Source organism: Moschus berezovskii, chromosome 2 (genome assembly GCF_049115385.1).
Source record: "Moschus berezovskii isolate FMDL1 chromosome 2, NW_MosBer_1.0, whole genome shotgun sequence".
In the NCBI taxonomy this organism is placed as follows: domain Eukaryota; kingdom Metazoa; phylum Chordata; class Mammalia; order Artiodactyla; family Moschidae; genus Moschus; species Moschus berezovskii.
In genome coordinates this window covers 35,161,469-35,449,826 of record NC_142461.1, presented here as the reverse complement: position 1 = coordinate 35,449,826, position 288,358 = coordinate 35,161,469, and the positions used below count along the sequence as shown (strand labels likewise).

The 288,358-nt window shown below is 37.7% G+C and overlaps 1 protein-coding gene across 7 annotated transcripts; it reads right to left on the bottom strand.

Moving 5' to 3' along the window:
• Positions 1-93,277: 93,277 nt before the first annotated feature.
• On the bottom strand, positions 93,278-270,087 carry IKZF2 (IKAROS family zinc finger 2). 7 transcript variants are annotated; one of them, XM_055396998.2, is made up of 9 exons: positions 269,785-270,087; positions 267,836-267,939; positions 266,287-266,335; positions 265,386-265,490; positions 155,143-155,409; positions 148,523-148,690; positions 112,621-112,758; positions 105,660-105,803; positions 93,278-98,770 (listed from the first exon to the last, which is right to left on the bottom strand). In XM_055396998.2, the coding sequence occupies exons 3-9, from the start codon at positions 266,318-266,320 to the stop codon at positions 98,046-98,048; spliced, it is 1,581 nt and encodes a 526-aa protein (XP_055252973.1). In that variant the 5' UTR covers positions 266,321-266,335; positions 267,836-267,939; positions 269,785-270,087; the 3' UTR covers positions 93,278-98,045. The 7 variants fall into 7 exon arrangements, with proteins under 7 accessions (XP_055252973.1, XP_055252971.1, XP_055252970.1 ...); XM_055396996.2 differs by having other exon boundaries at positions 267,873-267,939; XM_055396995.2 differs by lacking the exon at positions 269,785-270,087 and adding an exon at positions 269,099-269,310 and having other exon boundaries at positions 267,873-267,939.
• Between the last annotated feature and the right edge of the window lie 18,271 nt (positions 270,088-288,358).

Genomic DNA, 288,358 nt, shown 5'->3' with positions numbered 1-288,358 from the left:
CACTGGAATGTTCAGGAGACAATAAGTAACTGGAAAGGATTTAGGGTGAAAGGTGCTATGTGAGTTTACGGTATTTGTTAATGTTATTACTCAATCAGTTCTGGCCCAATGTGGAAACAAAAGCAACTTCTATTACAAATAGCATAAGTTGCTAAAATAACCTTGGGAAAGAGAGAATAAATGAATCTTCAAAGACAAATAGGTAACAACTGGATTACTGAGACCTCATCTTGAGGTGGTAGGCTTTTAACACTAGAAAAATTGTTATTTTAATCTTCAAGGAAGAATCATTTGGGGAAGAAAAGTAGACAACCTATTAATACCTGTTTATGAAAGAGGGACATTTCTAGTTGCATATTAACAAATATGTTTATAAAAACAGTTTCTATTACAAGACTCGATTAAGCAGAAATCTCCTTTAGCATATTTTAGGAAAAGGGATATATAACAAAAGGTCCATGTGTGAACTCTGGAAATACTCAGGACTTGACTCCAGCAGGTTCATTTAGAACCTTAGAAACAGTGCAAAGGGAACCACTAAGTATATGTGCTGTGTGCTGTGCACTGTGCTAAGCTGCTTCAGTCATGTCTGACTCTTTGCGATGCTATGGACTGTATCCTGCCAGGCTCCTCTGTCCATGGGATTCTCCATCTCCCTGAAAGGCAGGAGGGTTCTTTACCATTAGAATCACCTGAGAAGCCCATTCAATATATACATAATATTTAACTTATTAAAATTTGTATTAAATTTTATAAATATTAATATATATGTAAATTTGAACTGACATTAGCTATGACTTTACCATATGCCTTTAAGCTATCCTCCAATCAGCTATTAAAGTATAGAATGCTGCCATTCGTGCTCATGGATAGCTATTAATCATGGGTTGGAGCTATCAGAAATAGCTCATCCTTGCTCCTTATATTTCCCTCCTTTTAGAGGTGCCTACATTAACATAGCAGTGCTGACATTTTTGCCCTCATAGGAAGAAGGAATCATTTTATTGAACCCCTTTATCTTCTCATTCTCCTGGGAGCTGCATGCCTACAGAAAGCACACATTACACTTTCCTATCTCAGACCCCAAGTTTTAAAGGAGGACGATGTTGGCTGGATGGCATCACTGATGCAATGGACATGTCCATGGAGTCTCAAAGAGTCAGACACGACTGGGTAACTGAACAGCAATGTTGTCCAATGCTGGAAAGGCAGCAGGTTAGTCTTTCTAAATCTGAGGTTCAGTATTAGTAATCTCACTCTCCAAAATCAGCTCTATCAGGGAGAAAATGGATTATGTTCTCTCTCTTACCATCTTATTGTTTGGTGGGTCAGACTCAGCCAGGGAAAGAGATGGGCCTCGTCTGGATCCCCCTACTGACACAACAGCCCACATTACAATGGGAGTCATGCCTGCCTTTTCCAGGAAGGAAAGACAAATGGAAGTCTCCAGAGGAACTGGGATAATCCCCTCATCTCAGAATCTTTAATTTCTTAATCACACTTATGAAGACCACTTTTCTACTCAAGGTAACATTTACAAACTTTAAGAATTAGGACCTGATATCTTTGGGAAACCATTTTTTAGCTTACCATACAAATTTAATAACCACAAACAAGTATCATTTCCCTCCTTTTATATTCTGAAATTTTACAATTTATGTGGTCTAAACACACAGTCTTATAGGACCAAGAAGGTGAATTTATCCTCAATTTAAACCAACCAAATGATATTTATAAGGAATATATCATAAAGCAATCACCTTTTCTGTACATGTGTATGAATCACCAAATTTTCAAATGCATACAGTATATTTTCCCACTAGAAATGTGGCAAAGTATAAATTAAAAAATGTAAATAATTCCTACTTATATCATTGATATTATAAATTCAGGATCATCATTTCCTATTGAGCTATTTTCTTTAAATCTTGGTTGAAGCATTTGCTGAAATAGCTCAAGAATTAAATCTTTTGTACTTTCTGTATATAAAGCATATAATGGAATTATTCATATCACTGATATGAATTTGGCATTTTACTATTAAATTATAGACAATGTTCACCTTTTATCTAAGAACTGTTGCCTTCTTAGGCACACTAAATTTTATTTTACTTTACTACCAACAATTTACTGTTGTCATCTTCCATCCACATTAAAAATATATGCCACTTGGCAGTTACTGCTTATACTAAGGTAAGGTGGAGACAGCAATCATCATGAAGGGCAGGCACTCACTTTCTGAGTACTCTCACTAGCTAAGAATCTGTACTCAAGACCAGGTACCTACTCAAAACAGGTACACTGTTTCAGTTAGGATGGTCCATGCTGCAGTAACAAAATTATCTCCAGGGACCACCCTGGAATCCACCTTAGAGTGCAGGGAACATGGGTCAAGAATCCACCTTACAATGCAGAGGATGTGGGTTCGATCCCTCGTCATGGAACTAAAATCCCATAGGCCTGGAGCTTGGAGCTTCTGAGCCAATGTGCCACGACTATAGTCCATGCAGGACAGGGAAAGGCCCTGTATGCTGCAACTAAGACCCAATGCAGCTAACTAAATAAAACTAAATAAACACTAATATTTTTAAAAGGAGAGATCTCCAAATTCAGTGTCTCAGAGAAGAAGACATTTATTTCTCTTTCATAAAAAAGATCAGGGTGAGGGTTCCAGGTCAGTGGCAGTCATTCAATGGACCAGGATGACAGAGCTCTCATTCAGGGCTTCCCTGGTGGCTCAGATGGTAAAGAATTCACCTGCAATGTGGGAGACCTGGGTTCGATCCCTGGGTTGGGAAGATCCCTTGGAGAAGAAAATGGCAACCCACACCAACATTCTCACCTGGAGAATCCTCGTGGGCAGAGGAGCCTGGCACACTACAGTCCATGGGGTTGCAAAGAGTCAGACGCAATTGAGCAACTAAGCACACGCACAAACACCATCCTTTCAGGGTGTCTGTTGTTGGCTCCATATCCAGAAGACAGATGGTGGGAAGGCATGTCAGAGCACACCTGTGCGAGAATGCTAGCACCTGGTCACACCAGACTGCAAGGGAGTATTTTCTCTGGAAAATATAGTTCAGCTGTGAGGGGCTCAGGAGAAAGAGGAGAAGGGGTTTTGTGGGCAGTTTGTCACCTTTACCACATGCACCATAGAAATTCTGCCTCAGCAAAATAAAAGATACTATATAAATAGTGATTATGGCTTTTGGGGTTGTCAGAAGCATTCACACCTATGAACTATAAGAATTGATTCTGCTTCAGTGTCTATTTATGCTTCATCTCAGTAAGGGAAGAGAAAAGGAAAGAAATGGTTTATTTTCTTTGAGGATGATATAGGAGATAATATTAGCTTGTATAAATTGTCTTAAATGATGGTAATACAGGGCTAAAGTCTTTTTTTTAAAGTATATTTTAGTATTATATAGCATATATTGAGAAGCTTTTCTCTCTTCAGTTCTTCAATCTATTGAGGAAGGAAATAGGCCAAGGAAGTTAAACTTCTTTTCTCAGGGGGCCTAACTGTTGGCCCAGGCTGGGTTCCAAGAGCTGAAACAAGGGATGGTAACTGGTGGGGCTGTTCTTTTGCTGAATAAAGAGAAGAAAAGAAGAATTCCATGTCTGTTTCCCAGGCATAAGGAGGACCAGGAAGCAAGGAAATCTCCAATTTTCAAGTCCACTGAGCAGAATACAAGAACAGGATCAAAGACAAAGAGTTCTCCATTGAGAACCAGCAAGATGGAGCAATCAAGTGCTGTGGGCAGCTGAGCCTGGAAAGAAGCCCAGAGGCCACAGCATTCTTGAGAGGGAGGTTTCTCTAAGACCCTTAAGGAGCTGAGGCTTTGACATTCCAACCCTGCCCGTTAGCTTTAGGCTTGTCCACTACCTCCATTTGGAGAAGAGTAATCTGAAGCTAAATCAGACACATTATGAGAATGCAAATCATGAAGGGAAAATGAAAGTTCACAAACAAAATTAGTAGAACCACCTGTAGGACCTGTGTTGAAAGAGAGATTAGCTTTCATGGAGAAGAGCTGTTATGCCATGGCAATTAAGCAACTGCATTTGCATTTTAAAAGAGTTTGATTTACTGCCTATTCCTGCCATTAGCTAGCTTGTGACTTTGGTTAAGTGATCTATACTCTTTAAATCTCAGTTTCCTATTCTGTAAAATGGGAGATAAAAATAATACCTAACTCATATGTTTTCTTTGAGATTTAAATGAAAGACTGTTCAACTGTATTTAATAAATTATAGGAACTCAACAAATATTAGCCAAAAATATTTCCAAAACTGGAGTTTTTCTTTCTTTCTGGGGTATAAAAGTTTTTGCTTATGCCTAAAAACCAATCAATCAAACCTCACCCCCCATGACTTCTTAGGCTCTAGTGAGTACAAGGGAAGGATTAAGTTATGATAACTGACACAGATATCAAAAATATATGTTAACTTAAGACATGAGTCTTCTACTACAAATCTAGGTATATTTCTAAGATCTTAAGGACATAAATACTATAAAACATGACAGAGTTCTAGTAATGTAAAAACAAAATTTCCACAGGGATATCTCGGCATTCTTTCATATGTCCCATATGCTAAGAATTCATGATTCTCTGCAGTTTATTTAATATTCCCCCAGGAAGCCACCTTTCCTATCATTACTCTGTCCAGATCAGTATACATTTCATGTTCAAGGACTCCTAGTCCTTTCTTAGGAACCCATCATCACTGGGCATGCCTGTACATCGTCCGGCAAACTGTGAGAACCATATTAGCTGGCAATTGTGAGAACAAAAGAAGATTTTTCTAAAGGTGATGAGGCAGAAAGGGAAAGCAGATGCCTGTGAGGAACAGGGAGAAATGTCAAGGGAATTGGTCTATCTTCTTGGCAGCCTGAGACCTGATGATGAGGGGACTGTGCCAGTGAATTGCCTAATGAGAGGGAAGGATCCAGTTGATTGCTCACTGAAGATGACTTGGAAAAGGAAACTGACAGTCTTAGGGAAGAGGAGTTGCAACATAAATTGAGAGGCATATAAAATTTACTGGTGTGATAAAATGAAAGAGATTTTCCCTCATGTGCTGGAAAATTAGTGAAATCTTCAGATTACCATAAAACTTCTTCATAATAATTATATTAATTAAAGGTTTTAAAGCATCTCTTAAGTATCATATACTGGGCTAAGTACTACACATGCTTTACTTCAGTTAATATCCTATGCTTAAGGGTAAGACCAATATTGTCCTCATTTATTCAGACTGGAAAACTGAGTTTCACAGAGGTTAAGTCCTTACCTTAGTCTTAAGTAACTTTAAGGAATGAATGCAAAGTACAGAGCAAAAAATCATCTACATGAAACGTTGTCTGGCAAAGCTAGGGAAAGAGATCTGTTCAAAGCTTACTTTTCAGCGATACTTAAATTCTAAGAAAACTTTGCTCACATCCTCTTGGATGAATTGATAACTAGTTTTTGTATCAGGAAAGGCATGTTTCTCTGAGGTCATGTTGCAGCATTTTCAAAAGGGGTTCCCTCAAAGGTGTTTCATCCATTAGTATCAGCAAAGATCTCACGGAATGACTAATTTTTAGTAGTTGTGACCAGCAAGCCTTATTGAGTCATTCTCTTTAGAATTAACCTCTGATTCATCAGATCTGTTTTTAACATTAATTATATTTAACATCTGACATCTTCTTTACCCATTATCCACATCATTGAATACCAGGGAAAATATAAGCAAACCCAGATTAAGGTTAAAATAATAGTCAGTTATTAGTGATTTAAATTAAAATTGAGTAACCTCAGCATCCAATTAAGTTAAAAAAAAACAACTTACATTTCATAAGGTAAAAAAGAACATAAAGTATTTTTCTTAACATTTGATGTTAATTTCATCGACAAGTTACATGATACAAACTGTATGCTTTTACATAAAATGGATTGTTTTAATGTGATCATTCTAAGAAATGCAATGATCAGTAAGAAAGCATCTTGCTGCCCTTCCAGATCCTTGTGGCATTGCAAAATGCTTGATGATAAATAGCTAAGGCTTCTAAAATTGTCACTAATGTTTGTATATAACCTGTGCCTAGGCCTTTAACTGAAAATGGTTAGTATTTGATCTCCGAAGATGCAGAAAGATGTCAGCAACACTGGATCAGATAGACTGTCTTAGAGAGAACTTCTTTTTCCCTTTGATAAAACAAAAGTACCTGTGGTGAACATTTGTTGTTTTTGCCAGTGCAGCATCTCTTCCTCTGAGCTTGATAATGTCCCTCTGACTCTCTGGGGAATACCCATCCCCATCACGTATCATCTTGGTGGACTCAAACTACAGACCAAAGTGCAAAGGGGAGGGATGGCACTTTTCATCTCTACTCTCACTTTCCAATCAGATAGGAGTCCTAGGAAATTGGCTCAAGGATAGAAGACGGTCAGAGGAGAGTCTTTTGATGACAACTCCCCAAAGAGATTGTCCTTGTTTCTACACCCAGATCCTTGTTACTGTCCTGCTTCTGTCTGGAGTTCCGATTGTGCTTCCATTTCTTAGATCTTAGGAGCTATTCCACTTCTACTGAATTCTGCTCTTAAGTTGATCAGTTTCTGTTGTTTGAATTAACAGGTGTTACTCCTTTCTTTTTTTCACTGCAAATCTTAATAAACACTTTTTTTCTCTTTTTAGAACCCTAAAATGACTCACTGGAAAAGACTCTGATGCTGGGAGGGATTGGGGGCAGGAGGAGAAGGGGACGACAGAGAATGAGATGGCTGGATGGCATCACTGACTCGATGGACATGAGTTTGAGTGAACTCCGGGAGTTGGTGATGGACAGGGAGGCCTGGCGTGCTGTGATTCATGGGGTCGCAGAGAGTGGGCCACGACTGAGCGACTGAACTGAACTGAACTGAACTGAAAATGAGATCACATCTTTCCTAACAGTGTTTCAGTCTTAACGAATGTAATATTTTCAATCGGGATGAACGTTTGATGAAGAGAATCATACCAGAATCTAAACTATGTCATAATAGGTACAAGTAACCACAGACAGTAAAAACAAGAGCTCTTTTTCATTCTTAGTTAATTACTTGTAAACACTTAATATTTTGAGTTATAATCACTGGGAAACAAATAGAAAATATAACTCTTTTGTGCTTGAGCTTTTTCAAAGTCTGCCTTCTAGTATATACTTTGAGCCAGCAAAAATTTAATTATGGCTCTGTTTTCAAGTATTGAAACAGTTAAACTATCTCTCTGGGTTAGGCTAAATGTATATCTAAAGGTGTATTGTGAAGAATGAAAACAATTTGCTTAGACATTTCAAGTAAAATTCACTTAATCTCAATTATCTGGCCATCTAGATTTGAAATGATTAGCAGCTTGAAAAGTTAATTAAATCAATTGAAAATAGATCTAGCCATTCACTGAGGAGTGATAGTTACCAGGTTGGGCATGGGGATGCCCTCCCTCAGGACCAGCCAACATGCTAACAAGGCTGGGGAGCACCATAGACCTCTCATTCTTCAACACCCATCATATCTGAGGCTTTCCAGCTCATAAAGTACAGCTCATGTCTATACTGTGTAAAACATGTAAGTACATTTTAAGAACAATTATAAGGGGAACACATTCAAAACTCTTACTACATTCATTATATTCAGTATTTTATATTTGCCTACTGAAAACTTCCCTAAACCCCAAGGCCAAGTTTCTATGCACCTCTTGTGATTATCCATAAAAGTCCTTGTCCTTATCCCTATCAGAGCATTTATCCTACTCTTTTCATCTTTCGGCCAGACCTCATCCATACCAGTGCTCACGCATAAAGTTTATTAGTGACACAGAGTAGGCACTGTTACCACTCAGCCAGGTATGGAGTCGGTCACTTAGTAATTAACTGGTGATAAATGAATCAATGAAAATAAACAAATGACCCATCACTGTCTTCAAGTAGCACCAAGGACAATTGGTGGAGAGGAACCAGTAAAACAGAAACACAATTTGCTAGGTGTTTTGATAAGAAGAGTCGAGGAAAGGCTGAGAGTCAGGAAACTGGCACCCACTTCACCAAATCTTCCTGAAAATGGTGTGCTAAGCCTTAGTGGAAAAGCAGGTGTCACAAGTTGAAGGTGGCAACAAAAGAAAGAGTAAGCTGCAGGAAAGGCAGGAGACCTGGTAGCTTGAGATGCTATTAAGTGACTAAAACACAGTCCAAATCAAGGGCTCTTAATCCAGACTGCAGATCCTGAAAGGTTCATGGATAGAATAAAGAAGAGCCATGGACTTGGATGAGAAAAAAAATTTAAAAAATCCCTGTTTTCATTAATCTCTAACTGAAATTTAGCATTTCTTTTGATTATGAATGTAGGTGACAGCTATTGTATTAGTGAAAACCTGTGACCTTTTTCATAAAAACAAATAATAGAAAATTTCATATCATAGTAGAGTCATTATAGATATCTTAAAATACAATTTACACTCATTGATGATTTGAATTATGGCAGTAATTGGTTACACAAAAGATCTTTAATGTTTTCATTTATTTATTTTTACACTGTTTCCTCTATTTACATATATTTGAGATTTTCTAAAATAAAATATTTGAAAAGATCAATAAAGAATTAGATGAAACAAATTGGTAGAATCACAGAATTCTATAGGATCCTCTTTTTAATATAATCTTAATGTTTTAATAAAAGTTTATAGGTACACATATTTACAAGTTGTTTCAGTCATGTCTGACTCTTTTGTGACCCCCATGGACTATAGCCCACCAGGCTTCTCTTTCCATGGGATTCTCCAGGCAAGAATACTGGAGTGGGTTGCCATTCCCTTTTCCAGGGAGCTTCCTAACCCAGGGATCAAACCTGCATCTCTTTTGTCTCCTGCATTGGCAGGCAGATTCTTTACCACTAGCACCATTTGTTTTAAAATACGTAGGTTGCTATTTCTCTAAAATTTATTTTTATTTTGTTATTCCACGTATTTTACTGTATGTGTTTAAATATTTAAAAGTATTGTTAAGAAGGGATCTCTAAAGTCCTCTAAATTGGTAAAGGGGTCTATGATAACAGAATGTAAAGACTCTAAAGGCTTTTCAGGGTGGAAATCAGAGAATGGGGACTAATGGAAGAATGAAAGGGAAACTTAGAGCCAGTGTTTTCACCAGAGATACCCACTCAGTCCTAGAAGAATTTGCTCTGCATATTATTGTTTTCCCTTTATCCCTTCCGTGGGGCTCACCCACCACAAAAGCATTATTTAACTTTATCCAAGAAAAAACAAGGCAAAATTTTGCTAACAAATTTTCATTATATCAGGACACAGCTTAGAGTTTTTGAACCATCATTTTTTTCATTTTTACAAAGTATGAGGAATAAGTGGCCAAATGTTGAGTTTTAGGAGATGAAAACACAAATTATATTTGAAATAAGTTTATGAAAAGAAAATCATAATTATCATCATAATAAATTATCTTGAATTTGTACTTCTTTTTAAAGAAGTTTCATATTTACAATGTTCTTATAAACAAGTCTTTGAAATAGATAGAATATGGACACAGGGGAATGAAAAAAAGGAAATTGTGACATGAAGATATTAGAGTTGGTTGACAAACATAAGGACTCAGTCTGCTATGTATTCATATTGTGTGTGACAGGGAAATAATACAAGGAATAAAAGACAGCATTTTTAGCTTCAAAGAATGCTCATTTTACTCCATATATGCACCCAAACCACATGTCTGTGAAAGAGTATGAGACTGTTTAACGGTATAACTGGTGACAAAACTTCCAAAGTAACTTATTTGAGTAATTTGAACACACATAGACTTGGGGTTGCTTCATGGAAAAGGCTTTTAAGCTCCACTTTTAAGCTCAAGAGTAATAGATGACTAATAAATATTGTGCATTTAGTAGATTCTGGGCACTGTGTTAAACCTTTGTCACGTTCCTCAGGGACATACAACAGGTTAGTGATAGATCCTGCAGGAGAACACAAGACAGTTTGAATTCCAAGTCAGAGCTCTTAAATATTGATTAATAACCTCCTTGGGGACTAGGACTGAGTCTTCTTGTTATGTTGTTTCTGGAGCAGCTAGTATGGTGTTTGGTAGACTTTGGATGTTTGAAAATTTGTAGTTGAATGTATTTTAACTAAAGCGAGGAGGAATGACTCCAATCTAATAAGTGATAACACTGAAATTCAAATTAACTGGCTGTTAATTCTTTCCATTAAACCCATCATTCCAAACACTAACAGCACAGACATGGACAAAATCACACTTAATCATCCCTTCATTTCTATAGCTCAACACTGAACAACAACAAGATACATATCTATGTAAAGAGAGGGAGTGAGATGATCTTGCGTGTGTATTTTTGTGTGTGCATATGTGTGTGTTATTTATGAGAAACTCCCGTTCATCATTCAACCCCTTGGGCTCCATTTTTTTTTTCTTATCACAAGGCCTGTATTTCTTCTTTTCATTGTGATGTTCTAAAGATTTTAATGTGAGCATAAAACTGGATTTTAGCTTTGTTTATCATTTAATTTTCACCTTGTATCTTATAATATCCTATTTCCATGAATCAATCATATGGACAGATGACAAATTGTTTATTTCTTTCATTTATTTCCAAATAGATTATCCTTCCTGGATGTATGACTCACTTGTTCTCTATTTTTTTTACCCAGTGTCCTGACCGGAAAACCACAGCTCTTGATTTCAAAAGGCTTGCAACTTGGTTTCCTTGGAATTACCACCTCCATGCTGCCTAGCCCCAGAGAAATCCTAGTTGAACAGTTCTGCTTGATTTACCCAAATCCTTTGGCATCTTCCAATTACCCAAGATGAACATTCTGTAACTAATTACTTCAAATGCTTTTCAGAGTTCAAATTTTAAAATGCCCTCTCTTTATCAGCAAAATGGCTGTTCACATTATCTCAGACAAACTCATGATGCTTATCTTAAATTAGTTATTCTGGATAAATATTGATTTCCTCTTAATTTTTGTTCTGTGATTTTGCAAATTCTTGACAATCCATTCCCATTACAATATTTAGGAGATAATATCCACAGAAAAATTCAGAAACAATTCTGGGACGTACTATTTGCCAGCCAGGCTTTATTTCTTCAGAGGCTAAGTAGTATTTCTTCAGTGGCTCTTTGATTCAAGCAGCAGTAACTAAACAAGGGATGCTCTCTACTCAAAGAGTGGTCCTCACAGCACACATACATCTGTATGTATATGTGATACATTTGTATCACCCAGAACTATAGAACTCGGACTCCCCTGGGGCTGACTGAATCAAAAGCTGCATTTTTAACCAGTTGTCCAGCAGATATTCTAAAGGTTTAATCTAGTACTTCTGCTGTAAATGATTCAGTTCAGTTCAGTTCAGTTCAGTCGCTCAGTTGTGTCTGACTCTTTGCGACCCCATGAATCACAGCACGCCAGGCCTCCCTGTCCATCACCAACTCCCAGAGTTCACTCAAAGTCATGTCCATCGAGTCGGTGATGCCCTCCAGCCATCTCATTCTCTGTCGTCCCTTTCTCCTCCCACCCCCAATCCCTCCCAGCATCAGAGTCTTTTCCAGTGAGTTCACTCGTCGAATGAGGCGGCCAAAGTATTAGAGTTTCAGCTTTAGCATCATTCCTTCCAATGAACACCCAGGATTGATCTCCTCTAGAACGGACTGGCTGTATCTCCTTGCAGTCCAAGGGACTCTCAAGTCTTCTCCAGCACCACAGTTCAAAAGCATCAATTCTTCGGCGATCAGCTTTCTTCACAACTCTCACATCTATACATGACCATGGGAAAAACCATAGCCTTCACTAGATTAGTAGTGCATATTTAGGGATACAGTATCAAGATGAAGGGACTTCCCTGATGGCTCAGACAGTAAAGAACTGCCTACAATGCAGGAGACCTGGGTTTGATCCCTGGTTTGGGAAGATCCTCTGGAGAAGGGAATGGCAACCCACTCCAGTATTCTGGCCTAGAGAATACCATGGACAGAGGAACCTGGCAGGCTACAGTCCATGGGGTCGCAAAGAGTTGGACATGACTGAGTGACTATCACACACACACATTAAGATGAAATCTTCACTCAAAGTTGGATTCAATGGAAAAAAGTGAGGCAACTGACACGTGAGAGTATGATTACCTTAGGAGTGGGATAATTGCATTACCATTACAAACCCTTCCTAACCCTTCATCTTCTCTTACTCTATCAAATCAACTATTATCTTGAATTTATCCACAACATATGGTTTCTAATTTGGCCAGGACAAACTTTGAACTGTTCTGCAAATGTTCCATGGCTGTACTTACTGTTTTAGTCAGGATTCTCCAGCAAAACAGAACCAATAGGATGGAGAAACAGAACCCACATGGATTTATTACAAGAAACTGTCTCATGTGATTTTGGAGGCTTCAGGGTGAGTCAGGGCATTGGAAACCCTGGAATGCTGATGGTTTACTTCCAGTCTGAATCTGAAGACCTGAGAATCAGGAGAGAAGATGATGTAGGTTCCATTCCAAATACTGGCAGGCTCAAGACTCAGGAAGAGTTAATGTTTCAGTTTAAGTTTGAGGGCAGGAAAAAAGTCTATGTCTCTGTTTGAAAGGAATCAAGAAGTCAGAATTCTTTTTTACTTGAGGGAAGGTCAGTTGTTCTTTTCTAGGTGGGCCTTCAACTGGTTGGGTAAGCACCACCCACAGTAGGGAAGGCAATCTTCCCTCAGTTTACTGATTTAAATGTTAACCTCATCTAAAACACCATCACATATCACCCAGGAAATATCTGACCCAATATCTGGACACCCCATGGCCAGTCAAGGTGACACATAACATGAACCATGACACTCGTCATGTCCTCATTGCTTGGAGTTGTCCCCCTTCCATTGTATACCTATCAAGTCATAGCTCACGTCTATGTTTTCCAAGATTTTCCTAGCTTTCCTTCATTGATTTCTTCCTTGTCTCAACTACCGATAGCACTCAGAGAGTCAATACTATGTGCTAGTCCAGGGTGATATATATCTTAGTTTTTCTACTCTTGTTTTTGGTGTATTAGACTTGCCTCTACCCAACTGGTGATAATCATAAAGGCAGGACTCCTGTCATACTTTTAGCATAAACCTCACAGTGCTCAATACACCTCAAATGTTGGCTAATTGGTTTTTTATTTTCCCAGTTCAAAAAAATTTTTATCTGAGTACTTTTACTAACTAGAAGATACTATAATATTCTTCCCACAAGAAGTACTTACTACTGAAATAAGCATTATTAAATGAGTGCTAACTGAGACAGTCTTGGAGACAGCCATGATGCTGAATTTTTATTGTACCATCTATTGAGTACAAAAAAAATGACACCAGTGTAGTCTGTCTTAACTTGCATTCCCACACTGACATAGGTTTTGCTGAAAGTCTTGGAAAATAGTATGTTCACATAGTAACCTACTTGATCCTGAGTAGGCAGCAATTATATTATAATGTTCTAGAGCTACTGATGCTGGGCTTTGCAAAAAGGAGATTAATGACACAGAAAAGACCATGGTGCTGCACAATGAAGACATTTATTTTCAGCTCACAGTCTACACAGAAGGTGATTCTTCTCACCCAAAGGAGTTTAAAATGTTCACTGGTTGGTTGACTTCAACAAAGAAACAGACGGACCATGGTAGAATTGATGAGACTAGGGTGACACCGGAGTCTACAACTAGGGGGAGCCTCCAACACCTCCCCCAGGACAGTGATTGGCTCTCTTGAGCACACTTGGAGGAGGTAGACGGAGAGATAGGAGGTTAAGTAAGGAGGAAGAAGTGGATCTCTGTTCTTAATACTGGGCTGCTGCCATTGATGAGTCTCCTTGCTGTCTAGGGAGCCATGTGTGTCTTCACAGAAGCTCCCAGGGCTAGGTTGGCTACATTCTCTCTGGCAATGGCAGTGGGATATTAGCTTTCTATTCTTCACATGTTCATGCTTCTTTCCCTGGAATGTTTCCCTCGTAAAAACCTCAGCCTTATGTAGATTGTCTACACTTAAAGGAGAAAAGAGAACACTTTTCTGTTTGCCTGTGGTTTGGGGGTCCTGCCCTAATATTCACAGAGCAGGATCAAGAGTACAAATGGAGGTCCATATACTGTATGTCTAAATATTTAAAAGCTTAAGCCAACAAATGCTTGAATGAAATACATTCCAACCCACATCCTTGACCTAGAAAGCCTGGCTCAAATTTAGGCATCATTGTAGCCCTTATGTTTAGTTCTGTTCACAACAACAGCTTCTCTTTATCACAATCTTGGGCACAGTCTGCCCTTTGGAAGATGGACAAGACAAAGATACCAATTCAGATCCAATACACTTGGTGCCTGTTGGGTGGGCAATTCTGGTGTCTCTGGAATTTAGACATTGGTCTTAGAACTGGGGTCACAAACTCATGGGAAGGGAAGCAGCCAGCAGATGGCTACAGTCAAATCTTTGGTTCAGGAGCCCAGAGCAGCAGATTCACCTCCCCAGGTCTAAAGGCAATACTGAGGCTAGGGGTGGGCAGACAGGGACCCTTGTACATTAGTACAAAAGTTTTGCAACTGCAAATCAGAAAAAATGCAGGGAATACAATCCAGTGGGAAACTCATATACTACTCAGGTCGACGAGTTAAAAGAGGCAGTCTCAGGAAATTTCCGTAAAAACAGGCACCTTGTATTTCCAGCTGATTTTGGAAAGGACTAAAGTCCTTCACACATGACAATTGGAGAAAACTCCATACATAAAAAGTGTACTTGGTGTCAACTGCATAAATAAGAATTTGTGGCATCCTGTGATTTTTACCAAAGCCCCTGAAGCAAGAGGCAGACTCCCAGGATAACCAGGATAAGATACAAAGCAAAGAATTATTAGCAGAATCTAGGAAAAGAGGAATCCAGACCATCCTAGGTCAGAAATCATGTTCTTGGTTACAGATATATGATATACCCTCATGGTTCACTGAATAGCAAAATGTACATAGTACTTTCAGAGTCAGGGTTCAGTCAATCTGAATATATCCCAATGTTATCTATATGAATTCTCTAGGTCATATAGATTCTTACACCAGCTCAGGAAAAACAACTGAGTCCCTGCTCCCCATCCCTGCCTTCAGTGACTTCAGGATGGTTGCTTAAAATTGGTATTGGTGGGAGTATTTTTAAACACCATTTGTTGTAGCTGTGCAGTCGCTAAGTTGTATCTGACTCTTTTTTAACCCTGAAGACTGTAGCCCCCAGGCTCCTCTGTCCATGGGATTTTCCAGGCAAGAATACTGGAGTGGATTGCCATTTCCTTCTCCAGGAAATCTGCCTCACCCAGGGAACAAACCCACAACTCTTGCATTAGCAGGCAGATTCTTTACCACTGAGCTACCAGGGAAGCCCATTTTTTAACACCATAGAAAGCTACAAACATTACAAATTAGGGCTGTCTTTCCCTAGAGAGCCTTTTATTATTAATTTACCAGCACACAACTGTTTGTATGCCAAAAGCAGATAAAAATATCAGGTAAGTAGTTCTCTTCTTAATGATGCTAATTTCTCAGTAGGCTTCATATTTATTATACACAGCCATAAATTACATACTTATATCTAGATCTTACTTGAAGATATATAGAGTCCAAAAACTAGATTTTGTTTTCAAAGATTATGAATGAGAAATATCTACCAGGGTCATCTGATAGTTTTATCTAAATGTGATTTAAAAGAATAATTTATTGCCCAGGAAAGTAATAAAAATTAGTTTTGTGTTTAGGAAAAAAGGAGAAAAAAAAAATATTCCCCTGCACCTGGTCAGAAAGTGCTACTTAGCTTCTGAGACTAATTTTGAACAGCAGGAAGGCATTCTCATGTTGATGGTTTTTACTCTGGGGTTTGTTTTCTGAAACTGCCTAGAGCATCAGATCCAAAAAAACAGGTGTGTGTGTGCATTTCCTATGGGAGTCTGTCATCCCTTTGGTTCCCTTCTTCTGTAAGAAACGGAAAAGCCAAGTTTCTTCCTCCGAGTCATGCTTCAACACGCCAAGGGCGGACATGGCACACCTGCTCCACCTTCGCCACACGTCACTCATCATCTGCATAGAGAGAGGCATCCAGAGGGAACAGGGCGAGGGCGATCATCAGCCACCTGAAGAACTGGGCACGGCCTCCTCAGCTGTTCTCTGTGTCTGAAGGCATTAAGTTACAAAATTTGGAAAAGTCAGAACTGCAGGACAAACCAGCTGCATAACTCCTTTACAGGGAATGGGGATGGAAGAAAGTGTTTACGGTTTTTCAGCTCTGAGCACAGTTTGGAGAATACTAAACACAGGTGCCATGACTCCAGCCTCTTCCTGATTTATTTGCAACATCTGTGGAGAAATCCACAGCCTAGAAAGAAATTACCTTGACAACTCTTTTTACCCAAAGAACTGTTGGATTTTCTCAACATTCCAGTCTAACACTTGCACCCAAAACGCATTTGTGGAGTTGAATTGAAAAGATTTTCATTTGAATTGACTCTAACAATTCTGACCTGGCTGGGGTTCATTGATCTAGTAAACAGTAAATATTTTGATTTCTAATGAAAATTTGAAGACTAAGTATCTTCTTTAGAGTAAGCATTATATTGTTCAGTTCAGTTCAGTTCAGTCGCTCAGTTGTGTCCGACTCTCCGCGACCCCATGAATCACAGCACGCCAGGCCTCCCTGTCCATCACCAACTCCTGGAGTTCACTCAAACTTATGTCCACAGAGTTGGTGATACCATCCAGCCATCTCATTCTCTGTCGTCCCCTTCTCCTCCTGCCCCCAACCTTTCCCAGCAAAGACACCCCATTAATTTTTACTGCGGTAGGCTTAATGATGGCTCCCAAAGATGTCCATATCCTAATCTCCAGAACCTCCAGGGAATATGTGATGTGACATGACAAAGGGGGCTTTACAGGTGTGACTAGGTTAAGATCTTGAGATGGGGAGAGCAGTTTGAATTACCCAGGTGGGCCCAGTGTAGGCACAGGAAATTTATAAAAGAGAGGGCAGGTGGAGTGGTGGAGAGATTCACTGTTGTGTTGCTGTCTTTGAAGACAGAACAAGGGGTGTGGAGCCAAGAAATATAAGTTACCTCTGCAAGCTGGAAAAAGCAAAGCAATGAGTTCACCTCTGGAACACCCAGAAAGAATATGGCCCTGCTGACACCTTGACTTCAGCCCAGTGGAAGACATTTTGGACCTCAGACCTCTAAAACTGTAAGAAAATACATTTTTGCTATTTTAAACCACTGATTTGTTATAGCAATAGTAAGAAATTAATATATTTATGAAGTAAAATTTAAAAATCCATTCAACTCTAAAGGGGGAATTTGTATCTAAAGTCTGCAAAGTTTAGAGACCATACCATTATGTTTCACCACACACTTACTTGTCACAATTATATGCAAAGGACTATCCAGACTTTATACCCAAGGGACATGTGTTTCAACAACACTTTTTATTTAAGGCTAAAGGATAGTTTTTAGACTTAAGGGAAAACATATGATAGCATATGCTCTCCTGGGAAAGATTGAATATAGAAGGAGACGGGAACGACAGAGGATGAGATGGTTGGATGGCATCACCAACTCAATGGACATGAGTTTGAGTAAACTCCAGGAGTTGGTGATGGACAGGGAGGCCTGGCATACTGCAGTCCATGGGGTTGCAAAGAGTAGGACACAATTGAGCGACTGAACTGAACTGATGATAGCATCAGTTAAGAGAGATATATTTAAAATACTAATGCAGACTCAGCACTGCTGAAGCAGATAGGTTGCCAGTTAATTATGATAACTTGACTTTTTGATGAGTAAAATTTCACATTCTGTGGAAATGGAGTTTGGGTGTGTGTTTGCAGTTAGCTGCAAAGATAGTAGGAAGCAAAATAACCCCTTTTAAGAATACTGTCTAAAACTTCAAGGAAAGTGTGTGTTCTATTCCCCCACCTCAAAAAAAAAAAAAAAAGTGGGGAGGGGGAGATGTGAAAGTTTTGGGGGGAGGGAGGTTACCCAGCAGTCATAGCTTATAAACTCTGGGAGTGAAGTTGATAAGGCGTGGGCAGGATAGTGTCTTTTGGAAACCTGGCAAATAAGGCACAATCCTACAAATAAACCATAAACCCAAAGAAAAATTCAGGTTTTTAACCAATTTTTCTCTAACCTAAGAAACCGTGAGACAGAAAAAAAAGAAAAAATTTTATAAGGCAGAAGCCTGCCTTGGAGAGAAGCCAGGGTCAGCCAACTGTAGCAAAGCTTATTGTTGTTTTCATAAGGTGTATGGATGTGGATCCATCAGTGAATGAAGAAGGCATAGTCAAAGGTGGTGATTCAGTTTGGAAGAAAAGCATCTCCAATGCTCCCTTACTGTGAAGTGAACAGAAATAAGATAACAGAATTTACTATGGTCTCAGAGGTTGGACTGCCATTTCTGAAGTCTGCTACCTTGATGCAATTTTAGAAAACAATACAGATTTGGGGGTGGAAGAGCACAAATCCTGATCCAACAGTTTCTCTTTACTCAGCAAATAGAGGGCTGTGTAAAGGCCCCCCTGGATGTAAGTCTCAGGGCTGTGTGATGAGCCAAGCACAACAGCAAATAGGTCCCGAACCCATTTGCATCTGAGGGGGAACTCGTGAGTAGGATGTGAAGAGAGTCCGGAATTACAGTGACTAAACAACAACTCTTAGAAAAGCAGTACTTGCTGGCAGTTTTCCAATACCAAAAGCTAGCAAACTCCTTTCTAGATGGATAAGATACGGGTGTCCTGATGCCTTCGAGGAGCTATGTTAATTTTCTCTCAATTCAATTGTTTTCAACATACCAGTTTGACTTTGCAACAGTGACCAGGGTTTTCTATCTTGTACTTCCATGACTACCTACATGGCCTTGCTTTTACAGATTGTGTAGGAGAAGAGCATGCACTATTCCAGTGTTCTCTTTCTACTTCCCCTCCATTATTAAAGCTGCTCAACTTAGACCCCAGGGGCATAGTTTGTAAACGTCATTGTTTCACAGACCCTTCAAAAATCTAAGAAAAGACATGTAACCCTCCCACTCTACCCAAAGAGGAGAGTCTCTATACACACATAATTATACACCACATGCCACATATATTTGCAGGAGTTCACGAACTCCTGAAAGCCCATTTATGGAAGCCCATGTAAAAAAGCCCTCAGCCTACAGGATTTTTTTCATCCTGTTTTAGAGTTGCCAAGAGCTTTAAAAAGAGAGAGGAGTGCAATGATGCATGTGCCTTTTCAGATAGCTTGGATAGTTCCGTGAGCTGTTGAAGAGTCAAAAAGCAAATAAACGTCAACAGTTCTGAATCCCAACATTGTTTAATGACAACCTTCCCATGTTTGCCAACTTGCTGCTTAACAACAATCCTGTTGACACTGTGGAAAAGACTTTCCAGGTCCTCCCAGGTAAATAAGACACTCCTACCGATCACCTGGCCACCCAACTGAACTCTAATACACACAGAATTCATGACGATGAGTCATTCTCTCTGCCAAATGTATGTTGACATAGCATAGATTTTGCCTCTTTGTAAGAGCTTTTCATATACTAATCCCAGCAAAGATCATTATAAGAAGGCATCAATTCTAAGCAAAACTCTATGACTGAAGTGAAAGGTGTTGTTTTCACATTTGTGAGAAGTGTAAATGTCTAACTTTCTGAAGCATTCCATTCCCATTGCTCTCAGCCCTAGCATATGATTTTCTGGATGGGTGGAAAGATTTTTTTTTTAACTTGTTTCATTTGTTGCTGAAGTTAAGTTTCACCAATTTATGTGCAATTCAGTATGTTACTGGGAACAGGGAAGCAAAATTGAAAATTAGAACATTCATCAGCTCTTTAGAAACAAATGGGACAAGTGGTAGATTTCCTGAGGTAGAAAAACATGAAGAGTCAAGGGAAGCAGAACTTTTGATGTTGAAAAGACAATTGTGGAGTGGATGGCAGATAAACAGCATTGTGCCCTTGCTGGCTCCACTGCAGAAGTAACTTGATCGTTCTGTACAACCTGGCAAGAATCCTCCAGCAGGAGCAAAGAAGTATCCCAGGCAAGTAGGGGGTGGGGCGTGGAAGTTGTTAGATTGGCTTACCAAACCCTTCCCTAACAGCCAAGAAGGAAGCGGATTACCTATGGCTGTGACTAAGGAATTTATGGCCAAGAACACCAGTTGCCTGCACAGAATTCTGCCAAGTTCAGTAGCTTCAGCTTTCATGATGGTTTTACACAAGTTTGGAAAACAGGTGGGAATATACGGGGGGGAGAGTCCAAGAGATAGATTTCATTTTAAACAGTAAATGAAGATAAGCAAGATTTCCCCAATGCAGGAGAAGGATACATTAGGAGTTGGGGATTAACATAAATACACTAACATGTGTGAAATAATCAACAAGGACCTACTGTATAGCACAGGAAACTCTATTCAATATTCTGTAACAACCTATATGGGAAATGAATTGGAAAAAAAATAGATACATGTGTATGTATAAGTGACTCACTTTGCTATACACTTGAAACGCCACACTGTTAATCAACTATACTCCAGTATAAAATAAACATTAAAAAGCTTTCCCCAAATCCAAAGTGATTAAATTATTAGAAACCACCTTAAATGCTAGAGGTCATATTGGAGGTAGACAGATTAATGAGGACAGGGTTCCTGGTGTAACAGGAACCTGAACTGGAATTGTAGTTTTTCTGAAACTCTTCAGGACAGGCATGTTGGATATAACTTAATCTCCTTTCACTCTTACATTTTACATATGAGCGTGTTCACAGAGCATCTATGTCACTTCATGACTTACCTAAGGTACAGTAGTTAGCAGAAAACCTGATAGGCCCCTGAGGCCAAGTTCAGGGACCCTGGAAATAGAGAATTGGATGCAAGAGGTACTACAGTGGAAAACCAATTATAGATTAATAACAATAGAAGAAACCACAAATTAGTGAGAAGGCATCAAATTTAACCAGGTGTTAGCATGATTGAGAATGAATTTTAGTGCTTTAACTTCCTGGGTTAGGATTCCTATTTTTTAAAAAAGCACATTCTAATCACTCAACTATGAAGAAAACCAAAACAATAGCTATAGTGAAGGGGGTTTTACCATTACAAATGTCAAGAGAGGATGATCTACACAGTCCCTCTTATTGAATAGAAAGTTCTTAGAAATGTCATTCAGTGATTTGGCCATAGTGTGAATGATTTAAAATGAAGACTTCTAATTATTTCTAGCTATAAATTGAGAACATATTTTAAGTCAGGCAGCATTATTGGACTCTAATATTCACATGAACTTTATCTAAGAAGCTGAAGGTCTAAAAACCTGTAGTAAAAAAGGACACCTTGCCTTTATTAGTGTTTCAAAACTCCAGTAGAACCTCTCCAAAGAGTTATAATATCACACAAAAGTAGGGGAAAGACTTCTAAGAAGTCTTCTGCAGTTTATTAAAGAGCTTTATTTACTGGTATTTAATTTTTTTTATTACTTAATTAGGAAAAAGTGACCTTTCTAGGTGTAGTCAGAAAGTCTGCTTTTTTTTTCTATTATGATTATTTGCTACAATAATCTCTGTTCTATATACTGAAATATATTTATTTAAAATGTGTAGCAATGAAATTTCTTCACTATTGTTATTTTTTGTTCTTAATATAGAGTGATTTATTGTTGTAGTTCAGCCACTAAGTTATGTCTGACTCTGCGGCCCTGTGGACTGCAGCACACCAAGCTTCCATGTCCTTCCCTATCTCCTGGACTTTGCCCAAACTCATGTCCATCAAGTCGGTGATGCCATCCAACCATCTCATTCTCTGCCACCCCCTTCTTTTTGATGCCCTCAATCTTTCCCAGCATCAGGGTCTTTTTCAATGAATCGGCTCTTTGCATCAGGTGACCAAAATATTGGAGCTGCAGTATCAGTCCTTCCAATGAACATTCAGGGTTGATTTCCTTTAGCATTGACTGGTTTCATCTCCATGCAGTCCTAGGGACTCTCAAGAGTCTTCTCTAGCATGTCAAGAGCCCCATGAACAGAGTGATTAAGATGTACTTTAAAAAAATACGGATCTAAACTCAAGAATCATAAAATTCATTTTAAATCCTGCTGATACACAGTTATAATTTGGTGCTCTTTTAAAATTTTTTCTAGTTTGTAGTTTCAATTGTTGGTTATTTACAGTTATTTTTTCTTAACCTTGGCTCAAGACACAAATTTCTACTTGGCCACCTAATGTGGTGATGGCAAGGCCACAAGAGAATTCACTGGGGCCCGAAAGTTAAACATCTTTCAAATGACTCCAAAGAGAATGTCTGAAAGATGTGGACTCTGTCCTTTTTATTTATATAATTTTCTTTTTAATTATTTAAATTTTATGGTTATGTAGATATTTCAATAATAAAAATAAACTAGATTAAAAATAAGCCAGTGGTGATACATGAAAGACATAAAGAAATGTCTAGTTTGGACTCCTCTGAAGATGAATACAGTAAAGAAGCAAGTGCAATACCAGTATAATTTGTATTATCATTAATCACCAGAGCCCATGGGCTAAAACCTTATCCAGACACTAATCTCATAAGAGAACATGCAGAATATTTATAAACTATTTTCATTTAAAAAAGCACCACATCCTCTATCACTTTTCATTTAGTAATATCATGTATATAATATCCTGTAGAATTTGAAATACAAAGTATAAAGAAGAAGGTGTATTATGGTGTTAAGGGTGATGACAGTGGCTATTTAAGGACCAGGACTTGTTTCTTAGGCATGAAAAGGCAATAGCAACAACCAAGCAAGTGATGAATTCATCCTGCCAGGATTTAGGAATAAACTGATGAAGTTCCAAGCAGAGTGACTCTGCATATCACTCCCATCTCTGAGAAACTGCCATAGGAAATTTTCTCAATTACGTTTCCAGTTGAATTATCAGAAAGTGTTAATCAGAGCAGTAACTTACCCTTCAGAGAACTTCCATATTACTCATGGTATTTAGACCATTCTAATTCCAAACAATGAAGAGAAACCAGGAAAGAATCAGAGTTCACTCTTCAGTCACTGGTTCTTGGAACTTACTTGAGCCAACCTACACATGCCAGCACCTTTTTTTGTTGTTAATTTACATTACTCTCTTGATCTTAAACAGATGGAGTCTTTAAAAATTAACACAAATATTTAGGATTTTTGTCTAATTTGGTTATTGAAATAATCAATTCCCAGACTATGTGTTGTGTATACATTCTAGTCCTATACATTATAGGCTCCTTTGGATCTTCTGCTCACAAGCCCATGGCAGCTGCAGCTCCTATGCTCCTCTACCATCATGATCCTTGAGGGCAAATGGTTTAATTGCATGTATTTCAATTGTACCAATAAAATGAAAGAAATGGGAAAAGCCACTCATGATTGAAAGGGCAAACTTAAAAGAAGTCTCAGTAATGTTCAGGTATTAATAACTTTAACACATTAACTATTATAATTCCATTAACCTATGTATATTATCTTTTTAAAAACTGAAGTATATTTGATTTACAATGCTGTGTTAATTTCTAGTGTACAGAAAAGTGATTAATATTCTTTAACATGATAGTTCATATTTTCATATTATTTTCTTTTCCATTGTAGCTTCATAATTATTTTTCATTATAATCTTTTTCATATTCTTTTCCATTATAGCTTAATACAAGATATTAGTTCCCTGTGCTATACAGTGGGATTTTGTTGTTTATTTTATATTTGGTAGTTTGTGCCTGCTAATCCCAAATTCTTAATTTATGCCCCCATTTCTCTTTGGTAACTATAAGCTTGTTTTCTATGTCTGTGAGTCTGTATCTATTTTGCAAATAAGTTCATCTGTATCATATTTTAGATTCCATGTGTGATAGCATATATTTGTCATCCTCTGACTTCACTTAGTATGATAATAATATAGTATGATAATGATATAGTATCTTTTTATAAACACGAAAATTAAATATCACAAATTCACAACACAATGTGAATTCCAGAGTTGGATGGAGTGCTATAATTGTTCAACCACAAACACTTGTCCGTGAAGAAAAGAGTTTATTGAAAGGAGAAAAGAGAACTTGTATTTCATCTCTAAGAAAGTTGCACAAATATCTTAAACATCACTTTTGTCAGAAGACGATAATATAGTTAAGGGCACATGTCTTATTAAAAGTAAAAATACCTATTTTATTCTTATTTACAGAAATCCTTTGGCATACTCAAGATGAAAGAGACTAGTAGCCTGAGTTGAGTATTCACTTATTCTTTCAATCAGTGCTCAGTAAACAAAGAGAAAAACAGTAGAAGGGGGGAGAGTTCCCTTGTCCTTTCAGACTTCAACCTGTGAATCTAAGACAAGCCACCTAAAAGTTTTAGGTACCTACTTGCCTAGACAAATATTTATATAAACACACTGGTGTATGTGGGGTGTGTGTATGTGCTTATGCTGTTGGCTGGGTTCGGGATGTTACTGTGGGGAGGTAGAGAGCGGAACCGATACTGACACAAGCTAGGGGGAGGGGGAGATGAGAGAGGTGAAGTCACTTGCTTATGGCGATGGGACCTGGACCTGGGTTTGTGCATTACCTTAAGTCCCATGTTCCTTCTTTATACCGCACTGCCTCCCCCACAACAACCCTGTAAAATAACCTCCTCAACAACTGAGCAGATCTTAACTGGTGGTTTTCTCAGATTGTGGAAAGTCTAAATCTCTCCATGGATTATCAATAGTTAAATGCCCTTTCAGAGCAAGTGAAGTGTGTTAGTCATTCAGTCATGTTCAACTCTTGCAACCTCACGGACTGTAGACTACTAGGCTCCCCTGTCCATGGAATTCTTCAGGCAAGAATACTGAAGTGAGTTCTCATTTCTTTCACCAGGAGATCTCTCTGACCTAGGGATTGAATCCAGATCTCCTGCCTTATCCCTGGAGAAGGGATAGGCTACCCACTCCAGTATTCTTGGGTTTCCCTGGTAGTTCAGATGGTAAAGATTCCATCTGCAGTGCAGGAGACCTGTGTTCAATCCCTGGGTTGGAAAGATCCCCTGGAGGAAGAGAAGGGCTACCCACTCCAGTATTCTTGGGTTTCCCTGGTAGCTCAGATGGTAAAGATTCCACCTGCGTGGGGGAGACCTGTGTTCAATCCCTGGGTTGGAAAGATCCCCTGGAGGAAGAGAAGGGCTACCCACTCCAGTATTCTTACCTGGAGAATCCCCAGGGACAGAGGAGCCTGGCAGGCTACAGTCCATGGGGTCGCACAGACTCTGACATGGCTGAGCGACTAAGCACAGCACAGCAGCACTCCTGCCTTATCGGCAGATTCTTTACCATCTGAGCCACCAGGGAAGCCCTACAAGCTATGAGCATTTGGTCAATTCCTTTGAAATAAGGCCATCTTGATATCTTAATTCATTCATTGCTTCATTTTTTGATATCTTTAGTCTTTATTTCCTTTAAAATATTTACTGAGAATCAATTATATTCCCTGGTGGCTCAGAGGTTAAAGCGTCTGCCTCCAATACAGGAGACCCGGGTTCAATCCCTGGGTCGGGAAGATCCCCTGGAGAAGGAGATGGTAACCCACTCCAGTATCCTTGCCTGGAGAATCCCATGGATGGAGAAGCCTGATAGGCTATACAGTCCACGGGGTCGCAGAGAGTCGGACACGACTGAGCAACCGAACGGAACGGACGGAATGGAATTATATTCCAAGCATTGCTCTTATCATAATTATTTTTCTTTTTAAGCAACTAGCAAACTAGAAAATAAGTTACTGTAATTCTATAGAGAAAATAACTTATGTACACCTGTGTCTCCTTTACTAATATCAAAATAATAACCTATTTTTAAAAATGAATACTGAAACAAACGCCACCTAAATTAGATATTCACCTGGGGGTCTATGAGTCTTAATTAAGTCGGTGATTAAATTATAGCAAATTGAAGAAACAAGCGTCTAGGCAGTGGTGGTTGGTGGGATGGGGGAGAGAACTGTGAAAGGAAGTAAAATAAATAGGGTAATTTATCTACCTTTACACTGAAACTGTATCGAAAAGCAAACTTCTCTTCTTACACACCCTTCCTTTCCTCCACAAAATAAGATGGGGCCTTTAATGAAGTTATGAATCTCTGTTGCTATCCAAATTGGGAGCTCAAATTTGAAATATCCATGTCGGCAGCTAACAATACTTCCAAAGGAAATTCTGATGTATTTTCTCTTGTGTAGTCAGTTCCTTTTAAGAAACCAGAATTATGCTTGAAGTGTAAGTACATAACAACCAAAAAACCCACAACCCTGATAGAAAAAATAAATCTTTTCTCCAGAGATGACTGACTGTTCCTTTGTGAGAAGTGGACTGCAAAGTGCTACCCTTGAATTTTGCTCTGGGGGACCTTCCTACCTACATCCCAGCCCAGTATTATTACTGCAGTATCCCAGTCATCAGTGGAGCTGTGCCATCGTTTTACATTTAAATGGAATGGATTTGAACCTTATCCTGCAAGTGATAGAAGCCCCACATTGCTCATAGTTTTTCCAAAAATTCTGGCAGGGGAAAGAAAGAAGGGTAAGGATGGTGTATGCTTTTCTTGGTCAACTCAGGCTCTGAACCACTTTTCAGTTTGTGATGGACTGTGATGCTCTCCCCAAGAACGGTGTCTGTATGGTACCACATCACCCCTGAGGCAGAATACAGTGCTTTCTCCTTGATTTATCCCCTAAAATATCACACTAGTTAGTGTGAGTGTGTAGAACATCTTAGTGAAGGTTTGGGGATAACAAGGGAATTTAGTTTGCAGTATAGTGCCTCTTCTGACTTCCCTGGTAGCTCAGATGGTAAAGAGTCTGCCTGCAGTGTGGGAGACCTAGGTTCAATCCCTGGGTCAGGAAGATCTCCTGGAGAAGAAATTGGCAACCCACTCCAGTATTCTTGCCTGGAGAATACATTGGACGGAGGAGCTTGGCAGGCTACAGTCCATGGGGTCGCAAAGAGTCAGACATGACTGAGTGACTTCACTTTCACTTTCGTGGTGCCTCTTGGGCTTCCCAGGTGGTTCAGTGGTAAAGAATACACCTGCAATGCAGGAGACCTGGATTTGATCCCTGGGTTGGGAAGATCCCCTGGAGAAGGAAGTAACTATAGTTGGGTTTTAAATAACCATTTGCTTTTTCTCCATTATACTTCATGGTCCTTGGTATCACAGATTTCACTTTTTCTGCCACAGGATCACAGGCAAAATCTTCTCCACATTGACGGGTTTGTGGGTTGCCCAACAATCTCAAGATCCAAATCCTTACTGGTCATGCCAGGACACTCTGATTAAGGAAGGGACAGAAATCTAGAATTTCTTGAGTATCTACTGTATGTCTTGCATGGTAGATCTACATTCACAAGGACTGAGCAAGCAGGTCCTAGTGTTCCTGATCTTACAGATAAGGAGGCTGAGATCAGAGAAGTATCTCACATAAAATCACATGGGTATTGGAGGCAGGGCCGGGACTGTGCCCAGATCTTCTAGCCAGCAAAGGTGTAATTTTGCCCTTTCATCAGATTGTGGTGTTAGGAAAAAAAAGATGTTAAACTGTATTTTCCAGTATAGGATGCCCCCATCCCCACTGCTGGGGAGCTTTGTTTCTGAGACTTTCTCAAACAGCTTCTCAGCTTCTCTTAGCAAGTGATAAGGTTTCACTGTAAACTGCCTGGAGCAAAGAGCCTCAGGAGTCCAAAAGAACCCTTTCCTATGCCAAGCAGAGGGAGATTCAGCTGTTAATTTCAGAGATCGATAAGTAACTACTGAGTTGAAAGATAAAAAAAATAAAACTCTAAAGTCAGTTGACAGATACTAAAGTTAACGGCAAATTGCATATTTGAAATAAAAACTCTGGATTGATGATAGGTTTAGAAGAGGTAAGAGGATTAGTTGGATACAAAGGGTGGTAAATGTGTACGCATATGCGTTTATATACAACTGGATACAGACATCCACACTTTTATGGCCAGACTTTAGAAAACCACTTAACCAAGAATTAAGCTTCCCTGGTGGCTCAGCTGGTAAACAATCTACCTGCAATGCAGGAGACCTGGGTTTAATCCCTGGGTTGGGAAGATCCCCTGGAGAAGGGAAAGTGGATTCTGGCCTGGAGAATTCCATGGACTGTATAGTCCACGGGGTCACAAGGAGTCGGACACGACTGAGCAATTTTCACTTTCACTTAACCAAGAATAGAGACATGTATCATTGTAGCCACCCTACTCTTTGTGTGTGTGTTGTAGTAAAATATAAACATAAAAATGTTTAGAAAGGTTAATGTTAAGTGTATAATTCAGCATATTCACACTAGTATAACTATCACCACTAGCTAGCTAGAATTTTGTTATTCCAAACTCCATACCTATTAAACAGGAAGTCGTCATTCCTTCCACCCTTCAACCTTGGTCACTATTCTACTTGTCTCTATGAATTAGACTGTTCTAGGGCTTCCCTGGTGGCTCAGAGGTTAAAGCGTCTGCCTCCAATGCGGGAGACCTGGGTTCGATCCCTGGGTCGGGAAGATCCCCTGGAGAAGGAAATGGTAACCCACTCCAGTATTCTTGCCTGGAGAATCCCATGGACAGAGAAGCCTGGTAGGCTACAGTCCACGGGTCGCAAAGAGTCGGACACGACTGAGCGACTTCACATCATCATTCACATCAGGTACTACGTGTAAGTGGAATCAAACAGCATTTGTTCCTTTGTGCTAGGCTTGTCTCCAAGGTTTTCCCTATTTGATTAAGAAGGGTAGCTCTCTAGTATCATTGACTAGTGGCAACAACTTCTCTGGGGTGAAATACTTGGTTTGATCATGTCCACGGATACCTATGGTAAAGAAACTTTATAAATATGCAGATTAATCAAGCAAGAATAATGTCTGTTTTCATAAACATTGGCACTTGAGCAGATCAGCAAAATTCAAAATTACAAAAGGAGAGCTTTATGTATACATTCTGCATATGTACATGGAAATATTTTGACACTAGGAATGAATATCAAACCTCTGTTTATTTAGGAAAGTTTACCAAGTTCCTACTATATTAAAGATATCAAGAGAATGAGGTAAAGATAGTGTTCTCAGTAAAAACAATGTGAAAATTGTGTTTTTTTATGCCCATTATCAGCCATTATTACGATCATCCCTCTAAAATATTACATATAATAAGATAACTTAAAAGGGTTAAAAACTTGTTTTTAAATAAATGGTTTACAAATATTATTTGTAGGAAGAAAGTCGTTTCTACTCTAGGGGAAGCACTGTGGTTTCATATAGTGGAAAGTATATTAAGAATAATATAATTCTAGCACAATATAATTCTGGCAAAATAATGCTTAGAAATTGAAAGGCATCTTACAATCTATAGATGGAATTGGGTAAATTGAATAAAATATAAAGTGTCTTCATTTTTTTCCTGAGCTTGTTTGCCTTTCTTTCAAGGGAAGGTTTGTTTGATTTGTGTGTCTATATGTGTGTGCTTTATTTTTAAGAACTTGTTTGACTCTTCAGTTTCTAGGGCTGATAATCATACAAGCTTAGAATTTAAATGGTGCAAAACTCTGACCTTCATTTTTTATTCTCTCTTCGGACCATCACTAGGGAGTGTGGAAGTTGAAGCAGAAAGAACGTCAGAAATTGGTGATGCACAACCCGAGCCGCCTCTATGCAAGACTCCGTAACATATCTGTGTTTGAATCATGCCTCTCCCACTTATCTAGCTTTGCGATCCAGCAGGTTACTAAAACTCCCGGTGCCTCAGTTTCCTCAAATGGTGGACAATTATATACCTCATAGTGTTATGAGTGTTAAGTGAGTTTAATGTAAAGCACCTGGCTTTCCAGGTGGCTCAATATTAAAGAATCAACCTGCAATGTAAGAGACACAGGTTCATCCCTGAGTTGGGAAGATCCCTTGGAGAAGGAAATGGTAACCAACTCCAGTATTCTTGCCTGGAGAATTCCAGGGATGGAGGAGCCTGATGAGCTAAAGCCCATGGGGTCATAAAGAGTCATCCATGACTGAAGCGACTGACCATGCTTTACGCACATATATTAATGCCTAGCACACACTAACTACTCTCCACTGTTAACTGTTAACCCTTGAGCCTCACTTCTTTGATGTTCTCTCTAGGCTCATGTGTTTTCTTCAACTTTCTTAAACTACCCTCTTGGTTTATCACACTCCTGTCCAAGCTTTCAGCAAAGCCTGTCCATTCAACCTTCAAGATATATCCAGATTTGACCATTTCTCATGACCTCCATTGCATTTGGAAAAAAGTGATAGTTGCTCAGTCATATCCAGCTCTTTGCAAACTTGTGAACTGCAGCCCACCAGGCTCCACTGTCCTTAGAATTCTCCAAGCAAGAATACTGGAGTGGGTGCCATTCCCTTCTCCAAGGGAGCTTCCTAACCCCGGGATCAAATCTGGGTCTCCCACATTGCAGGCAGATTCTTTTATCATCTGAGTCACCAGGGAAGCCTCTGGCTCAAACGGTCAAATCTTACTTGAACAACTGGAGAAAATCTGCACTGATTTCTCAGTTTCCTTCCTCCTTTCTTCTGATATTTTATCCAGAGTAGTTCCTTTAAGTTGTGGCCTGTTATGTTACTCCTTTGCTGAAGGCCCTTCAATTATTTCCCATCTCATTCAGAGAAAACTTTAAGTCCTAGCACAGCTTTTCAGGTGGCATCTTATCTGGCTCAACTACCCCTTGAATCACCTCTTTTCTCTCTTCAACCGCTGATGCCTTTGAATGATTCAAGTAGCATCCTACTCTTACTACTCTCTTTTCACAAATACCAGGATGGCTAGCCTTGTCCCTTTATTTCTTTCAGGTCTCTGATCAAATAGGCCTTCCTTCCCTGACCACTGTGTGGAAACAGCATCAGTTTCCCTCCTCACTGTATACTTTTTCTATTTTACTTTTCTTCTTTGCACTTTTATTGTTGTTCAGTTGCGCAGTCATGTCCAACACTTTGTGACCCCATGGACTGCAGCACACAGTCCTGTTCTTCACTATTTCCTGAAGTTTGCTCAAACTCATGTCCACTGAGTCAGTGATGCCATCCAACCATCTAGTCCTCTGTCATCCCCTTCTCCCCCTGCCTTCAATCTTTCCCAGCATAGGGTCTTTTCCAGTAAGTTGGCTGTTTGGATCATGTATTGGAGCTTCAGCATCAGTCCTTCCAATGAATATTCAGGGTTGATTTCCTTTAGAATTGACTGGTTTGATCTCCTGTTGTCCAAAGGACTCTCAAGAGTCTTCTCCAGCACCACAGTTCAAAGGCATCAATTCTTCAGTAGTCAGCCTTTTTTATTGTCCAGCTTTCACATCCATACATGACTACTGGAAGAATCATAACTTCGAGTATATTGACCTTTGTTGGCAAAGAGATGTCTCTGCTTTTTTAATACGCTATCTAGGTTTGTCATGTTTTCTTCCAAGGAGCAAGCATCTTTTAATTTCATGCTTGCAGTCACTATCCTTGTACTTATCAACATGCAGTATATTATCTATTTTCTTTCTCCTTGATATGAGAGATAATTTTCATTCAGGCTGTATCCCAAAGGCCTAGAACAGTATTTGGCACATTCCAGAGGCTCAGTAGACATTGAATAAATGAATAAAATAATGTGTCATTTTCTAACAGTGGCTTTGTTAGGACCCTCATTTGAGTGATTGGACTTCCCACTGCAAATGGATTTGCATTTATTTATCAGTCTGCAAAAGATTGGGTTAAAAAGAGCTTTTTTGTTTTTTTTTCCTATCATAAATTCCTCCCGAGGTTTGGACATAGTTTCTCTTACTCACTTGTTCAGAGCCAATCAATGTCACCCTTTAGTCTGCCAAAGCGGTTGCTGAGTGATGAGGCATTTTATCCCTCTGGGAGCTTAAGGTACTGGCTGTGTGGCATGTACAGTTGCTGCTGGCTATAAGCAAAAATCTAAGATTGATCAAGCCAGATCCTCCTAGTAGGGAGCACAGGCAAGGAATGTTTGGACTCTGGGTCAGCTCAGAGGGTCTTTCAAGTCCTCCCTTCAACACTTGTGCAGGATTTTAGTGCTCATGAAAGCAGAGCACCCCCAGAGAGTTAGTTGTAGTCTAATACACTGCAGGATCCCCACAGAGCTTCAACCACAGCTCTGCAGGGAGGACTGAGTCTCTCTGGTGACTAAGCTCATCATACACTTTTATAACTTAATTTCAAATAAAACATTATTTGAACCAAGATAAAAGTCCCACGTGGATTTTGCTTTTAGAGCCGGAGAGGTAAAGAACTTGGCTTTTTCTCATTAAGATCACTTTTGTTTTCATGCTATAGCACTAATATGTGCTGTGTGCTAAGTCAATGCAGTCGTATCTGACTCTTTTTGACCCCATGAACTGCAGCCCTCCAGGCTCCTCTGTTGATGGGATTTTTCGGCAAGAATACTGGAGTGGGTTGCCATTTCCTCCTCCAGGGGCTCTTCCTGACCCAGGAATCAAGCCCTAGTCTCTTATGTCTCCTACATTGGTGGGTGGGCTCTTTACCACTAGTGCCACCTGGGAAGCCCAGCACTAATACAATGATTGCTTAATAATCTGGTGGTCTTTCTCTGCTTGGCTATTGTAATATACACAATACCAAAGACTGGATGACTTAAAGAAGAGAAATTTATTTCTCACAGTTCTGGGGGTGGGTAGTCCAGGCTCACAGATTTGCTTCTGGTGAGATCTTGCCTCCTGGCTTGTGGATAGCCACCTTCTGGCTATGTTCTCCTATGGCTTTTCCCCTGAGCAAGTTCCTGGAGAGAGAGTGAGAAAGGGGGAGGGGGAAGTCTATCTTTTTCTTCAGTTCAGCTGCTCAGTCATGTCCGACCCTTTGCGACCCCATGAATCACAGCATGCCAGGCCTCCCTGTCTTACAAGGGCACTAATCTCAGAAGGGCCCCCATACAGGACCAAATCCAAACCTAATATCTCCTAAAGGCCCCCACCTCCAAACATCATCACATTGGTGGTTAGGGCTTCAATACATGACATTCAGTCCAAAACAGAGGTTAAGAGCTTTGAAGGCAGAGTGACCTGGATTCAAATCTTGGTTGAGATAATTACAAAGCACATTTAGGCAAATTCAGGTGGTTCAGATGACAGTAAAGAATCTGCCTACAGTGCAGGAGACCCAGATTCAATCCCTAGGTCCGAAGATCCCTTTAGAAGGTAATGGCTACCCACTCCAATGTTCTTGCCTAGAGAAATGCATGAATGGAGGAAACTGCTGGGCTACAGTCCGTGGAGTCACAAAGATTCAGACACAACTGAGCAACTAACACTTTCACTTTTAGGCAAATTACTCAACTTTTCTAGGCCTCAGTTTTTTACATCTGTCAAATGGACAGCCAACTACCTCACTGAAGTCCTACTGGCAAAGTACTGCCCTCTTTATAGAGCAAATATTTAGATGGCAGCTGTCATTTCTGTCTTTTAAATGCCTCTCTTTACCTTATGTAATTGCTGAAAATATTTTGGGAATTAATACATATCAGAAATAAAAACTGTCTTATTTCTGATATGTATTAAAATGTAAAATGTATTATCCTCCCCAATGGAAAATGGTTTTATATGTGCTTAAGTTTTTTAAGGTGCAAATTTTCATATTATGTAGGAAATGTATGAAGTATTATTTTATAATCATAAAACAAAATAAATATTAGATTGTAAGAATTTTATACTTAAAAACTCTGCACGTGTGTGCTCAGTCACATCCAACTCTTTGCAACCCTATGGACATACAGTTTATTTTAAATCAATCTAACATGAAAGTGGAAAGTAAATGTGTTCTGAAAAATATATATACATGTCTATTTTATTTACGTGAAGAAGTTAGCTAAGCTCTAAGCATATAGAAGATGTTTAAGAGATGTTAATTTCCCTTCACCTCAATATCTACATAAACATTAACATCAGTTTTATATAGAAACCCATGACCAAAATGTTAGCATTTTAATTTTTTAAATGTCAGTTTCTATTTTAAACATTTTTAATATTAACACTTTTTCATCTGCCTGACTTCCAAAATTTCTAATGCAGGCAGTAAGAGCTATGACACTTCTGTTTTCTAGAGTGGGCCCTTTAAATTGTGAATCACTATCATGCCATTCTTTTACTAAAATGTTCACTGCCAAATTCAATTGTTTATTAAGTCAGAACTTATTCAGAGTCTGTTGTGGAACCTCCCTGATGGTCCAGCCATTGGTCTGGGAGCTCTGAGATCCCACTGCAGCAGCAAGATTTGATCACTGGTAGAGGAACTAGGGTCCTGCATGTTGTGTGGCGCAGTCAGAAAGTCTTGGGGGAAAAAAAAATGTGCTGTCCACCAGGCACTGCACTAGGCAGTGGGTGAATAAGACACATAAGATCTCTCCCCTGAAGCAGATTAAATTCTAGTGTGGAATAACAGATAATAAGCAAACAGCCAAAACAACTTCAGGTTTTCAAGAGTACTAGAAAAAAGCCAAAGAATAACAAATGAGATATATATTCCTCTCCAAATCTGGCCAGGGAAGGCCTCCCAGAGGTAGCACCATCTGAGTTGAAACCTAAAACCTGAAATAATCAGCCAGGCAAAAGGCAATGAGGAGCACTGTATTGAGAGGCAAGTGCAAACCCGCGGCCCTCAAGGCATCTTAAAGAGAGTTTAACTCCTTAGAAAACAGTGGGTAGGCCACTGGAAACATAACAAGTAAGTGAATCTGCAAGGAGAAGATGGGTGAAGTCGGCAAAGGCCAGATCAGATGATGTTACGTGGTCCAACAGAAAATTATAGATTTTATTCTGAATTAAGGAGGAGCGTGACATATTAATAATTTTACTCCATATTAAAATGACAGTGACAAACTTGGCAATTGTGTGCTGAATCTGCTGCAGAGGGGAAGAAAAGTGAAGGCGAGGAGCCCAGGCTGGTGGTTTTTTCCATAATCCAGACTAGAAGTAATGGTGGTTTAGACTAAGGTGGTGGTAGTAGAGAGAAGGAGAAATGAGACTCTTCAATTTGAAACTTGAGCAAATGAGAAAAATTGCTGGAGGGGTGAAACTTTGCACAGGTTTTGACAAGATGGGGAGTTATCAGGAGTTCTGTTTTTAATATGTGAAACTTGACATGTTTATAATATACAAGTAGAAATGTCAAATGTTGTTGGATATGGGTCAAGGATAAAGACATATATTTAGGAGCTGTTGGCATCTAAGTGGTATGTAAATTCACTGGGTTAGGAGAAAGTATAGCAGGAAAAATTATAGTAGGCACTTGATCAAGTTCTGCAGCACTTCAACACTTAGAGGTCTCATTTATTATAAGAAGGATCCAGGAAAGAAAAATAGTGATGGAGCACTCAGAATAGAAGAAATAAAAAAAAAAGAATGTGTCATTGAAAATATCAATGATTGCTAGCAATTCCTGTGCCAAATACTGTTTTAATTGCCTTAAACTAACTTAATCCTCATAATTTCAAAAGGTAGATAATATTATTACCCCATTCTAAAGGCACAGAAATCAAGGCATAGTTAATCAACTTGCCTGTTTACACAGCTAATAAGTGGCAGATCTAGGACTCAGATGAAAGTTATCTAATATGAAAGGCTATATTCTTAATTGGGACCTGATATTGGTCCTCTAATTTGCAAGTGAAAAGTAGCAGTTTTACCCCCTTAATAATATCAAATCTCCCTGCAAGATAAAATAAGATGACAGGAAAATATTCATTGGACTTGCAACATGGAGATAGATTGCTTCAATGGAGATAATGGAACATTGGAAACAGAAGATAGATGGGGCTGAACAAGTCAGCAGGAAGTAGGCAGTAGAAACCACAGTGTTAGATGGCTCTTGTGCAAAGTTCTATTGCAGAAAAGAACAAACCAACAGGGCTGCAGCTGTAGAGGGATTTGGACTCAAGAGAGGTATGCCAGTTAGGTCGTCCGGGAAGCAGACCATCATATGGAGATAGAAGTACAAGAAATTAATTGGAGTAATGCCTTTGAAGGATAATGAAGGGGGAGCAAGAGCAGGCAACAGAAGCTTTGAGATAATGACACAGATTTGAGACCTGTGAATGGAGGAGGGAAAGGCAAAGAAGATTTGGTCAGGAGAGACTATTGTGCACCTCTGAGAATGTCTCAGGAAGCTCTGTCATAAATGGGACTTAGAATGTCATAAATGGGACATAGAATGCAACTTAACTTTGCCTCTAACTTTGCCTGACTCCCCAGAGAGGAGTCTTCATGAGGCAGAATGGCCAGGATTCAGGAGCCTTGCCACAGTCAGTCTTTGGTTAGGGTTATCTGAGAAAAGCCTTGCCCTGACTTAAATGCGGCAGTGGATGTCCAAGGTGCTGCAGCTGGAGTGTCTCAACTAACTGAGCTCCTTATAGCTGATCAGCAAGATCTGTCTTAAAGGCAAATCTGAGTGTTTACCTCCATGGCCATCCCAGGAGGAGGGCTGTTTTTACATATTGACTTTAAATGCTGATGAGAATCAAGGTAAAACAGAGATAACACAGTTACTTAAAGTTTACAAACACTAGAATGGAACTTACTTTTGCCTCCAATGCCAGAATTTTAGGCAAAAAATTTCCCATTTAAATACTTGTTTAAATGGCCCCAACAAAAGTACTATATAAAAATCATTATCCAAGGAGATGATCTAATTGAATATCAAGTCTGGACACTTCAACTCCTCCAACTTGATAGAATAAAAAACTCATTTTAAAAAATAGGCAAAGGACTTATAGACATTTCTTCAAAGGAGACATAAATGGCCAACAGTTATGTGAAAATGAATTCAATACCACTAACCGTCAGGGAGGTGCCAAATCAAAACCACACTGAAACATCATCTCCTACTTGTTAGGATGGTAATTATAAAAAATAAAAGATAAGGTGAGATGAGGAGAAACTGTAACCCTTGTACACTGTTGGTGGGAATGTAAGAATGACGTGCCTGCCATAGAAAATACGGAGATTCCTCAAATAATTAAAATAGAACTACCCTAGGATCCAGCAATCCCACTTGTAGGTATTTATCCAAAATAACTGAAATATGGATCCCAACAGATATCTTCACTCTGACGTTCAATGTGGCATTATTCACAATAGTCAAGATGTAGAAACAACTAAATGTCCATTAACAGATGAGTGGATAAAGAAAACATGTGCATACCACAAGGAAAATTACTCAGCCTTAAAAAAGGAAATCCTGGACAGAGCCAAGATGGTGGTGAGGGAAGACATGGAGCTTGTTCTCTCCATGCCTAAAATACTTCCCAGGCCTTAGTGGGGTACCTCTGACAGACAGGAGGAGTCCTGGAGGCAACCAGTCCAGTTTTACCCTTCAGGGGTTGCTGTTTTTTATTCTATGCCATTGTTTTGCTCATTTTTGTCTCCCCACCCTTTTTTTTTTCCCCCTTTCTTTTTCCCTGCTTCCATGGCTTGTGATATCCCAGTTCACAGGTCAGAGACCAGGCCTGAGCCCCTGAGGCAGGAGCTGTGAGTGTGAACTGCTGGAGTAACAGAACCCCAGGCCCCAAGGAATATTAATTGGAATGAGGTATCCCAGAGGTCTACATCTCAACACCAAGACCTGGCTCTACCCAACTGTGTGCCAACTCCACTGCTGGAAACCTCAGGCCAAACAGCTAATGAGACAGGAACACAGTCCCACACATTAAAAAAAAAATGAAATAATAAATGTAACAGGTGAGATGTATGGAAAGAATAACATGGAAACTTACCATATGTAAAATAGATAGCCAATGGGAATTTGCTCTATGACTCAGGGAACTCAAACAGGAGCTCTGTGACAATCTAGAAGGGTGGAATGTGAGGGAGATGGGAGGGAGGTTTGGGAGGGAGGGGACATGGGTGTACTTATGGCTGATTCTTGTTCATGTTTGACAGAAAACAACAAAATTCTGTAAAGTAATTATCCGTCAATTAAAAAATAAAATGGCAAAAAAAAAATGTTACAGATGAAGGAGCAAGGTAAAAAACTGCAAGACGTAATAAATGAAGAGGACATAGGGAACCTATCTGAAAAAGAATTTAGAGTAATGATAAAGAAGTTTCAAAATATTGAAAATAGAATGGAGAAAATGCAAGAAACATTTAACATATTTAACAAAGGCCTAGAAGAAATAAAGAACAAACAGTGATGAACAATACAATCAGTGAAATTAAAAATAGTCTAGAAGGGATCAAGAGCAGGATAACTGAAGCAGAAGAACAGATAAGTGAGCTGGAAGATAGAATGACAGAAATAACTGCTGAGGAACAGAATAAAGAAACAAGAATGAAAAGAACTGAAGACAGTTCAGAGACCTCTGCTGCTGCTGCTGCTGCTGCTGCTAAGTCGCTTCAGTCGCGTCCGACTCTGTGCGACCCCATAGACGGCAGCCCACCAGGCTCCGCCATCCCTGAGATTCTCCAGGCAAGAACACTGGAGTGGGTTGCCATTTCCTTCTCCAATGTGTGAAAGTGAAAAGTGAAAGTGAAGTCGCTCAGTCGTGTCCATCTAGTAGCGACCCCACGGACTGCAGCCCACCAGGCTCCTCTGTCCATGGGATTTTCTAGGCAAGAGTACTGGAGTGGCTTGCCATTGCCTTCTCCGTCAGAGACCTCTAGGACAATATTAAACATACCAACATTCAAATTATAGGGGTCCAGAAGAAGAAGAGAAAAATAAAGGGTATGAGAATATATTTGAGGAGATTTATAGTTGAAAATTTCCCTACCATGGAAAAGAAAGTAGCCACCCAAGTCCAGGAAGCCCAGAGAGTTCCATACAGGATAAACCCAAAGAGAAATATACCAAGACACATATTAATCAAACTAACAAAAATCAAATATAAAGAAAAAATATTAAAAGCCACAAGGAAAAGCAAAAAATAACAAAGGAATCCCCATAAGACTAACAGCTGATTTTTCAGCAGAAACTCTGCAGACCAGAGGGGAGTGGCAGGATATATTTAAAGTGATGCAAGAGAAAACCCTACAACCAAGATTACCCAGCAAGGATTTCATTCAGATTTGATGGTGAAAGAAGGAATTCCTGCCATATGGGACAACACAGATGAACTGTGAGGACACAAAACAAGCCTCAACAAATTTAAGTGGGTACTAAATTTAATCTTAAGAGCTCAAAACACTTGGTAAATAAATATCATTAAAACCTTTTTATTACTATGCCTGTGAAATGACGATAGAAAGTTACAACTACAAAGTCTGAGTGATAAGGTACCAGTGTGCATTGTGTAAAAGCACGTTTAGTGATCTGAAAACTAAAAAAAAAAAAATCCTTTTTGATACTGAATTGATGATAAATCCAACAGATGTGAGTCAAAAGTATTGGAAAACTAACTCTGTGCAAAGTACTAGTCTTGTTGCCTGCTTAACTAGATACAAGGTCAACTGCGTAAGTTGCAAAATAAAAAAGGATTCATGCTGTGTATAATGTTTCACTGGGCTGGAAGACTAAATACCTTGACTGATGTTTTGAAAACACACACACAGCAAAATTTAAAAACCTTCATAGGTTACCAAAAACAGACAAGATTTTTCTATACTAGATCAAAGTATTCACACCTTTTAATCAAATACACCACTTGTGGAACAACACTTTAATATATTTTCCCTCAGAGTTAATGGGCTTCCCATTAAAGGCAGAGTAATTCCTGAGATCTCAATTGCTTGGGGATTCTTGGTAAAATTACTCTAATAATCTGAGGCAGCCTGAAAGCAATAATATAGCAAGCATACAAAAATATTCACAGCTACTCTCTGTTCCCTGGGAATTTAGATGAGTAATCCCATATGGTTAATAGTACTTGTTATGTATGGTTGAGAATGATTCCAAAACAATAGAAATCACCAAGGAATAATAAGAGGGAGTTAAAAATGAGGGAAATTTGCCTTTCTGAAGAAAATAAAACTACTTGCCATTCTGACCAGTGGTTGTCAAGACTATGTTTCTTCAAACACACTTAGATGCTGATTTTGTTCAAGGACTGACTGTGAAAAAATTTAACTCATTCAATTACCTGTTTCATAACAACACAGTAATGATCTCAGTACAGACAACTGATTTCTTTCTCTTGTTAGGCTATGGATTTTTCAGCTACTATAAAGCTATCTGGGTTTTCCAAGTGGTAAAGAATCCACCTGCCAAGCAGGAGACATGGATTCAATTCCTGGGTCAGAAAGATCCTCTGGAGGAGAAAATGGCAATACACTCCAGTATTCTTGCCTGGAAAAATCCCAAGGACAGAGGAGCCTGGCGGGCTACAGTCCATGGGGTTGCTAAAGAGGCAGACACGACTTAGTGACTAAATAACAACAAAAATGGGAGTTAATATGAGTAGCTTCGTGGGGAGAGAGCAAGGGTGACAATGTGTTCCCTCTCTAGTACTCTGTGTTTGTGAGGGGATTTCCTACCAGGAAGGGCAGAGTACTGGACTTTACATCAGTTCTGAACAATCCCATGAGTGCTACCTTTGCGTGAGGACCCGAGAAGTGAGATAGAAAAGGTCTCATACTCATAAATTAGGAATAATAACTGCAGAGCAAAACTGATTTTGTGTGCTCAGGCAATGGGATTAAGTTAATGCCACAAGCTCTATGGTTTGTGAAAGGTAAACTTCTGGCTGAAGAGAATAGCAATAATTATTCAGAATTCCTGAAGTAGGCCAACCATTTGTCCAGAGGGCAAAGAAATCCTGCTTGACTAGCTTCCACTCGAAACCAGTGTCAAGTTCCTGACCTTATGAACTCCCCAGAACGATATTAGGTGGCAAAGGAGGAGCTGTTCTCTTTCGCTTCTTTTTTCTCTCTGCTTTGCTAAAGATCAGAGCAGGCGATGTGGTTATGTCTGCATCGGCAATCACACATTGTTTCTCAGAGAATTGTTATATTTGATAATAGACTTCCATCCTTTATAAGGTGGCAGATATTTTTCTTTCTCCTTCTTAGGGAATTCTTAAAGTGGCTGGAGTTAGTAGATGAATACGTACATGATTGTAGATGTACTGTCTACATTTAAGAAGACATTATTGTATTGTTAGTGATCTACTGCCTTTCCTCTGAGTATTTTCTGAGTGGGACTGGTGACGGTCCAGGAACTGGAGAGAAGTAAGGAATGAAATATGACTGCCTAAAGTAGCAGCTCTTAAAATGTGAGATGTCACAAATCACCTTGAAAATCAGGTAAAAACTTGGAAGTACACTCTTGGCAGAAAAAAAAAATGGTTTAAGCTTACAAAAATTTATATAGAATCTCAGGAATTTCAGGACCCTCTTGATATGCATCAATGAACCCTGACCCCAAAGTTTATGAATATCAGGTAAGTCCTATGATAATAATAAAGGCTTCCCTGGTGGCTCAGACGGTAAAGAATCTGCCTGCAGTGCAGTGCAGGGGACTCGGGTTCAATCCCTGGGTCAGGAAGATCCTCTGGAGAAGGGCATGGCAACCCATTCCAGTATTCTTTCCTGGAGAATTCCATGGACAGAGGAGCCTGGTGGGCTACAGTCCATGGGGTTGCAAAGAGTCAGACATGACTGAGCAACTAACACTTTCACTTACCTGTATAATAGAGGGGTGAAGAGGTTAACCCCTACCAAGTTTTGGAAGATTGAGTACCCCGCCATCCTTCAACCTAAGGCTAAAGTCTTTAGGTCATCCCAGTCAGCACCACTGCCTTGAATGCTGCTATCAAGAAATATAGGTGGGTCATCATGGGAAGTGCTGGGCATAAAGTAAATGCTCTACTTTATCTTCCTCTAAATGTTGAGTTCTTAAAACTTCAACCACAAATAGCGCATTGCAAAACTCACTTGGAGCAATTGGTAGTTCACTTGTGAGAAGATACACATGATTTCAAAACTGGCTCTAGCTGGATGATTTTGCAGTTGCCTATATGAAATGATCTGTCCATTTCAGCTTTGATCTTAGGGAAAGCAGCCACATCTTGATACATTCCTCATAATAAGCAGCTTGGATAATACTCCTGCTCCTGAATTCAAAGATTAAAAGTATCTGGAAAAAGAACTTGCCTTTCTCTTCTTGAGACATTCCCTCCAGGGCAGGCCGAAGGTATACTAACAAAGAAGGAAAACTTATCATTTTTCTATCCATGGTATCCTGAGCTGTCAATTCAGCAGCTGTCACAAGAACTAAACCTACTTTAGAAAAAAAAAAGCTTGAAAGTGTTGTACCATTAGCTATTCTGATTCTAGTCCATGCCAGGAAGCAAAGGTTCTTATTATACCATGCTCTATTTTTGATCTAATCCATATCAACAGCCTGAAGTCTCAGCATGGTAATGCTGGGGAAATTGTTTGATGATAATTGGAAACTGCACTGCCTTGCCCCTTAAGTGATACAATCTGACTGTCACTAGGAGTGTCATTTGGGCTTTAAAGAGTCAGGAATAAGGAAAGTGGGCATCTGAACTCTCTCTGGAAGGCACTGCAGCAAGTCAGAGTCTCTTGTGAAAGTATTCCCATTGGTGAGGTTGGGATATAGAAGGAAGATGTGTATCCCTACCCTCATGTTTGAGAGCCTTCAGACAACTCAGTCTACCATCACTCAGATACCCAGACTGCAGTTCCTTGACTCTAGGGCAGACAACATGGTATGGGAAGAAAAGTCACCTTACACAGCAGTTATTGAAAACAGTTAAATAGAACACAAGGCGTTAAAACCTGGTACCTTCTTGTCATGATAAAGATTTTAACAAGAACAGGAAATGGCACAGCACAAATCCGTTTTCATGATAATGATCTCATGAATGCAAAGAGCATAGGAAATGGAACAAATGTAACCCATTCCATTACCACCTTCAAACGGTAACCTCCTTGTCCTAGTCACATGCCCTACTTCTGGTCCTGATGAAATCACAAAGGAAATCAAGAGGCTGAACGTGGCACGGGCAGTGGTGGTGGGGGGCAAGCAAGACAGCCCCCATTTGTGTGTGCATATGTGTGTATGCCCGCACATATTTCCTTTCTTGAACTCTGTTGCAGTAGAGAATTCCTTACAGCTGATTCCTTAACTTTGACCTGCTGAAAGCAGGTCAGACCCAGAATCAACAAAGAAAACCAAAAGCCAAGGAGTCCCCGGGGAATAGGCACTCCCCTTTAATAACAGGTACACCGTTTATCAAGATGAGGAAACCTTGACTTTGCCCTAAATAGAAGCTGTAAACAAAGAAGATGATTGACTGCCTTTCTTCCTTCTAGCACTCACATCTCCTCAGCTTCTTGAGGAAAATGGAGCCTCTGTCTTATGATGTGCTGTCTCTATTCTAAGTGAAGTGCAAGTCCTTCAGTCATGTCCAACTCTTTGCAATCCCATCGATTGTAGTCCACAAGGCTCCTCTGTCCATGGGATTCTCGAGGCAAGAATACTGGAGCAGGTTGCCATTCTCTTCTTCAGGGTACCTTTCTGACCCAGGGATCGAACCCCAGTCTCCCGCATTGCAGGTAGATTCTTTACCATCTGAGCCACCAGGGAAGCCCAATCCTGTATCAAGAGATTGCAACTTGATTAGGGCTCATCTAAAAATATAAAGAAAGGTCTTGGGAAAGCAAGGAAGCCAGAACTGGTTGAGAGTGATTAGGCCAGGTCAGAGTTACTGATGCCATCCATTCCTCTTTGACCTGGCCATGTTTCCCAGGAGGATCTGCTCTCTGTGCAAAGCTCTTTAATACTACATGATATCTATAATAAATCTTCTCACCCCAAGATGACTGCTTCAGATATGAGGGGGAGTAGTGAGGCACGATGGCTGAGTTTGCCAAATAAATACTAGAGAAGAGGAGAGCCAGATTGCCTGTAGTACTGTGCCCACACCCTGCCTCAACCAAATGTCACTCACTCTGCTCAGCTGGCTAGTAACTCCTTACATGGCATCCAAGTAGCTGTTCTATACATTTTCTTCCACTGGGGATTTGTCCAGGCAAGCAAGCCTGAATTCACTTTACATTTCAGGCATCCCGGATGTCTGTCCCTTCCAGATGATATCCCAATTACCAAATGGCCCTGGTTGGTTAATAAGGAATGCAATAGTCTTCCTTGCCCTGGTTATATGTCACTTATTAAAGTGATGTTGGGAGATTCCCAGGTGATTTCACATCTTAAGACAGCAATTGGTGATCACCTTATCAGACACCAGGCAAAAAGTTTTCTGTGGGTGCAGCAGTTTCCTAAGTGTCCTACCTTGATTCCCAAAGCAGGTTACACTGGAATTACCTTTTCAAAGAAAAGGGAGCCTTCAGTTTCAAATGGTCTAAAAATTTAAGAAGGTTATAAGCACTGAGAAATAATCATTTGAGATCAGTACTGCATGAGAAAACGAATATGTTGGAAAACTGGTTATGTACTTTTGGGTCTCTTAAACCCCTGTAGGAGGTATTAACTGATTGTATATGATTGTGGTGAGTCACAATAATGGCTCCCTTTTGCTTAAAAATATTCTACTCGCTATTACAAAGTGATGTGATTGGGATAACTAGAATCTAGGTCAGATTATTGAATAGGCTTCTATCCTCCAATTTTTTCGAATTCTCTTTTTCATTTCCAAATGGCCACCTTACATATAGGCACATCTTTGCAACATAGTAGGTTTCATTCTTTCACTGTTCTATGGGAGACTTTGTGGTGGTTTAGAAGGAGAACTGAAGAGACGACAGCACGAGGAGGCAGCTCCCACTAACTGTACAGCCTGAGGATAACCCCTTGGTATTTCTTGAGCCTCAGTTCTTTTATTAGTAAGGTGAAAAACTGGGTCCACTTGGTATTGAAAGTCCCCTCTAGCTCTGAAATCAAAGAGACATTGGGTTTCTATGAAATGTAAACCAGTGACATACTCATCACCTCCTTTTGTCGTTGATGTTGTCCTGTGAATTTTTGATGAATATCACTTGGAATGTCCTTTTTGAGAGGGTGTAATCTCTCTTTCCATTAATTTTAAATCTCTATTTCTTGCCTATTGTTCTTTATCTTTACAAGTAAAAGCTACTTTGTTGTTTCCAATAGAACTTATCGGTTTGGTTCCACAGTATCATAGGGAAAAGAATTATGAAGAGCATTAGATGGGAAGTTTGCAAGGCACAAAATGGACCTATGGTGGGGACACAGAGGAAGAAGGGTTTTTCAGTAGGGACACTGAATGTAAACTCTCCAGAGTAACGGAATTATATCTTAAAGAACTACAACTGCCTAAATGAAGGGATGAGTTTGTTTACATCAAGTTCTGAGCTGTATTTGGTGAGAAGACTTTCAACTTCTGCTGAGACATCAGGCCTCAGTATTATGAAAATAATAAACCATTCTCCAGACATATAGTTAGAAAGAGAGTATTGGAAATGATTTCCCAAATCAGAAGCGTGAGCCAGACCCAGCCTTACTGCTGTTGATTAATGCCATCTATACCTAATCCTAAAATGCCCCTAACCAGAACTACCCAGCTGGCAGACCTGCCACTGCCCCTGCCATCCGCTCTGTCCCAGCACTCTCTTGGGCAACCCACCTCTGTTTCAAAGGCTTTCATGCTGTGGGACCAGAGATAAAGACTTGTCTCAGGCTTGTGCAGACAACTAATCCTGACCACAGCAGGGTGCCATGAAGTGGTGTCAGCTGAAAAGGTAACTTTTCTCTGATTTTATCCAGGGACTTCATGCCATTTAAAATTATCCCACTTCAGCATCCTATTTCCCAATTCCATAGTCAACTTGGTTGTTTATTTGAACATTTGAGTTCACCTCATTTGAAATTACTTCCCACCTAAACCAGTTTACCAGGGATCCAAAGCACTCACTTTCTGGTGTGCAAAGGATATACTGACGGCCTTGTGCAAAGAACTGGTAACAAGAAGGCATCGCTATTAGTCGCTTGTGACTAACATGCTTCTCTGTGAATCAAGTGTTATTTTCTAATAGAACTTTAGACTTGTGATTGTATCCCAAATTGGCCTCTGGTGCCAATATGTCTTTGAAAGTGAAAGTGTCAGTCACTCAGTAGTATCTGACCCTTTGTGACCCCATGGACTGTAGCCCACCAGGTTCCTCTGCCCATGGGATTCTCCAGGAAAGAATACTGGAGTGTGTTGACACTCCCTTCTCCAGGGATCAAACCTAGGTCTCCCGCATTGCTGGCAGATTCTTTACTGTCTGAGCCACAGGGAAGCCCTGATATGTCTTTTGCTAAGCTAATAAAGTGGTGATCAAGCAGATGCAACTTTGTTTCCAAAGATTAGGAAGACTATGGAAAAAGTGCGCTTCCTTTGTGGCTCAGATGGTAAAGAATCTGCCTGCAATGCAGGAGACCCCTGTTTGATCCCTGGGTTGGGTAGATCCCTTAAAGAAGGGAATGGCTATCCACTCCAGTATTCTTGCCTAGAGAATTCCATGGACAGAGGAGCCTGGCAGGCTGCAGTCCATGGGTTCGCAAAGGGTCGGACACAACTGAGGAACTAACACACACACACACACACACACACACACACACAGGAAAAGTAAATCAAACACTACAAGTGATAATATGACCACCTACTACACTACAAAAATAAAAGCATAGAGAAAAACAACTCTTCTAAAGATTATATTTTCACTACTTGTCAATGAAAAGTATATTCCTACACATCTGGTAATCTTTATCAGTCCTTTAGAAAGATAGCAGCCAGAATTAGTGAGGTAATTAGAGAGCTATAGACACATAAGAAGATTAGTATTTGCCATCTCAACTATGGATTTAGGCATGTCTTTCTAGATCAGTATATGTTTTATGATCACCTAAAATATGTTTGAGCATTTAATGCTTATATCCATGCATTTGCACTATGGTGAGAGCCTAAGATATGTGTTAGAGTGCAGTTTCTACTCAAGATAATCTAATTAAAGAAGAGTCAAATACATGTGATCAAGTTCACGTTTATACATATCTCTAAACTGATTTTACATAAGAGGAAGAGCACATTGGTCAAATTGGAACCAAGTGTATAACCAAGTGTTCCCTCTGAAAATGGCCCAAGGTCTTCATTAGCTTTTACTAAAATGGGAAAGCTTTATATATAAAGTGGATTTTGAGCTGAGCATTCAAGAAAGTTCAGAAATGAAAGTAGAGGAGTGTGGCTAAAGGTTTATAGCAGGTCATGAAGAAGCAAGTAGGAGAAACAGAAGTAGAGCAATAGCCAGGAATAACAATGGGAATGTTGACAGATGACCTCAAAACCCAATTCAGGCACCTAAGGGGTTTTCAGAAAAGAAGTATGTGATCCCAGCAATGGAAGCCAGGCAGCAGCATTTAGATGAACATATCTGCAGAGAAAAGGGTACTGAATATGAATAGTGGAGCAATAAATGGTAGCTGAGACCAAAGATAATCAATACGCAGAAGAGAAAAATGCAACTAAAACAATCGGGAATAACAAAATATAGTGTATATAATAAACTCTGACTTCACTGGGGAATTTCTAGGGCCTGATGTCTTTTATTTTTTGAGGAATAGGAAAAGACTGCTGCTAGAGTTCAAAGTCCGGCTTAGTCTTCGGTCAACTAAATGAAAAGTTCTTCCCTCCTTTTCCCACTTCTACCCTCTACCTGTGGAAATGGATTTTTTTCTGATTTTGCATAAAGTATAACATAAAAGCTTATGTGCAATATAATCTTCTTTTGTCTAATTCAAAAGGAATTTCAAATGATGCTTTTAAGTTTATTATTAAATATTTTCACAGGGATGATTGGGGAAAGTATGAAAGAATAATGCTGAAAAATTATTGGGTGTCTTCAGTGCTGGTTACTATGCCATGGACTTTCCATATGTTTCCCTATATATTCAATCGTTATTTTCTCTAGTTAGTCCAGTTCATCCTTTACTATTTTAAGTAAACTGTTGAATATTTTATATAATATTGTTCATCAGCTTAATTATTTGATGGTAGGAATGATTTAGGGCAAAAACCAGTTCAAACTAACAGCCACATGAGAATGAAGAGCTTAAGTAAAATTAAGGAACTGAGGATTTGGGGGACGAGTTTAAAATTAAGATATATAGTTAGATGCCTAGATAGCAATTTTACTTTAAAAGAAGAATAAGAAGAAAAGGGTCCAGGAACAGAACAGTCTCATCCTGTAGAACTAGAAATTCTGTAGACATGCATGATTGGATTTTAGGAGGAATACTAGGAGAGAAGAGCTGATATTTTGATTCATTTGCTGTAATTTTGAGACATTACTGAAATAATTTTAATCTACTCCTGTTTCCATGGGGGGTGATGAGCAAATTTTGTGGACGATTAGGAATCTTGAGCAATATTAGCAGAGATGCAAGATAATCTTAAGCAAGACTTGTATTTCTGTACATAACTGGAAAAGCTAGGGCTTTTATCTTATTATATATTTACTGAGAGATTCATTAGTTATAAAGGAATTTTATCTTGAATCCACAAACATGTTTTGAGGAAATAAATGTTTCACTATGCACATTATGAAAGGAGCATCATGTTGAAACCCCTAAAGATATACTTTCTCTAAGAAGCTTCCTATTAAGATTGAAGATAGTTACTCTAGAAGAGAAATGCCAATGCATTAATTACTCTTTTCTTTTTGTAGGGTCTCTCTATGTACATGTGTGTGTGCTCAGTCATGTCCAACTGTATGTGATGCCTTGGACTATAGCCCACCAGGATCCTGTGTCTATGGAATTTTCTAGGCAAGAATACTGGAGTGGGTTGCCATCTCCTACTCCAGAGGGTCTATCTGATTCAGGGATCAAACCCACATCTCTTGTGTCTTCTGCATTGGCAAGTGGATTCTTTACCACTGTGCCAACTGGGAAGCCCCTCTATGTACATAAGATTAGATAAAACAGTAATTCCAAGCCATATTAATGGAGTAAGAAATGTTTGCTGTCTTTCAAATAATTTAACCACTGTTGCTAAGCAGTGTCAGATGCTGCAGTGGAAAAAAAAAATGTTGAATATATATAGTATATACATATATATATATATTTATGCCAAATATTGCATTTTATTCTGTCTTAAGTAATACAGTAATTTGAAGTTTCTAAAATTGCTAAGGGCTTCCCTGGTGGCTAAGAGGTTAAAGCGTCTGCCTCCAATGCGGGAGACCCGGGTTCGATCCCTGGGTCGGGAAGATCCCCTGGAGAAGGAAATGGTAACCCACTCCAGTATTCTTGCCTGGAGAATCCCATGGACGGAGAAGCCTGGTAGGCTACAGTCCACAGGGGTCGCAAAGAGTCGGACACGACTGAGCAACTGAACGGAACGGAACGGAAAATTGCTAAGTGTAATTACCAAATAAAAGGAAAACTTAATCTAGCTATCTCACTTTCTGGAAGTGTATTACTATTTGCAGAGTAGGTTTTATACACTGCCATCTTATATAATAGAATAAATAATACAGTGAAAGGTGTGTAAGCAGGAAATTCCTCTAAAGGAAGGCTGGAGAGGGATAAGTGTTAACCAAAGTTTCTACAGTGTATTAGAATCAATGGGAAAAAAGATACAAGGAACCTTTGTAGTAACATTACATGATATACTGTATTGAGAATTACAGGGCATATTTGCAATAACTAATATAATTCAGCAAAAATAAAGACCTAAATTCAGGATACTCAAACTACTAATGGCATCTGAAATAGGAATGGCTATCCGTATAGAAAACTTCTGGAAAATCAGATCAAGTATTATAAATGCTTAGCAGTTGGATGGATAGTCTTTTAAATTGTTCTTTTTTAAAATGCATCCTACCAACTTTTGATTATTTATTTATGTGTTTATTTTTGGCTGTGTTGGGTCTTTGTTGCTGTGCAGGCTCTTCTCTAGTTGCAGCAGTCAGGGGCTACTCTCTAGGTGAGGTGCTCAGGCTTCTCACTGTGGTGGCTTCTCTTGTGGAGTATGAGCTCGTGGGCATACGGCTTCAGTAATTGCAGTGCATGGGTTCAGGAACTGCAGTTCCTGGGTTCAGTAGTTGAGGCCCCTGGGGTTAGTTGCTCCATAGCATGTGGAATCTTCCTGGACCAGGGATCAAAGCCATATCTCCTGCATTGGCAGGTGGATTCTATACCACTGAGCAACCAAGGAAGCTTCGTATTGCCTCTTCAATGGTATTTACCATGGTGCTTTCAAGTTTAAATGAGCTTAAATACACCAAATATAAGCATATAATTCATGATTTGGAAATTTAATAGATGCCCAAGAAATATTTTTCTTCAGTATGCTTTCAAATCGTTACCTTGTTTTATTTTAACAACATTCCTATGATATAGGCAAATTTGGCCTTTAGAATTATTCACATTTTACTGTAGAAAATGAGCTTGCTACCTGACCCAGGAGAGTAATATGAAATTTCTATTCAGATAACTCTATTGCTTTGATGTTCTTTCCAATAAAGTTTGCTGCCTTTTGGGACTAGAAATGTGACAGACTTAACAAAAAGTTGGAAACAACCCTGAAAAGAAGAAATTATTTTACAAAGACAGAGATATGGCTTGCCAGGTGAAGACTGTGCAGTTTTATAATCCTTCTTGTTGGCTGGGTCCACATTTGTAATCTAACCTCTCACTTACACTTTAGAGAAATAACATTTCCTCTTACAGTATTTTTATACATATTACATGCTTTCAAAGCTGTTCTTTACCACATATCTCAAAGAGAAACTTAAAAATATCTGAGTTGCTATGGAATATGATGTAAATTCCTAATGACCCCCATTTTTCACTTTTTCCCTACAAACACAATTTTTAAAAATCACTTCCAACATGTAGTTGTATAACATTTGACAAAATGAGGTGACTGTACTTGTGGTTATCTCCTATTTCTTTCTTAGAAATCTTGTGTTTGTATGCTATGACTTCTGTGTGGCTGTGTCAAGTGAATATATATACCACCTTTTCTTTAAAAGTGATGGTCTTTATGCTGCTTAAGATAGATACTGCTGTAAATTGGTTCTTTTCCATGAAGCTAGAGTTCATTTCAGCTTTTATTTTTCTAGAGAAAAAAGTACTTGTTTATTAAACAAACTTTAACCAAAATTGGTGAGAAAGTACTATGTCCTACCAATTTCTAACAGATTTATTGTATTTTTTGATATAGGTATGTCATCTATGCTAGTGAGAGTTACACTAAAAAGTTCAATTGACAATGCTTGCTGTTTCTATTTCAAAAATGTCGATTTTTGAAGTTCTAAAAATTATTGCTTATTACATTGCTTAAAAAAATGTTATTGACTTACTGAATTTTTCTAAAATTTAAAGCAGTCCTGCTGCTGCTGCTGCATTGCTTCAGTCGTGTCTGATTCAGTGCAACCCCATAGACGGCAGCCCACCAGGCTCCTCTGTCCCTGGGATCCTCCAAGCAAGAATACTGGAGTGGGTTGCCATTTCCTTCTCCAATGCATGAAAGTGAAAAGTGAAAGTGAAGCCGCTCAGTCGTGCCGGACTCTTAGTGACCCTATGGACTGCAGCCTACCAGGCTCCTCTGTCCATGAGATTCTCCAGGCAAGAGTACCGGAGTGGGTTGCCACTGCCTTCTCCTTAAAGCAGTCCAGACAAGTTAAAACTAAGCTAAACAGAAAACAGTAAACTTTATAGTTGAGGTTCTAACTCTTCTTTCAAAATTGCTTCACATAATAAGACTTTAAGTACAGTTGGCCCTCCATATCCTTGGGTTCTTCATCCACAGATTCAACCAATCACAGCTCAAAAATATTTGGAAAAATACTCTAGATAGTACTAGTAAGCAAAACTTGAACCTGCTATGTTCCAGCAACTATTTTATAAATCGTTTGCATTGTATTTACAACTACCTAGATAGTATTTACACTGTATTAGGTATTATAACATGTACAGGAGGATGTGGAGTATGTTATTTGCAAATACTATGCCATGTTATTGAAGGGACTGAGCATCCTTGGCTTTTGGTTTTGAGAGTACTCCTAGAGTCGATCCTCTATGGCTAGTGAGGAGCAACTGCACTGTAAAGATAAGGTGGTGTTTCTGTCACACTTCCAACATCACCTGTTACAATTCTGGACAAACAATAGATACTTTACAATTGTTTAAAACAAATGCTTGTATCAGCTGTCTCTTCCTTGCTCTCTTACTTATTTTCATCAAAGCACACTGATAGGAAGTTATTTCACTGTTTGTCAATTAGAACAGTTAAAGATTTAAACATTGAGTTTAATATGGAAGGAGGATGCTTGAACTGGCCAATAGGAATAAGTGATTAACTCTGAAATAATGAAAGGGTGCTGCAGTAGCCATATCAGTCAGTTTTACACTCGCAAGGAAATGATGAGTGGGAAATTTGTGACACCTGACTAAAAATCAATGCTCATGGAAGGTGATATAATAGCTTTAAGCTGGAAAAAAATAAGTACAGGGGAAATCAAAGCTGACACGGTGAAACTGCACAGAAAGAAGTGGGTAGAATAATGACAATGTCAGGCAACTAATGGAGCTAATGAGGCATAACGTGATGGCACTAAAGATCTCATGTCCTCTAAAACGACTAGTTAATTTAGCTGACTAATTTCCTTACCTCTTCTACTATATCGCTTAAGAATACCCTGGTGGTCCCCTTATATGATACTTTGTATCATTTCTCAGAATTCTCAAAATCATATTAGAAGGATACACTTGGAAAGAGGAAGTGAACACTAAAAATCAGGTCCTTAACTTATTTATTAAAGTGACAATCATCTAACTCCAAAACAAATCTCAAAGTTGTTTTCTGTATGAGAGAACATGAAGCAAAGAGAAATGAAAGTAAAACATACACCTCTATCTTTTCTGGCTCCCAGAGGGAAAAAATATTAAAATGAAATATTTGTCCTATGTTAAGAGAAGAAAATGGGGCTTCCCCGGTGGCTCAGCGGTAAAGAATCTGCCTGCAACGCAGGAGGCAGGAGACGTGGGCAGGAGACACGGGTTTGAGCCCTGGTCAGGAAGTTCCCCTGAAAAAGGAAATGGTAACCCACTCCAGTATTCCTGCCGGGAAAAATCCCATTTCATGGGGTCACAAAAAAGTTGGGACACGACTGGGTGACTAAACAACAGCAAGAGAGAAGAAAGCTTAATACCAGATTAAAAAGTCTATACGTATGCTACATTTTCTTTATGTTAAATTATTTCCAATCTCCTGATTGGGTTGTAAGGAGATCAGACAATATCTTCCTTCATGTTCTTCTTAGAAGTAGTAAGAGAGGGTTGTCGAAGTGGCTAAAGGAGAACTCTAATTAAAAGGGATTCAAAGACATTTGGATGCAGTCAAGCAAACTCCTTAAAATTGAAGGAGAGCTATTGTTTTCAAGGTGGCAGTCACTGCCTTTCTCTGAAAACTGATTTAACTTGGCTGGGACAGGCTTCCCTGCTGGTAAGTTAAAGGGTCCCAAACAACACAAGATGTTTTATCTTGGTTAAGCTGATCATTTCTCCTACTTTAGCAAGTGATGCAAATTTCCCTGCAAAGCTCTTTGCTCATTAGCTCATAATTAGGGTAATAAATCTGGAATCACCAAACACATCCATGAAAACATCACAGTACTGTAAAAACGGAAGTGGGCTCTTTCTATTCTGTAGGAAGCAGTAGAGAATTTACTGAAATCTATTCAATTTCTGAATGCAAAGCTACATGTAATTGACATAAATTTAACCCCTAGGAAGAAGAGGATTGGAGAAGGAAACGGCAACCTACTCCAGTATTCTCGCCTGGAGAATCCCCGGGACAGAGAAGCCTGGTGGGCTGCCGTCTATGGGGTCGCACAGAGTCAGACACGACTAACACGACTTAGTAGCAGCAGCAGCACGAAGAAGAGGAGGAAACAATCTGGATGGCATGAAATCACTTTAACAGCCGAAGTGAAAACTGAAAGCTTTAAATGCATTTCTTAGAAAAATACTTTAGAATTATAAGCATTTGTTATGTATGAATTATTTTTAAGTGTGTGTTTCACACACATTTTCACACACGAAGATTTTTGCAAGTAAGCACTTACTAGGCTGCTAGGGGAAACTGGTGGCCTGAAGTTACCAAGCAATTAGTGACAATTCACATAGTAAGTCAAAATATTGAGTCAAGAAAGAAGTCCAGTAGAGGACTCAGCAAAGCACAAGGCCCACACTCTACCCTTAGTATACAGAATTCTGGGATTGGAGGATAACTTGAACTACTCTTGAGACAACGGAGAGTTGCAAAGTCATGAGAAATCAAGCAATTCTGCTTTCATTTATTTTTAACAAAAAAATGCTAATTTTAGGCCAGCTACTTGTATACTTATAATACATCTTTCATTCTGCACTGCTTGCAAATTACTTGCAACAGTATGTTTGCAACTTGTTTACAAATATGACCCCTCCTCCCTCAGAACTCCTATTAACTGATACCAGTCCAGATCATGCCTGTACGTGCTACGGATCTTCTGTTTATTTCCGAGCTCCACCCAATTTGTTCATTTGTTCATTTTCCTCATCACTCAAGATTTAGAGAAAGTTGATTCATGTCAGTACCGTAACATGTAGATCGACTAAAACTAACTTCAAGATTACTCTATAAAAGTACCTGGAATTGCCCTTATATTCCCTGTGTTTGCCCTAATCCCTGTGGCACTTAAACCACAAAGAAATTGAGTAGTTTATTTATGTTACTACTAAGAATATGTTTCTTCTTGCTCAAAAAAGTGGTTATGTTGAGACCCTAAATGATTCCAGTCTTAGCAGAGGAGTCAGGATGAACTGCTTAGTGGTCTATTTACTCCTTCGAAGGGGAAATTTTTCTTCAATTATTCACTGGGATCTATTAGAAATACATGTCCTCTGAAAAGAAAAGACAGTAACAACCCCAAAAAAGCCACATAAAGTGAATGTGACATCTATTTATATTTTATCCTTAGAAGGTAAGTTTCTAAAGATGTGACCACAGTGGAACCTTAGTGTATGCTAATAGGTAAACAGGAAGATATTCATCATATAACATCAGCTAAAAGACCAAATGTGCATGGTAGACTCAAATAAAATATATTTTATTTTGTATTTAACTCCTTTGTAGTCTGATTGCAGCTGAAAATATTTAGAATGATGTACATAGGTATGAGAACTAAATCCAGTCATTGCGAATAAATCGTGTCAGTACTTAAATTCTCCTCCAGCTTTTATCTTAAAAATCAATTTAAATATTTCTTTGCTCACTTCCCCATTCTTTAATTTATTAAAGACCTACATATCCATTATCCTATGGGGTATTTAGCACTAATTTAACATTTCACCAATATATTCTAACTTTTTGGTAAAGTCAAAAATTGCTATAAAATATAAGAGGTTCATCTACTGCCTAGAAGTCTCTCAGAAAACTCTATTTAATAACTATCAGTTTTTCAAACTAGTAGAGGTACCCTGACATTTTCCGAAAAGCAACTGCAAGCAGCATTTCTTCTTGCAGATCCATAGGCACCATCCTGTGTAAAGGGCTTCAGTCCAGATTGGTAGTTACCTAAACTAGAGCATGGGACACAAAAGATATTTTTCAAAGCTACCAAAATGGAAGAGGAGAATTACCTTTAGATGCATTTAAATACTGAAGACTGAGTCATAGAATAAAAACAAAAATATAAAGGTAAAAGAAATGGTTTAGAAGTGGCTGTCCTGATGGCTTAAAAGGTAAAGAATCTGCCTGCAATGCAGGAGACCTGGGTTCAATCCCTGGGTCGAGGAAGGTCCCCTCAAGAAGGAAATGGCTGCCCACGCCAATATTTTTGCCTGGAGAAGTCCATGGACAGAGGAACCTGATGGGTCCCAGTCCATGGGGTCACAGAGAGTCATACATGACTGAAGAGTAACCGTGAGTTGTCAGGGTAAAGGAAAACAGGAAGAAAGAAAAATAAAGCAAATAATAGAAGACATCAGATACTCTGAAGCTTCTAACTTCAGCACTCCATCAACTTTCCATTTTACTCACTCCAGGAAAAACAACCCTGCTTCTTGGCCCATCTCTCCCACCTCTCAGGAAAGCATCCCTGAATTCCAAGGTCATATTCTGACCAAACTCCTCTCTCATCCCTGTGTGTCATCAGCACAGCATTTGAACAAAATGAGGGGCTAGATCCTCTTATTCCCAAACACTCACCCCCATCTCAAGATTTCTTCCCTATGTTTCCTATGATTTACAGTGTATTGTAAAAGAAGTACTCACTAGGTCTTGTTTTTCCACTAGAATTAGGTGTTTTACAGTCACTGGAGTGTAACCTGGACAGTGAAGTAAAAAATAATTCCTTGGGTTCTTGAAGACTCAATCAGTGACTCCTTTGGCTGCCTCTTTATTTGGTGTTTTTTTGTTTTAATTGGAGTATAGTTGCTTTACAGTGCTGTGTCAGGTTCTGCTGTACTGCATTGAGTCAGCTATGTGCATGCTCAGTTGCTCAGTTATGTCCAACTCTTTGCAACCCCATGGATTGTAGCCTGCCAGGCTCCTCCGTCCATGAAATTCAAGAATACTGGAATGGACTGCCATTTCCTCCTCTAAGGGATCTTCCCAACCCAGGGACTGAACGCACATCTCCTTTGTCTCCTTCAACTGGCAGGCAGATTCTTTACGACTGAGCCACCTGGGAAGCCCCAAATCAGCTATATGCATACATATATCCCCTCCCTCTTGAAACTTCTTTCCATGCCTGACCCCCATTTCACCCATCTAGGTCATCACAAACCACTCAGCTGAACTCCCAGTGTTATACAGCACCTTCCCATTAGCTATTTAGTTTACATATGATAATGTGTGTGTGTGTGTGTATCAATGCTACTGTCTCAATTTATCCCATATTCTTCTTCCCCTACTGCGTCCACAAGTCTCTTCTCTACATCTGTATCTCTTTTTCCGCCCTGGAACTAGGTTCATCTGTACCATGCCTCCTTATTATGAAGACGGAACATACTAAATGCATGGCATCTTTTGGTTTATTAAACTAAAATAATTTAGTTTAATTTAGATAAGTACACAAAACTTATCTTTAGATCTCAGCCCCAATTCTGTCTTTTCTCCCTTGGGGAATCCCCACTAGAAAACTCTCTGCCCCCTCCTATCTCAGGTACACTTCCCTCTGAGTTGAACTATCAGTGAGTTCTTTCTTCAGGGGGATTGGCATTTTAACCCTTGCATCCCATTTTGGAATGGAAAACTTTGCCCCAAAGATATTTCAGTCATTCCACCATGCTTGTACTAAGAGACAGGCTCTGAAAATGAACTTCCCTCATTAAGTTTAAGGTGGTGGTGGTGGTGGGGGGTGACTTTTGCTCACACCCCCTGTTGTCTTCTGTACTGCAGGCCATGCAAGAAGCTGCTCCAGTGGCAGCTGCTCCATGCCATTTCCAGGAGGCAGAGATAATCATGGAACTTGGAGCTCGGCTGAAATTATTCTAGTCAAAACCAAGACATGGTGAACAAAGCAGGGCTTATTCTGCTTCAAAGCAGGCCTCTCCTCTCTTTTTCTTTCATTGTCATGGCACCCCTTGTCCCCCCAGTGCTGAGGTGGCTGGACTATGTGGAATGTTCATGTCCTACAAGGCTGGTGCACATAGGATATGAGCTGGTGCAAGGGGAGAGAAGTGTGTTTCATTTAGACCAATTCAGGAAAAACTGTTTACAGTTCACTTAAAAAAATTCAATATTAGAATAGCCTTACTCGATCTTTTGTGAGGGTAGATATACTTAAACAAACTGAGATTAATCATTAAATATCAGTGGAACCAAAATTGGAGCCACTTCTTATTCACTGTAAAGACTGTCATAATACAGGACAATTTTCTAAACTGAATCCTAAGTATAGGTCCTCTATCAGTTGGAAAAGTCAGGAAGACAAAAAATTTAAGCTGGAAGATGCTCATCATGGACCTGGTATCTAATTCTCTTTAGGTCATTCAAAAACCCAGAATAATTAATTTCAAAATTTCTATGAAGGAAGAAATAATTTCTTTGCAAGTGAGAAAGAGAAAGCTTCAAACTTGAATTATGTGAAAAGAGCAGGAATTGAGGCTGTGGACCAAACACTTAAACTTTTAACATGAGGGCAAATGTCACGATTATCTAATTCAACCTCCCAGATTTTATAGACAAGGAACCAGATCAGTTATATAACTTTTCAAGGTATTTAGAGGGAGTCATTCACTTCAGTTTGATGACTGGTTCCCTCATTTTTCATTTGTGGGACATTACGTATGTAACTTTACCATAGTTTTCTGTTTACAGAATTGGGATGATTTTATAGTATTACCTCATAAGGCTATTGTAAGTAACAAATTGTTCATCTCATATATATAATCATATATATAGTCTACCCAAATCAGTATATGTAATTAGTCTGCACTCAGTTATAGACTTCTTTTGATAATTCTCTTTTGACATGAGGGACTGTAATTTTACTCATGATTTACAGAATAATTTTCAGAATATAGAGAGATCTTCCATTTATACATCTGGAAGAAATAGCATCCCTATGAATGTCAGAATTATAATATATTCAATTTTAGTTCTCGTCTGAAATTTAAGTGGATCTTTTACAAGAACTTTTGCCAGACTCGAAAACAGTTAGTAATTCAACACGTCGAACAAGCATTTCAAGTCTGGCTGAGCCTTGAAGAATGGGAAAAAAGGAAGTGGAGGAGACTCCCTCAATGAGCGATAACACCTCCCCACACTGCTCATAACTCAGACAGCTCTGTGCTTTGAAGAGCAGAGGGATAAAGAGAAATGATAAGAAAATTAAGACTTTCTTGCAACTCTGCCTTTCTTAGAATTTCTCTTTCCATGAAAGTCTTCCTTTCTCTTTTCATTTCTTAGCCTATCATTCAAGTTCATGAAAATTTCCCAAGATACTCAGCCCACAGTCACCTCTTAGTCTCATAAACTTCTGGCCCGTATCATCATGCCATTAATTTGGATATTAATCCAAAGCCACCCTCTGATAACTCCTCTGCTGCTTTAATATTTTTCTATTACTTTCCCTGTGTTTACTATTTTGTTTCCCAACTAGATTGCAAGTAACTCGAAGTCCCTGGAAGATATCTTCTTTTTTTTTTTAATTGGTCGACCAAAGAAAGAAAAGGCAATGCAGAAAAAGAAAGTAAACACTGTAATTCAGAAGAATTTGCCAGAACAGCTCAAATACCAGCTTTGCTCCACAAGCCCCACCCCAAAACTAAGCAGGACTGAAATGGCCAAAGCAAAGTACTAACAAAGCTCAGTAAATATTTAGCTTGAGTACAGCAATAGATTGCTAACTAAACTTTTTGCCTCCAATCTCTCCTGTCCAATCCATTCTTCACACGACTGCTGGAGCTATCTCACCTATGCTACTGAGGCACTCAATAAGCAGTTGCTTAACTGAATTTATTAAGCATATATTTTTTGCTAGGAAAAAATTACGTTGGTGATTTAACAACTGTATCAATGTTGTGCTGTCTGTGAAAAGACAGAACTTTGGCAATTTATAAGAATGTCAACTTAGGAAACAAGATCTGGTATAAGGTATCCAGGTCCTTTCTAAATTCATCAGGAAACTGCAAACTACAGCGTGTTTCTGTTCACTGCTCTCTTAACGACTCTGGAAATTAATAACTCTTTTTCTACATCACACTATACAAAATATATAGTTTGACCATTAATGATCTTACTGGAATAATCCTGATGTTAGAAACTGTAATTCAGGAAATATTACACATAAAATAGTTTCATTCATTCAATCAACAGGTAGATATTCAGTACCTTCTACATTCCACATACAAAGACTGATAAAATTACAACAAATAAAACAAATACTAGGATGTTATGAGAACCTTGTATCTTGTTAACTACAACAAAATAAATGCATAAAGGTAAGATCATACCTTTTGAATCAGTAGGGCTTAAGCAGGAAACGGATGGCACATTCAAATGAAGGAAGTTTAAGAGTATAATGTGAGCTTTTGTGAGCTGGGTAGGAGGAAACTCCAGGGCCAGTATCTCTGTGAGGTATTTGTAAAGAGAAGGGCTCCTCATGACCCTTGTCCTGAAGGCACAGTGGGGAAGAGTGCTCGTCATTAGAACTGGAAACAGAAAGCGTGCTGGTGAGGAGGTAGGTGGGCAGAGCTGGAACCTTTGACGTGGGGCAGGGACCTGCAGTACACATGTCCCTCTCATTCTGGGTGCTGTCTCCTATGCCTGTCTGGAGGTCAGACAGTGAGGAGTCTCACTGGTGGGATTCACACAGTTCAGACACCCTCCGCTGCAGAGAAATTGCAGAGAACAGAGCATAGATCCAGAGATGATGCTGTTCAGCATCCTTTTGAAAACTTCATCACAACTAGGGATGCAGTCAAATCATTAATGAATGAGTGACATAAAGTAGTGCATGTTTAAAACAGCACATTCTACTGAGATTCCTAAGGCAAGGTGTCAGAGGAGCTATCAAGATGATACTTTTTGTAGAAAATGGAAAATTAGAGAAGCAAGAAGAAAAAGATCGTTTAGCTGTATACTACTACTACTTTCAGCCATGTATGTCCATTGCTTACCATTTATGTCTAATTACCATGTAGCACAATAATGTGCATTAAACATATGTAATATTCACTTTACAGTAGTCACTTTGCAATGTTAACTTTACACGATTAGCTCAGTCTAAACTGGGGCAGTTTTTGTAGGTTTTGACTCATACAGGATGAGTATGAGTCTCTTTTAACTCAAAGTAAGTAATTTGCTTCCGTGATACTCTGTCCAATCATATGGTCTCCAGGACCCAGGAAATGAAAAAACAAAAAAAAATGTAGTAGATCCTTTCAAAGTAATATGACTTACATTAGTTGTGCTCAGAGCCAAATCAAAGTCCAGGATTGGGTTATCAACTCATTCCAGTCATGATATTGAGTAGGGAAAAGCTCATGCCAGACCCTTTATAACTCTTAAGTCATGGAACTCAGAATGCAGTCAACTGCCACCAGAAGGATCAAATGGGCAAGGGGTGTGCTATCTTTAGCAAATGCATTCTGGTCTCTAAGACCACACTCCATTTTTTGCACTTGAACTAGTTCTTAACTGTAGTGTAAAACTGGAGACAAGCTGACCTACCCACAAACACCAACGATTAAGGTGATTATGATGTGTTAGTACTACATGTTTGCATTTCCAGTAATGATTCAGACATCTTATTACTGAGTTTTTGCATTCATTGCAAACATAGTTCATAAATTTTTTTCCTTCATAAAGGGAGAATAGATTTGGTTTACAGATTCTAGATCCTTTAAATTGCCAGATAGAATGCCTGAAATATACTATAGGTTGTTCTAAAAAGGTTCAGTTTAGTTGTATCAAAAGCCATAATTCAGCAGTGGGCCTAATACTATAATTAAAGGAGGTTCAAGGTACTATGTGGTATGCATTTAAGGGATTAATCTACTTTAAAGAGATGTTCCTTTGATCCCAGTGAAGAGTTGAGTTGCTATGCCTCACATCTGGATAAGGATCTATACTCAGAAACGTCAAAGTGTGAACATGTGCTGGGGCATGGGCCGTATTTCACAGCGTTACAAAATACAGGAATGTCAGGGATTCCACTCCTCCTTGGGGATTCATCTTCTAGCATCACAGGACCCCTTACAGTTACTGCATGCCTTCACTTGTAATAAGAGGGGAGGATGGTTATATTAAGACCCACTATGAACCCAGCGAGAAAGCAACATGGCAATGTGGAGAAAGGTCAGTTGTTTTCACTTTCACGTCATCCTTGCCTTCTGATGTGTTATCTGACCTTTAGACAGTTTGCCACTGTTGTAGAGAAGGCTGCTAAATTAACCACTTAAATATCAACAGGCATTCATTGACTATCTGTGGTAAACAAATGATGGAATTATGACAGCGTATTATTTATGGGTTAAAAACACTTCCCATACAATAATATAGGAAGTACAGCTACCCTATATTGCTTGCCTATTTTCTACTACATACTTAATCAGGATTTTAATTCATTGCTCAATCTTATGAGGTATACCATATACCTATTACATAGCTGGGGCTTCCCTGGTGGCTCAGATGGTAAAGAATCCACCTACAATGCAGGAGACCTAGGTTTGATCCCTGGGTTGGGACGATCCCTTGGAGGAGGGAACGGCAACTCACTTCAGTATACTTGCCTGGAGAATCCCCATGGACAAAGGAGCCTGGTGGGCTGCAGTCGGACACGACTGAGTCACTAAGCATGCACGTATATTACACGGCTGAATGGAAACAGACACTAACCCATGGTCACAGAGCACATATAGGAGGAGGAGCCTGGATTTGAGACCAGGTCTGCCTAGTTCCAAAACTCACATGCTTCCCACTATTCTGTAAGCCTTAGCAACACATTTCAGCTTTTCAGTTATGATTGTTTTTTTTCTCCATGGAAATTTCCCAATTACTGCGTACACATAAACCCACAGCTTATCCCTGACTCTCCTCCTGCTCTCTGTTCCTCTAAAACATCTGACTCAGAGTAATCTTCCTGAAGCAGCAAGACACTGAGGTTAATGCAGAAGTTACTATTATGTCACTTGGGACAACGACCTATGGGCTGTGGTCAGTAGATTACAGCCTGGAAAGGTCACAGTTTGGGGGGGTGGGTCAGAGGTGATGATTCATATGATATCTTCTTTTATCATGATTGGTTTTTAAGAAATGTCAGAAATGTCCAGTCATCCAAGTTTTCTAAGAAATCTGCTGGCAAAATGATAGTTGTTTTTTTTTTCTCCCCAAAGTTAAAAAAAAATCCACTTAATGTGTTCTGTAACCCATTGTTTAGGGAGGACTGTCAGGAGTTAACAATTATAAATTTCTCCTTCCCAAGACTCACTCTGGCACCTGTGGCTTAGATCCCATCCCTTCCAAATTCCTCAAGAAACCTGTTACCACATGTTTTGCCTTCATCTCTAGAATCTTTAGTTTTTGCTTCATTCCACTTTTATTTTCTTCTGCCTTCACATTTCACTAAAAGTTTGCTCTGCTGTCCCCTCCAGCTACCATCTTCTTTCTCTCATTTTCATTGTTGAGCTTTTTAAACAAGTGGTCTCAGGATGCTGCCATCATCCTTGCCTCAAGTAAGTCTCCCTTCAGCCTCTGACATTCTGGCTCCCACCCCACCACCCTTTCCTGGATATGTAGTAGACTTTTTCTTTGCCAAATACATTGGACAGTCTTTACTCTTATCTCTGTGTCATGTTAATTTTAACTGCTCAATCCTTCTTGAAACACTGGCTTCATTCTTGGTTTCCTTTTGTCTCTTCCTTCAAATTTCAGTGCTCTTTTCCCTTCTATTTTCCCTTTGTGTGTGTGTGTGTGTGTTTTTTAATTTTTCTATTTTAGAGTGTCTATGTAGTACTGCTTAATCTTTTTTACTAATCTTTAGCAGCTTTATTGAGATATAATGGACATACAGTAAACAGAACATATTGAAAATATTCAATTTGATGTTTCAGTATATTTATACACCAATGAAACCATCATCACAATCAAGATAACAAATGTATCCTTCACCCCCACAAAGTTTCTTCATGGCCCCTGTAATCCTCTCTCCTCTCCTGTCCTCCACTTCTTCCCTAAGCAACCAATTATCTAGTTTCTGTCACTATAGATTAGTTTTCACTTTCTAGAAATTTTATAAATAGTATGATTCAGTATTCACTTTTTTTTGACCTTTTTCACTCAGTATAATGATTTTGAATTACTATTGCATATATCAGTAATTCATTCTATTTTATTGTTGACTTTGAATTCATTGTATAAATAGTATATTAGGACTGGTCCACTCATGTCAATTCTAACTACTCTTTGACAGACATGTGGATTATTTCCAGTTTTTTGGTTATTATGTAGAAAACTTCTGTGAAAAGGTATGTTCAGGATTTCCTATGAACTATATGCTTTCAGTTCTTTTGAGTAAAAATCTTGGAAATGCATAAATCATGGGCAGTATATTTACCTTTCAAGAAGCTGGTAAACAAATCTCCAAAGTGCTCTCAGTTTACATTCCCACCAGCAGCATGAGGGTTTAATTTCCTTCAAATCCTACCTAGTATTTAATATGGCCAATATTTTAATTTTGGCTGTTCTAATAGACGTATAGTTGTATCTCATTGTGGTTTTAATTTGTATTTCTCTAATGACGTTGGAGTCCCTTGGACTGCAAGGAGATCCAACCAGTCTATTCTAAAGGAGATCAATCCTGGGTGTTCATTGGAAGGACTGATGCTAAAGCTGAAACTCCAATACTTTGGCCACCTCATGCGACGAGTTCACCCACTGGAAAAGACTCTGATGCTGGGAAGGATTGGGGGTGGGAGGAGGAGGGGATGACAGAGAATGAGACGGCTGGATGGCATCACCGACTCGATGCACATGAGTTTGAGTGAACTCCGGGAATTGGTGATGGACAGGGAGGCCTGGCGTGCTGTGATTCATGGGGTTGCAAAGAGTCAGACATGACTGAGTGACTGAACTGAACTGGATGACGTTGAACATCCTTTCATATGTTTGTCATCGGTATATCTTCTTTGGTGAAATGTCTTTTCCAACTTTTTGCATTTTCTTTTTTCGTTTGTTTCATATGTTGTTTGAGAATTCTTTATTTATTCTGGCTACAAGTCCTTTATCAGTTATGTGACTTTCAAATATCTTTCTCCCAATCTGTGACTATCTTCTTATCAGAGTCTTTCAAAAAAGTTTTAAGCTTTGATGAAATCCAATTTATCATTTTCATTTCTGATGGATCATGCTTTTGGTATTGTATCTAAGAAATCTTTGTCTAACCTAAGAGCACAGAAATTTCATGCTTTGCTTTAGAAATTTTAAGTTCTACATTTAGATTGGTGATTCATTTTTTAGTTTTTATATATGATGTAAGGTATGAATCAAAGCTCATTTAATGGAATGTGGATATCCAATTGTTCTAGCATCATTTGTCAGAAAGGCTATCCTTTCACATTTAATTGCTCTCGAAAATATGTCAAAAATCCATATGTGAATGGATTTTCTTTACTGCTTTATTTGTTATTGTAATTACATCACAATGTCTTCATTGCTGTAGCTTTATAATAAAATTTTAATTTCTTCACCTTCTTTTTTCAAGTTTCCCAAGTGTGGTTATTCCTGTTGGAACTATTGTTGACTTGAACTTGAGCTTTCTCTCTAAACATGACTGGCCTTAATTAATTCTGGAAACTCTCTCCCAATTCCCATAGACACTTTTTTTTTTGCTAAAGAAACTTTAAAAAAAAGCAGAACCACTAACCCCAGTTTCTCTTTTTCCAAGCCTATAGCTCTGTCACTGTACAGATGACTATAACTATACTTGGAAATCTCAATTCTTCAACTTTTTTGAAATTCTCATCTGACCTTTCCCATTAGTTCTCCATCCTACTCCATAGGGTTACAAAGAGTTGGACATGACTGAACACACACATACACTCCACTATGTCAGCACTGCCAACATTCTCCTGTCTTTCCCTCAGACCTGAAACTTCATCTGTGACTTAGTTCTGTCCTACTTCCCCTAATCAAATAAATCACCATACCCTGGCCATTTTTCTTTCATTCAAAATAATTTTCATTTATTGTTGACTTGAACTTGAGCTTTCTCTCTAAACATGATTGGCCTTAATTAATCTGGAAACTCTCTTCCAATTCCCATAGACACTTTTTTTGTTGTTGTTAAAGAAACTTAAAAAAAAACTCTCGTCTCATTGTTAATTCATATTTTCACTTTTCTCATGCCCGAATGACTGAAAACCTAACAGACCATCCCATTTTCAGACTCTCTCTGCCCCAAGCCATTTTCTCAGATTTATCTTTCTAAAGCAAATTTGTTCTCAAGGCAAACCCCTACCCAGAAGTTTTCCTTTCTAGCTGTGTTTTCCTCTAACTCTCTTGACTTGTTCCAGTCTGGCTGGTTTTTTTACTTTCATTTACACACGAAACTAGCTAGTTTTTAAAAAAGTGTTTTCCAAGTAGAGTGGAATTTTCAGTAACATTTACTATTTACTTAAAGACATTGTAGCAAGGCTGTGAAATTCAGACACCATCACAGAATTCGGTTCTCTTTTTCCTCTATTTATACTATACCTTTAGAGTTTTCTATGAACTGAAAGGCATCCAATCATTTGACATTGAAAGATTTTATTTAAACTTGTCCCTTGCCATCTATTCACACAAGAGCCTACTATATGTTAAAAGAACAACGAAAATAAAAAAGTCTAGAGTAAGTTCTCTCACATCTCTAAGAAACAAAGCAGACCAATTAGACAGGTCATCTACAGTGAAAAGGACAGATTTCTGTGACTATAGCAACTAAAGGAGAATTTTCAGAAGTGACAGGTTACTAAATACCCTCTTTTTTCAGTTAAAAGTTCAACAAATTTAGTTAAGTTCAATTGAGGTAAATGCCCAATTACTCTTTAGACTTCCTGACCTTAATTGAAAGTCATGGGCAAGTACATTGTCAAAATAGAAACAAACTATAAAAGTTTACTTCCTTGTGATATTTTGCAGAAGACATAAGAAATAAAACATTTTCTAATAAGTATATTTCTTCAGGGAAAAGTAATATTTGAAGACCAATTATTCTGAGAATAAAAAAAAATTAGAAACATCTATAGATACATAGGGATATGAACTAGGAAACATACCTTCTCCTGGTTTTCAAGAATGATATCCTAAACATGGAATTGTTCATATTGTGAAAATACCATGCTATTGTAAGGGACAATATCATGGTCAGTTTTTCTGGCATAAAATTATTAATTCTTTCAAGGCAGGTATTTATCTTTTTCCCATTAGCGCTTAAAAAAAATACCTTATAGTAAGCACATATATATGTACTTAAAAATTGAACTCAATAATACTATTTTTCAAAAATTAACAACACTGACACAGTTAAACAACTGGCTTCAAAGGGTCAATTTGATGTGAATTTGCAGGAAGAAAACAAACGAAGCAATACAATTCCAAGTTCAACTTTTTCTAAGCGAAAAAAATAAAATGGAAGACCTGTATTAGAGCAGGGCACCTGCAAGATAATTTTCAACTATGTAACGTAGATATATTTATAAATGTTGCTAAACAGTCAACATTAAGAAAAAATAATAAACTGAGTACACTGTAGTAGTAGAAAGATATTTTTCCCCCAAGGAGGGCAAGTTTTTTTTGAAACCTGCATGTTTTCAAAGAGGTGCAGGTTCAGGTAAGGCACTTGTGTGGGGTAAAGGTGTCATAATCAGAACACTGGGGGCCTGTGCAATCTCACAGTTCTACTTCATTTCAAAGTCTAGGAGAACTGAGTTTCCTAGAACTCTCATGAGTACAAGAAGACCAGCTTATGTTTTTATCTTTCCACTTCATGGGTGAGGAACGAGGGTCAGAGAAAGGTGGTGGCCCTGTTAACCTCACATAGCAAGCTAGCCCGAGCATTGCCTGACTACCCAAGGTCTATATTGCATTAACTTTCACCTGCTCAGGAAAGTGCAATGCTTTGTTTGGATGAAAACACAAGAATTCAGGTAAGCCAAACCAAACAGCTTAGCCAAGAAGATGATTCAGCTATTAAGGACTTGGGCAGACAAATGGGGAGGGGAGGGGGTGAGGAGAACTTGGCTATTCCTCAGAAAACCCAATTTCCTACTCCCCAAAAATCATCAGGAAATTTTAATTTTTAATAAAAGATACACATGATGATGCAGAGTAGGTAAACAGTTTGAAAAGAGACTTAGATATCAAATTTACAAGTGGTACATGGCATGTGATTTCTGATCATTTTAGAAAGTGAATTTGAACATCAAGAGCTTTGAATAGACTTTAAAAGGAAGGGAGAGGGAGAAGAGAGAGTGAACTTGTCCATTTAAGCATGTTTTTCCCCCCAGTCCTTACTGCTCATCTGAAAACAAGAAGTAGAGCAGGTCAGGAAAGGGGTTATGGTTAACACTGCAAGATGAAAGATAAGCAGCCAGGCAGTTAGAAGCCAAAGCATTTTATCTAGAAGAGCAGGTCTGGCCTTGTTTCCATCTTGATAAGAATTAGATTGGAGAGCTTGTTTGTCTGTAGACTAGGATGGGGTGGCCGGGCTGAAGAAAGGGGACAGGGAAGTCAGGGGCTTAGTTATGGAGTTGTGGCAAACCACTAATGTAGTGATAAGTCCTTCTTTTGTGTTGTATGTCTACCTGAACTTTGAAATTGTTAGACTTGTCTGTTTAGATAACACGGCTGTGTTTCTTTCAATTGTGCAGACTTAAATATCTAGAAAGTTTAAGTGACCTGAACAGGCTTATTATCCTCGTTTAAAATATTAAGACAATGGCTAACTGGTTAGGCCACTGACTCAAAACTTGAAGGAAATGACATTAACTCCTCTTTTTAAATTTTTTTTTCAGCAGTTTTTTTTATTTTTAATTGGAGGATAATTGTTTTACAATATTGTGTTGGTTTCTGCTGTATAACAGTGCAAATCAGCCATAAGTATATATGTTTCCCCTTCCTCTTGAGTCTTCCTACCCCTCCAGGTCATCACAGAGCGCCAGGCGAGCTCCCTGTGTTATATAGCAGCTTCCCTCTACCTATCTATTTTACACATGGTCGTGTATATATGTCAATGTTATTAACTCCTTTTAAAAATGGTATACTTACCTTTGTTCTGAAGCATATGCACAAAATTCTCTGGATTACATTTTAAAGTTATGTTTTTATCCCACTTCAAACCCCCAACAGATTACAATTATAGGAGCTTCTACTTTCTGACGATTTAACTGCTTGAACAGGTTTTTAAAATATAATTATTAAAATCAAAAACTTCTGAAGTCATCAAGTTTCATTCTCAGTGTTCTTGGAAAAGAGACATGGCTGCAGGTTTTCCTGGGGTTTTACTTGCTACTGCTTTTAGTATCTCAGTTTTTCAAAGAATCAACAAATCAGAAGTTCAAAAGGAAATTAGTTATTTTTTTAAATAGGTCTTCAGAATTATCTTAGTGGCTAACTGAAATGAATTTAGTGTGATAAATTTACTGCTCATGCCATGAATTTACTGCTCATGCCATGAACTGCTCAAGTAGGGTTTGAATATGTCAGATGATTAACACAGGAGGAAGCATCATAAGACAGATATAACTCATACATTTGTTGGGGTTTATAATCTATACTATCTGAGAGATAAAGTAGAACACTTGTAGTCCAATGGTTAGATAATAAAATAAGTTTGTATAAATAATAGGTGGGAAGAAAGATCTTAAAATAATATGTTCTTATCTTGGCTCCTTTACAAATTGTCTGACATCTTGGGTCTTATCTTCTCTGGACCTGAGGCTGTCCTATAGGTAATTAGCTGGACACTGCACTGATGACCAGGAACAGTGTCCACAATACCCTATAAAGAAAATACCCTTTCTAGAATGCTCCCCACTTAAAATCTTTCTTTTTTAACCTCTTGCCTTTGGTTACTTAGTAAAGTAGTAGTAGTACTGCAAGTTTGAGGCCAGAAGAAATTTTAAGAGTAATCAATAATAATAATGATAATATAAAAATAATAGCATCCCTCATTTATAGGAAGCCCCCCAGATTACAAAAGTCTATAAGACATTTTGCATGGTTATAAATATGCTCTAACTAGTAGGCTCTTCCTCTATTTCCTTTCACAAACAAATTTTGCCTAAAAGAATTATACAGTTATTCTATATCCTAACTTCCAGGATGCTTTTAACTTTTTCTTCTAAAATTAATATGTGTATGTACATATACATGTGTATATATGTGTGTGTGTGTGTATGTATATGTATATGCATACACACAATTTAGAAATGTGTGCAACATTAAAAGTGAAATAAAATGCATAATCAAACCATTGAGCTATGAACACTTTGATGTATATCTTTTTAAAAATTGTCATATATACATATGTACACATTGTTTATTCACAATGGAGGCATTGTATTCATTTGGTTTATAATTTTTTTCTAATTACAAATTATCAAAACTTTTCCATAATGTTAAATAGTTACCAATTTTTCATGGGGGGGGGTGTGTGTGTGTGCGTGCGCAGGTGCACATGCTCAGTTGTGTCCAACTCTTTGCAACCTCATGGACTGCAGTCCACCAGGCTCCTCAGGAATTTTCCAGGCAAGAAAACTGGAGTGGGTTGCCATTCCCTATCCCAGGGGATCTTCCTGACCCAGGGATCAAACATGCATCTCCTGTATATCCTGCATTAGCAGGTGGATTCTTTACCACTGCACCACCTGGGAAGTAGCAAAAGGTACACTGATAGTAGTTATCATTGTTGCATGTTATCATAAAGCATAGATTTCTTAAATCAATCTCTAGCCATTAGATATTTTAATTATTTTTGTCTATATTCAACAAACAATATAAATATAGTATTTACTCACTTAATTCTTGTCAAACTCAAGCTACAACAGTCTTTTCTGATTATGGTAATCCTTGTACTATATTACAGATAAGGAAGTTAAAACTCAGAAAAGTTAAGCAACTTACCCAAGGTCACAGAGCTAGTAAGTGGTAGATTTACATTCAAATTTAGACAGAGGAGCGTGACAGGCTACAATCCATGGAGTCTTAAGGGCAGGACACGACTATACGACTGAACATGCACGGACGTCTGGCTCTAGAGTGAGTGCTCTTAACCACTGTGATATAGTTACTATCATAAATAATGCTGCAATGAATCTCCTTGTTTCTTTTTTTTTTATTGAGAAAATCCCTAGAATGAGAAGGCTGAATGCTAGCTTTTCAAATGCATTGGCAATTGACCTTCAAAAAGTTGATACTTTTCTTTCCCACAAGCTGTATATTTCTAGACCTTAGATAAAACTGAGCATTTTAATTTAAAATTAAATCTCCTGCTGTTGTAGTTCTCATTTGCAATCCTCTTGATTTAGTGGACTTTGTTCAGTCACCTTTGAGCACCCTTGGCCTTGGGTTATTTTCCCTCACTTGCTTCTCATGCAACTCTTTGCTGTTCAGTGTGAGATCACCCTCTGTTACTCCCCTCTAACTTGTGTTAACATTCCTTCTCTGTTTCCTTCACTGATACTTTCCCCTGACCTCCTTTTTAATTTTAGTGTTTCTTTACTCTCCACTTGATTCTCTTCTCATGTTACAGTCTCCCTGGGAAATCTCATCCACCCCCATGACTTTAACAATTTAAATGCTAATACCATGCAAATCTTATCTGTTCCCAGACATCACCCCTAAATTCTAGACTTATATATGTAACTATCTATTAGACATCTTTACCAGGGATGTTCTCCAGGCTTTAAAAAACAGAATATATTTAAAATTGAACTCAACATTTTCCCTCTAAACTTCCTCTTCATCTTGTATTTACCATCTGATTTTGATGTTACTATCACACAACCAAATATTTAATGTGAGACTCATTGTAAACTAGCACTTACACCGTAGGGTAAGGATGAAGAGCAATGATTTTGAATCAAGTAAATCCAGATTTGAACCTTACCTATGCTACTTAAAATCTGGAAGACCCTGGAAAAGATGTTTAAACTCTCTAAACTCCAATTATATTTTCTATAAAATAAGGATAAAAATACCCACTCTGCAAGGCTATTAAGAAGAAGAAATGGGATGGTATATGTTACAGATGTTCTCACTGGAGTTCCTGATACACTAAAACACTTAATAAAGAGTATTGCTATTAGGGGAATAATGTCTTACCTCTCGATAGGCAGGAAGTTAACCAAGAACAATGAGAGGCAGCCCCTTCAGCTAACCATCCAATAACCACCTAATCCCACCAAGAAATTTATCAGGCCTGCAGCTAATATGCCCCCTAACATACTCCAAATTTGTAGCTAATATACTCCAAAAATGGAGAAGGTAATGGCAAGCCACTCCAGTACTCTTGCCTAGAAAATCCCATGGATGGAGCAGCCTGGTAGCCTACAGTCCGTGGAGTCACTAAGGGTCAGACACGACTGAGCGACTTCACTTTCACTTTTCACTTTCACACATTGGAGAAGGAAATGGCAACCCACTCCAGTGTTCTTGCCTGGAGAATCCCAGGGACGGGGGAGCCTGGTGGGCTTCCGTCTATGGGGTCACACAGAGTCGGACACGACTGAAGTGACTTAGCAGCATACTCCAAAAATAGTCAGGGACCATAAAAATCTCCCACCCACTGACTGGTAGGACCTTCCCTACTCTAGCACACCTGGCACTATCCTGTACTAAAGTAACCTTTGGTGGCTATTGGACTCATTGACTGCTCATAAATATACCATGAATACATACATCTAATTATAACCGACTGAATTATGGGACACACATGCGTGGTAGAGCATCTTGTTATATAACCTGGAGCTGTCAATCAAGAACCCCATTAATTATGCAAATGACCTGGCTTTAAAAACTCTGTATCCCAGCCCTCCAGGGCCATCTGCCTCCCTAGGCACGGCACACCTCTCTCTCTTGAGGTGTCTCTCTGTTCATTCTTTGTGTGTGTGTTCAGTTGTGTCCCACTCATTGCAACCTGTTCTTTCTCTCCTTGTTGATAATAGATTCTTTTGCAATGGGTAAGATCTTAGATTCTTCTTTGTTCTTACCAAGAACCGAGGCCCACCAGAGGAAAAGTCTCCAGACTCTCCTTCTACTAACACTCTCACATTCAGTTGGTTTCTAAATCTTGTTGTTTCTAACTCTAACTTCACTCCAACAATCCTCTCTCTACCATCACTACTGACAATGCGTAATTAGGATCTAGTCATGTAAAGTGTCTGTCTGCCATGCAGGAGACCTGGGTTTAATCCCTGGGTCAGGAAGATCCCCTGGAGAAGGAAATGGCACCCCACTCCAGTACTCTTGCCTGGAAAATCCCATGGACGTAGAAACCTGGTAGGCTACAGTCCATGGGATCGCAGAGTTGGACATGACTGAGCTACTTCTCTCTCTTCTCTCATATCTACCTGAGTGATTGCAATTTTCTCTAACTCAGTGGTCCTCTCCATTTTGTCCTGACATCAACACATAGGGAGATGTTCACATATGATTCATTCCCTCAAATGCAGTCAATGTCAAGTATAATTCTAGAAGTGTAGGCTATAACTCTACTCCTTTCTTTCCCATGCCATGAGAAACATACTAGAAAAATAGTTAAGATGGTGCTACTAAAGAGGGTAACTTAAATCTGCTCCCATTTATTTCAGTCTGATACAAATTGGAGTACTAGATTTTCAGTAGCAAACTGCTTATAGCACATCTGTGTGCAACTACATCGTCTAAAGCTTTGTATTAACCAGTTTCCTTTCCCAGTTTTCTTACCCTACACTAATCCCATCTTCCTTTTTATTGTCAAAGTCAGCTAGTTTCTATTATGTAGACTTGACAAATGTTACGCATTTTCTATGGTGTAAAATACAACTTCCTTTGGTTTGGCACACAAGGCCCTTCAGACCTGGCCCTGTTTTCCTTCTTCTGCTTTTTCTTTTCTATACTTCACCTTGTATATGACTCTTGAAACAGCAAAATAATGGCATTCTCATCTCCCTTTCTTAATCTCCCCCTCACTACTCATCCCACTGTAGTCTGCCTGAGGCTCCAGATACTCCCTTGATGGTGACTTTCATCCTGGGAGTTCATGACCTATGTGTTACTAAGTCCACTGGGGATCTTCACTCAAAAGTGATGGACACTTGGAACACTCCCCTTCCTCCTGATTCTTTGGCTGCTCCTTTATTAACTGCATTTTGGGTTCTTTTTTCCTACCCATACTTCAACATTCTTCCCTAGGACTCTTTCCTATGCAGTTTTATTTTAATTTTTTGTTTTTTATTAATATTCTACGATCTGTGGGAGATCCTCTTTATGCTTTGTGGTTTCAGTTACCATTTGTATGCGGATAGCAACAAATCTTTTTTTTTTCCTTCTAAGATTTACCTCTTTCCTGAACTCTATATACTCAGTTGCTCATAGGACTTTCCCACTTGATGGTCTTATAAGTGACATAATTATGCACAGTGTCTCCAGAAGGACTTCATTATTCCCCTCACCCTCCCAAACCAACTATAAGCTCATTTAAGTTGCACACTTCTATAAGTGGAATCATCCACCAAATTTCTAAGCCAGAAATCTAGGAGAAACTATACTTGATCTCTGATACTCTTTCATGAAACATATATTTCAACCAGTTATCATATCTTGATTATACCTCATTAACATCTCTAAACCTCACCACATGTCTCCAAATCCACTGCTACACCTTAATCCAAGCTGCCATCATTTCTTACTTAGATTAATTTATCTTCTTCCTCCAACTCTGTTGCTCACTAACTGTTTATCCTCAACCCTCAGCCAGTTATTGGACCCCAATTCAAATCTGATAATATAACCCTCATAACTTAAAACCCTTCAAGATAAAGTTCAAAGATTTAACATGATTGATAAGGCTTTCCAAGACTCGGATCTGGCCCCTCCTTCCAGCCCAGATTACTTGCCATGTTCATTCTCACACCAGATAATCCAGCTACACTGAACTTTTTTCAGTTCCTCATGTCTTTTTTTGTTGTTGTCATTTCTTTTTTGTCTCTGTTTTTATCTGCATAGGATCCTCTCCTTACCTGCTCTCTTCCTTCGCCTGGTTGCCTGGCTTACTCCTACTCCAGAGCTCAGGTTCTCTAGGATTGGTTATGTCCTCCCACTATAGATTTCTAAGGTCCCAGTACTTTCCATATCATTATATCACATTTCTTTGCTAAAAGTTTTCACTGTGTATGACTGCTAATAATTAGATTCAAATTGGGGAACTATAAAGTGCCATCTATACACCTTAATTTTTTGGCCTAGTACTTTAAACGCACAATCATTCACCAGTCTTCTGATGTAGGGCTATGAATTTTGATTTGAAGATGAGTATGTTGACTGATGACTATGTAGGCCAGCATTTTTCTTTTTTTTTTTTTAATTGAACAGAGCTTTAATATTTTAATAATTTGACTAGCTAATTCATAAATCAATGTGCCACCTACTATGGTTTGTTTAACGAAGGAAAACAACTATTAACATAAAAAAACTCACAGTTTAGGATGATAACATTTTATAATGTGATACATTTAAAGAACAGCTCATAAAACACTCCTTTGAGGAGTATTCACATGGACTAAAACAAGAAAAGTTTAAACTGGTTTGAAAGGCATGGAAGATTTGTCAAAGTATCTGATAAAATATAGAATTTATATTAGAATGTCTAGATGTTTGTATATATTGCAAAATGCTTTCTAAAAAGAAAATTAAAAGTTTTATATGACATTATAAATATCTCAATCAAGCATTTGTATTTAAAAAGTAGAATACATGGCTTGTGCTTTTTAAAAGATCATTTTCTGTTGAATTAATACATCATTTAAGGATAAAAAGTATTTAATTTTGTGTATAATCTCTTTTCACCCTATCTTTAGTTCTCAAAGCTATAAAATAAAGTTATGTACATATCAGATATTACCACATATATATTTACATTCTAATAATATTGAAGCTAATAAGTCACTCTCTTTACTATTATACAGCAATATAACACGGGTATATTTATATCCTTCAAAGCTTTATTTCCTAACTTGTGTTTTGGCAAATCAGTACATATACTTGTGTTTATACGAATCAGTACCACCTGATAGATATTAACAGGTTTTACACACTAAAAATGCACTGAAAGATTTCAGAGTCAATTCAGGAAAATTGAATTAAACAAACTTTAAAAAGTGTACCTCTTAAATAAATTCAGAATATTTAACACAGAAATGTGAATTGTGACCTTCCCTGAGAATGTGTCTTATTCAACTTTTCTTTTTTTTTTTAATTTTTATTTTTATTGGAGGCTAATTATTTTACAATATTATATTGGTTGGTTTTGCCATACATTGACATGAATCCACCCTGGGTGTACATGAATTCCCCCTCCCGAACCCCCCTCCCACCTTCCTCCTCCCCTTATCCTCCCTCTGGGTCATCCCCGCACACCAGCCCCGAGCATCCTGTAAGATGCATCCCCTGAACTGGCGATTCATTACACATATGATAATATACGTGTTTCAATGCCATTCTCCCAAACCATCCCACCCTCACCCTCTCCCACAGAGTCCCAAAGACTGTTCTATACATCTGTGTCTCCCCTGCTGTCTCGTATACAGGGTTATCATTTCCATCCCTCTAAATTCCATATATATGCGTTAGTATATTGTATTGGTGTTTTTCTTTCTGGCTTACTTCACTCTGTATAATAGGCTCTAGTTTCATCCACCTCATTAGAACTGATTCAAATGCACTCTTTTTAATGGCTGAGTAATACTCCATTGTGTATATGTACCAAAGCTTTCTTATCCATTCGTCTACAGATGGATATCTAGGTTGCTTCCATGTCCTGGCTATTATAAACAGTGCTGCAATGAACACTGGAGTACATGTGTCTCTTTCAAGTCTGGTTTCCTTGGTGTGTATGCCCAGGAGTACGATTGCTGAATCATACGGCAGTTCTATTTCCAGTTTTTTGAGGAATCTCCACACTGTTCTCCATAGTGGCTGTACTAGTTTGCATTCCCACCAACAGTGTAAGAGGGTTCCCTTCTCTCCACACCCTCTCCAGCATTTATTGCATGTAGACTTTTGGGTAGCAGCCATTCTGACTGGTGTGAAATGGTATCATTTTTCTTTACCACACTGCACTATGTGTAAGTTCTAGTTTCACCTTACTCAAAGTGTAGTGATGACTTAAAATAGAGTAAAAAGTTAAAGACTTTGCCAACCAAGTCTGAATGCAAAATTTTCCGGATTTTTTTTTTTTTCCTTTGAGTCTTTTCTGCTTTCCGTCCTTTACCTGATTTTGATAGAAATGTTTCTAATGATTTCTCTTTACTGAGTCTTTCCAAAATACTCAACTGAATTTTCAAAGAAACAACTCTTTCATTTTACAGTCTATTTCACTGAATTATGTAAGCAGTGTTTAATTATATTACATGGTTACAATAATAAATCAACTGTCATAAATAGTTTGGGCATAAACACAACTCATTCTTGGCAAGCATGCAATTCAACCAGTGAGAGAAGTGTGTAGGCTTACTGGAGCATAGCCTACTAGCTGAGAGCTTTCACTGAACTCAGAGTATTAATCAGTTTGTTTTGCAAAGGCAATTGATAGTATTAGTTAGCCAAGTCAGTTAAGTGGAGGTCTGTTAAGGGTGCTTTGTTAACACAGTTTTCTCTCTTCACATTGACTGTATGCATTGTGAGGACAGAAGCAGCGTGCATATATTAGAAACAAACCACTTTTTTTTTTCACCATGATGTGTTCACCGCCTTGTGCTGGCCACATAATAAATATTTGCTGAAGGACTGATTATTCACAAATAGGTGGAACACCTACTATTCATAGCCTGTCTTTCCTCCAGTATAGCTCAAGTGTCAACATATTAATTTATAGACTGACTTCCCTGACTTATCCATCTTCCAAAGTAAGATATATAATTTCCCTTTTCCTGCCTCCACCATACTTGACATCCACTTTCAACCTATCTCTTTTAAATACTCTTACTAACATTTTGTTTCTATTTTCCTTTAATCTATTGCATACCTCTTGTAGTTATTTTTATGTCATGTTTAGTATATAAATGGCACATATAATATTTCCAGGAAAAATAAATAAATAGCTCTTCCATGTACATATACTTGTCATCACTTTAGATGAAGAACCTGAACCAGAAAGATTAAATAGTGTAAGTAATATTACAAGGCAAATAAATCTTGGGGTCTCCTTGGTCCATGGACCCCAAAGCTCATTTTCTGTTTCAACTCTGTCTCCTTTAACCACCTAGTAAGTTAAAACCTCTTCCAGGAATAGAAGTAAAGCATTTCCTGGCTTCGATCAATTTTTGTTACTTGCCAGCTATCTGTGAATATTAATATTCTCTTTGCTCAATTCTTTTATAGATGCATAGGTGAATAGCAAGGAGGAAGTGCAGATGATTAATGCCAAGGAAAAATGATACAAACTTGAGCAATAAGGTGGAGTATGTGGTCTGAATTAGAGGAATGTGGAAATTGAGGTGGGAAAGATTATATACAGCAAATCAGACCCAAGGATATAGATTTACCCTATGGCATTACTTAACCCATGGAATGAGAATATTCGTATAAATTATCCATTCCATTGTTTCTCTCCATGGGTGATACTGTTATTACCCCTATGTGGTTTGGGAAGTCTTCTGGAGTAGATTGATCTCAAGTGGTATCTTGGATGATAGGAGAAAAATATCTTAGGGTTTGGAAAAAGAGATCTAATTTGCAGGCTGAAAAGGTAGTGTTACAGAAGGAACTGACACAAATTAAAAAAGGCAAACATGGATGATGAACAGAGTGAAGAAAGTGCCATTGCAATGTTGTAGTCAGTAGAGAAGCTCTGCACAATCAAGCAGAAAAGGCACAACATCTTTACATTAAAGATTTTCCTACCTCCAACTCCAGACCACTGACTCTTATATTCACCTTTGACTTTGTCCAAATCAGACATGCCCAATACTCATCTCAGTTTTTCAGACATCATGTCTAATATAAAATTTCTTAGTTGTCAAACTCATAGCTTCATATTTTTTATAAAAATTCAGACATAAAATCAATTCTCCAGTTTTCTAAACACTTTGATAGCTGATTTACTCTCAGAATAATAATGTAGCTGCTGCTGCTGCTGCTAAGTCACTTCAGTTGTGTCCGACTTTGTGCGACCCCATGGACGGCAGCCCACCAGGCTCCGCCATCCCTGGGAGGCCAACAATATTTTGTGTTTCACCACAAATTCTTTCATAATCTGATTAAAACACATCCAGAATATACTACTATCTTTTCCACTGCTACTCATTTTTAGTTTTATTCAGCAAAGATGTATATCCTGTGGTTAATGTCTTCAATATCATTATCTCTGTAACATCACCTCTTTTATTTTTCTGTATTATTTATAAATTCTTAATCCACAAGCAAGGTGGGTGTGGTCAGTGGTGTCTCACTTTCCAACTACCAGTTTATTTCAATTACGTTACCACAAATTTCCTTCCCCTAAAATAAAATTGGCTATCTTCAATGAAAATTAAAAATACAAAATTACATAAAAAATAAAATAATTATAAATATTATCTTGATATATTTTATCTTCATATTTATATCCCCAGATCATCACTTGTTAATGCCATAGGTTTAGGCAATTCATTAGGAACTATTTTAAGTCTCTTGTCATTCCAACTAGAAAATGAGGTGGACAACAGCATCTACGTCATATGATTGTTTTGTGGATGAAAAAAGAAAAACATGGATATCACCACAGTGACTTTTGTATAACTTAATAAAAGGTAACTGTGTTCATTATTTCAACACAGGATTATTTATATAGTTGAGTTTACCCATTAGGATAGATCAAATATCTGCTACTGAGTCCTTGGAAATGTAGCTATTGAAATATGTCTAGTCCAAACTGAGATGGATTATAAATGTAAAATACAAACTAGATTGCAAAGGCTATGAAAAATAAAGAAGGGAAAATATTTTATAAGTTTTCATGTGCTAATATTAGTTATGTTGGAATAAATAACAAATACTATTAAGATTAGTTTCACTTGTATATTTTAAATGTGGCTACTAGAAAAATTCTATATCAACATATGAAATTTGTATTTGTGGCACATATTGCATTTCTGTTGCACAGCACTGTGATACATCATAATCACCAAGTCGTGAATGGGTTTAGGTTTACCTAGAAGTACTGTCATAAACTTTCTATTTCAGGTGAAATGTTGATGCCCATAATTAACTTTATTAATTTTTTAATATACACACATTTAATATATTTTGAGACCTGTTAAAAGGTATCATAGAAGATGTTCTCTGTTAGTATAACAGATTTTAAATAATGTATCCATTTTTTATGATGTGAAAATCTTTCTGTATTACATTGTGTCTTCCTACATAGCTTGCAAAAAAATAATATCAGGCATCATATATTTTATGCATCCAGTTAATTTATATATGTGTGCATAGCTAAAGATTTATATGATAATAAATGGGAAAACTTAGTTAATTTTACTACAAGGCAGGCAGGTTACCAGAAGACCAGTAATAGAATGTGGTTAAAAAGTGGTCCCAGAGAAGCCTATTTAAGTAAAAGAGATCATCTAAAAGCTGTGTTGGGCTACAGGGTTGTTCTATAACTGTACATCCTGCCTTAGTGTGACCTTGAACATCATCATCTGACTGTGATGAAACCCCAGTTCCCAGTCGTGTGATTAGCTGGTAGTGGAGAAAAAAGACATATAAATAAATTCACTGAAGCCTCATGGTGAGGACTCCTGTTTCTGCCACTGTAAATTAAGATGAAATGTCTAGCTCAAAATGAGATGAAAATACATGGTAGATGTATTATGTAAGTGCAAACATACACCTTTTATTTAACACATATATGCCACATTTATTAAAAAAAAACATAACTAAATGGTAGTCTATTGCATACATCACAAAGAAAAACAAAAAAAACTGCTGAAACCTTCATGAGAGGAGACACACATGACTGGATACCACATACCACCCCAGTTGAGGTATATGGGGATTCACTCTCTGGCCAAGTGGTGTCTGTGTTCGTGCCTGTTTGAGGTCTTTGGTTCTGCTCTGTGTTTCTCCTCAGTTCATTCTAAAGGAGATCGATCCTGGGTGTTCATTGGAAGGACTGATGCTAAAGCTGAAACTGCAATACTTTGGCCACCTCATGCGACGACTTGACTCACTGGAAAAGACTCTGATGCTGGGAAAGGTTGGGGGCAGGAGGAGAAGGGGACGACCGAGAATGAAATGGCTGGATGGCATCACCGACTCTGTGGACATGAGTTTGAGTGAACTCCGGGAGTTGGTGATGGACAGGGAGGCCTAGTGTGCTGTGATTCATGGGGTTGCGGAGAGTCGGACACGACTGAGCGATTGAACTGAACTGAACTGAGGAGAAACTCCCAGACACAGTCAAATTCAGAGGAACTGAAAATTGAGGAATATCTCCCTTAGAATTTTTTTGCAGCACAATTTCAACCTTTTTAGTTATCTTTCTGAGAACTTCCCAACAGAATTTTCAAAACCTCTCTTAAATCCCACCTTTTCTATGAGGCTATTCCTGGCCCCAACACATTTCCCCAGGACCTGCATTTTGATTCTTTGTCACAGACTTTCTTTATAGTCATTTCTGTACATCTCATTCCTTCTATCGTTTTATGCATTCCTTGATAAACCTCTTCCTACACTTTAGTCTCTTGAGTTTGACTTTGTCGTGGTGGTGGTGATTTAGTTGCTGTCATATCAAACTCTTGTGACCCCATGGACAGAGGAGCCCGGCAGGAACTCCTCTGGAATGACAACCGGAAGGGGTTGTCTTTTCCTTCTCCAGGAGATCTTCCCAACCTAGGGATTGAACCCAGGTCTCCTGCACTGCAGATGGGTTCTTTACTGACTGAGCCACCAGGGATGCTTTTCTACTGTACACTTTCTCTAGATGATCTCATCCACCCTGTGGTTTCAAGTTACCATATATATGGTGTGTGTGTATGCACATGTGTGCATTAGTGTGTGTGTGTGCGTGAATGTATATATATATATATACATATGTATATTCATATACATATATATGTGTGTATATATATATATATAGTATACACAACATATACTTTATATGTTATATTGTGTGAAATATCAAGTGGGGTTTATATGAACTTAAGCTTAGATCTCTCTCCTGATATTTAACTAGTATCTTTGATTTCCTACTAGACATCTCCACTTGGATGTCACATTGGTATTTCAACCTCAGCTTGTTCAATATATTCCTCATCTTTCTACCTCTAAAATCTGTTTCTCCCCACTGTGATTTTAATGTCAATAAAGGAAGGGGTGATAGAGGATGAGATGGTTGGATAGCATCACACACTCAATGAACAGGAGTTTGAGCAAACTCTGGGAGATAGCGAAGGACAGGGAAGCCAGGTGTGCTGCAGTCCATGGGGTCGCAAAGAGTTGGACATGACTTACCAACTAAACAACAACAACGAAGTCACCACCTGGTACTTATTTTTCTGACTCAAACTAGGCTATCATCCTCAATTTAACCCTCTTCTTCAGCACCTACATAAAACCAATCACCGGTCCCACACTTCTAGTTTTTAAATATCTTTGCAGTCTAAGCACATCTGTCCATTTCTGGCCCACTCCCTTAGCATCAGTCACCATTACATTTTTCCAGGATTTACTAGAGCAGCGTCTACTTTCTGCCTGGCATCCCTCCAACCTAGTCTCAAATTAAAGCCCAAGCAACTTTGCAAATCTAACCATGTCACTCCCCGATAGAATCTTCACTAGTTCCTATTTCCCTTGGTATAAATTCAAATTCCTTGAATTAAAACAAAAACAAAAGCCCTAAAAAATGACTCTACTCACCTCTCCAGTTTTATCTCTTGCTATGTCCCTATTCTCATCCTATACTCTAGCCATATAGAGCATGCAATTTCCTGAAGATTCAGTTCAGTTCAGTTGCTCAGTCGTGTCCAACTCTTTGTGATCCCATGTACTGCAGCATGCCAGGCTTCCCTGTCCATCAACAACTCCCGGAACTTACTCAAACTCATGTCCATCGAGTTGGTGATGCCATCCAACCATTTCATCCTCTGTCGTCCCCTTCTCTGCCTGTCTTCAATCTTTCCCAGCATCAGAGTCTTTTCCAATGAGTCAGTTCTTTGCATTAGATGGCCAAAATATTGGAGTTTCAGCTTCAGCATCAGTCCTTCCAGTGAATATTCAGGACTGATTTCTTTTAGGATTGACTGGGCTTTCCTGATAGCTCAATTGGTAAAGAATCCTCCTGCATTGCAGGAGACCCTGGTTCAATTTCTGGGTCTGTCTGGAAGATCTCCTGGAGAAGGGAAAGGCTACCCACTCCAGTATTCTGGCCTGGAGAATTCCATGGACTGTATAGTCCATGGGGTTGCAAAGAGTCAGACATGACTGAGCAACTTTCACTTTCTTTCTTTCATCAGATGACTTACTGGAAATGTAAGGCAATATGCTCCTGAAGGTTACTGTTCACTTTTATTCTGTCTCTGACTCTCCTTAGTCCTCTCCCTCTTGTCCATCTGTCTGTTGGTTTCTCTCCGCCCTTCTCTCCAGGAGTTTGTAAATGTCTTCCCTCTGAATAGAGTCCCTGTTCCTCTCTCACTTTCCCACATTTATTAAATTTACTTCTCTTTATCCTTTTGGATTCAGATGTCACTTCTACTGGATTGTTTTTATTTATTTTCCCACTCCAGTGCTAAACTAGGTTTCCCTTCTACTTATTTCCACAGCATTTTACTTTTACATTTATAGTAATAACTATCCCTGGTGGCTCAGTCAGTAAAAAAAAAAAAAAAGCTACCTACAATGCAGGAGACCTGAGTTCCATCCCTCGGTTGGGAAGATCCCCTGGAGAAGGGAGTGGCAACCCACCAATATTCTTGCCTGGAGAATTCTACGGACAGAGAAGCCTGGTGGGCTGCAGTCCATGGGGTCACAAAAAATCCATAACTAGGCATGACTGAGCGACTAACACACATCATATTTTATTCCTAACTGTTTTCTTCTTCCCTGTATGATAATTTCTTTGAGTACATAGTGTGTGTCATATTCAATATTATGCCTTAAGCACACAATCTGATATATTGGCAGTATTGAATAAAAGAATGAAATTCCTATGCGTGCTAAGTTGCTTCAGTCATGTCTGACTCTATGGACTGCAGCCTGCCAGGCTCTGCTGTCCATTGGGATTCTTCAAGCAAGAATACTGGAGTGGGTTGCCATGCCCTCCTCTAGGAGATTTTCCTGACCCAGGAATCGAACCTGCATCTCTTGCGGCTCCTGCCTTGCAGGAGGATTCTTTACCCCTGAGCCACCAGGAAACTCCCTATAGTACTTAGCAAAGTGGCTTGCCTGCAGTAGGCATTCTAATCCCTTAAATTTTAGTTGATCTTACTAGTGAATACTGTAACAGGAACCAAACATGCACAAAATAAAAGATGCAATAAAAAGGGATAGAGCTTATAGTCTCCTCAGACTTTCCAAGTAGATTCTAATGTTGGACACAGAAAACAGCAAAATTCTGTAAAGCAATTATTCTTCAATAAAAAATAAATTAATAAAAAAAAAGCATCTACACATTCTGTCTTCCTAAAGCTTCATCCTAAAGGCTAATTCTGTAGACATTTGCTTAAATTTCCCCAAGGACACAAGTGGTATTGCCAAGAATACCAGAATAAGCAACATTCACTGAGTCAGAATCGTAGAATGAAAATATGTTGCTCACATGAAAATATGTTATTTCATACTTGTTTTTGTTCTTCTAGAAGTATTTACCAAGTAATCTCTTCAGGGTTCTCAAAAGAAAAACAAACAAAAAAACCTTACATCTTCAAATGATAATAATTTACTTCCTTCACCTTGACAGAATCAGGTTTAAATCTAGGTTTTGAAAGGTGTACATGATTCCATAACTATATCTTCTAAATATTCCATGTTTAATATTAATAAAATGATCAAGGACTTAGACCCATATGTAGCCTAACTTTACTTGTAGTAAAACATCAAAAGGCCTTGCTGTGTCATGAATTAGGTGTTACTACATATCAATCAGGACTGTTTCGTACAGTGATAAATGCAGTGGGATAGGTCATTCATTCTTACGGTCATTCAGATGGCCAATGATGTCACTGTCCTTGTTTCTCCAGATTAGTTTTATTATGGAGTTCGGCCATAATAGCTGGGCAAATGGGATGAATTTAGATCTCAGAGACCAAAACAAACTTAGAAGCTCTTTTCCCATTCTAGACTATTGCATTTGTGATTTACATGGGTTCGAAATAGTGAAAGTAACTCTTACTTAAAAATGAGAAAAGTTGAAAAAGTCTTTGCTTCTGAGAAATACAAGGGTTATTTATAACTCAGCCTACAGATACATAAAGAAGAAACAGTAGATCAATAGAAACCAGAGTTTACAGACTTAAAATGTAACAAGTGAACAAACTATACTAGTTGATACCTTACCCCTGTACTGGTGTATTATTACAGGTGACCTTTGCTATCCAAAAGCAGAGAGATCACCATCCCTAATGCTTAGATATGCCAGGTTACCATGGAACAATAGCATTGCCCAAAGCTACTTATAAACCTCTATGTGGTGACTAATAATTATAGTTGGGTTATACACATTTTGGAAATGTGGCTGGCAAGGCATACTGACTTCAGGCAAGAATACTGAAATGTGTAGCCAATCCCCTTCTCCAGGGGATCTTCCTGGTCCAGGGGTCGAAACTGGGTCTCCTGCATTGCAGGTGGATTCTTTAACATCTGAGCCACCATGGAAGCACAATATGAATCACGTGATCATACAAAAGAAAACACATACCCTCCATTAACTTGGTCATTTTGGGAGGAATTTTTATTTTTTAAAAATGGGATTATTGTGCCATGTTTTCTGAGTCACATACAGGAGTTTCAAATAACTCTTCCAAGCATATCTAACATAATTCATCTTAAAAAAACCTACACCATGAAGATAATCTACATTGATAAAATGATATGTTAGCAAATTTTTGCATGGCTTCAAAATCTCCACACAATATCAAACTCTTTCATGTTAAGTTTTCTATAGTTTAGAAACTATAACCAGGATAAATTAAGTCGAGTTCAAAATGTAGTACCAAGTAGCATGTTACTAATGCTGAACAATATCATATTTAATATGGTGGCAGATACCTCAGGATGTTTAATAATTTTTAAAAAGCCAAAACCACAGTTTTATAATTAAGGCAGAGAATGGTTTTCAGTATACTATAGTTTAATTATATAATATCATGTATCCATTTTAGAATTTCAATTTTAAAAAAGTATATATTAATAACACAGTGCTAATTCAAAAGAATTAAGCAATAGCTCACTTCATATCTCAAAGGCCTGAGAGAGGTACTCAAATTCTTCTTGGTGAATAAATGCTGTTGTCCCTTTACATACGCCTGAAGCAGAATTTTTCTCCTGCTCATTATGTGATCAAGTGATCACATTCTTAGCTATAATCAGACCTATCGGAACATTAAAGAAGAAGGCAGAAGACTCTAGGCTTATACTTGTAACTTGGAAAATATACTAGTGTTATACATTGGTTATAGCCAACCTCTACCATTTGTTAGGATGACTACAAAGTAATTTGGCTAAGAGTTTGGGAAAACCTGAGTCATTGACTGTCCCAGTTATTATTATTTTTTTCTCTTGAGTGTTATCAAATGATAGTAATATATATGCATGTTACAATCTGATGCAAATAAATAAAACAAGAAAGGAGGTGGGGTGGGGTGGGGAGACAAAGGATAGACTGTTTGAAGGCCAAAATATTGGGTTACTTACTTACATCATAGAAGACAAGAGAACATGATGGTCGGCATAACTACAGTAACCATCCCTGAAGACGGGGAAACTTGTCAGGTCAAAGCCAAGAAATTCCAGGTGGTTGTACATGTCTCAATCCTGAGGGTACACAACATGAAGTTGGATTTTATCATAAATATATCACTCACTTCATGATCACTAGAGTTGAAACTGGGTTGAATCTTGGAAACTCCCTTATGCTACAGAATTAATGACATTATAACTTAGTGGATAGAGTTTAGCACCTGGCAAGAATAAGCACAATGTCCAGGCCACTCACTGAGTTTTGAAAGATACCATAATCTTCTTATTACTCATGACAAGTTAGGTCAAGGTTTTTTTTTTTAGATAGAAAAGAGTTGGAAAACAAAGTGTAAATACTAGAAATTACATTCTGCAATAAGAGAAAAAAATGAGTATGGGGATATGGACAGTGTGATTTAGAAACAGGCAAAGAATGCCATTAATTATTGAGGAAATTTGGTAAATAAGCAAAAGTCCACACTTCTAAAAATCAAGTATGCAAGCAGTCTTCAGAAGACCATGTTTAGGATAATTGATCCATCCTTAAAATTTCTGCAGAAAAATTTTAATTCCAGATTATTTTTGCCCTGTTACTTAATGCTGTTTCTTAGCCTTCCTGACTTTGTCAAGGAGTTTAATCTGGAATCATTCTGTTTAAATATCACAATTAGCAAAACATTACTTATAAGTTATGTCTGTTGAAGCATTATTTTTTGCTATCACTACCTTGTAATATTTTCTGTCCTTGTCCTTTTGGGCTGATATAACAAAATACCACAGACTGGGCAGCTTATAGCACAACAGAAATTTCTCACAATTCTGGAAGTCCAAGATCAAGGAAACAGTTTGTTCACATTCTGGTGAAGGCTCTCTTCCTGGTTCATAGCTGGTGACTTCTTGCTGTGTGGAAGGGACTAAGGGGCTCTGGGAAGCCTCTTTTTTAAGGGCCTTCATGAGGCTCTACTCTCATGACCTAATCAGCTCCCAAAGGCCCCACCTTCTAAGAGCATCAAACTGGCATTTGGATTTCAACTTATGAATTTTAGGGGGAACACAAACATTCAGACTGTAAATTTATTGTTCCTGTTTATGAATGGGATTTATTAATCAAATGTTGAACAAAGCTCTTTTGGAAATGAAACCCTGCACTGAGTATAGCTGGACTAGTTTTAGCTTTTTCACTTATTGGGGATGTTTATGAACAAAATCACAACTAACCTGAACCTATTTCATTATTAATAAAATATCAGGTAGATGACACTTTCCATGTTAATTTTGAGGGTAAACTAGATAAAGCCATTTACAACTGTGCTAATTTTTAAAGTAGTTTTTAAAAGGCACAGTTAAAACATATTGTTTGCACTAAATTACTCATATTAGAAGTGATTTAAAAGTGATTGTACTTCAGATTAATTAGAATTGTGACAGGATGAAGAACAGGTATCGAATGGTACCACAGGTTATTTGAGACAAGTAGGGAAAGAAAAAAGGTTGGTGTAGACACAGATGAGGAGGGAGGTGAGAAAGAAGCTGGAAAGAGATGTAGATGAGCTATGTGACATCATGAGAAAAAACAGGGAGTGAAGGAAAAAAATAGGACAGAAAAAAAAGGCCACTTACTCCCTATACTGGGACATTCCTCTTCCAAGAAACATGTCCACTTTGACTGCTCTAACAGCCAAATGCCCCAGGTCTCCCCATTCTGATTTCTGAATGGGTAATATTGGAAACTCTCCCATCATTTGCAAAAGCTGTGTGGGTTGACATCTCTTCAGCTTTTATATCCACTAAACCAGAACCAATACATGGGCCGGGCCATTGACATAATAGGGGCTTTATTCCCATTCCCTCTTGGTTAAATTCTCCTCCTTTCCCATCAAGGGATTTCATAAAACCCTCCCAGTGGAGACAACCTGATTCTGATCCCAGTTTCCATTAGCTCAGGCACCATGACTATACTGCATAACTATTGTTAGTCACAGGCTTACCCAAGGCCCAGAAGAGCCCCAAACATACACACTTACCTTACTTCATTTCTATCTTTGGTCCGTCCTGTACATTTAAAAATCTTGCTGCTTTGCATATGTTCCAACAGGTCAGATGATCAGGCTCATACAGCTGTTTTAAGGGCTTCTAGAACAAACAACTCAACACCAATATGGGCAGTAAATGTTTTTACTGTTTTGAGGGATTTGTTCTGTGCCTGACAAAACTTCAAGTTAGAAGCAGTTGGTCTGATCTAAGACATATTTTGGGATGAAAGAGCAGCAGTAAAGACAAAAAGAAAAAGGCTGTTTTTCTTAGACTGAGCATGTATCTATTTTCTGGGATCTCCTTTCACTTTCTCCATTTTAATATGGAATTATGGGCACATTATACCTGTTTGGCAATTCCTCCTCTCTGCCTGATAGGCTAGTTTATGGAAGCACTTCCCTCAAGTTTTGTGTCAAACCACAGAAGGGGAGCAAAATTCAGTTTTACCAGCTGTTATCTTTGTTGGTATCTCCAGAGAGAAGTTAAAAAAAAAAAATCACATGGGAAACTGTTAGGAGGGCTATTAACAAAACATGAGGTTTGGCTGAATGTTTCATGGATCCATCTCAGTACTACCTAATAGCAAGAGTCAAGAGTTGCTAAAATGCTAAAAATGAACCTCCTTCACCAGGTGGCTCACACCTTTGGGCTTGCGCATGTTGACAAAAAGTCTTACAAGCATATCAAGATTTCAATTATTTATCCTTTCTCTGATGCTACTGAAATAGAAAAACCAAGAACAAATGGCAGGCTTTAAAAATCTTTTTCATTTTGCTTTTGTCAATACTATAGGAGAATTTAACATTTCTGGCAGATCTTGAAGGAATACTTCATAAAGTTAACACTGGGAGTAATTAAGTTCATCTTTTTTTATTTTCCTAAAAATTAGTATTTTGGATGAAATGTTGGCCAATGAAACAATATTTCATTTGTAGTTTTCTATCTCTGTGGCATATGAAAGTGAAAGTTTTGGGGAATGTGATAAATATCCATAAAATTCTAATACTTATGAAGAAAAATTCTCAAATGTGATGGTGGACTTTAACATGGCATGGGGGACAAATGATGGCTAAAGCTCAATAAAATGATATAATCATATGTGCTCTTTTACATTTCCAATTATAGGGATATTTGTAACAAAAAACTTCTTGTGTTAAACCATATTTGTAAAATCTAAAGCAATTATGACTCATGCAATGGTGGTAAAACATGAAGCAGAACAGACAACCATGTTTGCCAATGTGACTGAACAATCTTTATGACTTAATCCTTGATTTCTTGGTCTAACTCCTAAGAAAAGCTGGTTTTGAATATGGTGATTGACCATTACTTGGACTGCTTGTGTAATTCACTCTGTCCTCCAGAGCAAGTCACATCTTTCTTCCCTCAGGGTTTACTTTTTTCTTCTATAAATAGGGGATAGGCTCTGACATACATAATTTTTAAGATTTGTTTTAAGGGTAAAATCAGATATATATGAAATGGGCCTGAAGAGAAAAGAGATGTCATCCTTAACAAACCATAGGTTATTCTGTTCTCTGCTCTAGTAGACTACACAGTAGTGATGAAGGTTTCTGATTTCATGCATCCACATCTCTGGGTCAGAGTAGTGTGATACATATATACAATGGCAGTGGTAACTAAAGCCTGTATGATTCAACAGTTTTCTGTATTTGAACAATGTGCTTGTGTACAGAATTTTCACCAGAAAATTTTTATAGCAAACTTTTTATGTCAGAAGTTTATTTTATTGGTAAAATATTAAATAATATACAGAATTAAAAACTGCACTTACACTTCTGAGAAGAAATAAATCTTGGACAAATTATATGCTTGTTCCTGAGATTCCCTAAATTTATTCCAGTAGCTGTGCACTCAGACAGTACAAACCTTTATAATATAATCCTTTTCACAAAGTATTACAAAGTTTCTGCAGCTTCTTTAGTTGTACTCACATACAAACACACACTCACACATGCATATTACAACACTCATACACGTATACACAATACCCACATACATGCACAGAACATGTATGTGTGTGCATTAAAAACAAATGAAATACAAGTCCCACATTTGAGTCTGCAGTGATAGAACTGTTAGCGGAGGTCTCCAAATTGGTATATAGCAGGGTGACTTGTCACACAACTGCAAAGACTGTTTCAGTATTTCTGTAGTAAACCTCATTTTCTGAGGTATGGTATTTGAGCCTTAAAAAAACTGCATTACACTGAGCAAACCTGACATACAAGGTCTGGAATTTTAATTTTACATATATATTTATATATATATATATATTTTTTAAACAGTTTTTATTTTCCCAAATTATTAGTTTGAAAAAAAATGAGGTTTACTGGTTTGACCTATCTTTTTTTTGCTTCTAAAACTTAAAATACCCTAGACACTGTCAAGCAATTAGTTTTTAAAGTAGTCTAATTACCTTTGGTATTGTTAAAGAAAAAAAAAAATTCTAAAATGGCCAAGACATATACTGTACAAATGCAGTAACTGCCTTTTAAAAAAATGCCAAAGAAATGTTATATTTTTAATCAAAATATGTATTTACATTACAGCAGTTTTACTACAGGGACACAGATATAAAAAAAGAAAATCAGAATACTACATATAAATATGTAGGATATGAAAAATATCTCTTACTTAAGTTGTATGAAAACAGGAGTGCTCCAAATATTTCTTAAAAATTTTCTCCAATAGGTGATAAGTGTTTAAAATTGAGCTAAGTGCTTTACTTTTTATTTTAAAGTTCGTTTCCAAAGGAGAAAAGAGAAATAGAAAAAAATATTAGGTTCTTAATTTAAAACACTGGACAAAGGTCTAAGAAAAAAAATTCAGTCGCTAAGAATTTCAACTTCAGGATACATTTCTTGGGCAAAAGATTACTAATTTCAACAAAAATTTAGTCTAAAGATACCATGAGATTAGATCAGTGGTTTCCATTTTCTCTAATCTTTTGACTGTGATGTGTTTTTCTTTTTGCTTGTTGTGTCCTTTAACATACCATAATTTTCAATTTTCTTTTTGTCTTTAATGAAAGAATAAGAAAAATAACCATCGTTTTTAAGACTTCAAGGAAAGTATTGCACTTGTACAGAAAGTAAAGAAAAACATCTTTTAAACTAAGTAGCAGAAGCAATCGCTCTGGGATTGTGAATAACACATGGTCTAAAAGGTTCAACTATTAGGAGCAAATGGGGAGCCTGGAGAGCCCACTCCAAACCTGGAATATTATTATCGTAATGTTAAAGCATTTTCTCCCAGCTGGGAGAGAGTTAAGACTTTTTGCTTTAGATTTTTAACATCTCTGTTAATTCTTGCAAAAAAATTGTTTAATCTCTCATAACACACATTTTAGGAGAACAACAAATCAGAGCATAAAATCCAGCAAGAAAGGAAGGAAACATATCATGTTCTTATGATTACATAATCTCTGAAGTCATATTTTAGATACCCAATATTTGAAAGTGAAAGTAACACAAGGGTTATATATACCTTACTCGTTTTAATTGAACTACTTTTTTAAAAAAATAGAAAACTAACTTGAATATAAAAATATGTCAGCAGATTATACAGCCAACAAAAATCATACACAAAAAATTAAGACTTAAGAGACCTATGAACTGGAAATAAAAACTCGACCTAATCCTCAAACTAGTAGGGGGAAAGAGAGGCAGAGACAACGATGGAGGGAACATGGACAGAAAAAAGAAAGGAGGTGGTGAAAGCAGGCAAAATTTAAGAGATCACAAAGAACTTTGATACACACAAGGGGACGTGATTTATGTTCAATATCCGAGTATACTTGACAAGTCAAAATGTTTTATCACAGTTTCAGAAACTGAACTACTTAAAAAAAAAACAAAACACACACACACACACAGAAAAGAATAACAAAAAACAAAACCCAGAGTCTCTCCCTTGTTACAGTGTATTCATTAAAAAAAAAAAAAATCAATTTCCAGTAAATTAAGTAGAATCCTGGTAAGTGCATAGTTGGGGAATCAGTGACCTCCACCCATTGAAGAAGCTTTTCTTACTGTGTGTCACTTGAGGTAATTTAAAGGGCCAGATTAACTGCAAACTGGCTTATCTAAACCTATAAGAAGTTTTATGCTGTACTTTATGTGGCTTAGCAGAGGGCCTCTAAATTTTATACTTTATTCACAATAAAAAGGACATCTTAGAAAACTAGTCATTCACGTACCACTCTGTATGGGATAAAGGTTAATTCACAATAAATTTATACAGAAAATATACAAATGCAATGTTATGGGAGAAAAACCCCATAAACAGAATTAGGAACTTATTTTCAAACAGTGTGTGTGAAAAATACCCACAAACTTACAGTACAGCAAGAGAAAACTAAAAAGCTAGAAATATAATGTTACATAAAAAACCTTATGGAAATTCCAAAATTTTAGGTTTTCGCAATAAATGTAAAAATATTCAAGGTGTCATTATTTGGCCTAGCAATACACTATGATAAAAAGAAACACTAGCATATCACAGCTTCTTGGTCATATGACATTTGCTTTGAATAACAAGCAGCTCATTTTTTTTTTTTTTAAAAGCTGTCATATTCTAACACATCCATTGCAAGTAATACACAACCGTGGTAGGAAACCATTTGAGATTATGCTTTGGAGAATAGCAATATGATATGACTCTTCAATTCTGTTTTGTTCAAGGAGAATTAATGACCTGCTTTTTAACACCATTCTACAAAACATTAACAGGTTAGAAGAGGAGGTTCTAAGACTAGTAGAACACTAGACTATAGGTGAAATTCCAAAACAATACTGTATTTTATTGATTCAAAATTCCACTAATAAAGCCTTGTTTGATACTAGAACTTATTCTTCCTTAAAAACAAAGCAAAAATACATATCATACCATAATGCAATTCACAGCTACAATTTCCCTCCACCTCATACACTACCTGCATAATCTTGCAATGGTATTCAGAAATACTATCAAATTAAAAAGATAGCAACATCTGGTTTCAAAGTTTTCTTTTACTTTAAGCAGATGAGCTGAAAGTCTCTGTATAAATTCCTCTAATGGTTTTGACCTAAGAACACGAAGATGAATTATATAGTAATTTTAAGTGATTTTTAAAAATGCATAATACAAGTGTTGTAGAACTAAACAGCTAACCAACACTCTCTCAATGCATTTTAAAAAGGCACAAACATAAATAAATTTTATACGTATTTGATACACTAAATTCAGGATCTTAAGACCAGTTACTGTATATTTTAATTATTTTGCAGAAACTGGAGGTTTAAAAACATTTCTAAGATAGATTTTGTATATATAAACTTGAATTTCACCCCCCCCTCTTTTTTTCTTTTGCCTCTGGGGAATTTTCTGTTTTAGAATAATTTTCATACAGGCAATATTTATTGAAATAATATATAATATAGAATGAAAGATGATCACAAATTGTAACATCCCTTTTTGTAAAATGAATAATTCAAAATTAAAAAATAACATAGCCAATACCTCCTATAATCTAAGTTCTGTCTTGAAACCAGGAGCATAGAGTTTTTAATCTGTATTTTTGCAGACTTTTCTGTTCTTTTTCCATCCACCTTAAGGAATCAATTTAAAGATAACAAAGTAAAACATCATTTTCATCTAAATGCCTTCACTGATGTAATTTTTGTCAAACATTTATAAAATATCATAAAAACTTCATGGTCTTGTGACGTCTAAGACTGAAACACAAAAACCATAAATAAAAACAATACCGAGCTCACTAAAACATTCTTGCCTTTCTCCATTTGCCAACAAGTAAAAGTTGAAAAGTCTTCCTATTTAAGAGTAATTTGTGTTTCTTTCACTTTAGAGGTTATGTGAAATCAGCTTAAAATTTTTTCTGATTCATTGTTTTGATTTGTTCTGGAAGTACATAGTAAAGACTCAAGGTTTAAGCTGAATAGTTGTAACTACTCCTAAAAATAGGCTAGTAACTTTAATATTTCTCTATACAGTCTGATCAAGTAAACCTATTAAATTGCTCAGGTATTAATCATAATTTTAACTCTCTATAGGTTTCTGTAACACACCTGATTAATTTCTTTTTTCCATGAATTTTCTTTAAAAGAATGTGTATGTATACTATGATGTATGCACACAGCAGCTTGTACGTATGTGGAAGATACAGTCCCTACTTTTAGCCAAATCTGAATCCTAGTCTCTCATTCTCCCATTTTGTCCCTCCAGAAAATTCACAAGAGAATGTTTCAACAACTTGAAATCTCTTCCAATTTGCTTATTGGTCACTTTCACTATTGTAAAAAGCCAGATTAGAATGGCTTTAAAAAAGTGATTGACCACTTTTAGAGAGAGGTAACACATATCTTTTAACATGAGCTGGATATAAAATTCTGGGCAAAATTAGGGCAAAACAACATGATGCATTTTTGCCAAACTGTAAAATACAGAGGCTAACCCATTTTCATGCCCCTCAAATACTCTAATGTGAAATCTCACCTAAATAAACTGAGCATATAACTGTTATGTAAAACTTGATTTATTTGGTGTCTGACCCTCATATTTATTTTTAGGTGCAACCATCTTGCATATTTCCTTTTGTGAAGAAGCATGCAAATATAGCCATCCAGAGTTTCCCAGAAAGCACTGTGTCCACAAAAATTCTATCTAACCTACACATTGGAATTGACCTTGTCCTCATTTGCCCCTGCTACACCTTAAGCCATCTTTATCCCTAATTGTTCCTCCTATGAAGCTAAGAAAGTACAAGTAATACACTGGTAGAAACTTTTTGAAAAAAAGATTTTCAAAAAGATGGAATCAGAAAGGGAGAGTGCCATAAGTACTGTCCTCAGGGGGTAATTCTACAATTCTGCAGGTCCACTGAATTCAGTTTCATCCCTGGGCAGGTAGGTACATGACTGTTCATACACTGAAAAAAAAAATTAGTAAGCAGGAAAAAAATTCATAGATGATGCCAGCAGAAATTCACACATAGCCAAAATTATGAACATATTGACTGCCATCCAAATATTTCCTTAAATTACAGTAAAACACAAAATCACTAACCTTAAATTATTTACCTGAAATGGAATTCCAATTATATATGAGTGGTTGGGATAGATGGGTAAGTCTCAAAGACATGCTTCACGTATGAACTGTATGTTCACAATGTGGTAATGAACCCAAGCATGCAGGAAAAATAGTGACAGTTAACATTCTATTTAAAACATTTCACATCTCCGATTTGGTGCTTTTTCTTAGATATAAAGGAATAGTTTGGGTATTTCTCCAAAAATAATTGCCACAGATGGCCAGTGAAAGATAGTTGAGTTGTAACCATTTTTTGCCTAGCTCTAGCTGTGTCAGTGCTTAGACGTTGCTTACACAAGTGAATGGCAAAGTGAAAATGGGTGATGAACAGTATTGGGGCCAGACCTGCTATCCATAATAGTTCTCTAGTGTTGCTAATTCTCATGTCATTCTGCACTAAGAAACACAGTTTTAACAGCCCACTGAATGATTTTTTAGAGCAGTTATCACTGCTTAATGCAATATTAACATTCAGAAATGGTTATCAGACAATCTAGTCATGGTCAGGCCTGTCCTCTCTAAACACAAGCAGTGAATTCTCCCCCCAAGTGGGCCCCCCACAAATGAATTTAATCAGTTTCACTCAGTTCCTCCCCTCTAATGCTGTTAGACTGCAAAGAAAAAACAGAACACCCATATAAATGAAATTAAAATCTGTCCATGAAATATGCCGACGTATATATGAATTAAAAGAAGAAAAATTCTTTAGTAAGGGACTGAGATTCATAAGAGCTTATATATAATAATAGTTTCATGTTTTCGAGACAGAAAAGTGTGGATATGAACACTTTAGCTTGGGGGTTCAGTTGCATTCCAGACTCCAAGAAGGGTAAAAATAAGCTTTTGTTTTTTTCTGTTTTATCTGTAATGTACCGGTTACAAAGAAGTTGCTTTTTCCTTGTACCAAAAGTGGTAAATATTATTACTGAAGAAATACCAGAGTAAATAGCCCTAGTTCCATAAGCTTATGTGGTTCAAGTTACCATACTGGGGTCAAATTAGCAACTGCTCTGAAGAGATTTTGAAAGACATAGCCTACAGCAAGATTTTTAAGACCTTCCACCAGAAGAATAAAAGATGAACAGACTATGGACAGAACACTGGTGGGGGGGGGGTCAAAGCTTGAAAAATAAAACCAGTGAAAAGAGAAATACCAGAAAAGGGATTTCTGAGTGGGTTTTATCCCCCCTACTGTTAGCCTAATTATATGGATATTTTTCTGCTGACTGGTTAACACTGATAAAATGCTGATAAAGTGACAATCGTAAGCATACTTTTTAGAAAGGAATACGTATACTATGCTGCCATCACATTACAGCTGTAAAAGAAAACTTCCCAAACAAATTTAAGAAAAGTAGAGGTCCCTTCTGAAAACTACTGAATGCCTCTTAGCCATTCTTAGACCATATGTTATTCTGAAAACTAGATAAAAACACTATTTGTTAAAGGTGTTCAAAGTAAGGCTGCCAGGGTGTCTATAAAATGCAAGTCATCAAAACTATGGAAAAACAGTGCTTAAGTTTAGAAAAATAAGATCATAGGACCTCAGATGTATTGAAGCTGTCCTTAACTACCTGTAGTTTATAAGTTTTGCTATCTGGTACAGGGTACAACATACCATATTATAAATTCCACAGGGGAAGTAAACATAGAACCCACAACAACTACTCATCCAAGGAGTTATCATGGAAAATAATGTGTGTGTGTTCCATGATCTCTAGAGGAAAAGGAAAACAATTTACATTTTGAAACAAATTCTTCTTTGACCAATAAAATTATTTATCCCATTTAAAACTGTGAAAGTCCAACCCAGAAAATGCTAATCTTTCCTGCCTTCGCACAATCCTGAACATCAGTGGCAAATTAGAATCCTTAGATGAATCTTTATGAATCAAGTGATTTTTTTTTTTCTCAAAGCATGGTATACCTTATATCTATGCATGGCAGAAGTGAACTGCTCTTAAATTCCCACACAATAAACAAGTCAAGCTGTCAAGAAACAATGTCCCCTGTCTCTTCTTTCCCATTTCTTCCTTATTGTAATCAGGCAGAGCAAATGACACTGCATCCACAAAATAAGAATTAACGACAGTAACAATATTTTTTTTTTTAAAAAAGGTATGTCAACATCTGAGGAAGGTGGGATTGTAAGTGCAGTATTTCTTCATGTGCAGTTCGTTACTTCATAGGGGTCCCCTTTGGAATGAAAAGGCCTAGTGGAATGTGTGCTCCCCTCGAACAATGTGTGATGAAAACTCATAACGGTCCTGGCTTCTGTAGCCACAGATGTTGCATTCCAGTGGGTCCCGATAGCCATGGCAACCCATGTGAATGGTGTACATGACATGGTCTAGGAAAAGGACTCGGCAGTGCTCACACTTGAAGGCTCTAATCTGTTCACCTTCTCCATTGAAGACCTTGTAGATGTCCTTCAGTGAGCCCTTAGGAGCCTTGGTGGTATCCAAAGCCTTGACATCCTCCTTCATGTAAGCTGGGCTTTGCTTCCTCTTGGGGTTTAAGGCAGGGTTTCCTTGGTAAGACTGGTGGTCATCATGGCTGCTTTCTGAGTCAGTAGAATCTAGGCAGCTATTGCTGGGAGAGGCCTCTCTTTCCTGGGGTCGACTCTTTGGTCTGATGAGAGAGATAGGGCCATCCATGTTGTTTTCATGACTATCGGAGGTTTCCCTGCTAATGGGTCTTTCTATCCTATTTGGATGATAGACCTGAGAATAAGCTGAGCTTATAACTGGGGCCACCTCAGCGATTGTGCTTGGCGGGTGCTGCATCAGAGGGTGAAGGGCCTCAGCTCCAAGGTAGGTGATTGCATTGTTGATGGCTTGGTCCATCATATGAGACTGCATCAGCTCAGCCTCCTTCTCATATGTTAAGTTCATATCAAAGTGAATGTCTGGGTAGCTGAATCGCATGATCTTTTCTCCTGAATGGAAGAAGGGGAGAAAAGGAAAAAAGGAAGGAAAAAAAAACCAAAACAACACAGTGAATAGCTTGACTAAGGATATATACGTACAAAGTTAATCACTTTCATTTTCCATAATATGGTATATCTTATTCTTTAGATCAAGTATTTAGGCTCTTTAATTCTGCTGAGACTCACCAATACTCTTAACCTACAGGGAGAATTAGTAATAAAAATCTCACAAGCCATTTGCACTTGTTCTAATGCCATCATGAAAATGCATCTCGCCTGAAAGGTATGACTGAGTGTGTGTTATTTTCATTCTCTATCAAAGTTTCCACTTGTCTAGAGCTCAGAAACTGTAGAAGAAAGAAGAAATACCATGTAAAAATAGTCAGAGATTTACTTGTTTTTGCATATTTTAAACATCAGTGACCAAGCCTCAAAGATCATAAAAATGAGAGTGATATGGTTATAACACCTGTGTTATCTATCGTGTATGGTTAATTTGGTTGATTTAGCTACTATGTTAGAGAAAGATTATAGACCAAATGTCATTCTGGAAAATTTTTAAATGCCACAATTAAAATACTTTTAACAGTTTAATTGATAAACTGAATGAAATTTAGGGCTATATAAAAACAGGGTATTTTCCAAAGTACTTACTTATTATAAACTTGAAAATGACTGTTTCATTGTTTTGCTTCTTGAAATGGATAATCATTCATTTTTGCATCACCCCTTTCTTATTTAGACACATATGCTATTACTATATGAACACCCACTGTTAGTTTTCTATATATTTTCTTGACTGAGAGAGATTTGTAGTTTTACTTTTTAACACTTACTTCAACTAATTTTACTTCAATATTGTATATCAACATAATATAATATTATTAACCAATTAAAGAGTTGGTACGTAAAATAGCAGTTTAGGTTTTTCTCCTTCAAATATTGCCAGCTTTGGACAGAGTATTTTATCTTTTAAAAATTATGCCATTAAATCAACGTGTTCTCCTACTAATGCTTACTTTGACTAACATGTACACTGATCCATAGAATTGTATTCTAGAAAAATACTTTCATGTGGCTAGTATTATTTCTGGCTTGAAGGAAGGTCTTCTGGATGAGAGGAAGGTAATGATCAGAGTAATGAAAATTGAAAAAAAATGAGTAATTATTTCATAGCATACAATTAAGATATTGCAGTGACAAGAGTTTAAAAGTTAAGCTGTGCTGTGCTTAGTCACTAAGTCGTGTCCAGCTCTTTGCGACCCCATGGACTGTAGCCCACCAGTCTCCTCTGTCCATGGGGATTCTCTAGGTAAGAATACTGGAGTGGGTTACCTTTCCCTTCTCAAGGGGATCTTCCCAGCTCAGGGATCAAACCCAGGTCTCCCACATTGCAGGCAGATTCTTTACTGACTGAGCCACCAGGGAAGCACTGTTTAGAGGGTGTGACAACAATTTAGGGATTATTTATAATACAGTGTGATATGTGGTATGGGGTCAACTAAGGAATACAAAACTCACAGTATTAATAAAAGAAAGCTTCCTGAAGAAACTGACATCACAGAATGGTGATGACAAATATTAGCCAAGTAAAGGAAGGGTAAGGGTTGGGGAAGCTGGTAGGAAGGCTCAGAGGCAGGAGGGCATGACTCATCCTAGGGATTACTAACACTTTGCATACGGCCGAGACTGGAAACAGATGAGAAAGTTGTTATCTGATAATATAGGGCTTATTCAAGAGCTAAGGAATTTGAAATCTACCCTGAGAGAGGTAAGAACTGAAAGGGTTAAACAAGAAAGTGACTGACTAGATAATTATTTAGCAAGATGATTTAGGAAGTTGTTGCTACAGGGATACAGAGATCATGGGTGGCTTCAACTAGTACAGTAGCAGTGGAAATGGAGAAAACTAGATGGAATGGAGAAAATTTTAGAAAATGTTGCTAGAACTTGTTGATTATCTAGACACAGAATGAGAAAAAGAAAGAGGTTAAGTATTAAGACCAGGTTTCTGGCCTGGGAAACTTAGTGGATGTCAATGGGATAGAAAAGATGGTGAATTCAGGTTGGGGAAGACTATGAGTCATACTCATGTCTAATAAGTACTGAGATACAGTCTCAAATTCAGGAGAGAGATTTGGGCTTGAGATACAGATATAAGAATCATCAGTTAATAGAAATTAGCTTCTGAAGCCATGGGAATAGATGATATCACAAAGGCATTGGTAAAATGTGAAAAAGAGAAGGTCAAAAATGGAACCTGGAAGAACATCAAGAGTTTTATACCTGCCCATAGACTAGGGCAAGTGAGATTAGAGTCCCATGCTTAGAGAGCCCTGGGTCTCGCTCATTATGAAGGAATAAGGAATGTGTAGGGCCAAGGGAAAGTGCCAATCTGCAGCTTACACCCTAGACTATACTCTGGGTGCCCAGCATGACAGGATGCTTTATCCAAATGGCCCAGAACTTGCACTGAGAGTTGCAGAGTCCTCTTCACAGTGTCCATTCCCTGAGTACCAACTTTGTTGCTGGCAGGTACACTCTAAGGCCTGAAGAATGGTCAGTACACTACTCTTTATGTGCTGTGAGTGGGCTGGGACAAGAATTTGGATGTGCAGACCAAAGTGTCCACATATACACGCATAAGGCCCCTCTTTGGTGCTGGACAGAATCAGAAGTGGGTTTAAGAGGGGACTGACTGCACACCAGGGGGTTTTATTCTGCTCATGCCTTCCAGTTTTGGTGTGGAACTCTGAGGAATCTGAGAATTCTATATTATTTGAACTCAGTCTTCCAGATTAGGAGGTTAGAACACAATAGTCTTTAATTTAAGCCTGATTTATAATATTAAAATAATTAGGCATATGATTTGAGGCCTCCATTAGGACTGTAGAACCATTTGCATAACTGTTAGGTGGAATCAATTAAGAAGATTGAGAAGGGACAGTCAGAGAAGCTGGAAGAAATGCAAGAGAGATCAGTGTCACTGAAACAGAGGAAAGAGTGTTTCTAAGGGTATTAACTATTCAGTAGTGGAGAGGGCGATGGCACCCCACTCCAGTGTTCTTGCTTGGAGAATCCCAGGGAAGGGGGAGCCTGGTGGGCTGCCGTCTATGGGGTTGCACAGAGTCGGACATGACTGTGCGACTTAGCAGCAGCAGCAGTGAAAATATGCTCCAGTTGTGTAAAATGGTCTGAGAGTCCTCTGGACTTTGCACTATAAAGAATAATTTCAGTAGAACATGAGGACAAAAGCCAGGCTGTGTAGGCTAGAGAATGAGTAGAAAGAAAAAAAAATGATAGAAAGCAATCACAGAGAATTCTTTCAACAATTACATCTTTGAAGAGAAGGAGAAAGTAGGAGCTGGAAAAAGACCTGGGTTTGAGGTTAGATTTTTTTTTTTTTAATGATGACAATTTATCACATTGAATGCCAAAAGAAAAATGCCAATAGAAGGGACATATTAAAAATATATGTGAGAAAGGGGGAAAACAATAGTGCAAGTTATTTGTGGGGCTGGGATAGGAGAATTCCAGGGAACAAGAAGAAGCATTAATTAGAAAGAAAGATGCTGCTTTCATCCATGAAAGAAGAGAGCATTCATGTGGGTGCACATATCTTACAGGATTGGTGATAGCTGAAATCATGTCAACTGTTTTCACTTCTTAAGAATCTAGATGTAATATCACCAGGGTGTGAGATTCCAAATTCTGGGAGAGTAGAGAAAGTGTGAAATGGCCCTACGTGTTGAATATGAGAGAAGATTGTTCAGGGATGGATAAAAGGAAGACCGCTATATAGGAGGGACGGGACAATCGGTGTTTGAGATCAGGTACTCATTTATTTACAGCGATGCCAATTTATAAGGCTGTGGGATTTTCTCTAAAACCACTAGCAGCTATGTAGATATGGAAAAGAGGTTCAGTGGGCTTCATTAGAGGGAGGCATTTTACTAGTTTAAGACAACAGAGTCATGGAATCCAAACTGGATAAGAAAAGAGAGGATGAAACAAATACACAGCAAGTTCAAGGATCATTGGCCTACAGAGCTTGATAAAATCAAAGAAGAGTATTTAACTGAGGAAAGTGATAAAAATAAATTTATAGTAAGTGAGGAATGATGATATTTCTCATTTCAAAAGGCATCATAAAAAATCTACTATGCAATTGGGTTGTCATACAGTTGACCCTTGAACAACATGGGTTTGAACTGTGCAGGTCCACTTACAGGAGGATTTTTTCCAATAGTAAATACTATAGTACTGCATGATCCATGGTTAGTTGAATCTATGGATGAAGAATGATGGATATGGACAACTGTGTGTAAGGAGGGTCATCTGAAAGTCATAGGCAAAGTTTCCACTGCATTAAGGCCATTGCCCCAAACCCTGTGTTCTTCAAGGGTCAACTGTGTATTACCGCTAGGATAGAATCCAAATAAAGAAAAAAAATATCAATTTCTAATAAAAATCTAATGTTCTTATTTTAGAATAAAAAAATTTTTTTTAATGTATCCCTCTTTTCTAAGGGACGCTGCAGATGCTGCTGCTGCTGCTAAGTCACTTCAGTCGTGTCCGACTCTGTGTGACCCCATAGATGGAAGCCCACCAGGCTCCCCCGTCCCTGGGATTCTCCAGGCAAGAACACTGGAGTGGGTTGCCATTTCCTTCTCCAATGTGTGAAAGTGAAAAGTGAAAGTGAAGTCGCTCAGTCGTGTCTGACCCTTAGTGATCCCGCGGACTGCAGCCTACCAGGCTCCTCCATCCATGGGATTTTCTAGGCAAGAGTACTGGAGTGGCTTGCCATTGCCTTCTCCGCTAAGGGATGCAATTAAGTCAAATTGAGAGTAACATTTAAGTCATAGGAAACATCAAAACATTACAAAGATGAGAACTAAGTAAATTCAGAAAACAGAATAGTAATAAATTTCATATTTTTCCAATGACATATACATTTAATAGACATCCAGCAAATTAATTTTGTAAAACAGAAGAATTGGCATTTTAAAAAGGTTATTTATAAGCAAGAAGAAAGAGAGACAGAAATAAAGGTGACTCGGGGCCCAAAACAGATCTGAATATACTCTCAGGAGCTAGTTTTAAACTGTGTGTGCTGCTAAATCACTTCATTCATGTTGGCCGCTTTGAGACCCTATGGACCACAGCCTGCCAGGCTCCTCTGTCCATGGGATTCTCTAGGAAAGGATACTGGAGTAGGTTGCCATGCCCTCACCCAGGGAATCTTCCTGACCCAGGAATCGAACCCATGTCTCTTAAGTCTCTTGCATTGGCAGGTGGAGTCTTTACCACTAGTGCCACCTGGGAAGCCCTAGTTTTAAACTGACTTAGCATAAACTATGATCTTTGGACTTCTTTCAATGAACTTTATCAGTTAACTTCTCCAGCTTGTCTTAAATTCATATTTTGGTGATTTGTTAGTTCTTCAATTTTAGATTGAAAAGAAATCTTCTCTAAGTATTTACTGGAATAGGAGAACTTTATTACCCTTCTCCCTATGAAATAACCAAAGCAAAGGTTATCTCTCAGTTACTACTCTACCCCTCATAAAGATTCCACAATGTATTTGACACTAGAATGTGAGAATCTGCTTGTTTATCATTCTAATTTTTACTCTCTATAAGTCTATAAGAATATGTATTATAAATAATGAAAATTCTTTATATTGAATCTATTATTCATTCAGCTGTTTTTGAAAATAGCTAGATAATTCTGTAACTTTAGAGATAATTTACGACTATAGTATTATAGTATGCAGAATGATGCCAACTCTGAGTGTAACAAAGAATATCTGAGGGCTTGGAAATGAAAGTCTAATACATCACACCTAATCTTTTCAATTCATAACATAAGCTACATGAAAACAAAGATCAAAATACGAACTGTAGCTCCAAATATGAAACATCTTGAATGCAGATTGCTGAATTACTTATTTTAATGCAAAATTGAAGAAAAAAAATTTCTCTTCATTCTAGATTAAATACTTGCGGGGATGCGTGCTCAGTTGTGTCTGACTCTTCATGCAACCCCATGGACTATGGCCCTCCAGGCTGCTCTGTCCATAGGACTTCCCAGGCAAGAATACTGGAGTGGGTTGCCATTTTCTTCTCCAGGGGAATCCTCCCAGCCAGGGATCAAATCCGTATCTCCTGAGTCTCCGGCACTAGTAGATAGATTCTTTAAAAGCATTAATTTTGTGTAAAGAAAATGGATTAAAAACCTGGCTAATAGGCTACATCATTCTAAGTATTGTTATGTGTTATTATACTTTATGTAAGTACAAGCCATGAGGGCTACTTTGGGCTTCCCTGATAGCTCAGTTGGCAAAGAATCCGCCTGCAATGCAGGAGACCCTGGTTCGATTCCTGGGTTGGGAAGATCCCCTGGAGAAGGGATAGGCTACCCACTCCAGTATTCTTGGGCTTCCCTTATAGCTCAGCTGGTAAAGAATCTGCCTGCAAAGGAGGAGACCTGGGTTCAATCCCTGGGTTGAGAAGATCTCCTGGAGAAGGGAAAGGCTACCCACTCCGGTATTCTGGCCTGGAGAATTCCATGGACTATACAGTCCATGGGGTCGCAAAGAAGTGGACGCGACTGAGCAACTTTCACTTCCTTTATATAAGGCATCATTTTGAGATAACAATAGAGTCCTATCATTCTTTCCTTCATTTCTCTTTCTTAGGCCCACATGCCTAAGGGTATGTAGTGTGTGTGTGTGTGTGTAATGTCATACATACTTTATGTGTAGTATAATAGAGAAAATAGATAACCATTTATTTCATGAATTGAAACATACCATATATTTTCATATACACATGGGAATATGCCTTTGCTCATTAAAATCAGCTTTTACAGAAATAAAACCCTTTGTAATGCTTACCCACAAACTTTTGTGGAGTGGAGCTTTTACGTTTTCCCATATTCCCTGTGAGCTTCTCTATGACAGCAGGTCTCTCAAAAGGCACCAGAGAAATATTGTTGTCCATAATAGGCTCTTGTTCCTTACAATCTTCCATAGGAGGTACTATATAAAACCATACAAAAAATGTAATCTGATAATTTCAACATTTAAAAAGATGCAAAGCTGGACTTTCCACCTCAACATGTGTTATAAAAACATAAAAACTAGCATGCTAGAGTAAAAGCAATTAGAAAGAATAACCTCGTGTTAAAGTATACTCTCAATTTTACACACACACACACACACAGAGGACTTGTTTTTATCCAAGTTTCTCTCAGATCAATGACATACACTGTTGCCACTACTGATGGCCAACATGTTCTTTTTCTCATTTTATTCCTCTCAAAGTGTTTTTAACACTGATTAAAATCAATACTAACTTTAAGACTGCACTATTCTCAAGGCTTTTGGAGTTTATTTTTCTAAAACAATTTAAGCAAGTCAACTTGTTTCAGAGGAAAGCTTATACAGACACACAGAAGAGCAGCATATTTAATCAGTTTTTTTCACCCATGTATTTTCTTGTAGCAGATTTTCTATCTGATGAGTTGAAAGAGTTGTGAGCCCTGTTGGCTGTGGCTACCTACCTGCACAAAGCAGCCTTCATGAAGGAGATCCGATTCTGAACATGTCCGTGCATAGTAAACGGTGACAGCTTTATGATTGTAATTTATTTTAAAAAGAGCTCTTCAGCAGGATAAAAGAATCCATTTCCAAATTGGCATATTTGCTCACTAAACTACTGCTCTAATTCATCTGACATAAACTCTCCTGTGCTGCTTCCTTTTCATGCCATCTGTCTAAGTGACTGTGGGTTAATATATTAGCTCATAGATACTGACATGAGATATTGACATGTATGGTATAGACACAGAACTTAAAGTTATTTTTTGAACAAAAATACTTTCAAAGGACATTTAACTAAAGCTAGAGTAACACTGGAGACAGACTGCACGTGTGTGCTAAATCGCTTCAGTTGTGTCTGACTCTTTGTGACCCTATGGACTGGAGAGCACCGCCTGGTTCCTCTGTCCAGGAGATTCTCCAGGCAAGAATACTGGAATGGGTTGCCATGCCTTCCTCAAGGGGATCTTCCCGACCCAAGGACTGAACTTGTGTCTCTGATGTCTCCCGCATTGGTAGGTGAGTTCTTTACCACTATCACTACCTGGGAAGCCTGATCAGTGGATTAAAACCAACATTTGCAGAAAAGACCATAACTTATTATTTCTTGATTACTGTTATTTTTTAACAATTGAACTTGTGTCAGCACTGTTTGGAAATCTAAAGGTTTCATATCAGGAGATCTTGTTCACCATGTACTGTAAAATGATTTACAGAGGGATAGCTCTACCGTGTGAAACACAATGCATTATCCTTTATAGGGGCAGACACTAAAAGTAAGAAGGCAAGAGATTAAAGTTAAGAAAATCCAGTGCACAATTCAGGTGACCTATTTAATAACCAATACAGGTTATAGATTTTGAAGAAATGAAAAATGGCATCAGAAGATGTTTTTGTAATTCAGACCTGCTTAAAGATATAGACATTCAATCTAAATTTTGGGTTAACCTAGTATAGGCACGTGGATGGGACAGAAAAATTCAATCTTCAATCTCTATTTTAATGACAAGGGAGCCTATAATTTTTAAATGTTAATTTTGAAAAATTTCCAAGATGAGACTTAGAAACAAAGAAACACTGTATACTGATATAATTCATGATATAAAATGCAAAACATATGTCCCTAGACATTACTTAAAACATGTCCTCTCTTAGCAATAACTAAATAAGAAAAAAAGAAAAAGAAAACTTAAAGCAAAGAATGAATGTCCATAGGAATTCAGATAAGGGGGTCCAGGAAGATATGGTGGGTATTCATATAATTAGATATAGATTATTTTCACAATTTTAACTTTTGTTTTAGATGTTGAATTCACGGGCACTTACTACATCATCAAAAAATAACTATTTAATTGAAATACAGGCCATGAATGGGCCCAAGATGAAAATATGTCATGAACCAAGATCCAAAATAAAATAAGGAAAGAAAAAAAATGTTTGTTGTTGTAAATTTTGCTAAAAAACAGCAAAACTGGTTAACAGGGTTTGCCCCAAAATTGAATATACTAATTAGTTTTGAAATGAGTTGTCTAGAACTTGGCAGTTTTGCTCAAGTCTCATCTTGAATTTTCACATTTGCACACATTTAACACTCAAAACGAAACCTGGGTGTGGGAACTGTCCCACACCACATCCACCTCAATTCAGGTGATTTGTCCCAAGTTCAATGAAGCTCATGTGAACTGAAAACAATGACTTTGGCAGAGCTATGGTCTTACTTCTACTTCACAACAGACTTTTACATATCAAATAATAGTCTCGCTTCTACCATACTGGCAATAATAAAAACAACAGACTCACCCTATACACTAAGTACTTTTTTAAGGCTTTCCATTTGATAATCTAATTAATGCTTCAACAACCCCCTGAGACAGCTGCAATTACCATTTCCATTTTACAGATGGGGAAACAAAGACCCAAAGACGTAATTTTCTCACTGTGCTTTAAAAAAAAAATTGTAGTTGATTTTACAATGTGTTTTGAAGTACAGTTCATTTACACTGTGTTTTAAATTGAAGTATAGTTGATTTACACTGTGTTTTTATTTATTTATTTTCCCTTTTTTTTTATTGGAGGCTAATTATTTTACAATATTATATTGGTTGGTTTTGCAATACATTGACATGAATCCGCCCCGGGTGTACATGAGTTCCCCTTCCTGAATCCCTTTCCCACCTCCCTCCTCCCCTTATCCTCCCTCTGGGTCATCCCCGCATACGTGCTGTTCTCTCCACATGAAACACCCTTTCCATTTATTTCTCTTGCTCTTCTGCCTTTCAAAACTCCACTCAAACATAATTTTCCCTAGAAATTCCTCTTGGACACCCACTGTGACACACCTGTCCTCTGTGCTCCCATAATGCTTATCACTCAGTGCTCTAACTGGTGGTTAACTGGCCTGTTTTTTCTAATAGCTGGCAAGCAACCTCAAGCAGAGACTGTATTTTATTTGACTCTCTCTTCAGATGATGTGAGACAAATAAGAATCAATGGATGTTTAGTAAACAAATATCTTGAAATGCTGTCAGTCATTAGAAACCTGTGAAAGAAGCTTACTAGGAAGTTTATATGTTACCAATTATGCCTCGATCCTTGCAATAAAGAAATTCCCTTTCCCAAATGATTCAAAACATAAACCTAAGAATATACATTCTTGCTTTAAACTTGGCTATCTTTTTGGTTCACACTTTCATTTTTGTCTTCAGGCAAGGAGGGAAAGCTAATTACATACTTCGCTTGTTAAAGCTTTTTCTTCAAGCTGAGAAGGCTTGAAAAATGAGCATAAAATAACTTTTAAATAAGATAATCTGCCATAAAATGCAATTCATTTTTATCTTTACTTTTAAAACTGCAAGTCATTAATTTCCTCCTTTTTATCAAATTTGAGAACTTTTGGTCCTAACTTATATACTTTTCTCCTGCTGCTCCTCTTTATGTTTTCTTTGGCATTCTCACTCCTAGCCTCTCCTCAAACTCCAGTCAGGCCTCTATCCTATGTTCTACATTGGTGATGCTGTTTTTCAGAAGACACAGATTTGATTACCCCAGTGAAATTTAAAAACTGGATTAGTATGTAAAACTCTATCTTTGCATCACAAACTACTATTTAAGTCTCATTTCCCACCATCCCTTGAACTCCAACTGTGTTCAGCATCCAGAAACTTGTTAATGTTCATTTATACCTCTAAGTCTTAGCTTATGACAACTTCTCATACTGGGATGTATACTTTTTGTGAATCTGATCTGTGCAATTTTTCTCATCCTTATGTATGGAGCAAAAACTTCATTTAAGAAACTTCCCTTGATTTCTCCAGAGTTAGGTGACTTTTGCATCTGTGGTTCAGGATAAGTGTTTATACTTTATAAACATGCTTTATTAGAGCATTTGTTTAATTTTGTTTATCTTTTATGTATTTCCTATGAGACTATAAATATAAGAACAAAGCTATGTCCATGTATCTTTATAGTCTCAAAACATTCCATAGAGCTTGGCACACAGCAAGCCCATGATAGATGTTTTCCTGAATTGAAGTGAAAGAAAGTCTCTTTGACTTCAGACTTCCTCACTAGAAAAAGCCAACATGGGGAAGAACATGTTTTGGGAAAGAGGCTAGGAAATATAACAATGTCAGTTATGAAAAAGAAAGAATAGTCATTAATTTCAAAGAGCTAATGGGTGACCACAGTGATGGCAACCCCCATGTCTACAGCTAAAAGAAAAGGCAAAATAATAGACACAGTGTAAGAGAATAGTTAGTCACTGTGGCTCTGGCAAAAACAAGACACATGCCAAGCCATGTATATGAGACAGGTTAATGATGATCACTAGTAGCATTTTTATCTAAACTGTCTCTCTTATGGCAATTATCAACTCCTACCTTAGACATGTTAACAAAAGGAAGCAGAGGTTAAGGATAATCTCAACTTATTATTGCAATATATTTAGAAAAAGTGCAGCATGAAATAGCAGTCATATAAACTTATATGGTTTATATTGGATGGTTAAAACTCCATCCATTATTGAAGAACAAATATTTGGGTCTATAAATGATACCAAAACCTATGTGCCCCTCCCACACAGACACACACACTCCATCTTGCTTTATCTCTTGCCCTACCCAGTACCCAAGTGTCTTTCCAAGTTTCCATACTCTTCCAGCTTCAAACCATCTGTAAAGGCATTTGCCTGTCAAAGGCTAAGCAATCTAGGGAATAGAGGTTGATGCTGAGGCTGCAATTGTTTATAACTCTTTTTACCCCAGAATACATCTGTTAAAATTTTTTGGCACCACTTATTCTATATATGATTAATCTCTCAACTGTAATTACTTATGTATACCTTACCTCCCTAGAAAAATATATGGTCTTTAAGGAGAGATTCTATTTCATATAGACATGTGTTTGCAACAGTTTCACAAATAACTGTGAATGGAAAATTAGTTCATGAAACTAATAATCCAGTCAAATATCAAAATCACAATGAAAGAACATTACACAGAAAAATTAGTAGTAGTGCCATAAGGTGTCTTAAGAAAACTCTGGCATGCCACAAGCCTCCATCAGCTACCTTGCCTGAAGTCACCTCGAAAAGCAACAATTTGAACAGAAACAATGTGCTCAGTAAATGAAACTGCAAAGGTCTAAGTTAACGTCATAAGTAACATAACTTTATAGGGGGTGCAATATTTATTATTTCTTAGTATTTAATTACCTGAAATAGTAAAAATAATTATTTATTGGGCTTTCATTGCCCATCCAATCACATTTAATTCTCACACCAAGACTATGAGTGACACAGACACACACCACACAGCCAGACCAGAGTTGCTGGACTCCTAGGTCCACAATTTTAACCTCAATGCTCTGTATCCTATGTCGCCATCATAAGCCCAGTAATGCAAGCTTACAATACCATGTTTACAAAGACTTAAAACACAGGTTTTCAAAAATGTTAACGATAGTATAAAAACAAAAGGACTTATTCACAATGATGACAGAATTAATAATATAAACTACCGTCAATACAAAGAAAATTTTCAATTATTCAAAGTAACAAAATAATAACTAAAAAAATTTCTGATTCATCGAAAAGTAATCACTAGCTGTCCAATAAACACAATTCCACAGTTCCACAATCTCCCATAAATAATCCTTGAGCTATCTGTAAATACAAAAGAGATGCTTATATTTTAAAAGTGACTACAGGATTTCTCAACTGTACTAATTAATACTGACCAAATCTTTCCTAAATGAAAGATATAAATGTATCAATGTTACCATTTTTGTATATGCTTATATGAGTAATAAAATCAATCAGTATAAAAAAATAATTTGTAGGACCAAACAGCTGCTCCAAATCTAAAGAATTAAAATTCATAACACTTTGTGAGGCTGATTGACTAATATTATTTTTTATTATTTAGTTATAGAGAATTTTTTAAAGATTTTTATGATGTGGGCCATTTAAAACATTTTTATGAACTTGTTACAATGTTTTTCTGTTTTGTTTTTGGCCTAGAGAAATGTGGGATCTTAGCTCCCCAACCAGGGACTGAAACTGCACTCCCTGTATTGGAAGGCAAAGTTTTAATCACTGGATCACCAGGGAAGTCTATGGTAATAGAGAATGATTAGTTGAATAAACCTGAGGGACTGCTTGCCTACTTTTTATTGTGTATTGTGGAGGTCCAGCTGTTCTGTTTTGGTTTTGATTTTTGTGGAAGGAGGTGGTACCTAATTTTGGCCTAGATTGTTTGCCATACTTGTAGGAAGCAAAATCAGTAACTTCCAAGATAAACCACAAGACAAATTGGAGACATTTTCAATTATATCACTGATTACTTACCTAAGAGAAATGTAAATATACAAGTAATCAATTACTTATTTTAGAAAACCTAGACTTACATGAAACCATCTTGAACTCTTTGATGCAGCAGATTAAAAAGACCAAACAGTACTGTACTTTGGTGTATTCAAGGCCATCTGCCATTATGATATTAATTCAAACACAGGCTATCAGAAATAAACTGGGTGTATCACAAAAACTCAACATAGCTTGTTTGCAAAGTGTCCCAAAGCTTAACTCATTTCAAGCACTTAAGAAGAAAATCCCATACAAAGTGAGTATGATCTACAATTGCTCTAAAACAGAGTAAAACTTTACCTTCATGCTGAAAGGTAGACAGAACTGTTTAACCCATAATAAACGACAAAAGCAGCAGGGAAGAATGAAAATAGTGAATGCCATGCTACCCACCATGGTGACTCATGACCTGCCCGGCAGCCTCCATGCTGACATTCTGGAGATAGTTGTGGCAGCGTTCCTTGTGCTCCTCCAGCGAACTGCGCTGCTTGTAGCTTCGTCCACAGTAGTTGCACTTGTGAGGTTTACCCACTGTGAAGAGAACTCAGGGTTAGTGTGCTGTCAGGTCTCAATCCAGAGCAAAATTACCAGCTAACTTTTGATAGTCTGGAGGAAGCAGTTATATACTTTTCAGACTTAAATCTCTTCCTCCTCCACACTCCGATTTAGGTGATTAAAGATAATAAACTTCTACCAAGATTAAGCGACAGCAAGCAGAGGCAGAGTGTACCTTTGGCGACAGGGGAAATACTGAATCAAAATCATGCTGACTGTCTCCCAGATCAGGAGAGGCTGATGATTAGTCTTCAAAGTATCGACTCTTAACATTTACACAATTCTCAAAGCTTTGACTCATTCAAAAGACAAATCATGAGTGTCCTAGATACATGATGAGAATTATTTTTATTTATTCGGGGGGGGCGGTTTAAGGATAGAGGATTTTACTGAGGGAAACTAAAATGCAACAACTCAAAATGTCATTGACTAATGAAAAGGTTATTCATCAGTACCAAGAAGACTAGAAAGAACTCAAAGGATGAGAAAAAGTACACATAAAAGCAGAGTTTCTCTTTTCTTTCCACCTTGGTAATAACTATTCACACATGCAAAACTATGCAGCACAACAGTTTATTCTCCCACCGCAGCACTGTTCTTATATTACCAAGAATGCAGGTGCTTTAAGTTAAGGTTATTAACAATAACCACTGAAGCCCTAACATATTTAGTTATATGACGATAGTGATAATTATTTATTTCACATTCAGGAAGTGAATTATTTTCTAATAGCCATATCTCATGATACTGGTAAATTACTCCAATGTTTACATTAAAGAAAAAATCTTTAAAAATTGAAGAAGGAAAAAAAATAAACACATTTAGGGAAAGAGGTGTGTTTTAATGTATGACTATTCACAAGGGTATCACAAAATACTTTGATTCTTCGTTTTGAATGGATGCAGAGAAACCATAAAACACCAGGAGGTCTGTTGGCAGAGCCCTTGGTAAAGCACACAGTGAATCAGGTGAGCTGCTCTCATTTGACTCCCTTAGGAATCATTTTGTTTTGCCCAGAGAACAGACAGACAACTCTTTTTCATGGTCCAAGAAAGCATCCCTAATTCCAGGTCCTTTACAAACCCATGCTATTATACTGGTCATAAACAAACTGAAATACTTTAACAAGACAAGGTATTCACAGCTACATAAAATTTCACTACAATGATTTAAGAAACAAAACAAACCTTTAGACTGTATTTGAGGTGCATACAAACTCATATCAGTTATTTCACAGTCACAATTTTTTCGAAACTGTCTCAAAAAACAAAACTATCTAAGGCAGGATTAGTCATTTCTAAAAATACCAGGCAAAGTAACTTCTATTCATCAGAACCAAGAATTTCTGGGAAGTGAGAACCAGGTAGTTTGAATATCATGAAGTGTTGTAGCACTGTGAGAGACAGCATTAGGAAATACATGAAATACTTTAGTCAAAAACATTAGTGTAAATGATATAAATATATTTATAGGTAATTGCATTCCAAGACATGGGGCTTAGGGCTACATATGGCAAAAATCTTTGATGAATTTGCTTTGAACAAGTCTATTGAGCAATTAATACTTAAGCATATACACTGTATTTAATAGCCCACTATAAACTAGTTCCACCAGCTCTGTCTACCCCTTTGTAAGTCCTGTTGTATTGTGTCCTATGATACCTATGTTTTACTGTGAACATATCCTCCTATAATTTCTTCCTCTTATTTCTCTAAGCAACTTGACACCTTTTTAACTTAATTAAAACATAGTTCCAGTCCACTCGCCTTGGCTTACAACTCTTTATAAACGCCCAACTCCCCAGATAAGGAAAAAGAGACAGTATACATTTTAACCACCTCACTGGAGAACTCTATCCCATCAGCTTCTCTTACTTTGTTATCAGTTTCCTTAAAAACATCACTCTCTTTTTCATCCCATCCTTGTTCTCTGTGAGTGTAACAGGTATTTGAGTAAACTGCTCTCCATTTCCCCAAATCTTCATCTGCATTCCATTCCAGCAGTCCACATCTTAGGTCACAGGCTGGATTTTCACATCTTGTGTAACTATTCTATATCCAAGAAATTTGTTGTGTAAATGCCCCACCTTATCCTTCTACTTCTCTCAGGTGATACATCTTTACAGAAAGCCTACCTTGAACCAACCCTGGGATGAGGCTGGAAGGTAAAGTGGAGAGAAAATTGTCAAGGTGCCTACCCTCATGCAAACAACAGTCTACCGAGGAAGACACACATTAAAGAAATATACAAGCAATACATCACAAATTGTAGATTCTGTGGATCTAAAGAATGGTAAGTTAGTTTGAGAACGCTGGCCAGGAAGGTCAGTCTGGGGTGGAACATTTAGGCTGATAGCTGAAGGAAAAACAGAAGTTAGATAATGGGGATGGGGCAGAGGGCAGAGAAGAGACAGTGTTTCCGGGAACTGCCGTCATCTCTTTCTATTTACTCTCTTGTTCTTAGCTCCTTCAAAGTCTAGACTGTGTTCCTGCTACTCTTTTTTGAAAATTATTTTCAAACATCAACAGTCCCTGCCAAATCCGATGGCTCTACTATCCCTACAAGATCATTTCCTGTCAGTTCTTTGATATTTCTTTTTTCTTTCAGTTTTATGGAGATATAATTGACAGACAATACTGTGTAAGTTTAAAGGCTACAGCAGAATGATCCAACTTACATACATCATGAAATGATTACAATAGGTTTAGTGGACACCCTATTTCCTAAAAATCAAGGTCTTGAAAATATGTTTTATATTTACTCCCTATATTAACTGTACAATTGTTATCAACTCTATGAGTTAAAATGTATAACATAGGTATATACACAGAAAAGGACCACTCTTTTGCAACTTTTCTTTTCACAAATATTATTATTTTTTTATTTTTTATTTTTATTTTTTATTTACAAATATTATTATTTACAGTCTCACTATATGAAACAGCTTCATTTAGTATTACTGAAACATTTGTTAAAAAAGTCATCCATAGTCTCTGATGTGCTAAATCCGGTAGATTTTAATCATTCCTAAATCTTCCTAATTACTTAAACTATCAAAATTTCACTAGTCTTGAATCTTCTGATTTTAGCTTCTGGCATCAGTTTTTGGGTCCTCACTCCCTGGCTTCTCAACCTTCTCTTGCCTGACAAATATATATGAATCTATGGGTTTTGCTCTTAGAACAGTAGTCTCCCCCTTTCCCCTCTAGATTAAGCCTTCATTTCTAGGAAATATCCAAATCAAGTCTTGAATAATTTACCCCTGTTTGGAAGCTTTTATTTGTCACAAATATTTTAAAAGCGGTCATGGTCATGGGAAGCTATGACCAAGGACATAGTTTCCCCTCTGTGCTCTCACAGCACTCTGTCCACGTTACTTTTGATAACTGCATTGTAATTATCCATTTGATCTCTGCTTCCCTTATCCAAACAACAAGCTCTGTCATGAGGACAGAGGTTGTGTTTTACTCAATTTGGAATTATAGTGGTGGTGCAATGGTAAAGAATCTGTCTGCTAATGCAGGAGATGCTGGTTCAATCCCTGGGTCAGGAAGATCCCCTGGAGGAGGAAATGGGAACCCACTCCAGTATCCTTGCCTGGGAAATCCCATGGCCAGAGAAGTATGGAGGGCTACATACAGTTTATGGGTCACAAAGAGACAGACATGACTGAGCACAGAAGCAGCAGCATGTCTTGTATTATTAAACATAAGAGGTGCTCAGTATGTATTTGCTGAATAGCTGCATTTTTAATTCTTCCTTCCAAATACCTTTGTAGCATGGCCCCGTGCATATTTCTCTGAAATCTAAGATTCAACATATCCAACATTATCTTCTTCTATGAAATTACTTCTTTATTCTGACTGGTCTTTTGTGCAAGAATTACCACTGTTTTAATAAACCGGACTCATGACAAGGAACCACAACTTCAGCCTCCTACCTCATTTCTCACATCCAAACTATTATTCAAGTTTACCCCTGCCTTTTCACTCCCAAAACCAATATGAGTAAAAGTCTTCATTATCATGAACCTGAGTGAGCTTAATAAGACTTCAAAGCAGGTGTTCTCTTCCCTTGTGTATTATTTTACTCCCCTCCTCAACAATGTTATTGAACAAAGTCCACATCCCTGTACCTGGCATCAGCATCCTACTCTGGTCCCAAAGGAAACATTCCATCTTCTACCCCAGGATCCAGACAAGATCCTGTACCTTTACACTTCTGAGTCTTAGTTCTTTCTGGAATGGCTTCATACAACTTCTACCTCTTGAAATCCTACTCATCCTTTCAATCTCCTTAACCATGTTCTGTCCAAAAACAATCTTTCTTACTAAAGAACTGTAACTGTACACACTTGGGAAACTTAAAACATTCTATCTTGAGTTATGTGTGGTTACATTTGCCTCATGAACACTGGTTTGTACTGTAGGGGCCCACTTATATGTGATTTTTTTTTTTTCTGGATAAATATATACTACAGTTCCACAGGTTTCCCTGGTGGGTCAGTGGTAAAGAATCTGCCTACCAATGCAGGAGATGTATGTTTGATCCATGGGTCACGAAGAAGGAAGGAAATGTCAAACTGGAGCAGGAAATGGCAACCCATTCCAGCAGTCTTCCCTAGGAAATCCCATGGACAGAGGAGCCTGGTGGGCTACAGTCCATGGGGTTGTTAAAGACTCGGATATGACCGAGCAGCTAAAGCAACAACAACAGTACCACACAACCTGACGTGGGTTGAATCCACAAATATGGAACCTTGGATATGCAGGACTGACGTAAAGTTATAGGTGGATTTTCCACTGCGGTTGGGGCGGGGGGGTGTTGGTTCTCCTAACCCCTGTGTTGTTTAAGAATTGAGTTTCTTGAGAAATTGAAATAATGTCTTATATCTTTGTAACCTCAAAGAGTTTAGTAAGATGATTTGTTCAAGAGCAAGGACTAGTAAGTGGTGTTTTCATGAATGACATCATTTCCTAACTCGTTAGATATTTTCCTCTCACTGGTTTTTGCTGCATCTTTTTCTAATTTTAAAAGCAATGCATCCACATAGAACATTTTAAAAGTTACCAAAAAATTATTCATAATTACATCATTTCCAGATAGGTATTTAACATTTTTATATTATCCTACTGTAATTTTTAAAAATGCACAGATATGTTATGAAACTGGGTTATTTTATACATTGTATCATACAATCTGTTTATTTAACTGAAAAATACATCTTGAACATTTCCCCATGTTATCAAATAATATTTTTATTGCTCCCACTAGGTAACAATTTATTCCCCAGATTCTAGAATTATGATATATTGATTTAGTTTACCTTAGCATCCTTAGTCCTTTTCTTATTTAACATTTTTTTTTTCCTTTTTACCATAGTTATTATGCCCATAGACTTCCCTGGTGGCTCAGATGGTAAAGCACTGTCTACAATGTGGGAGACCCGGGTTCGATCCCTGGGTTGGGAAGATCCCCTGGAGAAGGAAACGGCAATCCACTCCAGTCCTATTGCCTGGAAAATCCCATGGACAGAGGAGCCTGGTAGGCTACAGTCCATGGGGTCGCAGAGTCGGACATGACTACGACTTCACTCACTCACTCACTCAGTATGCCCACACTTAGGAAAATAAAGTAGTTCTACAAGGCACAATAAGTCTTCCTCTCACCCCACCCCCATCTAATAACAATCTATGTCTTCTCTCTTTAGAATTTCTATTAATTTGATATTAGACCGTTTAGACTGATTCTTGAAATATCTTTTCCCTTTGTATTAACTATCCTTTTAACATTTTAACTTACAAAAATTCCTCCATTTTTCTTTGAATCTTACTGGGAAGTATTTTCTGGCTAATATAAATGTCTATGAGCTCTTTCCTTTTTCTTAAAAATAGTATTGTTTTCTTCATGGATATAACATTTATCTGAGCAAAATATTTTCATTTTAAAAAAGTTCTTTTTTATATTGTCTATTTTCTCGAGCTTTATTTCTTTTTACATGGGCATCTGTATTTGAGGCTTTCCTTAAGTATCCTGTGCCTGAATGTTTATTGTCCATTCATTTTTAATAGTGAGGCACAAAAATAGCTAACTGGAAGTCCAGGAAACACAGGTGAGGTTTGTGAACTATCGTAGAGTGACCAAGTAACAAAGCAATCTTTTTATTGTCAGACCCCTAAAAATAAATATCCATGTCTTTTCTCTAGAACCTTTCAATTCCCTTTGAGAAGATGCCTCCAATTTCCAGCCCCTGCGGGGAAGGGGTAGGGGGGTGTTGGGGAATAGGGGTGATATGAAGCTAGATAGTATTTCGGAAGTAAGGCAAGATAAGGGGCCAAGAATCAAACATATGATTGCAGTCTTTTACATAATCTCCCTGCTTTAAGTTTGCTTTACCCCTGGTGCTTAGTACTTAGTCACTCTGTCGTTTCCAACTCTTTGTGATCCCATGGACTATAGCCTGCCAGGCTCCTCCGTCCATGGGGATTCTCCAGGCAAAAATACTGGAGTGGGTTACATGCCCTCCTCCAGGGGATCTTCCCAACCCAGGATCAAACCCAGGTCTCCCGCATTGCAGGCAGATTCTTTACCATCTGAGCCACCAGGGAAGCCTAAGAATACTGGAGTGGGTAAGCTATCCCTTCTCCAGGGGAACTTCTTGACCCCTGAATCAAACCTGGGTCTTCTGCATTACTGCTGGATTCTTTACCAGCTGAGCTACCAGGGAAGAATTTTTCCCTACTCTCTACTTTTCCTGGAGTCCCTAAGGTAGAGCCTTTTCAATTCAGTATCTCCAAAAAATAAATGCTATTTTCTTATAGTTGGTTGAATGTAGTGAGAGAGAGTGGCTCTGTGGCCTGTTTGTATTCAGATTTTGAAATCCTTTTATATTTAATCCAGAGTTTCATCCCACCATTAACAGCCCTGTTTCTTCAAAGTTCAGAGATTTTTCAGGATTCTCTAGCATCAGATGGCTTGCTACTCATCTTTTATTCCCTTCTGTAATCACTCAAAGTTCCAGAGCTTCTGGAACTCCCTCTGTCTTCTTTCCAGCTTCCCCTTGGCTGTTATTCAATCCTTTCCATTGTCTTTGATCTTATGGGTTTATACCTCAATAAATGTCTACTGTGATTTCAGTAGAGCCTAAAGAGTAAAGACAGATGTAGCTTTTCATTTCATCATGTTTAGACAGCAATAGACAATATCACCTTTAATTCTGGAATCCTATGGCTCTGGAAGAAAGTGCCATAACTCTGTATTTTGATAAACAGAAGCAAGACTTGATAGTAATGCTTAGCCTCCAAAAAGTAATCATTTATTTGTAAGACAAAGGAATGTGTGAAATGTAAAACTGCTTCCTTTATTCTATTCTGTTTATTTAACGGTCTGTTATAAAACAAGATTCCCTACTCATATTCAAGCATTATCATTTACAATGATTCTCAAAGTATGAACTGCATGCTACCTTATATTAGAATGACCTGGACTGCTTTTAAAATGCAGATGTCTGGGTACCATTCAGTTCAGTTCAGTCGCTCAGTCGTGTCCGACTCTTTGCGACCCCATGAACCACAGCACGCCAGGGCTCCCTGTCCATCACCAACTGCTGGAGTTTACCCAAACTCATGTCCATTCAGTCAGTGTTGCCATCCAACCATCTCATCCTCTGTCGTCCCCTTCTCCTCCTGCCCTCAATCTTTCCCAGCATCAGGGTCTTTTCAAATGAGTCAGCTCTGATGCGGTGGCCAAAGTATGGGAATTTTAGCTTCAACATCAGTCCTTCCAATGAACACTCAGGACTGATCTCTTTAGGATGGACTGGTTGGATCTCCTTGCAGTCCAAGGGACTCTCAAGAGTCTTCTCCAACACCACAGTTCAAAAGCATTAATTTTTCGGTGCTCAGCTTTCTTTATAGTCCAACATGACTAATGGAAAAACCATTGACTGGACGGATCTTGGAGAAGGAAGGCAATGGCAACCCACTCCAGTACTCTTGCCTGGAAAATCCCACGGACAGAGGAGCCTGGTAGGCTGAGTCCATGGGGTCGCAAAGAGTCGGACATGACTGAGTGACTTCACTTTCACTTTTCACTTTCATGCACTGGAGAAGGGAAATGGCAACCCACTCCAGTGTTCTTGCCTTGAGAATCCCAGGGACGGTGGAGCCGGGTGGGCTGCCGTCTATGGGGTCGCACAGAGTCGGTCATGACTGAAGCAACTTAGCAGCAGCAGACGGATCTTTGTTGGCAAAGTAATGTCTCTGCTTTTTAATATGCTGTCTAGGTTGGTCATAAGTTTCCTTCCAAGGAGTAAAGGTCTTTGAATATCATGGCTGCAATCACCATCTGCAGTGATTTTGGAGAGCAAAAATATAAAGTCAGCCACTGTTTCCCAATCTATTTGCTGTTCTGGTCTATGGTTACTAGGAATAAAGCTTCTACAAACATCTGCAGGCAAGTCTTTGTGTATATGCATGTTTTCATTTCTCTTGGTTAAAACCTAAAAGTGGGATTCCTGGGTCATATGACAAGTACCTGATTCACTTTCTAAGAAACAGCTTAACTGTTTCTCAAAACAGCTGTATCACTGAGCATTTTCATTATAAACTTGTTCATAATATATCTGCATTATAGTTTACTACAGTTGTAGGAGCTTTAGCAATGCTCTGTTTTCATTTTGGATGATGGTAAATTGAATGTTCATTCTTTGTACTGATTAACCTTGGCTAGAGGTTTACTCATTTTATTGACCTTTTCACAGAATCAGCCTTTGATTTCATTGATTTTCTGTATTTGTTCTTGCTTTCATTATTATTTCCTTTCTTAATATAATCTAGACTTATTTTACTCCTCTTTCATAACCTCTAAAGAAGCAAGTTTAATTGGTTTGAGACCGTTCCTCTTTTTTAATACAAGGACTTAATTCTATATGTGCTCTTCCAAGTACCACTTCTGTTCTCATCATGTTCACATTTCCTTTATATTCCTGAACATAAGTAGCATATTTATTATAGCTGTTTTATCAACCCTATCTATTAGTCCCACAATTTGGTCATTTCTGGATCTCTTTCAGCTGACTCATTTTTCTACTGACTGTGGGTGATAATTTCCACCTTCTTTGCATAACTCTTCATTTTTTAATGGGTAATAGACATTGTAAATTTTACATTAGTAGGTTCTAGATTTTGTTGCATTTCTTTAAAGTATGGGTTACTTATTCTGCCATGAAGTTACATTACTCGGATTCAGTTAGATCCTTCTGGTATTTGCTTTTATGCTTCAAGGCAGATCTAGAGAACTCTTTCATCTCTAGGCTAATGTAGCCTCAGGACTCTGGCAGTACCCTTCTGAGGACTTAACTCAATGCCCTGCACATGACAATGTCTTTCCACATTGGCTGCTGAGAATGAACTCCTTTTCAGCTCTGCAAGAGCTCCAGGAATTGTTTGGCCTTCTGTTTTCTGGTGTTTCTTTCCACAGCTGCAGGAAGTTTCCTAATACATATAGGTAGATCACTAACCAAAGTTAGTGATGTCTAAGTACAGAGTATGGGTGTCTAAGTACTAAGTACAGAGGTCTCCCTGAACTCTGATCTCTGTCTCCTCACAGTGAGACTGCCTAGCTCTACTTGGGTGTGCAGATCCTGCACTGTGGCCTAGAAACTGCTTCTAGGAAGTAAGCTGGGGTCATCATAGCCCTCACTATCTTTGTTCTAAAAATCATATACTATATTTTGTCTGGTATTCTAGTTGTTCAAAGCAGGAGGGTAAATCAGATCCCTAATCCTTATCATGATTGGAAGCAAAATTTATATTAGTGTGTGGTGTATTTAGTTGCTAAGTCATGTCTGACTCTTTTGTGATTCCATGGACTGTGGCCTGTCAGCCTCCTCTGTCCATAGGATTTTCCAGGCAAAGACAGTGGAATGGGTTGCCATTTCCTTCTCCAGATTTATATTAGCAATTAGGTTAAATACAAAGAAATTAAATACCAGTAACTTTGTAAGTTTTACTGTGACTACACTTCAGGTAACTGGAATAAAGTTTCTTATAAATGTAATTCTAAGAATATGTTATAAAACCAAGTGTCCTAAAACACAGAAGAGAGCAGGGTTAGTGTTCCAACCATCTCAAAAGTTAACATATAGTCTCTTCTTTGACATATTGTCCCTAAGAAAATCCTACACTAATCAAAAAGGAAAGAATTATCACTATAATCTGTCAGAGATATACAGACTATATACCTGAACAAAGAATTACAAATTAAAGATGCAGTAAAGAGAACTTGGGGCTTCCCTTGTGGCTCAGTGGTAAAGAATCCACCTGCCAAGGCAGGATACACAGGTTCAATACCTGGGTCAGGAAGAACCCATGGAGAAGGAAACAATAACCCACTCCAGTATTCTTGCCTGGGAAATCCCATGGACAGAGGAGCCTGGCCAGGCTACAGACCACGGGGTCGCAAGAGTCGGACATGACTTAGTGATTAAACAACAATAACAACAAGAGAGAACTTGACAATTCTGACAGCTATTCAATTAGAAAAAAACTTGCTACTATTTTCTCTGTCATTATGAGAAACTAGAAATAAGAAATATTACACCTATACTCCTAAGAATCCCACATACCTACCCAAAAGAAAGAGCAAATCAAATAGCCATAAAGAATTGTGAAGTAGAAATGTTTACCATAAATTCATAGGGTGTTATGAAGTTACATAGCACAACCAAGTCTTGTTCACTTATATTTTCTTGAAATATGTCACTTCAAGAGTAATCCTAGTGAAACCTATAAAACAAATTACAATAGCACTAATTCAAGTGGTAAATGTTTTATTCTTTATATAGATGTATGTCTTTACATATACAGAAACATGCTAAGAAACACATCTATATACAGAAAATAAATTTACCATTTGTCATCAAACACATAAAATCAGGAACAGAGCATTATGCACAGATCACATTCATTTTCCCTTAATAAAATTAAATATAGCCATTTCCTATAAATAAATGCTCAAAATTTGATATGTTTTTCTTGGTCATTTCTTGTGCTTAGTTGCTCAGTCATGTCCGACTCTTTGTGACCCCATGGACTGCAGCTCACCAGGCTCCTCTGTCCATGGGGATTCTCTAGGCAAGAATAATGGAGTAGGTTGCCATGCCCTCCTTCAGGGGATCTTCTCAACCCCATGGATTGAACCCAGGTCTCCCACATTGCATGTGGATTCTTTACCGATTGAGCCACCAGGGAAGTTGAATATTTCTTACAGAATTATAAACTAATCTAAAGAAAGATAAGCCCTGAAATATGGCAAAATTGTCATTAATTTTTTTTTTCTGTTTTTAGTACCCAAATGTTATATTTGCCTGGTGGAGGGCATGACAACCCACTCCAGTGTTCTTGCCTGGAGAATTCCACAGACAGAGGAGCCTAGTGGGCTACAGTCCATAGGGTCGCAAAGAGTTGGACAGGACTGAAGTAACTTAGTACGCATACACAAGTTATACCTGACCTGAATTAGTGGTCAGTTTTACTGTATGAACCTTGAATATAAACAATTTTAATGTTCTTGATCCCTTCTGCTATAATGCTGCCTCAAAAAAGATTTTACCAATTCATATTCAATCTAGTAGTATATAAGAGAACCATTTCACCATATTCTCAACAATGAGTACTCTCATTAAAATAATAAATTCTCCACTAGTGTGCTACCTTGTGACTCTTGAGTTATAGCAAGGTACTCCTGGGACCTAGAAGCACATTCTTAGGCAGGATATTTTAAAGCAAGATAGGCAGAGGATATTTTAAATTTTGAGGGAAAATAATAATACTCAGTCAACTGATTGGAATAGTTGGAATAATAACAGCTGACTCATTGGAAGAGACGCTGATGCTGGGGAAGATTGAAGGCAAAAGGAGAAGAGTGCGGCAGCAGACAAGATGATTGGATGGCATCACTGATTCAATGGACACAAACTTGAGCAAACTCCGGGAGATAGGGAGGGACAAGTAGGCCTGGTGTGCTGCAGTCCATAGGGTGTAAAGAGTCGGACACAACTTAGCAACTGAACAATGAAAATGGAAGTTGATTATGCAACAGCTGGGCATTTCATAGGGATTAATGACTAACAAGGAGTGGATGGCCCAAGGTATAGCCAAGGACCATTAATATCCACTGGCCATTAATTCCCAGAAAATTCCCAGCATCAAATTCATTATTGCTATTATGAACTGAAAATGGAAAAGAAATATAGGCATATGGATTTTTTTAAGAGGGATGCAGTTTTAATTAATATGTACAAAGCATTCATGGAGAACTTAATTTTTGTACATTATCCAATCACACTGCTGCTCTCATCTCTCATGGTTCCAAAGAGGCAGTCACAACTTAGCAACTGAACAACAACAAATAATACTCAACAACAACAAATAATACTCAACAGCCCTCAACAATAATACTCAACAAATAATACTCAACAGGTGCCACGTGAATGACTTGCTCACGGTTTCAACATGACATCACATTACATTTCTTTCATTGACATCATCTTTGTGAAACTAGGTGTCAGCAGTTGCTTCAAGACAAGGCAAGTACCCTCTGTAAATCAGTGTGGAACAGGAAATGAGAGAGATCGTATGGAACCTGATTCCCAAATTGGGGGAGTTGTGCAGTTCCCAACAAGGTGTGCAGTCTCATTAGTAACCACAACTGTTGGAAGAATGAAATGAAAACATTTTGTCTTTCAGCTTAGTGTTAGTCATTCAGTCATGCCTGACTCTTCGCAACCCCATGGACAATAGACCACCAGGCTCCTCTGTCCATGGGATTCTCTAGGCAAGAATACTGGAGTAGGTAGCCATTCTGTTCTTCAATGGATCGTCCCAATCTAGGGACTGACTTGGGTCTCCCTCATTGCAGGTAGATTCTTTATTGTCTGAGCCATCAGGGAAGCCCCAGCTTTCTCAATGTAGGTATACTATTTTTCAAATGGCTATTAAGTGGTTGGGACAGAAATACTTGAGTCGTTTTGAACTCCACTACTTAATAAATGAAACTGTTAGATGTATGTATTTTAGGCCTAGAGGTACTGGAAAATCTTACTGAGACACCAAGGGCAATGTGAACCAAGAAATTTTTGGAAATCTCTGTGCTAAACAACTTAAATATAATCATATTTCTTTTTAACTTGCATTACTGAAACTGAACATTAAACAACAAAAAACACTCTTTTGTATGCCATTCTTTCAAATTATCTATTCAATACCTTTACTTATTTATCAATTACATTATTATTGTTAATGTCTTTCTCATTGATTTGTTCAATCTCTGTATCTATTAAGGCTAATAAACCTTTGACTCATTTCTTATAAATACTTACTTTATGACTTTTTGATGTTTAGATGTTTTTCATTTTTATGAGTTGAAACTGTTAGTAATTTTCCTCTGTGTGATTTATTTCACTGTTTCAAAATTCTTCCTGATACAGAATTTTTGAAAATATCTACAACTATTTTTCTAAATCTTTAGAAATCTTAATGACTCTAGATTTTTTATAGGTTAAGTAGAAAGAGAATATTTTAGAAAGAAAACAAATTCCTATCTGAAAGTGAGCTATTTTCCAAAGAGAACCTGTTATGTTAAATCATTTCAGTATAATTAGGTGCCCATCAAAAATTATTACAGTAAAATAACTTTTACGTCTGAAGGCAGAGTTTATCAATGACAAGGAAGGAGAATGTTAAATATTCAATATGTTCATGAATTAGTACAATTAGGTAGACTTCACAGAGATCCACAATATATATATGAGGATACAAGGTTCTTTTAGGTGATTAGACTTAGTAACAACCAAATAAAATCGGTTTAACCCAATATTTTTCCCAAATTATTTTGAATATAAAAGTATTTTATAATACTTTTAATATAATAAAACTATTAATTTCCAAAGTAACTATTTTTCTATGGATGTACGTTGAGCACCACTGCACAATGATAATAAAATAGGCACACACCGCCAGAATTAATGTATTTTATTTTTTGTTCTTTTATAGGATTTGCCAAGTATTGAACAAGGACATATAATTCTTTTATAATTCATTTAACATACATTTATTGAGAGTCTTCAAGTGCAGTGGATACAACCCTGAATAAGACAGACGTTAGCCTTGATTTTACAGAGCTGACATTCCTCAACCATTCAAATATTTCCATTTGCTTTATAATGTAGTATGACTAATTTTCAAATTAAATTAAAACTTTAGTATAAGGACACAAACACCATGGAAAATAGTAGGTAAGTGTGGATGAGTCTTTTAAATGAAACTATCACAGATAATTGAAAGCAAGATAATTTTTTTTTAGCTCATGGTGGAAAAAATAAGCATAATTGTAAAAAGAAAAGTCTCATGTAAGGTTATTTTCATAAGAGTGTATATTGTTGACATCTACTGTTCTATCATTCTGTTTAAGTAACAAGTTTCACAAGATCACTTTAACTGAACACCTGAACTAAGGAACCTAAATGGAACTGAACAAAATATACACTGTAAAATATTTTGGTAGTGTTAACAGTTCTGACTTTCAGCTCTTCTTTATCATATAGAATATAATTACTACTTATTTCTATCTCTGACTATAAACTACTTAAAAAACAAAGATGTTAGAATCTCAGAGTTTCTGCAGCTGTTAAAAGTATATACCAGTCAGCTGTATACACCACACATATTTACCAACTATCTAAAGTATGGTATGTACAATCACAATAATAACCATAATATTCATATACCACTAAACTCAGAGGTATGTCTACTTCTTGCATAACAATTATAGTAATAATTATTTAACTAACTGATTGATGAATACAAGCAAAGAAGCTACTGAAATTACAAACATGATAAAGTTATAGCAAGGACATGATGGAACAGAAATTTAAGACATAAGACAAACATATATTTGATACTGTTTCAATATTACAAATATGCAAAACAGATACTATGGAAATAAAATAGATAAAACCAAAGAACTTTCTGGGCTTATAGAATAAATAAATAATCCCATGACAGAAGTATTTCTTTTTGATATGATTTCTATTCTCTCTTTAAACTACTTTTCTTATCTGATTTTCCAATTTTATAATAACTCAGGGAAATAAGCAAGGCAATCATATATTGTAATAACACAAATAAGAAAGAAATTTGGTTATCAAAGAGATACAATTATATTCAAAGTAGGTCAGTCAGTCAGTCAGTTCAAAGTAGGTAACCTGTTATAATTTATGGAATATTCACACAGGGTAAAGAATGATATATGTATATACATATATCCATACTATGGTTTCAACTTAGTTTTCTAATAAGAGCCCTAACACTTACCACCTAGGTATGAACCCTGCTGCTAAGTCACTTCAGTCGTGTCCGACTCTGTGTGACCCCAGAGACGGCAGCCCACCAGGCTCCCCTGTCCCTGGGATTCTCCAGGCAAGAACACTGGAGTGGGTTGCCATTGCCTTCTCCAGGTATGAACCCTAGGCTAAGCTAAATAAGGGACTAGTCGTACCTTGGTCATAGCATTTTTTGTGAAAATTATAAAAATATGCATATAGAAAACTTAACAAGGTACTTGACATAGTAGATGCTTAATAAATGGCAACTTTTCTTCTGCTTGTAGCTTTCATCAGCTTATACATTATATAGTTAACTTATTACATTATTAAACATAATAATTATCAATCTTACTTCATTGAACGGTTAAGTTTCACAGAGCAAGATATTTTTTCTTCATTGCTGGATCTAAGCACCTAAAAAAATGCCTGACATATAAATAAGGGCTTCTCAGGTGGCACGAGTGGTAAAGAATCTACTTGTCAATGTGGAAGATGCAAGAGACACAGGTTTGATCCCTGAGTCAGGGAGATCCCCTGGAGTAGGAAATGGCACCCCACTCCAGTATTCTTGCCTGGAGAATCCCATGGACAGAGGAGCCTAGAGGGCTATGGACCACAGGGAGCAAAGAGTTGGACATGACTAAAGTGACTTAGGATGGATGGATGGAGATGATTTTTAAATTTCTTCACATGGTACCAAGGGTTTTCAGCTGACAGAGGCCATCACTTAGGTATGTTATGTTTATTATCCAGAAGTGAGTAAAAAAGAGAACTCTTGAGCTACATCTAATTTCACAAGAAAAAAATATATATGTATGTATACTATGTAATTGACAAATGTGAAAAATATGGATTAGCTGACTATAGAAATTAGAATACGTCAGTGTTTTCTTTCCTTTTCTTTTGATGAGAATTTTTTTAGAGTAGGTACATTATACCATAAGGCCCTTATTATTCAATTAATCAACAAGTATTTTTTGCCAAACACCATTCAAGGAGCTGGGAACACCTTCATAAGTAAGACAGAAGAGATAGTCTCAGAAACTTATATTCAAGTGGAAGGAGACAGGTAACGTAGGCATAAACAAACAAAAAAGATAACCATAGATTCTGATTCAAGTTTTATAAGACTCTAGGCTAGAGACAGCAAGACAGAGAGGAGCTAAGAGGATGCTTTAGATAGGGTGTTTATGGAACGGCATTATCTCCAAGGAGACGACATTGAAGCAAATATCTGAAGGATACAAGCAACCATGCCAAGAACTGGGGGAAGAGCTGAAGGTAGAGACATCTAGGGTCATTAGTAGAAAACCCCAAGAGTAGGATAAAAATTAAGAAACCTCAGGCAGCAAAGAAGACAAAATGAGGGGTGAAGTGGTATATGCTCAAACAGGAGAGGTGGGCAGAACTTCTACTGGCCATGATTAACAGCTTAATTTTATTATAAGAACAATGCAAAGCCATTAAAAGATTTTAAGCAGAGAAACAGCATGATTTAAACTGTGTTTTAAAATAACAATCTGGCTGTTAAATGAGGAATAGATTGGAAAACAGAGGTACGGTGGCTGAAAGCAAGGACTCTAGAGTCAGGCAAAGCAATTCATATCCAAGCCTTTTCTGAATAAATTGGGCATCATGTGAAATATGCATATGTAGTTATAATGATAAGATTTTTACTATAACATAGCATAATTCTGAAAGCCACTCTCAGATTTATTTTATTCTAAATTTTTATATGTCCTCCAGCATTATGGGACACTTTTGTTCATTTAAGCATGATACGTTTCTTTAGTTTTACTATGTTGAGCATTTTTGTGTGCCTGTGTGTGTGTGTTTAAAATCTGATTCAAGCAAGAAGCTCAAAGCCAGTGCTCTGTGACAACCCAGAGGGGTGGGATGGGGTGGGAATTAGGAGAGAGGTTCAAGAGGGAGGGGACATATGAGTACCTATGGCTGATTCATGTTGGTGTATGACAGAAGCAACTATCCTCCAATTAAAAATAAATTAAAAATATAATCCAAATAATACACTGTTGGAAAAATGAGCATTTGAAAAGTAATGTAAAAGAATAATAAACTTACTAAGATAAAACTTGACATAAGGGATCATACACATAATATTTCAAACTATAGATTGTGGTGATATTAGCATCTCTCTCTTTAAATTTGACTCTACTTAACTGTAAAATAAGGCCCTTAAAATAGTGCTTGTCACAAAATAAGAGCCTGTTAAATATTTGCTGGTAACTTTAATTTTTACAATAGCCAGACATTTATCATCTGCTAGGAAACATAACCATAACTGATCTCCAGGAATTTTAAAAAACTAACTTCCTAGTTAATGTAAGAATTTTCAACCAAAAGCACCTGTAGATTCTTTCATTCATTCAATCAATACAGTATAAGGGATACAGACGCAAAAGAGAACAGTTATGTCTTTCAAGATGCAGAATTTAGGATGTTTCATTTTTATCATATGAGTATTATCATATTTTTGTACAATTTAAAGAGAAACAATGTTGATAGATGATTTATGATACCTTAAGCAAAAATTTAATTATATCCTAAATATATTTTATATGTTTATAACAAATGATATTGGGTTATAATATTTACCTCATTTGTATGGTTATCTGCCATTTGGGAATTTTCTTACAAGATTTGGCAAGACAGTACAGGCTGTGGATGAACAAGTTTCTTTGACTCACATGCACGGATCAAGTAAGAAAAATAAAAGGAGAGGGTGGAGGTTAGCTTACAAAAAAAACCCCTCAACAAAACAGAAAACAGTGTGATGTGTCTTTTTGGACACTGGGTGAGTAAAGAAGCTGGCATGCTGCCCTTACATTTCTGCTATGGAGTTCCAAACATGCCAGGCCTGCAGACTCAGCACTGTGCAAGGAATAACATGAAATAGCCACAAGATCGCACCGTTCACAGTAACAAACAAGTAGGATGCAAAACTGAATTACTAAAACTGCCTGCAGAAAACTGAGAATGAGAAATAGGTCCATGGTTCCTGCTTATTTCTTTAGAACTCCTGAGAACAGAAAAAGGTAAGGAGGCAAGGTTCCAGCAGTCAACTAATCTGAATTGGTCTTTGAGCCAAAATGGAGAGCTATATCAGGTGAGAATGTGCTAGAGAAGAAAGACTGCTTTTCCATTACTCCTTCTAGAAATAAGTATCTAATTTAAAAAAAAAAAAAAAACTTTTTATTTTATATTGGAGTAACTCCCATGGACAAAGGAGCCTGGCGGGCTACAATCGGGTTGCAAAAGAGTCAGACACAACTTAATGACTAAACAACAATAGCCAACTAACAATGCTGTCATAGTCTCAGGCGGGCAGTGAAGGGACTCAGCATATGTATATAAGTATTGTTCTCCCCCAAACTCCCCTCCCATCCAGGCTGCCACATAACATTAACCAGAGTTCCCTGTATTATACAGCAGGACCTTGCTGGTTATCCATTTTAAATACAGTCGTGTACATATGTTGATCCCAAACTCCCTAACTATCCTTTGCCCCCATCCTCCTCCTACTCTGAAACAGTAAATTCTCTAAATCTGTGAGCCCGTTTCTGTTTTGTGTCATTTCTTTTTAGATTCCTCATATAAAGGCTATCATACAATATTTCTCCTTCTATGTCTGAATAAGTATCTAAAATTTAAAGAAGCACATTGTGTATACTGCTGCTTGAAAATTTAATGCTATTAAAAATTTAATTTCTTTTATAAGGAACATACATATAAGCAAGAGTATATAATGATTATTTGGGGGAAAATATGTTCTTCTGGGTAGAAACTCACATGAATTGTCACTGCAGCTGGCCTGACTGGAAGTGGTTTCTCCCTCCATGGGCAGGGTGTTACATGTGTGTTTGAATCAGGAATGGAGACACTAATCCCATTCCCTCTTCAGTGCTTATTGCACAGCATACAGAGAGGCTCTACAGGCTGAGTGTCAGGACTTGATGGGTGAAATCAGCAGAGCACAGTTATGCAAATCAAGTGTGCAACTGACACTGCTTGTGTAATTATCAATGTAATCCTCCTCTATCAACCACCTCCAGGAAGGAAAGGAGGGGTAGAGGGTGGGGAAAGTTCACACTTGGGAGATCACCCAGAAAGTGGGCCAGGTGCCAGGTCTACAATCAGGTGAAAACAGTTTCTTCTCAAGGGAAGTCTGCAGTACAAATTATACTACACTTTATGCACCATCACTACTATGAAGGAGCTGCACTAGACTCAATTTCTATAACCAGCAAAATTTAATCTGTCTTATCAGTATACTGGCCATTGGCTTAGAATTTGTTAAATGGATCTCTTTAGCAAATCTGGTAGAAAAGTCATGGTGATCTGGTTTTAAAACAATGTCAATATGGAAATAACTGATAATGATAGCCTTTTGGCAACATACCCAACTTTCAGACATTTAAAATCCTTCTTTAACAAAATAATCAGTCCTATTAATATCTAAAGGTCTATAACCTGTAGCAAATCCATGTTATAAAAAGCAGTTCATATGTAACAGAAACTTAAAGTACTTAATTATATACTTGTTTACCTCAAAAAATAAAGTGGGATAATATTGAAGCAAACACTGAAGAATTAGGGGGGAAAATCTATTAGAAAAACAGAGTGGAAGGCAGAGGAGAGACAAGAGGGGAAAAAAACTTAAAAAAAAAAACATATATAAGAGGGAAAGGGTGTATTTCAAGAGACAGTGATTATAAATGCCACACTGCTTTGGAGGACAATCAGTTTATGGAATTCCTGGTCAGACAGGAATTTAAGGAGATGATGTGATAGTCCCTTAATAAGGAATGATAGTATATCTGAGGGCATAATCACTGTCATGGCAAATTAACAGATTGTCCCGTATGGGAATACAGAACTAGAGCATTTGGCATTCACTTGTTTAACAATATGGTCAAAGGTTAGCACTCTCTCAAACCCAGCCAGACACCACTTTTGAACTTCATTTCCAAGAAAGTTGAAGAGAATGAGAAAACTATATTTTCTTACCAGCTTCTCTGACAGCATGTAGTTTATACCTTAAAAATGCCTGTTAGTTGGTTTAATATTGTACTAATGTGAATATCCAAATATATTCAAAAGCAGGGAAACAGTCCTTATCTAAAACAACTAAAAATGGTGGATGTTATTGTTTTAACAGATGGATTCTTATATGTTACATCTGATCCAGTTGCTTTTTATAGGACAAAATAGCTTTAACCTGACAATTAGATATAAAGAACAAACTTCTTAAGCAAAATTTGTCAAACATTGAATAGATTACAAAACTATGTTGTGAAAATCAACATAACTGAGGTGTTTTGGAAATAAACTAGGCATCTGTTCAGAATAATGTAGGCTTATTGATCCTAAGTCAAAAGACTGCGACATTGGTTGCAAATAGTTCTTACTCTAGGGTTATATGCTATGGATATATCACTAACATTACAAAGTGTTTATTTTTAGGTGATATATTCAAGTAATTATATAATAAATACTGATTTAATTGAAAGCTAAAATCAGAAAAAAAAATTCCTACACTCTTCTGCTTACTCAAGGATATGAACTGAACTGAACTGAAACAATACTTTGGCCATCACAGACCAATACTTTGGTCTGTGATCATCCCTCACAGACTCTGATGCTGGGAAGGATTGGGGGGGCAGGAGGAGAAGGGAACGACAGAGAATAGATGGCTGGATGGTATCACCGACTCGATAGACATGAGTTTGAGTGAACTCCGGGAGTTGGTGATGGACAGGGAGGCCTGGCGTGCTGTGATTCATGGGGTCACAAAGAGTTGGACACGACTGAGCAACTGAACTGAACTGACACAATAATGTTACAATAAACAAGGAACAAGAGACAATGAATACGCCTCCTTGGGATATTAGGATTTTTCATTTTCAAATGAAAAGATTCCCTTTTTAGCAATGATTATTATTATTTTTTTGGTAAGAATGTAAGTGTAGTACAGGCTTTCCTGGTGGCTCAGTGCTAAAGAATCTACCTGCCAATGCAGGAGACCCGGGTCTGATCCCTGGGTCAGAAAGATCCCCTGGAGAAGTAAATGGCAACCCACTCCAGTATTCTTGTCTTAGACATCCTTTGGACAGAGAAACCTGGCGGTCTACAGACCATGGGGTCGCAAAAGGGTCAGACGTGACTTAGCGACTAAACAACAACAAAGTCCAGTACAATTCCATGGCCAAAACTAAATTTTAGATATTGCATAAATACATTTGAGACCCTGAAAAAGGCATTCTTACTTTTTTCTCTTTACAATTTATACAAAGAAATTTATAAAGCATATGTATCACATAAGTTTCCATACATTAAAACACATACTCTTCTATTATGTTTTAAATATTTAATTTGAACACTGTATCAAAGTACATGAGAAATATACCTGAAGTGCTAATTCGGAAAATACATGCACCTTTCATTCCTCCTTGATTAAAAAATAAGTATGGCAAGTATTGTTTTGATTAATAGGGGTCCAGGGCTTAATTGAAACACTATTTCCCCAGTGTACTGGGGAAATAAAGACAATTAAAAGAAGTAATATATAATGTATGAAGCAAACTAATCAAATTTCTAAGAATGAAAGGACTATAATCACTTGTTAAACTAAAAATCTAATAGACAAAACTAATAAAATAATTTTTTGTAGCAGGGGCACTGATTCTGATTTGTCACTAAAAACTGACAGAAATACTATGTTATATTACAAACTTATGTAAAGAAAAGTAGGCGATTTGTGTGGTAAATCCAAGGTTAATGAGTAAAGTTTACATTATGCCAACATACTGCCATAAAATAAAGCAATTCTAATGAAATACCCACCATCAAGAGTAGTAGAATAGCTCTACACCATAATAAATGAAAATAGTTTTTAAAAACAAAGAAATAAACACTGATGATTGCTGTACAGACAAAATGTAGATGGCATTATTTCACTTTTTTCCCTCAGAATGGACAATATTTCAGAAATGAAATACAGCTCTGCCATAACAAATATAAGAAAAGTTCTGATTTCTCCCATTATTATCTTAAGAAGTTTGGAATAAAATCTGCTACTGCTAAGTCACTTCAGTCGTGTCCGACTCTGTGTGACCCCATAGACGGAAGCCCACCAGGGTCCCCCATCCCTGGGATTCTCCAGGCAAGAACACTGGAGTGGGTTGCCATTTCCTTCTCCAATGTGTGATAGTGAAAAGTGAAAGTGAAGTCGCTCAGTCAAGTCCGACCCTTAGCGACCCCATGGACTGCAGCCTACCAGGCTCCTCCATCCATGGGATTTTCTAGGCAATAGTACTGGAGTGGCTTGCCATTGCCTTCTCCGAATAAAATCTAGGCATTGTTAATAGGAATTATCTACTCCTGAAAAAAGATGATCATATCAATCTATGTCCAGAAATAATATTATACTGCTTAAAAATCATTGTTAGAAAACAAACTTTTCCATGTCAAATACTGGAAAATGCTACCAAAATATTTGTGCTCTTTAAGGAGCCCAGATTTATTATTTATAAAATTGGGCATCCTTTCAAAATTAAAAAATGTTATCAATGACTGTAATCAAAATTTAAAACAAGCAATCAAATCAAGTAATCAGGGCTTTGCACACACGTAAGCCCACCTTTTCATTCAGGTACTAACTGGTAAAAGAGAAGGAAGGAAAATTCAACACTGTTTTACACTTCCACTGGTATTCAGCAACACAGAGAGAGCTTTTTCAAAAATATTCTTTAAAAAGAAATGCACTTTATGTGAACAAACTATATCTGGAATTAGAATGCAAAATCAGAAACTCTCTATATCAAGGTTTTCTCTGAAATTTATGTTGGCAGATAGTTGCAGAGAAGTGATGCTGGTCCTATGCAGGTCATCTGAAAATCTTTTAAGACCTCTTCCATTTTATGCAAATCTGTTTTGAAAGTTAAAACAAACAACAGCAAACAAATAAATAAATTGGGAGAGCGGAATACTCTTTTACTCTGTAAAGATTAGTCTCAGTGACTAATGAGCAGCAAAATCCCAGGAGAAAAGATAACGGATTATATAATATGAGCAGCACAGGGAGATTAAAGATTAAATTAAGTGATGTGACAAAGTCACACAGCTAATTTGCAATTAGCCTGTTCTTAAACCCAAATGTCTTGACTTTTTGACTTCCAGATAGTATTCAATTTATCACTTGGAGTTAATTTTACAGAGTTTAACAGTGAGTGAGTGAGTGAAAGTTGTTCAGTTGTGTCCATCTCTTTGCAACCCCATGATACAGTCCGTGGAATTCTCCAGGCCAGAATACTAGGCCTTTCCCTTATCCAGGGGATCTTCCCAACCCAGAGATCAAACTCAAGTCTCCCGCATTGCAGGCAAATTCTTTACCAGCTGAGCCACAAGGGAAGCCCAGAGTTTAGCAAGACAGAGGATAAAATAAACATATGAGGTTGTATAATTTATTCCATAGCATGGAGTACAGATTTTGGAGTTTGTCTTGGTTTGAATCCAGGCTCTGCCTGTGTGACTTCTCTGTGCCTCAGTCTCCTCACCTGTAAACTAGGAATGATATTAACAAGAAGCTTTTCTGTCCCTCCAATCCTTTGAAAAACACTGAAATGCTGGTGCTCACAGGCTGCTCTTTGGTATGCCCACATAGATACTTCTGGCAGTTGAACTGGATACTTACACTGAGTCAGTTATGATTCCATCCAAACTTATTTATGCCAGCTGTACCTATTACTATAATTAAATAAATTAACCAAATATACATATTCTAATAAAATAGGTACAGAAAGAAAGTTATTTCTATAAAAACTAATTTTACCACTCTGGAAAGATTCCATAAAAATGAGATGACAATAATACTGATAAATTGAAGGCAGGCAAAGGAAATCTTAAAAATTAGTGACAAAAATCTGATAAATTTAATAGAAGTCTGATTGTTTCACAACGTCTTCAAGTTTTTAAAGAAACTGAAAATGGAATTAGAGATGATGTGTTATGAGTGTAGTTTAGGTCAGATTAACTATATGGAATCCCCAAACCAAATTCCTCACTGAAAGGAAAGGACTTGGCCTTTTTATTGAAAGCTTCCTATATTGCTAGATTTACTGTTTTTAATTGATAAACTACCTGGTTTTGCTCTGTCAGGTAAGAGATTTAACTAAACGAATAATCCATAGGATGTGCCTTGTACAAGGCTATAGAGAGTTCAAGGAATTCCAGACATGACCTGTCATAACCTAACTATTAGGATTCTACAATCAAAATCAAAACACTGCCTTGTGTCCTCTAGAGCAGTGGTCCCCAACCTTTTTGCAACAGAGACTGGTTTTATGGAAGACACTTTTTCCACAAACCGGGGGTGGGGGTATGGTTTCAGGATGATTCAAGCATGTTAACACTTATTATGCAATTTATTTCTATTATTATTAAGATCATCAGGCATTAGATCATGGAGGTTGGAGACCCCTTCTCTAGAGTATGCAGAGAATTCCATATAGAAACTTTCAACTTGCATGGGACCTTATAGGGCTTTTAAGAAAAAGAGGAAGAAAGAAAAGAGCTAACATTTATTGACTGTATACTATATTGGATGTATCCATCCTAAAGGAAAATTCATCCTGAATATTCATTGGAAGGACTGATGCTGAAGCTGAAACTGCAATACCTTGGCCACCTGAAGTGAAGAACTGACTCATTTAGAAAGACCCTGATGCTGGGAACGATTAAAGGCGGGAGGAAAAGGGGATGACAGAGCATGAGATGGTTGGATGGCATCACCATCTCAATGGACATGAGTTTGAGTCAGCTCCGGGAGTTGGTGATGGACAGGGAAGCTTGGCGTACTGTAATCCATGGGGTCCCAAAGAGTAGTACACAACTCAGTGAATGAACTGATAATGAACTGATACTGATACTATATCCCAGACATTTTTCTAAGTGTTTTCTCATATTTCTCTATGACATGTAAAATGTCATAGAAATACATAAGTGCACATCAAAACCAACTTCATTATTAACCAATCTACTGGAAGAAAAATGTTCTAATCTAAAACAAAGGAAACTAAGGTGCAATATAAATACCCTAGAACACATCAGCTAACTAAAGAAAATAAAACAATGAGCACTCATTACCCAAAGTAAGGGTTGGTATGGAGGAGGAGGAAGCAAGTTACTTTGTACTAATAATATTATTCATAAAAAACTGAAATTCAAATAAAATCATTATATTACACTTACTACCCTATATTAGTAAGTTTAAGCACTAGTTCTTATATTTAGCTTATCTGTGACATATTCTCTTTCACCTCCATAGCCATTTTTCACCTTTTTCTGCTCTGCTTCTGCAAAAAGCTTATCAGCTTCATCCATAGTCTCCTTTGTCCCCTGGCTTCTGGTCATGCTCATTTAACATAAGGTATTAGCAAAAGAGACAGTAAAGAAGCTGCCTGCCAATGCAGGAGACGTAAAAGATGTAGGTTCGATCACAAGGTCGGGAAGATCCTCTGGAGAAGGAAATGGCAACTCACTCCAGTATTCTTGCCTATAGAATCCTATGGACAGAAGAGCCTGTGGGCTATAGACCATGGGGCAGCAAAGAGTCAGATGCGACTGGGCGACTAACATACATCAGCAAAAGAGGAGAGATGGAAAGAGTGAGGCCAAGCTGTTTATTCCTCAGTCACATGTTAGTAGGGGTATATTCCTCCACGGCAGATGCAGATTGCAGCCATGAAATTAAAAGATGCTTACTCCTTGGAAGGAAAGTTATGACCAACCTTGATAGTATATTAAAAAGCAGAGACATTACTTTGCCAACAAAGGTCCGTCTAGTCAAGGCTATGGTTTCTCCTGAGGTCATGTATGGATGTGAGAGTTGGACTGTGAAGAAAGCTGATCGCCGAAGAATTGATGCTTTTGAACTGTGGTGTTGGAGAAGACTCTTGAGAGTCCCTTGGACTGCAAGGAGATCCAACCAGTCCATTCTAAAGGAGATTAATCCTGAGTGTTCATTGGAAGGACTGATGCTACAGCTGAAACTGCAATACTTTGGCCACCTCATGCGACGAGTTGACTCACTGGAAAAGACTCTGATGCTGGGAAAGGTTGGGGGTGGAAAGAGAAGGGGATGACAGAAAATGAGATGGCTGGATGGCATCACCGACTCTGTGGACATGAGTTTGAGTGAACTCCAAAAGTTGGTGATGGACAGGGAGGCCTGGCGTGCTGTGATTCATGGGGTCACAGAGAGTCGGACACGACTGAGCGACTGAACCGAACCAAACCGAACCGAACCTAAGGTCAGTTTCAAAACCATCTCCTACCTCTCCTAATTTCAGTGACCTCTTCCAGGTGGCACAGTTGGTAAAGAATCTGCCTGTTAAGGCAGGAGACACAATACATGTGGGTTCAATCCCTGTATTGTGGATACATCTCCTTCCTGACAGGAGATGTCGGGAAGATCTCCTGGAGGAGGAAATGGCAAGCCACTCCAGTATTCTTGCTTGTAAAATTCTAAGGACAGAGGAGCCTGGCAGGATGCAGTCCATGGAGTCACAAAGAGTCGGACAAGAGTGAGTGCAAGCACATACACACACAACAAACACTTAAGACATGGGATTGCTAATGGCTTCCTAATACTGCAGCCTTAGAGTATTTCAACTGTCCCTTGTTGGTTTCTTTTATGCCTACCCTTTCTCCTGTAAATTTTAGTGCTTCGTCAATGTCTCCTGTATTTTCTCCATTTAAGTGTCTCATTGCTTTCCTATCAAGGCCCTGATGCTAGTTATTGGTAGCAGGAGTGGCCCAAGGCCTCAGAGAGTTCACAAGGCATTTTGACATTGAGTTTCTCATGCTTGAAGAGAACAGGAGGGCCACCTATCAGGAAGTGAGTGAAATCCTAGTAATTCTATGCATGTGCTGGCAACCTGATTACTCACATTATCACTGATGGTATCACAAAATGAAGTGCAGATGAAAGGAGGACTTTTGGAGCTGTGGTCTTTATTTGCTAAAAGGACAGTAGTGGTGTCTGTGTGAAGACTGTAGTGTTCCATGGCTACTTCTGTTAGTCCAAAGGATTATATGAAGTAGAAAGAACAAATTGAAGGTCCTGAATGTTCAAGTTCGAATGGAGGTGAAACGGTAAAGTTCTCTGTCATCTTTAAAACAGTCCTTATTTACTTAAGACTCAGGTAAATAAGGCTGAAGATCAACTCCAGAATCTGATTTGAAGGGAGATGGGATTGCTGTATTGAATAAAATGGGTAAAACCAATACCATTAGGTCTTTTTCTAAATCTGTTTTTAATAATTTTATTTTTAAATTTACTGTCTGTGCTGGATTTTCATTGCTTTTCTCTAGTTGTGGCAAGTGGGGCTACTCTCTAGTTCCAGTGCATGGGCTTCTCATTGTGGTGGCTTCTCTTGTTGCTGAGCACTGGCTCTGGGGCATGTGGGCTCAGTAGTTGTGGCACACGAGCTTAGCTGCGCCATGGCATGTGAGATCTTCCCAGACCAGGGATCAAACCGGTGACTCCTGCATTGGCAGGAAGATTCCTCACCACTGGACCACCAGACAGGCCCACTGTTAGTTCTTGATAATGGGGTAATGATGGGGAAAGAGTGAAACGCGTGGTGATACTATGTGATGAGATACTGAGGCTCAGAATGTTGAACTCCTAAAACCCTACAGAACCTGACTTGGAAGAAGACACATTTGTCTTCACTCCTCTCCATTCCATTTAAGGAAACCAACTCTCACATTGGTTGAGAGCATTCCCATATAGTAGGAGGACTTCCAACTGGTTCAGAGAATGGCAGTTCTTTTCAGAACTCATTTCTATTACCATCCACAATCCCCAGGCTCATGACAAGTTAGATCCTAATATAGCCAAAGTCAAGGGATATCCAGGAGGTGACAACCTTATACACTGAAATAACTGCAAATCTTTACCAAAAGTAGGAGTCCAGTTAGCATGTAAGGGAATGGATTGATTCTAAGGATTTTAAATCAAGAAAGTGAACTACAATGTTAGATCAGGGCAATTTATCTATAGGAATATTCATCTGGGATTTACTATTTTATTGTCTTGAGCAGGTGGGAGTGACTAGCTAATTGAATCTTTGATCCAATGATAGCTTACACAGTAAAAAAGTTGAAATGGCAGAATGTTCTTGGGATAGCAAAGTAAAATTCCAAAATCTCAAGAAAGTAAGAATATTGGAAAGGATCTATTATAAATAACAATACCCCACAAGGGCCTGTGGGACATCTTCACCAAAGAATTACACTGTTGAGGAAATAACCAGCATGTTTGAGAAGCCTCCTGGTAACTGTCTTTTCTAGGCTGGAGAGAACAATGATAGATGTTGCAAACAGATCTGAGCTTCTTAATTTAAAGGTATCTATTGTGATCTTCGGGAGAAGGCAATGGCAACCCACTCCAGTACTCTTGCCTGGAAAATCCCATGGGTGGAGGAGCCTGGTAGGCTGTAGTCCATGGGGTCGCGGAGAGTCGGACACGACTGAGCGACTTCACTTTCACTTTTCACTTTCATGCATTGGAGAAGGAAATGGCAGCCCACTCCAGTGTTCTTGCCTGGAGAATCCCAGAGACGGCGGAGCCTGGTGGGCTACCATCTATGGGGTCGCACAGAGTCGGACACGACTGAAGTGACTTAGCAGCAGCAGCATTGTGATCTTCTGAGATGGCAGAAGCTATGTGGTAGAAATTAATTTTAGGAAGGTGAGGTTACCTTAACAAGCCACAGGGATGGGATGAAAATCAATGTGTTTTATGCCACAGGCTTCTATGGAAATGGCTAATGGGTTTCAGATTCCCCAAGAATGAAAAAGACACTTAGAATACCAAGCTGCTAGCTGTCTTACATGGAAAGAAACACTCTAGGTCTTGTGGGCAAAAATCCAACTTCAGTCACCATAGTGGGATTCATGATCTCTTATCTACTGCCTAGACCTAAGTATATTCACATATCCAGAGTCACATAATTTTAGGTGGAGACAGAGTCCATGAAACCTGGCCATAGCTGTATGCTATGAATTTTCCTCATAGCCATTTCAGAACCACCTGTGGCCATTTATGACAGTGACAATAAACTGTGAGAAGGATAATACCAAATCCTTCCACAGGTTATTAGACAGCTGTATTGTATTAGCTCTGAATTGCCATTAATCCCTGGAACCCAAAATACAACTGTGGCCCACCAAAGTGGGAGCTTATGGAAGCCAAGATATATATGAAGACTTCACCCAAGCCCATCTTACTGTACCATAGGAATAAGTGCACTCAGTAATGGAAAGAATCCTTACATCAGTTCCCTGACCCAGGGTAGGAGGTCTATTATAAAAAGATAAGAACAGTGCTGTCTAATGCAAAATGAATCACATATATAATTTAAAATTTTCTAATAGCCACATTTTTAAAAGGTGGAATTAATTTTCATAATATATTTAATAAATACCATTTCAACATGTGGTATTAACCATATGTGTGTGCTTAGTCTCTTAGTCATATCAGACTCTCTGTGACATTACGGACTGTAGCCCACCAGGCTCCTCTGTCCATGGGATTTTCCTTGCAAGAATACTGGACGGGGGTTGCCATTTCCTCCTCAAGGGGATCTTCTCGACCCAGGGATTGAACCTGTGTCTCCTGTATTGCAGGCATATTCTTTACCACTGGGCAATGGGGAAGCCCATATGTATAGGTGCTTAATAGCCACATATGGCTAGTGGCTACCATACTGGAAATCACAGCCCTAGAACTGTCACTTCTTCCAAGACAGTAAACTAAAACCGAAAGATGCTGGGGTGGTCATTCCTACAACAAACACATTTAAACTTCATTAGGCTAATGCAAGACCAAGATGGTTCTGTGGATGAATGAAGATTTAGTTACACCAGAATGCCAAATACAGAAGCAGTTTTAGCTATAGTATCTTTGTTGGAGCATTTAACATAGCCCCTGACACCATGTATGGAACTACCAACTTAATTTCTTTTAAAAGTAATTCCTGTAAAAGCAGTCTGCCTTTACAATGCAGGGACAATATACTTTCACCATTTTACCCTAAGGCTAGGTCAACTCTCTTCTTGTTGCCATAATATAGGGCAAAGAAATCTTGTTCATCTTGACATCTCACATAACATCAACCTGGGGCATTACATTCATGGTATTATACTAATTGGATTTGGTGAGCAGGAAGTAGTAAACACTAAACACTAAAATGTCTCATTAAGATATATGCCGGAGGATAAGAGGTGATCTCTATGAAAAGTTTAGACACTTGCAGCACTGGTGAAATTTTAGGGGCCCAGCGATGCAGGCATGTGGAAACAGAGCCTCTACAGTAAATGATAAGTTGCTGTACCTTGTACCTTTCATTATGAAGGAGGAGGCAGAAAATGTGGTGCCCTCTCTTTGAATTTTAGAAACAAGATACACTATGTTTGGGTATTCCACTCTGATGCACGTTTTTGATAATCCACAAGGCTGTCAACCCTGAGAGTGGACTGGGGCAAGAAAGGTATACTGGGACTGCAGTATACCTCTGCTGCAATGAAAGCTGCCATGCAGATCTCTGGCTACAATCCAGCAATGCCATGATTTTTGGAAACACATGTGTCAAGCAAAGATGGTGTGTGATGTAATTGCTACTGCAGGAATGGAGTGCAGATCCCCAGTGGAGGAAATATATGTATGTGATCTTCTCAATAATGATGTGCCATTTGAAAAGTAGCTCCTAATTTGCTATTGGACTCTTGTTAAGACTCAGTATTAGGATACGAAACTCCAAATGACTGTGTGGCTCAAACTATACAAAATGAACTATGTGTTAATCTGATTCAATATACAAAATAAGATGTGCACAAGAACATTTCATTATTAAATGAAATGGACCACACAGGTCTGGGAAACCCAAGTATATACTTTCTGAGCAAGTAGCTCACGTGTCTCTGATACCTGCCACTACTGCTTCGCAGTCTCTCACAATCTGGCCTCATGGGGTGTTCTCAATGACCAATTAACATAGGATAAAACTGCATGAATCCAGCCTGTGAATGGACCACATGGCATTTAGTACAATGGCAAGCCACTCCAGTACTCTTGCCTAGAAAATCCCATGGATGGAGGAGCCTGGTAGGCTTCAGTCCGTGGGGTCGCTAAGGGTTGGACACGACTGAGCGACTTCACTTTCACACATTGGAGAAGGAAATGGCAACCCACTCCAGTGTTCTTGCCTGGAGAATCCCAGGGATGGGGGAGCCTGGTGGGCTTCCGTCTATGGGGTCACACAGAGTCGGACACGACTGAAGTGACTTAGTAGTAGCAGTAGCAGCAACTATTGTACTAGAGGCCCAACGAAGAGGGCTCCCCCTAAATCCTAGTAATGAAAAGATAACCTCTCCAGGTGTACAGTTTGCATGTAAGAAAAGATAGATGAGGAAATGATAGATGGCATGGCCATATAGTCAAGGACTTGGAAAAACAAGACTGGAAGATTGGAGATAAAAGATTTGGGGAAGAGTTATACATATGTGCCTCTCAGAACTGGTACAAAGTGTGACAATATGGTATCTTACGTGAATTCCTTCCAGAGGGCATCCATTGTGGAAGAGGCTCTGAGTAGTCTGGAAAAGATTATGTGATGGGTGACTCAAAACAATCAGATAATCTATACTATGGGTATTGGATTCTTTACCTAGCTACCCTAGTGCCTGCTTAAGTGGCCCAAGTACAAACTGAAAAGAGAGGCAATGATGGAAATTACAAACTTCAACAACATAGATTTCCCCCGCTCTGTGGCTAATTTAACTACCACAGCTGCTGAGTTCACCACCTTCCAATGCTGGGACCCTGATATGGCACTGTTCTCCAAGGGGATCAACCAGTCGATTAGTGACTGGCGGATTACAATGAACAGATGTCCACCTCAAGGAGGGAGAAATTTATTCTCACAGGAATTGATAGATATTCAGAATATAGATTTACCTCCCCTTCCTTCGGTGCTTTTGTATGCTCCTCCTCACCTGGATATAACAGAATGCCTTCAATAACCACTATGTGAAGTGAAGTCGCTCAGTCGTGTCTGACTCTTTGCGACCCCATGGACTGTAGCCTACCAGGCTCCTCCATCCATGGGATTTTCCAGGCAAGAATACTGGAGTGGGTTGCCATTTCCTTCTCCAGGAGATCTTCCTGACCCAGGGATTGAACTCGGGTCTCCCGCACTGTAGGCAGACACTTTACCGTCTGAGCTGAAGTCAATAACCACTACAGTATTCCTTAAAATATTGACTTTAGGCTGGAAATTTTTTTCAAGGCAAAGGAAATACAGCAATGGTCCCAAACCATTTCAAGATTTCACTAGCTGTATCTCACGCCACATTATCCAGAATCATTTGGCCAAATGGAGTATACTGGCCCACAAGTGGCATGGTTCATGTATGACTGCTAGCTGGGAGAAGTTTAAGTAAGTCCTATAGGATATGATAAATGTCTAAAGTCATCTATCTTCCCCAATGCCACAGCTCATAAGTTTGATTACAAAGAGGTTAAGGTAGTAGTGGCCATAATACATCAAATAACCCATTTAAAGGGTTTTCACTTCCTGTGCTGAAACCTTGGGATTGCTGGTTTTGGAGCTCTCAATGCCTAAAAGTTTCCACCAGGGATCCGAGTTCTGTTACTATTTCATTGAAAGTTGAGGCTACTCCTTGCCTATATGGGGCATTTCAAGCTGCTGAATTAACAGAAAGAGAAGTAGGCTATTGGCTGGTAAACTTTCCAGATTACCAAAATGATTTGGGGTTGTTGCTATATGATATGGGCAAGGACAGCAGATTTATTGGGACATCTCTAACAAAAACGTGTCCAGTCATTCTGGTTATTGAAAAGCTATAGTAATCCAAGGAAGAAAAGGTCACCATTAAATACTCAAAACATTTAGGAATTAGGCTGTGGATCCCTCATCAAAGAACCTTGTCCAGCCCAGGTGCTAAAAAGAGGGTGAAAGTAAGGGGAAGATGGAATCAGCAGTGGAAGAAGAAAGTTATAATGACCAACTTGAGCTTTCTGATCAGTTAGAGACGCATGGACTTTGGCAGCTATGTTTTATGCTTCATCTATTATGAACAGCATTGGTGATGGCTAGTATTTCAAATTCAAAGTATGTCTGAGCTGATATCACTCCTTAATGAAGTAGTAGGTGAATGACACCCATCTGTCCCCTTCATCTCTCTGTTAAACTCCCCTTATTAGCCAATTTGAGCATATCTATTTATATATCCGCCAAAGCCATAACTTAGTATACCAAATTGCAAAATCATAATGGCAATTATAGAGACATATCTTTTTTTTTGAACCTCAAAGTAGCAAAGTATTTATTTACAAAATTTACAGTTTCATAGGGAATGCCCTAGCTGTGAAGTGGTTAGGACTCCGTGTTTTTCCTGTAGAGTCACAGGTTTGATCCCTGGTACAGGAACTAAAATCTTGCAAGCCATATATAACAGCCCCGCCCCCCTCAAAAAAAATATTACAGTTTCTTAGAAACAGCTTTGCTCTATGCACATAAACTTTATAATTATACTGAACCATATAAATTATGGTGTCTGGCCTTGCCAAAGCCAATGTAAGGGGCACCATCTTTGAGCACCATCTTTCCCTCCCCTCACTCCACTAGACACCAAATAGGAGCCCCTAGATGAGCCATGCCTAATATGTATAAATAAACTGAGTGTAGCTGCTCAGCTCAGTCTAATACAAAAACCAAGGTGTCTTGACTTCTTAGACACTACCCACAGGGATAAACCTCTTAAAAGAGCAAAAAAGAAATCAAAGAAACAGAAATTGAGATGAAGGTTAAATGCCTTCTGGAGGTGTCACCAGACAATGAACATTCTAGAAGCAATCTAGGAATACCCAGGTAGAGTAAATGTATACACCAAACCATGATACTAAAACAACACAATGTTGTAAATTTTGTAAAGCGTGAAATACATGCTTACAGCTACATTTTTGCCTCAACTTTATTCCCATGGAAAGCTATGTTTTATATTAGTATAATCCTTGGTCAACTGACTAATGCTTTAATAAGCCAGAGCTCATGACCAGCGAAAGGAAATAACTGTCGGGTCTTAAAAGTATCTTTCAATAAAGAATACTTCTTATAATAAAACAATACCATTTTAATATATAATTTTCACAGCATAATTTCTAAATAAAATATAATGTGTCATGGTTGGAAATGAGTAAACTGCCTTCAGTCAGGAAAGAATATAAAGCATATACTTAATATATTTTAATATTTCATTAATTTTATTTTTAATCGAGTTAATATCTAAATAGTTTTATATATTTCACATTCATGTTAAAAAACTGGGTAAAGCCTTAAGGATTAACAGGAAAAATGTAAAAAAAGATAATACAAGCATTACCTCACAACCCACAACACTCTGTCAATTTGTCAATGTAGATAAAAATATCACTTTCATCATATCTTCATATTAAAATTAAATTTTAATATGTCGTTATGAACAGAAGGAGCATATAAAACTGGCTTGAGAGTATTCTATATTAATTTTCCACCTTTAACTTCTTGGTTATGGCAATTCATGCTAAAAATCAAATGAAATTCATTCAGATTTCTAATCATTCTTTTGCTTTTATGTACTATATTCTGGCATTTAAAAAAATCAAACAGTCTAGATTTTTCTAATGATGATTTATGAAGCAGAGAAAAGTTTCAGAGAGCATCCAATGACTATAGTTTGAAAGCTAAAGAAACAAGGAGAGTTAAAATGAAATATAAAATACTCTCACAGCCAATTTCCTAATGAACATAATATTTTCAAGTTTAAAATAGTTATATTTGACGCCCCCTGAAGTCCCAGCCCAGGTAATCTACCAGTCAAAAAAAAATCACATCTTTCCTCTCATCTATGCTAACATCAACATACAACTACATTTTTTACTGGGTTTTCCATTATTCTGGATTAACCACAATTACTTCATTAATAATTATAAAATTTAAAAATTATAGAAAATTTATGTTACGGCTGTTTTCATCAATGGCTTGAAACTCTTCAGTTGACAGTACTCCTTCCTGCCAAGTCTATAACTCTAAAAAAGAAGGCCAAATGCATCCTGCAAAATCTGTCAGTTATTCAACATATACAAAATAAATCATCTACCTCATTCTCAGCTATGTACCAAAGCTATAAGTTACTTTAAATTATTCTATAGCACACTTCTGAATTCCCACATTTTAGTTTTCTTCTTAAAGAGCTGGTGGCACTTACCAGAGTGGGTCCTGAGGTGTCCTGTGAGGGCGTCCCTTCTTCTACAGGCATAGCTACAGAAAGGACATTTGAACGGCTTCTCTCCAGAGTGTAACTTTATGTGTCTCAGAAGGTTGCCCTTCTGAGTAAAAGAAGCTCCACACTGGTTACAATGAAAGGGACGTTCACCTGCAGAAGGGTAAAGAGTGGGGAAGATCAAGTAGGTTATGTGCAAGTGACTAATTGGATCTACAATGTTAACCAGAGCCAGTTCTCTGTGCTGAGAATGTCCATTGCCCTCCTATGTCCTCTAAACCTTTATCTTCCTCGAATTTGCTTTGCTAATACCAAAGTCCCAAACTTTAGGTCAAATGCCATTTCCTCTCTTCATATAAATTTTACAGGATTCTTGTCACTGACTGGAAAGAACAACAATCAGAACACTGGCCAGTGGTTGAACAACTAGGTGCCATCAATTAACTGGTTTTACAGATTGCTTTACATACAATATTTCAAGCCACAGAATGGCATTACTAATTTGGTATTAATAACTTCAATTTATAAATAAACAAATTAAAGTTCAAATATCGAAGCATCTGATTATAGTCACAGATAATAAGAACTGGAGCTGATAGTGACTCTTGGTCAATCTGACTGCAAAATCTTGCTCTCTTTGTTGTACCATGTTATTATCTCTTTAAAAAAAAACACAACAGAAACTTTGCGCTGAAAAGGACCTATAGTCTAACTCCCTAGCTGATAATTTTCTTATCAGGGGGCCAAAGAGGTTCAATGAATGAACCGGGTTACAAAGCTCATTACCACAAAAATCTCAAAATAGAGCTTAGGTCTATCAATTTACCCAGTCACTAACAATAAAACCTGTGGCAAAATTTCCTGATAGAATCAGAGAAAATCCAAAGAAAATTATTCATCTAGGTATTTCCCATACATATATTCTCTTTTTCTTGCGAAAATAATTTATTTGATGGGAACATTTTCTACTATTACTGATATTGCTCTAAAATTGTTTAAGCCAGAATTATCAGTTGTCTGTCAACCGATAGCCATCAACAGGCTGTCAACAGAGTCATCAAAGGTAAAAACATGTAGTTTGGTGAGGGTGTGAAACTGGCAAGTAGGATCAAACTAATAACATCACTAAACCATCATGAACCACTCCCTTTAAATATGTCTATCTTAAGATAGACGTAAAATAAATTATAAATAACACAAATATGTTAAAACTCAACACTGGAATAAGAATTAAATTAAAAAACAAACCCCTTTTGGTTGAACTAGATCATGTCTGTACTTGAGGTTAGATAATGACTATAATTTTAATAGTTCTCAAAAAATTTTACACTGAATTGTCATGTTTCTCATCCTTAGCTGAAACATTCATAACAACAGTGAACAATGAAACTACAATATATTTGGAGAAGGACTTTAAAATAATACAAACTCAATGATTCTTTTTATTAAAGAAAGCTAGAAGGGATAAATAAACTATGGTCACCTTCTAGCAGTTACCACTGCTCATTCTATCATATAGATTATAAAGCTTAAAGAAAAACTGACAGATCAGATGTATCCTGAATTCTGTGTTCTTGTTCATTTTGGAATTCAATGAGCTATATACAAAAAAAAAAAAGTAACCTGTGTGTGTGTGGGTAGCACAGTTTAGATTTTTTCTTTGGAGATCTTGTGATGTACATTTACAAAAAGTCCCTATATTGATGGTTGAAAAAGAATTATCCATAAGGTTAAAGTTACCTTAAATTTTATCTAGTTTAATTTGTTTGATTCATTTGGCAAAACTGAAAAATTAGCACTAAATACAGGGTAAAATGGAGACATTTAACCTAAAACCTCTCATATGATATCTTATAAAATAAGCAAAGTTTAAAAATAAATCTAATTTTGGTAAATCATGTTTTAAATTTTATACACACAGACATACACACATATACAACTTAATTCTTTGACTTTTTTCAATGGAATAACAGACTAAAGGTTTTTAAAATCAGAATATTCTACTCCCCACTCATGTCATGGAATTAGTAACAAAAAGGAAAGAGGATTTTATTATTGAAATTAACTTTTTAGAGAGTAAAAAAAATAGCAAATGCAAATTACACATTTTAATAAATATATTTTTTTGAAATCTATGTAAGGTTTCCCAGGCAACAACAAATTAGTACTCAATAACTTTAAAACAAATTAATATTTTGAACAGAAATACTTAAAATCACATTTGCCTTGGGAAAATACTCCTGGTAGAATGCTAAATTTGATTTTATTTAAGCCACCTACAATCTTTGAGTTGAAATATTTTAAAATCCCTAATTTAGGTTACTGAATTCATCATTCAAAATAATGCTAATCTGAAAAATAACAGTAAGGATCATTTTAAAAAATAATTGTTAATTCACTTAATTATGAGACTTCAGTCTAATGACAGGGTAATCTAGTTGTTACATTTACAAAATACTCCAGATAGCCTCAAATATTTTTAATAAGAATTATTTATATATTTATATTATCATCTTAAAGGGGTAGGAGAAATATCTAGTTACATCCAGAAACATTGCCCTATTGCTGAGTAAGTCTTAGTGAGAAGGTGTTTGCTAATTCTGTTCCCATGGCTATGGGAAGGGAAGAAAGAGGCATGAGGAAGCTAACAGTCATGAGCCCATTTTTGGTAACAGGAAAGAGACTATGGCAATATGCACTTTGATTTCAAGCAAATGAAGCTTTGAGAAATAATGATTTTCCTGGCCTATACCTTACAGAGATATATATAAAATTATCTGATAATTAACTGAAAGGTTCAGTTGACTAACTGTATTGTGTATGTAACTTGAAACAATATATCTCAGTTATTTTTTAATAGTTTGTTTTTCTTTTAATACATAGACTGAATCAATTGGTCTTTTTCAAGTTGGTTTAAATATATATTAAATATTACATATTGTCTAAAATATATATATTAATCACGTTCTTCACAGGTAAACAAAAACAACTTTCAGGAGAAATTTACAAACTTACTAAACACATCAGTAACACTATAGAGTAAGTTCAATTCAAAAACAATAAGTAGGCTATTGCATCTGTGATAATCTTCTGATGGGTGGGCACCTAAGTCTGGATTAAGAAGTCTGGATTCAGGAGAACAATTAAGATGTAGTCATGTAGCCACATTATTGTTCATTTCCATCCTAAACCTGTTCCTCTTTTTAAAAATCAATCTACTTATCTAGTCTAGGACCATTTTTATTCACTGAGTGAAATTATCTACTATTCTTATTATGGAATAAATTATATTTCAATATTTTATTAATTTTCATAAACACATTCCTAGATCTGTGTTTATTCAATTGAAATGCAAATATACATGCATCAGTTTACTTTGGTGAATCAAAGGCAGAGGGTGTGCCTCTGTTGGCTGGAACCACCACCTACAAATATGAAAAATCCCAACTATGTGTAGAGAGGGCCTTGAAGCAAGAGAATGGCTCCACATAGCTGCAATGGACAAAATATGGTGTTGAAAACTTAAGTTACAAAGATGAGAGTACTCTACCTCAAAGAGAGGCAAAATTAAGAACATTCTATATTTATAGTTTTCATATAAATTTGTGTTCATGCATGAATTGATTTACTACCCCTACTTCTTTTCTTCTCACTTCATTCCCAGTGAAGAGTGCCTGGAGTATCCGATGACAATATTACCTGATTATCTACTAAAGTAGCAATACCAAAAGGGTAACACCAAGCCATTAATAAGGCACTGAGATTGACACTTTAGTAGAGTATGAAAGAGGAAGAAAAAGAAGTGAATTAGAGCTGATACTCCATGTCATTTTAATAAATTGGGTGATTGTGTGTTTTTTCCACTATCAATTTTATATTAGACATTCTGTGAGCTAAAAACACAGAAGCTTATGTTTCTCAAAGGGACGTAAGGATTGAAGACAGTGTCTTTTATACTAACAAGCTATACAAAGTTGGTGAAAGGGGGAAGTTCTAAAATATAGTTCATCAAATTAAGGAGAAAACATTTGCTTAATGTCTGTATTTCAATTTCATTTTTTGCCAATCTAAAGAAACACAAATAGACTTTCTATTCTCACAGTGCTAAAATGGAACCTAAAATGTCATGACCCACTAAGACACATAAACTGGGTCATCAGAAATAAACATAAAAATGGCTAATTTAAAGACACATCACAATTTCATGGTTAACAATGTGTGGTAGGTAGCCCAAGCACCTCTATGAATTGATAGTAACTTTTAACAAAAACCCACCCAGATCTGAGAAAAGTATAAAAATTTCCCAATACTCTAATAAATATTTATTAATATTAAAAATTCATAGAGTTCCAAGAATATTTTTAAAAAGTCTGTTTATTCTATTTTCCTTGCCTTTACCAGCTGAGTGAATCCTATATTCCCAGGAGTAATGGAAATCTGTGTAACTATTTAGAAATAGTTTCCTGGTGGCTCAGACAGTAAAACGTCTGCCTACAATGCGGGAGACGCCGGTTCAAACCCTGGGTCAAGAAGATCTCCTGGAGAAGGAAATGGCAACCCACTCCAGTATTCTTGCCTGGAAAATCCCATGGACAGAGGAGTCTGGTAGGCTATAGTCCATGGGGTCGCACAGAGTCGGACACAACTAAAGCGACTTAGCAGAAGCAGCAGCAGCAACTCTACTTTACCATAGTAGATATCGAATGGACAGTATAGTAGGTGAGTAATTATTTCTGTATTCATAAACCAACAATCCTCATTAAAGTCACTGTAGATACAGTGAAACATCAATTAACCTAAATTTTCAACAGAGTACACTCAGATTTTTTAAATGCTCTTAACTCAGACCAAAAAAGGTTTATTAAAAATGTTACAAAAATTTTTTAAATATATTTTTCAGCCTTAAAATGAATACTATTTGCAATTCAACTGAAAAGTCATTCCACTAATTTTATTTAATTTCTACATTGCTAGATGTGAGACGGAGACATCCCAAAGTGTGTTATCTCCCTCAATATAATCTCGCTGAGATAACAGGTACATCTTAACTTTGTGGATCTCTTCTTTTAGAACTGCAGTTAGAATAACTTCATGAGCATAGAAACAAAGTAGACTCATATTTTACAGTCTTTTTCTTTTCTTCTTATCAAACATGATACTTAGCTTGATCTTTTAATTTTTTCCATGAGACATTTCTAACAATTAAAAGAAAAACCATCTTCACTAGTAATACAAATATTACTATAAATTCTAAAAAAATATTTTTAAAATAAGATGCTATTTAAAAAGGAAATTCAAAACAAAAAGTAAAAATGTGACTGATTGTATGGCTGGATAAAATGTAGGCCCTGAAGTTGATGATTTCAATTAAGGTAACAGTGATTCTAATTCGTAGTTTCTCACTATAATGAAACTATCAGCCTTAGAGTGTTGATATACGAAGCACAAAATATTTGAACAGAACCACTTTGGACATCAGGAAACACTGAGCCTAGCCTCAAAATGCTCTTAACTACATAAGGGATGATGGATAAATCACTTAACTGTTTTGGGCTTCATTTTCTTCATGTGTAAATGAGAAGTTTGGACTAAGAAGAAGTCAATGTTCCCAGGATCTCTCATGTTTTAAGCATGTACTTACTAAATTGATTACTTAGAAGTCTTTTAAATCAATGTCTTTACTGTGATTTATCTCTCTTCCAAAAGAGTGTCATATTTTAAAACTCTGAGTGTATGACTTATTACTGTTTTGCTCTGTAATACCTCTCTGAATTATAGTTAAAGCTATCATTACCTTTAAATCAAATTTCATATGAATCTGAAACTTTTTAAGAGTCAACGATCCACCTACCTTATCACAGTATCATTTCTTGTGTTTACATCAAAAAGAACTTAAATTTTTTACCAAAGAATTTAAAGAGATTTAAAAAAGGCCTTCTCAATGAGTTGGTTTTTCACATTATTCAGATATCTAAAATTATATTAATCTGAGGTCCTTTTCCTCACCTGATTCTATGATTACACATTCCGTCCACCCTTTGTTACATTCTACCCTATGTTATCTCCTTTAAAAAATTACAGGAAAAGGGTGACATCCTGGAACTGGTGAAAATAAGTATCTGTCTCCTACACAGACCCATGGAAGGCAAAGACTGATTGAAAATTGTATTTCAAGAAGTTAATTAGATAAGGTGAAAATGATCCACTATTATATAAACGCATGAGGACCACATTATAGGATAAACGTTTAGCTAGCAAACTCTATTCTCTGCCCATGGGTATGGTAAAATATGTATAGGAGTACAAAAAGATCAAGTTACATAATGAAATTCTCCTATATCTTTTGAACCCTCATCATATTATTGCTATATTAAGAACTGTGGAAACTGAATCCCAAACTTCTTTTTGAAATGCTATTCAGATCTGAAGGCTGGAAGTCAAGACCCAGGCTACTTGCTGCTTTTCAGCAATCCAATACTAGCAGAATTCTGAAAAAGGAGTTTCACCATTGCCACCCCTGAATAAAAAGGAAAGAGAATAGATGTCAGGTAATATCAACATCAGATGTCACAGGCAGTCATCAGGTTATTCTTTCAGCTGCTTACCAGTGTGACTCCTTTTATGTACCATAAGCACATTGGGCCCAATGCAAACCATGCCACAGACGTCACATTTCAGTTTACCATTCGGAAGCCGGATTCCTCCCTCGCCTTGAAGCTCCTGGACTTTCCTGTTGTCTGCCACCTCGCTGCTTTCAATTAGGGGTTCTTCTAGGCTGCTACCCTCATCATGGCCCCTGATCTCATCTTCGCGGCTCAGGGGTTTCCTGTCACACTCTTCATCACTCTGCATTTCTAGCTTTACTGAATTTGCTGTAATTTAAAGGAGAAAGGAAGACATTTTGAGTGCATGTTATGTGTTGTCACCTACATCTCTTTCCCACACATTGCCATTCTATTAACATGGTTGGAAATACTGTAGAATACAGCATATTCTCTATAGAATAAAGTCCATTATATGTGCTTTGCTCCAAGGTATTCCAGTGAAACTTTGGTATGAAAGTCAAGATGACCTAGGGAAGCTCAAGGTAAATAGAATGATGCTTTATTTTTACACACATGTTTTTCTTTAATTCAGGGGTATACTTTTTAAGCAAGTCCTCGAACAACTGGTATTGTTAGACTTTTGAGTTTGTCACTAAGGTGACTGAGACAGAATTATGAAAAGGACAAGATGAGCTACTTAACCCGCTGAGCTACACCTCTTCTTACTATATATATAAATACACACACATACATACATACACACACCTACACACACACAATTCATAGTCTCTGTTTTCCATTAGAGCACTTGTGTAAATCTGCCTTTGAAATGAGCAAGAGAAACAACTTGGGATGTTAAGCCAGCAAATGTCTTAGACACATGAAGTCACCCAGGCAAGGCAAATATTCTAAAAATCAGACTGAATACATACAGTCAGTTGAGAGCTACATAGATGAGGGCAGAGTGCACAGAACTCACATGTGCTTAAGCTACTCTTCTTTATTTCTTGTGTAAAAAAAAGTTCTCCATAGAACATATTAGTCTGCAAATCAAAGTATTCCAACTTTAATCTATGCACACCAAAAAGCAGTGAATGACAGGAATGGCATAGCATGCATGCACACACTTGTGACTGTTAAGAAATTTAATGCCTTCTGTTTGCTGTTTTTGGATCATCCCACAGAAAAGTTGGAATTTTGTTAGCACAGCCCTCATCCTGGATTGCTGACAGAGTCCTTTCAAGAGCAGAAGCAAGCTTTAAGAGAATACCAGGTTTTATCCACTGATCTTGAAAATTTCTCAAGAAACCATATCAAAGTTACTAAGCAAAACAAATTATTTGGTATTACTTGAATAGAGGAAATATTTTCATAAAAAGGAAGTACATATTTTTTTTACTGCAATTGTTTTCTTAGAGAAACCACCCCTTCTCTGCCTCATTGTTAGTTCTTGTGACAGGCAGCACATACTATCAGAATGACTCCTCCATACTCCCGCCATGGAACTCCCCTGTGAACCACAGGCAGTGTGGTACAACGTGGGGATCACTAAATTTAGTTAGGAGAAATGGCTTTGACATTTACTGCAATATAATCTTGAACCAGTTATTTAACCTCTGAATCTTACGTATTTCATTTACAAAGTGGAGATGAATACAGATGACAGAATAAAGTTTAAGCACAATAGTGTAGCAATTAAGAGGAAAGTTTCTAGCAGTGGCACTTAGTGTGATAAAAGGAGTTGTGCATAATATATGTTGTGCGTATTACTAAGTTCTCCATGTCCTCTACAAAATCGGGATGATAATGGCACCCACTTCCTAGAACAGATGTAAGCATTAAATGTCTAAATATAAAAAATGGGCTTACTATTATATTTCTTTGGACAAAAGGTCTCTTTTTATTCCATAAGGTTTTTGTAAAGATCAATTAACAGTATGTAAACTAATCTAAGAACTACCAAAGGGATATACAGCCGTCCTGCCTCATCTCTAATAGAATATGTATATTTTGGGTTTTACCCTATTTACAAATTAGCACTGCTTTACTGGGTTTTGAGAAGAGTATGGACAACATTTTTCCATCTTAATATTTCCAATATGCTAAGACATTTATGGCATACGTGAGGTATTTCAGATAGTATTCCCTGAAGCATTTTAATTAACTGATTAAGAATTTTCTTTCTTTAAGGTATTTTCTTATATGTTTAAATAAACCATTAACAGAGTAACAAAAATTAATCATCATAAAGGATTAGATTTAGAAAAAGCAGAGGAACCAGAGATCAAACTGCCAACATCCACTGGATCATCAATAAATCAAGAGAGTTCCAGAAAAACATCTACTTCTGCTTTATTGACTATGTCAAAGCCTTTGACTGTGTGGATCACAACAAACTGTGGAAAATTCTTAAAGAGATGGGAATACCAGACCACCTGACCTGCCTCCTGAGAAATCTGTACGCAGGTCAGGAAGCAACAGTTAGAACTGGACATGGAACAACACATTGGTTCCAAATTGGGAAAGCAGTACGTCAAGACTGTATATTGTCACCCTGCTTATTTAACTTACATGCAGAGTACATCATGAGAAACACTGGGCTGGAGGAAGCACAACCTGGAATTAAGATTTCCGGGAGAAATATCAATAACCACAGATATGCAGATGACACCACCCTTATGGCAGAAAGTGAAGAAGAACTAAACAGCCTCTTGATGAAAGTGAAAAAGGAGAGTGAAAAAGCTGGCTTAAAACTCAATATTCAGAAAACTAAGATCATGGCATCTGGTCCCATCACTTCATGGCAAATAGATGGGGAAACAATGGAAATACAGACTTATTTGGGGGGGCTCCAAAATCACTTCAGATGGTCACTGCTGCCATGAAATTAAAAGACGCTTGCTCTTTGGAAGAAAAGTTATGACCAACCTAGATAAAACATTAAAAAGCAGAGATATTACTTTGCTAACAAATGTCCGTCTAGTCAAAGCTATAGTTTTTCCAGTAGTCATGTATGGATGTGAGAGTTGGACTATAACGAAAACTGAGCACTGAAGAATTGATGCTTTTGAACTGTGGTGTTGGAGAAGATTCTTGAGAGATTCTTGGACTGCAAGGAGATCCAACCAGTCCATCAGTCCTGAGTATTTGTTGGAAGGACTCATGCTGAAGCTGAAACTCCAATACTTTGGCCACTAGATGCGAAGAACTGACTGATTTGAAAAGACCCTGATGCTGGGAAAGATTGAGGGAGGGAGGAGAAAAGGACGACAAAGGATGAGATGGTTGGATGGTATCACCAACTCAATGGACATGAGTCTGAGTAAACTCCAGGAGTTGGTGATGGACAGGAAGCCTGGCGTGCTGCAGTCCATGGGGTCGCAAAGAGTCAGACATGATTGAGCGACTGAACTGAACTGAACTGAGCTGAAAGGATAAAAAATGAAAATTATTTCCTTTTCCACCTAAAGTTCACCCATTCCTCAGTTCTGGTTTCAAAATCAACCATAATCCTTGTCTTCTATTTAGAACTCTGTGTGTACATGTATGTGTATACATCTGTATATACAGGTCACTCTTTTTACACAAATTGAGCTGACTTTAACTTTTCTTTCTTCAGTTAATAATATCTGCTCAATATTTTCCACATTAGTACAAAGAAATCTGGGCTGCCCAGGTGGCTCAGTGATATAAAGAATCCTTTTCAGGAGTTACAGAAGATGTGGGTTCCATCCTCGAGTTGGGAAGATTCCCTGGAGAAGGAAATGGCAACCCATTCCACTATTCTTGCCTGGGAAAACCCATGGACAGAGGAGCCTCGTGGGCTACAGTCCATGGGTCACAAAAGTGTCAGATACAATTAAGCAACTGAGCACACAGGCACAAACACAGAAATCTACAATGTTCTTTTCTAATACCTGCATAAAATCCATTTTACAAACATAATATATTCACCCAGGCTATTATTTCTTTAGTGCTATTATAGACATTATTGTATAATATACCACACAAACAGTTAATCTGATAAAAACTAGTTATTTTACTTTAACTTTTAGTCTTCATTTTTTATTATGAATGAAGTTGGGTATCTTTTTATCTTTAAATGTGTTCACTCTTTTTTTTTTTTAGAAATGCCTATCAAAATTCTTTGCCCATTTTTCCACTAGGTTGTCAGCCTTTCTCACTGAATTTAAATGCTTTATATACTAAGGAACTTAGATCTGTGTCTGATATGTTTTGCAAAAACTTTGGTATATCTTTTTACTCCAGGGTATTTTTTTGGCATGTATATTAAATTTTTTACATTTTGAATTTTAACATTTTTGTTAAACATAACATATTTAAGCCATAATAATTATGACTTCTGGATTCTGTATCTTGCTTCAATAGTTTTTCCATATTCCAAGAAATTCTTCCCTTTTTTTCTGAGAAGGAAAACTGTTCTAATCAGTGTAAAAATACTACCAGTTACCCTACATAGTCCCATGTTTCATTTGTAACTGTCACATAAAGGAAAAATTAAGAAAGAAAGAAAACAAATGAAAAATATGACTTAATGTAGTATGCTTTTATATACCAGCCTGTGAGTAAATTTTCCCACACATTAAAGTCATGTACTAAAGATCACAAATTTCATGGCAATGCTATCACTTACATTCTTGAACTAGTCAACATCTGATAAGCTGCCTTTAATGAGTATAAAGTCTACCTACATTTCATTTCGGGAACTGAAGAAATGTATATCTAAAAGAAGTTAAGTCTGAACGTATGGGCCTCTTCAATTTCAAAAGAGTACAAAATTATGACTTGATGTTCTACTAAATTATCTTTTCCCTAGGGAGAATATTAGAATATGGGCTGTAAAACAACATTAAACATTAAAGCAGGGCTCCCCTGCTGGCTCAGTGGTAAAAGAATCCACCTGCCAATGCAGGAGACATGGGTTTGATCTCTGGTCCAGGAAGATCACACACGCAACAGAGCAGATAAGCCCAAGTGCCACAACTATTGAGCCTGTGCTTAAGAGCCCAGGAGCCTCAAATACTGAGCACCCACAGGCCACAACTACTGCAGCCTATAAGCCCTAGAGCACATGCTCTGAAACAAGAAATGTCATCACAGTGAGAAGCCTGTGCATTGCATCCAGAGGGTAGCCTCTGCTTGCAGCAACCAGAGAACCCATGCAGCAACGAACCCAGCAGTAAAAAATAAAATCTAAAATAGTTTAAAAAGTCCAGATTATGAGATATTACCATTATGGTTAGAACTTTCTTTTCTATCTACAGAAGAAGATACGTGAGATGAATATCCAAAAGCATAGGTTTACTAGAACTAAATATAAAAGAAGTGGTAAACTATACTAAAAAACTAAGAAAAGAAAACTTTCTAAAGTGCACAATGCAAAGAAATAGAAGAAACTAATAGAATGGGAAAGAACAGAGATCTCTTCAGGAAGATTAGCAATACCAAGGGAACATTTCATGCTAAGATAGGCACAACAAAGGAAAGAAATGGTATGGACCTAACAGAATTAGAAGATATTAAGAAGAGGTGGCTAGAATACAGAGAAGAGCTATACAAAAAAGGTCTTAATGACCTTAATAATCACGGTGGTGTGATCACTCACCTAGAGTCAGACATCCTAGAGTGCAAAGTCAAGCAGGCCTTAGGAAGCATTACTAGGAACAAAGCTAGTGGAGGTAATGATATTCCAGCTGAGCTATTTCAAATCATAAAAGATGATGCTGTTAAAGTGCTGCTCTAAATATACCAGAAAATTTGGAAAACACATCAGTGTTCACAGGAGTAGGAAAGGTTAGTTTTCATTCCAATCCCAAAGAAGGACCATGCCAAAGAATGTTCAAACTACCACACAAGTGCATTCATATCACATGCTGGCAAGGTGATGCTCAAAATCCTTCTAGCTAGGCTTCAACAGCATGTGAACTGAGAATTTCCAGATGTACAAACAGCACGTGAACTGAGAATTTCCAGATATACAAACTGAGAATTTCCAGGATTTAGAAAAGGCAGAGGAACAAGAGATCAAATTGCCAACATCCACTGGATCACAGAAAAAGCAAGGGAATTCCAGAAAAGCATCTACTTCTGCTTCATTGGCTATGCCAAAGCCTTTGACTGTGTAGATCACAGCAAACTGTGGAAAATTCTTCAAGAGACGGGAATACCAGACCACCAACCTGTCTCCTAAGAAATCTGTATGTAGGTCAGGAAGCAACAGTTAGAACTGGACATGGAACAACAGACTTGTTCAAAATTGGGAAAGGAGTATGTCAAGGCTGTATATTGTTAACCTGATTATTTAACTCATATGCAGAGTACACCATGTGAAATGCCAGGCTGGGTGAAGCACAAGCTAGAATCAAGATTGCTGGGAGAAATACCAATAATTTCAGATATGCAGATGACACCACCCTTATGGCAGAAAGCAAAAAGGAACTAAAGAGCCTCTTGATGAAAGTGAAAGAGGAGAGTGAAAAAGTTGGCTTAAAACTCGACATTCAAAAAACGAAGATCATGGAATCCAGTCCCATCACTTCATGGCAAATAGATGGGGAAACAATGGAAACAGTGACAGACTTTATTTTGGGGGCACCAAAATCACTGCAGATGGTGACTGCAGCCAAGAAATTAAAAGACACCTGCTCCTTGGAAGAAAAGCTATGACCAACCCAGACAGCATATTAAAAAGCAGAGATATCACTTTGCCAACACAGGTCCATACAGTCAAAGCTAAGGTTTTTCCAGGAGTCTAGTAAGGATGTGAGAGCTGGACCATCAAGAAGGCCGAGTGCTGAAGAATTGATGCTTTCAAACTGTGGTGCTGGAGAAGACTCAATGAGAGTCCCTTGTCCAGCAAGGAGATCAAACCAGTCAATCCTAAAGGAAATCAACCCTGAATATTCACTGAAGGGAATGATGCTGAAACTAAAGTTCCAATACTTGGGCTACCTGATGCGAAGAGCTGACTCACTGGAAAAGACCCTGATGCTGGGAAAGATTGAAGGCAGGAGGAGAAGCAGACAACAGAGTATGAGATGGATGGTATCACTGATTCAATGGAGATGAGTCTGAGCATATTTTGGGAGACAGTGTCGGACAGGGAAGTCTGGCATGCTGCAGTCCATGGGGTCGCAAAGATTTGGACATAACTTAGTGATTGAACAACAAACCTATAGTAAGCTTTTCTCTAACAATATGATACTCTGAGGAATTAAATGTTTGCCTTGTATGAATATATATACTATTGCTATACTAGATAATAATTCACATTTATTGATATAGTAAATCAATAAAATGCAACACATTTTAATATATACACGGCATAGACTTTTTCATAAATATGGTGGAATTGTTTATTCACTCAGTCATGTCCAACTCTTTGAGACCCCATGGACTGTAGCCCATCAGTCTCCTCTGTCCATGGGGATTCTTTAGGCAAGAATACTGGAGTGGGTTGCCATTCCCTTCTCCAGAGATCCTCCCAATCCAGGGATCGAACCCAGGTCTCCTGCATATCAGGCAGATTTTTACTGTCTGAGCCACCATGGAAGTTAAATATGGTGTCCTATTGTACAAATAAAATTCCATTCTAATTAAATTTTAGCTCATCTTACCAAAATTAAGTTGAAATTTTAAGATAAAAGTGATTACTTAAAATGATCAGAATTTTAACTGTTAAGTAAAATATTTTTCCTACTTAAAGGATCTACAAGACAATCTCCTATTATTTATTTTTACTACTTAGGATTTTTCTAATTAATCTAGAGCATCTAATATTTTAACTATTAATGATTAAATTTGTGTTTGGTAAATGTATACTCTAAATTATAAATTATATAATGACTGTAGTTACATGAAGTCACTACAAATTAATCACTGAATAAAAATCAAAGTAGTGGTGCTATCAAATTTTTGAAATTAAACTTTAACTATCATATAGTATTCCTTTTATAATTTGGTTAAAAGAAAGGCATTCTAATACATGGTTAATTTCTTCTAAGATAAGAAAATGTTAGTATAAATGAAATCTTATTACTATATATCAACAAGAATTACTTTTCAAGCTTATTTTCTTGATAGAAAATGAAGAATGTAAAATTCAAGCATATCCATGTGAAATTATACATATTTTTATATACTGAGAAGCATTAACAGTTTAATGAAAACAATATTTTGTCAGAATAATTAGAATGAAAAAAGGATGTGAAATAAGATTTTAATTGATCAATTTGTTGTTATTCAATATTGTAGCCACAAATAACTATGATATATAGGTAGGTGAATATTTTCAATGAAAAAATAAAATGTTTATTATAGGTATTTTTTTTCCTTTAACTTGAAGGAGATGATGCAGTTCACAGTTTTAAATAAAGAAGAGGCAAATTTTAAAGTATCTAAAAAAAGTTACACTGATTCTCTGTTACGTTGATTCTTTCAGTACACTTGGAGGTTTGTAAACACAATTAAAGATAATAACTGTTGATTGAAAAGACTTTTATAATCAATTTTACATAGATAAAGCTTTGAATATATTTCAGGATAAAATATTCCACATATATAGCTATGAAAAAAATTGCTTCATAATGCAAACATGTTTAAGGATTAAAGATTTATCCCCTTCTTTATGCTTTCCAAATACTATTCTTGAACTTTAGCATATAGCTTATAGATTCTATAAAAATGCATGTTTAATTCACCTCCATTTACATGTGATCACCCCAATGCCAAGAAGTAAAGAGATTCACATAAGAGCTCTTTTAAATGATTCCCAGGCCAAACAAATTTCAATAATACAAACTTTTCAGTAACCACACTGGATGGTCTACACTCAAAGCTTTCATAATTATCAGTTTCAAGATACATGCTACTGAGTGGATAAAGTTACACGGGACTTGTCTTAAATTCAGCAGCATGGTATTAAATAAAATGATACCTAATAAGGGTATTTACACAGCTAAACGTATATAGATAATTGCTTTTAATAAAAAAAAAAAAGGCAGAAAATCAAATGGGGAAAAATCATGCTGTTTTGTGAAGCTGTTAAAACACATTATTTTAATTGTCTATTTCATAATGAATTTTTCATTACCATTATAATACTTTAAAAACTAAAGACAATTCAAAATCCAAATGTATACCACTTGAAAATGAAATGCACAATGCTGTCACTGGAAAAGACCCTGATGCTGGGAGGGACTGGGGGCGGGAGGAGATGGGGACGACAGAGAATGAGATGGCTGGATGGCATCACCAACTCGATGGACATGAGTTTGAGTGAACTCCGGGAGTTGGTGATGGACAGGGAGGCCTGGCGTGCTGTGATTCATGGGGTCTCAAAGAGTCGGACACGACTGAGTGACTGAACTGAACAATGCTGTTACATATATTAATAGACCTCACACAGTAGAGCTCATCCACTTCAACCAATAAGACACAAGGACCAAGATGAAATCTGTTTAAAACTTATTGAGCCAAAAAACATTTATTATGTGCCTAATACTGTGTTGCCGAAAAAGTTTATTTGCCATTGATACTTTGCTAAAATTGATTATGAAAGCTTAATACTAAAAGCTGAAAAATACTTTTCACTTAAATAAGAAACCTGTATTAGCAGGATGGTATGTACCTTGCTCAACAAGAGAAGACTCTACACATGGACATCACCAGATAGTCAACACCGAAATCAGATTGATTATATTCTTTGCAGCCAAAGATGGAGAAGCTGTATACAGTTAGCAAAAACAAGACCAGGAGCTGACTGTGGCTGAAACCATGAACTGCTTATTGCCAAATTCAGACTTAAATTGAAGAAAGTAGGGAAAACCACTAGACCATTAGATATGACCTAAATCAAATCCCTTATGTTTATACAGTGGAAGTGAGAAATAGATTTAAGGGACTAGATCTGATAGATAGAGTGCCTGATGAACTCTGGACAGAGGTTCGTGACATTGTACAGGAGACAGGGACAAAGACCATCCCCATGGAGAAGAAATGCAAAAAAGAAAAATGGCTATCTGAAGAGGCCTTACAAATAGCTGTGAAAAGAAGAGAAGCGAAAAGCAAAGGAGAAAAGGAAAGATGTAAGCATCTGAATGCAGAGTTCCAAAGAATAGCAAGGAGAGATAAGAAAGCCTTCCTCAGTGATCAATGCAAAGAAATAGAGGAAAACAACAGAATAGGAAAAAACAAGAGATCTCTTCAAGAAAATTAGAGATTCCAAGGGAATATTTCATGCAAAGATGGGCTCGATAAAGGACAGAAATGGTATTGACCTAACAGAAGCAAAAGATATTAAGAAGAGGTGGCAAGAATACACAGAAGAACTGTACAAGAAAGATCTTCACGACCAAGATAGTCACAATAACGTGATCACTGACCTAGAGCCAGACATCTTGGAATGTGAAGTCAAGTGGGCCTTAGAAAGTATCACTATGAACAAATCTAGTGGAGGTGATGGAATCCCAAATGAGCTATTTCAAATCTTGAAAGATGATGCTGTGAAAGTACTGCACTCAATATGCCAGTAAATTTGGAAATCTCAGCAGTGGCCACAGGACTGGAAAAGGTCAGTCTTCATTCCAATCCCAAAGAAAGGCAATGCCAAAGAATGCTCAAACTACCGCACAATTGCACTCATCTCACACGCTAGTAAAGTCATGCTCAAAATTCTCCAAGCCAGGCTTCAGCAATATGTGACCCGTGAACTCCCAGATGTTCAAGCAGGTTTTAGAAAAGGCAGAGGCACCAGAGATCAAATTGCCAACATCCGCTGGATCATGGAGAAAGCAAGAGAGTTCCAGAAAAACATCTATTTCTGCTTCATCGACTATGCCAAAGCCTTTGACTGTGTGGATCACAATAAACTGTGGAACATTCTGAAAGAGATGGGAATCCCAGACCACCTGACCTGCCTCTTGAGAAACCTGTATGCAGGTCAGGAAGCAACAGTTAGAACTGTACATGGAACAACAGACTGGTTCCAAATAGGAAAAGGAGTACGTCAAGGCTGTATATTGTCACCTTGCTTATTTAACTTCTATGCAGAGTACATCATGAGGAACGCTGGGCTGGAAGAAGCACAAGCTGGAATCAAGATTGTTGGGAGAAATATCAAATAACCTCAGATATGCAGATGACACTACCCTTATGGCAGAAAGTGAAGAGGAACTAAAAAGCCTCTTGATGAAAGTGAAAGAGGAGAGTGAAAAGGTTGGCATGAAGCTCAACATTCAGAAAACAAAGATCATGGCATCTGGTCCCATCACTTAATGGGAAATAGATGGAAAAACAGTGGAAACAGTGTCAGACTTTATTTTTTTGAGCTCCAAAATCACTGCAGATGCTGATTGCAGCGATGAAATTAAAAGACGCTTACTCCATGGAAGGAAAGTTATGACCAACCTTGATAGTATATTAAAAAGCAGAGACATTACTTTGCCAACAAAGGTCCGTCTAGTCAAGGCTATGGTTTTTCCCGTGGTCATGTATGGATGTGAGAGTTGGACTGTGAAGAAAGTTGATCGCCGAAGAATTGATGCTTTTCAACTGTGGTGTTGGAGAAGACTCTTGAGAGTCGCTTGGACTGCAAGGAGATCCAACCAGTCCATTCTAAAGGAGATCAATCCTGGGTGTTCATTGGAAGGACTGATGCTAAAGCTGAAACTGCAATACTTTGGCCACCTCATGCAACGAGCTGACTCACTGGAAAAGACTCTGATGCTGGGAAAGGTTGGGGGTGGGAGGAGAAGGGGACGACAGAGAATGAGATGGCTGGATGGCATCACCAACTCTGTGGACATGAGTTTGAGTGAACTCCGGGAGTTGGTGATGGACAGGGAGGCCTGGCGTGCTGTAATTCATGGGGTCATGGAGAGTCGGACACGACTGAGCGACTGAACTGAACTGATATACCTAGCTCAAGGAAGAGTTTAAGAGTAAAAAGTACATGAAATATTTTACTAGCATGTAATTTGGTTACATACTGAATTTATTGACCTAAATAGTACATAAATGTGAAGGGATTTTTCCTTAGAAATTCCTATTTTATTAGCTCGACCAAATTACCCACTTACGTAAGATGGTAAGAGAGCATATGATTTTGCAATGTCTGGCACCTGATGGCTTCAAATAAAATTTTCAGCTTTTAACATTTGGGGGGGAGATCACTTATTTACACACATGGAGAAATATATTCAGTTAATTTTAAATTATAAAATTATAATAAATTATATCCTCATCTTTAGAATGAGCTTTTCACAGATAATCCTATCATTTGTTTAATGTCAATTTTTTGACAAGTCATAGAAACCAGAACCTAAAATACCATTATTAAAATATTTTTAAAATATAAATTAAACTTTATACAACTTAAAACTTTATTATTAGTATGAGTTGATTCTATTTATCCATGAACAGATTATTGAAATTTTCTAGCCAGGAAAATAATGCAAAGGGATTATGATTTATTTGCTGTATTTGAAAAGATACAATATTTATCTTATGGAGTATAAAATAGGCCTTCTATCTTAATTACAATTCACTTAGTGATTTATCTCTGTTTAATTTCCAAATTATAATTTTCAACTCAATTTTTAAGGAAGTAAGTAGTCAACACTATGGGAGCTAATGAAATATTTCGTTCACAGTGCTAATAATCCATTCCGTTCCGTTCCATTGCTCAGTCTTGTCCGACTCTATGCGACCCCGTGGACTGTAGCCTACCAGGCTTCTCTGTCCATGGGATTCTCCAGGCAAGAATACTGGACGGGTTACTGTTTCCTTCTCCAGGGGATCTAATAAAAGATAGATAAAATGCCATTCTTATCAAGTTGGGGGAAAAAATCTTTCACGTGTGATGTGTAAGTAGACTTTCATATGCTTGGTTTCTGTTGTGTGAACATTTAAGAGGACACTTACACTGTGTTATTACTTATAAGCATCAATTTCTCCAGGGCTATGCCAATACTTGAAATGGTGTTATACACACTAATTGAATCAATATGTCTATCTAATAATCTGTTGAAGTTGTCTCTAAGCTCATACAACTCTCATTTAAGCTTTCAAAAAAGAAACACCAAACATGATTAAATTCATGTTAACAGCCCAGCAGCTGTTTAAATAATGTGTTAAAAAAAACAAACTGCTTTCCAAATTCTGATGTAAAGCACAATTATTAACTAACGAACTTTCCAGCCATCTACACAATTAAAGTAAAATCCTCACAACAAAAATTAAGGTATGTGCAATCATTTTTCAAAAAATTTCCTCAACAAATTTTCACACAATATAAAAACTCTGTTCTTCTTAACTGGAAATAAATTAATACATACAATCTTACAAAACAGCTCCCTCATAGCATCCTTCAAGTATTCATTTTAGAAATGGTTGGACAAGTCCAGACACTGGTGTCACTCAACTGCAACTGAGGCATTTGGGGGTAGCGTTCAAAGTCTGCACATCACATTACCTCATTTTCTTTAAGTCACTGCTCTCTCTCTCTCTCTCTCCTTTCCCCAATATAGTTAGATTATATGTTTGTTAAACCTACTAGAGTAACTTGATCAAGACAGTCCTAGTTCTGAAATATGATTACTATTCTAAAAGCACTGTAGAAGAAAATTACTCTGCACTTGATTGAAGGAAACCAGGGTCTTTACTTCCCTTTCTGCCACTTAACTAGTTCTAGGACCTCGGGAAATTTGTTTATTTTGACTCAGCCTCTGCATCACTTGATGTTCCTGAAAACAGAAGCCTAGATAAAACAGTCTCTACATTGAGGATTTAGAATCCTTTTAATAATTGTAATAATATAAAAATAATTTATAATTCTTATTGATTTAAAACAATTCACATTGTTTCATTGGATACTCAGAACCATAGCAGATTATAGGTAGGACTGCTGCTGCTGCTGCTGAGTCACTTCAGTCGTGTCCGACTCTGTGTGACCCCATAGACGGAAGCCCACCAGGCTCCCCTGTCCCTGGGATTCTCCAGGCAAGAACACTGGAGTGGGTTGCCATTTCCTTCTCCAATGTGTGAAAGTGAAAAGTGAAAGTGAAGTCGCTCAGTCGTGTCCGACCCTTAGCGACCCCATGGACTGCAGCCCTCGAGGCTCCTCCATCCATGGGATTTTCTAGGCAATAGTACTGGGGTGGTTTGCCATTGCCTTCTCCGATAGGTAGGACAGACACAGATAAATGGAGGTTGGTTGCTAAGTAACATTCCCAAGGATGCTAAAGTAGTAAATGATATCAATGCAAGATTTTCTGCCTTTTGTCTTCACCATCTTCCTATGACACAATACTGCCTGTCCAATTAAGCATGTAACTAATAGTAGTATTACATTTAGAAAAAAATATCAGTCCTGAGCAAATAGATCTTTCTGATGCTACAAAACTGTGCTCATCAGTTGAAGAGGATACCAGGAATTCAAGCCCACATCGGTCAGATAAAATAAAAATATGTTTCCATAAACTGAGGTGTGGATGAACACTTTCAAGTCTGGGAGGCTTGTGCCTACTAAAATGAAGGACTTTTTCATTTGTAGATTTACTTTGGTCTCAAGGCAGGGATAGGTTCATTTAGTGCAACACGTTCCTGAAGAATCTGCCAATATTCAGTCCTTTTCCTGATCCCTGCTTTTTCTATATTCCCTGTCATGACTTACGGGTGGTAGGTAAAGACAGCCATTTGAGGAATAAGTTGCTATTATCAACTTTAATCTCTAAACCAACAGTTATAGCGGATGGCATTTTAGGACTTCCTTTGTGGTCACATTTTGACAGTCTTGTGTCAATTTTTGTTACAAAGATAAATCCTATCTATGAGTAGCTCATGCAGTATTTCATTTACATTTAAAGAGATCCTCACAACAAAATAAATACCAAAAAATTACTCTACCTCCTTGAAAAAGAAAAACCAAGTAAAACTAAGGAGCCGAGACTGTGACCCCTGATGCTCTCCCACAACACACATGACCTTCTACAGCAGGCCCATCAGCAGACCACACACCTTTACTGACCAGCACAGTGGCTCCACCGCAGCCCAAGGATGAAGTTTCTATTTTCCGGCAGACAACTAGTTCATGGGAAACTTACAACGTGGAGAAAATAAGCCTAGTTTAAACAGAAATGCCACGGGCAAACAAGAGTCTATCCTTTTATCCATCCTTTAAATAAATGACTGCATTTATCAAGTCCCAAAGATTCAGTATCTGCCATGTCTTGCATATCCAACTTCTTTTTGTTGCATTTTAATGGGCAACACAGAACTCCTTTTAAGATTGCCCATGTCCTCTCACCTGGAAGGATTTCAACAACTTTCTAGCTGGGTCTCTCTTCAGGTTTTTGCCACACTCCACACCCCCCAGTTCTCTTCCTAAAGCTGAGCTCATGTTAGTCTTTTAAATGTTTTCTGTGACTGGACTGTTTGCTGCCTGCAAATTAAAGACAAAGGTATCAGTGTGGACTTTAAGGACCTCCACAACACAGTTCCATCATTGCTCTTGATCCTATGTCCTATTACTCTCTTAGATATTCATATTTTTCCAGTCATTCTTCCTGGAACTTATCCCTTACATCCCTATTTACTTTTTTTTTTTAAACTGATCCTTATTTTCTTCTAGAGTCTTTTTCCTACTTCTATCAACGTCAGCATATCATCAAAGCTCATTGCATGTAAATCACTTCAGTCATGTCCAACTCTGTGTGACCACATGGACTGTAGCCCACCAGGCTTCTCTGTCCATGGGATTTTCTCCAGGCAAGAATACTGGAGTGGGTTGCTGTGCCCTCCTCCACGGGGTCTTCCTGACCCAGGGATCAAACCCAGGTCTCATGTCTCTTGCATTGGCAGGCAGGTTCTTTACCACAAGCACCACCTGGGAAGCCCCTCAAAGCTCACTTATCTACTACGCTTTTTCATGAAGTATTCCCTGTGCAAAAAGATGTATTACAGTGATTTTATCCATGTATTTGCCTTTAACTCTACATTCCCCGATAGCTCAGCGGTGAAGAATCCACCTGCAATGTAGGAGACCCTAGTTCGATCCTTGGGTTTGGAAGATCCATTGGAGAAGGGATAGGCTACCCACTCCAGTATTCTTGGTCTTCCCTTGTGGCTCAGCTGGTAAAGACTCTTCCTTCATTGCTGGAGACCTGGGTTCGATTCCTGGGTTGGATAGATTCCCTAGAGAAGGGAAGGGCTACCAACTCCAGTATTCTGGCCTAGAGAAATCCATGGACTATATAGTCCATGGGGTCACAAAGAGTCAGACATGGCTGAGTGACTTTCACTCAGATTTTTTAAAAGAAATGCTTTACTCACAATTGTAAAAATGTCTTCCCCTTACATACACTAGGTGCTCAATAAATGTTCACTGAACTCTTGTTGCAGCTGATTTACCTATCATACTTCTTTTTTTTTACGTTACAGAGACCGCACATAAATAATTATAGTAGAGCTAGGTATTAAACACAAATCAGCAACATAACGTTAATTAAAGGGCCACTGCATAAAAGAAAAGACTTTAAGTGCATTATATACATCACTGATATAATCAAAACAGCTGCTCTGTGAAGTATATAATACTACCTTCATTTTACAGGTAAGAAAACTAAAGCTCAAAATGGGTGAAGTAACTTGTCCAAGTCACACATCTATTCAGAGCCAGATCTGAAACTAGAACTAAGAACTAAAGACCAAATTCTTGCTATTTCCCCTGTGTCATCAAAAGCAAAAGCAGTTACCAGTTACCAGTAAAGGAAAACAGGGATGCCAGTATGTTAAGGAAGAGTAACTTTGCATTGGTGTGTGCCATCTGCCATTTTCTCTACTGCATGTAGAACACAGGTGTAGTAGTTTGCCAGCTTTGAGTAAAAAGAAATTTGTTTGAGAGACTGTTCTGGAAGAAGACCAGCTTCCACTGCCAGATTTTCTGAGCATGGATTTTATTTCATATAAGAGCAATCTACTTTGAACTGGTGTTTGGCAACCATCTGCTTAACATAACTGTGGGAGGTTTGTGAAGCAAATTACATTCTGAAATTCTCTCTTTTAATAAGGGGAGTACAAACTTTCTAACCAAACTTCTGTAAGAAATAAAATCATTACTATAAAATCTAGCTGAGTGGGCATATTCTCGAAGGGATCCACACACGAGCTTGCCAGAGGTCACTGAGGACACTTAAACCAGGTCAGAAGGCAGTGCCGCCGGCACGCAAAAGAGAACGAGATAAGAAATGGAGCAGGGTTTCCATTACGGGGCAAGAATGACAGAGGAAAGAACCAATGCCAGGAGATTCACTTCATCAGCTTTACTGAGTCTCTGAACAGAAGTGACAGAGGAACCCAACAGCTTTCCTACCTTGGGTTCAAGTATCCCTGGGTACCAAAACCCACAACAAACATCAAGCCTAAAGAAGTTCTTTCCCTGATGTTCTTTCATAAACACTTCACCATTTGTGTGAAATAAGGAGAGTCAATATTTGGCCCTGAGGTGCAGAGGACTGTTTGGCTAAAAATGTTAAATCAAGAAAATGTATCAAGTGGTAGCAAAAAAGAAAACTTATAGTTGTGATTAGAAAAATGAATCTGGACAATCACCGAGCAAATTTTATTTTCTACAGTGTAGCAGCGGCAATTTTTTTTTTGCAATGTTCATTCCTGTTTCCTACCCCGAATGAATAGACACTTTAGTCAGTATTACAGAGTGAATCTGTTAAAAGATAATTATAAAGTAGCGTAGGAAGTATTAGGTGAGTAATAGAAATGCTGGATTAGAATACCTTTATTTAAGTACATATATGAACATTAAGGTGGACGTGAGAGTTGGACCGTGAAGAAAGCTGAGCGCCGAAGAATTGATACTTTTGAACTGTGGTGCTGGAGAAGACTCTTGAGAGTCCCTTGAACTGCAAGGAGATCCAACCAGTCCATTCTAAAGGAGATCAATCCTGGGTGTTCATTGGAAGGACTGATGCTAAAGTTGAAACTCAATACTTTGGCCACCTCATGCGAAGAGTTGACTCACTGGAAAAGACTCTGATGCTGGGAAGGATTGGGGGCGGGAGGAGACGGGGACGACAGAGAATGAGATGGCTGGATGGCATCACCGACTCGATGGACATGAGTTTGAGTTAACTCCGGGAGTTGGTGATGGACAGGGAGGCCTGGCGTGCTGTGATTCATGGGGTCCAAAGAGTCGGACACGACTGAGCAACTGAACTGAACTGAATTGAACTGAATGAACATTAAGAAGTCATTTAGCAACTTCTTTGGTGGTCCAGAGGCTAAGACTCCATGCTCCAAATGCAGGGGGTCTGGGTTCGATACCTGGTCAGGGAACCAGATCCCACATGCTAAAACTAAAGAGTTCGTTAACTAAAAGATCTTGTGTGCTGGAACTCTGACCCAGCGCAGCCAAATAAATATTTTGGTGAGGAAGTCATTTAACACTGTCCGTGTTTCCTACTATGTAAACTGGGGATAATAACCTCTATGTAAAAATCATAAAGCTTGGGAAGCAGAGTCACTTTAGTGCAGGCAGAGAGCATATGGCTAAGAGATTCGGTATTCTAGAGTTTAAGGTCAGGCTCTTTCATTTATTAGCAACATGACCTTAAGAAACCTCAAGAAACCTCTCAGTCTCATTTTTCTCATCAATAAAATCAAGATAATGACACTGCCTGCCTCCTAGGGCTGTTCTGAGCATTAAATACAACTGTATATAAAATAACTTTAGAGCTATTTCACTTCTTATCAATAGAGTTACCATATGAAAGCATATTATAAAACATAGGACATGAAACAAATGTAACTACAGGAGTTTGTTTACTACAGGGAAGAACAGGCTTCATAAAGTAAGTGACATTTATGACAGTACTTACAGGTTGGGTATGCCATATATAATAAAGAGAGAAGGTAGGTGGCACTTAAGATGGGAGGCAAGCATAGAGAGAGGAAAGATGTATGAATACACGTTGGTTTTGAATGACACTATTTTTCTCCAGAGTGTATATATTCAGTGGGTAACATGAATAGAAAATATTTAAAATAAAAGAGTTTAAAATAGAATGATGGAGATTAATGGGGATTAATGGTTACAGGCAGAAACTTAAAAAACAAGTGCTATCAACTTATTAGAAGACTGTGTTTCAATAATCACAGTATGAAAGACTGTGAAAACTCAGAATTGCCTCGTTAATCCATTCAAAATTACTGAGCACCTTCTCTGTGGCAGGTACCACAATGCAGCCAGTGAATAGGACAGACAATGGTCCTTGCTTTCATGGCCTTTGTGACATTTATAAACACACACACACACACACACACACATACACGTATCCTTTTTGCTTTTATATATGGGCACCTATGCACAGAAAAATATTATGATGTGAAATAAAATGACTTGTAAGCCCTCGCCCCAGCATGTGCTACTACTATCAAATCTCACTGCAAAATGCAGAACAGAAGTAAACAATACTTTTATAAGATCACTGCTTCAAAAAAAATAGCTTCTGAATTGCAAGTACTTACTTTAAGTATGTCATTGATCTGTGAAACAAAGTTCTGATTACTGAATGTGTTGTCTGTTTCCATTTCTGGAACATCCTTTAACCAGCTTTCTAAAGTTCATATGGACCACAGCCGAATGTGGTCCACTGGAGAAGGGAATGGCAAACCACTTCAGTATACTTGCCTTGAGAACCCCATGAACAGTAACAAAGGGCAAAATGATAGGATACTGAATGAGGAATTCCCCAGGTCGGTAGGTGCCCAGTATGCTACTGGAGCTCAGTGGAGAAATAACTATAGAAGGAATAAAGGGATGGAGCAAAAGCAAAACCAATACCCAGCTGTGGATGTGACCAGTGATAGAAGCAAGGTCCGGTGCTGTAAAGAGCAATATTGCATAGGAACCTGGAATGTTAGGTCCATGAATCAAGGCAAATTGGAAGTGGTCAAACGGGAGATGGCAAGAGTGAACATAGACATTCTAGGAATCAGAGAATTAAAATGGACTGGAATGGGTGAATTTAACTCGGATGACCATTATATCTACTACTGTGGGCAGGAAACCCTTAGAAGAAATGGAGTAGCCATCATGGTCAACAAAAGAGTCCGAAATGCAGTACTTGGATGCAATCTTAAAAACGACAGAATGATTTCTGTTCATTTCCAAGGCAAACCATTCAATATTACAGTAATCCAGGCCTATGCCGCAACCAGTAATGCTGAAGAAGCCGAAGTTAATCAGTTCTATGAAGACCTACAAGACCTTTTAGAACTAACACCCAAAAAAGATGTCCTTTTCATTACAGGGGACTGGAATGCAAAAGTAGGAAGTCAAGAAACACCTGGAGTAACTGGCAAATTTGGCCTTGGAGCACGGAATGAAGCAGGGCAAAGGCTAATAGAGTTTTGTCAAAAGAATGCACTGGTCATAGCAAACACACTCTTCCAACAACACAAGAGAAGACTCTACACATGGACATCACCAGATGGTCAACACCGAAATCAGATTGATTATATTCTTTGCAACCAAAGATGGAGAAGCTGTATACAGTTAGCGAAAACAAGACCAGGAGCTGACTGTGGCTCAGATCATGAACTCCTTATTGCCAAATTCAGACTTAAATTGAAGAAAGTAGGGTAAACCACTAGACCATTCAGATATGACCTCAATCAAATCCCTTATGATTATACAGTGGAAGTGAGAAATAGATTTAAGGGACTAGATCTGATTGATAGAGTGCCTGATGAACTCTGGACGGAGGTTCGTGACATTGTACAGGAGACAGGGACCAAGACCATCCCTATGGAAAAGAAATGCAGAAGAGCGAAATGGCTGTCTGAGGAGGCCTTACAAATAGCTGTGAAAAGAAGAGAGGTGAAAAGCAAAGGAGAAAAGGAAAGATATAAGCATCTGAATGCAGAGTTCCAAAGAATAGCAAGGAGAGATAAGAAAGTCTTCCTCAGTGATCAATGCAAATAAATAGAGGAAAACAACAGAATAGGAAAAACAAGAGACCTCTTCAAGAGATTCCAAGGGAACATTTCATGCAAAGATGGGCTCGATAAAGGACAGAAATGGTATGGACCTAACAGAAGCAGAAGATATTAAGAAGAGGTGGCAGGAATACACAGAAGAACTGTACAAAAAAGTCTTCATGACCAAGATAGTCACGATAACGTGATCACTGACCTAGAGCCAGACATCTTGGAATGTGAAGTCAAGTGGGCCTTAGAAAGCATCACTACAAACAAAGCTAGTGGAGGTGATGGAATTCTAGTTGAGCTATTTCAAGTCTTGAAAGATGATGCTGTGAAAGTGCTGCACTCAATATGCCAGCAGATTTGGAAAACTCAGCGCTGGCCACAGGACTGGAAGAGGTCAGTCTTCATTCCAATCCCAAAGAAAGGCAATGCCAAAGAATGCTCAAACTACCGCACAATTGCACTCATCTCACACACTAGTAAAGTCATGCTCAAAATTCTCCAAGCCAGGCTTCAGCAGTATGTAAACCGTGAACTCCCAGATGTTCAAGTAGATTTTAGAAAAGGCAGAGGCACCAGAGATCAAATTGCCAACATCCGCTGGATCATGGAGAAAGCAAGAGAGTTCCAGAAAAACATCTATTTCTGCTTCATCGACTATGCCAAAGCCTTTGACTGTGTGGATCACAATAAACTGTGGAACATTCTGAAAGAGATGGGAATCCCAGACCACCTGACCTGCCTCTTGAGAAACCTGTATGCAGGTCAGGAAGCAACAGTTAGAACTGGACATGGAACAACAGACTGGTTCCAAATAGGAAAAGGTGTACGTCAAGGTTGTATATTGTCACCTTGCTTATTTAACTTATATGCAGAGTACATCATGAGGAACGCTGGGCTGGAAGAAGCACAAGGTGGAATCAAGATTGCTGGGAGAAATATCAATAACCTCAGATATGCAGATGACACTACCCTTATGGCAGAAAGTGCAGAGGAACTCAAAAGCCTCTTGATCAAAGTGAAAGAGGAGAGTGAGAAGGTTGGCTTGAAGCTCAACATTCAGAAAACAAAGATCATGGCATCTGGTCCCATCACTTAATGGGAAATAGATGGAAAAACAGTGGAAACAGTGTCAGACTTTATTTTTGGGGGCTCCAAAATCACTGCAGATGCTAATTGCAGCCATGAAATTAAAAGACGCTTACTCCATGGCAGGAAAGTTATGACCAACCTTGATAGTATATTAAAAAGCAGAGACATTACTTTGTCAACCAAGGTCCGTCTAGTCAAGGCAATGGTTTTTCCTGTGGTCATGTATGGATGTGAGAGTTGGACTGTGAAGAAAGCTGATCGCCGAAGAATCGATGCTTTTGAACTGTGGTGTTGGAGAAGACTCTTGAGAGTCCCTTATACTGCAAGGAGATCCAACCAGTCCATTCTAAAGGAGATCAATCCTGGATGTTCATTGGAGGGGCTGACGCTAAAGCTGAAACTGCAATACTGTGGCCACCTCATGCGACGAGTTGACTCACTGGAAAAGACTCTGATGCTGGGAAAGGTTGGGGGCGGGAGGATAAGGGGGCGACGGAGAATGAGATGGCTGGATGGCATCACCGACTCTGTGGACATGAGTTTGAGTGTACTCCGGGAGTTGGTGATGGACAGGGAGGCCTGGCGTGCTGTAATTCATGGGGTCGCGGAGAGTCGGACACGACTGAGCGACTGAACTGAACTGAACTGAAAGTTCATAGCTAAAGTATATGAAACATACTTAAAATGATGACTTTGTTTGTTCTATGTATCGTAGAAAGCAAATTAAACAGATGTGTCTGATGTTGTTTGTTCAGTTCAGTTCAGTCGCTCAGTCGTGTCCGACTCTTTGCAACCCCATGCATCACAGCACACACTCCCTGTCCATCACCAACTCCCAGAGTTCACTCAAACTCATGTCCATTGAGTCGGTGATGCCATCCAGCCATCTCATTCTCTGTTGTCCCCTTCTCTTCCTGCCCCCAATCTCTCCCAGAATCAGAGTTAAAGGCCATACAAATAGCTTGTTTTAGCTTGTAAATGTAAGCTACTACAGCTATTGGATGCAAAAGAGCCCTTTATTCATTTAAAAAATACTTTCTTTAAAATACTTGATACTTTCCAATCATAAGACTAAAACTTACAAATGAGTTTTATTTCTTCACCTCTTAACTTATGATTTTATGCTGATCTTGCATCTCTGTCGCCTATAATTGGATGCTGTTACCTTCTAAGAGACTTAGCTTCCTCATCTGTGAGACCTAGATAACGCTACTTACTTGTGCAGATAAAATAATTAAAAGTCTACCTGCCTGAGGCCATGATTCTTGAGGTCCCTTCTGTCTATATAATTTATAGGATATGTAATGTAATTTATAGGATATGTATATGTAATTTATAGGATACAGACTATCCTTGAAATTTTATGTAAAAATGATTTGTGTAATCAGTAATAATTAGCTACTTAGTATCTCAAAGTAATATTCTCTATACAAAAAATCATTACCAAAACTGATGTCAAGAAACTTACACCCTGTGTTTTAAGAGTTTTACAGTTTCATGTTTAAAATCTAAGTCTGTAATCCATTTTGAATTCAGTTCAGTGCAGGGAGTTAGACAGTAGTCCAGTTTCATTCTTTTGCATGTGGCTGTCTGGTTTTCCCAGCACCATTTATTGAAGAGACTGTCTCTGACTCATGTCTTCTCTTAGCTCCTGTGTTGTAAATTTACTGACCATACATCCACGGGGCTTTTTCTGGGCTATTTTATTTTCATCTGTGCCTATTTTTTTTGGTAATATCTTACTGTTAGGATCACTATAGCTTTGTAATACAATTTGAAATCAAGAAGTATAATGCCTCCAGCTTTATTGTTCTTCCTCAAAGACTGATTTGGCTATTCAGAATCTTGAGTAGCTTAATACAGATTTTAGGATATTTTTCTGTTTCTCTGAAAAGTAACATTGGAATTTTGATAGGAATTGCATTGAATCTGTAGAATCCTTTGGGTCACATAAACATTTTAACAATATTATTCTTCCAATCTGATAACATAAAATATCTTTCCATTTATTTGTGTCTTCCTCAATTTCTTTCATGAATGTTTAATAGTGTACAAAGTTTTCAATATACAGCTTTTTCACCTACTTGGCTAAATTTATTCTTAAATATTTCATTTTTGGGGGTGCAATTATAGATGGGATTGTTTTCTTAACTTTTCTAATAATTCATTGCTAGTGTATTCAAATGTAACTGATTCTTGTATATTGATTTTGTACCCTGCAACTTAACTGAATTTGTTAGTTCTAACAATTTTTGAGTGGAGTCTTTAGAGTGTTCTACATATATCATTGATCTGCAAATAGAGATAAATTTACTTTATTCTTACTGATTTGGATGAATTTTTTTTTTTTTTATAAAGTCAAGATATGGAAACAATCCAAGGTGTCTTTCAACGACTGAATGGATAATGAAGATGTGGAATATAACTACAAGGGAATATTCAGCCATAATAAAGAAGAAAATCCTATTTATAAAAACATGAAAATAAGTCAGATAGAGAAAGACAAATACTGCATGGTATCACTTACATGTAGAATCTAAAGTAAGTCAAATTTACAGAAACAGAGAATAGAATGTGTGTGCCAGGAGATGGAAGGAAGAGAAAATATGGAGAGATTAGCAAAAGGGTACAGACTTCCAGCTAGAAGATGAATAAATCTGAGGATCTAATGTATAACATGGTAACTAAAGTTAATAACACTGTTTTGTTTAATTAAAATTTGCAAAGAGTGTAGAATTTAAGTGTTCTCACACACACAGAGATAAATATGTAAGGCATGGATACATTTATTTAATAGATTGAAGGAATTCTTTCACAATGTAAACATACATCAATCCATCACTTTAAATATCTTAGTTTTGTCAGCCTTCAATAAAGATGAAAGAAATTCAAGAAGCTTTGAAAAATAAATAAAAATGTCTTTATACAAAATATGTTCCTGGGTTTGGGGTTCAGAGACCTAGGCTCGATCCCTGGGTAGGGAAGATCCCCTGGAGAAGGAAATGGCAACCCACTCCAGTATTCTTGCCTGGAACAACCCATGGATGGAGGAGCCTGGAGGGCTACAGTCCATGGGGTCACAAAGAGTTGGACACAACTGAGTGACTAACACACACACAGTATATGTACTGCAAACCAAGTTGGCATGTGTATAGGATGTTCTCCATTAAGCAATAAATGTTAGCTACTTAAGCAGAAGATAGTGTAATGTGATGAATGTCCCATCCCCATGTGTTTCCTTCAGCTGAATATTCGTTGGCATCCCGAAGGCAGGGGCGGGGGGTGGGGAGGAGCTAAACAAAAGAAGCATATTCAAAAATTTTTTTTTTTTTAAAGAGTACTACAACCTTCACAAAAAGCACAAAGTCCTTGACTCAAATAATGCTATGAAGACTTCTTTGAAATTTTCTTCTATTCTACAGTGTCCCTGTCAGGATGTGAACCCTGCCATTATGTATAGCTTGCGGCTGTTTTCAAGTTTCTTCCCCATCTGGGACTAAGAGGCAAATTGCAGGTTTCCAGGGAGGGGGAAATGCATTACAGTACAGATTTCCTCAGTACTTCACATGGACAGTAAAAGCCCAGGGATACCAGCTGTACTTGATCTTTCCAACAACTGGTCACCAGGTTTTATACATGGTAAGTTTCTGGAAATGTAATACAAGTTGTTAGTTTTAGAAGGCTAGAATGTTTCTTTGCTTGGACCTGACAGGGCATTTTTACTTCTTGCCCACTTTCAAAATGAGTGAAGTGATTTCAGGGGCGCAAGAAGACCCAAATCTAGGATTTTTGTCACATGTGTCCTCTCCTCAGTAGGCTGCCTTTTTGCAAGGCAGCACACACTTACCAAAAGTACCTCATTCCGTGGAAGCTGTCAGCAATTACTGCGATGAACTTTAAATATTTTTCCTCTAACTACTATAGTAGTCCAGAAATAATGACACGACTTCTCCCTACTTTAAAATGTCAAGCTGACCACTCAGAAATTGAAGTGAGGTTTCTCCAGGAAGGCCCAGATGATAAAACGATTTGTGAGCCTTTCGTTTCATCTTGTGTTCTATTACTACGCTGACTTAACACCTTCACAGTGTAGCAACACCTTTTGGGACAAGCCGAAACCAAAACAGACCACAAAAGCTGCCACCTGAACAAAGTTAACAGTATGTGCCTGGCAAGTATAAGCTATACATATTTTTTTCTTTCCTTGGTCTGACAGTATCATTTGAATTAATTTTATTTTCTCCCTTAAGTGCTATTTTAATAGTTTAAACATGCTGCATGATTAATTTGCTTAATGGCACGGCATCCTTCCTTTAATTGCACAGTAATATTTTTAAAAAATATATACCCAGTATACTCTTATTTTCATGCATTTCAGGGCTAAATTTATTTTCAAGTGTCTGCCTCAATGTTCATACTCGAAGATAAAAAAAATATCTCTCTGAAATTTGAACCTACATCCTTAAACTCATGAAGCTTTAAACTCCCAGATGACACCAGAACTATAGATTTTCAAGGTTAATGGGAATACAATAAAATCTTGATGTAGTTTTTCGGATAAGACAGAAAGCACATGACATACTTTTAACTATGCTCAATTTTGGCAAAGAGAGGTACATTATTAAGAAAGAGCTGTACAGAGATCAAATAAGGTTTAAATGGCATATCTCATCCCTTTCCCATAAAAAATAAGATAATTAAGCAAATCCATTCATTCATTACATATTCAGAGAGTGCAATCTACATACTACCCCGCTAAGTGTTGGAGATATATGTAAGGGTGAAGAAGACAAGCTTGGCTTATGATGGAGAAAGAGATGATGCCAACCATGTAGGTTGTTCTCCAAGAGGAATAGAGTGCCAGAGGAACACAGGTCTCCATGACAAGTACAGAGTTTGAGAGGAGGAAAAAGAAGACAGGAGAGCCAATGATGGTGTCCAGGCCTCTCAAAATAGTACTCTAAAAAAGAAAGATACAAGGATCTCAAAGGTTAAATACAGTATCAGTGGGACCACAGGAATTCATTCATTATGTGGGTCAATTTGAAATGGCTACTAGCCATGGAAGGAGTAGACGAAAAGACAGGGAGAAGCACTAATATTTGGTGAAGGCCAATTTTGTTGAGTGTTATCAACATTAGCCATTTAATTCCCAAACAGAACTTTCTGGTAGTTATTAGCTTCATTTTACAGAAGAGGAAGCTGAGGATCAGGACAACATCATAAAGCTGAATAATACTGCGCCTCTGAAACCAGCCAAATACTCTTAGAATATATTTCACTGGTTACAAAGGGAAACAAATAAGGGGAGGGGGAACCAACTTCCACACATATGGGAAACAAAGGGAGGAAGAAAACAACTTCTACAAATATGGGAATTCAAAGTTCATTCTCTATTGATGGTGCCATCCTCAGATGTACTTTACTGAGTAGTCTACACACGTGTGTTTGTTAGAACTGACCTTAGAATACAGAATAAAGGTACAGAATAAAGGTACACAACACTAAACAAAACACAAACTCATTTACTGAGTAACATGTAAATAAGTAAAATGCAACAAATTACACCAAAGTACAAAGAATCTGCATAGACAAGGAACAGAATGCAATGAATAGAATTTTATGCCTGATTTTAAGGTGGCAAAAGTGTAAGTGTTCATTCACTCCACAAGAATGTTTGGGTATAACTTTTGCCCCAGATACTTTGCTAAGCACTAAAAATAGAGTGACAAAATCAGAGAGAGTACTTGCCTTCATACTCTGCTCATGTCAGGTGGAAGCAAAGGAGGACAGCAATCATTCAAGAGTCTGTCTGGTGGGAGTCAGCATAATGGCAAAGAGTTTAGAAAAAGAGAGGTTCAGAGTAAGTCACTAAAATTCCTGGAATTGAGGACTTGCAGCCCTACCATATACCCTTTTATCAGAAATCACTTCAGTTCATTACTGTTTTAATGACGTGAATTTTTCTTTTTAGCATGTAAACAACTAGGATTCCCAGGTGGCTCAGTGGTAAAGAATCCGCCTGCCAAGGCAGGAGATGTGGGTTCAATCCCTGGTCCAGGAAGGTCCCCTGGAGAAGGAAATGGCAACCACTCCAGTATTCTTGCCTGGAAAATCCCATGGACAGAGAAGCCTGGTGGGGCTACAGTCCATGGGGTCACAAAAGAGTCACACAAACAACAAATGCAACTAACAACAACAAAGAGATGAACATACAACAAATGGAAACAACCAACAAAGCAGAATATTTACCACTGAAAAATATACATTTAAGTAGCATCTTGTACGTCTCACTAATAATTCCCAGAGTTCCTTTACCACATATATAAACAAATTGTCTAGTTGCCTTTTTCCACTATGAAGGTAGCCCAACAATTTGAGCAAACCCTAAAAAAACTAAAACATACACACACAAAATTTGAATGAAAACCTAAAACAAAATCTACTCTATTAACCATCATTAGACACAAGATCACTCTGACATGTAACAGAACATTTGGTCAAAAAGTAATGGCTCGGCTACAATTTCTACATGCTGATAATAATCACTGCATGCTTTCAATGCTGCCATTTTCTCAGTCTTAATGAAATTCACCTGTCAGTTCCATTTTGAAACAATGAATTCTGGCCTTGCATGACAAGGTAACATTAAAATCTCTTTTCTTTTCCTAATCAAATCAGCTAATACTGAAAAAAAAAAAAAAGAATGAAGAAATTCTTCTAACTAACTGGTCAAAAAAGATTAGTTTTCCTGTTTCTTTCCTTTGGTTTTCTTTCTGTTTCCACTGCTGAACTCCTCAAATATTACCACCTGCTGCTTTGAAAACAAACAAACAAACAAAAAACAGTCTGTTGCCAACTACTATACTGAGTAAAACCAGCCAAAATATGTAGTACTATACACAGGTAGGGAGTAATGTGGTAGATAGTCTAGAATTTACTTCTACTCCAGCTGTGGGCTTTATTAGCATTATCTTTCACTGGTATTGAACCTGTCCTACAGTGGAATATGTCACAAAGCAGCTCATTCTAAAACAGAGAAGGCAAAGAAACCTGTCTCCTTATCCTGACTTTAAGTATAAATGTCTATAAAGCCTTAGTGAATTTTAGCACTCTTAAAAGTAAGCCTGATAAGAGAGGGAGTTACTATTTATCTTTTTATCTCTATTCAGAGAGTATCTTTTCAAGTCTAATACACTAGACTTTTACATTTTCTATTGTTCTTATTTTGTGCTTTTCTTTAAGTGTTAACCCAAGAGAAATTAAATATGGCCCAGAAAGTGATGTGAAATTTCAACTCAAATGACACACCTGATAAAGTCTAGGGCACTAAACCCTATCCAGTTAGACCCTCAATTTATGTTCTTTCCATATATTTTATTTCTGCCTAACATTGTAACATAGCCTCTTAATGATGCCTAATGTTTCACTAACTCATTAATTTAATAATGCATAAAAGTAACAAACATTAAAATACTTATCACTCAGTACTAATATGATTCTGTCATGGGTGCAAGATGGCAGAAGGTTTACAAACGATTAGAAATAAATATTTTCCTTAAAAACCTTAAAATATTTCTTAAACAATAATGGTAAGTCCATACTCTTCATGATGTGGGGAAAGAAGAAAATCACATTTTCCATTCCTTTAAGAAATATAACAAAGGTCAATAAAATAAACGAAGGCAGTTAATATGGTACTAGGAAATGATACACAATAAACCCATCACAGGACTAGAAAGATGCCTAAATTCTACTCCTTGTTAGTGGTGGGCTTCAGTGAGTAAAACTGAAGATAAACATTTTGTATCTCAGTTTCCCAATGAGTAAATGGAAATAAACTAACTCCATATTTCCCACAGAATAACTTTACAAAAGTCAAACAGAACACTTCCAGGGAGGTATTATACAAATGTTTTCTCATAATCATGAAAATGTCTTATAGTTATGATCAGAGTTATTCAATGCTTGATGGGTAAATTGATAGATAGCACATTACACCTTTGATGGATGTACTTTCTATACCACAAGAAAAGCAACTAGCTGAAATTCAACATACATTTTTACCTTTTTAAACTGCAAAGCTCATATTAAACACATAAAACTCAAATCAGGAAAGTGAAAACCACATTGACTTCTAAAGAGTCAGAGGTATGTACAAACTCATAAGTTAAACAAATCCAGAATGAAGTGAAAAACTGTCTCTAAAACCAACAAAATCTACAGGTTGAGAAAAAACAAATTTTAATTTTACTTATTAATCCCCAGGGTTCAGAAACATAACTATTTGATCCAGTTCCTGTAACATTTCCCCAATCATGTAACTGTTCAACATTCTCTCAAACTTAAAAAAGTAACAGTAATTTTCATTATTTTGTTGCAAATATCCAGAGCACTGATCTAAATATCAGACCAATTAACAGTATAATAAAATAGCAAAAAGTAAGGAAAAAGAACTTGGATGAGACAGACCCATCTCTAACTAAAAACATGAACAAAATAAGTGTTACTTGTTTTTCATGCTTTCCCTTCACTAGTAACCTAATACAAAACAAAATATAAAGAAACAAAATTATTCTCACATGTTTATAAGTATATGGAAGTTTCCAGGCAAGAATACTGGAGTAGGTTGCCATTTCCTCCCCAAGGGGATCTTTCCAACCCAGGGACTGAATCTGGGTCTCTTGCATTACAGGCAGATTCTTTAACGTCTGAGCTACCAGGAGAGCCCCATTCTGACATAAGTATTATAATTCAAATATTTTCTGTCAAAGATTAAAATCTAGACAGACCATTAGTTAGAATTTACTAAAACACAACAAAACTCTTAAATCCAATTGACTGGTAATTTTTTTTTTAAGACTAATAAAACAATAATTACTTCATAGAAGTCATGGTATAAATTTCACTTGGAATCTAGACTCTGTTCTGTATTTCAATATTTACCAAGTTTTACTAGCTGGAGAAGACTCTTGAGAGTCCCGTGGACTGCAAGGATATCCGACCAGTCCATTCTAAAGGAGATCAATCCTGGGTGTTCATTGGAAGGACTGATGCTAAAGCTGAAACTCCAATACTTTGGCCGCCTCATGCGACGAGTTGACTCACTGGAAAAGACTCTGATGCTGGGAAGGATTGGGGGCGGGAGGAGAAGGGGACGACAGAGAATGAGATGGCTGGATGGTATCACCGACTCGATGGACATGAGTTTGAGTGAACTCCGGGAGTTGGTGATGGACAGGGAGGCCTGGTGTGCCGTGATTCATGGGGTCGCAAAGAGTCGGACACGACTGAGCGACTGAACTGAACTAGTAATCATGTATAAAATTTTCTGAAATGATTCCAATGAAAAAGAAACTCTTTTTTACATATTCTTTAAAAATTTTACTCAAGATTTTTAGCATATAATGTGGTAATATTATTATTAGCACATTAATAATAATATTATTATTACCACAGAAGATTATTATTAGTTTTATTTAAAGGTTCACAAAATGTACTCAGGCCAGAGAGACAAACAGAGATCCTGATCATAAAACAGTAGTGTGTTTTCTTAAAACTTTTAGGGTTTTCACATTTGAATGATTTGTGTACATTTCTATGAAACTGATGCCCTATTATTAACATGATTCAGACAGTCTCACCTAAAAAAATGCTGAAATCCACACTAACTTATTCTGATAGTTTTAAAAGTTTTATTTTGTTCTGCTGGTTTAACATAGTCTTATTCATATTTGAACGTATGTTTCATTCCCATTCATTAACACTAAATATGAAATAGTAAATCTCACTGGGAAAGTTTCCTACAAGTTATGGCATGTATTAGTGATATAACCCATCAGCACATGCCATGTACGTTTATGTTCATTAGCAAAATGGTCAATTAAATACTTAAAATCAGCATATCAGCAGCAATATTTAAAATTAACCAAGAAATAAGAAAAAGGGCTACTCAAAAAAAGTATATATGCTCTATGTGACCTAAATGTAGGTAGATGTTCTGACAATGTCATTAGTAGAAGTGTATTACATTTTTTTTTACATTTGCTCTGGATTTCAATTAAAATATATGATCTATTGACTGTCATTTGACAATTCCAGTACAAATATTTTGCATTTGAGGTAGTATAAAAACCTTCTTTAAAAATAAAACTAGTATCCTCAAAGGAAATAGCTGAGTAATTTTCCTTAATTGACAAATATTAACAAAATAATCATTAGGGCTGGATGGCATCACCGACTTGATGGACATGAGTTTGAGTGAACTCCGGGAGTTGGTGATGGACAGGGAGGCTTGGCGTGCTGTGATTCATGGGGTCGCAAAGAGTCGGACACAACTGAGCGACTGAACTGAACTGAATGTATACTAAAAACATTAAACTTATTTTAATCCTCCTTAGGGGTGAAAAATACACATAAAATTTCTTCATGTGACTTCTATCTGGGTATAATTCAAGCACTGACATACAATCTGAAGAATATGGAAAGAAAATTTATGATCTTTCTTCACCTGGGATGAATGGCTTCCCAGGTGGTGCAGTGGTAAAGAATCCACTTGCCAAGGCAGGAGATGCCAGAGATACAGATTCAGTCCCTAGGTTAGAAAGATCTCCTGGAGTAGGAAATGACAACTCACTCCAGTATTCTTGCCTAGAAAATCCCATGGTCAGAGAAGTCCTGCGAGCTACAGTCCATGGGGTTGCAAAGATTCAGACACAACTAAGCACACACAACCTCAACCTCATGGGCATAAAGTAATTAAAAGCGAACACTAAAAATACACCACCATCTAGGCGCTGGACTTTACCAAATTTAGGTTAATGGCACACAGCAAAATGCGGAAGAGTTGTGGCATTACATCAATTCACATATACATTTTAAAGAACACAGACACACAAAAACTATTTTTTAAATTGCTATTTGTAAAAATCAATATAGATGTTTTCCAAACCTTTTCCACACATGAGAACATTTAAGCTAAAAAGTAGATTTTTGCAAACAGGGAGAAAAAATGAATTAAGCCTCATAAAACCCAAGATTCTTTTCAGGAATGAACATGTCATATGAATTATCTCACAGTTTTTCATTTACACAGAAAAACCCACTTGTAGATGTTCCATTTGTTCCAAAATACAGAAACATGAAAGGGTTCCAACGACATAATGTCATTACAAAAGTGATAATAGAATTCCTAAATATAAGATATACATAAGACATAAATGAGACAGAACTATTAGGAAATAATGTGTATTAAGCATATAATGCTAATCTGAAAATTAAATGACAGTTTGTAATTTAGTTTCACTGACATAGCATCTATGGATCTGTCTATTCAGTATTTATATACTACAGTCTTTTAATTAAATCAAATGAGATAATGTATGTGAAGTACTTTTTAGCTCTAAAGACAAATGTATTAACTACAATTATTATGACAGTTTTGGAATTAAATATTTAACACATAAATGAGGGGAAATGGAATACTGTCATTTCCTTTTCTCAATACTTTGGTATGGTTATTCATTTTCAAATGCTCAGGAAAATTTCTATAAGTTATTTTAAATTAAGAAAAGCCTGCAACACAGCCCACTTTCACATCCAATTCACTATAAAAATCCTACAATTCACTATAAAAAATCAAGCATATGAATTTACAAAATCAGGACACATACAATTAAAATAAAAGTCTTCAAGGAAAATTCTGATTACCTCAGAATAAAAGCTGGTTACATACTGTCAAGGCTGTCTATTGTCCCCCTGCTTATTTAACTCATATGCACAGTACATCATGCAAAATGCTGGGCTGGATGAATTATAAACTGGAATCAAGATCTGTAGATGACACCACTCTTATGGCAGAAAGCAAAGAGTAACTAAAGAGCCTCTTCACGAAGGTGAAAGAGGAAAGTGAAAAGCATCACCTGACTTAAAACTCAACATTAAAAAAACTAAGATCATGGCATCTGGTCCCATCACTTCATGGCAAATAAATGAGGAAAAAGTGGCAACAGTGGCAGATTTTATTTTCTTGGACTACAACACCACAGCAGCCAGTAATTACAGCCATGAAATTAAAAGACACCTGCTCCTTGGAAGAAAAGCTAAGACAAACCTAGGCTGTGTATTAAAAAGCAGAGACAGCACTTAGCCAACAAAAGTCCACATAGTCAAAGCTATGGTTTTTTCAGTAGTCATGTATGGATGTGAAAGCTGGACCGTAAAATAGGCTGAGAACCAAAGAATCGATGCTTTTGAACTGTGCTGGAGAAGAGAGTCCCATGTACTGCAAGGAGATCACACCAGTCAATCCTAAAAGTAATCAACCCTGAATATTCATTGGAAAGTCTGTTGCTGCTGAAGCTCCTATACCTTGGTCACCTGATTTGAAGATGGATTCACTGGAAAAGACCCTGATGCTGGGAAAGACTAAGGGCAGGAGGAGAAGGGGGCAACAGAGGATGAGATGGATGGATGGCATCACTGACTTAATGGACATGAATTTGAGCAAACTCTGGGATATAATGAAAGACAAGGAAGCCCGGTGTGCTGTCATTCATGGAGTTGCAAAGAGTTGGACACAACTTAGCAACTGAACAACAACATAAGAATTGTTGGGTAAAACCAGACTGAAATTGTTAAGGAAATCTGAAAAAAAAAAAAATGCATAGCTTAATTTTTAACATTTAAAGAAAAATACACATTTTTTAAAGGCAGAATTTTCCCTTACACAGATTATAAGAATATTTCGTCTGTTTACATTATATAGGAACTCATACTTAGTTTCATATAGTTCACAGAAATTTTTGAAATCTGCCATCTCAACAGATCTTCACACTATAAGGTATAAATATTTTCAAAATACATATAAAGAAACTGAATCCCAAGAAACTCAATTGACCTGAGTAAAATTACAAAACAGTGAAAATTTAAGATAAAATATCTTTATTTTATTTATTTATTTATTTAAGATAAGGAATGATTTGATGATAATTTACCAAAAACTACACGATTCTTATCACTGACTCAAAATCCTAACTAATTTTGATCACATTAATAATGTGACGAGTTGACTCACTGGAAAAGACTCTGATGCTGGAAAAGGTTGGGGGCGGGAGGAGAAGGGGATGACGGAGAATGAGATGGCTGAATGGCATCACCGACTCTGTGGACATGAGTTTGAGTGTACTCTGGGAGTTGGTGATGGACAGGGAGGCCTGGCGTGCTGTAGTTCATGGGGTCGCGGAGAGTCGGACACGACTGAGCAACTGAACTGAACTGAACTGAATAATCTGCAACACACGTGGAGGAAAAATAAGACCATTTACTAAATTCTCTCCATAATCCTAAATTTAGTTGAAGATGAAATGCTTGGTATAGTCTTGATGTATTCTTAAGTTATTCCTGATCATTAAAAATTCCTTTCATAAAGAGTATTTTCTAAGTGGTAGGCTGGATTTTTTAAAATGTAAATTTATTAAAACTGATAAAAAGTACTTAGAATTCTTCATTTTCCAACATTTACTAACCTAGGCAAATTCACAAACTCAGAGGCTAGAAAGATGAATGAGGCAGAACCACTGCCCACAAAACTCAAGAGCAGACGTATCAGACCTGGGAAGAGCGTAAGAAATAGTTTAGGAAGACTTACAACACACAGAGATGGCCAGTGTTTTCCAAAGACTCAAACTGGGACATGACCCAAAGGTACACTGAAATCTAGATACTAGCCATAATAGAAGGAAAACAAAAAAGTATAGGAGGATATCGTTATTAGATTCAATTCCACTCCAGTATCCATAATACTCTCAAAGCAGATGCAAGACAGGTGATGGGCAATGATCCAAAATGAAGTAGCAGAAGTCATTCATTCTTTTAAATATATACTGAGCTACAATGAGCTCAAAGTCTGGTAGAGACAGAAAGTCAACAAATAGTGAGAATACTGTGGGATGCATGCAAATAGATAAGCGGACTTAGATATGGGAGGAAGCGTAAAGGGTGGGAAGAATATGACAAAACTTCATCTTAAATCATGAGGTTTGCCAAATTGTGTGGGAAGACACCCAGGAACAGGGAAAAACATGTATGAATGCAGTATGAATATGAAATAATAGAGTATAAACAATTGCTGCTCTAAAGCTAGTTATGGGGAAAAGGCAAGAAACTCAAAACCCTGAAAGCAAACCACACACTCAGGCCCTAAGGAACTGAGGTACCAAGGTCAGACCAGGACTAACAAATGTAATTCACCACATAGCTCCTAATGTCCCTTCTGGTTAGGGTCCAGAATCTGAGTCTGTTAAGGATATTCAGCTATTAAATCAGAGGTCAGGCTATAAAGTCAGGCAGATTATTAAATATACTTTAATGATAACTAAACTAGAACTAAACTAAACCACAGACCTAATAAAAGCATCTAAAGAAGTAGTGGAACACAGAATCAGGTTATAAGTGAAGCTGACTACAAGTTATCCAGTATATGAAGAATCCAGGATTTTTAGTAACATGCCAAATGGAAATTCATTTTTCTAGTTTTATTCTACTCAGTGTTACGCACTACCTGTTAATGCAATCTGCCAAGAACTCCAACAGCAATTTATATATATATAAATTTAAATATATATATAACATGGCAACCCACTGCAGTATTATTGCCTGGAGAATCCCATGGACAGAGAAGCCTGGCAGGTTACTGTCCCATAGGGTTGCAAAGAACTGGACATGACCAAAGTGACTCAGCATGGCACAGCACATATATATTATATGTATAAATTATTGTGCTAAGTTCAGGTAATAAAAAGTAATGATAAAGAATGATCCTTACACTAAAGAATTTTACAGCCTAATTAAGGAAATACAGCAACTATCTAAATAAATGAACAAATATACAAAGTACGATAAGTGCCAGATAAGTGTCTTCTTTCATTTGTCAATAAATTTTTTTTTCACTAGCTCATCCTGTGATGTTATATTCATGCCAGAAGTGATGACATTTATAATAATAGGAAAACTGATAAAAGGAGCAAAAGCCCACTATAGAATGAGTGCCTGCGATGGTAATGAAGCAAATCCTTAGACTGAGTTAATTCTATAATTCTAAGTCTATAGAGTTTGGCTTTTATATTCATAGTCAGCATTCACATCACTCAATTTACTCAAAGCCCTCAATATGCAGGATGTGAGGGAATATTTAGAACACAAAAATTTACCTCTTAAGAAGCAAGAGATAAAAGTGTCCTTATTCAAAGTTTGGTGTGAGTATGTAAATAAGAAATAACTGCTGTCAACTTTATATGAATACTAAAAGGACATATATTTTAGAGACAACTGTTTTGATGGTATTTTCAACAAATTAACTGACTATATTCATAAAAGCTGGGGACACTTTTACTACCTTTGTTCAAGATTTTCTTTTTCCTTCTGAAATATGTTTATAAAATATAATTTCAAAGTTGAAATTTTATTTTGCAGGGCTATTAGCAAGCCATTTAAGTTCTCCAAAGCATTATATATTTATTTTCCTTCAGATTTCTGTTTTGGACACAAAACAACTGACTGGTTCAAAATTGGGAAAGGGTATGACAAGGCTGCATACTGTGACCCTGTTTATTTAATTTATATGCTGCTGCTGCTGCTAAGTCGCTTCAGTCGTATCCAACTCTGTGCGACCCCAGAGACGGCAGCCCACCAGGCTCCCCCATTCCTGGGGTTCTCCAGGCAAAAACACTGGAGTGGGTTGCCATTTCCATCTTCAATGCATGAAAGTGAAAAGTGAAAGTGAAGTCGTTCAGTCGTGTCCGACTCTTTGTGACCCCATGGACTGAAGCCTACCAGGTACCTCCATCCATGGGATTTTCCAGGCAAGGGTACTGGAGTGGGTTGCCATTGCCTTCTCCAATTTATATGCAGAGTACAGAGTACATTAACGTGAAATGCCAGACTGGATGAATCCCAAGCTGGAATCAAGATTGCCAGGAGAAATACCAACAACCTCAGATATGCACAGGATACCACTCTAATGGCAGAAAGTGAAGAGGAACTAAAGAGACATTTTGTTGAGGGTGGAAGAAAAGAGTGAAAAAAGCTGGCTTAAAATTCAACATACATAAAACTAAGATCATGACATCTGTCTGGTGCCATCACTTCATGGCAAATGGAGAAAAGTAGAAGCAATGACAAATTTTACTATCTTGAGCTCCAAAGTCACTGAGGATGGTGACTGCAGCCATGAAATTAAGATGCCTGCTCCTTGAAAGGAAAGCTATGACAAACTCAGACAGTGTATTAAAAAGCAGAGACATCACTGCCAACAAAGGTCCATATAGTCAAAGCTATGGTTTTTCCAGTAGCCATGTAGAGATGTGTGACCTGGACCATAACGACTGAGCACTGAAGAACTGATGCTCTTGAATTGTGCTGGAGAAGACTCTTGAGAGTCCCTTGGACTGCAAGGAAATCAAACCACTCAGTCCTAAAGGAAATCAACCCTGAATATTCATTGGAAGGACTGCTGCTGAAAGCTGAAGCTCCCAATACTTTGGCCACCTGATGCAAACAGCTGACTCACTGGAGAAGACTCTGATGCTGGGAAAGACTGAAGGCAAAAGGAGAAGGGGAGCCAGAAGATGAGATGGCTAGATAGCATGACTGACTCAATGGATATGAATTTGAGCAAACTCTGGGAGATAGTGGAGGACAGAGGAGCCTGGTGTGTGGTAGTCCATGGGGTCTCAAAGAGTTGAACACAACTTAGCAACTGAACAATCATAACCATTTTATACTTTCAATAGAAGATAATAAACTTTCCAACCTTCAGTTAAAATGAGCCATATAAGCAAAACAACAACTTCCCCCAATCTTAAGGTTCTTAAAGCTCTCAAGGAAAGATATGTGATGATGGCAAGTATCACATCTTTCTTAGTCACCTGACGTCATCTCAACATCAAGGACAGTAGTAGGTACATAGCAGATAGTGCATTAGCACTGCTGTACATATCAACACAAGAATGAATGAACGTGCCAGGAGAAATAACACTCTGTAGCCATTTCAGATACTGGAATAATCAGAGAATATAAGATACCTATATTTTGTATGTCTGAGGATATAAAAGAAATCCTTGAAAACATGAAAAAAAGAATGAATGAAGTGTAAATTACATAATAATTCTCTTTCCCATCAGAAACTAAGGGACTTCAATCTCAGTAATTCAATCTCTTCTTGCTAATTGAAAACCTCTGCATCCTTTAGCATTTGAGAAAAACAGGTCCCTTCACCATCTCTTCTTGAAGTATTTTCTAAGTTGCAACAAAGCCCCAAGATCTTGTTGGAATGGGCATTATATGAAAAAATATATTGTTACCACTTCTCTAAACTTAAAAATAGCAATAACATGAACTTTTGTGGAAGTTGTATTTTTCAACTTTTGCAGCAGCTCTTCTCTGCTTCCCCACCATACACTGGTACAATGATCTTTGCTCACGCAATATTCCCTTTCATTGGATGTCCGTGTTTGTCCTCATTTTCCTGCTTTCATCATACCAGGTAGAGCCCCAAATCATTTCCTTCCTTTTCTAATGAATTTTGGCAAAATTAATGGGTGTTATCAGAATAGTGAATCTACACCCCAACTGTAAGGGCAGTGATATGACTTAACTGTCTCTTCTATTAAACTCTGACCTGAGAACAATCTTATTCACCTCTCCATTCCAGGCACTTAGCACAGTGGTTGACACATACTAACATGCAGAAAATGTTTCCTGAATCCAACTGAATCCTTTTCCAAGTTATCTTTCTGATTAGTTACAATAGAAACAGGTGATAAAAGCAATTGTTCTAAGAAGCATTTTTTAAAGTAAGAAGTTGAACTCCTTTTATTAAAAGGTGCTAAAGAACAGCTATTTTGTGGATTATATATATTATAAAAAAAATAGAGGCTTTGGGACACATCCTTGTTACGAGCCAAATTTGCCAGTGAGTTAAGTGACACCATTGACATCTTAAATGATGAAAGGCATGTATACTAACACATTTACATCAAATATTAACATAGTTCACTATGATTTCATTCAAATAAGGCTGTGTTAAATAAAACCCTATTAAAGACTTTATTCATCATATTCTGATTCTAGAAAACTATTTTCAAATCTCATTTACGAAAGCTAGTGGAGAAGGAAATGGCAACCCACTCCTGTACTCTTGCCTGGAGAATCCCCCTGGACAGAGAAGCCTGGTGGGCTACAGTCCATAGGGTCTCAAAGAGTCAGACACAACTGAGCAACTAAACAAGCACAAAAGCTAGTAAAACTGGAGTGTATTCATCAACCTGTGAGAATGTAACGTGCAGGTTTCACTCTGGTGTAATAAAAGAATGAGAGTAGGTATCTACTCAGTAAAGGTGTTGCAGCATTAATGATAGGGAAACTGACCTGAGAAAAACATTTGAAACCCACAACATAATCAGCAGAATGAAGGAGGCGACATGATGCAGGATTAGCCTGCTGGTCAATATAATGCACTCTGTTGAAAAATTATCTTATCCTGATGTATAACCTCTGTATGTTTTGTTGTGCATACAGAAGAGCGGGTCTCTGTTCTCAATTATCCCAAAGGAGGTTGCACCTTGTTAATGATAGGTGTCAAGATCTCCAAAAGAGATGGACTTTACTCACTGGAAAATGTTGAGACTTTCCGGGATCACTCTGGCCAAGCTCTTAAACTTGAGAAGGCGGTGATTAAAAGTTAGCAAGCGGCTCTGTCTTGGTGAGATGTGGAGTAAAGTATAATTGCTAATCCAAACAGCAAGCCACACCAAATATTAACTTCACCGAATTACAGATCTCAAGACTGCTCAGAATAGGAATCATCACCCCATTAAGAACAGGAATTCCCTGGACTTATGAAAAATCTTCTGAATTTTCACCTGAACACTATACTAATATCTTAGGTTCTTTAATATTCAGCAGCGGTCCTCAGTATTTAAATAAAACTCTGAATGTAAGCATGCAGAATCCAGGGAAAGAATCCCTGGAATGCTGTAGCTGTTTGAATAGTTCCTATCCTGCAAATACCTGCATCCAAACAGGAAAAAAAAAAAAAAAAAGGCTGAGAGAAAGCTGCAAAATGTTACTAATTTACTAGTACTACACTCTCTGAAAATGAGTGAAAACTAATATAAGACATGAGGTGTGATTCACAAAAAAAAAGACTAACTTTCCATAGACGAGAATTCACCTGTGGATGCAGGTAGAAGAAGTGGTCTCGATGTGGTATTAAGTTCAGGTGAGGGACAGGAGTCCTCTTATTTTTCACACAAAAACATGAGCCACAGCAGGGGCAGCTCACCTTTCTTCCATATCTCCACAGATGTTGTCTGGAGGTTTCTGGACTTCCTCAGTAGAAACTACTGGGACTAACCACTCATGCCGAGCGATACCCCCCACCCCTTATACAATCAGGCACCAGTCCAGCAGCCCCTGGCTGTGCTTGAGCAAAGAATTTTAGGAATGGGGAAAGGAATGGCCTGTTCCCTAGAGAGGTTAGCCTGGAATGGGGGTGGAGCGGGGAGGAAAAGGGGGCACCCTTCACATCCCCATCAGTCAACTATTATTAACTATTATGCTGATGGAATGGAATCTAACCTTATACTGGCCATGTCTGGCCCTCTTCCAGGTTCTACACGATGGGCAAAGGAGAGACTGTGGTTTTATTAAGTGATCAGGCTTTTGCTCCTTCAAGATCTCTCTGTTCATGTAATAGAGTCTTAACATAATATTCTGTAGGATACATTTACTCTGTTCCAAAAATAGTTCCATAATAATTGGTACACTTGAAGTAATCTTGGGTTTAAAACAAAATTTAGAAGAGGTCAAAGGAATGGAAAACCTGAGCAAATCAAAGGTCTTGATATGCAACGTACGGTAAGATTTAACCATAGTAGAGCAGCCAAAAAAAAAAAAAAAATGTGATCTAAATACTATCTACTTCTGTATTTGACTCATTATTTCTGTGGGAATTTTGATCTGCATAAAGGTAAGCCAGATCTTATGAGACAACAAATACCAACTCATATCATGACCATATTTTCAATTCAGAAAACCCCCACAAGGGCTTATAAAATGCAGAATGCTGATTTTAACACTTTGTAGTTCTTTGGAGGTACAAAAATGCAACTAATTTTAATAAGAAAAGGTCCCTTTTATCTATATATGTGAAAATAAACATCAACTATTATTTTTTCATTCATACCTTGTATCATTGCTAAATATTTCAAATCAGTTTAAAAATTAATATTCTGTTTGTCAAAAATAATCATAATGGAAGATATTTATATTACTATTCACATTTCAGGCACTGTATTTAAGAATTTCACAAATATTACCTAATGTAATCATCAAAACAACACAGTCATTAAGTAATATTATCCCCGTTTATAGATGAGGACACCACATCTTAAAACAGTAAATAACAGGCATATCTTCCAATTTTTAATAATAAGCAAAATCTTGGAGACTAAAGATTTAGAAAAAAGAAAAACAGACAAAGATAGAAGAACAATCAGGGTCCACCACACAAAGACTAACATGTGTCAGCAGGGAAGTCTCATGCATGATGTTTCAATGCCTGGCAGGTTTGGGCCTCAATGACACTGTAAGGAATTTTGCAATTGCCTTGCCCTGGAAGAACAATCTGGCTCTCCAGTGCTTTGGATAAGACCCTTTATTTAAAAGTCAAGACTTCTATCGTCATGTCTTATAGAAATGAATCTCAAACTTTCTCTGTTCAAGACAGAGTTCTTCACTTGAGTCCCCAGATCCAACCCTCCTCTCAATCCACCCGTATCAGTAAATGACATCTCTATTCACCAGATTGCTTAGGTCAAAACTAGAGGTCATTCCTGATACCTCTTTTTCCTCCACATGCCACTTCCAATCCTTCAGCAAGCCTGAAAGGTTCATACATCTGATATTCCTCATGCTCTCCTCTGCTCCTGCTTGAGCTGGTCCATCACCATCTTGCACATAGATCATTTTCCCCCAGGTTACTTTAATGTTAAAAGCCTCTTGATGAAAGTGAAAGAGGAGAGTGAAAAGGTTGGCTTGAAGCTCAACATTCAGAAAACAAAGATCATGGCATCTGGTCCCATCACTTCATGGGAAATAGATGGAAAAACAGTGGAAACAGTGTCAGACTTTATTTTGGGGGGCTCCAAAATCACTGCAGATGCTGATTGCAGCCATGAAATTAAAAGACGCTTGCTCCTTGGAAGGAAAGTTATGACCAACCTTGATAGTATATTAAAAAGCAGAGATGTTACTTTGCCAACCAAGGTCCATCTAGTCAAGGCAATGGTTTTTCCCGTGGTCATGTATGGATGTGAGAGTTGGACTGTGAAGAAAGCTGATCGCCGAAGAATCGATGCTTTTGAACTGTGGTGTTGGAGAAGACTCTTGAGAGTCCCTTATACTGCAAGGAGATCCAACCAGTCCATTCTAAAGGAGATCAATCCTGGATGTTCATTGGAGGGACTGATGCTAAAGCTGAAACTGCAACACTTTGGCCACCTCATGCGACAAGTTGACTCACTGGAAAAGACTCTGATGCTGGGAAAGGTTGGGGGCGGGAAGAGAAGGGGACGACGGAGAATGAGATGGCTGGATGGCATCATCGACTCTGTGGACATGAGTTTGAGTGTACTCCGGGAGTTGGTGATGGACAGGGAGGCCTGGCGTGCTGTGATTCATGGGGTCGCAGAGAGTCGGACACGACTGAGCGACTGAACTGAACTGAACTGAACTTTAATGTCACCTTGTTTGCACAACTGCTTCTTTTATCCATGCCCCACAAATTATCCAGAATGGCCTTTTGGAAAGATTTATCACCCCATAATTTTCTTCTTCTCATTTGCACTATTATTAATCGCACTGGTCTTGCTATTCCTCTAATATGCAAAAAATTTATAATTCCCAAGAATAATCCTAAAACATCTTAACTCAGTAACTCTAGTGCTTTATGTAGTAGGATACTTTTGGCTTATAGATCTGGGGCCCCAAAAGTCATCTCCACTCTCATGACCCAATTCTGTTTGCAACCATTCATGAGCATGAAAAACTTCACCCCGTAAAGAAGAGAAAGCAAACTGAATTAAGGGTTAGTAACTGGAGAACAGTGTTCTTGCCTAGAGAATCCCAGGGACAGGGGAGCCTAGTGGGCTGCCGTCTATGGGGTCACACAGAGTCGGACACGACTGAAGTGACTTAGCAGCAGCAGCAACAGAGCACTAAGGGTTAGTAACAGAGAACTAGGGCTTCCCTGGTGGCTCAGAGGTTAAAGCGTCTGCCTCCAATTTGGGAGACCCAGGTTCGATCCCTGGGTCGGGAAGATCCCCTGGAGAAGGAAACGGTAACCCACTCCAGTATTCTTGCCTGGAGAATCCCATGGACGAAGAAGCCTGGAAGGCTACAGTCCACGGGGTTGCAAAGAGTCGGACATGACTGAGCAACAGAACGGAACGGAACAGAGAACTATAGAGGCCAAAGTAGTCTTGTATCTGTTACCCATGGGACTCCTTGCCTGGGATTAAATGCTTATAGTAGAAGAATTACGGCCAAAAAAATGATGGAACTTCATGAGAAATGAAATTCTGGAAAAGCGATTATGACCAGAAACCTATGAAGAGGCACTTTGTGATAATCTGGATACTAGCAGCCTTTGTTCAAGGCCAGATGACATGGTATGGCACAGAACTGGCGCCTCCCAAAAAAAAAAAAAAAAAAATCTCAGAAGCCACATATGGAATCACTGATATAAGCACTGGATTTCTCCTAATAGACAGTGACGACAAAGGGTCTTTGTCAATGAACTTCTTATGTTGCAGATGCAGATGTAGACATTTGAGCAATAATGGCAGTAAATCTATGGTAGTCATAATCCAGAGAATGATTTCCAGTCATTTGTGAAGTGACAGTGGACTCCCAAAGGAGTTGGTAACTAGGAACACCATGAAGAAGGTTAATTTCCATGAACCAGGTGTGTGGGGCTGGTAGTGGGAATCCCAAACCACCTTAATCTGCTCACTAAAATCTATGTGTCATTACCTGAAAGTCACAGGCTGGTGATATCTGTAACACTTAGATTCTGCCTATGGGTGAGATATAATTTTTTTCTCTCATTTTTAAAGCCTTCTAGTAGAGACGAAACAAACATGGCCTTTTGTGTTACTAGTTCCAGGCTCATTTCACAATTTTATCTGATATTCTGGCCATATATATACAGAGAATTAAACAATGAAATGGTGTTATATCATTCTTCATTTTCACCAAGAAATAAATCAATTTTAAAATTAAAGATTTTTTAAAATTATAGATGTAATTAAGATGAAGGTGACCGGGATTCTTATAAAGAAATCTGAACACATGTGCACTATAGAAGAATGCCATGTGAACATGAAGGCAAAAATCAGAACCATGTAGCTACAAGCAAAGGAAAGACAAAGATTTCCAGCAAACCACCAGCAGCTAGGAGAGAGGCATGGAACAGATTCTGTCTCACGGCCCTCAGAAAGAATCAGCCCCGTGAATACAGTATTTTGATCTCAGACTTTGAGCCTTCAGACTGTAAAAAAATCAATTTCCATTGTTTAAGTCTCCCAGTTTGTATTACTCTGTTCCAACACCTTAGAAAATGAAGCTCAGATAAGGTCAAGGAGATGCAGAAGTGATCAAGAAACTACTAACTGCTCTAAGAACCTTTTGAAAGACTATAGAGAAGAGGAAAGGGGCCAAAGCACGACTGGTGGGGTAATTTTAAAACTTTTAAAGTCAAGGGATGTGAATTCTGCAAATCAGATAAATAAGCTTATGATGAGCTCATTAAAATTAGTAAGCAAATTAGTTGTCTGTGCAACAACTTTTTTAAAAGTTCTAATATGGGTTCACTAAGGGTAACACTTTTATTGTTGATTCAACTAGGCTGGTAGATTAAAAAACATGGACTTTGTTCATTCTGAATTTACAAATCTGAAGAAACCTCTCCCAATATTCTTAAGGTCAAAATGGAGAAAGATGCAGGAAATAACATGCGAGTTAGATACCTTCATAACAGGTTAAACAACCACACCCAAAAAGTGTTGATTAATGAAAAGATGTTAACTTGAAGAGAAGTCTCAAGTTGTATGCCACGGGGCTACTTTAACCAGATTGAAAAGAAACATGCAAAGCTTGTTTGTCAAACCTGTGGATGACACACAGCTGACAAGGATACCTGATCCTCTGAATGGCTGAGTCTGGATTCCAAGGAACCATCCGAGGAATCATCCGAGGCACCACTGAAGGAACTAGAGATGTTTAATGAGGAGATAAGGAGCAATGGAAGGTAGGTACCAAAGTTCAAGGGTGGAAATACGGAAGACGTATAGGAGCAATAAAGTTCTTGCAGGAAGAATCTGACATCTTAGTGAAAGAAAGAATATTTCCCTCTACCACTATCACTCTAGTTCTAAATACTATATCTTACTGAACTATTATTGCTGGTTTCCTCATGTCCACTAGTTTCTCCATTTTTCTCTTGCATTTGCCAATCCGTTTTCTCAAAACAAGCCATCTTTATATAACCAAAATTACTTGCTGTGCCATTTTAAGGGTTGATTATGGTCATATTTAAATTTTTACTTTATAACAGGCTAGGACTCTCACTGGCACTAGCCGTGCAGTCTACAAACCATACTGCAAGGAGGAGGAGTCAGGAGCATTGATCAGTTTGCTACCCTCAAGGTTCCAGTTCTTTTATCACCCATCAGTGCTGGTCTCATCTGTCATGGCACCATCCTGGGTCCCTCGTCAAGCCACAGTGGCTTGATGATCAGGTTTTACGTGGTGCCCAGCTCTGCCATGGGTGCTGTCACTCTATGATTCACACAAGTATAATTGGCTGCTCTTCCTCAGCATCCAAACGATCCTGATTATCTCCACACACCATTCCAACACCAGCCCCGTGAACTTAAAAGCTCTTGCTGGTGTTGGTTCCCAGCCTGAGTTTTGACTTTCTGTCCTCAAGGTGATTTTTCCTCAAGGTAATTTTATTTCACAATTCCCACTGCCCTTTTCTGAGACTGAGTTTGGGTGGGGCCACACAGCTCCATCCCAACAGAGACCAAGAACTAATGTTCTTTCTCTCGCAGGAAACTCTAAGCATCTTGTGTAAACTGACCTCCTCCTCCCCAAGAACCAGCTTTACAGAGCAGAACACACCTGTACTCTCAGGGAGTGGTGGCCTTTGATTAATGAAGTCAGAAAGCTTTCGAAGATAATGGCTGTGCTCTTGCTCTACATTTGCTTAACTAAAGAAGTCACTTAATTAATACAGAAAATCAGCCTTTCTAAATTAAAAAAGTGCCACCCCCTCCAAAAAATACCCATAATTCAAATCCTGCCAACTCACAGTTCAAAATTTTTCAATAGCTGCTCATTTGCATTAGGAGAAAAATCCAAACTTCCTCCCACGATCTACAAGAAAGAATTTATCATATGGCTCCTTCCTACCTCTCCGGTCACAACATGTCCTGTCCTTCATTTCACTCACAAATACTGGACCCAACTGCCTTCTTTCAGAGTATTAATCAACAAAAACACTGTTCTCCTTCCTATGGGCCTTGCACACATATATACTCCACTGTGAGTTTCCCTTCCTTACTTTCTCTCTAGCTAAAACTTCACCTCTTCTAAATATTCAATATAAACCAAGGCCTAACTCTCTCTTTGGCCTCCTATACTTCTTTTTTTCATAGCACCTATCACAAAACATCATTCCGCATTTCTGTATGTGCTTACATTTTTTTATATTTTCCCCACACTAGAATATAAGCTCTTTTAAGGCCAGAGCCATGTTTGTTTTATTCATTACTACAGAATAAATAAATGTCTGGCACATAGTAAACCGCTGGAAATACTGTATTAAATAACTAAATAATAACCAGAGGTGTCCAAAAACAGAACCACCAGTTTTGCAGTCTTGAGAAATATCTTCATCGTACATCAAAGATTTTGCAGAAAGGATTGCTGAGTTAGAAACATCAACTAGGTGAACTCTAACTTTCTAGTTCTAGAACTAATGCTTTGTAAGATATAGGCTGATACAGATTATAAGAAGTGAAGGTCATGATAAACCTAAGAAGTGACCAAAGGTTTCAAAGCTGAGGTAGAACTTACAGGAAATGACTAACTTGGAATGGCACAAGATAGAGAATTTCCGAGAATTTTTCAGGGAAACGATGAAAAGGAAAATGAGAACACCGTTTGTGAGAAGACCAATCTGACTTCTTTTAAGAAAGGCATGAAATACAAAGCAGAAATGGTAAGGTCATTTGATAAAGGGTTTGAACTGAGTTCTGATTTTCATCTCTTGGTCAGAGGAGTGCTGAAATTAGGAAGAGTCATCTGCCGAGGATCAATATGTTAGAGGGAAAAGTAGCTAAAGGTAAGCGGCCAGTGAGAGGCTACTAACCCACCATAATTATTATGAAGTGAAGACTGGAGTGGCAGTCCTCATAGCTGACCGTTACACACATTGAGACACTGTAGAGAGGCCGCAGCTCCCACAAGCACCAGTAGAAGAGAGCTGGCAAGGAACTAGCAGAGCTTCAAGAGCCCAGACAGGTACTTGGCATTTGCTGGGAGTTGGGGATGAGTTACCAGCACTGCCAACAGGGGTACCATCTCTCTTAAAGCAGTCTGTGCCCCCAGTGGCCTGGGAGAGGAGTTTCATAGGAAGACAGAGGCTGTTATGCACAATCTGAGACAAGCTAGCTGGCTAGCTGATGGCATATTAGGCAAGGGGGCACTCATCAAACTGTCTTTGTGGACAGAGTCTAGATACTCGTGGGACTTGGGGCTAAAAGCTATTTACCAAACCTGCACAAAAGCATTTTGGTATTATAGCAACCAGCAAAGCTATACCTGTGAGTGCTGGGTCAATGTCAGCCCTGGGAAAAGAAAGCTTAAAGTGAGACAAGCAGGAGCAGGATGAGAGAGATCAGGATTAAACCAAGAGAAATCTTAAATGAAAACAAAAAAAAAAAAAAATAAGAAACTAGAGGAAAGGTATGAGAAACAACATTTAGTGATCAGTGATTCCAATAAGATATTTTGGAAAGAGAATAAATTTGAGTGCAGTGGTATATAAGAATTCTGAGTTTTTAGTATTTTGAGCTTAAAATGTTATTTATAGTTATTACTAAACACCTAAATACAGCTAGAAATTACAATCTTAAGTTCAGACCTGAAGTCAAAGTTTCAGACTTTGGGAAAAACTAAGGAAAAATGAGGATAAATATCAAAATTGCAGATAAGTTTTTTAAGTGCATGCACGCTCAGTCACTCAGTCTTGTCCAACTGTTTGCAACCCATCAACTGTAGCCCACCAGGCTCCTCTGTTCATGGAATTTTCCAGGTAAGAATACTGGAGTGGGTTGCCACTTCCTACTTTAGGGGATCTTCCCGGCCCAGGGATCGAACCCGCATTTCCTGCACTGGCAGGCAGATTCTTTACCGCTGAGCCACCTGGGAAGGCAAAGCTCTTTAAGGACTGAACATCATAAAGAATGATTAATAGAGAAGTATCTTTTAGAATATAGTAAATTAAAATCAACCAAAATATACCACAAAATTAAAAACTATAGTGCTACACAAGCACAGAATAAATCATTCAGTAAACCCAATATTCATTTAAAACAGCAATCCTCAGCCTAGGAGGCACACTGCTGCTGCTGCTGCTAACTCACTTCAGTCGTGTCCGACTCTGTGTGACCCCATAGACGGAAGACCACGAGGCTCCCTCGTCCCTGGGACTCTCTAGGCAAGAACACTGGAGTGGGCTGCCATTTCCTTCTCCAATGTGTGAAAGTGAAAAGTGAAAGTGAAGTCGCTCAGTCGTGTCCGACCCTTAGCGACCCCACGGACTGCAGCCTACCAGGCTCCTCCATCCACGGGATTTTCTAGGCAAGAGTACTGGAGTGGCTTGCCATTGCCTTCTCCGAGGAGGCACACTGCTGCTGCTGCTGCTGCTGCTAAGTCGCTTCAGTCGAGGCACACTAGGTACATGTAAATCATTTAAATACATTGATTGCTATAGACTAAATAGTACCCTCCCCTTCTAAATTCATATGTTGAAGCTCCATCCCTCAATTTGATGATATTTGGAAATGGGGTCTTTGTAAGATCATTGGCTTTAGATGAGGTCATAAGGGTGAGTTCCTCATATTGGGTATCCGTTCCGTTCCGTTCCGTCGCTCAGTCGTGTCCGACTCTTTGCGACCCCGTGGACTGTAGCCTACCAGGCTTCTCAGTCTGTGGGATTCTCCAGGCAAGAATACTGGAGTGGGTTACCGTTTCCTTCTCCAGGGCATATTGGGTATAGTATCCTTTTAAGAGAAGACACCAGAGGGTTTTCCCTCTCCCTCTACCTTATGAGGACACAGTGAGATGGCTGCCATGTGCAAGCTGGGAAGACTGTCTCAGCACCAGACCCAGCTGTGCTGGTATCCTCATCTCAGACTTTCAGCTTCCAGAAATGTAAGAAACTAAATTTCTGTTGTTTAAGCCACCCAGCCTAAAGTATTTTGTTATGGCAGCCTGAACAGACAAATACACTGATATTTGACCAGTTAAATGAGAACCACTGAATTAAATCATATTCAAAGCTTACAAAAATAAGTGTATCTAATTTAGTCACCCAACTTATTGAATTGAAATATTTTAGTAGGAAGATCTGTGACCTAGGAAAAAAGTATCCAGCACACAACAAGAACTCTAGAAATTATTGTTATATGAACAGATACGTGAATAAATGAGAAATGCATACACGCATAGCTAAACAAAATGATCTTGTGAGAGAACACACATGAAGTAAAATATCACAAGCCGAGAAAATACAGAAAAACACTCTTCAATGAAAAGATAAATGAAAATAAAGATTTATCTAGATAATGAAAATAGTTTTTAAACATTATTGAAGAGTAAATTACACATACTTATTTTCACAAACTTAATTGCTAAAAGATTGACCCTAAAAATAGACAAGAATATCTAAAAACATCTCTAGGAATTGTGACTCAAGACTGGGCCCCCTAAATAAAGCTTCAGATAATTATATATAAACTATGGTTTTCCCCATTGATTATCACAGCCATAGGTTCTCATTATATAGAATCAGTATATACAATATAGATAAACCAGCATCCACAATCTATCCCTACTTTTAACATTCTAGCATGTCTCTTTCTGTTTTCTTTTCAAAGAGAGTTGAAACCACAAATGGATAGATAAATTATATATTATTATCCTTTTCAAGGAGTTGAAATGGTTTATAAATAATACACACATATATGATACACATTATATAGTATATATTATTCACTTCTCTAAAATAGTCTAATCACTTCCCATTAAGATAGTCTTCATCACATAATTTTCTAATGTTACATGACACTTCTTTTTATGTAGTAACCATAATTTACTGAGCATTGTTTCCAAAAACAGTTTTCAATAATAAAGCTTCTGTGAACATATTTATGCATAAAACTGTCTGTATTTCTAATTAGTTTCTTAATAGTAGAGTATTAAAAGAGGCATTCAGTTCAGTTCAGTTCAGTCGCTCAGTCATGTCTGACTCTTTGCAACCCCATGAATCACAGCACGCCAGGCCTCCCTGTCCATCACCAACTCCCGGAGTTCACTCAAACTCATATCCATCGAGTCTGTGATGCCATCCAGCCATCTCCTTCTCTGTTGTCCCCGTCTCCTCCCGCCCCCAATCCTTCCCAGCATCAGAGTCTTTTCCAGTGAGTCAACTCGTCGCATGAGGTGGCCAAAGTATTGCAGTTTCAGCTTTAGCATCAGTCCTTCCAATGAACACCCAGGACTGATGTCCTTTAGAATGGACTGGTTGGATCTCCTTTCAGTCCAAGGGACTCTCAAGAGTCTTCTCCAACACAACAGTTCAAAAGCATCAATTCTTCAGTGATCAGCCTTCTTCACAGTCCAACTCTCACATCCATACATGACCACTGGAAAAACCATAGCCTTGACTAGACGGACCTTTGTTGGCAAAGTAATGTCTCTGCTTTTTAATATACTATCTAGGTTGGTCATAACTTTCCTTCCCAGGAGTAAGCGTCTTTTAATTTCATGGCTGCAATCAGCATCCACTGTGATTTTGGAGCCATTAGTAGGTTAAAAAATCATTATGGACAATATATAGGTCTTGATATACACTAAAAAATTTCATTCCAAAATGAGGTACCATTTGTACTTCTGTGAGTATGTGTATTGTGTGAAAACTACAATGTTACCAATAATGGTATCAATGAAACCAATACAACATCAGCAATGTAAAATAATTTCATTAATTTTAATCGTTTTTTAGGTATCATGGGTGTAACATGGTATTTCATTTTTAAGTGTGTATTTCATGCTTGCAAATAGAAATGAACATTATTTTTCTATTTCTAATTTTTAAAACATTATAAAATGAGTTTGTCACACAAGTTATTATCCCATAAAATTCAAAACAAATTTTTGAAAACTGCCAAATTAATGTCAGTCACTGAAAGATGGAACTATTATTGTTTTCATATTTTGAGACTGAGATAATACATTGAATATAGTAAAATCAAGGCTGATGGCAGACTTCATAACAAGATGGTTTACTGTACTCAGTACAACTGTGGAATCATCTTAGATGTTCAAGTTAACTACAGGAATTCTAAAAATATTCAGTAGTTGGAGAGAATCAGACTTGTAATATAAATTGATATGCAATATTTTAAAACATTTTATTAGTGAATAATCATATCTATAAATTAAAGTAAAATTCAATCTATGCTATAATTACCAGATAGATAAGAAAAAAAAAAAAAAACTCTGCACAGTTAACCAAACAATTATACTGTATAATATGTATAATACCAATTTTCTTTCTCAGGACTTTTTAAATCACAATTACTTTTGCTGACAAATATTTAAATCCATCAGGTTCATACCTGATTTAATATTTTTCAAGTACCCAGAAATCTCCACATTTATTCTTTCTGTGCAGCACATGAGTTACCTTAGGTAACTTTTAGAATCAATCATACCCATGAGATTCTGTGACTTAGTGAGATATAATCAAATTTAATTAACAAATGCTTGCATTCTGATTTCTTCATAAACAAGGGGAAATATATTGATTCCTATACTAGAGAATATTGTATTCTAGACCCTGGCACATAGGGCACACAGAGGCTCAATAAGTGTGAATCCCTTTCCTTTACTCCTTACTCTTCCACCCTTCCCTCTACCAGTATATAGTTGATGACAAATCAGTTATTTATATATAATTAAATGTGATAAAATATGATAAAAGTTACATGATCCTTCACCAAATATCTTTACACTCCATACTCCATTACTGTTAGATACAATTTGCCAACATGCAAGATCATATCTAAAGACACTTTTCTGACTCACTATTGAAAAACAAAAGACACTGTGAATTACACTTTTTTTCAGTTAACACATAGTAATTAATCCCAGAAAATCCCCCTAAATTAGGTCAAGCATATCATTCTATATTGGTGGTTCTAGTCCTTCACTATCAGAATTATCCAGGGAAATTAAAGGATCATTATAGATGCCTGAACCCACCTCTGAAGATTTTCACTAAATTAGTCTGGGGTGGGGACAACCGTCAGTATTTTTTTAAAACATCCCCAGATGGTTCTAAGGGTTTCTCTGGTAGCTCAGCTGATAAAGAATCTGTCTGCAATGCAGGAGACCCCGTTTTGATTCCTGGGTTGGGAAGATCCCCTGGAGAAATGATAGGCTATTGAGTCCAGTATTCTTGGGCTCCCCTGGTGGCTCAGATGGTAAAGAATCTGCCCACAATTCCAGAGACCTGGGTTCGATCCCTGGGTTGAGAAGATTTCCTTAAGAAGGACATGGCAACCCACTCCAGTATTCTTGCCTGGAGAATCCCCATGGATAGAGGAGCCTGGAGGGCTACAGTTACAGGGTCGCAAACAGTCCCATTCGACTGCATGACTAAGCACAACACAGCACAGATGATTCTAGTGTGCAGCCAGAGATAGGAATCATTGATCTCAACTCAAAAGGAAGTAAATTACAGAGGAGTAAAATCAAAGGAAGCAAAGGAATAAAAGCAAAGGAAGACAGTGAAGCAGCTGAGCCTAAGAATCCCAATCTCCACTTTTAAGAAATACAAGAAAAATCTCACTGTAGAGTCTAAAGGGGTTTGAGTCTGATGTCACAAAACCTGAAAATATTTAAACACATTATTGAGGCAGGTACTACATAAATCTCCATTTAATCTCACACAAGATGCTGGCGGTCAACAGTCATCCTTACTATTGCTCCCTTAACTAATATTCCCTTTGCTTCTTACTCTAAAAAAATAAGCAAAAAACCGTTAAAGAGGAACATAAACATTAGCAATCACTTTTCATTACAGAAGAAGAAATGTCTTCATAACTAAGTTGTTTTGATACAAAATATGAACAGAGTAAAATATGAACAGAATCACTGCCTGAGGTGATGGGCAAAGAGTCCCCAAAGCAAAGCACTCTCTCACTCTGTCCTGGTTAAAACCTGTTTGTCTGGGGATTGGCTCAGTTGCACCAGTTCCAGCTTCCCAGCCTTCCAAGGCACTGACGCACTGATGTGACCTCAGTCATCTCTTTGCTGGAGCTGGATCCAACTAACAAAATCCAACACATGCAGGCACTTGTTTCTCCATTTTATCCAGTGCCTTCAAGAATTAGCAGAGAACCAGGAGTCAGTCATCCCTTCTAGTCTCGCCCTGGATAGTTTTTATCCTCAATCTCTATAAACACTCTCCAAAGGTGATCAGGCAGATAAACACATGAATCATCAGCAACATAATGATCAAATGAAGACAAACAAATTATAATATTAGCTAGTTGGATTATAGAGCTTTAGGGAAGAAAAGCATCTGAGTTTACCTGTCACTGATGAAGATCCAAAGGCTTATTTTGCTGAGGACTCTACATGAGGAAAGTCACACCTCCTCCCTCGCACCCCTCCTTCCTTCTTTTCATTTGCAAAGATAAAGAGAAAACAGACTATTAAAGAGGTGGAAGAAGGAGAGAAATACCTTAAGTATTGGTTTATGAGATGCCAATACTATATACATATATCTTGAGAGCTGGGTAACTGTGTCCCCATGCGAGTTGGAAAGCTTTTCAAAAACCACATCACATCCCCCTTTTGAGATGAAAGATCCTACCTTATGAACAGTATAAACTATAATTTGAACAAATTATCCCTAAAATTTTGCACTTATCAATAACTGGTAGGAACAGACTCCAAGGTCAACATGTATCATGAAGACTCATCTTACTCCTGTACCCACTTACCACTGGAGCAAACACTTAAGTTTTCCTTTTCTACACCTAACTAGCTCCTGATTTTAGAGCACAATACACATAAAAAATTAAAATCTACTAAAATTAACATAATCTCTTTTCTTCATTACTATAAAAGAATGTCCTCAAAACCTGAAACATAAATTAGAAAACACCATATCCTATATTCTAATATACAAAATTTATGTGTTTAACAACCCCTCCCTGCAATCTTCAACTTTAAAATGAGGATAATATGAAACCCAGGGGCTTCCCAGGTAGCCCTAGTGGTAAAGAATTCACCTGCTAGTGCAGGAGATACAGGAGACACGGGTTCCATCCCTGAGTCAGGGATATCCCCTGGAGAAGGGAATGGTAACCCACTCTAGTATTCTTGCCCTAGCAGGCTATAGTCCATGGGGTCGCAAAGAGTTAGATACGACTTAGCAACTGAGCACAATATGAAACCCACCCAACTGCGATCTTATAGCATTAAATGAGATAAAGCAAACCTCTAGTACTTGGCACATTCTAAGCCTTTAATAATGATATTTATATAGCCGACAGTAAAAGCTCTGCTCTTTTATATGCCATGAAGAGTTGGCCCTCATTTTCATTTTAGTTTCATTCATAAAAATCATATGGTATTCTACAAAGGTAGGTTAATGATATAGGTTGGTTTGGGGTATGTTTATATTTTAATATATAGCATTTAAGGTAACTGACATGGAACATAGGTGCCTTTCCTTATGTTAGAGGATTCTAAAGCAATGCTTGTCAAAGCATCTGTGAAGGGCCACCTTTAAAAAAATACTTCTGATTTGTCACAGACAAATATCTTTGTTTAATACAATAAAAGTAAAAGTTGAAAAGACAAAATACAAGCTCCAAAACTATATTATTCTGTCAATCTTTTTTAAAAGCTTTAAACACTTAATTTCTATATTTATCTCAAGGCCGACTGGTAACACTTCCTGGTCCTTATACTGCACATTAAGCAGAACTGCTATAAAGAATATCTGATATTAGGAATGATAGATAGGGACTGCTTTATAATAAAACCAACGAAAATTAAAAACTAACAATCCTTCTCATATTGATGATGTTTCATTTACATGGACCTCAATAATTCAAATGGGATATTAAAAAAAAACAATAAAATAGCCAGTATACCATTTTGAACCTTTCATAAAATCCACATCATTAACTTACTACTTTGAAAGGCTACTGAATGAAGGAACTAGATTTTAAGTTAGTACTGATTTAGCACAGAGCAGTACAGAATAACTTTTATACTGTAGAACAGGCATTAAATAAACTATGAAAAACAACCAATAAGAGAAACTTCCCAGGTTTACATAAAAATTATTAAATGAAGTGCCTCACACTAATCTAGCTACAATATATTTTAGAATACTTGGTGACTTTAACAAAACCTGCTGCTACTCTAGACGGCACTAAAAAAAAAAAAAATGCAACATATTATACCTGTATAGAGCTATAGAGAAATCCCAACAGTATAAAGTCAATAATATATTTTAAAGTTCAGTTTTTCTTGTAGAATGTGCTGTTCTGTGCTTAGTCACTCAGTCATTTTCGACTATTCACACCCCATGGACTGTAGCCCACCAGGCTTCTCTGTCCTTGGGGCTTCTCCAGGCCAGAATACTGGAGTGGGTAGCCTTTCCCTTCTCCAGGGGATATTCCCAACCCAGGTGTCGAACCTAGGTCTCCAGCATTGCAGGTGGATTCTTTACCAGCTGAGAAACCAGGGAAGCCCAAGAATACTGGACTGCGTAGTCTACTTCTCCAGGGGATCTTCCCAACCCAGGAATCAAACTGGGGTCTCCTTCCCTGCAGGCAGATTCTTTCCCAGCCGAGCTACCAGGGAATCCCTTCTTAAAGAATATATAATGCTTATTATGTCTTTTCTATGGTTTCAACACAACCTCTTATCAGTTTTGGCACTAATGCAAATAACAATATAGACTCTATCTATGCAGTCAAACTTTATTAAAACTGACCTTTTATATATGTATATTTTATATATTTATATATTTTATATGCATATAAGATGAAGGGATAGAAATATCCCTTTATTAATGAAATAAATATCACCTGTATCTCTATCCCTAAGAAGAGAATAACACAATAAAACAACATGAGTTAGAGAGAAAACATTCTTATGTCTATAATGACAAAGTCTGGTTTGTCATTCAATCACTTCATATCTTTCAGGCCCACCTAAAAAAATCTTAGAAACCAGAAATGTTTTCATTGACTATTTATAAGTCCAATGGGCTATCCATCAAGCTACAGAGCCACTTTCGCTGGTTATTCAAAACACTATACAGTGCATGGCACTGGAAAGGAAGGTAATCTCAACTAACACTACTGGGAACGCCCTGGTGGCTGGTGGTTATGACTCTCCACTTCCACTGCAGGAGGTGTGGCTTCAATCCCTGGTCAGGAAGCTAAGATCCCACATGCTACCGAGTGGCCAGAAATAAATAAATAAACCAGCATTACTCATTATTCCTCCCATCCAAAAGAACTTTTCTTCTTTCAGATGTCAAACTAAACATTTCCTTACCCAAGGTAGTCCAGAAGAGACCAAGAATAAAATGGAATAGATACCTTCACTCCAACACGCCTTAAAGAATTCCCTAGAGAAAGGACTTAACGATATATTAGCTTTCTTCATTTTGAGGTTTTTCTAGAGACTGAATTCACTACCAAATACGAAGATGATTCTGAGGTTACAAAAACAAATGAGTTTCAGATGGAAAAGAGCCTTCCCTAGGTCCAAGTTAAATTTATATTTCAGTTCAAAAAGCAATGATTAAAAATGCTTAATATCTACAATTGAAAATAACTTTTAAGACCCCTGTGTATAAGGTCACAATAAACTATCAAAAAATAATCCAGGGCCTTTGAAAGCACTTTTAATCAGTCTCTGTATTCCCTCATACACAGAATACAGTACAGCTTGTTCCATGTTTGATCCAAGATGCTAATGATAGTAGCTGTGGCAATGAAATCAGTAACACAAATGATACTACATTCACACCTAAAGTGCAAAGGAGCATTCTTACCATTTTACTCTCACTTTAGCTCTGTCCAAAGGATAGGAAATAATGTCATTCCTCCCTTAACAAATAAATCTAACATTTCAGACAACTGACCCATAACCAGTTACTAGTATTTAAAGTTGACACTTAGAAGAACAGTGTCACCATTCAAGCCAACAGGAAGTAAATTCCAAGCTGTAAACCTGAATCTGCTACATAGATTTTTCACTTTTTTTGGCAAAAGCAAGAAAGAAGTACATACAATAAATAGTTTTAAAGTTATGGCAATTCTTTTTTCAATTATACTTTAATTCTAATTTGTGAGTGTTATCTTTCAGATGGAACAGATATACAATCCTAGAAATAACTGACAATTTTCTGTCCCCAGGAAAGCCAAGATGTGGTACTGTTAGCAGTTGTCACGGAATCTGTTTATCCAACTTTTCTCCAGCAGGAGCAAAGGTAATAAACTCTTGGATCATAAAGTGAAAGAGAAAAAAGAAAAAAATTGCAGACTGAATTTTCAGTGCTGAATTAAATGCACTGTTCAGTACAGTATTTGACCATAAAATGCAATTCTAATAAAAATATACCAGAGCCCTTCACAATTCACCAAGTTGTTTTTCCACCTCTAGTTTGTTTTCAACAAAAAAACATGAAGGCATTTTAAAAAGAAATATTAATAAGATGTCAATTTCTTAATATACCAGTAACTATCAGAAAATAACAAAAAGAATGCATAAGGACCCATCTGTGTGTGTCTGACTCTTGTGACCCCATGGACTGTAGCCCACCAGGCTCCTCTGTCCTGGAATTTTCCAGACAAGAATACTGGAGCAGGTTGCCATTTCCTACTCCAGGGAATCTTCCCAACCCAGGGAGTGAACCAGCATCTCCTGCATGTCCTGGACTGGCAGGTGGATTCCTTACCACTGAGCCATCAGGGAAGCCCATAAGGACTCAGAGCACAGAGTAAAAATTTTTGATAAGACCATATATATTATTTTAAAGAAGGAGGCCTCAGTTCTATAGAGTTTGTAGAAAAAATATACTGTTGATTTACAAATAATGAAATACCCGACTCTTTCTGTCACATCCCCAGGTGTACCAAAGGAAGAAGGAAAAAAAAAAAAAACAGTGCTACCTCAGCATTCCTCCAGTACTCTACAGCAGCATGCATGAAGGCATGGAGATAGGAACAAGCATGACCAAAAGGGCAGAGGAAAACGGATTTTTTTTGTACTCTATAATACTGTGGAGTAGACAGTAATGGAAAAATAAGAGAGTAAGAGAGCACGGAGGCAAGAAAATAATTGCAAGGTCAAGCCCAGAGAGTAGTCACAATAATGATACAATAAACAATAACAATAAGAAATAACTGAGCTCCTGTACTGTTCCCAGTAATACAGAGGAGGCTTCAACATATACCTCATCTAGTTCTGACAAAGTCAACAAACGTAAGTATTATCATTCTCCTTACATAGGTATAGCACCTGAAACTCAGAGATATTAACTTATTCACATGAGGGCAGAGAGTCAGTAGCTAGCAATGTTTTGGAGTAAATGATAATAGATTGTGATCAATGATGACAGACAGACATGTATATGTGTTTATCACAGCTAACAGAAACACCTGGATTTTAACCTATGACTATCTCCAGAGCCTGAACTGCCTAAAAGAAATTCTTATTAATGCTTACAAAAGATAACCTGATTTACTGTATCAATAGACTAATAAGGAGAGGCTTAATGTAAGTTTAGCAGGCACTTAATGAAGGTACACTCAATGAAAGAATAAATGAAAGAGGGCATCGGGATAAAAGACGAATAGGCTTTGTTTTTTCATTTTTTTTTAAGGAAAGAGTAGAAACTCTTTAGCTTTTCTTACTGTTACCTTCATTCTCTGAAAGAAAATGTTTTCTTAAAACTACATCTTAATCTTCAATAAATGTCTGTTTTGTAAACTTTGGATAATTAATACAATATTTGAAGGTAAAAAGAACTATCTTAAAGTGTATACAGACTTGCTAAAGATGTTGGAACAATTATTATAGAAAAAACACTAAAATTCTTTATTAATCACAAATAAGGTGTTCAGATTTATAAGGAAGATGTTAAAACTGCAAAAAGAATAGTATATTTTGAAATGCCCTAAATAAAAGGAATGCTAATTATATCCTGTAAAAGGCATATTCAGAATATGTATATATTTTCTGCGTAAAATTGTGTTTTGTTTCCTTTATTTTGGTGCTCACACACCGAAGATTTCATTTGCAATATAAATAAAGTAGAAGGAGAAGAAAAGGGTTAATATTCCATGTCATGCAAAAACCCTTAGGAAAAAGAAAATTATCAGCAGGGTTAAAACAGAACCTGTTAGCCTGTCTCTTAGGCTACCCCACAGTTGCCTTAAAGACTTGTTTTGCTGTGGTTTTGAACCTGAGTGTGATCGAGACCACAAGTGTGATCGAGACCACGACTTCCAACGGACCAAACAAACAAAAAGAGTTAAAAGGCAAATACAACAGTACACCGAGGGGGCAGAGACAAGGCTCCCTCAGCCCATTCCGTAACAAACTTGTTGCCAGGCCTGTCTGCACCATCCTAACTCCTGTGTTTCTCTGGCCTTGAGCCAAGAGTATCATTTTACTCCCAGTGAAGAAAAAGAGTTTCATTCTTCCAATCTTGTACTACTTTCACCCCGACCTTGTAATCTTGTTTTTCCACATTTTCTAACTACTCAAACAAAAGCCTTCCCCCCTAAAATATGCACAAAGGATCGGGAAAAGAGGAGAATAAGAAGGAGGTGTTCTCTTGATAGATGGTACTCATAGTACTGGGTGCTATTTTAAACACTGATAAGGACAAGCTGAAAGCAGGGACTCTGCTTGCACCCTGTGAATTCAGGTAATGTATCCATTGTTCCACATCGCTATGGTCTGGTGACAGGAACCCCAACTAGAACAAGCTTGCCCTGCATTTTCCTTTGCATTTAGATGTCAACTTTGATAAGGTCACACCTTAAAAGATCCACATAGCATGCAACACACAGATAGCAATAAAGTCTTCAGCCATTCCCAGACTCAGATAAGCTGGTAAAAAAAGGAGGAAATCAGGACAACATTCACAAATGCAAACAGATTTACACCGCCATCCAATTTGTAACTACCACTACTTAGATCCTTCCTCACACCAGGGACCTCAGAGAAGCCAACAACATAAGTCGTGGAGAGACTCCACTCCTCTCCCTCCCTGAGTCTATCCCAGAATTTTCTCGAAGGAGCTCACTGCTTTGCCTCACTGATCTCCTTGAAGGAGAATCCAAAAGAATTCCTTCATGGCTTTGTTTCTTTCCATTCCAATGACTCCCTGAAGTGGCCAATTCCTGACCCTTTATTCCCCTGAACCTCCCTGAAGATTTGATTCCTCTCCTAGTGCAGAGCCCGCTCCCATGAGCTACCCATAGAAACCAATTCCCCAAGTGCCTTCCCTCCCAGTCATTCCCCAAAGATCCAATCCTCTTCTCCTCTGCTGTTTTCCTTTCCACCTGCTCCCTAAAGAACCTGAGATCACTATTAGTGAAAATACACAAGAGGTTTGGGAAGGAAGGGGGAGAATACCACTGAAGTGAAGGAAAGGGGACACACGCACACACACACGATGAAGGAATGATATTCTAATTCCTGAACTGGTTTTTCTCTTATCTGAAAGTTTTATTTACATACAATATATTACATCACCTCTGATCAACTCAAACTTTCCCAAATCATTGGATGAAGTGATTTTATCTAAAACATTTCAAGAAGTACAATAGATATGTGTGTATTTCCCTACCAAAAACAACACAGTTTACAGAAAGTTTACCACCTAATAAAATTATCATGAAAATCAAGACAGTGCAAAGACCCTTCTTAATCTATCAAACACTAAAAATCAAAAATCTAGGGCAAAAAGAAAAGCTCTTCAGAAAAACTACTGATAGACTGGCATGTTCAATCAGAAAACAATTTCATGGTAACATTGGGACTAAGAGCTTAGAGTTTTGAAACAACTTCTTTCACACTATTTAATTTTTGTCTACTTTAGATAATAAAGCATCACTGGGGCAAAAGATAAATGTATAATCTGTTTGAGAACATTTTCTTTATACTTTAATAATCAGAAATATAAGTGATTCCATTTTTCCTTTTAAAGATATAAATTTACCTAAACGTACTTTACTTAAATTGTCAAACTTCCTCATTCACTACTTTTTTAAAAAAAGTTGTACAACTATAATGAATGAAAATAATAAATCAAATAATTAGCATTTAAATATGTTAACATTGATCCTATTTAAATTTTTTTCCCGTGACTTCTTAAAAAAGCAATTTATGGAAAGAGGGGACCAAACTCTTTCTAAATGAAAAGGCAGTCTAACCACTCTTAAGGAAATACATGTGTTTTTAGTAGATTTTCCATTCTGATACCAAATATCTAAAAGCCCTTTGCCACCTGGAAAATCTAAAAGTAAACTATCTTAATTCTCATTCTCACATATCTTGTTCACACTTAGTACCAAGATGAACACATTAAATAACACATGTACTTAACACCTGATTAATATATATTTGAACAATAGTACTAAAAAAGTATCTCTCCCATTTTAAATAGTTTTCAGCTAAAATATTTTTAAATTACAATGTAATTTTTCATCAAAATATCTCATTGCACTCATCCAATCATAAGTTAAAGAAGAGATACATCATGCTGTTGATAAATGAGAAAAATAATAAATTTATAAATAATTATATCATAAGGTCTGGAGAAGGCAATGGCAACCCACTCCAGTATTCTTGCCTGGAGAATTCCATGGACAGCAGAGCCTGGCAAGCTATAGTCCATGGGGTTGCAAACAGTCGGACACAACTGAGCGACTAACACACACACACACTTATCATAGGGAGGGCCGAATTAGCCTGTACAGATTCAGAAACACTTAGGGTTCTCTCAGATACATACAGAAAGGTCATCACAAAACACCTGTATTGTTCATAAAAGACAAACAAAATAATGGCCCTCTGAAAATTCTTTATAATCCCTTGTCTTGAGAACTTTAAGGCTCAGCAAGACAAAAAAAAGAATTACTTCTTACTTGGGTGAAATTCATTACATGTATGTCAAGAGATGATAATTATAAGTTCTCATGACTTTAAGATTGTAACTTTTGAAAGGGGATTCTTTGATCCAAGACATACAGCATGCTTTACTGCTAAATATACATAGATTACATACATTTTTCCAGTTCCAATAAAATCTCAAAATTCTAAGTGTAGAATTGTCTCTATATAATTCTCTCACTATAGAAAGAACAGATTTAGTCATCTGGAGTGAGAACCTGACTCAAACTTAATAGGTAACACAAGTGAATTGTGATTCAAATTCAGATAGTACAAGAACTATATTCCTACTTTCATGTGCCAGAGGTTTCAGTGATAATTTAGATAATTTGACACTTTTTGTATACATATATGTATCTTCCTCAGGAATATATAGGGGAGAAAAAAGAATTAAACATACACCGCAAGTATGTACTTCTATACTCCCAAGAGAGATAATGTAAAAATCCTAGGCCTTTCATGACAACATTTTTGAGAATTTTCCAAAATAACTAGAACATGGTAGAGCATAATACAGCCTGAATTAGAAGTCAAAAGTCTTGAAATTTATCTATTTACTTGGACAATTCACTAACTTTTCAGTGTCTAACTTTTCATTTTTCATCTCTAAAATGAAGGGGGTTGAAATATCTCTCAAAAACTATGATTAAATAAAATGAAAAGTATCAGGGACATGATCCTAAATTAGGCAGATGGTAACATAAAGACAACTGGGACACCGAAATGAATTGTCAGAAGGGTGGGATGCATATAAAGTGAGGGATAAATGATTGAAATTGCTGAATAAAAACCCACAAGACATCCTTTTCAGTGTGTAACTCACTGCATATTCCCCAACGTATTCATAATGAATGTTAAGTCTGAAGTGAACCAGAACAACACTAGCTGCTGAGAAATGAGATAATGAAACTATATAAGATATGGAATTATTTCATTGGAGAGTAGGGTATTTGTTTAAATTGAACAGAAGTCCGGCACAACTTTACCCATTTCTTTTACATTTTACCTATGTTTAAGTTCAGTTCAGTTCAGTCGCTCAGTCGTGTCCGACTCTCCGCGACCCCATGAATCACAGCACGCCAGGCCTCCCTGTCCATCACCAACTCCCGGAGTTCACTCAAACTCATGTCCACAGAGTCGGTGATGCCATCCAGCCATCTCATTCTTGGTCGTCCCCTTCTCCTCCCGCCCCCAACCTTTCCCAGCATCAGATTCTTTTCCAGTGAGTCAACTTGTCGCATGAGGTGGCCAAAGTATTGCAGTTTTGCATAGCATAAAATAATTGTCCTTATATTAGGTTGATATACTACTTGTACAATCCCCAGTGTCCTGTGATCTGTATCTGGTCTCCACAAGCAGATTCCGATACATGAAAAGACACAGAGATCACCTTCTGAAGCACTCTGAGTGTGGCCCGCAATTTCAGAGAGCTGAGCTACACACTGAGCTACTGAACTGATGTGACCTGAGATCTGATCCCACTTCAGTAGCCAACAGGCTACAGTGGTAGTGTTACTTTACCAAAATAAACCCCTCCTTGATACGAAAATGTGCCAAGAGTTCTTCCAGGTGCCAACTTCTACACTTCTGGAATAGGATTCCACTAACAGAGTTAATAAAACTTTGAACTGTTTTTCTTTAGGAGGCATGTGTATTAGGATTCTACTCATCCTGAAATCTAGCCTCAAAGTAGATGTAAAAACATATCGTTTTTAAAATATTATACATATATGCAATACCTGTTTATTGTAGAAAATTCAGAAATCTAAAAAAGGATAAACCAAATATCATAATTCCAACACTGAGAGATAACTACTGTTAACATTTGATATATATTCTCCCTATCTTTAAAAAAGTATACATACAGTTATAAGTGGGTTTGTATTTACAAATTTGAGACCCTACCAAACAAACTTGTGCAGCCTTTTACATTTAGGTTGTATCTTATCCTCTCCAGTGGATATCCTGTTTTTTAAAACAATCAACCATTATTTAAAATATTTCAAAGAATTTAAATGGAACAGCTAATTCTTCACATCAAATATTCTATTCAAAGAAATTATTTTAAAAGTGATTTTAACAATTGATTCTACCAAACTTTCAGTAAATGAAGAATTCAAATAGACACAAGCTTAAAATTGTAATTGTAATCAACTCTCCTTTTTTCATTCAAATAAAATTAATTGAATAACTATAAATATTCAATTATAGGTAGGGTCAAACTGTACACACTGCCTAAATAAAATTCATCTTGGAATTTTAGGGTGGCATATCACGATTAATATAACCACAAAACTAGTAAGTGCTTATATTCAGCATCTACTATGCTAAGTTTTTTTCAAAGCATTCACTCTAATCTTGACCACAACCCTATGAGACAAGTACATATTGGTATCTTTTTTACACATTAAGAAACAAACTTTCCAAAAGGTTAAATAATTCTCACAGCTAATAAACGAATCATACCAAAATATAAGATGTAGCTCTTGAATCCCATATTGAACAGATGTTCAATTTTCTCATTTATATTTATATCCTGTATATTCATATTTATTAACTGTATTTTAATGTTAATGAAAACAAGCTCTTAACATCAGCACTATTACCATCATGTTGCTGCTGCTGCTGCTGCTAAGTCGCTTTAGTCGTGTCCAACTCTGTACGACCCCATAGATGGCAGCCCACCAGGCTCCTCTGTCCATGGGATTTTCCAGGCAAGAGTACTGGAGTGGGTTGCCATCAAACTGACAATATTATACTTCAAGGAGATAAGCATAAGCAAGACAAAATATATTCAGAGAGTTATAATAATATTGCAGTTTTCAGAGTTACATTATATGTTATATAATTATATAATATCATATAATATAATTACATTATATAATAATGTCCAGGAATGTTTAAGATTAATTCCAGTCTGAATTTTTATTTAACTGTTTTTTTAAACTACCATTTACTCATATTTTTGGGTAAAGGTAGCTTGATGGTATTAAAGTGTAGAAACCAAGACAAATGCAATTAAAATTATTAAATGTGTACAGTAGAGAAAACTATCAACAGATGATGTGAATGTGCAGAATTTACATCTAAGTTGTGGAGGGAAAGAAAATGAATGGACTATGCTAGTCTCTTACAGTCCCACTTGCACGGAACCATGGGGATGATATTTTTAGTACTACTTGTGAGGAAAATTACTGAAAAACGTTTTTGTTTTTTTTTTCATTGTTTATCTTTTCTTTATTTTGTTGACTAGATATATGTATTTGTAGTGTTCAAAAAAAAAGTTATAAGGTATAGAGTGAAAAGTCTTGTATATAGTAAAGAGTCTTACTTTGAATCCGCTCCTTTATCTGCTTGGCTCTCAACCCTCTACTCTCTACCAAAATACCCACAAAACATGTTTATTTATTTATTTTGGGGGTTCTTATATAACATTTCCTGTATTTTTTAATATAATGATCAAAAATATATTTTAATATACAATAAAATATAATTATATTTTTAAATATAATTTCTTTTTTTGCACAAATATAGCTTCTATTATTCTGGGTTTTTTTTATCAGTAATATATTTTGGAAATCTTTCCATAGTCATAAGAGTCACCATTTTACATATACCTTTGTTAAAGTACCTAATTTATTTAACCAGTACTCTACTGATGGACATGATTTTCAAACGTTTTTGCGTTTTTACTATAAAGCAACTACTGCAATGATTATATTTGTACATTTAACATTTTATAAACATATCATAAACTTGTAGAAATAGGAATATCAAGTCAAACCTTATGTATATTGTTCTAAAATCATAGTCATACCAATTTACACTCTCATCAACAATGTATGAGTCCTTATTACCTGGTAGTCTTTCCAATAGAGTATGCTTTTATACATTTGGCTTTTTGCTAATGTACTGTATTTAATTGCTATCAAGCATAGTTTTAGATTTTTCTGTTTGGAACTCTTTATAAGAGTCACTGGTATTTTCCTTTGAACTATGTTAACAGCATAATATGACCAGATATTCATTAGGTGTTCTTTGTCAATTATTAGGTTTTGTTACATAAAGGGGAGGCCAGATCTTTAGCCATAATGAGTTGCAACTTTTACCTTCAACTTATTATTGATGGTTTTGCTAACTGTTTTGCCATGTGGAAATTTTAAATTTTATAAATTCAAATAAATTAATCTTTTAAAATCAACTTTCATATTTTGAATTTTATTAAAAAGACCTTTTCCATACTAAGACCATAAGAAATTTACATTTTCTTATACTACCTTTATAGTTCCATCTTTTTCATTTAAATCTTTGTTCCAATTCAAAGTTTATCCTGATGTTGAGTATAAGATACGGATGCTGTTATAGGTTCAGTATGTTATATGGACATATGTACTGTATGATATACCTGTCAAAGAATACAGTAGTTCTTCCCATTTTTAAGTACTCTTTTTCATGTTCCTTAGTTAGAAATATTACATAATTAAATAAAACATGTTAATTTTGAACTTTCCCATTAGGAAGTTATTGCTTATGATCATTTTTCAACTAATTGATCCTCTGAGGTTTGTGAATATAAAATCTTATCATCTGTAAATAGTGATTGTTTTATCTCTTCCTTTCACACTTTTGTATCCTTTTATCTAACTGCACTGACAGTTTCCTCTAGCACAGCATTAAATATTAGTAGAGAGAGTGAACTGGATTTTGTCTTGCTTCCAATTCTGTTAAGCACACTTCATACGTTTCTATCAACCATAATGACTTTTGAGCTGATACAAATGTATTTTATAACACTGAAGAAGTCTCCTTTCAATCCTATTTTATTGGATATGAAGAAAGGTTGTTAATTGTTCATTGTTTTCATACGGCTTTTCAGTGTCTATAGAGATAGGCACGTGTGATTTTCCTCCTTAGTTTAACATGATAAACATCAGATTACCTACTACTGAACTATTCTTGTATTGCTGAAATAAAACCCACTTGTTGACAATGCATTACTACTTTAATGGAACCTAGACTATTAAGAATTGCCACTTATTTGGGGCCATTTTAATTGACATTATTAAAGTATAAGAGACCAAGTCTTAAAGTGATAAGAAATTCCTAACCAGAAAGATTTGGGGAAGAGGACTTGAATTTAGATTTGGGATTAGATAGAACTTAATTTGGAGAAGGCAATGGCACCCCATTCTCGCCTGGGAAATCCCATGGACGGAGGAGCCTGGTAGGCTGCAGTCCATGGGGTCACTAAAAGTCGGACACGACTGAGCAACTTCATTTTCACTTTTCACTTTCATGCAATGGAGAAGGAAATGGCAACCCACGCCAGTGTTCTTGCCTGGAGAATCCCAGGGACAAAGGAGCCTGGTGGGCTGCCATCTATGGGGTCGCACAGACTCGGACACGACTGACAGGACTTAGCAGCAGCAGCAGCAGAACTTAATTAATTATATTGAATTGTTGCAGGTCCATTAGTTAGGAACTATGGAACTAACATTTTCAGTTCTACTCCTCAGGAAAATTATATGCTCAGCAGAAGCCTTTTAGCCTAATACTTTGTAGGGAATTTTAAAAATTGAACAAAACATTAATTCAACTTAATAAAGATATACTAAACATCTATTTTTTCAAGGCACTGACTGCTCTATGGTATAGTTCAGTGGCTTAAAATTTTTGACCTATATGCACAATAAGAAATACATTTCTGAGTGTATATGTATATACAACATATATATGTGTATATAAATATATCTGTATATTACATATTTAAATATATGCATATGGTTATGAAAAATGGTTTCACAAAATATTTACATTTACTACATGGAATGTACATTTACTACACACAAATACGTATATTCTTTTCCTTTTTATTCCATATTATTTTTATTTAACTTCTAGTTAAAAACACTATATTGATTTTGCAACCCACTAATAAAATACAATCTGTAGTATTGGAAATATTGTCATACTAGTTAAGTACATGGACTCTGGAGCAAGATAATCTAGGTTTGAAACACAGTTTACTTTTTAATGGCTTTTAATTGTAGCTCCATGTCTCATCTTTAAGATGTGGGCAACAGTGTCTACCTATGAAAATTAAATGAGTTATCCTACAGTTAACAAAAGAAAAGCAGTATCCATAAAATATAGAAACTGAGAGGAAAAAAATCATTAAAAATAGAGATTTCCTAAGACCTATTAGAAATAATGATGAGCATGTCAATATGATCTAAACATCTCATCTGGACAGTCCCTTGCCTCCCAAAGCCTTGAAAATAATAAATATTTGTTGAATTAAATAAGCATTAAGATTTCTCTTTTATTCTCCCTTTTATATACAGATGCACATAAATCCTTTTAAGGACTTTATAAGCCAGTAACCATGCTCAGTTCAGTTCATTCGCTCAGTCGTGTCTGATTCTTTGCGACCCCACGAATCGCAGCATACCAGGCCTCCCTGTCCATCACCAACTCCCGGAGTTCACCCAAACTCATGTGCATCAAGTCAGTGATGCCATCGAGCCATCTCATCCTCTATCATCCCCTTCTCCTCCTGCCCCCAATTCCTCCCAGCATCAGAGTCTTTTCCAATGAGTCAGCTCTTTGCATGAGGTGGCCAAAGTATTGGAGTTTCAGCTTCAACATCAGTCCTTCCAATGAACACCCAGGACCGATCTCCTTTCGGATGGACTGGCTGGATCTCCTTGCAGTCCAAGGGACTCGCAAGAATCTTCTCCAGCACCACAGTTCAAAAGCATCAATTCTTCGGTGCTCAGCTTTCTTCACAGTCCAACTCTCACATCCATACATGACCACTGGAAAAACCATAGCCTTGACTAGATGGACCTTTGTTGGTAAAGTAATGTCTCTGCTTTTTAATACGTTATCTAGGTTGGTCGTAACTTTCCTTCCAAGGAGTAAGTGTCTTTTAATTTCCTCGCTGCAATCACCATCTGCAGTGATTTTGGAGCCCAAAAGAATAAAGTCTGACACTATTTCCACTGTTCTCCATCTATTTCCCATGAAGTGATGGGACCAGATGCCATGATCTTAGTTTTCTGAATGTTGAGCTTTAAGCCAAATTTTTCACTCTCCTCTTTCACTTTCATCAAGTAGTTATAATTTACCAGTACACTATAAAGAGCTTTCCTAGTGGCTCAAGCTGTAAAGAATCTGCCTGCAATGCAGGGGACAGAGGTTTGGTCCCTGGGTGGGGAAGATCCCCTGGAAGAGGAAATGGCAACCTACTGCAGTATTCTTGCCTGGAGAATCTCATGGACAGAGGAGCTTGGGAGGTTACAGTCCATGGGGTCCCAAAGAGTTGGACACAACTGAGCAATTAGCAGAAGCACAGTATACTATAAAGAAGTTACCTACACTGTAACTCAAACAGTAGATGTAGTCTTTTCCTCCAGATTTTCAAAGCTGTAAACTTGTTGATAAAGAAACGCTTCTATGCTATTTCTTAAAGATACTTAAAGGACATTCTAGCTTATTGTCTGTCCCCTAACTCCTTAATATTCTGGTGAGACCCTCGATGTAACTACAGGTATCCATAAGGAAGTCAGTGATCCAGTTCCTGAAATCCATGGGTTCAATGTCTCTTACACAGAACTCCTACTGGAGAAGCTTGTGGCACTAAAAGAGGTGGTAGGAACACATATCCTTCCTTCTCTATTATATGCTAATTCTTAGGGGATTCAAAATGAAGTGGAGGTAGCACAGAGCAAACGTCTGTATAAAAGTATATAGGTATCCAGTGGTCATTCTCTCAATAATAGAAAAATATGAATCCTTTTATTTTATCCACCAAGACTAACAGTGCATATGCATGCTGGTTCTGGGCATGTCTGTAACAAAGGAAAATCCAGAAGATATACAGTGGTGCAACTCTAACTCAGTCTGAATGGTAGGACAAAAATACCCTAAGTTTTACAGTGTGCGCATGTGTGCTCAGTCATATCCAACTCTGTGATGCCATGGTCTATAGCTCACCAGGCTCTTCTCTCCATGGAATTTTCCAGGCAAGAATACTGGAGTGGGCTGCCATTTCCTACCACCCAGGGATCAAACCCATGTCTCTTGCATCTCCTGCACTGGAAGGCAGATTCTTTACCACTGCACCACCTGGGAAGCTCAATTTTTACAGTTCAGTTCAATCCAGTCGCTCAGTCGTGTCAAACTCTTTGTGATCCCATGGATTGTGGCACACCATGCTTCCCAGTCCATTACCAACTCCCAGAGTTTACTCAAACTCATGTCCATTGAGTTGGTGATGCCATCCAACCATCTCATCCTCTGTCGTCCCCTTCTCCTCCCACTTTCAATCTTTCCCAGCATCAGGGTCTTTTCAAATGAGTCATCTCTTCACATCAGGTGACCAAAGCATTAGAGTTTCAGCTTCAGCATCAGTCCTTCCAATGAATATTCAGGACTGGTCTCCTTTAGGATGGACTGGTTGGATCTCCTTGCTGTCCAAGGGACTCTCAAGAGTCTTCTCCAACATCACAGTTCAAAAGCATCAATTCTTTGGTGCTCAGCTTTCTTTATAGTCCAACTCTCACATCCATACATGGCTACTGGAAAAACCATAGCTTTGACTAGGCAGACCTTTGTTGGCAAAGTAATGTCTCTGCTTTTTAATAGGCTGGTCACAACTTTTCTTCCAAGGAGCAATTCTCTTTTAATTTCATGGCCGCAGTGACCATCTGCAGTGATTTTGAAGCCCCCCAAAATAAAGTCTCTCACTGTTTCCATTGTTTCCCCATCTATTTCCCATGAAGTGATGGGACCAGATGCCATGATTTTAGTTTTCTGAGTGTTGAGTTTTAAGCCAATTTTTTGGCTGTCCTCTTTCACTTTCATCAAGAGGCTGTTTACAGTATTTTTATAGTATTTAGGTGTAAAAGCAACTTAAATCCAGTCTGGAGGATAATAGTACCATATCTCCCCCTTAACTCCCAGCATTTCAGGGTCTCTTGAAAGTGAACTTTGAAGCTAATGAAGAATATGCATTTATTAGTCATGGGTTCACTTTTCCATCAACTTGCTGGAATTTGACCACTATACATAGCAAATGATTCTAATAATTATGCTGCTGTTGCTGCTGTCACTTCAGTCATGTCCGACTCCGAATAATTATGCTACCTCTGATAAATATTTTACATTAACATCAAGTATAATCTCAAGAAACCCTTTAACTATACAAGTGTGTGTTTCTCCACAAAACAAAGAGAAACTCATATTTAAAAGTTAACATTTGAAGTAAAAAGTTTTGTTTTTTCTATTCTCTCTCTCTTTTATTTTCCAATTGTACCTGTTGATACTTATAGAACATTTTTTTCCCAATTGAGTGGAAGGGGTGAAAGAAGGTATTTGTTTCAGATGTCCCTAAATCTGACTGGGATTATGTTCTTAACATGTTCATGTATTCAGCAAGGAAGGGCAACAGGTACCCAAATTTGAAAGAAATAAAAATAAATGGGTATTATCCTACTTATCACAAGAATGGCGAGTGCAAGCAGGCTGGCAGAACCCTGTGGCCCACTGAAGCTCTGGCATTGCCCTCTTCTTAATATTCCTCTAATAGTACTGCCTGATACATCTGATGGGGTCGTGCACTCTGTCCTTCCACGTCTTCTTGAATTCCTTCAACATCAATGCCCAATCCAAAACTCAGGTTCAAATAACAGCTGACTGGAATTTTTCAACACTTTTTTCAGTGCTCATATTTGCTAATGATGACAATGGGATTTCTTGGGGGAAAAGGTATCTTCTTCAGAGAAATCTAAAATTTAATCTGCATCTAAAATAAGAGGGTGTACGTATGTGTCTGTGTTATAGGAAAAGAGTTGTGTTTTTTAGGGGTTTTTTGGTTTTTTTATTTTTACTTTGATGGGAACTCTGATCATTTTGATAGGTCCTAATGGTAAATTGAAACGGAAAAATTAAAATAGTATTTTTACTAAATTCAGTGTTAAGAAAGATCTCTTTTTTTGCTTATTACTACTCTAGCCTTTCATGTTTCACCCTTTGATTTAGCCTTGGATGGGCTTGAGAGATGTAATTATTAGTGATCAGATTGACTGTGATGTACGTTACATGAACCAAATGTATGAACCGTCGTGAAACAGAGTATCTGAAAAAGAATGTGAAAATCAAGCTCTGAGATTCTTAAAAAATCTCCAGAAAGGTGTAAAGATCTGATCCTCCACAATATCTGGTTTAATATGATTTTGATCAACATATACACCTCTGAAGTAACAAATGCGTAAGCCCTCCTGGGAAAAGCTTTCTAGAATTGAAATACATATTAACTCTTAAAACTTGCAATACAGTAGATTCAACTGAGCACCAAGAAGGCAATAATAACAGCTTAATTAGGTAATGATGGGACATGGTAGCTATGAAAAAGCTGGAGGATAAATATATACAATCACACATATTATTATAAATCACATTTCATGTTGCTACATAGTTCTTCAAATAATTTCATTCATTCAGTATTCAATAAGTTTACTGAACTTTTAGTTTACGCAAGGCTTTGGCCTAGGAAAATAAACTTAAACATCTGTATGTCTTACAGATGAACTAGTCTTAATCTGAGGTAGGAGGAAGGGAAACAGACTGGAGAGGAAACTCAGACATTAGCCCCCTAGCAAATAAATCTTACTAGCTGGATGAAAATCTATAGGCTTGAAATAGTGGAGGAATTAAAGCTCAGATGGAAATTTTCCTTTTATTTCTTCACTACCTTGGGAATATGTTTGTTTTCAGAGTGAGTTCTCTCAAAATGATAGGAGACCAATTGGTACAGGTTCCTGAGATAATGGAAGCTCACCTGGCTAACTAGGCATCCCGCCTATCAACTCTGGATCCACATATCTTCCGAATTACAATCAGAGACTGGGGTTCACACCCTGAAACCAATCCATCATTCTCATCTCCTGCCTTACAAATAAATTAAAGGGATAGTTGAAGGGACTGCATAACTTAAACCATGTGGATCTCAATAAATATGCCCCTTTAATTATCATGGAATAGTCATACTGGCACTAGAGCAAGGTTTTACTATCAAAACCAAAGATAAAAGAAATGCTACCTGCCAAAGTCAGTAAACCCAGAAAGTCTAATTATTCACATGGCATAACATTAATAAATACTTAGGTCTTATTTAAATTTACAACATCTCAGAAATGAATAGCTATCTCAGAATCACATTGCTTGGGTGTATGATGGAAAAAAATAGCTGTGTTGCATCAGAACTTTCTTACTTTATACACAAAAAATCAGGGTGAAACTCTTAGATACAATAATGTACTACCTGAACCTCTTTTAATAAGAATAATAGATACTTTATTGACTTTCTGGTGAATAACACTTAATTTAGGAGAAACAAAATCATATTATCAACATCTTAAGTGGTAAACTCTCCAATGGTTACAGAGCACAAAAACCTGTAGGTTCCTTACCACAGAATGAAATACCTAGTAGCTGTTAAAAATCATGAGATAAACATACACACATACACACACACACATATATATACATATACATACATATATGTGTGTATATATGTTTAATATATGAACAAGGAAACTGTTTAAAATGCATACTATTAAGGAAAAAATAATTAAACAATAAGCAATCTTTAAATATATGATCCCAGCTACTCCTGTGTTTATTAAGGCATAAAAAATAACCTGGATATACTTATGTTGTTAAATAAATCACATGCAAAGCATTTAGAATGGTGTATGATACACAGTAAATGACATATAAGAATTTCTGCTATTATTATTTTGCACAGCAATTGGTTCTGATTGTGAGATAAGTGCTGTACCCCTTTTTTTTAACCTAGGCATATTTTCCTTTTCTCCTTAATTAAACTACATTCTTTCTATAAAAAGCATTTACAATAAAATGCATTTTTCCCCACTTTGGCTGTACCATACATCATGAGGGAATCTTAGTTTCTCAACCAGGGATCAAGCTCACTCTCCCTGTAACTAACAGAATCCTAACTACTGGACCACAAGCAAGTCCAAAAAATGCACATCATTAAAATATACTTTATTAAATCATGAGTTTTCACATCTAATAATCACAATGCAGGAAGACTAACTGATGTTATAAATCCTTCACAGAACTGATATACCTCATAATTTTCACTCAATGACACTTCAAGTTCAATAGGAAAAAAGCTCAGAATTAAAGGTATATAGGAAAGAGAAGAAACAAACATTAGTTTTAGACATCTGCGTATTTTATGCTGCACTATGAAAGACATTAATTTCCAATGCTCCTGACCTCAGTCAAGGAGTTCACGTGTAAATGAGCCATCATCATTCAACATTGCCTCCCCAACACAGAAAGCCACAGGAGCCACTGCCATTCATCCAACAGTTATGTAATAATAGCATTTCACATTCACATGATCCCTTACTATGTGCCCCAAACCCTGCTAACAGCTTCATGCTTCAGCTCATGTAACCCTCCCAACAGCCTTACAAGAGACGTGATCTTCACCATCTTTAGAGTGGAGGATAAGGAGGCACAGAGAGGTTAAGTAACTTATACAAGATTGCATGGCTCATAAGTAGAGCCAGGATTTCAACCTAGGAAGAAGCTAGGCCCAAAACAGACTCTAACATCAAGTCACTAATAGAGCATCAGCTCTGCACAAAATGTTAGGCATATCAACACCGTTGCCCTGCTAAGGTCAGCTTCTTGAACAATTACTCTCAGTCAATCCTCTTCCAACTCTCAAGCAGAGCCCCTACCTCAAGCACCACAGTCACCACAACTGCATTTAGCACTACTACCACCAGAACTCCTGACTATACAGGGAGAAATACATTCCTCAAGCTCTGATTTGTGATTTGAAATGTTATTTCCTCAGAAATGGCTAGTCTGCATAATTCTATTGATCAGATAAATGTTACAGTAACTAAGCTTTATCAATGGTTATTCTGGAAATTTAACACCATATTACCATGGTTTCAAATGAAAAGTACATTCCTTTATCCCAACATTTTACTTTTAAATTATCAAACAAGAAAAAATTGAGCTTTACAACATGTATTGATTCATGTAACTACCACCATAATTAGGATATGGAACAAAAATACATTTTTAATAAAAAAGAAAAAGGAGTTTATAAACAGACTTAAAGACAATCCCCCCTGTTACATTAAGGACTTCCTGTTCTGTGTCTTCCAACTAACTGACTAGGTTATCCCTCTTTCCCAGGAGAAGTGCATTGGATACCAAAAATAGAAAAATTTGGTATATTTTTCAAAAACATATTTTTACACCTGAGGCCATCTCATCTTTTTATGTTTGTGTGTTAGTCACTCAGTTGTGTCCAACTCTTTGCGACCCATGGACTCTGAAACTCCTCTGTCCATGAAATTCTCCAGAATTTCAAGAATATTGGAGTGAGTAGCCATTCCCTTCTCCAGGGGATCTTCTCAACCCAGGGATCAAACCCCAGTCTCTCGCATTTGTAGGCAGATTCTTTACGAACTGAGCCACCACAGAAGCCCCAATTTCATCTTTTCAGATATTTAAAAGCTGTCATTTTAATGGAAGCTTTACCAAAACAGATGCAATTCTTTTCCATAGCAGTGTTTTGACAAGTGTGGAAATTATTAAATTAAGCACACATTTCCACACCACACATGACAGAGCACTGCTTATATAGACAGAGAAGGGCTGGGCGGAGGTCTACTGCTGTTTAAGATTATCAAGTGCATATTTCTAAAAATGAAAAATGAAATGAAGTCGCTCAGTTGTGTCCAACTCTTTGTGACCCCGTGGACTATAGACCACCAGGCTCTTCTGTCCATGGGATTCTCCAGGCAAGAGCACTGGAGTGGGTTGCCATTTCCTTCTCCAGGGGATCGTCCCAACCCAGGGATCGAACCCAGGTCTCCTGCATTACAGGCAGAAGCTTAATCCTCTGAGCCACCAGGGAAGCCAAAAACATTTGTAAATGTATCTGATATTTATAAAACTATACCCACAAGTTCCTTATATTGAAACAAAACAAAAGTAAACAATACCCACTCCAACAAACTGACAAGCGTAGTTTCAAATCTTCTTGTGAGCTCAAGCTCTTGTAAGGCTTTACAGATACCACCTGAGACTTCTCCTACCCCCAAAATGTATTTGGCACAGGGTCAAAGTATGGCCAGGGGTTTCCCAGGTAGCTCAGTGGTAAAGGATCCACCTGCCAATGCAGGAGAGGCAGGAGACATGGGTTCAATCCCTGGGTTAGGAAGATCCCCTGAAGAAGGAAATGGCAAACCAAGCCAATGCCTGGGAAATCCCATGGAAAGAGGAGACTGTCGGACTACACTCCATGGGGTCACAAAGAGTTGGACATGACTGAACATGTGTACACCCTCATGCAAAGAATGGCCAAGAAGTCACTTCCAGATCCTAATACTGTCTAATTTTTTTAACCACAAAGTTCGTCTTTATTGCTGATATTCTGTGCTCATGGGAAAAAAAAAAATCTTAACACGGGTCAAATACCACTTTGGGGCTGGAAAAAGTTACTTTAATGTTATGAATTTTATAGAAAATAAAAGGAAAATATTCATGGGCCCCAAACTTTTCCTCCATATCTTCTAATATGACTGGATGACTGAAATTCCCATGACTGAAAATGTATTACAACAACTGAAGATTGCATTTCTAGAAAAGCCTCTATCTAAAGCACACATATATAAGACAACGGTAATACATTAAAAGACGTGACTCTAAAAACAGCTTGAATGAGTTTACCTGATTGTTCTATGACAGGACAGAAAGCTGAGAAAAAGATACCTGCTGCCATAGACAGGTTTTGATTTGGATAGAGTGGGATAGTGGAGCCAAGTATTAGCATCACACAACCCTGAAAGGGAGGCAGGATGGAGTAGGGCAGTGAAGCAACAAGAAAGTACCACAAGGGAAGTGGGTTTCTAAAAGGAATGTTAAGAAAGAAGAAAGAATAGCAAAAGGCCCAGCGACAATTCAAATGCTTCACTAAAGCTAACCTTATCTATATAACCTTGACTGGGGCACCAGTGGCATGCCCCTTCCTGCTATGTTCTAAGTACTCTTCCCACCACAACTTTTTTTTTTTTTAATGAAATAGGTCAGCTTGACAAAGGGCAAATGCCTGAGCTGAAACAAATTTCCCTAGGGTTAGCCAGAGGAAGTTTCATTAGAAGTCTAAAACCATGAGCCAGCACAAACAGGACAGATGCAAGTGTGGGAGAGAAGAAATATGAGAAGGACGAAGAATAAAGGGTGTACCACTGTTATTATTCTGTTACGGATGACACATAGCAGGAAGTCCATAGGAATTTTGCTTATTAATACTCTAGCCTCCTGTGAGGCCCAGCTACAGACGTGTATCCATACTGTGCTCAGTCGTTCAGTCATGCCCGACTCTTTGCCACCCTATGGACTATATGTAGCCCACCAGGCTCCTCTGTCCGTGGGAGTCTCCAGGGAAGGATACTGGAGTGGGTTGCCATTCCCTTCTCCAGGAGAGCTTACCGGCCCAGGGATCAAACCCATGTCTCAGGCTTCCTGCATTAGCAAGTGGTTCTTTACCACTAGAGCCACCTGAGAAGTCCTTCATATCCATATACACACTTCATATTCATATCTGTAGTGCCAAACTACAAGAATAAGCAGGAAGCGAGGCCTAAAGAGGCTTGAGTGCTGAGGGCAAAATTATCCCCACAGATCTAGGTTCAGATGTCACCATCCTTTACAGATTCCTATCAGGACAGGTGGACTTTCCCACTTGATCATCACCCCCAACCAAAGGGGATTCCATCTGTCTTTCCCCAAATGCAGTTCGACTACCATCTACTTTATGAAAGCCCATCCATTCTCCCTTAGTCTTTTGATCATAAAACATTGGAGAGGGATGCACCTATTCTGTACTTGGTGCAGTTGCACAATCATGGGTTCAGAGGAGATGAACAAGACATAGTCTATGCAATGGAGGATCTCAAAGGCTAATATGGAAGACAGGTATAAAATAGTAACAGTAGAATGCAGTAGATTTTATAATAGAAATATGGACACACTTAATGCTACAGGATTACTGGAGAACAACTAGAGCTTTAAAGAAGCAGTAAAGTTTGCTCTTTAAGGATTGGGAGTTTCCTGGGAGTCAAGTAAAAGGGACAGAAATTTCAGGAAAAGGGAAGGGTTTATGCAAAGATAAGACAATTTGAAAGAAACTGTTATGTTCCAGACAGACGTGGCAAGTGTCTGTGGTTGAATCATGGTGTATGTGGAAGGGAACTTCAGGAAATGAAGATGAATAAATTGTGTTATTTAAGAAAGAGTGTAGTATAAAATAAGCTTCCCCCATAGCACAGTAGGTAAAGAATCTGCCTGCAATGCAGGAGACCTGGGTTTGATTCCTGGGTCAGAAAGATCCTTTGGAAAAGGAAATGGCAACCCACTCCAGGATTAAATAACATAGAGCTGATTTAGTCCTTTAGAGGTAAAATGGGGCTTGCCTGATACCTCAGATGGTACAGAATCTGCCTGCAATTCAGAAGATTTGGGTTTGATTCCTGAGTTGGGAAGAGGTCTTGGAGAAGGGAACGGCTATCCACTCCAGTCTTCTGGCCTGCAGAATTCCATGAACAGAGGAGCCTGGTGGGCTACAGTCCACGGGGTGACAAAGAGTCAGACACCACTAAGCAACTAACACTTTAACACATTGGAGGTAATATAGTTCTTTATAACTCCCCATAGTTAAAGTGAGTCATGAATGTTTTAAGGAAGGAGAATGATGAAACATATTTGTACTAAAGAAAGAAATAGATGACAAGGCTACAGAAAGAAAATTATTGCTTCCCTGAATCTAACTAGAAGGCAGATGATCTCCAATTCTTCCCCGAAAAAATAAGTGGATCCTCTGCCTTAATTATATGGATATATTTGGGAAACTGATGCATGCTGACCACCTCAAATTCACATCTAAAATATTCAACTGACATTTAATTTTTTTATATATTTATTATTTCTACCTGTTAAGTTTCATTCTTTTTAGAGGAAGAATGCACTTTTTAGAGGAAGAGTAATAAATCGGTTTCATGCTCTGTGATTATATATTTTCTATTATTGCTATCAATTCTCTTATGTTCTCTGATTCTATTTCTAGCCTATTTCTACAGACTATTAGAGAAGTGTAAGGTCAAGTAGGTAAGTATTTGCACAAGTGCATTTAAAGCAGGCCTCTCCTCTTTCCTTTTGGCTGTAAGTCATGAGGATATGGCATCTTATCTTAGGCAAATCAGTACTTGGGTGCCAAACTGTACCATTACATATATTTCTTACATTCAGTAGTAATTCAGTGTGGAAGTGGAATCCTGTGAAACTCTTTAGCAGATCACATAGGATATTCCAATATTTTTTTTCTAACATTCAGAGCTGTTGTAAGTGAAAGGACTCTAATGAAATTTTTGCGATTATTCTTGAAAGAGCTGCTTTTAGCAGACTGGTCAGCTACTCTGAGGTACAATAAAGAATCAGGGGCAGTGGCCTTTTATAACCACAGCATTGCTTTAAAATGATCATTATTACATTTTTGTATAGACCACTAAGTAGCACAATATCGGTTACCATTCTTAAGAGTTCCCTCTCAGTTTGGTTAGAACTAAGCACTAATCAGCTGTTGAAATCTAAACTGATTATTTCAGAGCTGAAGTGTCAACAGATGCACAAGCTCCCGAGCTGAAACAGGAACATGTGTCTGGCTTTTGTAAACAGGCTGAAGGAATACAATTGACAGAGAAGTGGAGAGAGAAAATATTCCATCTTGGAAAATGCAGAGTGAAAATTTTTGCACATGGTTTTGTTAAACATCCCAGACAAAGTAACCCTGAAGGCCAAGAAAAAGGAAAATAACCAAAGGCAGATAGAGAAAAGAAAAGAAAAAAAAAAAAAGAAATGAGGAAAAAGGAGTTAAGATCTTTGGCCTGTTGCAATAAAGCAATGGAATATATTTTTACATCTTTAGCTTTTCCTTGAAAAGAACAAGCTCCACCTTTCCTTTCCCCCACCCCCTAAAAACTCTAGGGACACAGTCCGGCATATTCTTCTTGTATCATCACAGGAAAAATAAGAGCCATTTTAGCGTTTGATAGTAATGTGCTATAATCCTCTAGCTCCTTGGAGCAATCACTGCCTTTTTTTTTCCCGAAGCAGTCCTTTGCAGTTTCCTGCATAGATATTATTTGATAGTGTTTCCTAAACTTGCCTGATATCAGAATCACAGACTCACAGGTTTCTTGCTTGCTGATTCTGATTCAGTTCGCCTGGAGTGAGGCGTGGGCCTCTAGTTTTATAAGCATCCCAGATGATTCGTGTGATCAAACAAGTTGGGGAGACAGGGCTATATGACACAACTATTTCTAAAATAACTTGGGTAAGAGGATTATCCTTTCCTGAGAATTTCATGATGCTCCTTGCCATGACAGCAGACCCAACGGTACTATATGAACTTGCTGAAGCTCCCTTAACAAACCTGCAGTGGCATCATTAAATGGGCTAACAGATTTCCTGAATATATATCCAATCATTTCTCAGCTAGAGAATCTCCCAATTAGATAATTCTTCAAAATAAAGCAAAGATATGTCTGACAAACCCTCGCCTGGCTAATCAAGAGAAATTCCCAGGGCTAGTATAGCTAGCTTTACTTCCCCCATAAGTATAGCTATGAAGTTAGGGTCAGCTTCTTCCCAAATGCTCACACACAGACAAAGCCAGCTAATTTCCCTGTTAAATGTGAGTGAGTCACCATCCTAACAATTTAGATTGCTAAGGTACACATATTGAAATATATGCTTCCCGGCACAATTCCATATCCAATTACAATAGTAAATCCAATAAAGACACAGTGAAACTGTCACTCAGGCAGGGAAGAAATACAAAGTCATAAGCCAGTTTAAATATTGCTAATGCCCCGGGAGGAACAACTGTGGGTGCCTATAACCCCTGTCAGGAAGTTTCATCTTATCTTTTTCACCTAGGACCTATCTTTCACAAGAAATTTCAGCTGGAAAGTTTTGGTTAAGTTTCCATATCCTAAATTAAATAAGTGCCTGAAAAATTATCCCTTTTTTTTTTTTACATGAGTTTTGCAACATCTTTCTATATGCCCTTCCCTTTTCTTACAGCAACAAGTTTTAGGGGAAATAGTAAGGCTAAAAAGTCAAAATTTTGCATTCCATTTGAAATGGAAACATAATCAGTGAATTTCTATCTTCAAAACATGCTCAGTTTTCAGGCAACATACTTTCTTAATCTGAACTGTCGAAAGGCTTACAAGTGATTTAAAGGCAAAATAACTTACTTTTGATTTTATTCAGATGTAAGTTACTGAAAATAAAGTCAAGGTTTTTTATTTTATTTTTTGTTGCTTAACCAAACTTAAATGGTTTACTTTAGCAGAGATAGAAAAAGACAGGCTATATATGCTAACTATGGCATTATTCCTCAGAATAAATTATGACAGTCTTTTAAACATGGGGCCAATTCAAAACTCTAAAAACCCACAATGAAAACCTAGGATTACAAGCACTAACACAGAAAAAAACATCTAAAATTCCCCTGAGATGTTTAGCTTGTGTCTTTGTGAAAGGCAATGACATTCCAGAGGCAGATGAGGGCTCAATATAAAGAAGGACTTTCTAAGAATCAGAGCTGACCAACAATACCACAGCTTCTCTCGCAGAGAAGTGGTCAAGCAAAATCCCAGAGACCACCTGTCATGCGTGCTGCCAAGAATATTCTTGCTTTGTTAAGGAAGTTGTTCTAAATGACCTCTGGGGTCACTTCCAAGTAAAGTGTTTGATGCACCAAGGTTATTTCAGTGGTGAGATAAAAGACATGGGTGTAAACACACACACACACACTTGCAGACCCAGAGCAGAACTTAGAAGCCTGATATTTTAAAATGTGATTTTATAGGCAAAAAGCAAAGACTGAATCAGCCACATCCTCAAACCACCATTCTGCAGAAGAAAGGGGAAAAGGTTCAAGTTTATTCCATTTCAGGATATTCTCTGAGTCAAAGAACAAGCCCAGGTCCTTGGTGACGTATAGTGTACTCTTTAACAGGTTGCCATCAATCTGTTATTGGGACAGACTGGGAGCTACAAAATGACAACACATTTGGATAGGCATTTAGAACAGTCTTTGGGACTCTGTGGGAGAGGGTGAAGGTGGAATGATTGGAGAGAATGGAATTGTAGCATGTATATTATCATAAGTGACCAGTCCAGGTTCGACGCATAAATTTTCCTCTGTTCATTTCTTTGCATTTGTGCTTTTTTAATAAAATTCTTTTTTAGAAATAAAAAAAATAAATAAATAAATAAAATAATAATTGCTCATATAAAACAAAGATGTCATGAAATGAACTTTTCTTTCAAGCATGTTTCAGGTTCTCGTGTGAGAGAAACCTATTGTTTCCTGAAAAAGTGTACTAGAAAGCAAACAAACAAAAAGAGTCCTGGACTTCAGCCTTCTTCAGGGTAGGCCTAGCCTGTGAGTTTTTTCTAGACAATTCAACTTGCTTATGAGCCGACCGACTCAGAGATCTCCGCCAGTCTTGAAATAGAGAAGGAGAATTCAGGTTCCATGTAGGCAGCTCCTTAGCTCGTTGCTGCTGCTAAGTCGCATCAGTCCTGTCTAACTCTGTGCGACCCCATAGACGGCAGCCCACAGGCTCCTCTGTCCCTGGGATTCTCCAGGCAAGAACACTGGAGTGGGTTGCCATTTCCTTCTTCATCTTAGCTCGTTAAATAACCCTATATAAAACATCCCTCCCTATTCAAAAACTAGCACCTTTGATGTAATTAATCAAACAGTTTTTAAGTAACACCTTATTTTTCTTTCTTTGTTCTCTGCTTGTTACTTACACAATCTTTTCTCCTAAAAGAATTATGCTACATGGATAGCCAGGTTTCACGGTTTAACAATTAAGATTCTGTAAACCTCTGAACTTTATTGAAGTGCTGTACTAAATACCTTGAGAGTTTCTTATGTGATTTACCAAGATGAACCAGTGAAATAAAAGCAGAAACAGGAATAAAAGCTACATTTTCTGTCATATTTAACTTTTGGAAGTTTTTAACATCAATCAGTATCTTCCCATTAAATCTGCCTTGAAACACGGACCCCAAGTAAAATCTTTTTAAATCTTTCTCCTAGTTCTTAACAGATATTTTAATTATAATTTCTCCTGGATGCTAAAGCAGAAATGCTCTTCATGGACAGAAATGAAACACAGGCATTCCAACTAACAAACATACGAAATGATGTTTAAGTAACCATAATTGTGTGTGTGTGTGAAGTCGCTCAGTCGTGTCAGACTATTTGCGACCCCGTGGACTGTAGCCCACCAGGCTCCTCCGTCCATGGGATTCTCCAGGCAAGAATACTGGAGTGGGTTGCCATTTCCTTCTCCAGGGGATCTTCCCAACCCAATCAAATAACCTTAGAAACAACCGTGTAATCCTACTGGTGGGCTTCCCTGGTGGCTCAGCAGTAAAGAATCTGTCTGCCATGCAGGAGACATGAGTTCAATCCCTGGGTTGGGAAGACTCCCTGGAGAAAAAGAAGTGGTAACCTACTCCAGGATTCTTGCCTGGGAAATCCCATGGACAGAGAAGCCTGGCAGGTTACAGTCCATGGCGACACAAAACAGTCAGACATGACTTAGCAACTAAACAGCAACAACAAATCCTATTGGTATTAAAAGAAAGAGAAAAAAAAATAGACATGGTAGTTTATATTCTAGCTGAACTAGCACTATTCTGAACACACTAGAATATACAAAAATTATGGCAGGATAATTAAGAAATCAGTAACATGAGAATCAGATGACTGGGATTTCTGGGCAGTGGGGCTTTTACGTTTCACTTTTTATCTTTCTCTACTGTTTAACTTTCTACACTGCCCCTCTGCCACTTTTATTTAGAATCTTTATTTAGACTACTCTGCAGCCTCAGACCATGGCAGAATTTTGTAACACTGGCCACATCCCCTGTGGGATGAGGCTCACTACCCACACCCCCTCGTCCCTAGCACTATCATACCATAACACCAAAGTTCCAGCTCGGAACTTACGTAATGGATGGTTTCACAGCTGACATTTCCCCCACCACTTTTCTTCTTTCTTCACATCCTTATGTTATTTGTGCTGATTTTGGCCTCTCTTTCTCTAAAATATAGGCTGGTTTGAGAGTAGGGTCAATGCTGATTTTTTTAATCCTTGCTTCCCCCAATGGCACATAGCACATTAGTTAACAAGTATGAGTGGCAAATGAATGTTATATTTGCTTTTTATGAGAAGAGTATAGCTTTGTGGTTATAATTTTATTTTAAAGGGAAGAAACTACCACACTTTCCTGGTCACGTATGTTTGGTAATAAATCACCTACATGTTGACTAAAGAAACGCTGAGGTCCTTAAAACTTATAATTCAGTTATTATTAAACAACTAAGTAAAAGATGGAGAAAAGGACACCAAAACATTAAAGTTAGTCTAAATAAAAATTTCAAATAGTATGAAAATATGCAGCCTTTCATTAGGTATGCCATATGGTGCGAGGGACACAGGCAAAGAAAAAAGAATCGGATTGAAGAAAGAAATGTTATAATAATCCCCTCATTTCCAATAGTGTCAACTACAATTAAAAAAAAAAAAGGCACTGGTTTCAGCTCTGAGTACACATTTATAACAGTGAATAGGAACTACGCATCAGAACGGAATGATTATTGATTTCTTAATGGATTACTGCTGCAGAAATTTACACTCACCAAAAAACCATCCATCTTTGGGTAATAATTATAAACCTATCACAGTACATACAGCATTCTGACTGAATTGAAACTTACTGCTATCTGCCGGGAAATGACCAATTTTCTATTTCTCCAGCTCCAACCACAATACGGAATGGTGAGCAGACACTTGCATCAAACGCTATTATAGTACATGGCAGCAGCCACAACATGCACCATCTGTAAACGGCTATTAGAGAGGTAAACAATCAGGTCCTGGTGGACATTTTTCTTATAATTCATTAGCTATGAAAACTGTAAATAAAATGGGCATTAGGCAATTACACTTGTCAAAGGCCTATCATTACTGGCAGGTTGTGGAGAAGGGGTCAAGGGCAAACAGTACATTAGCTGAAGTCATGCTGTTCTGACTTTACATCCTAATTTCAAACCTCTCCCCAGATCGACATCAGAAGTACCAAACCAATAAGCTACAGAGATTAGGTCTCTTTCTAAACCCTAAGTGCATTCTTAGTGAATTGCATTTTTAATAAATACCAAGTGGAACCCCATTACAATTCAAATATTATTTTCCAAAAAGAAAACTCCAGTATCTCAGTTCCACGTATCAGGCTTTCATCACTGAATAATTATGTAATCCAGTATTAATGAATTAAGTTTCTAATTCTCATATTTTCCAGCTATAGGGTTTCGATAACACCACTTCCTTCCAGATAGTTAATCCCATTCTGAACACCTTATTGATCTATATTATGGAAAGATAGTCATGGAATGAAGACAGTTAACCCAATCTGAATAAAAGTAACTTGCAATCAATGGTACCTTGTTTTCATGTTCTCTTTAAATTCTAATCTATTATCAGAATTTTTGGTTAGATATATCAATTTTCTTTTCTTAAAATTATAACGTGTAATTTTTCTACCCAATTAACTTAAAAAACTGTATTTCCAAAACATCCAAAGAACTAAAGAAATCAATTTGACTGATTTATGAAAGATTCTTTTTCCTAAGTACTAATAGACTATTAAATTATCATGATAATCAACCATAATAATTAAAATACCATTAAGTATAATATAGAATCAAATAGAAAAGCTAAATAAAGTTACCAAAATAAAACAAACTTTTGAAACACCACAGTGGATTTGAGAAACAGTGAAATTTGAAGATGGCAAATCTGTTTGTTTAGTGGAAAAGAGTATCCTAAATGTTATAACAATCAAATCAGAAATACACATATTCTCTAAAAGGCAAGAGATAATTTTAGACTGACTTGATACTAATTATATTTCAAGGAATATCCTGTGCTGTCACTTCAGTCGTGTATGACTCTTTGCAACTCTATGAACTGTAGCCCTGCAAGCTCCTCTGTCCATGGAATTCTCCAGGCAAGAATACTGGGGTGGGTTGCCATTCCCTTCACCAGAGAATCTTCCTGACCCAGGGATCAAACCCGTGTTTCTTATGTCTCCTGCGTTGGCAGGCAGGTTCTTTACCACTAGTGCCACCTGGGAAGCCCAAGTAATATCTTAGGAATCATATCTAAGAACTATAAAAAATTATATGCAAATATTTATAACCTATAAGAATAACAGTTAATTGTGCCAGAAAATGAAGTGCTTTATGGAAGTTATTACATTCATTTCTTAAAACGTTATGACAGGTATTATGATCTACAGCTGAAGAAACTGAATGTAAAAAATACAAGGAACACTCCCAAAGTCACATAACTAGAAAACAATAAAATTTCAGCAATTTCCTACACAAAGTAAGGAGCAGAAGCAGAACTTGACCCCAGGTCTATGTAACTTGAAAATCTCAACCACTTTCACTGGGACCCATCCCAAAACATAAGGGCAGCTGCACCCACAGGGACAGCAGTGTTCCAGAACAAACAGGTACCCAATATTTATTGTAAATGAACGAATGAATGAAAAGAAGGAATGAGCATATTATGCAAGGGAAGCAACACCAGGCCAAGACCAAGAACACAAGGAAGCACTCTGCTACTCTCTCCCCATGTGACTTTGGGCCCCAATATGCAGATTTCTACAATACAGACTTTGGATTAGATAGTACAGTATAAAACATTATGATTACTATACTGGTGCATGCACATGCACAGATGCACACAGGCATGCACACACAGACACACAATTCTATCTGTGGAAGGGAAAGGACAGGAATTCAATGAGACTTTGAATCCACATTTATCACCTACTATGTTCCTGGCCCAGTTCTGAGTGTTGGGTTACATCAGTGACCTACACAAATGTTCTTCAACTGCGTGGTGAGAGGTGAGACAAATCAGATAACTTCAGATACTGTTTAACATATAACAAAATAGAATAGGGTAATGTCACAGCTGTTGGGGTAGCTCAGATGGTAAAGAATCCACCTGCAATGCAGAAGACCTGAGTTCAATCCCTGGGTCGGGAAGATCCCTGGAAGATCCCCTGGAGAAGGGAATGGCAACCCACTCCAGGATTTTTGCCTGGGAAATCTCATGGACAGAGGAGTCTGGCGGGTTATAGTCCATGGAGTTACAAAGAGTCGGACATGATTGAGCAACTGATAATGTCACAGCATGCCTGAGAGGGGCTTATTTATCTAGGGTGCTCAGGAAAGGTCTCTTCAAAAGAGCAACAGAGGAGTGAGAACAAAAATGAAGAAGGCTTCGTGCAAAGTTATGAAGAGTGTTCCAAACCCTCAAATGGGATTGAACTTGCCATGGCCACGGAGAAGAAAGAAGGGAAGTACTTTTTAGAGTTTAGCAGACAAGAAGAAGAATGGAGGAACGGGAGTCAGAGATAGAGGCAAGACCCATGTCCTATGGGATCTTGTAGATTCTGGAAAGGAATTTCAACTTTATTCTGTTTTAATAGGAAATTTTTGTGTTTAAAGCAATGTATGGTATAATCTGGTCTCGGTTTCACAATGTGCAGGTCTGACTATTGGGTGGATTATGGCACAAAGAGAAGAAATAATGGTGGCAGTAACACCAGCTTTACACTTTTGTAATAGTTTAGGTTTAGAGGACTAGGAAATGATGGTAGTTCAGATGAGAGATGTAGGAGAGAACACGACGAAAATTATGTAAATTCAAGATATATTTTCAAAGTGGAGCCAACGGTTTCTGATGGACTAGACACAGAGTTTAAGGAAAGGAACAGTACCAAATACAGACTGGACAGTCAAAGCATCAGCATTAACTAAAGAAAGAAACTGAGAAAGAGACCATGATCTGCAGATGGAAACATAAGGGCTGCTAATGGATGAAGGTGAGTACCAGATGTTTTCTGCTCACTGAGGAATTGATAGCCACTGATTATGACACTGAAATACCAATAACCTCAGATATGCAGATGAAACCACCCTTATGGCAGAAAGTGAAGAGGAACTAAAAAGCCTCTTGATGAAAGTGAAAGAGGAGAGTGAAAAGGTTGGCTTGAAGCTCAACATTCAGAAAACAAAGATCATGGCATCTGGTCCCATCACTTCATGGGAAATAGATGGAAAAACAGTGGAAACAGTGTCAGACTTTATTTTTTTGGGCTCCAAAATCACTGCAGATGCTGATTGCAGCCATGAAATTAAAAGACGCTTACTCCTTGGAAGGAAAGTTATGACCAACCTTGATAGTATATTAAAAAGCAGAGACACTACTTTGCCAACAAAGGTCCATCTAGTCAAGGCTATGGTTCTTCCCGTGGTCATGTATGGATGTGAGAGTTGGACTGTGAAGAAAGCTGATCACCGAAGAATTGATGCTTTTGAACCGTGGTGCTGGAGAAGACTCTTGAGAGTCCCTTGGACTGCAAGGAGATCCAGCCAGTCCATCCGAAAGGAGATCAGTCCTGGGTGTTCATTGGAAGGACTGATGTTGAAGCTGAAACTCCAATACTTTGGCCACCTCATGCAAAGAGCTGACTCACTGGAAAAGACTCTGATGCTGGGAAAGGTTGGGGGCAGGAGGAGAAGGGGACGACCGAGAATGAGATGGCTGGATGGCATCACCGACTCTGTGGACATGAGTTTGAGTGAACTCCGGGAGTTGGTGATGGACAGGGAGGCCTGGCGTGCTGCGATTCATGGGGTCGCGGAGAGTCGGACACGACTGAGCGACTGAACTGAACTGAACTGAATGAAGCCACTCCCTCTCTCTCTTTCCTTCTCTCAGACAGGAGCAATAGATGTTTTCTCACTTTTCTATCAAAAGCTTGTAACTTTCTTACGGCAACTAACTGGACCATTTCCTTTATCTCAATAACCAGTGACCTAGAAAATCAAAACACGTGGTAAAAACAGAAGCTTGGAAATAAATCCTAATTACCAAGCCCAGGGTCCCTCACAGGTAGCAAAGAAGTAAAACATCAAATTCAAAGCATGAGAGCATTTTAAAGCAAAAAAAAAGGCTTTATTACTATATAATGAAAAATACAACTAATAGGTGTTAATTACCAGAGACATGTCCATCCAGATCCAAAACATCCATGAGTTCCACATTTGAAAAGCAAGCAACTGGGGTAGTGCTGAAGTTCCCCACCATTCTGAAGAGCCACCCAAGTAGGTAACAAGGCACTTTGATTAAAAACAACCTTTCTAGCAGCAAAAATGTCTTACAATATTCAACTCCAACTGCTCACACAATAAAGAAAAAGATGGCAAACAGAAAATTACAGATTAATTACGGCAAAGAGTCAGACACGACTGAGCAACTGAATTGAATTATCGTAAAAGGTTCTTTTCAGCATAAAAATGCAGATGACCTGTTATCTTAAATCCCTACAATAGAGATACAAGCACTTTCAGTTCAATTAGGATTAAGTACATTGCTTTCCCATATATGCCAGTTAAATATTATGGGCTTAATTTACAGAACCTCAGCAGTAAAGAATCTGCCTGCCAGTGCAGGAGACACAGGTTCAATCCCTGGGTCAGGAAGATCCCCTAGAGAAGGAAATGGCTACCAATTCCAGTATTCTTGCCTGGGAAATCCCATGTACCAAGGAGCCTGGCAGGCTACATACAGTCCATGGGGTCACAAAGAGTCAGACAGGACTGAACACACACACACACAACCCACCAAGGGAACAACACTTCATGTACTTCCAAATAACATACAATTTTGTTGTAACGATACAAAAAAGGAAAAACCAAAGCTAAAGAAGCAATAAGATGATTACTTCTTAAGATGATGATGTTATAACGTAAACAATGAAAAGGATGCTCACTGGGCCCAGTCATGTCAGATTCTGTGGCCCTGTTGACTCTTCCAGGCCCCTCTGTCCATGGAATTTCCCAGGCAAGAATACTGGAGTGGGTTGCCATTTTCTCCAGGGGATCTTCCCAACCCAGAGATTGAACCCATGTCTCTCATGTCTCCTGCATTGGCGGGCAGATTCTTTACCACTAGCACCACCTGGAAAACTCAAACAATGAGAAAACATAATTCTCCAAGCTATTAAATATACTGCCTGAAGGGAAGAGTTGACTCATTGGAAAAGATCCTGATGCTGGGAAAGACTGAAGGCAAGAGGAGAAGGGGATGACAGAGGATGAGATGGTCAGATGGCATCACTGACTCAATGGACAAGAGTGTACGCAAACTTTGAGATAGTGAAGAATGGGGAAGCCTGGTGTGCTGCAGTTCGTGGGGTCACAAAGAATGGGACACAACTTAGCAAATGAATGACAACATAGGAGTGATTACAAGCAGAGGTCTGTAAAACTAGATAACAGTTGATTACTCATTTAAAACTGCTTCAGTTCAGTTCAGTTCACTCGCTCAGTCATGTCCGACTCTCCACGACCCCATGAATCACAGCACGCCAGGCCTCCCTGTCCATCACCAACTCCCGGAGTTCATTCAAACTCATGTCCACAGAGTCGGTGATGCCATCCAGCCATCTCATTCTTGGTCGTCCCCTTCTCCTCCTGCCCCCAACCTTTCCTAGCATCAGAGTCTTTTCCAGTGAGTCAACTCATCGCATGAGGTGGCCAAAATATTGGAGCTTCAGCTTTAGCATCAGTCCTTCCAATGAACACCCAGGATTGATCTCCTTTATAATGGACTGGTAGGATCCCCCTGCAGTCCAAGGGACTCTCAAGAGTCTTCTCCAACACCACAGTTCAAAAGCATCAAAACTGCTTGGACACCCTTAAAACAATTATTTCAAGAAAGGATACAGATAAAAACCAAAAAAATTGTCCTAAAGGTTGGAGAGCTACAAACATGATAAGTATCGCAATTGCTCTTAGAAATTTGCAGTCTGGCTTCACTATCTAGCATAAGCAAAACTGTGCAGACTTGCAAGGAAAAGGCATTTGATTTATGGGTTTTTAAACAATTTTGGGGATTTACCTACTGGTTAAGAGTTGACTAAAAACAACAGCAGTAATACTCCCATTTTCATATCTGTCCACTCAATGGCTAGGTTATGATTTGAAATATCTTGAATCATAGAAATTAGAAATCTTCATTAGATATAATAATAATAATTTTATTTTTATTGAAGTATAGTTGTCTTACAATGCTGTATTAATTTTTTCTCTATAGCAAAGTGACTCAGATATATATATATATGTGTACCCACACACATATTCTTTTGAAAATTCTTTTCCATTATGGTTTATCACAGGATACTGAGTAATAATTTTAAAACTATAAACTTTCTCAACAATATTTCTTACTTCATACTACTTAACAACAAATAACCAGAATGTCGAGGGATAAATTTCAATCTATATAATATACATAATATGTTTATATTATCTATTATACATATATATAAAATCAAGATTCTCTACAGATCATTTAGAGTCTTTATAAAATCTATCTCAGTATTGTAGAGCAACACTGGCCTAAAATAATGCACTTTTATGAAATCACGTGAGGCTTCTAAGCACTTGAAGTTTTTAGTCTAACAGTATTCTGCTTGAGTGAGTGTTGAGAAGAGAGTTTAAGAGCCTAAGATAGTGCTAACTTTAGACCATTTATTTTAAAACTGCCTTGTGGGTAAAAAGACTAACTTGGTGATGTATCCTTAGAAAAGATTGCTGAAGGGACCAAACTTGTGGGATTAATCTGACCAATAACTTACAGAAATAACTGAGTTACATCTCTAATGTGTCCAGTCAGATATGCAATTCATGTTAACTCATAAGATAATGAAAAAGTAACAGGCAAGCTTCTTGATTGAGAGACACATGTATAAGGCACTGTACTAGCTAACTTCTGTGGAAAAAAGAAACTAATATTTCTTGAAATGTGTTACATCCTGTGATAGAAGTTTCAATGAAGTTATTAACTGTCACAACAACCCCAGGAGACAAGTACTAACTCTGCCTACTTCTTGTACTGTTGCTGTTGTTTAGTCGCCAAGTCCTGTCAGATTCTTTGCAACCCCATGGCTTGTAGCCCAACAGGTTCCTTGACAAACAAGGAAATGGAGACTAATACACAGCTTAACCTGAATCACAAACCCAAGTCTGATCAGCAGTCAAGTCAGGCTCTGACCACTACCCTCAGGCAGTGGAGATTATAGTCAGTTTCCCTGCCCTCAAGGAGATTCCAGTCCTACAGGGGAGATAAGATGTACACAAGCAATGGAATAATGGTACAAGATAGGAAGTGATAAAGCCTTTACAGTTTTTAGAGAGGAAACTATTCAGGGATAATGATGGTCATTTGATGTTAAGGACTGATTGCACAGTCACTATGCTAATAGGAACCCAGACCCAGGAAGACGTAAACTTCAGACATGAAAAGCAAAATGTGTAACTTTAAATGATCTCACTGGGATTTACAAAGATTTCTGCATCTTTTAGCCAAATGACCTATGAGTAATTTATTTATATGTACTCTGCTATAAAATCTTTTAAAAGAACATCCACTTTTCTTTTTGACTGTTCACAAGAAAAGAGGTGGAATAAAAAGGACATGACTGGGGTCTGATACATAGTTCTGAGAATTCCAGATATGTAATAGAGAGATGGGTAGTAACCTTGTAGGACACACAGCTCTGATGCTGCTGCTGCTAAGTCACTTCAGTCGTGTCTGACTCTGTGTGACCCCACAGACGGAAGCCCACCAGGCTCCCCCTTCCCTGGGGTTCTCCAGGCAAGAACACTGGAGTGGGTTGCCATTTCCTTCTCCAATGTGTGAAAGTGAAAAGTGAAAGTAAAGTCGCTCAGTGGGGTCTGACCCTTAGCGACCCCACGGACTGCAGCCTACCAGGCTCCTCCATCCATGGGATTTTCTAGGCAAGAGTACTGGAGTGGCTTGCCATTGCCTTCTCTCTATAAGTATGGAAATTCATGGAATTTCAGAACCACACTGGGAATTCCCTCCCCAACATATCTAGTAAATAAGTAAACAAGACCCCTCTCTGGGCCAGGTCAGGAGACAGGCACACTCTGCAGTCAAATTCTGCCACCAAACACATCTTTGGAACTGCCATCCTCAAGTGAAGTGTGTTCCTATGGCATAATTATCATTTCAATTACATCCCTCACAAACAGAACAGGTTTATTTGTAATTCACATTAACCAGGTAATTTCAGTTTCATTTCTTTAGTAATTGATTTGAATACAACAGAATTAATAATTGCCTCATATCTATCTGCACACACATTTCTTTTCAAACAAGGACGACCTAACAGCACTCAGACAGACGAAGAGAAAAAACATCCAGTGATGCAGGTGTATCTTGGATTTTATCGGCAAAAGCTTTGGACTACTTTTTTTAAAAATGGTTGTTGATTAAAGGCAGATGAAAAGCACAGCCTTTTGAGGACTATTGATACAAATGTATGTGGGATCTTTTTCTTGGTTATTTGATTCAAGTTTTTTCTCATATTCTTTTTATCTAACAATCAAATAATAGCCACAATTCTAGTTAGCTTACCACATGCCAGTCATCATTCTGGAGACTTTACGTATATTATTTCTAATGCTCGCCATTTCTCTGACAAGGCAGATTATTAATATCCTTATTTTACAAACGGAAACACTAAGAGATGAAATATCTGTCTAGAGGTCACACATTTGATATATATCAAGGCTCACTTTTTTTATACTACGTAGGAAGGGAAAGAAGAAAATTCATCCAGACCTGTATTTTTAAACCTATATGTTCATGATTTCTAGTAACAAATAAAATGCTTAAGTAATGCCAGGAAGAAGAGATTCCTCTGAGACTGCTTAAATAAATATTAAGATCAAGTTTTAATGAGCATATTTTATGTTAGATGTGAAAGCACTCTGAATAGTCTAAAATATTTTACTGAATAGTCTAAATATATTTTATTTAAATATATTACTTTTAATAGACTTAAATCTAATTTATTCTTAAGGCAGTTAAACATATACCCTGATCTTGTTTCCATTATTTATGGACTTAGCAAATCCTCCCTTCAACAATAATACATGTGTAAACTTCATCTCACATCTGATAATTTTTATCACAAGGTTAATTTTAGAAGAGTATTCCAGTGGGTAACAGTTAAGCAGAGACATTACTTTGACAACCAAGGTCCGCCTAGTCAAGGCTATGGTTTTTCCAGTGGTCATGTATGGATGTGAGAGTTGGACTGTGAAGACAGCTGATCACCGAAGAATTGATGCTTTTGGACTGTGGAGTTGGAGAAGACTCTTGAGAGTCCCTTGGACTGCAAGGAGATCCAACCAGTCCATTCTAAAGGAGATCAGTCCTGGGTGTTCACTGGAAGGACTGATGCTAAAGCTCAAACTCCAATACTTTGGCCACCTCATGCGATGAGTTGACCCACTGGAAAAGAGCCTGATGCTGGGAGGGATTGGGGGCAGGAGGAGAAGGGGATGACAGAGAATGAGGTGGCTGGATGGCATCACCTACTCAATGGATATGAGTTTGAGTGAACTCAGGGAGTTGGTGATGGACAGGGAGACCTGGCGTGCTGTGATTCATGGGGTTGCAAAGAGTCGGACACGACTGAGCGACTGAACTGAACATTTAATCTGGGAATTCTAAATCTCTGACAGAGCATGATCTCAAGAAAGTCTTTTGAAGCAGTGCTTGAGTCTTAGATACTTCAGGAGGAAAATGGAAAAATGAGAGATCAGAGAACAAAAACTGGATGCAAAACCTATCTCATCTGCTCAATATCAAGTTCCTTCTTCATTGTCACCTCCCGTGAGAGTAAAAAGAAAGAAAGCAAAAAAACTTCTTAATGTTTCTGGCAGGCTTATCGTCTCCCTAGCTCCCTAATGTCCTTTCCCATTGAAGGGAAGTAAAAAGGCAACAGGGGTATAAAACCAAAATTTATTGCATCCATGATAATTTAGGAACAAAAGATACTTCTCAGACATGGCACATATTTCAGTCACTTTTGTAAAAGAAAAAAACAATAGATTATTAGTCCGAGATGGCTCTCAGTAACACCCCTGGTTTACAACAGCAAACAATCTATTCTAGGTACTACCTGCTTCTACTACTAAAATCTTCCCATCTTTTTAGTCTAATACTCTTAGGAATTTAGTTCTTCTAACTGGTCGACCACCATCTTTCACTCAATGGCATTCAGACATCTGAAAAACTACACTTCTTTTTATCGAGCATCAATATTTATCTTCTACCAGAAACCACCTTAATCTTATGGCTACATTCTTCCTCATCCAAGCAGAAGGTGACTTCTTTAAGTATAAAAATTCAGGTATTTATTTATGGTTTCTTAAAGAAGAAAAAAGGGAAGGGAAGACCCTATTTTTCATTTGTGTATTTCTTCTCTTGGATCTGCTAAATCCGTTCAGTGGCTTACCCCTCACTTCAGGATTCACCACTGGTATATTTTCTTTAACTAGCTCTCTTCTCTGTTCTCTATACTTCACACCTCTACTCTTCATTTGCAAAGAGCAACACTCAACAGAATTTTAAATTGATGAACATGAAAAGAGACTAAGGGTCTTTTAAAAAAGTAAACTTGATTGCTGAAACTCCAATACTTTGGCCACCTCATGTGAAGAGTTGACTCACTGGAAAAGACGCTGATGCTGGGAAGGATTGGGGGCGGGAGGAGAAGGGGACGACAGAGAATGAGATGGCTGGATGGCATCACCGACTCTGTGGACATGAGTTTGAGTGAACTCCGGGAGTTGGTGATGGATAGGGAGGCCTGGCGTGCTGTGATTCATGGGGTCGCAAAGTCGGACACAACTGAGCAACTGAACTGAACTGAACTGAAACTTGATTGTAATATACAAGGTAGAAGGGAAAACCTAAGGATAAGTTTTAACTTACTCTATTCAACTTTCTACTGGCATCATAATGCTACATATCTACATGTATTTCTACTGACATTGTAATGCTACATGTTCTGGCAATTGCCAGAAGTACAATTAAAGGTACATTATTTACTTTATAGTATCTCATGCTTTGAATGAATATCACCCAAAAAATTTCAGAGCATGAAATTTTGTTTGGAAATTCCACTGTATCAGAGCCATTAAGAAAATACACTCAGACTAAATCTAAAATAATATCCAGTAAGTCTGTGACAGCATTTGCAATACCCCAACTTTTGTATTTGTCATCATGTAAAAGATCTTTTATAAAAGATCCAAATAATACAGAACTATTTAGAATAATAAAACACCCTATTTGCTGTCACATAACCCAAAGTGAACACTATCAATAGTCTGATCTTTCCTTCCTTCTTTCCTTCCTTATTCTTTGTTTTTACACACACATAAGCTTTTAGAACATAAATGGCACTCTCTTGCACATATAGTTGTACAAAAGCAAAGTTTAGTTAACTATAGTTTCTCTGATTTGCTTTAAAAAAAAAAAAGATCTTTAAATTCATTACCAGTTATTGTACTCAAACTGTGAGAATAAAACTACTCAAATTCATAAAAAAAAATTTTATGTAAATAGCCTTATGGTAAGCACAATTTACATAAAGATAATTTATATTACATTATGTTTTCTTGGGGAGGAGGAGGTGTGCCTTTTTTGTTTGCTTTTGTTTCAAAAAAGCTAAATCCAAAAATTGTCATTAGGTCATTAATTTGTCATAGTTCAGACAGATGGCAGTGTGTAATTCATATTTCGGAGGTTTAAAAGCAGCAGACTCACAGAAAATATCTCGTATTTCTTTTTCTAGTTCTCAATTATGTTCAAAAAAAATCTATCACCACTTTAAAACATTTTGCAAACATTCAGCAACATAATATATTCAAAGCTACATTAGAATCAGTGTTTTTAAGTATTTATAATTTCAAGCAGTACCTAGAAATGATTAGATACTACCTGCTTATTAACAATACCTAAAAAAATTCTTAAATGCCCAAATTCTAAGCTCTAAGTGATATTTGGATGATGTAGACAATCATTTCTAGCAAAAATAAGTGAACCTACTTCAATCAGGAATTAAACATAAACCTTCAACCCTAAAAGGTATATAAATGTTTTTTCACCAACAAAAATGGTAACAAATGTATTGAAAACAAGCAATCTACATCAGACCATCTAAATAGCCAAGATATTGACATAAGTTTGATTAAAAGACTTAAAAGACATGTCTTAGAAATATATTTTCATATGTAAATATTACTTGTTAAAATGTTTGTTTTGAACAACAAAATGAAACAAGTCTCTTCATGAAAACGACCATTACGGGGAATATTTTATATAGTCACAAAAAACAATAATAAAAATTCCTCTTTAGAATTCACCCAAAAATTCAACAGAAACAGCAGTTTCCCAGTACTTCAAAATATGGCCAAGCCCTGCATACTGATGTCTCAGTAAGTGGTAGGTAAAGTTGACACCGTCAGGTATAAGGAGAGCTACAGCTTCCATGATAATAAGAGAGCAATGACAAAAATGTCAAAGGTGCAGACACCCAGAATGTTAATTTATTAGAACGTGACTTTACACTGATTAATTATATGCCCCTCAAAATATCTGGAGAGCATAAGAAAAGTTAATTGAAGCATTCCATTTTGTACATGCAGTTTTAAATAAGTGATAGAGAACTGATTCTAAAATTATAAGAACGTGGCTTGAAATCTATAAACTCTAAATATGCCATATAAAGATATTAGTAATGAAGACGATGAAGATGACTATAAAATATTCATGGAAACATTTACACTAACTTGGATTCTACTGAATATGAACAGTATGGAATCAGAAAACTTAAAAGATGTTTAGAATCTTGAAGATCATCAGTCTGGATCTGATCTGAAGATTACAAAATCATTTTGAGACTGAGACATGGTATAAATACATATCCTAACAAAGAAAATAACAAGATGGAATTTTAGAATTATTTCAACATCTAAGAAATCAACTTTCCAAATTTCCTCAAACAGATCAGAAACACATTATTTAAATACACATATGCAATATGCTACTCACAAGTAGTTCCTAAATTCAACAAAAAATTACTGGATTCCTACAATGACCCACTATGATACGGTATACTGGGAATAAAGAATATTAGGTAAGACAAAAGGATCACTTAGATTTTTCCGTAACATCTTAAGGAAAAAGCCTAATGAACTTTTTGGCCAATCCACAGATAAGAAACTGCCATTTTCTGAAGAGATTCACATCTGGAAAATCTCTAATTAACTTCTTTATAATCAATGTACAGCCCCAAAATAAAGCTGTGTGCTTTGAAAAAATATTCTTAAATTTACACTCAGTAATTAAGACAGGCTTCCCTATTAACTAACCTAAAATACTATAATTTTCTATAAAATCTCATTTGCTGTGGTTGAACTACTTCCAAGATTTCATGAAACTAGTGTGACGTTTATTTCTCCTGATCTATAAACTAGTAGCCCTCCAAGACCCCAGCTAATATAGATGTCTTTCTCAGGTAAGTATTCCTAGCTTCATCTAAAAGTGAAAGTGAAGTCATTCAGTCGTGTCTGACTCTTTGTGACCCCATGGACTGTAGCCTACCAGGCTCCTCTGCCCATGGAATTTTCTAGGCAAGAATACTGGAGTGGGTTGCCATTTCCTTCTCCAGGAGATCTTCCCAACCCAGGGTTTGAATCTGGGTCTCCCACATTATAGGCAGATGCTTTACTGTCTGAGCCACCAGGGAAGTCGTATCTTCATCTAAAGCAGATATTAAAACCTCTTAAATGGCTGACCACATCACGCATCAACATTTCTGTGAATGGAGTTTGAATTTATGGTAATAGTAGTTGGGATATCCTTTATAGTATTATAAGATTGCTTTCATAGAGTTAGGCTATAAAATCAACATTTAACAAGCCTAAGCAGAAATGTAAAATGTACACTAAAGAAAACGAATGGGTCCTAGGCTAGCAAGAATTGGTTATAACCTTTTTACATGTATAAGTCAAAAACTGAATCTGGAGGATTTAGCCAAGGAAGTCAAGAAAAAAAAAAAAAGACTCAAAAGTATTTTTGCTCAGCCTATATCTAGGGAAACTAAATTTATGTCCATTTAGGGAAGAAGGAACTACACAGAAGACTTCAACCATAATGATCCAAATGGCAATGCTATCTCTACTGTGAGGCTGAACGTATTAGACTCTCTTAGTCTGATGCCATTAAACACTTGAATGATATAACTGACTCCCTGTGTTTGGATTCCTTGCTAACCAAATGACTTTTGTTGCTTTACCTATATAAGTCAGTTCACAAGAAAAAAATGATTTGGTCAAGCCAACTGGAGTGATCAAGATCCTACAATAGCTGGAGGTTTATTTTTAATGAAAACACAGACATAAATTGGCATTCCAATTTTAAACATCAACTTTGTAAACTTGTTTAATGTGAGTCAACCATGAGATACAGAATTACTCTATGTGTGCCACTAATCAAGTTTTGGAAGTTACAAGGCTGAGAACCAAATATTAGATTATAAAAAAATTTCTTGAGGAAATGGTTTCCAGTGGGAATATATTTTAGAAGCTTGCTGTAATTTCACCTTTGTTTCATTGTGCATCTTCAGGTTTATATACTTTTGAAGAATTCTCAGGCATAAAAGGTGAGAAGCAGTTTATCGACAATCAATATAAATCATGGTGAGCACATCACACTTATTTGGTTCTAAATGCAAGAGGATCATTAGTATCACAAATAAAATATGAATTCATTTGGACCTTGAAAGATAACATCCTCCCCTAAAAAGATCCCTAACTTATTTTTGACGCCCGAGCATCAGCAGTGCATTACACAAAAAAGCATTAATAAAAGTTTGTTGGATCAACAATTGAAAGACAATAATGTCTCTATAGTGAGTTCTGAATCTCTACATAAAGGAAATCTAGATGAAGTTCTTTTCATCATTAACATTCACTTGAATTTTCATGATGTCTTGGGTAATTAGAGCTTACATTTCTAAGACGGAGTTCTATAATATATATTTTGAGGAAACAGATTAAGATGTATTCTATACCACACATTTCCCCCTACATTCTTTTACTCCAAGAAGCACAATATCATAAACTTTAAAACAACCTGGATGTTCATTGGAAGGAGTGATGCTAAAGCTGAAACTGCAATACTTTGGCCACCTCATGCGACGAGCTGACTCACTGGAAAAGACTCTGATGCTGGGAAAGGTTGGGTGCGGGAGGAGAAGGGGACGACCAAGAATGAGATGGCTGGATGGCATCACCGACTCTGCGGACATGAGTTTGAGTGTACTCCGGGAGTTGGTGATGGACAGGGAGGCCTGGCGTGCTGTGATTCATGGGGTCGCGGAGAGTCGGACACGACTGAACTGAACTGAACTGATACCAAATAATTTTCAAATGATATATATCATGTTGCATATTTATCACAAAGTTTTCAAAAAGGCTTTGCTTAAAATCATGATATTCTTTAGCTAGTAACATAGCAGAACTGGCTAGTACTTTTTAACAAATCTTTCTTCATGTTTTAAACTATATATTTACAGATGAGAAAGAGGTTACAGAATAAAAACAAACCATTACGGTAGAGGACTTAGAGTATATGGTGTACATTAGCCTTATGATTTTTTAAAAATATGTAACCATCAAAGTTATGATATTATATATACCACAAAATTTGAAGCTGAAAAGCTAGCATGTTTTGCTTAAAAATCAAGAGTCAGTCACAACAACTAACCCAACTTCTGCGTGCGTGTGTGCTCCATCACTCAGTCGTGTCCAATTTTTTGCAACCCCAAGAACTGCAGCCCACCAGGCTCCTTTGCCCATGGAATTTTCCAGACAACAATACTGGGGTGGGTTTCCATTTTCCTCCTCCAGGGGATCTTCCCAACCCAGGGATTAAACCCATGTTTCCTGCATTGGCAGGTGGATTCTTTACCACTGAACCACTTGGGAAGCCCTTAGTCCAACTTCAGACACTAGCATAAAAGGACTCCATTAAGCAAAAAGAGTTCATTAAAACCTATGCTCATGTGTTTCAATACAGAATTTCTATTTTAGGGGGGCAGTTGGGAAAATATGGTCAATGATGAAATGTTGAGAATTACTTAGGAAAGAATTTTTTTTTAAGAAATACTAAACTATTGTTAAGGTAATACAGGAGGAAAAGTAACAAACTCACAAGCTACATATTAGATTTCACTAATTAGGAAAATTCACACAGTCTAATCTATCCTCCTGCCTGATTACTAGCCTCTCCCAAATTCCACAGGTGCTTCAAACACTCTGTATACAGAATTAAACTAAACTAAATCTTATCCTGGAAACCTGCTTCACTGTTTCCTATCTTCCCTGATGGAACCTACTCCATCTATCCAATAATCTAGAGATCATCATCATGAAATTTCTCCTCTCCTTAACCCTTCTATCCAAGTGCTGTCCACTTTAAGCTATTATTTCCCCAATCCTTCCCTTCCTTATTACATGCACTACCACTAGCTCTCATGACTTTTCATTTATCACTACAGAAGCCTGTTAGAGAAGTCCCTGCCTCTGGACTGGTTCCCATCTAAAATATTTTTACCCCTATTATAGCTGGTATGATCCATGTCAATAAGAAGACTGAAGTCATCAGCTTTGTTTAAACCTTGTGCTCCCCTAAAAATGAAATTCAAGTTTTCTCTTATATAAGATACTCCATTATCTTGCCCTGATGAATTCTCCAGAGTCATCTCAGGCCTCAGATTCCAAGATTCCAACTTCACACTCCACAGATACCAATCTGCTTTATTTCCCAGAACATAATCATGTTATTTCTCAGTTCCCATTGTGGGTTCATTGGTGAACAAGCCTTCTGCTTCTCTCCTAAATCCTATTCATTTAGTAAATCTCAGCTTAAAGAGCCTCTCCCTCCAAGAAGTCTTCCCAAACCAGTACCACTCCTTGCTCTCCATAATAATAAGAACACTGAGCTTATCACAGAATACTGCCTTGTTTAGATGTCTTTTTAAATTAGAATACGAGCTCCAGGAGGACAAGAATAGTGTACCATTCACCTCTGAATCTACCCTACAGTGTATGACACATAAAAGACTGCCTACAAATATTTGCCGAATTAATCAGTTAGAACAATATAGCAACGTGTCAAATGCCTGTAAGTGATAATTATATTTTTAGTTGACCTCAAATTTAAAACACCTAAACTATTACCCTCAAAATGCACAGTTAACAACAATCAGGCCTACAGCTTGATCAGGTATCATCAAATGAGAATTTATGGTTCTACCACAATCAACAAATGAGCTGAAATTTTAGATACAGATTTTCAAAGGAAAAAAACTAATTCTAGATATGGCTGTTGCTGCTGCTAAGTCACTTCAGTTGTGTCCAACTCTGTGCGACCCCATAGACGGAAGCCCACCAGGCTCCCCCATCCCTGGGATTCTCCAGACAAGAACACTGGAGTGGGTTGCCATTTCCTTCTCCAATGCATGAAAGTGAAAAGTGAAAGTGAAGTCGCTCAGTCATGTCCAACTCTTAGTGACCACATGGATTGCAGCCTACCAGGCTCCTCCATCCATGGAGGCAAGAGTACTGGAGTGGGGTGCCATTGCCTTCTCCGCTAGATATGGCTAGGTTACTCTATTAAGAGGACGTTTTCTACTCTTAATAACTGGTGTCTTTATAGTAACAATGCTGAGCAATGATGTTCTTGACATGTAATCAAAAACATGAAACTGCTCAGGAACACTGAAGCCCAATAAAAAAAAAATTCTGCCATACAGACGAATTCTACTTCTTTCTAACCCAAATCGTCACAGATCCTGTAAATAACAAAGGGTTTTTTCCCTTCCACTTTTACCCTAAATTATTAGAAATGCCTATTTCTATTCCATGGACCTCTGGAATAAAATGGAAACAGCAAAAAATCCATTTCAAACAAACGTGGGTTTGAAAAAAAAACTTTCTTATGAATCATGGACTGGTGCAAAAGTAATGTGCCTGCTCTGAGTGTTAGAGCAGTGATTATTTATTAGATGTTAACATGCGCCAGGAAGTGTGCTAAGTATTTTGTATATATTGCCTCATTTAAACCTCGTTAACAGTCGCAAACAGTTGGACACGACAGAGCGACTGAACAGTCCACCGCTGTAAGGATTGTTTATCCCCATGCTACAGATAAGGAAACTGGAGCTCAGAGATGTGAAGTAAGATGACTGAGATCACACAGCAAATCAGTGGTGAAGTATGAATTCTAACAAGGCCATGTATAACTCCAAAGCCCATATTTTTAACCACCTGCAATCTATTATTTCTAAGCCTCAGTTTTGGTATCGTAAAGCGGAGTATCCTCACAAAGCTATTGTGGAGACTAAGTGAAATAAGAGGGACGCACTTGGTATACAGCACTAGGCATCCTATGTATACTCAATAAACTATACTCCCCTTCTCCTTCTCACTCCAGTGCGATTAAGCATTTATAATAAAGAGAAATAGTTCCTAAATACTCTTGATCTATTTCAACAGAGATTCCTGAGCCTGATTAATTCATAAAAGGAAACTACTACCAGATCACTAAGTATAAAATATACTTATATCTGTTCATATAAACAGATATAAAGGAAAAAGGCAAAGAAAAACAACATGGTCTACCTCATTTTAGGATTGTCACATGGCTACTGATCTTTTAGAACATTATAAAATCAAAATATATTGATATTCAAAGTGAGGAGAGAAGAGCATGGGACCCACAGATCTGAATTCCTGACAGCTTGAAGGAAGAGTCCCAAAAGAACCTAATCAATCATGTTACACTGTTTTCAGTGTATTTTCATTGAAGACAAATTTAGACAAAGATAGAGGCAATAAAAACAACACTTCTACAGTGAGCTATTTTGTTTCTCCAAGACAGACATTTATTCTTATTTCAAAGCAGACTTAAAAGATGGGGAGGAGGCAGAATGAGGAGTAAAGAAAAAAAAAAAAAATACAGCAATTTTGCTGTTAATTCCCTGCTCATACATACTTCCTTTAGTTTCTTTTTTTTTTTTTCTTCTTTTGGTACATGGCCATGACACTGCTGATAGCTATAAAGAAATTAAGTCAAACTTTTAAAAAAATTTTCCTAACAAGTAAAAACTAAATGTTAAGGTATGTTGCGTATATATACAAAACTAAGTACTACAATTGAAAAACAGAATGAGCTTTTACATCAATTCCACCTGGTGTTATATTAGGGTGTGTCCTGTGGAAATCCAACCAAGGGTGACTGCCAAGCTAAGCTACAGAAGACAACTCAGAAAGCTGGTGAGTCTCAAGATACAAGCCATATTTTTAAAAGTGCAATAGAGCATCTCCTTAACAAGATTATCTGTTATCACTCCACCCTCATAATAACCCTATTCTACTCCTGTAATACTGTTTTTGACACTAAAACATGGGTCAGTTTTGGACTTGGTGGGCACCCTGAGATAATGACATTTTACAGATATCAGTGATCTAACTAATCCACAAGGTAGTATCAGTGTCCCAATCCTGACAACTTCATCCTTTTCGTAAGGAACCTCAGAAGACAACCGGTTTCTTCAAGCCTCCATTTCCACACAGGAAAAACAGAAACCATAATATACTTACACTTCACAAGGTTCTAAAAATGGAAACCAGCTAAGGAAAAAAAATAAATAAATGTGAAGCACTCCGAAAAGAATAAACTAGATTCGCTGACCTGATTATTGGTCAGAGTCTTGTAAAACTAGAATTACTACTTCTTCCAATTCCACACATGCCACTTGGCCATCAAACTGACTGATAAATGGCATTGACTGCAAAGTGGATCCATGTAAAAGTTTTAAAGTAATAGGAAAAAAATTTGTGTCACAACGCACTTTCACACCATTAGCTATCTCCAAAGAAAATTTATTTACTGGCATTATAAAAGTAGACAATGATAAGGAAAATAGGATTAATTACAATTTTTTGAACCTTGAAACCCTTTCAAAATACTCAGCAGCAGTTACAGAATACTCTGAAAACAATACGGAAACAAGAATACAAGAACTGGAAATGAGCTAACCCAGAGACAGAAGGAATCACAAAATAAAGTCTCATCCGATGGGCCGAAATACAATATGGATTATTTTTATATTGTTCTGTCTGAGTTGTCTGTCTCAGATTCTTAACTTCCAGATTCTATTTTTAAAATCACTTAACACTGTGTATTTCCAGTAGCCATCAAGGCACAGACTGTCATCCCTGACACAGGAGATTGTCAGCAGACTCAATATGTACACTAATGATCTCAGGCAACAATGCCCATCTTCTTATCAAAGAGATCGTCATTCTAGAAGAAAAAGTCTAAATTTCTCTAAGAAAATTCACTCAAAAACATAGGAAGTAGTCATTACAGAATGTTAAGTTCAGGAATACCTCTCACATCTTTTTAAGATTATCTTACATGCTAAATTTTAAAACCAAAGACTGTCAGGCATTGTACATTTTTAGTTCTCTCCCAAGTCACCGATGCTCTCTTCTAGCACTGTCAAATAATGATAGCTGCTGTCATTACTTTTTACACAATAGCTGGCAGCAAGTTGCACAGGTACCCTTCATCTTAGAATAGTCGTCAAATAACCCAAACAAATGACTATGACCTCAGAATACAACTGACTACTTTCCTACAGTGAAAATAAGTGGGTTCTCACATGGCAGTGTTACTTTACTGCTAGGACGTTAGTTATCTCATAAAAATCAAAGATTCTATTTCTCTTGTTTTTTAAACTGTTTTAAAATAACTTTTCACCTCTTACACATATATTCCTGTCCCCGCCTTACTGCTATGGAGCCTATCTTATTCTATCTATACAGGTTTTCACATTTACTTTCAGCTCTAATACTTTCAATCAAAATTGCAATTCTGCTTCTGGAAGTCACAGCCCTTTAGGAAGACTATTTGAAGATATTAAAGAAATGCAGAAAATAAATAAGATCTTTTCATAGAATAAAGTCAGCAACACATACAAAGAGATTTAGGTAAACTACTGATCTCGGCCACAAGTGATTTGCCAAGTCGCAAATGTACAAATCATTATTCCAAGTCATAGAAAAACATCTGAGTGACCAACTACAGGTTTCTTATTCTAATTAACAGACAAGAGTCCCTCTCTAGTGCTATTTGCTTTGGCAATCTAAAATGCTGATATTCTCCTAGATCTAAAAGAGAGGAAAAATGGGTATCTTCTCCATCTAACACCTAAGTGGGTAACCTAGATACTGTAAATAGAGGCTATGTAAAGGATGCAACAGACAGCTCTGAAGTGAGAGCCAAAATATTTAACCTGCAACTCTTTGGAAAAGAACATGAAAACACATGCAGCTTAGCCAAAAACTCTACTAAGATGGAATTGCCACAGGCTAGTAAGTTTAAAAAAAGAAGAAACAAAACAAAACCTCTTTACCAAACATAATTTTACTGTTGTTGGGTGAGAAAAACTCAAATGTCAAAAGCACAGTTCTTATTTGTCCAAATTGATCGTGTCTACAACTCTGCAATGTTTATTCAAAATAAATGAGTGAACTGCCTTATAGAAAGGATCACTTCAAAACCAAAATCAAATTCGCAAATAAAGGATCTAATTAACAAGCATTTCCCTGTTGATATTCTAGTGGTGGCTCAGGGATAACAAAGTCTGATTACCTATTATTACCTACCCCTTATCCTCAACGTTTCTAAAGACAATATTAAGCTAATATTAAGCTAACAGAAACTGCATATCAATCTATCTTTATGCTTTAGGAAATTAAATGAAAATTATCTGAAAAATAAAAATCTATTCTGCCAAGGACCTAGTCACATTAAATGTTAAAATGTAAAAATTATTCTCCCTATATTGCAACAGTATGTAACTTTTATCAAATTAACAGTCAACTAGCAAAAAAATTAATTAATGCTACAAGATCCATTACAAGAGATTAGCACTATAATTTAATATATATTCTCTTACTATTAATTTCTCTTCCTATGTGATAAAGGAATTTCAGTGACTGCTTCTAGAATGAAATCTTCCTAGGAAGTGATTCCCATTAATAAAAACAAAGAAAACTTTTTAAAAAAGTAAAGCAAGTTCATACAGCTCAAACTTTCAAGTCAATAGCTAGAGACACTTAAAGATAACAAACTGCAAAATGTATTTACCAGTACTCTATATACCGTTGCTTATAATTCAGAAGACTTAACTACCTATGAAGCTAGTAACTTTACAACAAACTCAAGGTTTGAAAGCTATGAGGGAAGTTGAAAGAAAAATTTGTTCTCTCAGGATAATCAGAATTAATATATTAAGAATATGCTCAGAATTCATATGATTCAGTTTTCTTATTATTAAATCTTCTTTAAAAAGAAAAGAAAATGCCTTTCCTTCACATGTCACCCAAATAGAAAGCTTTTAAATTAAACTGCATTTAGATGGAAGTCAGATGTCCTTTCTACATAAGAATATAACACATATCAGAAGTAAAAGGAAAACAGAAGATTTCAAATTAAGTAGGAGTAATAAAGCATTTGCACTTGACAACTTATGAAACATCATAATTAAGAGAAAACAAACCAAATCCTTAATAAAGTATTTATCTTCTGTCACTGACAAGCATGCAAGTTGCTTTTTTATTACACAAAAACAATGTTTGCTATATCTTGATATAAAGAATGACTCTATCAAAAATAGTAGCCAAAACTATTCCAGCAAGTTCAAAACATCCTTCCAAATTTTCTCAGTTCTTTTCTGACAGCCTAAAACAAAATGCTTTCACTTTGTCAGAGAAATAGATGTAAATGAGTTCTACAAATTTTCAGTCACATATTACTTCTAATGCTTTGGAGGAGAAACTCACGTTTTCTTTAAAAAGCAACTAACACTACGATTCTACCACTAACATATTAGCTTTGTGCCAAGGCAATAGAAGAGAATTTTTTCCTTTTCTTTTTTTTTTTTTTTACTGTGAAGTAATGTTTCCGTATTTTTTTCACTCACCAACAAAAAATAAATCGTCATAAACCTGGCAAAACAAAAGAATAACCAGCAAAGCCTAACATTTCTTACCTGATACAGGTAAGCACCAGCTCCCAAATGCCACCTTGGGATAGTTCAGACTAGTAAGGAGGCTCATGTTTTATGATACCAAAATGAGCAGGAATAAATCTGTGTTGTTCTTTCTTTAGCAAAATCTATAGCAGCAGCTACACCCTGTGAGTGGACCCTACAGACCTAACAAATTCAAGTCTATCACTAGAGAAATAGGAAAAAAAAATCATAAAATGAAGACTTACTGCTTGTCATGTGACTTGGTGAGGCATGCTGTCCATTGGGTGTGCTTGAGGTGAGGTCAATTGCCATATTGGAGTGCTCCCTTTCAGGTGAAAGCTCATTGTCACCTGTTTTCACAAAATAAAATCTTTTGGTCTCTATTCACTGTCACCTAAAATCTAATTACCAACTTTGTAATCATATATGCAAAAGCATGCATAGTCTTGAAATTTTAATGAAATACATTTTTCCCTCAAAAAACTATAAGGAAAAATTATTTAGAAATATATAATAAATGAATGAAATGATGAAAAGCCACAACCAGCACACAATAAAACATTTACAAAATTTCATTACCACATTCATCTTAATTGTAAAATAAGGACAAATGGAGTAGTTAATTTCTAAAGTATCTTCTACTTGAAAAAAATTTTCCTTTAACATTTAACTTGATCGTTAAGCACACAGTATTTTTAATGAGTATTTCTAAAAGGTTGGCCAGAGAGTTGGAAGTTTGAGAGTTTGCTAAAAAAAAAAGTCAACGTAAGTGAGCTAATTCTCTTTCACATTGTGTGTCTGAAAAATTAGGTTACAGAGTACTAAATATTTAGTGCATGCCATATTAGTAGACATATATGTAACCCAACCTAGTCTAAACTTAAGTGAAAAAAATCAAGTAGGAAAGTTTTGATCTGCTAAACTATTACTGACTTAAATAATATCCTTAATATGGCAAGTATGTATCTATAGTTCCTTCTTATTTCACTTTCCTGTTATTTTCTCAAACTCATTTACAAGGTGAAACTGTAAACAGATAGTAAGAGTATTCAATTCTTGATAAAAATTTCCAGTTCAGAAGTTAAAATACAGGTAACAAACATGCTTTTTTTTACCAATAACAGATGAATGAAAACGAATACTTACACGTTATATAGCCATCAATAGCCTCTGTTTCCATAGTCAACGTGCAGTGCTGCAATGCAAAAGATTATACCCTTAACACAAGGATTCCTTTCAGTCTCTGCCATTAAATGCTTAACTTATTTGAAGCTCCAAGCAGTTAGCCCACGTTGCTGCGGCTGCAACCTGTGCCCAAGAAACATACTATGGTGTACTGCATGTGCTCATTTGCAAGTCACTGAACTCTTTCTGCAAATGATCTGATTCCTGCTGGAGATAGGATAGGAAAGATAAGTGTGCTGTGAGATGGGCTGTATCAAGAAAGTAATGACTCTTTTCATCAGAATTTACTCAGTTTAGAGGGAAAAAAAAGAGGAAGGGGATACACCTCAAATGTGCCCGCTTTAACTGGGACTGAAGTATTTTACCATTCACTACTTCCTACAATCAAGCTGCAGTCTGAGGACTTTCCGAGTATACAGATAGCTCTATTCACAATTGTTGCAAGTTGGTTCATCATGTTCTAAAAGGGAGGGGGGAGGACAAACAAACAGAGGAAAAACAAAACAAAACAACTTCGTGCCCAAGTACCTCTGGAAGGTTTCTGCAGCAGTTACCCAACTGCCCGGCTTGTATTGACATTTTAGCCAGCCCCAAGTTCTGTGTGAGCACCTGTTCAATATAACCTTAATTTACTGCCAGACCATAGTTGGCTACTAATACCGAGCCTACTTAATATATTCCAATTGGAAAAAATTCATACACTTTTTGCTGTGGGGAAGGGGATCACTTTTGTAAAGTTTGGGGAATTATTTTCATGCACCAATGACACAAAACAAGAACTTAATTCTCAGAAACAAAAATAAATTGCATGAGATGACACCCCCTAGCTTTGATTCCACATAATGAAAAGATCGATAAGCTAACTGTATTCTTTGAAGAAAAAAGTTTAAAGAATTGACATGTCCTGAGATGATTTTTACTTATTTTTTTTTCCTTTGGCCCTGGTCCTTTTTGCCTTTAGTTTCAAAACTCTCACTGCACCAGCAGCTAAATTATTCACAATGAGCCATTTCTGTATTGATCGCCAAGTATATTTAGCCCTGGCTCCTGGAATTTCTCCATTACTTACTGGAAAACAGGCAGCTTCACTTCTTGTCTCCAAAACCACTTCCCTTCTCCCTCCCCTCTCCTTCTTCACCACTACCCTCCCTACCAACCCCCCCACCCCCCAAAAAAAACTTTTCTTCTTTATGGAATAATCAGATCAAATTCCCAACTCAGTCACTACACAGCACTTAAATTTCAACCTGCTGTACTGTTACCAAATTCTTGCAAATTATGATTACATAAGGCTTTAAAGAAAGGCATCCATAAAGTTTAAAAGGGGAGCAGTTTCTTCGGATATTTTACAAATGAGTTTATCTCTTTAAAAATGTACACATTTAACACACACATATTAAGAAAGAAACGTCAGGGAGAAGCGAAAGAAGTCTGCCCCATCAATGAAAAGATTATTAACCCTCAGAGAAGGAAAGAAAGAAAAGGAGAAAGAGAAACGAAATGTACATACAAAAGAAATTGTCCTTTGATTAAAAAAGATTCATCACCATTTCCAGCTCTGTCGGGAGATCTCAGCTTCTTCTAACCCCTCAAAGAGGAGGTGACAATGTCGAGCTGAAGATAAACGGAGAGAGAAAGAAAGAAGTTTTTTGTGTTTCCCCCTTCTCTCTTTCCCTCCCTTGCCCCTTCCAAGCCAAGCCCCCTGCAGAGTTCAAGGCGAGGAGGAAGGAAAAGCACTTTACAGGTGGGTCATTCCGAGCCCAAATCCAGCAAACAGATCGGCTGATAAACAAAACCAAGAAATGAGAGAGAAGGAACACCCCCCTTCTCCTCCACCACCACCTCCTCCTCCTTCACCCCTCCCCCTCGTCCCTTTGGGATGGTCTAGTAGGAAAAGTCACTCAGGAATGGCACCACGTACTTTCAGGAAAGAGGAAAAAAAAGAGAGAGAGAGGTCAGTCAGTGCTACAGCAATGCGATTAACAAGAAGAGAAAAAACTTGATCCACCGGTTCCTTAAGAATCGACCAAAAGCTAAGACAAGAAAACTGAAAGAAGAGGGGGGGTGGTGGATAGGGGAGGGACAGTCAGGGGGAACCCAGCAAAGAACCTAGGCCAACTTCACAGGACTGCTTTTCGCCCTTGGCAAAATAGTAATAATAAATTAAATCTTAAGTCCATCTCTTTCGCCCACACCAGAACCTGTCAAAGTGATTTAACTGCTGCCTTTTTACTGTCATACCAGCTTGTTGTTGTTGTTTAATTCCAACAGGATTTGGATATTCCCTTATAGCTGGGATAGAAACACAGCTGCAATTTATTCCAGGCTACCCCACCTTTCTTGGAATTCCAGTTAAAACAAAGCAAAACAAGTCCAAATCCATGACAGCTATAGAGATGAGAACTGATTAATCGATTAACATCCCAGAAACAGATCACAAGCAGGGGACGATAAATTAAGGCAGAAGACATCATCTTCAACCCGATTCCCTGAGCGTCCTGTACAGAAATCATTATCCTAATCATAACCACAATGCATCCCTCCCAGAGAAAAAATATCTGTAGTATCTATATCTTATTATTACTGGTTAACAGCAACAAGTCATTTGATCACATCACGGTGCAAAACGAGATGCTATATAATTACACTTAACTTTGAAAACACTCCCCCCACCTTGCAAATCAGATACACATATTTATATATAATCTATGAATCAGAAGACAAATAAAACAAGAGCTGTTCTTCACCACGTAAAAGCCAAGCGGAGATTTACCTCAGCAGTGCATGCAGTAAAATAATCCCATCACCCTTTTGTTTGTGTTTACTGTTAGTGTGTCCTCTCTCTTTCTTTCTTCCCTGTGCCTAACGTGTGTTTGTGCACTGCAGTTGGTGGTGGAAACTAAGGCAGTGGATCTGTAGCTAAGGGTAATCCTGTTTTTACTTCCTCCATCTTCAGCGAGAAGCAGGGTTAGCCCGGGACAGATGGTCAAACCCCGAGAAACCGATCCGCCGGAGCCAGAGCACATCTCCCCCGCCGGCCGGGCTCGCGCAGACGCCCGCGGGCGGAGGGCGGGCTGGCGGCGGGCGGCGGGGCCCTGGGCGCGGGCGGACGTGCGCGCGCGCGCGTGTGTGTGGGGCCCGGGAGCTTGTGCCTGTGTGTGCGTGTGTGTGTGTGCGCGCGGGCTGGCGAGGCGCGTGTGCGCGTCTCTGCGCGCTGGGCCGCTCGGCGCGCTCGGCAATCGATTACAGGACAAGTGCTGCCCCGGCGGCTCCGCGACGCGCGCCCTCCCTCGCGCCCACCCGCGCGCCGGGCCGCGTCGCCCCTGGCCGGGCGCCCCCGGACGGCGGACCCCGCCCCCCAAGCCGGGGCGGGGAGTGCTGGGGACCAGGTAACGCGCTTCCGAGAGTGCCCCGGCAGCCTCCCCCATCCACTCCCCCCCGAATCGTAATAAATCTCACGTTTTCTGCCGGCTCGAAAGGAAGAATTGCAGCGACCAGGGGAGGTTCATTTCGGCCTCGTGAAGTTTTCTTTCAAACTGGGATTTGTGGTGAGGCCGGGCGAAGGGCGCGGGACCGAGATCCAGGCGCGCGACGCGGAGCTCCGGGCTCGGCGTCCTGGCCGGAGTCTGGGTGTGCGCGTGGACCCACCCACTCAGCTTCGCAATAAACTGTGCGGTGCGATTTCAGACACCGGCGCCCGACCGACCCGGACTCGGAGCGGGAGAGAGGGGTCCTGGGGAATGGATTGAGCAGGAAAGTCAGGTCTGAGATGCAGCTCAACTCTTACTATTTTGAAAGTGCTTTACAGTGCAAGTTTAAAATTAGAGTGTCTGCTTGCTTTTTCTCCCCCGGGCATGTGGCACATCCACCACAGTCAAAGGAATGAACGGGTGAGGGGCTAAAAAGTTGTTAGAAGTAAAGTCTTGTCTCTCAGTGTCATCAGTTAGCTATAGCGCAGCTTTTGTATTTGGGAAGAACTTCTGTGAATCGTCATGAGAAGAAAAAAAAAAAACACGTTCTTTCTACAAACGGTCGCATGTAGCATCTTTCTTGACCACAGTTGCAAAAACAGGGAATAGAGACTTATATAATTAAAGGGAAAAGGAAAATGAAAGGAGCTGAAAATACTGAACTGTGTAGTCTGGATGGCTTAAGTTTGAAAACACGTGAAATTTTCAGCACTGCCAAACAGCATTTCTGAGAAACCATATCACAGATTGTGTAGAAAATCAATGCTGAAAGAGTAGGGGCAGGCGCTGTACTCCTACTCCTTTGAAGAATCCCAGAAATAGTTGCTGAGGTTTTTTTCTCTGCTGAGGGAAGAGAAATGATACACTGAAAATAAAATCGTCAACTGTATCTTAAGCATCACTCTGTATATCTGGGAAATTTTGGATAATGTCTTTAGATTCGGAGACTACGAAGGAATTCTTTTCATATTGATACACACTAAATCATGGACATCCTGTAACTTGTGTAAACTTTAATATTTTTAATGAATTACTTTTTTAAAGTTTACTTCATTTGTTGGATTTATTAAACAGCTGTACCAAGAAGCTTGTTTTTTAAATCATGGAAAATGGTGGTTGGTGCTGTGCTGCAAACAAGATTAAACAGTTTTCATTGGCGAGCAAATCGTTTGGGATCAGGCTAACAACTTTTAAGACGATTTTAAGAACAGCTGTGAGTTATGTGATGGTAAAGCAGGGTTTTTTTGTTTTCTTTTTAACATGTCAATTATCTAAATAAAAGTGATTTTCCTAAAGTTATATTTGGGAAAGACCATAGAACTCCACAAATCATTCTAAGCATCCAAATAGATAGCAAAAATTTTAATCTTAAATTATCATACAAGATTGAAATGTTCATAATATATAAAATTCTCAATATATAAAGGGTAACATAACTTCTCTAGACTAAGCCGAAGTGTTGAAAGTTGTGGAGGTCCTTAGAAAAGATGAATTAAAACATATTCAGAATTAAGATGAAGTGTCTGGATAGTTTAAGCAGTTTAATTCTGTAGTAGAAATGGATTCGTTGTGAAGTTCTGAGGAATCATCTTCAAGTTCCCCAAAGCCACCACAGCTGATACAGTCTTTGCCCCTTGCTCATTAGAGCTTAATTTAGCTCCCTTGAAAGCCTATCCTTCTCCTGAGTTACTTTCATTGGCTCCCTAATCACCAGAGGCACACTCTCTCCCTCTAGTGGCTAAGTATTCAGACACTTGACATTTGATGGCCCTGTCTCCCCAAGGGTGGGGAATTTGGGCAGGAGGCAGTGATTCCCAAATTTTAAAATGGCAAAGATCTCATGGTCACTTGTGAGAACTAGATCATTTGGGGAAACTTCTCTCTTCTTAACATCTGATGTTCCTTTCTCATTTGCAGATCATGGTATATCAAACTCATGCCAAAGAAGTCAAGATTATGTTTACATACTAAGACTAGGGTTCCATTTCATCCTTTGCAGTCAAATAATCCTGGCTCTGAAACTCAACAGTTCCACTTTTGGAAGGAAAAGAAATAAAGTCACGTCCGACTCTCTGTGACCCCATGGACTGTAGCCTGCCAGGCTCCTCCATCCATGGAATTTTCCAGGCAAGGATACTGGAATGGGTTGCCATTTCCTTCTCCAGGGGTTGAAACCTTTGTATAAACTAGAAATTCCCTTTGTTCAGTTTTTCTCAACATTGTTTGTGTAGGTCAGAGAATATATTTCCAGCCTTTGCCATAACTGCACACGATTTTAAAGTACTTTTATAGTTATAATTTGCACAAAAATGTATCCCAAGAAAGTACAGTAGCATGTTCATTGGCTACTATATCCAGTTGGATAAATGTTCACTTTGGGGGCGGGTTGAGGAGGTAGGGGGAAAACACACCCCACCCCCACCATTTTTCATATAGCTAGTTCTTTGTCCTCCCTTCTGTCCCATCCTATGAAACTCCCTCCAGACACCGATCCCTGTCTTACACTGGCATATTTCTTTCATTATACATTGTGTAAATATGTTACTCATTTGTTGAGTTTTTAAAAGGAAATCTCTGTCCCCTCCCCCCACTAGAATGTCATCTTTTTAAGGACAGAGATTATGTCTGTCCTGCTAACTGTTTTTTTCTCAGAATTAGCACAGGATTTGACGGGAGTTGGTACTCAGTAATTATCAAATGGATGAATATGGAGCTAGCTTCCATGTGTTAATCTGTTTTCAAGGGCCAAAAAGTATACAAGATCAAAGATAGACTCTAATTCCATAAATAATTTGATCAATTCTTGGCTCATAAATCATGTTACAAATAACATTAACAGATCAACTCTGTCTTATGACGCATGTGAAGAATGTGGATACCTTCAGTTCAGTTCAGTCGCTCAGTCAGTCGTGTCAGTTTTACAAGTATGAATAGTAAAATTGCTTCAAATAATTTTGTGTAAAATACACTTATGTGATCTGTTTCATAAATTATTTCATGTTAATACCTGATAGTTCATAAACCAGGCTATCAAAGAATGCAACAGATTTAATTCTATAACTACGAAGTACAGTTAGCAAAGAATATTTTTAAAAGGCAGAGTAGATTAAGGGTGGGTACATCATAAGGTATTAGTATTGTTTTCTTCAGAGAATTTATCTGTTTTAGATTTAAAAGTCCTAGTACCCTTTAAAAGAATTAGAATAAAAGTTCATTTTTGTTTATTCAAGTAATTAACTTTATGTTTTTAAGTTTGGAATTTATTTTTAGCAGAGGGCAGAAAGGGACAATTTGAGATACTGCAATACTTTTCTAATATCAAAGAAGACATTTTTGGAAACCGATTATATACTGATTTTTTTTGTTTGTTTAGTTGGTTTTATTGTGGTAGATATAGAACATAATCAACCAGAGAAGGTGCCCTAAAATTATTTGAATTCCTAAAAAAGTTAAGTTTGCCAAGCACACATAGGCACAGTGTTTTAAATCTGATTGCTTGTTTTATTTTGTCAGGTGGTGGTGTTCTCTTTGAAGTGTTGTTCTCTTTTTAAGCAGGATATGGAACAATGGTCTCACTTTCTCCTGTCGACCTAGATTGGCACTATGAAGAAGCAAGGAAGCCGTAAATGGAACCATAGTTTCAAAGCAAACATCCTAAAATATCAAATCCATTTCATAAGTAAGGTGTGTTAATATCTTCCAACTTTGCCTCCGTGACTACAGTGATGGTCTGGGGTCTGTCCTGCTGGCGTTTGAGTCCCACATGGTAGGGGTCTTCTCATTCCATCTACCTTGAACAGTAGTTTCTTTCAGCAGTTCTTAAGAGTGTCACTTTGCAGTTTGATAAGGCTCTTGTGCAAATACCCATGTCCCTAGAAAAGGTAACATTATGACTTAAATTCACAGTCCAGTAGAATATCAGATTTCTTCTAGAAAGCACATTTTGAAGTAGAGCAGTTGATAAGCTATCTCTATCCCAAATGAGAATTATAAATCGTGGGAGTTAAACTAAGACCACGGGTATAAGACAGGACAGATTTCTGGGGAAAAGAAAATGAAAGTATACATTTCTAAATATGTCATTAAAAACTTCCATAATTGCCTTAAAATGTAGATGTGGTCAGCATTTGAAGAAATGAGTGCCATCAATGCAAAAATGAAGGAACTTTGAATTTGGACAAGTACAGATAGATGATGCTTGTAAAACAATTCCAAAAGGCATGGGGAAGAAGATTCTTCTAGCAAGTCATGAAATTATCGAACAAAGAAAGTATATTGAGGTTATTGGAAACCTCCAATTAAAATATTAGTAAAAGGAAATAAAAAGATGATTCAAATTTTGAAGATATAGCTTATGAATGGAGGATAACAGTAAAAGGAGAGTACATTGTCTCATGAGCATTACTTTAGATACAGAATAATAAACACCCTCTGAGTGTAAGAGGAAAATCAAGTGATCATTTGACTTTAGAATCAGAGAGTGAACATAGGGCCAACTAGCCTTGAGATCTATAGCATCAGTAGTTGGATTCTGCTGGAGATATTCATAGTCTAAAGCAAAGTGATGGCAGGTTGCATCTCACGAGAAATATTTGGTAGTCAAACCATTGCCAATAGGCATATGATCCTGATTTTTTTAATACTGTGAAAAGCTCACAGAATTATATGCCTAGTGTTTGTGAGAAGCCTCAACTCTTTGTAAAGCAAAATTCTTTCATGGTCTAGCAAAGTTTAATCACAGGTAGAAACAATCCTGTATGTGTGTGTGCATGCTCAGTTCTGTTCAATTTTTGGTGACCCATGGAACTGGCCTGCCAGGCTCCTCTGTCCATGGAATTTTGCAGGCAAGAATACTAGACTGGGTTGCCATTTTCTCCTCCAGGGTACCTTCCCAACCCAGGGATTGAACCCAAGTCTCTCAGGTCTCCCGCATTGGGAGTTACCTGAGTTACCTGGGAAGCCCCCAAATAATCCTGTATAGATGGAAGAAAGTAGAACTCATTAGCAATAGAAAGTATAGGAAAGAATCCAAGGATTCAACCTTCCCCTTTTTATAGACAGATAGTGGCAACCCAGGGAATTAAGAGCCTTACAGGGTTATGTAAGCTTATGGGAAGCTGTTTCCTGGCTGATGACTGTGAAAGAGGGCTTGAGGTATGGAAGGAGGGAACTGAATCAAAGTCACTCTCAGGTAGTAAAGTCAAATGTCATCTAGTTTTCATGGCTTGTGGTTTAGAGAAAGGTTAGCTCAAAATAGAGGCTAGTTTGGTATTCTAAAATGTCCCAAGACATGAAATATGAAGATGAGAATAGCACCATCAGTATCTCTCCCCCAGCAGCTCTACTCAAGCTTCATAAAGGTAGAGAAAACTTGACGTCACGGTGAGGTGCTGGACACCAGGGAAAGTCCCACTTAGTAGACTATCATCAAATGTCCTGTAACCATATTCCAGAAACTGCTTCATTGGAAAACTGTTGTCTTTCAAGTGTACTATTTTTGAGAAATAAATCTTCATGTAGAATCTACAGCACTTTATTTTTTATTATATTTTTTATTCTACCTTGTTCTAGACTGATTTAAAGTAGCTTATAGGGATATATATTTATATAATTTATATAACTGTATGTGCTCAATTTATACAATTGTATGTGCTCAGTTTCTCAGTCATGTCTGACTCTTTGAAACCCCATAGACTGTAGCCTACCAGGCTCCTCTGTCCATGGAATTTTCCAGGCAAGTATACTGGAGTAGGTTGCCATTTCCTTCTTTAGGGGATATTCCCAAACCAGGGAGTGAACCCACGTCTCTTGCATTGCCTGTGTTGGCAAGTGGATTCTTTAACAATAACACCATGTGTTTACATTTATAAAATTAGTAAATTATATATAGTATTATATTTACATATATGATATTAAATTTAGAGGTGCAAGAAGAAAGTAAAACATGCGAAAACATAAAGTGAGAATAGTACTAAAGCTACATATAATTCCCATGTAAACATTTCCTTAAGTCAGGCCACAAAATGTGTAGCTTTCTAGCAGCCAACTCAAAACTAAACACAGCAAACAAGGTACTCAGGTACATTTTTGATGGCACCTGTGATAAAAACTGAGCAGTTATTCAGCAACAATACAATTATTTGGGGTTCTAATAGAATACTGTATAATGTAATTCAGTACTTTAAATTGATGACTCAACTAATCTCAACAAAATTGGGGTACCATTGGGACTAAGAAAGCCATAGGTATTGTTGTCACTATAAGCATTTATTTTATGCCAGGCATCATAAGCCCCACAGTCAGAGGGTAATACTAGCCCCGTAATTCATATGAAGAAATTGAAGCTTGGAGACATTATTATCTAGGCCAGAGCCCTACAATGTCACAGCTGGACTTAAAGATGTGTTTTAAGTTCTAGAAACCCCATGGTAATTACCAGTATGCTATTCTGTCTCCTTAATAACTAAATATATTTATTTAATCATACAAGCCGGTTGCTGTAGTTAAATCCAGCCCATTTAGTAACCCACTGTCTGATACTGAAACATTTGAAAGGAAAACTGAATGTCTACAATGTTCTTAGGTTATTAAAATGTAGTGCCAGCATGGAATTCTACCAAAACCAGTGCCTAATTGTGTGTGAAACAGAACTTATTTGGTATCTAATACTTAGCATCAGATATTCATGGGTACTTACCTTGAACTCTTCTGAACAAGCAAAGACAAGAGAACGACTGAGGATGAATTAAAGGATAACTACGGACACGACTGAGCGACTGAACTGAACTGAACTGAAGCCTCTGAAGAACTGAGTAAAGAGATATAGACAAGAACCTAATTTTAAATTCTGGATCACCAAACATATTTGCACATTTTGTTTCAAAGGGGGTCATTTCTAATTTATTGCACCAAGGAACAGAAGCATCAAATTCCTCCCTTTTGTAGACTTACTTCCTTGCAGTTCAAGGGACTCTCAAGAGTACCATTAGGCAAATTATCATACACAGAGGCCCTTAATCAAGTTTAAAACCAACATTAGCAACTTTGTGATATTTTCACTCTTCATGTCATTTTCCTATATGGCAAGGATAGACTTGGCAGTTATGTTTTTCTTTATGAATAAATGATGTTTCTGGATTTTGTACAGCCATGTGTTATGAGTTTAGGTGTTTTTAGTTAATAGTGCACCTATGAACTTGAATTTCTGCAACCCCACAAGGCCAAAGACCAGACCCTGAACAGTGAAGCTCCCTAAGGTCATACCACTGTGTACATGACTCTTGTCCTTTGGCCAGATTTCTCTTCTGACCCCTGAGAATATTATGAACTCATTCTTTGGCCTGCTTTAGAACCTCAAGGATATTTGGCTTCAACCAGGCCAGCTTACTTATGGAGATTCGTGAGGGACAGCAGTATTTTTGAGATAAGCTGTCTAAATGGAACCATTCAGAGATCTGAGATGGAAACCGGGAGATCTAAGAGAGAGAGAGAAATTAACCGCAACAGATGCCTGCCTATAGTGATGACAGCGAAGAACAGATCAGAGTGAGAGAATAAACGAGGGAGAGAGGCTGTATGGAGCAGGAATGTCCCTGAGTTTGGCTATAAAAGGAAAGGCAGAGGCTAGTAGCTGGAGGAGGATGTGAAGTTGAGGAAAATTTTGTTTTTTTGTGTAAGACATCAGCATCCCTCAGTGCTGATGAAAAGCTGTCAATAGCAATTTAGAGATTGAAGATAGAAGCAAATTGGTGAAGTGAAGTTACTGAAGAGACAGGAAAAAGATAACCTCTGTACTTAAGCGAGAAAGGATGGATACACATGCAAGTAAGTTTGTTAGTTGACATAATGGGAAGTTGGGGAGGGTTTGAAGAAGATATCACTGGTATTTATTAAGAGTGAAAGGACAAGTGACTGTATTCCAAGTTTTAAGAAAAGAGTGAATAAACTTGGAATAGGTTGCTGCAAAGAATGTGGGAGAGACCAACTTTTAAAAAGTATGGAAAATTGATGGGTGAAATAGAGGAACCAGTTGAGGCTGGTGACCACAAGTAAGCCAACACATTTTACAGCATGTGCTCCATGCTGTAACAGTAGCCAATCTCACAGCCCAGGTATAATCTGGAAACGAACCACAACGTGTGTCCAGTGTAGACATTCCACCAGGTAGGGAGCTGGAAGACTGATCAAAGATCTTTAGTTAAAAGAAATAGATTGAAACAATGAACGATTGAGTAAGCTATACAGAGAAGAATACTAATAGGTCAGGTACTGACCAAGAGTGAAGTAGAGCAATACAGAGACCTTGGATTCCATTAGGGTTGAATAACTTGTATAAGAGGGAATACTGAGTGACGCATATGTAAGTATAGAGGACTGAGAAGATAAATTTGGTATCTGCTGAGGACAAGACAGCAGGATTCGACTGGAGGTTGAGAGTCCTGACCTCTAGAATGTGGTTTGTGAGAAAAGTGACAGGATAATCAGGAGATGATCTTAGGTCTTGGGAGAACAGGAAGATATTGAACTAGTCTTTGAAGAGTGAGTCCCCAGGACGCAACTGATAAATTACAGCAAGGAAGAGAAGCAGTGAAGAGCAGCAGAATAGAAGGAGCATCAGAGGAAATGGAAACTAGGGTAACCATGGCATCTAGTTTGCCCATAACAACCCTAATTTACACCTGTGATCCTGACACAGTTATTAGTAGTGCTATATTTTACTCTTAAAAGTGTCCTTGTTTCTGTGTGAAGTAACATGTTCACCCTGCCTTAAAGGGGAGTAGTAGCCCCAAGGAAAAGTTCTTTCATTTAGGAAATAAATTATTTTTAAATAAGTGAGAAAATATAATATGGATTTGCTTATTTGCTTTTTTTGTTTTGTTTTGTTTCAAAGAAGAGTTCCAAAGGCTATATAAGAAAGATTTGGAAGAGGATAAAGTAGTGTGTAGTCATGTATGAATGTGAGAGTAGTCATGTATGGATCTGAGAGTTGGACTATAAAGAAAGCTGAGCACTGAAGAATTGATGCTTTGAACTTTGGTGTTGGAGGAGACTTGAAAGTCCCTTGGACTGCAAGGATATCAAACCAGTCAATCCTAAAGGAAATCAGTCCTGAATATTCATTGGAAGGACTGATGCTAAAGCTGAAACTTCAATACTTTGGCCGCCTGATGCAAAGAATTGACTCATTGGAAAAGACCCTGATGCTGGGGGAAATTGAAGGTTGGAGGAAAAGGGGACAATGAAAGATGAGATAGTTGGATGGCATCACCATCCAACTCAACTCATCCAACAGCTCAATGGACTTGAGTTTGAGTAAGCTCCGGGAGTCAGTGATGGACAGGGAAGCCTGGAAGTCCATGGTGTTGCAGAGAGTTTTGCATGACTGTGAACTGAAGTGAAGTAATGGGGCATTATATCAGAGGAGAGGAGATACCAAATACTAATGGTATTTGAACTGAGTACAAAAGAAATGTGTTGACCACTGGAGCTCCCATCTCCATTTCAATTTTCTTACCAACTTTCTGACTCCTTTAAATTGGAATCAGATGAACAATGAGGCCTTTGGAGGTTAAATATACCTGTTATTATCTATACCTTGACTTTGTGGCCAGAGATTGTAGCTGCTGCTGCTGCTGCTAAGTCGCTTCAGTCGTGTCCGACTCTGTGAGACCCCATAGATGGCAGCCCACCAGGCTCCCTGTCCCTGGGATTCTCCATGCAAAAACAATGGAGTGGGTTGCCATTGCCTTCTCCAAGAGATCGTAGCAGTTCTTGTTTTACAAGATGAAAGATTCCAGTAATAGTTCTTTACAAACCATTAACATTGTCCAAGTTCCTACAGATCATTGTCATAAAGTGACCACTAGTTTGGATGATAGCTTGCTTGTATTAATACTTGCACTTATGTTTCAAGCACTCTTTCCTCTGAACTTTGACAGATTTGGCTTTCTCTCTGCCAACTCAGTTCCATTGCTTCCTTCAAAATCAGGGTAAGAAAACATGGCAGCTTAAGGCCTCTGGATCACATAAAGCCTGGTTTATTCACCAAAGTCACTGGATTTTGCCAAGCATTATACACTGAGAGCTGATGGCAGAAGGATAAGAGAAAATAAGTCAGACGACAATACAAAAAAACAAATAGAAATTAACAGTCTTGATAAAAGCAAAATATTCTTATGTCTGTTTCTTGTCACAGCCATAGGCCAAAATGTGCCTTCAAAGACCAACATTACATGTAATCAAAATAGAATTGAAGATTTTTTTCTTAAAAAAAAGAAACAGTTTTACTTTCACTAAAAACAGATCTCCATTACAGATTATTCAAAGGAGACCTTTAAGTCAATGAGATAATTTGTATTTAAGTCTACAAATAATATAGGATAATACAACTGAGACATAAAGCTTGCCAATGTAGCTTATGGAAATTAGATAAAGCCATTTCCCTGAGCTATAGATATTCTTCAGTCATCTTGGTAAATAAATATGCAAGTTAAAATGAGTGGGATTTTTCACTTTCTAAAATTGTTCATTTTAATTTACAAATAGATTGTCCATAGGAATGCTTAAAGTAGAAAGCATGCAGCATTGATTTAAAATATGAATCATTTATTTAAAAATATATGCAGTTTTTCAGAATTACCTCATGGTAAGAAATCAGTCTCACTGCCTAAAACTGTGATTCACAAACTTATTTTCTGTTTCTAAGCCATCCACATGGCTTTGAAATATTTTTCTATGTAGATATGTCTTTCATTCCATGAGAAAATTAAAAGCTGGATTACCCATTGCTCTCCTTAGCTTCCCACTCCATTCTAAATGAATATCAGAGTATTAGAAGTGGTGTAGAGGTTCAAAAAATGTTTCCTATAACAATGTCTTTCAAATTCAGGCTGCAACCCATTCAGTTCAGTTCAGTCGCTCAGTCGTGTATGACTCTTTGTGACCCCATGAACCGCAGCACGCCAGGCCTTCCTGTCCATCACCAACTCCCGGAGTCCACCCAAACCCATGTCCATTGAGTCGGTGATGCCATCCAACCCTCTCATCCTCTATCGTCCCCTTCTCCTCCTGCCCTCAATCTCTCCCAGCATCAGGGTCTTTTCAAATGAGTCAGCTCTTCGCATCAGGTGGCCAAAGTATTGGAGTTTCAGCTTCAACATCAGTCCTTCCAATGAATGCCCAGGACTGATCTGAGTGTTATAACCAGCATTTTTTTAAGAAATGAAATAGAATGGAACAGAGTGACTAGAGGTTCTGGTGCTACTGAAGGAAAGAATGAATGCCTTGAAAAGGTCAAAATTAGCTACTAGAGGCAGTTAAGATCGCTGGTTTCAGGTGAGCTTTCCACTTAGTTTAGCCACGTCTTATCTTAAATGTTTGATAGGAGTCACTGCTGGTCTTCTGTAATTTTTTGATTTGTCAACTGGAAAACAGTTCTGTTCAAGACTGATTTCTGGTTACTGTTGCTATTGTTCAGTTTCTCACTTGTGTCAGACTCTTTGCAGACCCATGAATTTCAGCATACCAGGCTTCTCTGTCCTTCACTATATCTCCTGGAGTTTGCTCAAACTCAGGTCCATTGAGTCAGTGATGCTGTTAGAAGTTGATTATTGGTTGATCCTCCAATACTTCCTAAAAGAATTTAAACTCAAATCTAGATAACAATAAGATGAAAACCTATGTGTAACATTAAAAGAGGAAAGAAAAAAAATTTTTTTGGTTCCAAAAAGCTGCAGTTGAACACAAAATATACTTCTGAATTCATAGTAATCAGGCAAAAGAGGAAACATGCTATAGATGACATAGTCCTAATTATCTAGGAAGCTGTGAAATCAGCAGCCCAAACACACTACATTTCTCAGCTCAGTGCTCCAGGACAAATTTGACCCAACTGATAGTGACAGAAGTGCCATTGGTGCTACAGTGATCCAGAGTCTTCAACAATCCGGAAGGCCTAGGGTCAGATCCCAGCTCTGTCATTTGCTATGTTACTTAACAGTTGAAACTGTTTCTTAAACTCTCCTCATCTGTTAAAGTGAATCCTAATGATATAAATTAACTCATAAGGTTTTGTTTTTTTTTAAATAAGAATTAAATGAAGTAACATTTGAAACTGATCAAATCAAAGCTGAGACCAGCTCTGCTCCCTGGTAAAAGTTATATTGTGTTTCTTTACTTAATTAAGCAAGCAAATATTCTGGGTGGCAGTTTTGCAAAAGACATTCTGAAGTCAGTGTGATTGCAGTTAGGGCAATTATTAAAATGACATAAAAGCTGACCATTGCTTTGTATCTCATGTTTCTATTGAGTTCCTTCCCAGTGTTTTTATCTCTTTCCATTTCTTAAAAGGAAAATCAGAAAAATAAACATATTCTCTGCCACATCAGTCAGAGTACCCATATCTCATGCTTGTTCTTCAAAACATCCTCCTCCTAATAAAATATGTGAGATTCAGACTCTTTTATACAGACCTCAGCCAACTGAAAACTAGAGCCTCTGTGTCATTGACTTGAAAAACCTCACCTAGCAACAAAGAACTCAACTATACTCAGGTCTGGGATAAAAAGTTTACAGTTTGTAGATTATCTCCCCCAAAGACTAAAAACGAATCCAGCTTTTTTTTCCTCTTGTTGAGAATCTTTAAGATGGAAAATTTTGACTTGAGCATTTTTAATGAAATCAAAGACAAAAAAAAATCTATAGACAAAAGCTTTGTGTATGAGATGACAATGTATTCACTCACACCTTATGCATAAACTGCTCTAGTTATATTGAATCATTAAATACACATTTTGTATTTGTGTCCTGAATCTATGCTTCTACCATACATTATAAATACACCCTTTGTAATTTCATTTAGGTTAACTTATTTAGGCATCTACTATCAACATCAATAATGTTATCATTTAACTCACAGTAAAATCTATTTTTTCATGCATCCTGAGAAATCTGTATGCAGATCAAGAAGCAACAGTTAGAACTGGACATGGAACAACAGACTGGTTCCAAATTGGGAAAGGAGTACATCAAAGCTGTATATTGTCACCCTGCTTATTTATTTTATATACAGAGTACATCATGAGAAATGCTGGGCTGGAGCAAGCACAAGCTGGAATCAAGATTGCTGGGAGAAATATCAATAACCTCAGATATGCAGATGACACCACCCCTATGGCAGAAAGTGAAGAAGAACTGAAGAGCCTCTTGATGAAAGTCTTTGAAAGAGGAGACTGAAAAAGTTAGCTTGAAACTCAGCATTCAGAAAATGAAGATCATGGCATCCGGTCCCATCACTTCATGGCAAATAGATGGGGAAACAATGGAAACGGTGAGAAACTTTATTTTGGGGGGCTCCAAAACCACTGCAGATGGTGACTGCAGCCGTGAAATTAAAAGACGCTTACTCTTTGGAAGAAAAGCTGTGACCAACCTAGACAGCATATTAAAACACAGAGACATTACTTTGCCAACAAAGGGCTGTCTAGTCAAGGATATGGTTTTTCCAGTAGTCGTGTGGATGTGAGAGTTGGACTATAAAAAAAGCTGAGCACTGAAGAATTGATGCTTTTGAACTGTGGTATTGGGGAAGACTCTTGAGAGTCCCTTGGACTGCAAGGAGATCCAACCAGTCCTTCCTAAAGGAGATCAGTCCTGGGTATTCATTGGAAGGACTGATCTGAAGCTGAAGTGCCAATACTTTGGCCACCTGATGCGAAAAACTGACTCATTTGAAAAGACCCTGGTGCTGGGAAAGATTGCAGGTGGGAGGAGAAGGGGACGACAGAGGGTGAGATGGTTGAATGGCATCACTGACTCAATGCACATGAGTCTGAGCAAGCTCTGGGAGTTGGTCATGGACAGGGAGGCCTGGCGTGCTGCAGTTCCTGGGGTCTCAAAGAGTCGGACGCAACTGAGCAACTGAACTGAACTGAAATCTATTTTTTCATGCATCTGTATCTTATCTCCCATAGTATACTAGAGCAATTTTATAGAAAGACTGGGTCTTTTTCTTTGGAATCCTTCTTTTTTGATACAGTGATTTATATAGATTTGGTATTATCATTTTTAATAAAAGTTATCATAGAGGTGAATCCCTCATCAATAATATAGTATAAAATACTACAATGCCGCCTAATCATTCATTAAAAGTCACTTTTAATGCAATTTCCTTTTTCTTTTTCTATTTTCAAATATCTATGCCTTTTAAAAAATTTAGGCCTTTGACTAAATCAACCAAACTATTAACTGCCTTTTGCAGTTATTAAATACACATCTCTTTGTTTCTCCTAAATCTTTGCAGTGTTTAGAAAGAGCCTATCTCTTAAGTGTGTTTAGTCCTCTTCTTTAGAAATTATATTATAGTATTTCAGTTTACATTGTGCACTTCTAGCATTGTTGTCCATTTAGAGTACTGTATTCATATTATGTACTTTTTAAAAAGTGAGCTTATATCTTAAAATAGTGTATGACTTCAATGTGATCACAGAACTAAAACTAGGATTAAAGTCTAGCTTTCAGAAACACCTGTTACTTATTCTCAATTTCTTTTAACTCAGGCTAGAGAACATGGTGAACTTTTAGTTTTTAATCTTTAACTTTTATTTATTTTTCTTTTGGGTAATTTTAGTATTTTTACCTCTCAGTAAAACTGACAAATTAAGTTTTCATTTGAATGAAAATAAAAAGTTACTTTGGACATTAAATTGAAAGTAAAATGTATAAGCACATGCTACTTAATAGTAATGCAGATTTATAGCTCAATATATTAATATTTTAGACTTACCTTTTATGTTTTCATTTAAAACCTTGTTCTATGGTAGATATCTTTAAGGGCAATATATTTTCAGAATTGTCGGAAATTGTTAGTTCGTCTCCTTTCCACTTAGTTCATGTCTTTCATTTAGCTACATCAGAATTAAAATTTTTATTGGCAAATCCATGTTGCAAGTTGGATGGAGAGGTTTTTTTTTTATTGCATGGAGTGAGAACTTTATTATGATTAATTCATTTTTATTATTTAAACTTTGATTAATTCTAAGAAATATTTACGGTTACTGTGGCAGACTGATTTAGGATTCTGAAGAATTAACTTGGGATGGTATCGGTGACCACCATGGTATAGGATTAAGTTTAAAGTGACATAATGAAGGCACTGTAATATATTTTGACACAACTCATTCATTTGATATATTATTTATCCTATTCCAAGATGTCTAAGTCATAAACTTTGAATATCCTTTTTAAAATCTCTAATAATTGAAGTGAAATTAATTGTGATGTGAAATAATAAAATTGTAAAAAACATTACTATAGCTTGAAGATTATTGTTACTGAGCTTTGATTCTTTACTAAAAGTTGATATGTTGCTACCCATCTCCATAGACAGAATAATGTGTGTTTTAGGAAAATTATCCAATGTTTCTTATAATAAGAACCAGAAGATCTTTTCAATAGAACTAATAAATATTGCTTACTTTTATAGTTAACAAAGCAGTTTTTATAGAGACTTAGCTAAGTATAATAACAACAATAGAGGAAAAATAAAAATCTCCCTCATTACCTGCTTCTGGAATTGTACATGCAAGTATGCTTGAAGTCTTTGAAAAGAGACATTGTGCAGCTTGAATACTAATTTTGTGAGTACTGTAATTTCACGTCTGCTATCCATGTTCAAGCTGGTTGTGCTCTGAGGAGCAGCTGAAGCTTTATGGAAAACTTTGTAAAACATTCTATTTTGAAACAGTTCTTTTCCTTTGCATCATGTGCTCTGGGTATTTTTCTTCTTTTGTGTCTTATTTTGAGAACATTTGTATGAAAACAAGATCTTTGTTTCTTACAAGCACATCTGCTCTTGCTGCTTATAGACTACAAGAGTAATCATCCTCTGTGACATCATAAACATTTCCATGGCAACCCATTGAGCTTACTTTTTTTTTTTCATATAATAAAAAGTTACAGTCTGTCAGCAGCAGTGAAGTGTTTGTCTCAATACAGATACATAATAACTTCCCAGTTTTCTGCATCCACTGCCCATGGCCTGTTCATTACAAAACACTGAAGTTTCCATCTATTGCATTGAATTCCCTTAAAGTCCATGAGACTGTCAATTCCAGTTATCCACAATTTAGTGAAAGAATAGAATGCCTGAGGAAACAAATTCTGAGTGACCAACTATATTGTACAGATTTGGCTGGTATTTGTTCAATAATGGAGGAAATATGTGATATCTTCTGTTTTATGTTCTGTAGTAAATAATGATATAGATTTGAATAACAGCAGAAAGATCTTGAAGCCCTTTACTTGAAATGGTTTTATGAACAGTTTCTGCATCCACTCAGCCACTTCAGTGCTGCCACTACTGTGATGAAATGTAGCTATGAGAGAACTCAGATCGTAATCATCTGGATAGTAAGCCAAGGCTACTAAAGAGGACTGGAACTAGGAACAGACTTTCTGGCATGTTCCACTACATCAATATCTATATAAAATTATGAAGTTTCAATCACAATAACCAAGCAATCCATAAGAAAATATTTATTGAGTACTTGCTATGTGCATAGCACATTTAAGGTAGTATATACATAGTCCCTGACCTTCCAGACCTTCCTTGAGATTAATGTCTGATTAATTCTAAAGGAGATCAGTCCTGGGTGTTCATTGGAAGGACTGATGCTAAAGCTGAAACTCCAATACTTTGGCCACCTCAGGCAAACAGTTGACTCACTGGAAAAGACTCTGATGCTGGGAGGGATTGGAGGTAGGAGGAGAAGGGGATGACAGAGAATGAGATGGCTGGATGGCATCACCGACTCGATGGACATGAGTTTATGTGAACTCCGGGAGTTGGTGATGGACAGGGAGGCCTGGCGTGCTGTGATTCATGGGGTCGCAAAGAGTCAGACACGACTGAGCGAATGAACTGAACTGAACACAGTATCACCATTTTTCCCCCTCAGACTTAGTGCTGAGGGCTTTCCTAGTGGCTCAGTAGTAAAGAATCTGCCTTCCAATGCAAGAGACACGGGTTCGATCCCTGGGTCTGGAAGGACCCCTGGAGAAGGAAGAGAGGAGGCTGGCAGGCCACAGTCCATGGGGTTGCAAGAGTCGGACACAACTTAGCAACTGAAGCAACAACTTAGTTTTGAAGTAAATCCTTTCCTCTTTTATTTTAAGCAGTCCCATTTTATTTTAAAAAGTGTACATGTTTGAAATGAACTACATTAATTCAGGGTAGTTGGTGAGCTAAGCCCAAATAACCTGTTCTGTGTTGGATGCTTAAGGACATTTGGAGAGAGAGCTGAAAAGCAGCTGCTCTCTGGGTGCACTTAGACTCAGAATGGCCGAAAGAAGACACATGATCCTGGGTATGAAGCAAGTATCAGTTGGACTGGTAGCAAACACACAAAATCATGAGTCTGAAGATAGGTCAGGGATGAGAAGATGAGCACAGGGTTGGATAACATCACCAACACAATGGAACCTGAGTTCGAGCAAACTTCAGGAGGTAGTGAAACAGTCCAGCATACTGCAGTCCAGCATACTGCAGTCCATGGGATCTCAAAGAGTCGAACAGTACTTAGCAACTGAACAACAGCAACATCTAAGGACAAAGCATCTAAATCCAAGGAAGAAGGCCCAGGAGATCTACCTAATCAAAGGCAAGGCAGGTATTGGGCAAAGGCAGTAACAGCAGACAAATGGCAGAGGTCTAAGGAATAGGGTGTCCAGTGCTGTAGAGACAAGAGCATGAGTCAACAATCCATTCAAGCAAAACTGAGCTCAGTCATGGGAGAGCCATTCACCATGTACCAGAGGACACGGCAGGAGCCAAGTGAAGAGGATCTGAAGTGTTAAATGTCCCAATGAGTGAGTGTCGTTCTTGCATATTTCATATACTTATTTATTTATTCACTCATTCAGTGACAGAGACTTTATTAGACACAGGAGTTAATAAAACTGACAAAGTTAAGCCTATGAAACACATTCTCCTTGATGAAACAGACAATGAAGAATTCAGCAATTAAATATATAATGAATATCTGTTTTACGTGTCATGAAGGAAATAAGCAGGTTGGTCATAATAACAAAGAATAAAGAAGTGAGAGTGGAGAGGTGCTTCTTAGGTCTCATTGAAGGTCTCTTAGAAACTATATATAATATTGATTTTTTTAGAAAATCTTCTTGAACCTACCCCTCTCCACCATGGCTTACCAACTGTAAAACTATAACTTTAACATACACATCCATGGTTAGTTCTAGACCCAGATGTTGCAATTAACCAGTGGCCTCCTGCACCAATGATTCCCTACCACCAACATCTTTAAGTCCCTGAATTGACCCTTGTGTCTGTCCAATCTCCAGGATCAGCTGACAACCTGACTTGTCTTGTTGCTACTTAAGTCCTCAGGATGATAAATCCCTGTTAAAAATAGCTTCTTATGACGGTAGAAGTTTCTCTTATTCAGAAGAGACTAACATAATCAACAAGCCTAAATATCTCATGGGCTTAACACATTAGAATTTCGTCCCTTGCTCAAAGAATTTAATGAGATTCAGGACCTTTC

Excerpts from the sequence above, each read along its gene's own strand:
- IKZF2 (XM_055396996.2), bottom strand. Across the intron at positions 155,410-265,385 it reads ACCAAGTCACATGACAAGCA|CAAATTCAGTAAAGCTAGAA; the intron begins GTAAGTCTTCAT and ends TTTAAATTACAG. Across the intron at positions 98,771-105,659 it reads CACTCCACAAAAGTTTGTGG|GAGAAAAGATCATGCGATTC; the intron begins GTAAGCATTACA and ends TCTTCCATTCAG.